This window comes from Zonotrichia leucophrys, chromosome 2 (assembly GCF_028769735.1).
Source record: "Zonotrichia leucophrys gambelii isolate GWCS_2022_RI chromosome 2, RI_Zleu_2.0, whole genome shotgun sequence".
NCBI classification, from domain to species: domain Eukaryota; kingdom Metazoa; phylum Chordata; class Aves; order Passeriformes; family Passerellidae; genus Zonotrichia; species Zonotrichia leucophrys.
The window spans coordinates 27,867,573-28,111,365 of NC_088171.1; the positions used below are offsets into that span (position 1 = coordinate 27,867,573).

General features: G+C 36.2%; 2 protein-coding genes across 7 annotated transcripts; one reads left to right on the forward strand and one right to left on the reverse strand.

Moving 5' to 3' along the window:
• Positions 1-56,867: 56,867 nt before the first annotated feature.
• On the reverse strand, positions 56,868-60,833 carry NDUFA4 (NDUFA4 mitochondrial complex associated). Its single transcript, XM_064704391.1, has 4 exons — positions 60,651-60,833; positions 59,946-60,034; positions 59,564-59,624; positions 56,868-57,086 (listed from the first exon to the last, which is right to left on the reverse strand). Exons 1-4 carry the CDS (start codon positions 60,693-60,695, stop codon positions 57,030-57,032), a joined length of 252 nt encoding a protein of 83 aa, XP_064560461.1. The 5' UTR covers positions 60,696-60,833; the 3' UTR covers positions 56,868-57,029.
• Positions 60,834-82,404: 21,571 nt separating this feature from the next.
• Positions 82,405-243,572, forward strand: PHF14 (PHD finger protein 14). Of its 6 annotated transcripts, none has more exons than XM_064704394.1 (19): positions 82,405-82,524; positions 83,014-83,124; positions 95,062-95,708; positions 99,890-100,034; positions 109,323-109,482; positions 114,938-115,049; positions 117,248-117,385; positions 119,224-119,370; positions 121,950-122,220; positions 122,791-122,897; positions 124,203-124,298; positions 125,827-125,930; positions 127,346-127,477; positions 135,309-135,477; positions 149,554-149,604; positions 149,762-149,883; positions 188,597-188,714; positions 209,823-209,936; positions 242,755-243,572. In XM_064704394.1, coding segments are annotated over exons 1-19 (2,820 nt in total). In that variant the 5' UTR covers positions 82,405-82,523; the 3' UTR covers positions 242,830-243,572. The 6 variants fall into 6 exon arrangements, with proteins under 6 accessions (XP_064560464.1, XP_064560466.1, XP_064560465.1 ...); XM_064704393.1 differs by lacking the exon at positions 82,405-82,524 and adding an exon at positions 211,565-211,647 and having other exon boundaries at positions 82,962-83,124; XM_064704396.1 differs by lacking the exon at positions 209,823-209,936.
• The last annotated feature ends 221 nt before the right edge of the window (positions 243,573-243,793 follow it).

Here is a 243,793-nt window from a genome sequence, read left to right on the forward strand (position 1 = left end):
AGTAAAAGCTTGAAAATGTGATTTAAAAGACAAGCAAATCAATAGCCAAAATAAGAGTTAAGTACAGATTATTTTCTCTGGAGCCTTTTGAAAACCCAGATTTGCAAATTTGCCATTTTAATGACCTTAAAATGTGTATACAGATATGCCTTCAGATTTATTTGCTTCCTCGCAGTTGCAATGGCAAAACAACAGAAAAATTAAAAAAAAAAAATTAAAGCCCAAACCTGCTACCCGCTGCAGTGGCTTTCTCTCATTTTCTGTGCAAAAAAAGGTGCTTACTGTGCTATTAATGATATTCCTTATTTTTTTTCTAAGTGTTTTGTTTACCTAGTAAAAGAACCAGTGGAACACCTCCCCTAAGGTTGTTTCTTCCATTCTCTTTACAAGATTCCAGCTGATTTAGGTTTCTTTTGCTTACATGAGTGTGTTTGCTTGGTGGAAAGACACTGACATTCGCTATTCCACATTGTGTCTGTTTTGTCATTTTCTGGTTCTGCTGATGCAGTAATATGTTTTCTGTCAAAAGCGTTTTATAGGCGCATTACCCTGCTTGACAGAAACAGCGAGCTACAAGGATTTCCTGAGGAGAAACTTCCAGATGCAGCATGTGAGATTTCTCATCTCCCAACTACATTAATTACATTATCACCCTGAAACAACATTCTAAATGAAATCATTCACTGAAAGTCTTACACACAGTCCAGCTGTCTGGACTTCTCTAATGTTTCTGTCATCTATAAATAATTCACAGAAAGCCAACTGGGAGGCTGCATACTCATTTTCTGCTCTCTCAGTATCTGCCAGTCATGGGTAAGGAAAGAATTTCAACCTGGCAGCTGTGGGGAGATAGAAGTCCACCAATTTCAAGTCTTCAAAAAATCTCAAGTGTGGTCTTAATAAGAAATGAAATTGGTTTTTAAAAATAAAAGTATTTTAAAATAGATTTTTTAAATATTTTATCTCTTCTTATATATTTTGAAGTTCACTGAGGTCCTATTTTTACACTCTTTATTATAACCCAGAGGGCAAGAATTTTAGTTTGAAAGGAAAAAAAAAAAAGTGATTTCTACATAGCATCTCATCCTTGGAAGCTGGAGCTTCTAAAAAAAAAAAGATAAGGAAAACCATGAGTCCTGGAATAAAATCATGAGTATTAACAACACTACTACAGAAAGGTTCTTAACTTGAAAAGATGGCGCAATCTATTAGACCAGAAGAATGCAACTGCTTCCATAGGCAAAAAGATCTTGTATATTGGTGCACTCAGGAGTTAAATAACCTGGATGAAGTGTGATATGTGCAAACCCTGAGACTGTAGCTAAGAGGACTGGTTATTTTGTTTTATTTGCTTTCTTTGCACATTAATGTTGGCTGGGGGAGATAATTAATTTTGTCATCACTAATAATTCCAGTCAAAAGATGAGGAGGCTAAACTCAGATATGGTGTAATTGAATTTGTACTTGCTTTCACCAGCTACAGATTTGGCTCATTATTTGTATTTTCATGTTGTGTCAAGTGGCAAAAATACTTTTTGACCTTGTGATCAAAGGGAAAAATGCTCACAATTTGCCTTTGAAAGACAAATGGGACATGCAGCTTTCTGAGTCATCTTTTTTTATAGCTACATCCTACAAACTTTGATTATAATAATGGGAATTTTGCTTGATGATTATAGTATTGGGCCAATCATAGGTTTCATTTAGCTCAAAATTCATACAGCTCCATTGAAAATAATTGGTTGAATCTGTTTACACCCGAACTGATTTTGCATCAGTTCCTTTGAGAGACTGTATTTCCCTTCAGCTATTAGAAGCTTGTATCCCTAAGGTAGAAACATTATCATATCATTTGCACAAAGGAACAACATCAAATGCTGCACACATAAGAAGAGAAAATTAAGTTTTAAAAGAGCTGTATGCTTCTTTCTTTAAGGACTTTGAGAAAGAAAGCATACAAGTGTGACCTTATACTCCAGTACCTATGGGATGCTCCATGGAAGGAGCAGATTCCAGTTTTTCACATTTTTGCTCTCCTTACTTTAGTGAGCTAACATCTCTCCACAAATCCTCACTTAAAACAGATCAAAAGTTGGTAGCACTCGCAACAATAGCAGTACTTCAACTTGTTCTTAAAATTGCTGCAGAAAAAGGATCTTAGTGCTCTTTAAAAAAAATGCAATATTTGCTCTGTTATGTCATGGTAGACATTTTTCTGCATCCTGAAATTAAGTGTTGGGATTTTTTTTCTCTCATCTTCATTGTCTTGTTGCAAGTATTGTTTTTCTGTTTCCTGTAGAGCTGAAATAGATAAATTGTACAAAAGAGATAGTGGATGAGAATGAGAGTGAGAATACAACAATAATAGGAATAATAAAAGTTGAATTTCAGTTCAGAGAAAATAGAAGTCTCTCTTTGTAGTATTCTTGAGAATAGAACTGAAGAAACAAGATTCATTTAGGGTCTTGAGAGGATTAACTTGCTAAAAAATATCATCTTTGAGCATCTCAGTGTTCTTATGGGATGGTCTGAGAAGTAGCAATTTGGTGCTTGAATCAGTGATCAGTTTCTGCATATACAGCATTATTATTATTTCTTTTTAGACTCACCTGGAAAAGTCTCACAATCCATTCAAAAATAAGATTTAAAATTTTTTAATTACCATTAGACTTTCACTTAGACACAACACGTTATGAATATGCCCCCAAATATGCCCTAATAGAACTTGACAATTTGTGGTGCACCCCTTTTAGACTATGAGGTCAGATTTGTATGCTTTATCTCTCCTGGAAGCAGGGTAAAATATGTGTACATCAGACCTTTGAAGAATGAAGGCCTGAGATTAATTGTCAATGGTTTTAAAGAGCATTTTCAAATGCTTTACTAAGGTTTACAAAGGTGAGTTTTTTGTCAAGGAAGAGGGGGAAAGTAGACTCTTAGTATACCTATCTATAGCTTTAATATATACTAGAGATATTATTGTATTTCATAGTTTGAAGAACATTTCAAATAGAGATTATTTATCTACTCTTCCAAACAATTCTTCCCTCTTCCATTCTAAAAGGTGACCATGGGGAAAAGCAAATTTTCCTAAGATACACATCTCAGGATTTGGATACTAGGCTGGTCATTCAACTAGAGAAAATTACATCTCTAGTTGAATGTCTTCATTTGGGGATGGCTTCAAACTAAGAGTATGCTTAGATTAAATATTAGGAAGAAATTATTTGCTGTGAGGATGGTGAGGCAACAAAACAGGTTGCCCAGAGAAGTAGTGGAGGTCCCACCCCTGGAAGTACTCAAGACTAGGCTGGATGGAGGTCTGAGCAACCTGGCTGAGTGGAAGGTTCCCTGCCTATGGCAAGGGGCTTGGAACTAGATGATCTTTAAGGCCCCTTCCAATTCAAACCCCTTATGATTCTTTAATTTTGACTGGAAAAAAAATTTCATTTCCTTCAATTACTCTCAATGGATAAACAAAATATGGTGTTAGTAAAAAAATTCCACAAAGTAATGCCAATTAAAAACCTCAAGATTATAAGCAGTATTATGACACTTGATTGACAGAATTGCTTTTAAATGTATAATTCTTATCATCAAATCTCTCAAAAAACAAGTTTTTAGAACAAGCTGTTGAGCACTTGTCAAAGTGTCATAGATCCTACATACAGTATTGTCTTTAAAGAATGCAAGAGTTGGGCTTCAGAAGGAAATAGAGATTTCTCTCCTGGTACTGGCAAAGTTAGCATTTATGTCATACAAGATGAATTGTGGCATTCTTCCTTTCTCTGTCAGCATTTATGGATCTCTTCTTTCTTCTTTTGTCTCTGTTGCAGTGAAAATTCTCCAGATATATAACCAGTTCCTGAGAGGAGCATTTTTCATTATTTTTTATATATGCTGCTAGTTAAGTATTTAGTTCGACTAGAACATGATGCACAGTGATCTCACATACAGAAAGAAGTAGCAATCTTAAAAATTTCCATAAAAATTATAACAAACAAGTCTAGTATAGCTGTCGAATATAAAATCTTTTTCCTTTTGCTGTCTCATTCTTCATTTCCTTATCATTAAGAAAAATTTCTTCAAAGAAAGGCTTGTTATGCATTGGAACTGGATGCCTGGGAAAAGGTTGAGCCACTGTCCCTCTAGGATTTTTTAAAAATGTAGTTGTAACACTTAGAGACATGATTTAGTCGTGGATATGCCAGTGCTCAGTAAATGATTAGAGATCTTTTCAAAACTAGATGTTCCTATGATTGTGTTCTATCATGCTTAAATATCTAAAGCTGGACAATCAAGTCTATCAGATGCAATGTAACAAGAGACACTGGATGAATTTGTTTATAATTACTGAAACAAGAGATCTAAAAAAAATCTTTGACACCAAAAATAGTCATAACATGCACTTCTTGCACCATGTGCCAAAGCCACGTCTCTAAAACCTTTGTTTAATACCTTTACATCTCACATCATCCCCAAATCTCAGTGAGCAACTGGTTAGATTAGAAAGTTCTCTGAGCCGTGGAATTCTGCTTTGGCACTTGCATTGAATTATTCTAGTGTGGGCATCTAGATCCTTTCTAAAAGCTAAAGCTGGAAGCTTCACAGAAGGGCGACAAAACACTTAGAACTTTCAAGCCCATGGAAATATTCAAGGGAAACACAGCACATGGCCCACCTGTGCTAACACCTATGCTAAAATATAATAGTAGTACTACTTTTGGTTAAAATTCTTCTTTTAAAAAGAGAGTAAAAAAAAAGCACAATTTTTTATTAACAGACAAGTTTATTTAAACTTAACCCTCATAAATTGCATCAGGCCCAAATTTTTCCATCAAGATTTTGAAGTCTCAATGAAGCTAAATACTACTGTCTCATCTATTGCAGTATTCAACACTTTAATTAATATTATTAAAAAATCAAACGTCAGACCAAGGGCTAATTCTAGGACAACAGATACTTACTCACTCATTTTGCTAAAAATGATCATTGAGCCTTACTCTTCTTTCTTGTCTGCCGAAAAAATCAGAATAATTTCTCCTTTTATCTCATATCATCAAACACAATGAATGTCTACATGTCTTCAGCTCTATTTTCTCTTTTCTCTCCAAATTGTAAATTAACCTGAATAATTTAATTTACTCCACTCACTAATTTCCATGTTTCATTTGCTACTGGTTTGTATATTTCCTCCTCTTTACAAGAGATTAATATTTCCCATTTTGAAAGCATCAGCCAAAGTCTCTATATCAGATTAGCAGCAACAGACTACATAGTTAACATGCAGGTAACATAACATGGTGCCCTAACTACATCCAAAAGTGAAAATTCATCTCTTCTGCATCAAATATATTCAATTCTGTTCATCCTTTGTGATGCATAATGTAAAGACAAATATGGCCCATGGATTACCTGGAAATTATCTAATGCTAAATTTTCTGTTGTCACAGTAATATTATTCCAACTTAAAATACCTGCTACATATATCAACATGTAGACATATTAATTTATGTTATGTGACATAAAAGCCTTACTATGCTGTATTTCTTTCTTTTGAAAGACAAAATTATTAAAATTGCCTTATATAAAGTCTTAACTAAATAGAGGTTAAATATATACATGTGCAATCCAGATTTTTCTCCTTTACTTCAGCATCACTGACCTATTATATAGATCCTTGCCTTTTCTTCCAGTGCCCTCTTTTCCTTTGTTTCTGGCTTTGGATTTTGTGAATGGCTATGTAATTTCCTTTGCTATATTAAAACTTGCCTCTTTTTACCCTCCTAGTGCAGAACAACCAAACAAAGGACAGTACAAGGACATAGAAACCATCACAAAATGCCTTTTATTTCGCAGCTCTTTTCATCTGCTTAACAAATAACAGAAACCACGGTTAATCATTGCATACTTCTGGTTCCCTGGGCACTCATGGAGCTCTCCATATGGTCTGTTCAAAATGGAGGCACTTGCATATATCAGATCTAAATTATGCAAAAAATGTGATCATAAAGTGGAACAGAGTAATAATAGAAAAGATACCTACTCAAGAAAAACAGAAATCTAGCTAATAATCACTCTACATTTCCAACTCCCAGGGTGGGAGAACATTGTAGATTTATGTATACATAAATCTATATTCTGACATTAATTTCATAATATTTAAAACATATTCACTCTTGAGATTTATATATTGTTCCTTCATGCAAGAAACCCAATAGTACAATGAAATGTTTTGTGTTTTCATTCCTCTCCTCTTTTTGCCCTTTTTTTCACCTTGCTCTTGATATGACCAAGCTCTTGTAGGTTCTCTTCTTTTTATTTACCTTTTCTTCTGCTTATCATTCTCATTATTCTTTTCTTTCTTTATTATTTTAACACCTTTTTTTTAATGATCATGGCCTAAGATAAGCAAGGAGTCTAAGCAAAGATAATATGTGATTATTGTCTAGAGAGAAATGTTGAAAAAATTTTGCCTCATGTGCTGTAGACCTTGCATTGAACAACCTGTGGAGAAGGCTACAGGTGCACATTTCTGGTGAGCCAAAGTGGTTGTGATTAAACTTTTTTGCTTCAGGTTTGCTTTCCTTCAGGTTTTGATACAGTACATTGGTATTTTGAACCTGGGATACTATTAACTAAAGAGGGCAGGCCAGGACAAATAGATGAGTCCGTTCCTGGTGGGCTGAAGGAGACCAGGCTCACAGCTGGTGTAAAGAATCCAGTCATTCCCAATGCAGCTGCACAATGGGATACCAGGCATCGTTATCAAGGGCAACTGACAGATGCAATCACTGCTAGACATTAAAAGGAAATTGCTATTAAAAAAGGAACATGGAAGAATAGTCTAACTGAAAATTCAGAAATCAAGAAATGGCAAAACTAAGTTTTCCTTAGTTTGGTTAATTCAGCCTGCATGTGCTACAGACTTGAGGCTTAGTAAGGTTAGTGTCAGCACTTAGCAGGATAACACTTTGTAGGCTGAAAAGGTGTGTAGAAATATTATGTGTACCTTAATTAGGAAAGTAGCAAAGACTGAATTTTCCTATAGAGATAACAAAGAACATGTGTTATTGCAGGGTTGCAAATGGGGTAACCACATACTATATCCCATGGAACCTAAGCCTTTTTAAAGACATGAGATGGACAATTGCCTGTACATGAACCAGAGCTGGGCAGTGGTAAGAAGAAAAAATAAGTGAATACAGCTAAACCTTGTGTCAAATCCAGCAGATAAGCTGGTGCTTTGAGATTTAAAGGTCTAGAAATAGCAAGGTAAAAACAGCAGTTCCTCAAATACCAACTTACTGTTGAATACCTACTCCACACTGACAAAGGGAATGCCAGATCTGTCTGCTGATAAGATTCATTCTGATACATTTTGAAGATGTTATATATGTGTTTTAATGGGGTAGAATCTCCTATTTTGTTAGAACCAACAAGGTTTGCTTGTCACTTTCGTCAGTGGGTTAGGCAACATTGTACTAAATGAGACTAGGCAAATTCCCTGCTTTTTATTCCCATGGCCTTGTAGGGAGATGCCATCACCCGATGAGTGAAATTGTTTATGCAGCCCAACCCACTTTCAAGAACCAGGAAGGAAGTTTCTGAAACACCTCTCAAATTGGTTTTGATATTGATTTATTAAAAAAGATATATTAAATTTTGTATACTTGTTTTGCAATATTCATACAGTTTCTTCTGTTTTAAAATTCCATGTTAGAAAAGTAGACTTTAGTTTAAATAAGTTTATATTGGACTTGAAGGTCTAAATCATAGTGTAATTGTTTTCCTAACCCAAGTTTCTTGATAATGGAAGACATGAACTTAGGGTTATGTACCATTAAATAGTAATTTATTAAATAGATTTACATTGTAAATCTGAGGCCTTATATAGTCTAGCACGTATATTCAGGAAATACCCAGATAATTTTCTTTCCCTTAACAGCTTTTAATATGAAACTTTTCTTGGTACTGCCTGATAAAAATTTACCTAATTGTATGCATGCGTGCATTGGTCTGTGTTTTGGTGGGAATGTATGATTTCAGGAAGCTAGAATCAGTTTTGAGACTTATCTCTCACAGTATCCCCTCATCCAGTAGAAAATGGAAGAAAGACTTCCTCCTTTTCCATTGGATGCATCCTGCAGTTCTTCCTTTCACATTGGATGCATCCTGCAGTTCAGCCTCTTAATGGATAACTCCATAGCCTTGAAATGCCGATTCACTGCACTGGAATGTACTTTCATTAGCTGTATCTGTTGTATCTGTTTAACATGTCCAAATAATTTTGTACATGTTTAATTTTGAGCTTAACTATCATTGGCACTAGACACAGATAAGACAATTCAGTTAAGACTTTAATAAAGTAGATCTAAACATTCAAGGGATTTAAATTGGGAGGTTTTTTATTTAGATTTGGTTCTTCAGCGTTGAAATGAAGGTTTGAATTTCTTATCCTCTGCTTGGTGCAATGCATCTTTCCGTCTCAGGGAAGTTTGGATCAACTTAATTAGACAAAAAAACCTGTATTCTCATGAACATCATAGTAATGTTGTCACATAGTTCCAGCCCAAGACTAACGTATAAAGAAAAAGTCTGCCTACTAATATTGAAAGTTTTACCAGGTATAGTATTAGTACAGTTTGCTAAATGCAGTTATGTCTCTAGAACAAGGTATTATCATATAGCTTAACCAGAAGCTAGCCCCTTTGCCTTAAAATATGACTAAAAGAATTGTATCCAGTCCTTTATGTGTTGCTTTCACTTCCATTTTCCCTATGCAGGCTTATCACCCTTTGTGTGTGAGCAGAAGAGCCATGTTCCATGAGTGTCTGTACCCACAGTCAAACAGACACACGGACACACAGACACACAGACAGGCACAAGCACGCACACATGCACACATCCCTCATATCAACAACAAGAATGTGGAAGCAGAGAGACACCATGGCACTCCTCAGTCATTCCCCAGCTCCTCTCCCTGGCTGGAGCTGAAGCCCCCTTGCAGCACTCTCTGTCCTCTCATCTTCCTTCTTTCTCACCCACTTACATCTATCTGTTTATCTGAGGTTGATTGCTTATAAGCCATTTTAGGAAATTAATTCTTTTTTCAAAAACTTCCTATGGGATATTCCTCTGCTCCAACATGGTAAAAAAAAGTGGATATTGTTTCCCACCTTGTTTTAACCCTGTGACTCTCTTTTAGGGGCCCAGATATTTCTCTGCATTAAAATAGTCTTGGAAAGACATTGATTTCCTAATTGCTCTATGCATTTTGTTTCAAATTTCTGAACTGGACATGGCAATACTAAAGAATGAGTATGGAGCTGAATTCATTAGAGATATGCAGATATGTACTGATTAGGACTGCAAATTGCTATATTAGAACTGAGCAGATATTTTAGCCAAAAATCTACTGAGAAGGTGTTTTAAAGACCCTTTTTAAAATATTTTCTTTATTAACAGAAGGAAATGTGCTTTATTAGCAAAAGGAAGATAAGCCTAAGGTTCTCAGATATGAGTTTTAAGAAAGGCTATGGTTTGGGAGGGGAGAAAACACAAAGAACTAATTCAAGGTGAAAAAACCCAGGCATATGGAGCCATATGGAGGATGGCCTAGATAAGAACAGAAGAAAAAATTCAAAGCAATTAGTTGTGAAGCTCTGGGAGAACAGCATGGATATGAATTTCTGAATGTTGCTTGTCTCAATCTCAATTTGAATTCAATTTATCCTTTATCCCCTTCTCTTCCTACTTGCTTCAGTAGTGCAGAATAATAAAAAGAAATAAATCTTCCCACTCTTTTTCTATTTTGAATAGGAATTAATCAAAACGACCGGTTGTTCTGCATAATACATTTTGTTGTGACTATTTTCGCCAACACATGCAGATTTGATGCATTGTGTGATTACTGTTTCTGCAAATCTCAGACACCTAATCATTTCTTTCCTTATATATAGTCAGAAGAGATAAGATTCAACTAGAGTCCTAAGAAAAGTATGTGAACTTGAGCATGTTTGGTTCAATGCTTCAATATTATCCATACACATTCTATACATATGTGACATGCTTCACTGGAAAAGGGGCCTGAATCTTCTTCTTCTACTGTTAAATTGATGTCAGGAAAAGCTTTTGTTGAGCTGAATTTGAAAGAAGTTCCAAAACTAGCCTATAGGTTATCAAAATATTGTTGTTAAATTATACTTATCCTAAGATTGAAATTTTCATATTGGCTTAACAAACTCAGTTTGATTGAAAAAAACCCAAAAAAGTCTGTACAGAATTGCATTAAAACAATCAAATCTGTTTAAATTAATGATCTTTGCAATTTCCATCATGAGTTTGACAGGCTCTAAATCTTAACACAACAAAAAACAGGATAGAGGAAATGGAATACTGCCAGGAAAGGTACAAGTTCAGTTTCTAGTTATCTTAGAAACTAACTCTGTGGTCTCAAAATATGCATAACTAAATGGTACTTTCTCAGTCAGTCCCCTGTTACCCCGGGCAATTGTGTCATTTGGTGCCTATGACAGACTAGGTGATCATCTTTACCTCTAATTTTATCTACATATAAACCTCAATAACTCTGTATACAAACATGTCAAAAGGTTTAAATAATATCTGAAAATGTTTTGAGCTCTAAGATTACGGGTACTAAGGAAGTCCAGAACATTTCAGAGTTGTAATGGTGTTGTATTTATCAGTGTTTTTCTCTTGTACTTTGATCTTCAGAGTCACTTTCCATTTCAAAGCAAAAAAAAAATATTGAACAATTCCCTCAGAGGAAGGTTTCTGCATAAGAATTCTCTGTGCTTTCTGAGACACTGACATGCCAGCCAGCACTGGGATAAAAATGGCAGATGGCTGAATTGTGAACAATCAGAATTGTATAAATGAAATTAAAAATATGACAACTGATTTCCATAGGTGTTCTGTATAAAGTCGCAGTTAAGAAAATAGCTTGCACTTCTCTTTACCCAAAATGGGATTTGACCAGGGGTATTAAGCTACAGAGCTGCCTAATTGCTTGGCTAAGCAAGACATTATGTATGCAGCACAATAAAATACAATAAAGCTGTACAACAACATGCCTACATTTCCCTTTGTATTTACCAGCCTCCATATAAACTTACAGCTTAGCAAAGACCTCTTGTTTTGGATTCCCAGACAATGCTTGTGAGGAATTCACTAAAAGAGCAAATGTCACTCATTGTTATTACCTGTGTGGCTCCATTATTTTAAACGGACGCACTTACATATGTAAGGTAAGAAGCATTTGGCCCATAAACTGCTTACATTCAGTGCAATAAATCTTTAATTTTTCAGGAGTGGCTCTACTAACACACAGAAAAAAGAGAGTTGTATTCAGATCTAATATTTGCATACTATGTAATATATTTGCGTGTGTTCATTTTTAGCTGCACAGATAGCAAAAATGAAGATGCATGTTGCCATAACAGTGGCAATATTGGAATATTTCTCCAGCTCACTCCAGTGTCTATATTAAAATGCAGAGGAGAAATATCATAAATACACTTCTTGAAATAGAATGGCACATCAGTAACAATGTTTAAAGAGCCTCTGTTGCAAAAATGAAATGTTCATTTCATTTACACTAAACCTGAGGTGGTTTTTTTGGTTTTGTTTTGTTAGGAGGGAGGGGGAGAGAAGAGGGAATGTTGCCAAGTGAGGGAAGATGGGGATGGCTGCAAAGAAACATTTAGTCAGTAAAACACCATGCTTTCTCATAATGTCATGCATCTCACTCACAATAATTCTTTCTTATTAACTGCTTGGGAACAATTTATTTTCCTCTCAGGCTATGAAGGCAAGTGCAAGTGTAGCAGACTCTGGTTGGAGCTGATAAGCCATCCTATAGAAGCAACACTGCTGGCATGATGAGATTTGTTAAGAGGACAATATCCCATTGGCTCAGACAAACCGTGCTGTATATCAAACCTATCAACAATAATATCTGCAGAATAATGCCTTTATGTATCTGCCAACTGCCACAGAAAGCTCTCCAGCATTCCTTTGGAAATGTGGTTTGATTTTTTAATTTTTGTTCTATTTCTGCTACTGACGTGTACAACAGCTGAAGGCTCACCTAGTCTAACTTAAATTTTACAGTACTTTAAATCCCATCCTCTAAAGACACTAAGCAGAAAACTGCACTAAAGAAACAAGCAAGTGATCAGTCATTGATGTCAAAAAATCAGTCTTTATTATAAAATCATAAAAAAACCCAACATATTTGCGTTGTTAAATTATTGCTATCTCAGTGTTTAGAATGTTTTAACTTTCTAAACACAGAGCATAAATAAAAAAAATAACTTTTAACCTTTTAATGATTAAAACTTTATCTCCTTTATCATCATCAGTGGTTTTGAAATTTTTTTTTTCTTTTGAAATAATTTTTTTTTCTTTTTGATTGATTCTGTTTGCTATTCATAAAACTGTTTCAGATGTCATATGTTCAAACACTGTCCTTCTTAGATTTTTTTTATATTAAAAGAACATCCTCAACTGTTTCTAATGAAAATTTGTGTTGGTCAAGGTCACTGGGGAAATACAGTTTTATTTTGGGAAAACTACTATCAAAGGCAGTAGAAGTTTGGTCATAGGAAGTAAATTTGCATCTCAAAGAGTTATAAAAGACAAAAAATAAAACTTAAAGTTATCTAAAACTACAGGCAGAAGATTACTTTTATGTACTCAATATTCACATTCTGGCAGGAAGAATAAAGATATCATAAAATTTCTGGGAGATTTTTTCCTGCTAAATCAGTTGGTAAGTCTCAAGCTGAACAGTTCAATAATTGTTTGAGTGGCAATGTCATGAACAATGCAGACAGAAATTCTATTTCTCTCTCTGCTCATTTCATTAGAAATATTTCTAGGAGATCAGTACTTAGCTGAGTGGACTGCTCAGCTTAGATCATGAATGCTGGACTCCCTGTAGAGATTAAATTGTGCAAAAATAAAATCCTTACTGCAAATTTTGCTTTCCAGTGTGAAGGGTGGCTTTCATATCTATAAAAGGGGAATAGGACTATTTTTGCACTGGAGAGTAGAGAGGGTGGATGTGAGAATTCAAGTATTGGATATACAAAGAATTTGTCTCACTGTTCACCAGGACAGTGGAAGAGCAACCTGCAGGTAGATGGACGAGCAGACATGTACATCCTCTTGCAATGAAAATTAAATAGTATTTTGTTCTTTGTCAGACACAGTTTTCCCAGGGTGGCCTGAAGGTGCCTCTCATGACAATACCTGAATTCTCATTACAGTATTGCAGCTTCTCTCCAATTCCCAGATGTCCCCTGACAAAACTCATCAATCAGAGTGAAGCTGCAACTACTTGGATCTGTGTAAACAGGAGATGAGGAGTCAGGGATTACTGAAGAATCAAGGACTAAACACACTCCTCAGCTGAAATCAAGGACTAAACACACTCCTCAGCTGAAATCCTATAACATGTCACCATTCACACACGGAAATATCTGCGCTCCTGTTTTTCAGTGATCACTGTGGAAGTCAGCCACACTGACAAGGGCCCAACTAAACAAGGTGTCAGGGGCTGTGTATGCAAGCTGCTCTTGCACCACGTATGGAGAACACAGGAATGCACACATTCACAGGAGAGGAAGATGGATTAGTTCCAATAATGTCACTGCAGCAATTTTCCTAAAAGAGAAATACTTTGTTTTCCTTTTTTTCTTTTTGTTTTAAATGTAAAAACTGGTAGGCATCTCCACGGTTACAGTTCACTGTCAGTCCTCTACATTAAACCTTTTTATAGAAATCCATTCAAACGCTGGAAGCACCTCTAGAGCTTTCTTATTGTTCCTCCAGTTCCAGCTCCTACAGTATGCAGGGCTGTTTTATGCAGGGAAGAGCATGCAAGCCATAGTCTCAGCCTTGCAGAGCATGCTGATAGTGGCTCCCATGGAGCTTGCATGCCCACAGACTAAAGCAAAATAAGGTCTGCTCTTTCCAGGGGTCCCAGACAACAGGTTTTGACCATCAGCTCAAATGGATATGGTCCATTTAATCATGATTCACAAGGACTGAGGCACTCAGCTCATAGTGTTTCACACAGCCCATAATGTGAAAAAGAAGAAAAAAAAGCAGAAACAGTGCTGCATAAAGTTCAACATTTATACTGCTGATTCAAAAGCTGTTTTGTCCTGCTTCTCCACAGATATCCAACACTCAACACATAACAGAGCATTAGGCAGCTCCACCTCCTCCTAGAGGGATCTACTTGTAGGAAACTGTTATTAAGAAGCTTTTAGCTCCTCTCAATATTTGGGCTGTGATCTTCATCCCTCTTTACATGGGCTACTCAGACGGAAGAGGTTTTTTATTTAACTTAATAAATAAACGCAGTCTTTTCCAAAAATGAAGCTTAGCTACTAATTAGCACTTTTTGATTAATGCAAGCAATTTATGAAGATTACACTCACAGCATTCAGTTCAACAAAACACTTAAACTCATGCCAAACTTCAAATTCATCTCTAGTAAAACATCTTAGGAACGTAATTTCCTTCCTGTAGCAGAGCTGATACCAAGAAGTAAAAGCATAACTCCCTCCTTTAAAGGACATCCACACTACAGGAATACTATTGACAGCAAGCATTTATGAGCAGATTGAAATGTATCTGTATAAAGAGATTAAAAAAGTTAACCAGCAAAATATTTTTTTAACAATCACAGCTTGATATGACTCAATGCACTGCAGCCAAATTCTCAGCACAAAATAGCATTGGGAGATGGTGTGGAATACGTGTAGCTGCAATCATGTATTGAATTTCTTTCATAAGAGTACAGCCTATGCATTAAGCTTCTGAAGAAAAATTATGAATATTCCTGGACCCCAAAGCTTGTGTTTTGCATTTCTTGTAAAATGTTTCACACTGTCCACAAAATACAAGCTATCCTTGCTACTGCTCCTAAAATCTTTTTTAGTTTTGACTACTTGTCTATAACATCTTTGGCATTTATGTCAGTAAGTAAAAATCCCAAGAGGCAGGCATTGACCTCTTCATGACATCATCCAAGCCATGACCCCTGCAGAAGAGACTGTATTTTAGTGCCATGCTCAAGCTGCCCACCCACATGTATCTCCAGTTTATCCCAAGACCCAAAGAATTGGCATACAGCGCTGCTAACAGGCATACTGCCACACTGACAGATGTGTATGAGCTTAAGCAGCCAAAAGATGGGGTATGATCTCTAATGTTCATTTCAATTGCTGCTTTCCCAGCCAGGAATATCATATCTGCAGCTTGTTCACAGGGTTTATGCCTATAGCTAAGGGCATAAACCAGCACTAGCTCAGCTCTGAGGTATATTCATTCAGAAAACTAATGTCTGCTGTCCCTGGCATGAGACATGGTTTCAGAGATCTAGTGTTGGCTTTGTCTTTGAGTCTCTATCAATGGGTTCCATTGAATTGTGTGGTAAAACCTATAGTATATCAACTGAGAATGTGAAGAAAGGTGTCCAGAAATATTAACATAAAATTGAGCTTTGAAGCAAATGTTGTTATTGATCCAAAGCTCTGAATGAATAGTGTGATGCAAAATCCTTAATATGCCATCAAATCACAAGGAATCACAGAGAGCCTGTTAGGACTGGATGGACCTCTGGAGATCATTCAGTTCAACCCCCCCCCCCCTGCTTAAGCAGAGTTAAGTAAAGAAGGTAGGCCAGAACCATGTCCAGTTTCTTACTGTCTTCACATCATGTCTGGGCAAACTGCTCCAGTGTTTGACCAGACTCACTCATTTCTTGTGTTCAGATGGAATTTCATATTTCTTCATTTTGTCCATTGTTCTTGTCCTGTTACTGAGAAGAGCCTGGCTTTCTCTTCTACATTGTCTTATATCAGTTATTTTGCACATGGATAATATCCTTGAGCCTTCCCTTCTCTAGGCTAAGCAGTTCCAGCTTCCTCAGCTTTTCCTGACAGTAGAGATGCTCCAATCCTGTCATCATCTCTGTGGCACTTTGCTGGATTCTCTCCATCATATCCATGTCTCTCTTGTACCAAGGAGATCAGAACAGGAACCAGAGCTTAGCATGCTTCCTCACCAGGGCTGAGTAGAAGGGAAGGATCACCTCCATTGACCAGCTGACAACATTCCTACTGATGCAGCCCAGGATGCTGCTTGTTTTCTTTGCCATGACTGTGGAGTGCTGGCTCACAGCCTGTTCATCCACCATGATCCCAAATTCCCTCTCTGCAGAGCTGCTCTCGAGCTGGTGGCCCCAGCACACAATGGCACACATTCTTCCACAGATGCAGAAGTTTGCAGTTCTTTCTGTTGAACTTCAAAAGGTTCTTGTCAGCCCCAATCTCCAACCTGTTGAGATTCCTCCAGATCACAGCACAACTCTCAGCTGCATCATCCACCTGCAGCAGCAGCTCTCTGGCCACAGAGAGCCATGCACAACTTCCCAGGCATTGTCCTGGGGAAGGCTGTGAGAAGATCAGAGAAAAGGATGGTAAACAATTCTTATCTTCACTTGCTGCACCTGTTGTTGTGAACACATGGAATGTGTTATAGATATTTGTTTACCAAAGGGTGATTTCTTGATTGGCCAATGGTGATGGTGTTTATATTGAAGGACTGATTGGGTCCACCCATGTCGTGACTGTCTGTAAGGGCAATGGGTTTCTTAATAAGTATAATGAGGGGATTGATCAGCCTTCTGAGAATCATGGAGTCAATGCTAATAAATACCAGGATGGAAACCTGAGGTGACATCCACCCATCCCAGATTTGTTTTCTGTACTAACTTGCTGAGGGCTCATGCTGTCCCATCCTCCACATCACTGATGAAGATGTCACACATCACTGGTCCCAGTCCCAACCCCTGTGGTACACCACTAGTGCCTGGCCTCCCTGGGCCTGACCTCGTTCAGCCAGGTTTCATATCTAACATCTGCATGTTTCAGTGAAGGTTTATAGAAGCGGGGTCCTACACTCTACATAGAAATTTGTATAGTCGGGGTTTTTTCTGGCTGCAGTATAAGCATCTTCAGAATTTAAGCCTTACTACTGAGTCCAAGCAATGCATAATAACATGATTGTGCCAAGATGTATCTTTATAGAAATAATTCATTTAATTCCTAGTTGGTAGTTATTCTAATTCTGTTTTCTTTCTTCATATACAATTGTGCCAAAGTAGGTGGTAACTGGGTGCAATTTAACTTTCCATCCATACATGAGAGTAAACTAGAGCAAACAGTTTCATCCCAGAGAATTTAGATTCAGCTGCCAAACACAAGTGGAAAATTGTGAAATGTGATTTGCTAAAACAATTTCAGTAGAAAAAGATTAATTATATGCAAAATGAAATTTCTGATGGCTCCTCCTAATTAAGTCTCAACCAAAGGGTTGTTGTAGCTCCAAAGAACTAATTTTTCTCTTTCAAATTTAAACTGATATAGATAATTTAGGTGAAATTTAAGAAAATAAGATTTTTTTTTCACCAGGTGAATAACAGTAGAATTATAAGGATACTATGTACTCAGTAATGCTGCCATACATATCACTAATTTTGAAGTTACCCATCAAAACGTTCAATTTAATACTGCTATTCTATGCTTTGGCCATGGGTTGGTTTTTGAATTTTTTTTCCTGAAGTTGAATTCATGAATGCTTTCTGAAACAGCACTGTTGTTTGTTTTCAACTCTCTGCAGCTCTGGATCACTAGTTTAATACTCTGCACTGCTTTAATAGGAATCCACATCAAAGTGGTAAGCTTCCTTCTGCTGCACCAGACAATGGAGTTGCTAAACATTAACAATGCCCCCTGGGAAGGAAGGGAAAACACATTCCTAAACTCTTGTAAGTCAGACCAAAATTGTAACATTCTCAGTATTTGAAGGCAGAATAACATCAAGAAAAACTGTTGGAAAGGGACTTGTCAGATACCAAACACAAAATTCAAGGTATCAGGATAAGAAAAAGTCTTATTTCTATTTGTTACAATTTCAAAGCAAATAGCTCCACAGGGTTAAGAAAAGCAGCAACTTTTAAATAGGAGAAGAAAACCCCGTATCTGGTGAGTGAGTGTATTTCTTTTTTACATTATACTTGGTAACCCATTTGAACACACAGTGTTATAAACGCATCGATTTGTCAAATTGTATATATCAAAGAAGCCAAAATAGTCCTCCACATAGGTCTTTAAAATGATAGCACATTGTATAGTATTTCTTAAATGTAGCAAAAGAGACTTTCCATTTTTTTTTCTGCTATACTGAATCAACAGCTCTTAATTCTTGAGGAAAACCTTACAAAAGACAAAGCTGCAAGAGAAGACATAGATTCCCATAACCCTTTGTCCATCTTTAAGCTTTCAACCTTCTACTTCTTTTTTTTCCCCCTCAGATGAAGTGAAATGTGTCAAATCCAGTTCAGTTTCTGCCTTTTGAAATACCAAAGGTGAAAAACAGGGAATCTGTGGTAAGCCAAAAAAAATCTCCCTGAGAAGGGAATCTTTGTTCTGCATCAGCCATTGCCAGAATAGAGAAGAAGATGTTCAAAATGAGAAATGAGGGGTTACTTTTTCCTTTTAAATATAAGGGATAATAAGGTCTACAAAGGTGTATGTGTGATATGTACATCTGCAGTGAAAAAGGTACTGTAACAGAGGCAGGGAACAGGGATGAGGATGGTTATGGTGATAGAACAAAGGCAGAATGTTGCTCATGGATACACACATCAGTGTCAGTTGATCAGACAGCACCAAAAAAATACTTAGAAATTATATCTGAGGATAAAACACCATGGGTATTTTGCTAAGCAGTTAGCAATAATTAAGGCACTTAGTGGATAAAGTTTTGCTAAAATCAACACTTCTGTGTTTGGCTGCTACACTCACATTCATTTCCAGTCTCAGGGAAGGTCCTTTACTAGAGAAGACTCCTCATAGAATCTGAGCATTTGCTGCAGCCCCCTCCCTCATCAGCCTGACCTTTCTTATTGTTAGTCACTCACATTTGCTGCTTTTAGATACTGTCCTGTTCTCCATCCTGCTCTTCAATGAACAATCAGTTCAATTATTTCAATTACCATCAGAAAACCCTATCTAATGGCATTTATCTAAACTCTCTTCAATATTCCAGCTAAGCTGGGTTCTGGTTTTTTTGCTATGTGTGGATTTGCACAGATTTCCTATCACTTCTTATAAGAACTGTGTCTTCCCATATTGACTAAGCAGACAAAAAAATCAAGTCCCTTTTATTTTCATGTACTTGCCTGTATTTCTTTTCCTTAGTAAAATGACTAAGTCCTGTTCTTAGGAAATACCTGGCCCAGTATAATTGAAATAGTGCCTTTTTTAGTATTTAAATAGAGCTATAATTCTCCACTAGCAGAGAATAAGAATTCTATGTCTTTATCCATGCTTAAACTTCCTTCCTCACCAATTTTTATAAGTAATTAATAGTAATTGATAGCAAACTATCTCAGTATTGAAAATGGGTGGTATGATCGCATATTAAGGCTTGTCCATGATTTGACAACCAGCCATCAAACAAAAGAGAAATGTTTTTCTTTGCTTTTGCAGCCTTTTTTTGAGCCAAGAATATACAACCCTGGAAAGTTAATCACTTTAATACGTGCTTCTAATTTTTTTTTTACATGTCACAAATTACTGCATGGAACCTTACTATCTGTTTTTGAAAATGATGTAATAATATGTACATTTTCTGGTTATACTTACTACTCTCAGGTAGCTACTGAATTTGAGCATCTTCTGCTGGAATTCAGGTTAATTTTACAGTGATATGACATATTGGCTTTCTAGGATGAACCACTCATTATAAAAGGACCTCAGAGAATGGCTACTATTGAGCATAAACAGGAATGGAATACCTTCCCACTTCTTCCCTTTTATCTTCCCTTTTTCAAAACTAAGTACATAGCCACTTCTTTTTGAAGGGTACTCATGTTTATTTTCAAACCTCCAAAAGGCATAAAATCAATGTGTAGAGATTTTGTTTGAATTCTCCCTTTGTGTGTTTAATAGTTTAGTGGAATTCAGTGGATTGATACCAGAAGCTTTTTGTTTGAACATTCCTGATGCCTTTTGGAATTTGTCAAAATTCGGTTCCTCAACACAGAGCTCACCCAATGGTTGTTCACCCTTACTGAGCTCTTCATTACAGCACTTGTCAAAATACCACACCACAGCATTTTGTGTAAACATGTATTCTATTCAAGTGATAATTATTTTTTTGTCCTTTATCAAGCTTTTTTTATTTTAGATTGTCTTGCCTCTATTCAGTGACTTCCCTGTAGAATGACCTTACATTATTGGGGTTCCTGCTCCACCTGCTTTACCGAGCTAGGCAAGTGCTGTCGTTTGCATTGTTCTATCAGTCTCCTGGCATTTGTTTTATCTTGATCATATTCCTCAGCAGGAGTCTGACTCCTGTCCTGAACACATGCTGTTCTTACACCCTTGGCAGACTGTGTACATAATTAACCTTTTGCCACTCAGTTTTGCCCACAAAAGCAGCTTCAGAACGCATTTACTCTCCTTCCTTTTGCACTTGCCCAGAGCACAGAAATCAGAGCCTGGATCTCTCTGCTAACCTTCTCACAACATAATACTAGTCACACTGGAATAAACCAAAGTTTCATCCATCAGCCTGATCACAGAGCAGAGGTTACATGGGCTTCATGAGGCACCCAGAATCCAGGCAATGCCGAGTGTGAGTTTTATCCTTCTTTCTATTTTCAAATTTTAAACAGAGAAACAGCTGAGTAATTTTTGGCCAACTGTACCTTCCACAGGCATCTTTCTGTTTAACTACAGTGCAGTTTAAAGCAGACAATAAACCCTTCATCTGCTCAGACACAAACCTATTAAGTAACATGCTTTTCTGCTCTTCCCCCATATTTCTACCTAAATAGATTCTGGAACTAAGGATGCAACATGGCTTTCCCTAAATAGAGTGTGATCTACACATGGGATATTAAAGCAACACAGTTCTGCTGATACCACTTATGTCAGATGAGAATATGGCCTTTGATTCTTTATTGAGACATGAGTGTAATCAGTGCCATTAATATCTTGCCAGAAGGCATTAAACCTTCTTTTACAGTTTATTGTTTTTGTAATTTTTTTCAATTGTCTTTGCTGCTGATTGGAAGAGGATGTTTGCATTAGTGATTTCAATAAGGCTTAAAGGAATAAGGATGCAACAAAAGAGGCTCACATGTGGACATGCTTCTGAATTTATAGTATATTTGTTGGTTCATCTCAACTACATTTGGGAGGGTGAATTTGTATGTAATTTGGGATAATTCTGTGAGCCATTTGTGCCATGCATAATTTTACTATCAGATAGAATTGTTCTTTACAAAGTTAGAAAGCTTCACACTCTTCTCCACTTATTTAACAGGCAACAGTAAGCAAATGGAGAAAAAAGCCAAGTGAAATATTAAAAAAAAAAAAGCCAAACAGGTTATTATTCAACAAACAAGTTAACAAATGAACATTATCTAAGCACAAGTATTGTAGAACAACAGAAAGATGCTGCTGGGTAAAAAATAGTTGGTTTATGGATAGAATTGCGCTCTGCATTGTTCTGCAGCACCCTGACCTTAATTCTGCCCTTTTTCCTTTCTGCCTCTAATCTGACGTTCCCTCTGTAAACGGTGGATAAATCCCATATTCCTTCTTTTGTTTTTTCCCTACTTTTCCTTTTCTTCCATCAAAACTGAGTAGATATCTTGATTTATCTTTATTACATGACCAGTTTTCAAGTGTAAGCACTTTTTTAATGCCTTCTTTGTATCTATATAGTGGCATTTTCACTCTCGAACAAATGAGGTTGCACTTGACTACCTGGTTATAGTCAGAAGTAGGAAACTGAAGATGACAAGTCCTAAGAGGAAGACAGGAAATCCTGCAGGCTTTCACAGGATCTGTTGCCCTCAGAAGAGGTGAAATAGTTGAATTTACTCAGTTGGTATGAAAACAAGGTCCTGAGCATGCATATTTCCCTCCCCACAACCTACAGTACCCATGCTTAGAAAATGTGGGACACATTTTTCATGGAGAAATGCATAATGTTCCTACTAAAAAGGTCACCAGTTTCAATCAGTTTGAGCTCTGGATCTCCCAAATTTCATCCATGACATGCAGACTGCTCACCAGAATCAGAAAACTTTTTTTTGCTACTGTGGACTTTACCCAGTAATTCCAGCACTAATATCCAGTACCTTGGTAAAGTACTAGCAAAAGCAACATGTTACCTGGTACACTTTCTTGAAGAATACTGTGAATTCCTCTGGAAGCCCATGAGGACTTTCACTGGTTTTAATTAATTTCTCAGTTTGGTGAAATGGGGCAAAAGTTCAACAACTCAGCTGTAATTCAGCTGTTTAAAATACAAAATTGTGAAGGATTTTTCTAAAAATCATATAAACAAATATATACAACACAGTAAATGACACCTGCCTAATTCATCTTTTATGTTCTCTGCTAGGAACACTGTGCCTTTCCACTTTGATTTAATGGAAATTAGTTTCAGTGACGTACAGTGAAGTGGAGACACCGGGTTCTTTCTTAAATTGGGGAAAATATGAGCCCTGTTACCTTTACATTTTATGAGCTGGTTGCTCTTTAGTGTTTGGCAAGACAAATAGAGTTACACACTGCGAGTGACTCGGAACAGAACTTCACTATCAATCACCTGCCTGACTCTGCGCAAATTCTGTAGGGCATTCAGGACATTTTGCTGCCTATGAATATTTCAGACAAGATGAATCCCTAACAGATTCCTGATGGATTAATACTGGAAAGCAAGACTTTTTCTTGTTTTATAGCAGTTTGTCAAAATACTATTGCCACTTAGGCTCTGCAGCAGCATGTCTCTTTAAAGAATAAACTAACCCAGAGGAGGGAGTGTCACTGACTGCCTTTATCACAAGTCATTTGAAGAAATTATATTTAATATATTAATGCTATATGAACTGCAACAGCATAAAATGAAGAGTTATGGAGTTTGTTTTAGCTTTTAAGTCTTTAATTCGGCAGTAATGAAAGTGAATTACAGTGGATGCTTTAATAAAGGCAGCTCCGAGGCAGAGTCATCCCAAGGTGCAGGCTATGGGCCTGGATCTCTGTTAAACCTCCAAAGGTTCCCCAGTGCTGTGGGAGAAGGGTGTCTAATACTGAGAAAACTGTGGTTCTCCACAGTCTTTTCATAATTACAAGCCATCTTTCACTGCTAGAAACTCTGGAAAGGGACTATTCTATACAGAGAGATGATTCTGATAACTCCTACTCACATGCTCATCATTCCAAATTGCATATTATGAAGAATTGTTCTGTGAACGCATTTACCTGCCCAAAGACCTCCAGCCACTACTGCAAACAAGACCTCCAAAATGTTTAAGATATCCCTACCAATAGTGAACTTATGATAGGAAATTACCTTATCTTCTCTATTGACATCTTATTACCAGAGCACTAAGATGACAGCTTTATTTTGTATATTTTGCTCCTCCTCGCATCCTTAAGAGACTTTTGCAATACTAGTGGTATAGATTTATTCTGATTTGTGATTCTTTTCTCACCTTAGGGAAATCAGAAGAATCTGTTAAGTACACATTTTTTATAAAAATAAAATTTTATTTGCATTTGATTAATTTAATTAATTATATGTCCATCTGAGTAGATTGAAGGCATCTATTAGTTGTCTGTTTTTCTAATCAATCTACAACAAAATACAGTTATCATAAGCCACACACATGAAATCATAACAGAGTCAACAGAGGATTCGACCTAATGCCCACCTTCAACTAACCTTCAATTCTATACTTTTACTACAGAAATTTCCTCTTGATTTTAGCTCATCTTCAGCCTTAATCTGTGCTTCCACCTCCTGTTAAACAGCTGCTACATGCCAGGCCAAGGACAGCTGCATTTCAATTCACGTGAAAAAATCCTTTTAGCTCCCATGACTACTTCTCCAGGTTGTTGTATTAATTAAATTTTGCAGAGGACTTCGAGGTATTTGGATGCCTGCAAAGTGTCATTAATTACAATCTCATGCTATAGGCAAGTATCTTCAGGCTTACACAAGTCCAGGTAAGGCCATATGTGCCTAGGTACTCTTGAACTTTGCAGTATTCACAAAAATATATAAATTTGGAGGTCAGGCTTACCTTCAGTCCGAACCTGAGCCTTTGCAGAAGAGAAAGAAAATACACCAACTTTTCTCATTTCAGACTTTGTCAAATGACAGAATATTTTTCTTTATTAGCACAAATATTAAACATGATCTGACTAATATCACTGCAGTACATCTGTTGTTGTAATGGATATGAGTTTGCCAAGCTCTTCTCTCATTTTGTTGTAGCAAGAATAAAAAGCCCAGCCCATTAACAAGAATGGGGTAAATGATCTCACTTCATCATTTTCAGAGGGACTGATGGAATATGAAATGAGCTTCATGGTAGTAAAGCATCACAGTATTACAGGATTGTTTGAAATTACACAGATAAATGGACAGATAGCTGCAAAGCAGTCTCTTGAATATTTGTGTGTCTACATATTTATATATGTCTGCATATCTATACAGATACACATTTATATTTACATTTAAATATAGAAATAAAAGAGTTTTGTTTAACTTTTATTATTTATGCTCATGACTCTGTGTATGTCCTTACCAGACACATACTCATCCTGTGACAAATCAGATTGGTGTAACTGTTGTTTTCATCTGCCAAGGATCTGGCACTGCATGTGGGCACATATGAATGTCTATATATAGATATAGATGATATAGGTGCATTTACAGCTACATGTACAGGAATATATAAGGAAACTTGGAACAAGAGCACCTCAGGTTATCTTTTTCCATTGTAAAATATTCTATGGCCTTTTTATATCTTCTACCTCCTTTGATGCAACATGAAAATACCAAGAAAGCAAAGAGAAAACCCTTAGGGGAAAAAGAAAAAAAAAAGGAGATTTCTTTGAAATAACAACCTTAGCTGGATTTATTTCTTTATTTATTGAACATGGGTAAAATCAGGGTTTGTCTTGCAATGGCTGGATTCTTCATAAAACTTTAGGCTATCTTCCCAACAAATGTTCCAGAACTGGTCCCCTCATGATATGCCATACCAGGGATGCCATGAAATGCTGGAAGTTCTACAGCATTTCTGGACACAAACCCAGGCTTGTTATCCCTTCAGAAAAAAACCCCACCTTTTTTAGATTTAAAGTGATAAAAGGTGCCAATTAAGGTTCTGGGCATCCTAACATATTTCCTGCAAAAATACAGTGAAATACTAGCTTTCCCTTGACACATGGTTGAAATACTGAAACTCAGCCCAAATGGGTCACAGCTTTCAAACTCACAGCCAAATGAGGAAAAATAGGATTGTGCAGTGGTTTGAAGTCTTTCTTTTTAAAGAAATTAAAAAAATAATGCTCTTAAGTTCTGCTGTAAACAATGGAGGGCTAGTTTTCAAAACCGCTGTTTCATGTTTTAAAATTGCTGAATGTGCATTTTCTGCTTCTTTATGTAAAAATCTAATGATGGCTTAATCAATTTTACATTCTTTTTACATAACACTTTGTCTTTCTTCCATGCCCAAGCTGTTCACACAGGGAAGGGGAATGAGGCTAACAGAAGCAGCTGAAGTATCTTAGTGCACCCCAATTTCCATAAATGTGATTTTGCAATCTAACTAATTTTAAATAGATTTCCCCACAGTCTTACATGTTGCGCAGCATAAATGCCTCTCACATCCTGCCTTGCTGCTGGCTCCCTGTAGCTCAGGGAGCAGCAGGCCCTCGCTGTGCCCTGGCAAAAGGGGATTGATAGCTGTGAAACTGGGATGGATGCCTCTGGCAAATACCATGTGGAGCTTTAAAGCTCACCAAAGAAGAATTACATTCAGATTCTCTCTTGATAATCTAGCAAAATTACTTGTATTTAAATAAGAAAAATATTTTTCTGTTAAATCTGTTACCTTTGTTCAATTCAGATTCCCATAGAACTCAATGAAAAATATGGAGACTTTCAGGAGATTTGGCCAAAGAAAGAAAAGGAAAAAAATTGTTATTAATAAAAAATTATAATCAACACTTTAATGCTAAGATAAGAAACTAAGTAAACACCTTCATGCTAATAGAAGATAATGTCAATATTTTAGACAGGTATGCATCAATTTTTAAGTTTCAGACTATAATCTACCAGGTGTAAATGTGAAATGATTGCCTATTTCCTAAAAATTATAGCTGTTCATTGCAGCATACTTCATGTCACATAATTTATTTTCTAATATTCTGCAAAGTAAATGTATGAATGCATATCCTTAGTTGTAGTGTTGAAGGTGTGAAATTATTCCTCTATTTGCACGTGGCTTTGATTGTTGGGGATTTAGAATATCCTGAAGCTTAGCTGGGAAAAAAATTTGCCACAGTTGAATATATTACTGTTGAAGTAATTATTCAACTGAAGTTGAAGTAATCCATACAAAACAAGAATAAAATTAAATAGGTTTTTTACAAAATTTACTATGCAAAAACAAACAGTGATTTTTTTAAAAATACTGTTTTGGGAATTCAATGGATTTTTAAGAAACCTTTGTTTCAGAGACTAAGCATGGTAGTATGTTTCAGTTCTCATAGCGTCTGAGCCTCCTTCACATTGCAAATTCTCCATAATAACAAGATTATTTTGTTTACAAAACCACAGTATTGCAAAACATTTGCATCACTAATGTAATTAAGTACTTGTGCACATGCTAATGTGTTCTACCTAATCTTAGGTTTGCAAATTTTCAATTCTGTGTAAGGGATAGAATTATAATTTTTTCCTTTCAGTAAAAGCTTTGGGGTTTAATGACAAAAATTAACCGGATAGCATTAGTATATTCCAAGAGACAAAGAAATCTATGCTGCAGGAAATTATCCTGCCACAAACAAACAAAAAATTTTCCCATGTAAATTTTGTGACTAATGTTAAGCATGCATTGAGCTTTTAAGCAATTAAAATGTTGTGCTATGTTCAACCATCATTTTATGCCCTGAACACAGATAAAGAGAATAGCTGCTGATCCAATAGTCCTAATCCAAAGCTGATTGATGTCACTGGAAACACTGTAGTTATCTGGCCTCCTAAGAAAGTGTAAGAAGCTCTTTAAATGCATAGGCTAAAATGTAATTCCATTTGAAATGTTTTTATTGAGTCTAGGTGCTGTCTGTTAAAACAAATTAATTTTAGTCATCTGTGCAACACCCTAAGGTGGAATACCTACTCATTGTTATATTAAAAGCTCATGAGTCCTAAATAGATCTTTCATTAATTACTGCCTAAGAAAACAATTGTCCTGAGCCAGAGAAAATGCAGATTAATTATCACTGCTCAGTCACTCGTAGGACTGGATCCTCAGTCTCAATGTGGCTATATAATACACTGCTAATGAGGTTTCATTAGAAAACACCCTGTCCCAGTCTAAATAATTTCTTTTATCACATTTATTATAAAATAAACCCTGTTTCTTTCGTTTTCAGACAAGTCCTTTCCATATTTTTACCTATGAAAATCCTAAGCGTTCCACTTATTTCTGCACATTTATTTACATGTAACACTTAAAATAGCTATCATTTACCACACAGGGTCATTAAGAAGAAATGGATTACTTGTCCATATCTTCTTTGTCTTATTCTTATAATAAAGAATTTCCAGAGTAGGGGTAGCAGTCATATAACTAAAACATGATAAACGTATTAGCAGAAAGTAGCAGAAAGGAGAAGTCTCAACTCTTCCATTATTGCCAAGCTCTAATCCATGCAAGGAGTGAAGGAACAGGATTTAAAGAACAATAAACACAACTACAGGCCACCTCTAGCATTTCTTGTTTAACAACCTAAAAACAAATATGTCCCATGTAGATTCCTTCCCCAGTGCTTAGCCTGCCTGGGCTGGAGACCAAATGACTGGATTTGCATCTCTTCAAGATGTCGCAGTATCTGAGTAGCCAGAAGACAACTTGGAAATCCTATTTTCTCATAGACTTACCGTCTTTTATTCATGAACTTACAGAGACAATTATTGCCACACTAACTGTTTCTGAAGAACTTTAGTGCCAGGTCCTGGCAAGGGAGCTTCTAATGATTTAATGCTTCTGAAGATGAAAAGGTTATCTAATGGTTAAATTCAGAGACTAAATATTAAAAATCCATATTCATAAGAATTTTTGAACACTCTCAATGTCCTGAACATAACATTGATGTTTCATTAGTTGCTAGAAGTGAACACTTTGTGAACTATTTTTTTCCTGGTGTGTTTGCTTGCTGTTGGTACAAAACCTCAAACCAACATTCAGATGTCATCCATGAATCAGGATAGACTCCTGATTACTGACTACTCCTTAATTCAATCTATTTTCTTTCATGTGGTTAAAATGGTACCTAATTCAGGTGCAAAACCGCTATCACTTTAATTGAACAATTGATTAAATTTCTAGAATTAATATTAGCAGTGTACATGACTGAATTGTGTTCCATTTATTACTAATTATTTTAATTTCCAGACGCTGCTAAAGCAATACACCATACCATCACTAATGACTGTTAGAAAGGTGACTACTCAATTGCTTAATAAGTGGCTAACAGCTGAAAGGGGGATAAATCCCACTGCACACTGGAGTGTCTTTACTTGCAAACACTTGGCTTTATAATCTTAGCATTGTTGTCTTAACATCTTATTTTTTTTCTGTAGAGTTTTATAATGAAGATTCTTATTGAATATTTAGAGCTTGTCATATCCACTTAGAGCATACTTAGGTATACTTCAGGCCACAGCTATATTCATCACACTCTAGAAGTGGAAGACAAGTACTTAAGGTTCAGTAAAGGCAAAGCATTATAAAATTGCCACTTTTAAGAAGCCCATATGAAAGGAAAAAAATTCAATATCATTCATATATTAGTAAAAGCTGCTCTCATAAAATATGTACCTCTGCTTATGAGCTTAATTTAAATAAAAAATAAATTTTATAACAAATTTATGTATTACTGAAGTAGAAAAACAAACCTCCAATAAGACACCAAAAATATACTACATCAACATCAGTATTTCACTGTTCTACTTCCCTATGCAGCGATGTTAATAAAGAGTAGATTTGTGTTCATAAAATGGATTTCAATATTTCTTTAGTTTCTCTGATGCATGCAGTTAACAATCAGTGCCAAATTAAGATAAGCTTCCAGCCTGTTTTTTTCCATTGATTCCTGGAAAAAAAGTCCCACTGTTATTTTTCACTTCTTCACACTATTCACCACAGCAGTAATTTTCCTATTTGTATCTTCACAAAAGCCATATAAAATAAAAGTCATGAAAATTTATGATGTTTCCAAAATGAAACTCCAGTTCCCAGTTCATATTTGCTGTCCTCCCTCCTGTTGTTCTTGCTCACACTCTTCTCCAACACCCATGACTTTGGCAACCTGGTGAAAGGGATCACCCTCTTCAGGTTTCTGCCACAGCCCTCGGAAAAGCTTTCATGCCCCTGCAGAAAGGGAAAGACCTGTATCTACAGCAGACTGAGAAAACCAGCAGGTTCAAACTGGATCTTGGGCAAGGAGAGAGGAAAACACAGAAAATTAAAGGCATTGTAGGGAGGCACTTGCACAGATCCAGAGCAGGAGATGTGTGCGTACACCGAGCCCGCAGCTGTGGGCTGACCCTACGCTGAGCTGGACATCTACATGAGCACCAACACCAACAACACGGTGTTAGAAAATCCCCCTAATTCATGTTGTTTGCTTTATATTTTTTGAGAACAGAAAAATCTTAAGGAAACTTAGAGCACTTGCTTTATGCCTCATCTGTTATATATGGTTTTCATTATTCACTGCAGCTTGAAATTCCTGTGTCAGACTCTTCAGGATTGTCTCTGCCTTTTAGAGCAAAGAAAAAGCAATGCTAATTGTAAAAAAAAAACTTTGGTTATTCAGACATCCATGCAGAAGTTGATTTATTTTTAATAGAACTGCTGTACTTCAGGTTTAAATCATATTAATGTAAAAGCATGTTTCCTAGCCCATTAAAGCTTAAATTGTGCAGATTAATATACTACATCTACTGCTGCTCTATTTTGGAAAGCAACTAAATTGAAAATGCAGCTCAGTCTGAAGCAAACATATTTTTATTATTATCTTTGATATAACTGGCCTTGCTACTAACAGTATATATTGCCAGTGCAATTTGAGGCAATTGAAACAAATGAGGGTATAGTTATGCCAGATAAAATACAAGACCATTTCATTTCCTCTGTGAAATGTCAAAGTTTATGATTCTGATGTCTAGAATAGAATAGAGTTGAGATAACCACAACCCACACACCAGTTTCATTTGTGGATTGCAGACACTTCTTGATCTGTGCCAATAGATTACAGTAGTATGTTTTTAAAGAGCTCATCATTTATATAAGAAGACAAGAGTTGAAATGAAAATGTGTAGATGAAAACAGCCTTCATAAAGTGAAAGAAGCCCAAGATAGCTGTGAGGTGACATAACATCTATCAGTGAAATGGAACAGCTGTCTCAGGCAAGACAGATAAAAGTAAATGACTTCAAAGCAGAGGAGGAAAGTCAGGACCAACCCTGGATTCCTCAGTCCAGAGAGATATCCATAATGGAGAAGAAGGTCTGAGTATTAAACGTAGGATTTTAAAACCACTCCATATCTGGAGCTGCAGGACAAGTACTGGAGTAGTTTGTGCATTACAGGGATTCAATATGGTAATTTTTGTCATTCTTTGTGGGTTTGGTATGTATATGACAAATCAGATTTATTAGAGAGAACTTGTACATTTTTTAAAATATCATACAATCACAACAAATGTTTCAAACATTTCAAGCACTTCTGAAAGTATGTTTTCACCTAAAAAACCTCTCTGTTAGTGACAGAACAATATGAAAAAATATTCAATATCTGTCTTAAACAACATAGATCATTATGAAAATTTGAAAATTACTGCTGAAATTTTAAATATTTAAATAGTACAAAGTTGTAAATATTGACATTCCAATTCAATGAAGAATTAGTGCCCATTTCCTTAGTTTCCCTTGAAATTAAGCAAGTGAACAAGAACTAATGCAGTCTATCCTAGCAGGAAATATAATTTTTAATACCCTGTAGCTGATCAACCAAATATTCCCATTTCAAACATAATGTCATTAGAGTTGAGTGGAATTATTATTCTTTATTGGGCAAAATATTGCCTAACACCAAAGTTAATTATCTGCTCAGAAGGAATAAAGGAATGAGGTTTACAATTGTTGTAGGGTGTTGGGTACCATTTTTTATGTAAAGTGAAAACTGTGCACTTACAACCATGCATTTCTCATACAACAACATATTTCTCAATGTGTGAAGTCCTCATTTCCTACATTTGCATGTGAGCTTAAATTTCTGACAAAGTTCTGAACACCCACTGATGAACAAGTTCACCATAGCTTGTATAAATAAAAATGAAGGTGCTTGAACTCTCCATAACAGTCAGAGAGATGCAATTAGACCTGCAGTGCAGGAGGGGTCTGATTGACTGTGAGTTATAACACAAGTATTTTTCTGTAGACAGGCCACCAGATCACTGGAAACAGTAGTTAAAGGTGAAAGACTTTGTTTGCTTTATTCTACTCTTGCATTTGTGCTGTAGGTGCATTTTGCCAATTAAATTTGCTCATCAGCTATTCTTCAATACAAACATAATTTGCAATGTTCATGCAGTGTCATATATTCATAAAAAGCAAATTTAATAAAATAATTCCAAGAAAAAAATACTTTAAAGGCAAGCTGCTGTAGTAGCATAGCCCATTTTTCTAAATACTGTCTTGCATATGAAGAAATTATTATTTAAGACAACTGACATAGCAGTGGAAAATTTTGTCTACAAACCAAAGGCCTGGTGCTTACGGACCAGCACATGCTAGTGCTGTGACATTGCCAGTGAGATTCAAGGGGCTTCATCTGTGAGACTGGCACATTACTGCTTTTTTTTTTTTTACAATCTCCACCCTTGACTGACTTGATTGGGCCTTCACTTGTCTGAGGAAGATAGTGATGATCATCATCATCATCATTAAAACACAACTGTTCAAAAAAAGGCAGCAAGAGAGCTCACTGTGAAAGCTTCACTTCAGGCAGTATGTTTCATAGACCAAGCAGCTGCTCTGCCTCCATGCAGCCAGATTCCAAAAATCCTGCTGATGCTCCTCCAGCCTCAGCATCTTCTGTGAGGAATACTGTCCCCATCAGATAAAAGACTGCATATTTGCCATCATGTTGTTTGCTAATGTCTTTGATATCCTGAAGGACAATTCATTGTTTTAATGCATGATGTAGTGCAATTCATCATGCAGCAAGAACAATGCTAATCCCATTTCCTGTTTGCATCAGCCATCACTCTCCAGCCCCTATTGTATCTGAATCAATCTGAGCTCATTTATATTAATCATGAGTTTTTTGTACAGAAAAAAGCCAGTTGCAAATTGTATGCATAGGTACCATACAGATGAGAAATAGAGAAAGAGTATTACAGAAGACAAAAAGAGGAAATGAAAAGTGTGTTTTATTTTTTTATGTTTATAAAGCAAATAAAAAGGTTAAACAGTATATAAACAGATATTACAGAAAAATAATATTCAGGAAATAGAATGTGAAAATGCAGATAAGCTTATTTAAAGGAAATTGAAGAAGAACTTTCAAACTGCCAGAACACTTAAAATTCCCTTACAATTTGCACTCTTGAGGAACAGCAACAGTAACACTGTGATGTTGCAGATACCTTCTCAAAGGTATAGTCTCTCTGGTACAGTACCAAGTTGAATGTTTTTGCACTGAAATTTACCAATCTTCCCTCCTAAGTATGCAAGCTGACATTTATTTTCATTTCCATTATTAAGGGTTTCTTACATTGTGCATCAGCTGCTAGATTGGCTTTGACGCTTCAGTTTAGAGTTAAGCCTAAATAGAAATGATTCTTACATCTATTTGTTACAAAATTGTGCCTTTTTAAAAATAATTTTTATAAAATAATTTTACATCCAAAATAGTAACATTCAAGCTAGGTGCACCATCAGAATCAAACTATATTCTGAAGTAGTTCTCTGATTCATAGCTATCATACTTTTCCATGGACATAATGTGCAACAAATCAGAATATTTTAAAAGTTGACAGTACAAAATAATCTACATAATATGCCATATTAATATTTCTCAAGGCACAGGAAAAAATCCAGGTGTAAAGATGCCATGCCATTTAGAATTTATAAAATCAGAATTATTTTTTTCTTTAGCTGTAATATTTATTAACCTGTCAAGTTGGAGGCAAGCCAAAGGTGGTTTGTGTATTACTACTAATGACTAAGGAATTTTCTTTTCTAGTCTTAAATCTTAGAATTGAATAGCTCATACACAGCAGTTTGAGACAAATATAGGAGTAAACCAAAAGTACAGTTAAGCTACAACCATATGTCGGATCTCAAAATCTCAGCCCTGAGATGCTGAGCCTCCGAGACCACCTTGGGGGGCTCGGGAGTCCTGGAATGTTGCCAGAAGTGTCTGGTAGCTGGACTTTAACCCTACACAGGAGACGACAAGGATGAGGGCTTCACAGGGTGAATGGTGAAGGGATTAGCTAATTAGAGAGTGAGACACAAGGTTTAGGATTTATGTACAGGGGGTTTAGAGGAGTAAGATGGAGGAATTGGGGTGTGTCCTGTCCTTCTTCTTCTTCCTCTTCTCCTCCATCTTCTTTGGCCACGGTGGCACCTTTGGATTGGTTATTACTAAGAGTACACCGAGTTATAATAATAGATGGTATTGGGGAAAAATGATAAATATTGTACACGTCACAATGGGTATAAAGATAGGTGCCTGCCCCGGAGGGCAGAGACAGTGTGCCCATGGCTGACTGCTGAGCAGATCTCTGCTGGCTGAAAGAACATCTTTTAGATAAACAATTAATAAACATAAAACCAGAAAGAAGAACTGAAGCCTCTTCTCGTCCTTCTATTCGCGGGCTGCCCCAAGGCCACCCCGGGCCTTTCCAGGCCCCCCAAACAGCCGAGATAAACCGGACAACCATACTTTTTACATCATCAGTCCTGCTCCAAAGGATCAGTTCCCCCAGAGTATTCATAAAATTCCATGCAAGGTTAATGTCTGTCGTAGTCTTGTTGTATTCATATTTCTGAAGTCCCATACTGTACCAAGCTGTTGTTCTCTGCAGCACAGTCCTTCATGCGTCTTCTCAGGGGCTCCTCCTGGGCTCTCAACCCACCCCTGTTTATTCCAGTTACCTACACGAGCTACAGCTGCTGCTCAACTAAGGACTTTGCAGCTGTAGCACATTTGGAGTAACTAGGACCCACACATAGATCTTACAGGGACTCTCTCCATAAGGACCCACTTATTTAATACATAGATCTTAACAGGGACTCTCTCCATAGCAATACATATATTCAGGCCCCCACATTTCCCCCCTTTTCTTTTAACAATTATACAATTACAATACACATAGAGTCCCAGCTCTCAGGCTGCCACAGCTCTTGGCTGTCTTTAAACACATACAAGTCCCTAGATGTTCCAAGGTTCTTTTCCTTAAAGGCCATATTCTTACAGCTCTCTGCTGTTACAGCTCCTTAATTCAAAGGCCACATGATATTCTAAAGGCACAGCTCTCTGGCTGCCACAGCTCTTGGCTGTCCTTTCTTCTATGATGTCAAGAGGTTCCATACCTTCTCTCAAATCACATTGGGGTCACCAGTTGTTGTATTCTTGTTGTACTCATATTTCTCAAGTCCCATACTGTACCAAGCTGTTCTTCTCTGCAGCACAGCTGTTCATGTATCCTCCCAGGGGCTCCCCACCCACCCCTATTTATTCCAGTTACCTTCACGAGCTACAGCTGCTGCCCAACTACGGACTTTGCAGCTGTAGCACATTTGGAGTAACTTGGACCCACACATAGATCTTACAGGGACTCTCTCCATAAGGACCCACTTATTTAATACATAGATCTTACAATACATAAATCTTAACAGGGACTCTCTCCATAACAATACATATATTCAGCCCCCCACAAATGTCCACTATCTAATAGGTAACTAAAGGGGGTATACAACCAGTCTTGATATCCAGGCAATATTTATCAGAAATCTAGTCTAATGTATAGCAGAATATTAGCGTTAAAATAATTTCAAGAAATGAAAGAAGGAAAATGCACTATTTAAGTACTGACATTTAGCTAACCAGATCTGGTCATGGTGTCACTTTGAGTGCTGTGAAGATACCTTGATTCTTTTGGGTAATTTCTCATTTACTAAATGGTCACAAGATACAGCTACTTCCAAGATATTCAAATCTTAAATTTTTACCTACGAGTTCTCAAATACGTGATGCACGTAAGAGAAGGACTCAGACTAGGTAAACTACCAGAACCCGTTCATACTGGAAAAAAACTGGTACTGCGAGGATTGTATTTTTGTGTAAACTACTTCATGAATTTTTCATTATTTGTTTGTTTGCTTTTGGTGGTTTTTAATGCAGAAAGAAAATAAGAGGTTGTTTCATTACTGTGGTATGTGTGAGGCTGAAGAAATAACATTGGCAACTGCCCTCAAACTGAGGTAAATAAGAGTGATATCTCCAACAGTGTGGTCACACTGGACTTCATCTTAGGCTGAAAATGTCAAGAAAACAGTAATAAAGGCATTTAAGATGCAGCTATAGTCTCATCTACAGGTTTCCTGGCATGACTTATGGTAGGTAGCAGACAGTTAAGTCATGCCCTGGACTTTTTCATAAAAACAAAATATCATAAAATGTTCAGGCAAAAAAGACCTGGTCTGAGAGGTATGAGTATTGATAGGAATTATTGAACACACAGGCAAACCATTAGATTATTACAAGATATAAGAAAGTCTTTAAAGGATTCATCCATCTGAAACAGGATCAGAAAAATATTGCTGAAGACACACTTTTTGAGCTGGATATATGTTCTGCAATATGATTTATGGAATAGGAATTCCATCATCCTCTTTATTGTTCTGCTAGCTAAAAAAAAATACTTTGAAATGGCAGTTTTCTTCTAAAATTAAGATTTATTGAAGAGATAATCAGAAAGATTAGACTTGTCAATGTCTGCTGGATATATGGTCTAAGCAACTCATTTTTCATTTTGCTAAACAATGCTTTAAGCTTATAACAAGTTTTCTAAAAAACATCCTTCTTAGTGTGAAGCCATATTTCAGTAACTTTTTCTTAAGAGAATAATGAGGCAACCACTGGGTTTCTAAGCCATCAGAAGCAATCCAAGACTCCTAAGCTTTCTTATGTTTCTTCCAGAATTATAACATGAAAACTTAGCCCTTATTCAGTATTACTCCTGGTAATTTCCATATTCAATAGCTTTATCTAAATATATCTATAAGAAGCCTTGATAAAATTACATATTGTATTTCTCAAGTAGGATGAAATTCTACTGGTATCCCCACTGTTTGATGCATTGTATTAATTAATAAGTCTTGTCACATAGTAGCAGCCCTGAAACATGACAGGAAAGAAAATTCCTCATTTTAATTAGTGGCAGGGTATTTACATATTTATCAAATTTTTTTTCCTCTCATCTATAAATATATTCCTGCTTTACATGAATTTTTTTTGTTTATTACTTGCACATAGTATTTCTGCCTGAATATCAGATAAAAGCTTAAAGGAAGGCTTGGTCTTTTAAAGAAAATCTCTTTTCTCACTTAGCAACCATTCATCATCTAAGCCTAGGGCCTCCTGAAAGCTGCTGCAAAGAAAAGGGTGGATGTTCTGTTTTTTCACTTGCTTTCTGGCTGTCATTTTTTTATTAGCAGCACTACAGGGGACCAATTATACCAAGAATAAACAAGATATCTACTTGGGTTTTTCATTATTTGACTGCTGAAGTTCCTTTTCCTCCATTAGAGATTTTCAGCAGAAAATACCCCATGGTTTTGTCTATAAACAGGATTTTGGGAGCATATTTAGAGTAATAGTATTCACTGGTGCAGAATAAACACAATCATAATGTTAGAATTATAGAAATTTCTCTGGGTTTGTGTCTGCACAACTCCAAGCTTCAGTGTGAATTTCGGTCTGGCTGCACCTTACACTACCCTTAAAAGAATAATAGCAATTCTGCCTTGTTTCAGAAACTTTGCCAGAAGAGAACAGCTTTAGCCAGTGCAGAGCATTCAGGAGATGTACTTGAGTTAAATAATAGCTGTGCCCATTTGTGTAGGTCAATGTTGTCAAATTTACAGCCTCTGACAAAGGCAAGGCCAATCTTGGCTTTGTTGGCCCATATGACTTATGACTTACCTTGGATATCCTTATGGCTTTACAGTATTTGTCCTACTATAACAACCTTGGCAAAGAGGGAAATCACACAATGCACTCAGACAAAGAAAGGAGTTTAAACCACATTAAGCCACAGGCTAGTGAGTGGACATGAGTATTTGGAGATGGACCACAAAAATGAATTAAGTTGTTTGTTGCTTTGACACTGAAAACACATGCTGGATGCTGCCCCAAGGTTTGCTCTTGCCAGATATCTTTTTGATGATTGTGATTTCAAACACAATTTTCTGTTAAAGCTCAAATATGTAATACCATATGGACAAGAACTGAAAATAAAGGCAACTACTCACACATCTATTCACACTAATTAACACTTAGAAGATATGTGGGAGCCTTTGAGTAGAACTCTTCATTTTTACTTTCATCTTTATTTTTCTTTTTCTATTAAGTTTTCTTTCTATTAAGTTTTCCTGCTTTTAATGCTTGTAGGCTTGCTGAGTTAGTTTGTCTCAGAGCTGCCTATGTTCCTCTATCTGTGAAATATCTTCCTTGCCTGTATATGTAGAATTGTTTCTTCTAGAAGACCAAAAAACGCCAGCCTACTTATCATCTGAGTATTAAAAAAACAATCACAACATTCATATTAAATGTCAATAATAATGTGAGCAGTAGGATAAATTACTGTCCTTGTTAAATGTAATTTCTTATCCCTCACATGTGTTTTCTATAGGTTATAAATCTTCTGGGCATGAACCCTTCCTCTGTCTGAAAAAGTGAAGAGTTGTAGCTGCATATTTGGATAAATGTAGGGCAAGGATAACAGTGAGAATGGTGCTGTGGGTGTGCTCTGCACATCACATTTTTTGAGTATAAATTGAGAGCTGATGGTTTTGTTATGGTGTGTATGTCAGACTGGACATGTACATACAGTGTAGGATGCCTGAATCTGAGCTAAAAATTGTGCAGATAATGATGATGACCTTGAGGAATTTCAGCATATTTAACTGCTATTGAGCTCTGCACTTGCTTGAAAATACTTGTTTCTTTCCAACTTATTATAGACTATTAAAATAATATTTTTTCATAGAAGCTTCAATACAAATAAGCATTTCTATATTATTTATTTTTTGTCAAGTAGACTTCACATTTATATTGCACAATCTCTACAACCTCTATACCTGATGAAAGGCATGAAGGAGTACAATGATTCTGTTTCAAATCCATTTGAAATTCAATCCAGCATTGAACTTCACCCAATAGCACTTACTAAGTTTATGAGTGGGCTTAGGGAGTTAGAAACTACCTGATCATGGTATTACCACATGTTTGTTAAGTCCTCTCTCTGACTACTCGAAAGGAGGTTGTACCAATGTGGGTGTCTAATTCCAGATCTGAATTGCACTTTCCCCTGATGTTTCTCACTATTTCTGTAAAGAAGAAGGAGTTTAGATGGATCAAAAGATCTGAGCTGCTTTGAGAATGACATTCTGGAGTCCTTCATCCTGAAAGATGGGTATTTTATATTGTACTTAGAGAGGAGACTTTTGTACAAAAAATTAATCAGTAAATTCCCTGAACAATGACCACAAAAAAATGTCTATTTGCAGTTTGGTCACAGACTAAACATTGATATTTTGATAAAGGAATCAAAATAATCAAAAGTTCAATTATTTCAGTACTATTTTGACATGAAATAGAACACTTGGTAGCAATGATACATCAGAATACAATAAAGAACATTTTGCTGATGTAGGAACTCTTTTTCTCTGACAAAACTCTCCAAAATATATTGATCTGATGCCTCATGGATGGCATCATTATTCAATTAGAACCAGGGGTCTCCAGGAAAACAGCTAATAGATTATGAGCAGTATAATGTTCCTGAAAGCTGAATGAATGACAAACAACTCCAGGTAAAGGTCCATTGGGACAGAAACCCTGTGAAGTATCCTCCAGTACAGCAAATTTCACAAAGCAGTATGTTCTTATTACTATTCCTGCTTTAAAATCCAAATCTATTAGACTCTCCCCACTGCTGAGAAGGACTTTCTTATTCTTACAGTGCTTAAGAAGTACTATCCTGCTTGATTCAGCTTGAACTGTGCCTAAATAAATAAAATCTGGCTGGTAATCAATTGTGCTTTTTTTTTCCTAATCAACTTCTGAAACAAAATTAAGTTTTCTCACACAATACAAATTAATGATTAGAATACTACAAACTTCATGAAACCTGTCTGCTGGAAAGAGGAGAGCCAACCAACATCTCTGAGGTTAGGGAGACAGGAATTCAGGCAGGAGGAGACAGTTATTGACTGTGGCTGGAATCTGACAGATGGCTGCACAAGTGCACATCTAGGGCCCTGGCTAGCCACAGCACATGCTCCTGGTGCATGTCATGAGATGATGGAAAACTTAGGTTCACTTTTCTTGGAAGAGCTAGGGGACAACATTAAAATCCATAGGAAATGAGTTATTAATAATTCTACAACCCATAAAATAACTTGCTTTTGTTGTGTTTATTCATGCACTTGAAAGTTCAAAAATGTTAAGGAGTTTTTTATTTCAATGTGAATATTTGTTACAAGTGCATAGCAAACAAATAAATTGTTCCTGGAATAAGTGGATTTCAATGGGGTACTTTCAGATTCACAGAAAAAGTAATTCCTAACAGTAAGTAGAGGACTGTATTAAAGAAAAGAAGATGTTATTTTCCCAAAAGAGAATTCTCCATCTCCTTTCCTCACTGCAGAGCTTCTGACTGTAACCTTTCCCACACCTCCTTCTCCCTAGTTCATTACAACAATCTTAACAGAGTCAGGCTGATCCCTTTGTTTGACATGAAAATCTTTTGAGATAAATACTGAATTAAAGAAAAAAAGGAGAAAAATTTGAGTGGCAAGTTTGCTTGACTATTACTAATATTATTTTTACTACTATACTACTCTTATAGCTGCTTCATGCTAAGAGCTAAATAGATAATAAAGCAATTTCTGGGAAGAAAGCCCTATTAAACAGGATTTTTTTTTCAAATAATTACGTCACTTTTTTATGTGTAATATAAGAAAAGCTTTAATATCATTATATATGGAACATCTATCTACTCATATAGGACTAGGAAATTAGACTATAGGCTGCAGCTCTGACTTATTTCCTTCCTTCCTTCCAAAATGCTGAGAGTGGTGATGAAGCTACCACTGTCTCCCTAATGTGTTCCAGTATGATCATTCTCATGATGAGACTATCTGACATAATTACTAAATTTCCAAGGAGTTGCTTTGGATTTAGAAACACTGCTCTCATTGCTTTTAACAAGATTACTGAGACTACCACATGCAAATCTTTGAAAATTTAATTAATGACTTTAATGACTACAATGGTTAGACTCAAATATATTGAAACAATTGAAATAATATTACCATAGTGTGTCACCAGAATTCTATGGCAGTTTTTTAAAAAATAAAGAGTAATTTCTCAAGGACTTTTATTTTGTCTTTCCTTCAAATATTATTTTTTGTTGTCACCTGTCAGTCATGACAAACATTTCCATTGTTCACTCCATTGGTGCTGTAGAAATGGGCGTTATTTTGTTTCATGCTCTTTATAGAGAATTGCAAGTATTTTAGAGCTCCTGTAAGCTATTACTTAAGTGTTTGTTACTGTGGTATTACAGTTAGTGGTCGGTTCTAAAAGATATACGCATATGTATGTGTATATATATATATATATATATATATATATACATATGTCTTGAACTTTGAGGAAATAGAAAAATAATGAAGAAAAATTAAAATTGGTGAATTAGTTCTAAGAATATTTGTCTTAATGTTACAATGGATTATAAGGACGGGATTGGGAAAATTTGTTGGGAAAGAGTACTGATTTTTTTGATGAAAGGAAATAATGAAAAAAAAACCAAACTGGGGCAACAAACCACAGTGTACAAATCTTGAAAAATAAATGCCAGCCTTTACTCTGATAACTGAGAGGAGACAGAACCATGGCCACCAGGAAGTCTGGAATCAGAGATCTTCTATGCAGGGCAATGGGGATTCCGCATCGAGATGCACACATCTGACTGGAACAGGGAATGAAGTATTGTTGATCCCAGTACGGAGCTAGCCAGGGAAGCATAAAAACAGCCTAAGTGTCCATCTTCTGTTCTGCTCATCTCTGCCTGCTCTTGTCCCTAACATCTCTCTCTAATAGCCCATCTGTGGTGCTTCCTGAGAAATCTGTAGCTATCAGCTGGAAGTCTTCAGAAGTAGAGAACATGAAACCTGTTGTGGTTCCTCAGTGGAAGAGGTGTATGGATGGCACTGAGGAAAATGCAAATACAGAAGAAGACCATGACTGCCATGCTGTTGTTTGCTCAGATGCTCTGCTCTCTGATGAAAGCATCATGAGCTCCAGTGCTCCTACAACAACTTGCACAGAAAAGGATTGACTTTTCTGGGATAACAAAGCAATCCAAGCCAGCAGAGTTTCTTGTGCCACTAAATAACTGCACTGCAAATTTCATATGTAAAATAGTTGGAAGAGATTGCAAACTAAGTTCTCTTGGTTGACTGCTCAGACATGGGGAAGCAGAAAAAACCCTGAACATTACATTATTACCCAAATATATCCTTCATCCTTCATTTTCTGAGCTTTCATAGGAAGACATCTTATTAACACCAATTTTTAAAATTGCTGTAGTGTGTGACACAGATAAAGTGCTGAAAGTCTCTTGTGGAGGGTGCAATGATAGGCAGTTAGAGAAGACAGTTTTGGGTGAACAGCACAAATGATTTTCAACCATTTCAATGTTTCCATACTCAACAACCCTGCTCCCTAACCTGTAATTCATCACAAACCTCTACAAATACTTGAGGCACTGCTGATTGATGCTGGGATTTATGCACTGAATAATGGGATGCACAAGCTACATTGTGCTTCATGGCAAAAGACATTCTTTGTCAAACAATTACATGAAATTTGTAGTTGGAACCAGCTGCACAGTAGCTACACTTCAAGGGTTTGATCCTGTGGAAACATACCCAAGCAAAGAACTTGCCTATTGATTTAAGGGTGCATGTGTTGGTTACAGAGAGGCTAGTCACATAAGCAAAGCTGTGCATGTTGCTTTGCATATATTAACTTGGATCTCATGTGTCAGTTATTTCTCTCTTCATGCAATATACTTAATATTCTTGAACAGTGTTACTGGTTATACAAACCAAAGAAAAAGACACTTTACAAAATAAAGTTCCCCACATATATTTCTATAACTCAGCTAAATTTCAAGTAGCCGGCTTCCCTTCCCTACTTCTATATTTGTCATTTAAATAAGTAAACTAACTAACAAACAGAAAGCATTGCTTCTGGACTTCATTTTTCTGCAATTTTTCATCTTCTAACAAGGATGCTTATGTAGTTTGGTAAAAGCTTTGGCAAAAAGATGCTCTAATTGGTGCAGATGTATAGCCACAAAACCATCAGTTTATCTCCACGGCCTCACTAAACAAAGGAGTTTATCTACAGACTGTAGTGTTTCCTCCAGAGTTAGTTTCATTCTGACATTTATTTCCATTTGTACTCTTTTTGCTTCTCACTGACTAAATTATTTCCCAAATCACCTTATTTTTTCCTCATCATTCCTTATAGTTAAGCACTACTAAAAAATTGGTTTGGTTCAATTTACATACTAAATGTAGTAAAATGCGTTACCCCAGAAGTACATGCCTCAGTATGTGACAACCTGAAAACATGTAATTTTCTATGTTAAAGTGGGTTCAAAAACTGTGAAGTGTTTGTTTTTATTCCTTTTTGCTAGGCAGATGAATTTGCTCTATTTCTAGTCCACCATAATAATTTCTTGAAGTAATTTTTAAGCATTTATCTCACAGCAAGAGAAATGTTTTATTTTAAATAAGTTAGGCTTTTAAGTTAAAAATTGTCCATCTTGGCCTAATTATGTGGTTATTCAAAACATTCTCAGAACAAGTCAAACTGGTGAAATTGCACTGAAAAAAAGCAACTATGCTTTAACTTGGTCAGAAAACTAAGTGAAAACTGTAACTTCACTGTTGAATTTAATACAAACTTCTAAGTAAAAATCCCAATGTTTCAGTGCAAGTCAGCTAACTTGAGTTAAGCAAATCCATTTAGAACTTATCATTATTAAATTTCTTTTGATAGTGTAAGTACATCTAAGAGGCTGGAGACCATTGGGCTCATCACCCTAGTTTTTGGCCACTCATTCTCAGTCTATTTCATGTCAGAAGGATGTGCCTGCTCCTATTTGGGTTTGAACTACGAGACAAGAGCCATTTAGGGCTTTAAAGTACCTCCAAACCTTTAATGCTGACCCGTCAGAGCACTCATATTTCTCTAGATCTGTGTTAGGCTTATCAAAAGAAAGGTCGGAGTGTATCTGGGCATTGTGGGCATTTGGTGTGGTTGGCAGGGAAAGGAAGTTGCACTGAGACAAAACCTAGGTACAGAAGAATGGAAAGTTGTGTTATCCCAAGTATGAAAGATAAAAAAGAAAAAAATGAGTTGACATTAAATAAGAAAAAAATAACTATTCTTATTTAATGTCAACCTATTCCTTCAGACAAAATTCTACTTGTTCTATCCATTTCTAGAAGCAAGGCTCACCTGAACCTCAGCTAACTGCACATATCCAGGGCCCCAAATGTTGTATACACAGTGTATTCACTGATGGCAATATATGTGTATATATTTTTACATATCATTCTAAAGAGAATTTTAACAGAATCTATTCACCATTTTCACAAATGCAATTCCTAATATCAGACATGAAATTAATAAAGTGAATTCCTTTCACTTGTAGGTATTGAGTAGATCCACAAGTTTCAGAATTTTAAGCTGTTTAATGTTTTATTAAGCCACACTAAACTGTGTAAACATATAGTGAACTCAGTGGTGCTAAGGCATACACACAAAAACTGACCCAGACAGATACAGTTCACAGGATACTCATATAGACAAGTAACAAATATCAATAAGTTCTGGAAACAAAAAAAAAAAAACCCAAATTATTGAGTTCCTTAATAAATTTACTTCCATTAATTGGTTACATTTTAGTGCAACTATTATTAAAAAAGAGCACAGTTATTTTTAGTATCTAAGTATTTTGGTTTGAATCACAGCTAAAGCAACACATTTCCACCAATTTTCTAAGTTTTTGTACTAATATTACCCTACTTCCTGTTTTGCCTTGTGCATGGTATAAAGTGGAATGCTTTAAAATACTTCATCAAATTATCAGAAGTTGAAGTTTTATATTGTCTTAAGTTTATCAGGAAGAAGTATACCTAAAATCACTGCTTAATTAGAATTCAATATACAATTCCTTGGGATTTCTCTTAAAGGAGTAAAAACTCACCATGAAGCTTTCAGATTTTCCATTTCTCTCACAAAGAGAAAGAGTCATTGAACAGAAATTTATTGCACTTTTTCCCACCTTGACAGCCGCTGGAGATGGAAAACAAGCCCTTGAGCCTGGCCAGGTATCCAACAGCTCTGCTTATCGTGCAGTTTTCTCCAGCTCCCTCTTCCAACAGTGGATAAGGGCAAAGACTATCTGCATGCAATTACAAATTTTGGGATGTCTTACAGTGACTTTGGTTTTTATGTGCCTTGTTTCAGGTGCATAAGGCTAGTGGAAAAATAGTCAACTTCCTATGTCTGTTGGACCCTTGACAAATAATTCTCAGCTTTACCCACAATTTATTAGGTACTCCAGTTTATACTTTGTAAATGGCGCAGACACTAGAAGAAATGTTCTGAACATTTTCTTAACCAGCAGACTTTTTTACAACTTCATATGCAAGGTCTGGGAGTTTTTTGTTTCTGCAATAGTAACTGGGTTTCTCTGTAGCATAACAATGCAGTTCTGGTTATTGCCTGAACATTTTGTACTTAATTAGATATAATACTTTAGTTTTTCCTCACAGAATGAGTTGCTTGAGATAAGAAATAATGCAGCACTAGAAAAGGAAATCTATATGAGCTTTGTAGAGGACTTAACGCTGTGTAGGGGTGGTGCTGAGCATAACCTTCATGCAAAAGGGCTCTTCGCAGTCCCTGTTTCTTAAATAGAACTTCATTTTATTCCTCTGCAGGTCTAGAAACCCTTTTCAACATCTACGCTATCAGCTGGATTTTTGCTGTCTGGTAATTAAGAAATTGCTTAAAATCAAGTACAAAATAATAAAATACTCATTTCTTCCTTTCCTCCCCTCCCTTCCACTCACTATACTTGCCTCTGTATATAATCTATTTAATTTACTTTTCCTATTCTTTTTATTCACACTATGTCCACAATGCTGAGTTTAGGGTTGAGGCAATTTTACAATGTTTATCAGTTCTGATGTTAAAATGAATTGGACCAACTTGGTGTTTTCAGCTGTCAGAGTTCAAAAGTGAGAATTATAACCATCCATGCTGGGAACCAGAGATTTGGTGAACTCTAAGCTTTTCTTCAGGCAGAGGAAGCTGCACTCATGCTTGTCAAGGAGATTAAGGAGAAATCTGATTGAGTCTGGAAGACTATTGCTGCAGTGGATTACAAGTTTGATCTTCTCTTTTTTCAGGGATAAACAACCTCAAGGGCTAGGACACTGGCACAGAAAAGCAGATTGTATCACTGACTGTGAAGAAAAAGTGTGGCCATATGGCAGGCCCAATAAATGAAAGCAAATGAAAGTGAAGCAATCAATTCAATAAAAGAATGGTTGTGTGCTGTTGTACAAAATTGACACTTTTATTTTTGTACTTGTAGATTAACGTGCACTCTTTCTCCAGCTCCTTTCTATCTTATTTATTCAGACTGTATACTCTTTTGGAAAGGTCAGTCTAGTATTAGGACTATGCATTGGATCCTGGAGCTGCCATAGTGCAAATGTTTAACATTGAGTCTTTGAATAATAGATTGAATAAACACAGGGATAAAGATTTATAGCTGCTGGTAGAATGTGGAATTTCTAAAACTGCATAGTACACTACACAAAAAGGAGGGAAATTAAGGAGAATTTAGCCACTGATAAAAATACATGCCCTCTAACTCTTTGATCTCAAGGACCATAAGTGTATTCAAAGAACAATTAACAACTTAAAAAATCATAGAAAAATTGAGATTGAGATTGTCAGAATTGGAAATTTCCCTCTATGTGTTACTTTTTCTTAAATAGGTCTTATTTGTGAATACAAAAACAAACAAACCCCCCAACCTAGCAACAACAACAAAAAATAATGACAAAAAAGCATGATTTCAAAGTTCTCCTTTGTAATATTTATTATATTCAAAACCTGTTGCAAGAAAAAAATATCACACATACATGTATGTATACTATATATATTATATAGATACTTATTTGCAAAAATAGGGCTATCCTAGAGCAACCAGTAAGTAAAGTAAATCACAGTAACATCCAACAGCATTAATTTCAGTGATAGCACATCTGCACTAAAAGCAGCTTTCTCCCTTCTCAGTGTATGCTTTCTGAGTAAGATCAAGAAAGGATTCTGATGGTTTTAACTCTATCCTAAAGCAAGATAATCACTAAATCAGATAAACTATTAATCTGTTTAAAGCTTGTTACTCCTGTTTTGCCAAGGCTGAGATGCTTTGCAGAAAAAAAAGCAGCCAGGTTTCTTCCTGCCAAGAATCAGACATCTCATGCATGTTTCATAAATGTTACTCCACTGAAAACTCAATGATTAAGCAAACACTAGTTCAGTTTGCAAAAGCTTCCACTAATGATTTTTAAATAACTCAGAAAGAAATCTTGGTCTCATTTAAAGCAACAGTAAATTTTACCTCTATCCTTTAGCTACAATACAAACCCTTTCAAATTTTTTTCATCTCAGTGCCCTGAATATGCCGATAACTATTTTTGCCACAACTGTTAAACTCCTAAATACCTAGATATATGGCTTTTTACTATGAAGTAAAATCTCCTTAAAATTTTTATAGATTAATCCATGCTTACGCCTACATTGACTGTTCATAGAAAATATTCACTTCAAGAAAATAACGTTTCATAATAAAGCTTTGCCATTTATAACATAACATCACCACACCCTAAAATTTTGTGTGAACTAGATCAGCTCTCAAGTATGCACCTTTTATAGCAAGATGAAAAACATTTCCACAGAATAGCAAAACTGTGTCTAAAAGAATGTTGATGAAGAGTCCTCTTTTACTTGGAAACTCATGAACTTCATGCAAGAATGGAGAAAGATTAATAAACACCATCAAGATTTACTTTTCAAGTATCCTGGAATACCAACATGGAATATTAAAACACTCATAGAAATAGGCTTATTGCCTGTAATGCATTATGAGCATAATCATTACACCTCACACACCTCACACAACTGGGAGCTCAGTGGAGAGGAGATAAAGAGAAATTTTCCTTTCCAGGCAATGAAATGGCAAGAGAGCTGCTCACAAACAGCCACTGGGTGAGTGCAGTAGCCTCTGCTGCAGTAATGATGCACAGATGTAGATGCAGCTGGAAGGGCTTGAAGGGCTGGCACAGCGCAGCGCTCGGTGGACCATTTCCAGCCCCAGCAACACAGAGCTCAGCTGAGAAATCCTGCCTTCTGCTTCCCCAACATGAGGGACTCTCCTTTAAGGACTGATGACCCTGTAGAGATTCAGCTGCAAAAGGACACACCATGCTTATGAAGTAGGGAAGACCATATGCCATTTAATTATCACAGGGTATGTAAGTTCTGTAGTGGCTGCGTTAATTAATTAATGTGGAACATATCACCTGAAGGGCAAATATTACAAAATACTTCATGTGTGTACTATATCTATATATAAAACATGCACTGTGTGCATATATGTGCACACTTTTGTAGAAAGTATTTATACTCAGAGCTGTACAAAAAAATCACTTATTTGTTATCAATGCTCCTTGTCCTGTTTGCATTTTGTAGTTTGCAAGCATAAAAACACAGAATTCCCATGGTTCTTTTTTCATGAATTGGTCTAAATCCCTCAGTCTTGCCCTTTAAAATCATAAAGTGTGTTCCAGACCACATAAATTCACAAGACAGAGGGCAGTGCTGCACTGCAGTAATTGAGATGGCTCTCAGAAAGCCTGGACCCAGCAGCCGTGGCCCTATGGCAGTGTAAGGTGCCTCTGCTGCCTTGAACAGATGCCACGTGCTGTGGTCATGGCTGGACTGCTACTAGTGTGAAAAACAGGCTTGTTTGCCCAAAGTCACACTGCTGAGGGGCACAGGACTTTGCTGAACAAGTTTCCTTAAGGCTTAGGGTGTACTTGAAAGCAAGCTGTGTGGTCTTTTAATTGACAGCATTAGCCGGAACATCCAAGTACACCTCTCACTAGAAATCCCAAGTTAATTTTTCTTCTCTGTTGGAAGTTGCATGCATTAATTAGTCCTAAGAAAATTAATATAGTCAGGATTGCTTAAAAAATGCAAGGTTTATTTGGCTTAGGAAACAGAGATAAAATGCAAAATAGTATGCATTCTACGGAATTAAAATCACTGAATCAAAAAATTGCGTGACAACTGAACTTGCTAACGTTAAATGTATTTGTGTGCACGCACAAAATAGTAAATACATGAAGTAGCTCTAAGAGTCTTCTCTGACACCTTGCATTTGGAAAGCAGCTTTTACAAACCATCTCTACCTTTCATGGGTTTAACCTCAGGTGGCAACCAAGTCCTACACATCTCCCTCATTTTCCCTTGGTGGGATGGGAGAGAGAATCAGAATATTTAAAACAAAAAAACTCAGGGGTTAAGATACAGACAGCTTAATAGGTAGAACAGAAGTCACAAAGAAGGAATTCATTCACTGCCTCCTTGGGCAGGTAGGTGTTCAACCATGCCACAAGAGCAGAGCTCCAGCCCACCTCACCTTCTCACTTGGGAAGATAAACACTAACTCTCCAAACATCCCACTCTTTCTGCTCCTTCCCAAGCTTTACATGCTGGATAGGATGCCATATGGTGTGGAATACCCCTTTGCTCAGGTCAGATCAGCTGTCCCAGCTCTGTCGCCTCCCAATTCCTTGTGCATCGCCAGCTCGCTGGTGGGATGAGGAGCAGGAAAGGCCTTGACTGAGCAAGCCCTGCCCAGCCACAGCTAAAACATCCTTCTCAACGTTGTTTCCAGCACAGATCCAACACACAGCTTCATACTAGATACTATGAAGAAAATTGACTGTATCACCACCAAATCCTACTGAAAATCCAGTCCTAAAGGGAAATGCTGATCTCATTGTACTACAGTGACATATGGAAATGTCATCATGGACATTCCTGCCTTCCTCACGGAACCTAAAATACTCAACAAGCTCTTAATACAAAACCTGCTGCAGCTGATGGGGAACTGTCTTTTAATTTCAACGGGTACCTCATACAATAATACAAAATCTGGTTTGAGACAAGAAGCATCGTATGTGTCCCTTCTGGATCTACAAAGATTTCTACTTGGTATTAACAGTCTTTCAGTAGAAAACAAAACAATACAGAATACACATATCTTTGTGTCTTTACTCTTGCATTTTTAAATAGAATATTTACTATATTCTTTCTGTATATGGCACTAAATTTATTTGGTTTTATGCTACCAAATAGCACACTCATACAATCTTGAAAGAGGTGACAATGTTTTATCTGTTTAATGTACAGTGATACTCTTCTTCCCAGGATATGAGATCTCATCTCTTTCAGAGAGATTAGGCTTCCATCAGATCATCCATTTGTTGGTAAATATTTTAGAGAGGTTTCTATTGCAAATTCTAAAAAGTTTTATTTGGATCACTTAACTTTTCTGCTTACTCAGAAATCCATGACACAGCTGTAATGAGATGTTGATGGGGAAAGGTGCTATTTCTTTTTAACACAAAAGTAGCCAGTGATTCCAGCATGTCAGGAAATAGCATAGCCTCACAGAAGGAAAGCTCCTGACAAGAGGAAGATATATGAGTGAAGTGGATTTCTCAGGGTAGTAAGCAGAAACCCTGGCTATCTAGCTGAGGAGAAGATGAGAGAATAAAGACTGAAGACAAGAAAAATTGAGACCTTAAGCAATATACCTATACACATTCATATACTGCTGCCACTGAGCTTTTCTCATTTTCAATAAATGCAACATACAAACAAAAAAATCCATCCAATTTTCTATGTCAGAATTCATGTACAAAAACATTTCCCTGTGACAATAATTTGTAATGGAGAAATTCATTATGCTTCCACTGCACATTTTACATCCTCCGCTTTCCTATGCCTGAGTGAGTAGGCTGCTTGTTTCTGTCTCTCCATTCTCCTTGCTTTGGATGTAACAAATCTCTCTTTCTAGGGCCTCCAAAAGCTCATTCTTCTTTCACATAAAAACTCTCTGTAATGACAGAGAAACAGTAAAACACATCCAAATAGAATTTCAGATACAATACCAGACTGTTTATTTTGCAGTTGATGTGCACACAGGTAGATAATGGAATATTAAGCTTCATTCAGAAGAGCTCCACTGTTCCTGAAGCAGACTGTTGAAACTCCATGAGGCAGTAAATGCAGCTAAGTGACTCATTTGACTGCTGGGGCAAGCATCTACACTTCAGGATTAGGAGGTCTACTGCTAGGTACAATATAAATCATGTCTGCTGCCTGACCACTGCATACTGTTTTCTGTGGTCAAAATAGTTATTTGGCAAAATGCTCTAAACTTGAGGATCTCATTTTAACTTTGCCCGTGGTTCTCTATGCATTATCAGCCCAACACAGGTTAATAAATTGTAGCATTTGTAAAAACTCAACTCTTTGCTCCTGCTACCAGGCCAGCTGTGAAAGATTTGCTTTGATATGGGAAGCAGGAAAGGTTTGAGTCACCTTTTTTATCCTCACTCTGTAAACACTGCTTGGCAGTCTAGATCACTTTTAAGTACCCAGCTGTTGTAGTCTGGGCCATTAGTCAACACCTGACCTTATTCCTCTCTGCCAGGGATTGACAAAAGCAAACAACTGCCAGGGACCTGGATAAAAAGGAGGTCAGGTAGTGGTTCTTCAGAATCCATCCATCCATCCATGAAAAAGAGTACTTTCATATTTAGGTGTTGTGTCACCAGCATGAAACAGCTCCGGGAAATTTTATCTCTCCTTATTTTGGGGAGAGTCATACTCAACTGCCTCCTTTGCTACACTTCATTACAGAAAAAGTGAGAGGGTACCTGCTCCAATGCTTTGAGTAACAATCTGCTGAAAAACTCTTTCTGGTGATGCAGGATTTAATTTTCATACATAAAAATAGAATTAGATTTAAGATGAAAGATCTTCTGAAATCCTTTTGTATTTGAAAGTGTAAGACAACTTTTGTCCAGAAACAATAACATAGGTTGAGACGTAAAATACTATGAGCTTAAACTAATATAAATGGTTACTGAGAATTAAGTCATTATGAGAAAGCATAAACTAAAATGCATACAGTTCAGACACAGTTCACGTGTTTATTTTACATTGTTGGAACATTTTAGAAACTGTGCTTCTATGAGGCAATGCAGAAAGAAAGAATGCTATTTTCAAAATGACCCATAAAATTGTTTTTTATTTTTATTTCACACTATGGCACTAATACAAACTTGCCATTAGTAATCTAAATTCAGAAGACAGTGCATTAGACCTTGTTCTGCAGTTATTCTGTTACTGCTTTATTATTTTGCACAGTAATTTAAACCCATTGGAATATCATGCTTTTGTCTTTACTCTCAGCCTAATTCTCACTGCATCCTAATAGGTCAAGCAGTCATGGCTGATGTAATAAACAACTTCTGCATTGACAAATGTATGCAGAAATTGAAGGACATAAACTAAGAAAGCTCCTGCACTAAATCCAAGAATTTACTGTAATTGATGTAAAACCTGATGCAGCTCCATCTGTCTATCCCATCACATGTCTGTTGCTCTTTTTTTTTCCTCCTGGAATACTTCCTGAACTTACCTAGCTTTCATAAAGGGGTAGGAGAGAGATGACTTTCACATGAAAATTTTAAAAAAAGGCTTCAATGATCCTTGGTCATTTTAAGCACATTATCTTTATTGCTGGGCTGAAATTTTCTCCCTTAATCTTCAAAAAAAGCTAGGAAGTTAAATTTTTTTGACCTAACATGAAGAACATCTGAAATAAATCATCATGGAACTAGACCAGCAAGTTTGAAACTGGGATGAAATTCCACTTTCTTCATGTTAATAACAAGTTCTATCTTCCTGCTCTCAGTGTAGGGAGAAAAAAAAAAAGCTATCAGTACTGAGGAAATCTTATTAGATTCAACCCTATTTTTAAACAGCTGGGATCAAAATCTTCATTCAGACACACTGGTGCCACTCCATTAAATTCCAGCAGTGGCACCACTGGTAGAAAAAGAATGGCACTCAAATTTTTCACCATTAAGTAATCTGTTTTCATTACCTTCTCAGCAGTTTGTTTCATTTGCCTGCAGTAGAGAAACTAAAATTAGAAAACATTTCATGTTCATAGTTAGTTTGTTTCCAATGTGAAAAAAACAAGTCTATAAATTTGTCTATTGGATTATGGCTTGTGCAGTTCTCTTGTAAAGTTGTCTTTACATTATAGTGATGAACTGTAAATGGTGTAGTGCATTATTTTGTCCAAAGTAATTCAAATTAATGACCCTAGAAATATTATTTTAGGTGACTGTTATAAAGCATTGACAATACCCATGAATATTACCAGCAGAATTTCTTTTCTTCTTTGCAATGTATGCACTGCCATGTGTTAATAAACTATTTTCTGATCATCTTCAGAACTTGCTGTCTCTTGTTCTCTCTTCCACTTGCTAGTCTTGTGTCAATTCTAGTAGGAAATGAATGTCAGGTAAATGCTGATAGTAAACCATCAAAAGTTTGAATATATTTTTCTTGCCTTTACTTGCATACTCATGTTCACATTACCTAAAGCACCACTGATTCTGACTAAAAATAGAAAATTGAAGTGTGGTGATCTCCTAGCCTCTTCACCTTGTTTCTGAGAGAATTATGTTAGCTTAGAAAGTCTAAACATTACTTTATATTTTCGATTAAATAAAACTTTCAAAAAGGAGAAAAACAAAAAAAAGGAAATTATTTTTCTGGTTCAGATAAACATTATTCTGGATGCTAAAAATGGATTTACTTCTCAAGAATGGAAGAGGTTTGTATCTCCTTGCTCTATACTGGTTCATGTCATCCTTAGAAAGTGTTAAGCCTTACCAATCACAGACAGCAGCACTTTGAAATTATTGGGAAAAAAAAAACCAAAACAAACCCAACAAATTTCTTCCAAACTGCACAGCACCAGAACCAGCACACATTTGGGAAATATGGCATCATAGCAGAGTCCAAAGACAGTCTTAAGAAGCCTAAAGATCAGAGGAGGATATGAAATTATTTGAGCTTCACAGAAACTTCTCATGGCTAAATACTGATTTCAAGACTACTTCTAAGGAAAAGTGAATCGAACACAAGAGCAACAAGTCAACCAACTTCTGGATTTCAAAAGAGAAGACTGAAGAGTAAGTTTTGTATTAAGTAATATTTTAAAACCCTACTGTGGCAACAATGTTAATAAACACCTCTTTTCTGTAGTGGTCACAGACTTGTTGGGCTTCACTTTGTACTGAAGAAATGGTTCTACAGCTCATGCAGCTGCATCCATAGTAAGGCTGGCCAGTCAGTAGAAACAATAACTTTGTCTGCACTTGCACATCTCTAAATTTTTTCAATTAGCTCACTCAAAATACATTTCTAAAATTCCTGTAATAACTTCTCAGTCTTTCTTCCTGACAAAGTTTTAAAAGCGAGTCAGCATTAAACATACATCTCCTTATTTTAAAGGTCATTCAATTGTCTCACTCCAAACTAACTTTAAAGGTAAAGCAGAGGTTGAAAACAGATCTGAAATGTATTCCTCAGATGACATTTGCCTATAAATCCCACAAAAAAATTAAATTTTTCTTTTAATATCAGGCACACCCTTCTAATTTCTTAGAGGCAGCTAGATATTTTATACTTTCCTTACTGCAGGCAAATAAATTTTTGAAGATGTTGTATTAAATATGTGTTCATGTGCCAGAACAACAGAACCCTGTAAATTTTTCTATCCTAGGTGGGCAGAATTAATTTCAGATTTAATCACCCTGCTGCATAATCATGATCACTGATAAGGAGGCACAGAATGACTCTGTTAACAGAAATCTGATACAAGCACAATGCTGTAGCATGCACAATGCTTTAATGCAAAAATAAGAGATGACTCTTCTGTATGTGACTCATGAAAAGGACATGAAGACCAAATCTACACTCACCATTCCAAAAAAAATGTGCCACAAATGAAATCAAGTGGCTGTATCCATCTCAGTTGAAATCTAAGACAGCAGAATATCAGCCTCTTTCAGATAACACAACATCTGCTCAACAAAATTACAAGCCATGACGTTAATGAAGGATTTCATTTTTCCTACTAATGATGGGATTTCATTGTTTCATAAAAGTTAATAGCCAAAGGTAAATGTAAGATGTAACCCTAAGATTCCAAACTGCAGTCACTTCTTCATGCTGTTTTCAGGGAATTCCATCTTTGGCTTCATGAAGAAAGAGGTAGGTGATGGTTTTAAAGAAGCAGTTCTAAAGATCCTTGAGTATTTTAATGCAGACAAAATATTGCCAAGCTGGCTCTCTTTCAACAGCACGCTACAAAAGAAAGGGAGGGGGGGAGAGAAGGAAGGAAAGGAAGGAAAGGTTATTATGATATTTATTACTTTTAAGTTTGGCAAATAATGGCAACTATTATCCACTATATTTAACATAGAACAGAAGTATATCCCTACAAGAAAAAGGAGAAAGTGTCCCCTCAGGATAATAACTTCTAGAATAATTAAACTTAGAAGACTTTAAGTTTTGTGTATTTTTAGGAGCAAGTATGCTGTAATAGGCAAAGACAAGTAACATTGAATTAATTGCTTTTTGTTTTTTAGTCTATCTGTATTTAAAGATTTAAATACCTTAAGCACTTGTTAAAATATATTTTAAATAAGCATTGAAGTGCCTTTATTAAGACATGAACCTCTGCTTTCATCAGCTGTGTACAAAAGGAATAACCTTGTCTCACCCAAGAATCAGATTTACTTCCTGAATATTGGTCTTTCTAAATGTTCAGAGAATCTGTATTTGAAGGGATAAAATTCAAATGAACTGCCAGCTATCAAGTTATAAAATACACTTTTTGTTTTTACAACATACTTTTAAAATTGAACAAGTGTTGCAACATTTCTGTTTGGATCCAGAGAGGAACCATTCCCCAATGACACCTACGGGCTTTGCCTACCACTGTAACCACACCTCATGTCTTAACACACATTTTCTTATTCAGACTTCATGAGAGCCTTTCAAGCAAATGAAAACTGGGAGTGAATCCAGTGGTTCAGTTCATAACAAAAGGATAATATGAACTGCTACCAAATAAACTACATCATTTTACCTACAAGGTTGTTCCATATAAAATATGAAGTCTTTGCAAATATCTGTTATTTTGCAATTACCACAGCATAATCTTGCTTCTTCAAGTTCTTGCTGCTTGACTTGACTTTATTACTTGCAATAGTTGCTATAGTTATCTATATTCTTGGAGTCAACTTTAAGCAGAGAGTATCAAGATAAGAACAGCTGTACTCTGTCAGATAGTCCAGAATTAATACCCCTTATCCAAGGAAGTGCCAGATGCTCACAGTAAAGCACAAAGAACCCCCCATAAGTTACAGACTTGCAAAGATTTTCTTTTAGTCTTCCCATAGCAAGTATAAGATTCTGCCCTTTCTAAAAGGTGTTTTTGTTCTTACATAGCTAATTATTTCCCAAAACCTGTACCCTCTTCTGCTATGTGCTTCCCTTCGTTAAATCTGTGATCCACAGGAAACCACGACAATGTTTGTAGAAATTTTTTTTTAAATATTGAAAGTTGTCTTTCTGTTTATTAAAAAACAACTTGAAAACAACTTGCTTAACTTGAAGAGAAAAAAGAAAGAAAAGAAACAAAACCTTTTGGAGAGTTCAGTGTGGTTTTTTTTTCTTCCCTCCAGCAACATATGGCAACATCTGTTCCCTCCCTGATGGATAATGACTTGTTGGCATTGACTTTTCTGCAATCAAAACTTCTTAAAGGGGCAAGTACATAAATTCAGGTATATTGAAAAAATATATATGCATACATATAAATACATGCTTTCAAGTTCTTGAATTTTGGTATAGCTGCATGAGCATGCAGTTATTTTTCTGAGATCAACACACTGAGCATAACTTCACACCAACTTTGATTTCTTGTAGAGGAAACATGAATTGGCTTTTGCTTATTGACAAACCATACAGCAGAACCTGTTAACAGGAGGATATAGTCATTTTGCAAAATGAATGAGCAGACACATCAAGTTTTAAACATTTATTAAGCCTCATCAAAACACTTTCAAACACATGACCTGGTGCTGTGTGAGGCAAATTTACTTATTTCCTGGATGATTAAACATGACACTTGTGCGAACAGCTTCCGGAAGACCTTTCTGTGCAGCTTATGGACATTGTTGTGTTTTTAGAAGTCAGGACGGTCCTTTTTGAGGCGACTGTAATCCATATTAACCGAGACAAACTAGGAAAGAGAAGGGAAGGAATATTAATTAAGAAGTTTGATTGCACATTTTCCCTGGTATTTACTAAAACTATACATCATTGAACTTACACCAGGAAACTGAAAACATTTTTTGAGTCTGTGAACCGGGAACTAATAAATAAACAAAAGCCTTTGATAAACAGTAAATTTTTAATACTTATTCTATATCCAGTATTAGAAGCTCTGCATTTAAAATGAGTGGTCATGTCTTCCACTAGAAAAAACCAACAGTGTCTCCTCTTAACCCCCAGAATTAGAAGCCCATTCAGAGGAACTTTTTACAGTACTGAGGAGTTTATTCATTTTGCTCAAAATCTATGGCTCCTGTATACTGAAGGCAAAAACCAGCTTGCCATGTGGTGCAAAGCACAGTGTCTGTGAACAGACAGAGGCACAAAGGAACATTTAGCACAGTGCTACAAAAGCCAAGTTTGGTTTAGGTAGCTGCATCTAGAACTGCAAACGACAAGGAGGAATTAAAGTCAGAATGGATCCTCTCACTATTGTAATTGGATCCTGTTACAAGCAATCCAGAACGACCCAAAAAGTGATGGAGGACAATGAGTTTATTAACTCATGTGCGTGAGAGACTAACTGCAAACAAACTGCATATTTTGGCATCCCAGCCTGACTTGACAGCAAGCATGTGATAGCACAGTTTTTCTTAAAAAAACAAAAAGATGAAAAGCACATAACTATCAGTTTGATTATTTTTAGTTACACCCAATTTTTAATTTTTTAAATTTGTTTTAAAGAAAACACAACAGCCTACAGCACATTCAAATTACAGCTTTGTCTGCAACTCCTACAGTAATCCTCAGGTCATCAACTCTTCTTTGGAAGAAGAGTGAGGAAGTTAATATGACAAAGAGAAGTTTACAATAGAAAAAAAGTCCCATCAAAAGCTAGACTTGTATAGCAAGAACTTTTTACTAAAGTCATCCTTAATTAGAATATATGTCCTTTTCATCTCCCACAAGGCAGATTTGGAAAAAATGTCCCCAATGATTCTCACACCCAAATATGGCAAACACTGAGGCTGTGTTTGTATGTTAAGGCAGAAGGGGAATGCCACACAAGTCATGCACTCTTTAAAAGAATTTGTGCTGTGCAATATGCAGGATTTGCCAAGTTTAGATATTTACAAACCAGCAACATTCCAGAACTGGCAATGAAAACAAAGAATGAAATTTTCTTTTCGGACTTTTAAGGGAACTGCAACCTGTCTTGTTTTGTAAGTGTGGGATTTTTCTACTTATTTCAATGATTGGCATAGTAGTATATGGTACCAAACAAGACACTAGCTTAGAAAACACAGTAGGTTTGCTTTTTTTGAAGCTTGAAAATAATCTTAAAATATTTTTAATAGCAATCAACTAACATAGCACTTCTGTAAAGCATGATTAAAACACGATTCATGTCCAGAGAAGGACAATAAAGCTGGTGAAAGGTACAGAGAGTAAGTCACATGAGGAGTATCTGAGAGAGCTGCTGTTGTTTAGCCTGGAGAACAGGAAGCTCAGGGGAGGCTGTCACTCTCTAGAGCTCCCTGAATAGAGGATGTAGCCAGGTAGGGGGTGGCCTCTTCTCCCAGGCAACCAGCAACAGGACAAGAGGACACAACCTCAAGCTGCATCAGAGGAGGTTCATGTTGGACCTCAGGAAGAATTTCTTCACTGGAAGGAAGGACTGTCATACATTGAAACAGATTGCCCTGGGTGGGGGTAGAGTAACCATCTCTGCAAGTGTGGAAGAAATTACTGGACATAGCACTTAGTGCTATGGTCTAATTGACAACATGGTGTTCAGTCAAAGGTTGAAATCGATAATCTTGAAGGTCTTTTCCAACATAAATGAGTCTACGATTTCAGAACACCCGTAAACTACCAAATGTTTCAGACAGCTTTGCATGCTTCCTCATTAGTTCAATGAAATTAGCTGAATATTAGCTAAAGAAAATTTCTATTGCATCCAGTTATTTACTGATATTATTTTGTTAACATTGTTTTGTTTTCAAAAAATCAAGACCTGCAGACCTGAATTCATGGTTACATTAAACACTGACATTTTCCTGCAGTGCTTCTCATTGAGTAAAGGCCAACAGCTTAGAGCTTAGAAAACTGATCTTCTGGGGTTTTGTCTTTCTCCCTGTAATTTATTTCTGAGTATTATGAGCCAGTAAATTCTTCCTCTCACTTACAGTTGCTCTTTTCCTTTCAGTGCAATAAATATGACTGCTTTCATACAGTCTCCTTTCACCCCATTATAAACCACCACCAGGAGAGTTTTAAACCTCAAACTCAGCCATCTCTGCTCAGAGTTCTAGAGACAAACAAACGGTGCACAAAAGGAATACATCACTCATCCAACTGCTTTCCCATATAATCAAACATCCTATAGCAGTAGGCTACACCTCTAATATGATGCTTCCTGCAAATCTGTATTTCTCATTTTACCTTGTACTGGTCATTGGGAGCCATTTTGTTCCAAGGTTCTGGGTTATTTTTCTTGTCCCAGCTATTGAGAGAAATGCAAGATGTGAGAGAATATTAACACTATCTTCCAAATTGAAAAAAAAAAAAGAATATGTACTGTGGTTATTAGGCAATTGAATCACCCATTCAAGCAAGTTTCCACAGAAAAAGGCACTGTCCTTTGTCATCAGTCTCTAGGTATCATGGTAAACAAAGAGATCTCCAAATCAAGGAAAGCTCCACACACCTAATGCCAGGTGACACTGGACCAAGCCATTAAGTTGTCCACAAACACAAAACCCAAGGCAGTGGAGCGTGACATATGCAGCAAGAGGACTGGCACTGGGAATTACTGAATACATACCTAACGTCAGGGTTGAACATTGCCAAACGCATCAGATACAGGCTTGCACCAACACCTCCAGATCCAATGATCACAAACAGAGGGATCAGCTGGAAAAACAACACAAAAAAATTAAGTATCATCCTGCAATATAGCAAAATAGTATTGATACACAGCACCCCTGGCATCAGCTATGGCAGGCCAAAGAACAATCTTACGGATTTTACAAACACGGTGGCCCTCTAAACCCCTGGGATAAGTTCCCTTTTCGCAAGGTATCCCTGGGGTCATTGAGGAACCAGCAGCTATGAAGAGGCAGGAATGATAAAAACAGTCCTACAACAGAGAGGCCAAAACCAAACCAAAAATTCCGTTACATCGCGTTTCTGCGACAGACAACCGTCCCTTACCGCCAAAATGGCCCCTACCGTCTGTACTCGGATAACAAAACCAAAAACACGAGAGGGCTAGACTGGGGGCAAATGGTGGGCAAGAAGATCGGAAAGGGCCACCTCGAGCCTTGCAGCACGAGCAAGGCCGCAGAAAGCGGTGATCAAAGGGACCTGGCCGTGTCTGCTCGGTCAGCTCCGGGCGGTCAGGGGTTCGGCACGCACAGGAATGCCAAGAGACGGATGGGCCAGGAGGAGGCGACCGGCGCGGCCGGGGACACCGAGCCACGGCAGGGAAGGGCGGATGCGGGGCCGGGTATCGGGCTCAGGTACTCACGGCCGGGTGCTTCTTCGCGTGGGTGATGATGGTGCCCAGCACCATGGCGATGGTGTCGGGGTGGTGGTGGTGTGGTGGATGGGGTGGAAAATCTCGCTCTCTGCGGGCTCCGCAGCGCTGCCTCCCCCTTCAGCCGCCGAGCCCCAATGTCACCGAGGCCCCCGCCGCGGCAGGTGCCGCCGCCGCAGCCCGGATGTAGCAGCTCTGGCGTTCGCCTGCGCGCCCTCCGCCGACTCGCACCGGCCGCCGCGCGTAGCGGCGCCCCGCGCCGGCCCCGGCACGCTCCCCGGCCCGTGTGACCCCCGCGTTAGCGCGGCCCCGTCTCGCCGGCAGCGCGGGCACCGCGGGCGGCGGCAGGCACCGACCCGGGCACCCCGGGGCAGCCGGGCAGCGCCGCCCCACGCCGGCCCCTGCCGCGCGGGCAGCGCCTGCGCCCGGGTAGCGCCTGCGCCCGGGATGCCCGCGGCAGGCCGGGCCCGGGAGCCGCGGCCGCCCGGCGTGGAGGGTCGCCCTCCTGCTGCCCCTGTTACGGAACGGGCCAGGTTGGAAGGGACCTCAGTGGGTCATCTGGTCCTCCCTGCCCGGACAGGGTCATCCTAGAGCACATGCACAAGATTGCATCTCGACGGGTCTGGAATATCTCTCGTGAAAGAGATTCCACAACTGCTCTGGACAGTCTGTTCCAGTGTGTGGTCAACTGCACAGTAAAGAAGTTTTTCCTCGTATTCAGGTGGAACTTCCTGTGCATCGGTTTCTTCCCGTTACTTTACATCCCATTGCTTGGCACTACCAAGGAGAGCCTGGCTCCATCCTCTTGATATCCCTTATAGACATAAATAAGGTTCCCTTTCAGTCTTTCTGTTTTGAGGCTGAACAGGCCCAGCTCTCCCAGCCTTTTCTCTTAAGAGACGTGCTCCCCTAATTGTCCTCAATAATCCTCCACAGGACTCGTTCCAGGAGCGACCTGTCTTCTACTGAGGAGCCCAGAACTGGACACAGCATTCCAGGTGCAGCCCTCGCCAGGGCTGAATAGAGGGGCGGGATCATCTCCCTCAGCCTGCTGGCAATGCTATTCCTAATGCACGCCGGGATACCGCTGGTCTCCTTGGCTGCACGGGCACGCTGCTGCCTCATGGACAGCTCGTTGTCCACCAGGACTTTCTTGGTGCTGCCCTCACACCGCCCAAGAGCTGCTGCCTCATGGGGCAGAGCCTGCCATGGCCTTGTGAGGCGCCTGCCTGCTCCCTTCTCTGCTGGGAAGGTGTGTAGCAGCCATGGGTACCTGCATGCCTGTGTCTGCCCTCAGCTGGGCTCCCTTCACAGGGCAGGCCTGAGCACTCACCAACCTGGGTTAAAACTCGAAGGGGTGGTTTAAAGGTGAGGCAAAACAGTTCGAGTTTCATTGTCCTGAAAAGGATACATGGAATGAAATTCATCACAGAACTGCCAACTTAATTATTTTGCTATGGTCAGGTTGGCAAAAGGTGGGGATGTACAGGGCATTGAGAAAGCCTTTTGATTTTCCAAAGCAGTTTATAATGATATATTACATGTAAATGATTCTCCCTGTCTGCTCCACCTGGAGTACTCCATTACAGGACAGACATAGACCTGCTGGAGCAAACCCAGAGGAGGCCACAAAGGTGATCAGAAGGATGGAGGAAAGGCTGAGAGTTGGGGTTGTTCAGCCTGGAAAAGTGAAGAGTTATGAGGTGACCCATTTGCAGCCTTCCAGTACATGAAGGGAACCTCCAAAAAAGTGGGAGAAGAACTTTTTACAAGGGCATGTAGGGATAGGACCTGGAGGAATTACTCTAAACTTACAGAGGGTAGGAAGAAATTCTTTACTTAGAGAGAAGTGAGGCACTGGAATAGGTTTTCCAGAGAACTTGTAGATGCCCCATCCCTGCAAGTGTTCAAGGCCAGATTGGATGGGGCTTTGAGCAACCTGGATCTAAATGACCTTTGAGGCCCCTTCCATCCTGATCCATTCTATGATTCCATTATATTTTGACTAAGGTTGCTTTAATTATTTAAATGTGGCTTGAATTTAATTATTTTTTCTTTCTGTGTAATTTTAAATGAGCAACATAGCTATTTATTGTATGGTACTGTGTCCAAGTGCTGTCCTATTTTTTTCTCCATTATTATGTATCTTATACAAAACTGGGAACCTAATGCCTATCTTTGGATAGAATCACCAGCCATTCTGATGTGTGATTTATTTCACAAAAGGTAGCCCAAAAGGTAAATTTGTGCCCAGGCATTAAAAAAGTCATTATTAGGTAAAGGGCATATCATCATTCTACTAACTTAAGACAGAAATAGTCCTTTTTGTAGGTTAGACGCAAAAGAACTTGGCAGGAATGCTCTTAGTTTCTGTGGCAGTATAACAAAGTAAAATTCTGAAGTAAAAGATAACAAAGTAGCAGAGAATAAATATGTTGAAGCAAGTGGATGTCTTCTATTTCACTCCCTAGTTCCACAGACTGGCTTCTGCTTATTTTCAGCCATTATCTCCAATTGTCTCCATTACGATAAATTCTACCAAAAAAATGTATTCCTTGCATATAATTCAATTTTTATTTTTTTTTTTCAGATTGCCAGAGCTAGTTTAACCTGGATAACAGCTAAGTTCAGGAACTTGTACAAATGGATTTGACAAGTCATTGTGTGTCACAAGAAAAAAATAGTTTTAACAATGTTATCTTTGGAGCCATGCAATTCTTTTGCTTGTCTCCTTCTTTTGTTTCAGAGTTCATAAACAGAAAAAATCTATCGTTGGTGTGCTCCAGGAGTCTGTTAACTGTTCCAGTATTCATTATGTCATGACAACAGTGCTTTTCCATTATTTTTAATGGAAAGAATATTTTGCCTATGTTAAAACTATGAAAATATTACTATTGCTATTCTTCTGTAAAAGCGAAATACATAAAAACTCTAAGAGTAACTTGGAAGGTTACAGTGCTCCCCTTCTAGCAGAGTGGTTGAACTTTTCATCATATACCTGGATTGCAGGAGATGCCAGTTGCTGCAGGAAAACCAGGGAGCAACCAAAGGGTAGATGGATAACCAGAAACTGTGGGGCTGCTCAGCAAAGCTCTGCTCAGACTGCAAGAGTCTGCTTCCTTATGCACAGCCAGCATATGGCTAAGTGAGAAAATTTGGGGACTACAAGTGTCCTGTTTCTACACTACTAAGGGAAGAGCATCAGAGGTACATTATTTCCACTAGATTATGTCTTGAGCACATATTTTTAGGAAAGACATTATGATTTTTATATGCTTTTCAGTATAATTTTTTTCACAGTGATTTATAGTTTTTGCTGTCTTATGCTTTTATGAATTTAAAGTGGTGTAGTACCTGATCAATTTGCAACATTTGTCATGCATTTCGTGGGCTTTCATAAATTTTTGTCATTTTGTATGTCAGCTTTTATTGCCTAGGCCTGTATGGCTCAGCTGTTTTGTTGTTCATATACATGCCTTATTATTTATAACACCTGGAATTTTGTGTATGGGAATGGATTTTGCAGACATAAAAAATTAAAGTTTGAAAACAATCAGAAATCAGATATTTTCATTCTAATCTTGAAAATTGCAAGTTAATATTTTTAAATTTCACACAATGCAGCATTGCTAAAAATGCAACCCCTCACTTGCATCACTTGGCAAAATACAGAGTATAAACTCAAAGTACCTCATGGCATCTTGATGATGGATCCATGGTTCTGAGAAATGCCTACTCAGCTGCCAAGTTTGAGTGCTTGTACTATGCTATAGTTATATAAATTGTATGGGTTAATTTATAGTAATGCTGTCAATAGATTAGCCATACTTGAAGACTAGCAATTTTCTGTAACTTATCAACCCTTTCCCAGAAAGACAGTGAACACTGGATAAAGGTAGATAATTTTGCCACTCTCTTATCTGTCACTTAGCTACACAAGCTGAAAATATACACATTTATTCCTTCTTAAGGTTTTGTACCTTTATGTTCACACCTGACAATTAAATTTATTATCCTTTAGTTAGACATGTTGCTTCCTTTAATCTAAGTAAAGTTATTTTTGTGTAGGTTTTTGCTTTTTAAATAAGTGGATGCATAAATGCTTCAGGTATTTTGGCGAGATTTTGTGATGAACCAGTCCATTAAAAACTTGGGGCCAAACGTGCAGTAGTGCTCAGCACTGCTGAAAAATCAAGTCCTCAGGTTATTCTGATGCTTTGAATTTATTTTTTCCTCTTGTCTATTGTTCTCCTGTACAGCCTCACATCATGGCTTCTGTCTCCCACTGTCCCTCCTTGATTGTCACTTGTTCCTGTGCTTAGGCTCATTTGAGCTTTTGACTTCAGAAACTTTTCTTCTATTCCAGATGCTTTGTTTTAGTTTTTGGTTCCCTTCCTGTTTCTAAAGTCTTAATTCCTCAAACCTTACCTGCCAATATGAATTGATTTATAGAAATCTGCAGATTTCTAATCTGTTCAACAACAAGTATGATATGTCTCATTTTTTTTTAATTTAAGGCAACTGATTTTAGCCACAAATATAATCAAGTTTGATCTCCCAAAGAACAAGAATCAGAAGTCATAATAAAATAAGGTTATTTGAAGAATTGCACTCTTAAGGTTTGACAAAGTCAGTTCATTAAAAGAAAAGACAAATTTATAGTCAATTTGAAGTTACTTATTTTACTTGGAGGAAAATAGGAAGGAAAGATTAGTAGATTTGGAGATGTTCCAACTGGTTAGTGCTCAAGAAATTAAATTAATTGTGAATTGTCCTATAGCATCAGGACATTTCTCTGTTAATCTGAACAATAAACTGAGGATTTCGTAGGCCTCACCAGATTTTTTAAAAAGGCAAGGACTTCTAATGTTCTTAGCAGAGAAAAGGAATTATAGGAGAACAAAATATATTAAAAAACCTCAAAAGTATGTTAAAATGTAAAGCATAGCTTACCTGTGACAAATACACAGGGATTTTTGTGATTTCATTTTTTTTACTGTTTTTATTTTATTTTTACTGTCTGTTCCCTCTGTTGTACATGCTTGTACTCCTTTCTCTGCACTTAGCAGGGGGCAACAGCAGAAGAGGATCTATGTGTGCAGACCTCTGCCAAGCCCATTGGGGTGACATCTTCCTTAACATCTGACTCATATTTGGGTTCTAACTCTGTGAAATGGAGTGGCTGCATATTCTGTTCTTGCATGCTTGGTCTAGTGGCCATAAGGAGACATGGGGGACATGGATGGATGGATAAAGGCACTAACATTTCAATATAGCAGCTTGTGATAAAATCTTCCATTAAGTGTAAACATTGCAATTGTTCTGTAAAAAAAAAAAAAAGCTTAAGAATTTCATAATGTTAGTTAAATGAAATGCTATGCTTATAGGAAAGAAAAAGTAGAAAGAAAGAAATTAAGATTAGAAACAAGATTTTTTTTTTAAACTGCAACAAAAAATATGTCTAGCACTTAAGAAACTATGGTGAAAGGAAGTAAACTACTGGAAATTTGAAAACTAACAGCACAAGGGATATAACAAAGAAGAAATTAAAAATTAATGGTACTGAGACATATATTATGGAAATATTCTACTTCTCTCATTTATGTCTGTCAAAAAAATGTGTTGATAAAGGTTCCTGTTTCCATATGTCCATTAAAAGTACACAAAAAAAGGACAGGGCAAAAACATAACAGCTGAGAATGAAGTACTTAAAATTAATTGTGGTCCCTGTTCCTGCTTACTTTCTAGGTTCAAAATAGCAAATGAAAACAACTGATGTTTATATTTAAAATATACTTTAAGTTATATAATCTGCCAGAACTAAGGATGCAGAAATACAGGCCTCACACAGCTTTCACCCAACTGGATGGCTTAAATGTGACCAGAAGACTGCAAAAAATTACTGGAATGGTCCTTCTAAAAACTACACTGATCCAGTGCCCTTTTACAGAGAATCTCTTTCATGGAATTGCATCCATAAATGGTATTTCCCTGTAAGCTGCTCTTGTGTTTGATTTAAAAAAACTATCTGGACTCTATAAATAAAAGATGAGTTTAATGGATCAATAGAAATTCCAAAAATTCACTAAAAATGTAAGCAGGACTGATATCTGAAACTCTTTTTAACTAGATGCTGCTTCAACTATTCAGCAACGGCTTACTGGAGATAAATTAAAGGTGCTTCTAGTTCCTGTCATTGTCTCAAGGCTTTTGATATTTCATCTTAATACAGAAGGTTTAAGTATGCTTTTTAGTTTCTGCTATGGAGTAAGGAGAAACATGATTGAATAATAGTTCAGGACCATTCTGGGTAATTTCTTTTATATATGCTGGAGAAGAAATAGATAGTTCTTATGAGTCCTCTGCTCTGATGTTCAAAACTTAAACTGGCCTTTGGTTCATCTTTTGTTTGCACATAGTTTTAGCAAAATGTACTCACATCTCAGCTGGTGGGGTTTTTTTGGTAGTTTTTTGTTTTGTTTTGTTAAATGCTGGGAATCTATCCAACTGAGACAAGTCATGGATTTCCAGGTCTGGCATGACAGTGTGAGTGACACTAATAAAAACTATCATATTTCATCACCTATTGGCTAATGATTTATAAAAATTTGATCAGGGTTAGCTCTTTGATTAAAGCTGTTGTCCTTTGCCAGAAAATAATAGTTTGGTCTTGACAGCCCTTTCCAGGACGTAGTGCTGCTTAGGAGAAACTGCTGCAGATGCCACAGGAGTGACTCAGACAATCTGGGAACAGAGCAAACTGCTTACAGGCAGCTTCTGAAATGTAGAAATACACACACACACACATACAGAAAGTATAATTGTGCAGCAGGAATGATACATGAGGTCACAAATTCACTATACATTCCAAATATTAAAGAGAACAATATAGTATTAACAAAGAAACATGAAAACTGTGCATGTTTATAAAGTATAGTCTTATTGCTGTGAGACTATCTGCAAAAGCTGTGCCAACAAAGGATTATGCAGTTAGAAAAGAATAAATAGATTTTGTATTCTAATTTATTTTCCTGTATTTTTTAATGCCATGGAGAAAGCCAGTACTTTTAATGGAACCACGATTTGTAGAAAGAATAAGGCTTCCAAATCTAACAGTTTCAATAAGCCAAAACTTGTTCTCATTTACGACAGTGATAGAGCCTTTAGAGGACAGGATGAGACATAATTCTGATCAAGCTATTTTCCACAAACCTAGGCTGGAGAAAAATCTCATCTGTCTTCCACTAACAAGAACTGCATGCTTTTGTTTTCTCTATGGACAGGGTAACAAGGGATTCTTGCAATTTATGAACAGGACAGATACTGCTGTTTTGGAAGTAAGGATGTTATTCATGTACATTATTTGCCACTCTTTTCTGCTGTAGTGTTTAGAAGAAGGTTAGTATTTGTGAAGTGGGAAGGATTACTGAATAGAAATTGCAAAAGAATATTTTTCAGGTAGTTGAAAAATCCAGTATGTTTTATACATTGCAGCAAGAAGAGATACATCATTCCAGCTGCTAATACCAGATGACAGAATTATTATTGATTACTTTAGGAGTCTCTGGATCATGTTGCGGATCCTGGCACTGTTGGGTAGCACTGACCTATCTGAAAAGGATGGGTGTGGAGTGTGTTTCAGTGAATGACAATGCACTGGGGGTAATGCATTCCATTAGAAATGCAAAAGTTAGGAGTTTAGTTTTAGCAAATCTTGCTTCTGAAATCAGTAGAAAGATATGGGTGGTTCCCAGAGGCACTCTAAGGTAGAATTAGGATAAATCACTCTTTCAGCAAGTCATATTTGGCCTTTGCCAAAATCACTGGAGATAAAAGCTGATGCACAGGGATAGACTTCAGTTGCATTTGAGAAAATGTTTCTGGGTGAATCTCATGCTTGCATTACCCTTCAGAGCAAACCCAAGATATCTGCAGTATCCTGATATGAACCTGGGGAGACTTGGAGTGCTTGTGCAGAACATCCAATAATATCTGTTTCTTGCTAATTTCACATGGTTTGTGCTGTGCAAAAACAGTGGTTTTGGGGTTCCTCCTGTGAGGGCTATGACATCAGACACTGCAATGGCTGATAAGTTTTGTAAGTGGCTTGATTTTACAGACATGGCATATAACTGGGGATAAGCAATTGGTTAGCAACGTTAGCAATGGTTTAAACCTTTCTGTGGCTTTGCCAGATGAAGTATAATTTGGACATAAACAAAATTGGCATGGGAGGGCAGTGACAAGTTCTTGTAAAGAAGCTCTAAGCCATTGTCCTTTTTCAATATCTCAAATTATTACATTTTTTTGAATGATTAGTACTTTATGCAGATAATTTCTAGCATAGTGGAACATGAAATCCAGCTTGTCTCCTTTCTGGGTAAATAATAAATAAATAAATAAATATGCTGTACTCTCTCTATTTGGGAGAAGGAAGACAGACCATGTTTCAGCCTGGATGCAAATTAAAGTGCTGCATCCACATATTTTGAAGAATGACATTTTTTGTCTATGCTTTTGTCTAGATTAGTATAAAACTTAATGTTCTAATCTTAAGAATACAAAGTATCCCAATATCTCTCCTTAATAAAAATATCAAAAAGTGCATGAAAGTAATTGTTCTGGTTATTCTTGAGTTTTACTTAGTCTTTTTTGAAACTCCTACTTGGTTAAAAATGTGTGATGTACCACTTATCGAGAAGTAGTATTTCCATACTATCCTTTCTTTAAATACAGCTTCATTTCAATGTAGGAAATTGTGTTATTATATTTATGGGAAAAGGAGAATAATGTGCTTTGATGTCGGACTGAGCTCATCCTTCTCCTTTGAATAATGTATACAGCATATCTGTAAGATTCACATTGTGTGATTGCATGAAATATATAACTGTAATCAGACTTCTGAGCAGGAATTTATTTTATTTGAACAGCAGACTGCTGACTGAAATGAAAATTATGTGAAGGGGAAAACTACAGCATGTCTTGATATTTCTTCTTGTGTGTACTAAGCCATCAAAATTTTTCTTTGGGAACGGGCAGAACATAAGAGTTAGCATATTTAACTACAAAGGAGTTTCATAGCATACTTTACTTTTTTTTTTCTGTAAAAAGCTGTTTTCTCCTTACATTACAGAAGAAGTCAGATTAAAGACAACAGAATATTTTGTTTGTTTACTTGCTGGTTTCAGAACATATGTGGTCCAAAACAGTTGACTCCTGTCTTTCACTAACCTATTTATTTGTAACCTGACAAACTTACAAGCTTGTATACTTTGAGATGTTACTCTATTGATGCCGTCTTTGCCCATCTGTTTTTCCACTTTGGGACTTGCCCTGAAGAAACACCTCTTTCAGGCTGCCATCCTACTTAAGGAGACATAAACAGAATAGTAACACTATGTGAAAGAACTGTCTTAACAAACACATGTAGTACCCCTGAAGTATCCAAGCACCCAATACTCTTGTCTTTTCTCTGTGGAATGTAGAACAGATGCAGATGAAATTAATAAATTTTAAAACCTGGTATCTTCTGCAAGCATAATTTAAAAATGCCGGAGCTCTAAAAAGTAATAAACTTGTCAAAAATATAGGGATATATTTACACAACCTCTTCTCAGCAGAATCATTAACTAATTAAAAAAAAATTCCTGCAAGAGGCCAGTCTGGAGATGAACTACTTTTTAAACTAAAATAAATAAGTCCTTACAAGAAGAACCTGTCTAATCAAACTTGAATTCAGTATATTTGTTTGTTGTGCAAAACAAGCTTTCATTAAAAGTTGGCCAAATTGAAATAACTTGTGATTTTCAAATCAGGACATTCCAGTGCAATGAGTCTTAAAAGGAGTAATCCACATTGCATTTTTAAATAAACAAATCAGTACAGTAGGAATTTTTTCTCCATGTCTCTATGTCTCTGCTCTCCTATTTGATTTGGAAGGGGAAGTAGAATGGTTTTCACAGTTGTATTTTTTTAGATTGATTTGCTGGTATACAGTTTCATGACTGCAGAATCTGGAAGAGAAAGAAGAATCATTTGAGGAGCAGCAGAAAAGACTGCATTGTGAGTTTCACAAATCATTTTTCTTTAGAGCCACCTTGAGTCACAGAACACAAATAAATAATAGTGAGAACACAGACAGGTATGCTTTTATTAAATTGAACAGTAAAAGATGCAATGAATTGCTTAGGCCAAAGTGACACAGTCATTTTAATTCACAGTAAGCTGAAAGTGCTACTTGGAGGTAGTTTTATCTATCCTTTGACCTTGGATGCTCATGTTTCAGCACCAGTTCACATAAGGCTGTGCAAAAGAGATGAACAAAAAGGTTTTATCTGGACCAGTTCCAGGTCAGTGCTAATTGCAAATGTAAAGGATATAATTGCAGGAAACATGCAGGAGAAGTGAATGGGAGGAGGTGATGGGGTTGTGTTGTCTCACTGCAGGCCTGACTGGTCTGTCCCTGGAGCTGCCACCAGATCTGTCACCTGATCTGACATGGGCTGCTCTCCAGCTGGGCACTCCTGGCTGCTTCCCTCTCATGTTCCTGACCCTGTGTTCCCTGCCCCTGGCTTGCACTGGATCACTTGGTCTTAGACACACCCCCAAGGGTTCCTTGGTAGGGTCAGATCTGAAACTGGCTCAGTGTATGGTTTGATAATTGCAAAATTTGGTATCAGTTAATGGGAGGGGGCCATGGGGTCACGTTGTGAGAATGGAAGATGCCAGACTTCATATGAAACTGCACCCTGTCATCATTGGGACTAAGAAGACATCTTTGTGGCTGGACATTCTCATTAAAAAAAACAAGTATTAATCATGCCACTGTAAGTGAAAAAAACCTTTCTATTTTAATTTTTACAGAATTTTTAAAGTCTGAAAAATAATTAAAGCAATCTGGAAATCAATTCCATTCCCTATAATTGTCATGGTTACTAAATCTGTAAAAGCATAAAAATTATCTTTGCTATAGGATGATATTTAGCATAAAAGTATCTTCATGGAAGAATGGAGTAGATTCTTATTGCTAGAAGTCTTGTCCAAGTTTGGGACTGGAGATGTTCATGTCTCTTCAGGATTTCTGCGTAGTAAACTGTCATCGACATCTTTTTGTGAAAATCCTTTCTTAGGATTTTTTTCCCTTCTGAGAAGCTGAGGCCTCAGAAACAAAATATAAACAATGGTTATCTGCTGCTGTGGAATGCAACAGATGGATTTTTGATTGGCCCATCTTGGATGTTTATATGGCCAATCAAGGCTGAGTTATCTCGGACAGAGTCCGAGAGAGCTGCCTTTTGTTATCATCCTTTTCTCTTCTATTCTTCGCTTAGCTAGCCTTCTGAGAGGGAACTCTTCTTTCTATTCTTTAGTATAGTTATAATATAATATATATATCATAAAATAATAAATCAAGCCTTCTGAAACATGGAGTCAACATTCTCATCTTTTCCCTCATCCAAGAACCCCTGTGACCACTGTCACAATAAACATCATAATTGCTGCAGATTCCCCATCCATTCAATACCACTAAACCCTTCAAAACAGCATACTGCCAAGCTAATTTCAAATAATAAAAAATAAGTATATTTTTTACATCAAATGGATCATCACTCTTAATGTCTGGTTTAAGCAATATGACAGTATGGGAGAAAATTAGGAGTTCTTTTCAGAAGTTCTGCAGCGGCAGGATTTCATCACAGTTCTCAATAAAAACTTGAGACCAACCTGTAAAAATATTATTATAATATTATTTATGATAAAATTGGTGTTATTATTAAAGTATTATTTCTCAAACACTTGTATGCATTTAAATGCTATTATTTCTTAAAGATTTACACCTTGAGAGTTTTATTTCACAGTAGCACATAAACCAGATTACATCAAGACCTCTGAAGGTCCTGCTCTAGCATGGACTCTTCTGGGGGCTATGCCGTCACTCAGGAGGGTAAAATCTCTTTCTCTTTCACCTTCCCAGATCTGTTTTCAGGAACTTGTGCTTCTTGCCAAGCCACGGATGGTCACAGGCTGTAAGAGTGGCCTTCATGGTAATCTGTTTTCTCCCCAGCCCCAGAATGAGCTCAGATCTATCAGTTCTTGCTGTGTTTTCCAGGCAAGGTGCCAGTAACTTGGCCATATGCTGCCAGCAGGGAACCTTAACAAAGACATGTCTTGGCGATTGCTTTTCCCTTTTAAAAGACAAAGGAAACTGTATATATGTCTAGATGAAGGGGAGCTCTAGCATAACTGATTGTCTTTTCTTCTGCAATAAATTGGATCTTAAATCAGCTCAAATTCTTAAAATACAAATTTCCAAGAAAAAAACCTGTGCAATTTGGCAAAACCAGATTAAAAAGAGATTAGATGCTATAAAATGTTATAGTAAAAGACATCTTCTGTGTTTGCTAAACATTGTGCTAATGAGTGATATAATGAATATTAGAAAAAGCAGCAAATTGATTCCTAAATGTCACAATTACATTTTAACAGAGGACATTAAAAGCAGTTATTTCCTTTCTTGATTGTTTAGAGGTTTTATTGTTTCATTATAATTTATCATACAAATCCAAGCCAATCAGCTTCTTTGTTTACAGATAATAAGTAAATAGAATTTAAAAGGAAGCTATAGAAACCCCTTCAGTAGAATTTATTTTACAGCTATTCACAAAGATTTTTGTCAGAACAAGTGAACCATTTTTTTGTCCTCAGCAAGACCAAAACAAGATTGTATTGGAAAAGCTTTATGTGAGAAGGGCCATTGGCACTCACATTCAAAGTAATTATTCTTGTAAAATTAATTAACTTTTTTTTTTAATCCAAGCCCTTAGAATACTTCCCATTAGTAACAGCAGGTCTGTGCTTTTTATGTTCATTGTGGCAGATGTTCTTTACATCCCAGATTTCCTCAGAACAACAGAATGGTTTGATGGATGAAAGACTACATCTGGAAAAAGTGTATCCGTCAGCGTCATTAAAAGCCTGAGCCAGAGCCCACTGAAATCAGTGGGAATCGCTGGCTTATGTTCACATTTTTCATATCTTGTTAAGAGCGAGTAAGTCTTGATTATTAAAAAATAATGGAATGACATTCTTTACTTGTATTGCACATAAGTTGTTTCTCCAGCAGTGAGGAAGAGAAAGGTTGCATTGGCAGAAGAATCTGTCATGGCACGTATGGACAGCTAGGCTTGGGATCCCATGAGACTTTCAGGTTTGCACAGTGACAAACCAGGTTTACCAGCTGGCAAACACCCTTGGGGAGTCTGCAAAGGCTCCTAAGTCCTGCTGGGAAGGTGTAACTGCCTGTGGTGTACCAGTACTACTGACAAAAGGGAAAAACATTTAAGCAAACAAGGAAGCTAAGGACTCAGGTTTCTATGACAGCATTTTGGCCAGGCCAGGGTTAGTTTTTGAAGTAGCCAGGAGGAGGGATGGCTAGCACCTGAAGGTTATTCCAGAACGCCTCACATAATTTTCTGGAGACTGAGGAAGGGTCTCACTCCCAGGTTGGAGGAGTATGATGTGGTTGGCTCGGGCCCCGTGGTGAATGTTTTGCACATGAATCACTCATCTCTCTCTTGTGCATTTTTTGATTAATATTGTTGCTGTTACTGTTCATTTTCATGTTTCACTGTTGTTTCCAGTAAATTGTTCTTATCTCAACCCATGATCTCTACTTCTTGTGCCTCCAATTCCCCTTTCCAAGGATAGTCCAAGGAATAAAATTCTGATGGGCACGTAAGCTACTGGATGACACTATACTGGAATCACAGCATTAGTGTTTACCACCTATGGAAATGAAAGAGGAAATATAAAAGGAAGCCGAAATCACTTTTCAGCAAAGTTAGGGAGACTACTGTGAGCAGGAAGGAATCTTTCAAACCATATTTAAAACAAGAAAATTAAAATAATATTAATTAATATTAATTCATGTTAATTACTATTATTTAATTATTTAATTAATTGATATTACTTTAAATTAATCATATTTAATCTGATATTTAATCAAATTAAATATGATTAATTTGTCAGAATGGAAAAACAATTTGAGAATCAACAAGATAAAAGCATCAGAATTAGTCATAAGATATATTTGAAACAGGAAAATAAAGCCAGCAGTCATTGCGCCAGCAGATAGTTCGTATGAAATGTACTCAGAGAGATGAATTTTCTCCATCAGTATTTTTTATGAAAAAGAAATGAAGATGTTCCCATGCTAAAGTGCAGTCCTCTGGGTAGAGAGGGCTCAGTGGACAATCTGTCTGAATTTGAAGTTATTGTGGAAGCAGCTACAGATAAAATAATAAAAAAAAAGATAAAATGATCTGATAAAATACATAGAAACCAGCACAACTACAAAAAACTCTAAAAGAGTTCAGGAATAAAGTGGTTCATCTACTAGTGGTGTAAATTCTTACTTGACTGGACAGTAAATAAAATAGAAGACAAAATTCAATAGAGAAAAAGGCAAAGGAAATAAAGTGCAGTATAGATAATGTGAAGAAACCTATGCTTCTGAAGACAAGAAATCCTAGCTTTGCACATAAAATGACGATCTCTGAATTGACTGCTTTGACTTAGAAACAAGACCTTGGGATCATTATAGTTTTATGGAAGTGTCATTTCCGTGCAGTTAATGTTCCCTAATGCCCCAAGAAAAAAGAATCTAAAAAATCACATGGAAGAAATAGAGAACAAAAACCAGAGAACAAAAGAGAAAACATTATTATTAAACTGAACAAATGCACTATTTACCTGCATTCCAGTGCTCTCCTCTCCCTACCAAAAGGCGGTCTACATAGATGGGAAGAGTTCATTGAAGGAACTTCAAGGCATTGGAGGAATTGAAGTTCATCTCAGACACAGAATTGACTGTGTTGGCTGGGATTCTTTAGCTTGGGAAAGAGATGACTTGAGAGGTATGGTAGAACATGAACCAGGTTCAAAGCAAACAAAACAATGTTTTCATACAGAAAGTAGTAGATTCTGTGTAATAATATTGAGGTATTAAAGAACTCTACATGGCTTACAAGGGAGAATGGAGAAGTTCTTAGAAGAAAGACCCATTACAGGCCACTAAATGGACAAACTACAAAAGAAACAAGACACAACATAGAAAATAACCAGAAGTTGAGAAATTACTGTATAATATCATATATACTTGCTCTGTTCCTACTTCCCTCTGGCTGTCCACTTAGGATAGATATACCTTATAAACTGAACAAGAAAAACACCTGTATAATTTAAAATTTTCATAATACTTTGTTTTGTTGTTGCTATTTAGTATTCTAGTCTCTTTATACAGTGTCCCAATATTTTGGGACATATTTATATTTTTAAAACAAGAAGAACATGGCTTATTGCATGAGCTCATTGTCTGAAAGTCACATGATAAAATTATTAATATTCCTCTTATAGCTTTTATGTCTGGGAACTTTAATCATGACTCAAAATTCTGCCACATCTGATATAAATCATAGACAGAAAAACTATACAATAATTGAAATACTAAGTCTGCCCCAAATTGTTTGGTAATACACACACAGAACAAGAATCAGAAACTGAGGCAGCTATTGCAGCGTATACTTGCTACACTGCTACATTTGTATAACAGCTCTACAAATAAACTATGGGACAACATGAGAGACAATATTCATTTAGTTGTACAAAATTGTTAGGGAGCATGGTGGTAGAAGGGGATTTGTGAGGAAAAATGAAGCCAGTTTGCAGGTATTTACACATTGAATACATTTTAAGTATGATGAATGATTAGAAAAGAGCCCAAAAATTTCAACAGCAAACTAGAGGCCAATATATTGTGTTAAACACATTTGTATGGCAAATTTCATCTGCTGTAAAGAAATGGCAGATGTAAGAAGGAGTAATCTGTGAAATGTAATGAAATCAAACTCAAGAAGTTTATCACTGATGTAGCAGAGGCAGATTCATCAGAAAGATAAAAATGGAAAAGGAACATGGTGGAAGCTGAGGAGAATCACTACAATAGATATGGCAAATATCAGAGCTGCATTTTTGAAAACCAGAGAAAGAGAAGATTGATGGAAACGAGAAGGGAGATGAGCCTAGACAAGAATTTTAGCTGAATGGGAGATAGGAAAGCTGCATGTGAGGTATGTTTTACATGGAATGTTTCAGGCATGACTTCAGTGGCAGAATCTGCAGTGAGGTTTGAGTTGAGGATGATGTCCTCTGATGGGTATGAGTGACAGTGACAGTTTCATAGTGGCTAAGTAGGAAGGCATACAGCCAGGGTCATGGTGGGAATATGTATGCAAATATATCTATATTGTTCAGAAAGCTTTTCTACTGAAGATGCATACTGTTGGGTTTTAGTGGTTTTTTTCACCTTTCCTGGACTCTTTTACATGTGTACCATGTAATTCAAACCCCCTCATGATTAATTGACTGAGGCTGAGCATTCCTTAGGAATGCAAGAAATCTCTCAATGTCTGATGGGAACTTTTCCTGGTAGTGTTTGACTGAAGTAGACCTTGTCTGCACTTTATTTCAAAGTCTTATTGTTCAGAGACTGTTCATACTGAATTTTTTCCCCTTTATAATTTAAAAAGCAAGAACATCTGATTCAGTCTTTTTATATTTTACCATATAATACTAGACAAAAGAGATCACTGAAAGAGTTTGCTGTAATGGCACAGTTAAAGTGTAAAAGCTGTAAGATTTCTCTTTGGAAAGATATTTGAAGAGGTCAGTCTCCATACTAAGCATGGTGATGTTTGGATAGACAAAAAAAAGTCTGCCATTTGGATTCAGACAGGTAGGTCATGGCTTTAACTGTCTGCTCACTGAAAGGAAAAAAAACAGATACAAGATTTCATACTATTATTCTCCATTTACAGTTGGCAGATAAGTTAAAAACACTCTTGAGTTTATCCCCTACTTGAGGAAATATTGCACTTTTTCCTTTGAAAACTCACCAATTTCATTAAACTAAGAATAATTTATTTGAGTGTGACTGTATTTTCTGCTGACTTGTTATTTTGTAAGTCCTTCTAAAATGGTCTTTATTGAGCCACAACAAAGATTCCTTTTTCCTTAAGGCAAAGGTACATGCAGAAGATACTGTTTTCTCTCCTTCTCCAGCAGTTGAACAGCAGCACTGAAATGAAGATTCAGATACCTACTCTTGCAACAGACTGCACACGGAAGGCTCAGCCTGAAGACAACCACTGGAATGCTGAGATAATTCAAAGACTTGATGTGTTTGACATGACCTGAAATACTGAAATATTCCAAGGCATTTTTTAGGTATTATGTTAGTGATGGAGCTCCCATGACATTTTCATACTACATATACTATTTCAGATCTTTACAATTTTCTGCTAAAAATTATCTTTTGAGATGAATTTTTGTATGTGCACAAGGGTAGTACTTGAAGGTGCTAAAGTGGCAACACTTAGAATCTATTTAATGGATATATATAGCAATGTCAGCTCCCAGCAGTTTGCCAGTAATACCACATTTCTTCTACCAAAAGGCAACTGAACATTTCAACATCCCAGGGTTTCTGCTGAGACTGGCAAAGGCCTTGCAGAAATAAGATCAGACATTCTGAATGTTTCTTTTATTTGGAGCATGAATTTTCCCTTCTTTTTCCCTTACTTGAAATAATCTGACTCTACTAGCATCTACAAAGGGGGAATTACCTTTTAATAGTTGTTTTAATAGCCAGAAACTTCCAAAGAATGATGAACAAAATACAAACTAGTAGTTCTACTTAATTTCTGTGCTGTATGTTTTATTTACTTCTAATTACTACATTTGGATGATTTGTTGGTAAGCCCTATCTTTGCAATGCCCAGAAGGTTAGAGAAACAGTGAATAAATTTTAGGCACTTCACAGTTCTTTTCATTTTATTGATGTGGGTTTTTTTCCTGTTGAGGAATGAGGGCAAGTATGCAAGCTGACTACAGAAGATAACAAAGAGTGTGTGCATGTTATTTTCAGAAATGAAAGTGTGAATATGCCTTTGGAGAGGGAAAAAAGGAGAGGGAAAAAATATTTGGGACAAGAAAAAGTAAGATGGGCTAAGAGGGCTTGAGTCATGGGACAGAGTGCAAAAGAGAAAAGGAGGAAGGAGCAGTTGAGGAATGTGAGGTGCTAATGAGGAGCAGAGGCAGGCAGCCATTAATTAACTTCTGTTTGATCACCTATTCCTGCCAGAACTATATCCTTAGAGACTGGAGTAATCCTAGCATTGCAGCCTGTCCCAGAGGGCTGAACTGAAAGTCCAAATATCTGCTTTGACATTCTTATTTAAAGGATTCATACATTCCTCCATTGTTCTACAGGGTGCTCCTCTCCCAGTGTCTGTGCTGAAAGCTCTCATTCTCATTGAAGCTGTCTGCACTGCTCAGCCTGAGCTTCTCTCTGGGCCAAATTTGGAGGCAGCTCTTTTTACTGTTCCTTGCTGTTATATGTGATTTGGGCTGTCGTGCCAATCTGCGTGCATGGGACAAAAGCAGAGACTTGTCCAGTGGCAGGGAGGAGATTCAGCAGAACGTGCTGGTGCACAGTACCTTCCATTATCATGGATCTGAAGAGTCTCAACAAAAGGATTGAGCCCTGCTACTTGTCTTTTAAGACTGAAATGGTGTGTGAAGGGAAATAGTTGGATAGGGGTTGCCAGTCAAAAGGGAAAAATAAAATACACAAGGAGTGAAAAGCTGACATACACAACTCCTCATTGAACAGGAAAGCTGGTCAGAGTTTGGAAGAAAGTACTAGAGTTCATGGGCCAATAGGATATTTGGGTAGGACTGGCAAAACCAGATTCAGGAAAAGAATTCACTTTGCAGCCACACCTCCTATGTAGCCAAAGAACTGATGGAGGGAGCAGGAGCAGTGTGAACACATCAGCTGTGGATGTTACAATGGATGCTACAAAAACCCCAAGAAACTCAAGCACAGAATTAAAACAGAATTCACACTTACCTTTGGAATTTTCTGTCCTTCCAAAATACTCAAAGTCAGAAACACAGAAAATTATTGTTGAAAGTATTTCAGCTGCATAATTATATCATATACTAACCAGCCATCTCTGTGCTATATTTAAAAACTTATACACCACCAACAAGCTTACTCATCTTTGCAATGCCAGGAGGAGTTTTGGCTCTGGTACATGCAGCACTATGCTAAATGTAGCCCAAACTCTGGCCACAGAACATATACTTGCCAAACTTTATGTCCCCTCCCCTCTTCACCATGATAGGGAAGATGTGTGCTAAGGTCTTTACAAACAATGCCATGGGTGAAGATATGGGTGTTAACATCTTTGAAATGGGTCTTAACGTCTCTACTAACTTCAAGCACAGTTTTGTTACAAAGCCCATCCAGCTTGGCTCCTTGAACAAGTGGGAGTTTCTGAATTTTGGGCAGCAGATTTGCTACAGAGCCCAGTTTGACTCCTGAAACAGAGAAGTGGGTCTGCATAAAACTGAACTTCTGAACTTTGGGGTAAAATGACAGGTTCAAGGGGGGAATGTGTGGTAGGCAGTTGTACCTCCCTAGTACCTCAGCCAATGGGGAAAGGAACACATGGCTGGAGTTAAGGATAAAAAGAGGCTGTGCCTTCTGAAGCCCCGAGGGAGAAAATCCTGTGTGCTTGTGTGCTCCAATGGACTGTCTCCCTTTATTTGAATAAAGTTACAGGATTCCCGTGTCTCCTTTATGGACACTGGCTTTTCATAGCGTCATTTTCCGTACAGCCACAGAACGAGTTTGGCCCTCCATTTATCCATCATTAAACATGTTATAGATGAGTAATGAGGCAGTTGGCTCTCACAATTAAGGGGTGAACATTATATGTACGTTAAGAGAAGTTTTGTAGATGAATAGTTATGTTAATGTAATATGTCCTTCCCCCTTGCATTGTTATCTTGGGATGGCTTTGGTGGTAGGGCATCTGGGGAGGGTTGGCTTGTTACTATAGCAATATCTGACCTCCAATCAAGATGTAAGAAAGTGATCTCCACCACTAGACAGCAAGGAAGGAGTCAATTGGCAAGACTTTAGGAGGGTTTAGAGGTATAAAAGGTGAAACATCCATTTTGAAGAGCATGTGGCTGAGAGTCAGAGGGGCTCCCCGCATTATAATTTTTCCTTATTTAGTATTTTTATTATATTTTTGTTAAGGTTTGAAAAAACCTTTAAAATTTTAAAAAGTGAGCAGTCGTTTCTCACAGACACACATTTTCCAATTTTAAAGCTATTACAATCCTATTGGAAGCTTTCCTGTTTAGTACTCTTCCCAATTCTTAACTGTTATGAACAAAAATTCAGTTAATGTTTTTTTTGGGAGGGAGTTGCAGGGACGCCGTAGGGTCGGTCTCTGCCAGGATACTTAGTGCTTTGTTATTGTAATACCGGGTCGTTAAGGCTTATCTCTTCTTTTGTATTAGTAAAAAGCCTGGCTGGGTGAGGTGGACCCTTCCCCCGAGGCTGTGCTCTCTTACAACATAGGGAAGACACCTGAGAGGGTGGGGGGGGGTTATGCAAAGTGACTCCAAAGTCCAGAATGCTTTGTGGGACCCCGACTCGAAATGCAACGAGAAAACCCCAAAAACAACGAGCCAAATAAGAATTGAGAGACTAAAATGATGTCTAGACATGAGGAGCCGATGGCTGAGCCTGCAGAGATGCGGAGCCCCTCTCGCCCTGAGCAGGGAGTGGTTCCAACGCCGGGACTAGCCACCTGGGAAGGTCACAGGATAAACATCTGACGGGGACCTCACGCCCTAAAGCCCCCATGAGGACCGGATCCCCGACTCTGCCCCTAGTGGACGGAGCTGCGCATATCCTCCTCCTCTGAGTCGCCCTGGGAGACGCGACGGGGACTGCAGCCCTGCCGAGTCGCCCAATCCTGAGCTGATCACTTTTAATAAAGGCATTATAAAGGAGAAGAAGTCTCCTGGCCCTGTTTATTTCATTAACCTCTTAAAAATACCTGTGAGCCAGAGCACCAGTTCCTTTAAAACTTTTGTGCAGGTGGCTCATTTTGGTGGTGTGCTGGGAGAGGCAAAGGGGATTCTGGAAAGTGTGCACGCAGGGGCCAGGGACAGCCCTGGCAACCGAGGCAAAGCTGGGACACTTGCAAAGGCAATGGCCCAGCATTGCTGGCTTTGCTGCCCACCTCTCACCGTTTTGTGCTTTTGAGCTCCCAGACTCATGTGATGTGGTCAAACAATTTGTATTGTCATAGAATCACAGAATGATTTGGAGTTGAAGGCACCTAGTGAAGGTCACCTAGTTCCAACCGCGGGCTAGGACACCTTCAAACAGACCAGGTTGCTCAGTGCCCCATCCAACCTGGCCTTGAACATCTCTTCCCAATTTTTTTTTCTCTTCCCAGCAATGCAAGGGATTGATGTTCTTCAAAAGTTCAGGAATGAGCTTGCCAATGCAACAGAGCCCACAACAAACTAAGTTCCTCGAGCAAGAGGATAAATGAGAACAGCTGTTGTAACGCTTTCTCGTTTCCACACGGGGAAATGGAGCAGTGCCGGGGTGGTTTTTAGAGCTGTTTTTTACAGGCAATACCCTGACAATGAGTGGTTCCGCGCTGAGCGTGTGCGATCAGCGCCGGTCCGGGCGGCCCCGCCGCCGCCTCCGCGCCAGGCCGGGCAGGCCCGCGGGCACCGCCGCTCCCTGGCTTCCCCTCGCCGTGCGCACGCGCCCGGGCGGCGCCTGCGCGGCGGGGCGGGCGGCGGGGCGGGCGCGGGTCTGCATCCGGGTCGCCGCCGTGCCCATTGTCTGGGGAAGGGGCCCGGGGTTCGGCGGCGCTGCACCCGAGGGCCCCTGCCCGCCCGCCGCCCACCCGCGCAGGCTTTAGTAAGTGATCCGCAGCGGTTCTGCCGGCCGCGCCCCGTGGGGGTGCCGCCGTGCCCGCGGAGCGCCCCCGCCTCCAGGGGAGCGGGCGCATCGCCGTCCCTTGGGCGTCCCACGGTCTCGGTGCGCGTCCCCCTGCGTCCGCTGCCCGGCGGATCCCGGCGCGGCTCGTTCCCGGGGGATGCTGGCTGCTCCGGGGGCGTGTGGCCGCACCAGCGCCCGCGCAGCGCTGGCGGGGCCGCGGCAGCCCGCGGTGCGCGGAGCCGGGCGGTGCGGGGCGCCTGCAGGGAGCAGCCGCGCTCCGCCGGCGGGGCCGACCCTGCCCGGCCTCACCTGTGGCGGCGGCTGTCCCCGGACCCTGCGGCTGCGTCTGCCGGCTGCCCTGGGACTGCCCCTGCCTGGCACGCCCGTGCTGCCTGCAATTTAAATGCCCTTAGCGGTGCTGAGCGCTCTCTATGCCAGCCAGTAACAACACTATTTTTTTTCCTGCAGTGGACCGCAGTTCGAAGAGGAGACAGGTGAAGCCTTTGGCAGCTTCGCTGCTGGAAGCTTTAGATTATGATAGCTCTGATGACAGTGATTTTAAAGTTGGAGATGCTTCAGGTAAATATGCTTTCTCATCTCCTCTCTTCAGAATTATCTCATTTTTGGTTTATGGTTGCTCATTTAATATCATTTAGGAGGCAGAATTGTAGTGAGTCTGCTGGGACTTGCAGCCCCTTGAAGGGAGTGACTTGGTAGGATAACTGGGAATCAATACTTCAGTCGTGATTATTTTTTTACAGCAGAAACCTCATGATTGTGAAGCAAGTTTTGGTAGAAACATTTGAGTAGCTTTTGTGCAGACTGCCTTAACTGTATTTGCTGCTTTTGGGTTCTTCAGTGTAGGGTTAGTTTTTGGAATAGTCTCTGTATTTAGTATTGAAATAAGAATCTAAAGCCATTTTGTTTTGAACAAGTCTGGATAATAGTTTGTTTTGGACTTACGAACTTGACTTTTTCTCAGGGTTAATTCTATTCGGTGAGTAAGAACCTAAAGCAAAAAAATAATCTGTTCTGGTTTTTATTGTTTTTTACAATAGACAAACTTAAAGTGTCCATTCAGATAGAAATATGCAGAAACGTGTGCACATTTCATACTAGAAGAAAGTCTTATCACAAAGAGTTGTTGCTTTGCAGTCTTTTCTGTATGTGCATATTCCTATATCTGCAGGGAACATTCACAAAAACTGAAAATAGACAAGATGGCCAAAATAAAATCAGTAAACTCAAGTATATTGAAGGAAAAGGGAAGAAGGGATAGGACCATGTTGGTCAATAAACTGCACATTAGATGTTCTGTGGTGTATGCTGAGGGAAATTAACAAGATGCAGGATATGTAAGATGTGAGGGAAGCGTTATGACAGCTTATCAAATAACTTGACTTTGTTATTTCTGCACTGGGGATGCTGGTGTATCTTTTGTGTGAATGTATAGTGCAAAAATATTCCCATTTAAAGGCTTGTTCTTTAGCATTTGGCAGGTTCCTCTGCATTCCTCTGATGAAGTTAAAAATTCTTCATAATAATTCACCCAATGTCAGGTTTAAAGTATGCCCTAGTGCTCCTTGTTTGTTTTGGTTTGGGTGGTTGGTTTTGTTCTTCTCAGCCCCTCTTCCCCTAGACTTAGACATATTTGCCTTGGTTGTTCTGGTAGAGCAGGCTGCAGTGGCTTAAGAGAGTAAAACTGATGTCATCTTAAAATTTCATTTTCAGACTTTTGGGGGCTTGTTTCATCTACTCTTTTAATTCTGTTCTGAGGCTTTTTGATCCTTTCTTTTGAATTAGGATATAACTTGCCATGAAAGAAAATTATTTTCAATTACTAAAGAAAATCTCTGTGTTTTGGAACAATAATGTAGGCAGGATTTAAGGGAAGATGAGGATTGGAAAGGGAGTATGGGTGATGAACACATGATTCAGAGCAGTATATTAGTTGGTCAAAGGACAGTAATTTATTAAAAGTAATGTGTATAGCTTTCTGAGTGCATTTTGTGAGTCCAGAAGATTCATTTGTAATTGATATCCTTTTTGACTTTTAGGACATTGTATATATACAGAGGGGGCTGGTCAGTATCTAGCCTTGAGTGTATTTCAAAATCAATTTCATTTTGAGGAAGTTGAATGGATTTTCCTTTAAATATGCAACACTGAGTTGAAATAAGCATATGAGGAAAAAAACAAGTTCTACTACAAACGTTTTTTTCTAATTGCTGTTTTGTGTTGCTATTTCTCATGAAGTGTTGTTTTAGCATTTCCAAACTTGTGTCTGTCATTTTTAGGAGAAATTTATGTTCTGTCTAATAACACTTTGAAACAGCAAGAGAATTTGACATCTTATACTTTATATGAAGATTATCAGTGTGGAAAAGGAAATTTGTGAGGGCTTGGAGAAGTTGGGGGATAGAAAGTTACTACAAATAAGAGTTTCTTACATGTAATACAAGTTTAAATGAATAGTTGCAGGAAATCTGAATCAGAACATCTGTACTGGTTTAAAATGAAGCTGGTATAGCATACTTTTAAATTTGTTTACACTTAGTCAATTTCAGTTTGGCTGAAGGAAGTGATTAAATAAAGGGATTTTCTTACACACACACGCATACAAATATAGGACTCTCCATGAGCAGTCTGTTGCAAATCAGTGTTTAGTATTTGTTTAAATTCAAAATGACATTGTATAGTTTGCTTACAAAAGGAAGTGTGTCAGAAGTAAGAACCAGTCTGCATTGAGTATGAGCATAAATTATACTCTGGTAATTCCACAGGTCCATGACATATGTTTATGTTTATTTCATTCACAAATGCACATATAGGTGTTTAAAATAACAAAAAAATATTGAAAATTAGGTTAAAGGATTATTTAAATATGGAGTTAAAAGAATGCTGAAGTTGTTTTCTCCCTGATGACTGTGTTGTGTCCATATGTGTGAGCTTTAGGATCTCCAGTGATACGTACTAGTAGATGATGCTATGCAAATATATGGGGACCAGACCCAGAACGCCTCAACTTTTACACACCTTCATTGTTCTGCCAGATTTGTGGCAATATGCAAGACAGTGAGGTTTGGAGAAGTTGCTATTAAGTACTTTTAGGAAGCAGCAGGCATTTCTGATTTTTTGTTTTCAGAGTCCTGTCACCTTGGTACATTTTTTCATTATAAAAAATATTTCAAATCACCTAACCTGTATTTCCACCAAAAATTCCAAAAGCAACATGGACTTTTAGTTTCAGTGTAATTAATTTCTTTTCTTTTGAATTTAGGTCGTACCAGCAATCAGTTGGCCTTTTCTGCTTAAAAGATCTCAACATTCTGACATCTCTTTAGAGAAATGGATTTTAGAACTGTACATTCTTGTAAATTTACTTAATGTAAATAGTTTTCAAGCCTCTGGGATTTTCATTATGTCTATACTGAACAAAGTAATTTTTAATGGCTTCTCTCTTTCCATTAGTGATGCCACATTCTGAAGTACTGTATTCTTCTGGTTTCTGTAAACATCTTGAAAAAATTGGTCCATTATAAAAACTGTCATATGTAATCTTAATGTGGGATCAATCAAAAGAACTGTCCCTTCGGAGTCAGAGTGTACAAATGTGACTTGAAATGGTTGTGCTGAAATATACTCAACCTAAAGCTTTTAATAGTATCTTTTACAATACATGTCAGTTATTTGAAGTTTTTCTTGTGAGTTAACTAAAGCATGCTTTGGGGAGTCCTTTTTTTTCTTTTTTTTTCCTGCATTGGGAACAGCTGGAGATACACTGATGTCAGAAATCAGAGTACTGGTTTAGAGTCATTCCCAGGAGGATTCCAAAGCAAGAATTTGCCACTTTTCTTCTCTCTCATCAGTAAATTCAGTCAGTTTTCTCAGTGGATTTACTGAAATCGAAATCATACAGAGGAATGTAGTGGTCCCTGAGCAACAATCACGTGTGAATTTAAGGACTGGTTCCTATTGCAGTGTAGCTGACAAAAAAATAACTGAATGTTGCCTGTGAAGAACTCAATCCTGTCACTACTTCTGCTACTACTCTTGTTGACTCAATTTTTTATTTTTTTGGTGTTGAGTGTGAAGCCTGATATGCATATATATTATGTACTTATGTACTTTTCTTGCAGTTGAAGTCAGTGGAAGATCTGTTTTTAAAACAAGAAATGATCTACATAAATGCATATATTATCTATTTAAAAAACCTGTGTCTTGATCTAGAAATAAAAAGTTGTAAATATCATTATCTTTATGTAACTTGTTTCCTTTTAGCACAGTGGAGATTACACTTTTCCTTTCCTATGCAGAATATTGTAATATAAAGAAATGATTGTGAATGATCAAAATACTGTAGTGTTTAACAGTACTGAAATCTTGATGAAGAAACAAATATATTTGTTTTTTTTTAGACTAAACTAAAATGTTAGGCAAGAGTAAAGTCGCAAAGTGTTTCAATAGACAGTGAAGGTAGAAGAAGATATTGGCTAGTTAATTGTTAGTAAATGATGACGTATTTCCATATTAATGTGTAGTTCCTGAGACTGAAATTCACAAGAGCTTTTTCTAATTGAGAAAATGGAAAATATCAGCATATATGTTCTTTTGGAGTATCTTCATTCCAGGTAAAACTTTTGTCTGTACCTATGTCTGCCCCTCTTAAGTAAAACTTTGGGGTCACTGACAAGATTTTCAGCCTCCATTTTCATTGTAAATACTGGGATTTCCGTTATTCCAGGTGCTTGCTGACAAGCAATTGATAGGGAACCCAATTTCATCAGTGTTCTAACCTTGTAAATGAGGCACTTCCTAATGACTTAAGTCAAAATTGGCAATCTTTAGTTTTGAGTGGTCTTCAGTACATCTACTGAAATGCCATGTGACATAATTATTGCTACTGTAAAAGTGAGGAAGCTGCTTACTAAATAACTTTCCTTTGTTCTCTTTCCATCATTTTTTCTATAAAACTAAATACTTGTTTTCTGGGATGTGTAATTGTGGATCGGTGGTCAGTTTCTTCTCCTGCTCTGCCCAGTCTCCATCTGCAGTTAATAAATATTAGATACTTCTTTTCGAAACATTTTTTGAGAAGAAAGTTTCTCTCTGTAGGGCTGTAGCATCTTAATCTGTAATGGTTTGGTTTTGTGTGTTTTTAATCATGTTATTTTGGACAGTTCAATTTTTTAACTGCCAGCACCACTGATGTTGAATTGCTGGTAGTCTGCCACTGTTTAAACATCATATGCAGCAAAATAGCATAGAAAGCCAGGGGCATGTATCTAACTGGTGTGTTAGATTTTCTTTCTTGGAATTATGTTGCAAGTGAGGTATTAAGCCTTTAGTTCTTGCTTATAGTTTTATTGATTGTAGCATAATGGACCTCTGTGTCTGATAGTCAGATGTAGTCACAATTTTACCAGTTACACAACTCTGCCTTTGGTAATTTAAAAATTCTTATTTTCCATACATGACCTAGGTTTTCCTGCCTCCTTTTTTCCCAGTTATTATATTGTAGCTTTCTAGTTAGTTTTAGCATTTCCTTAAGGTATTATGGAGTCTTTATTTGAGATATCTAGATCAGATGTGTAGGAGGTATAGCTGCTTTTGTATGTTTGATATGGCACCTATGCCAAAGATATTTGGTACTGGATCTGTTTTTCTGTAAGGAAATTTATGGCCAGAGGCTGTTCACAGCACTGTAGTGCTTTCCATATTTCCCATCCATCAGGATGCACCTGAGTGGGGGTTTGTACATGGTGCTTGACATGGTGTTTTAGCAGAGATCACTAGGTAATGTCACATATCTTGTCAAAGGCTAGTTGTTTGCCTTGTGGTGGGGGAAAAAAAGGGTGAAGGACCAATAGATAAGATGGTTGTGGTGGTGGTGTGACATTAACCTCACCTGCATCCTGGTTTTTGTCACTGCTCTCAAAAAGGGGGTGTAAGGCCACTGTAGGCTATTTGTCATGTGATACCTAGATTATTATTGAATAATATTATTTAGCAGCGATAACTTGGTAGTTGCTTTCTGTGTTGCATGATAAACTTTTCAATGTTCCAGGATCCTTGATTGTATTTGTTGTAGGTAGCTTTTTCGAAAAGACTCAACCACAATAGGATTTGGTGCGAATAAAGGAACTTTATAAAATGATTCCAAATGCTTCTTGTCTACTATTTGGAATTTGTTAAGCTTTGTTAGTGGAAGAGCCAAGTCCAAAATTGAGTCCATGATTGCCTTTAACCAGCTTATCCTTTAGAGTTCACTTAGAACAATCAATAAAGCTGTTTTTCAAAGAGCTGCTTATTAAGCTAAATACTGCATTGAAGAACCAGACTGTCTCCTGTGAGTGGTTGGCCAGGTACTTTTGGAGTGCAGCTCTTGCTTTCTGTATGCATTCATTTTCCTAGAATGTTGAAAAAATACCTGGAAATTGTGAGGTGTCATTTTTAAAATTGTAAAATGGTCCTGCAAAAAACCCTGGGAGGATTTTGTTTGTTGACTCATGTAATGATTTCAGTAGGTTTACCCTGAAGTCTTGTGCCTCATACATGTTATACACAAGACTCCACAGCTGAGCAGTGTGTTTCTTTATTACACTTCTTTTTTTGCATGTTAGTTCTGTAGCATAATGTTCTGTTCTTTTCAGGATTATCCTCTTTAGATTTGAGTGCCACCTGCTGTTGTGCTTAGTACAGCCAAAGATACAAGGTATAGAGGAATAAATGATGTCTTTCTCCCAAATGTTATCTCTCCTATTTGTCCTCAGTGGAACTCTGTATTCTTCACTATTTGATGGTGTATCTAGCCCCATCTTTCACTTAGAGTAGCTTTCCTTCTCTCCTATAGGGAATGACATGATATGGTTGCCAATTTGAAAGAGCCATTCTTTAAGCATTTCTTTCAAGGAGAAAATTGTATACTGCAGCCTCTTCCTCAGTAAAAGTGCAGCTGACAGGAGAAGACCTGCAAAAATTGCTGTTATCACAGAATAGCTCTTTCTAGAAAAGCACCTATCACAGTGGATGCATTCAGATCAAGGAGAGATATCTCTTACTATAGATATCTCTGGTGTGTCTATGAATGTATAAAGGAGAGTAGAAAGCAAAATGTGCAGGCAGAAGGCAAGAGAAATTGAAGGAGAGAAGTGAGTGAAATAGTGCTTATTTGCTCTCTGCTTTAAATTATTGCATTGTGTATTGTTGATGTACATGAATCAATGTTAGTAAATTAGAGGGCTGTTAGAGGTCAAACTCTACCAAGCTATTCCCTCCAAAACAAAATGAAAGCTTAAATTGGCAAGAAATTTAAGACTATTTAGAAACGCATCAGCACAGTTAAAGCATCAAAACAAATGTCTGTCATAGATTTACAGTGGGGAAATAATGAAAGCTAAGTTAAAAATTTCAGTTAATTTTAACGTGACAAAATTTTGTATTACCTTATTTACAGTAAGACAAATAGTGCACGTAGGCACTTGGCACCTGTGAAATGAGATACAAAATACACTGTGCTTTGGGCATGCAATCTGTGATATGTCTAGTATGAGAGTATAGCTTTAGGAGTTACTTGAAAAATGTTTATGGGAACTGACGAGTATCATAAAATTTTAGAATTGTGTACTCTGGAAAAGACTTTTTGAGGTAGAGTCGAACCATTACCCTAGCACTGCCAAGCCCACAACTAAATCATGTCCCTAAGTGCCACATCTACACATCTTTTAAACATTTCCAGGGTGGTGACTCAGCTATTTCCCTGAGGAGCAGCCTTTTCTGTGAAGTTTTTCCTAATAACCAACCTAATCCACCCCTGATGCAAGTCGAAGCTGTTTCATCTTGTTCCATCATTTGTTACATGGGAGGAGAGACTGACCCACCCCTTGCTATGCCTTCTGTTCAGGTGGTTGTAGAGAATGATAAGGTCTTTCTTGAGCCTCCTTTTTGCCAGACTTCTGCTCTAGACCTTTCACCAGCTCCAGTGTCCTGCTCTGGACACACTCCAGCATGTCAGTGTCTTTCTTGAATTGAGGAGCTCAGAACTGGACGCACAACTGGATTTGAGTGTGGCCCCACCAGTCGGAGTAAAGGGGACAGCAGCTGCCCTGGTCCAACTTGCTTCACTATTGCTGGTACAGACTAGGATGCCACTGACCTTCTTGGCCACTTGGGCACGTGCTGGGTCTTGTTTAGCCAAATGTCAACCAGCACCCACCATGCTTTTCCACTGAGCTGCTTTCCAGCCCCTCTGCCCCAGTCTGTTGTGCTCTGTCATCTTTATGGCATTCAATATGATGTGCTTCCATGACTTTCCAGGGTCAGGCTGGCAGGACTGACTGGAGTTCCCTGGATACTCCTTCTGACCCTCCTTGCAGATGGGTATCAGGTTTTTTTATTTTAAACTTCTAATCATGTGGAAGCTCCCTGGTTAGCCAGGATTGCTGGTAAATGATTGAATGTTGCTCATTTGGGCCCACGGATGTGTGTGCATCTGAGAGATGTAGCAGATCACTGACCATTTCCCCTTGGGTTGTGTGCTTCATTGTGCTCCCTGTGTCTGTCTTCTAGTTTAGGGGGATGCATATGCAGAGAACAATGGGTCTTGCTGTTAAAGACTGAGGCAAAGATGGCATTAAGTAGCTCAGCCTTTTCCTCATCCATTGATGCTGCCTTTTCCTCATTTAGTAAAAGGTGGAGATTGTCTTTAGTCTTTATTTTGTTGATTATGTATTTATTATCTTTTATAGCAGTAGTCAGATTAAGTTCTAATTGATCTTTGGCCCTTCTAATTTTTTCACTGAAAATAATATTTCTCTCTCACATCATTCCTGTAGTCCTCTTGTGTTGTCTGCCCCTTCTTCCAAAAGAACCAAATTCTCCTTGTTCTTCTGAGTTCCAGTCAAAGCTCTCAGCTCTCTGTTCAGGCACATCAGTCTTCCTCACTGCTGGCTTATATTTCAGTGCATAGGAATGGCTTGCTTCTGTGCTTTCAAGATTTCCTTGGAAGAATGTCCAGCCTTCCTGGACTGCCTCCCAAGAGACTATGCTGACCAAGCCTCTCAACAGGGTATCATCTCTGAAAGTTCAGGATAGAAGTTCTGCTGACCCCTTGCTTGCTTCTCTGAGAACTGAAAATTATCATTTCAAGTTCACTCTGCTCAGAACACCCTCCAGTCATCACATCACCCACAAGGCCTTCTCTGATCACACATAACAGGTCCTGTGGGCAGTCTTTGCTAGTAGGCTCCCTCATTGTCTGTGTCGGGCAGTTACCTTCCACACGCTCCAGGAATGTTCTGGACCAGTTCCTCTCTGCTGTATTGTGTTTTCAGCAGACATCTGCTAACTTTAAGTCCACTGTGAGAATGAGGGCTAGTGGTTGTGAGACTATGGACTGCTTATAGACTATTTTGCTTTCCTCTTCATCCTGGTTGGGGTGTATTTAACAGACTCCCATCAGTATTGCCTTGTTAGATTTTCCTGAGTCTTGCCCTTAAATAGCCATATTGTTCTTACACTCTAGACAATCAAAACACTCCCTAACATATGGGGCTACCCCCACCACATCTCCTTCCTTGCCTGTTCCTTCTGAAGGGTTTATAGCCATCCAGTGCAGCACTATGGCTGTCCATGTTATCTCATCTCTACTGCGTGGCAGCTATGTCATAGGTTTACTGGTGCTCAGTGGCTTTCTGCTCCTCCTGTTTGTTACCTATGCTGAGTATGTTGGTGTAGAGGCACTTCAGCTGGGCTATTGATCTCTCCAGCTTTTTGGGGGAACAAGCTCCAAGTCTTACCATGATCATTTTCAGTCATTTTCAATCTATGTTTTCTAACATGTAATAACCCTTGTGTCTTTACTGCTGGAGGGATCTCCATTCCCTACCTCCACTGAGGTGACAGACCATGCTAGACCTTTCTAGCATGTTGTTCCCCAAGCAGTGGTGTGCTGTCCCCTCTAGGGAACTTGGATTTATTCCTTTCCCCCTTCAAATCTAATGCAGCCTTTCAGTGAGCCCTACTAACTATGCAAGGATCCTTTTCCCCCTTTGTATCTGGTGTGCCCTGTGTGTTGCCAGCAAGCCTGGTATCCTATAAACTAACCCATGATCAAAAAGCCATTAAAGATGATCTGAGTCAACCCCCTGCCTTGGTCATAAACTTACTTCACTGACCAGATTGTTTAAAGCCCCATCCCATGTGGCCTTGAATATTTTCAATGATGGGACACCTACAACTTCCCTGGACAACCTGTTCCAGTGTGTCACCATGCACATTGAAAAGTTTCTTGTGTCCAGTCTAAACCCTATCCTCTTTCAGTTTGACACTGGTTCCCCTTTTACTGTCGCCACAGGCCTTAGTAAAAAATCTCTCTCATAACCTCTGTTTTCCCTGGAGACTTCTCTTCTCCATGCTGAGCCACCCCAATTCTTTGAGCCTGTCTTCATGGAGTGTTGTAGCCTTCTCACCATTTTTGTGGTGTTTCTGTGGAGGTACTCTCTCTTAATGAGGAAAGGCAGAGAGAACTAGGCCTGTTCATCCCTAAAAAGAGACAACTGAGGGAGGACATCATCCATGTGTTGTCAGTGTCTGAATGGAGGGGGTTGAGGATTTGCCAGGCTCTTTTGAGTGCCAAGCAATAGGACAAGAGGCAATGGGCAGAAACTGATCCATAGGAAGTTCCACTTGAATCTGAAGAAAAACTTCTTTAGTGTGCAGGTGACTGGGCACTGGGCAGATTGCCCAGGGATGTGCAGTTTTCCTCACTAGAGATACTCAAGAACTGTCTGCATGCCATTCTGGCCAATGTGCTCTGGGATGACCTACTGTGGTCCCTTCCAGCCTTATCCTCTGATTCTGTAGCCAAATAAATTATTGTAACTTGAAAACAGTTATTTTGGATTGCCTTTTAGTTAATACTGGTTTTATATCTTGTGTATGCCTGATTCGTGTTCTACTCTTTCAAAACTTCACTTAATTATCTTGTACTTTGATTACTGCAATTAAGGCTAATAGGTATGGAGAAATGACTGAGTTATGTTTTTCTCAAAGACTGTGGAAAAAATTTGTGTTTTTTCTGGATCTCTAAATGTTAGAACAAATGTTGGAAACTTCTAGTTTTTATTAGTTTGTAAGGGGATGGATAGTTTTGTTGTCCTGATCAGTAATAGTTGCACTTAGGGCTTTTTTTTTTTTTTTTTTTTTTTTTTTGTCAGTGGTTATATAATCTCCTCACTGAATACTTCCACATGCAGGTATATGCATAAGAAGGCAAAACTGACCATTATATTGAAGTAACAACTGGCTAATCATTAGCAATGTTCTTTGGGGTGGAAAAAAATGCCATAGGAAATGGCACACTGTGCACACCTACCTCAGTGTCTGTTTATTTGGATTTATACAGAGCTGAGTGTATAGAGAAATTATCTGTGTAAGGTGATCCTGAGTGGTGGAGATTTTTTGGGTTGCAACTAAAGAAATTAGGTTTGTTTGGTTTTGTTTAAATTTGTGAGTATCGACATGTTCCATCTTTGCGTCTGCATGACAGTGGATCAAGAACTCATTGCTGGCTTTGAGCAAACTGAAAACTGTAGCCACTGCCTAATTGATCTCTGCATTGGATCAAGAAACTATATTTTCTTTTTAAAATTTAAAAATAATATATTTTGAGTTTTCCTTCATTGAAACAATACTATGAATGAAAAACAGTAGATTCACATAAGATGAGAGATAGCAAGGTGGGTGCTGTTTATAACGTTTAACAAGTTCACATGTAATTTTTCAGTATTTTTTACATATGCTTTATAGTAAAAATGTCTCTTTTTTATAAAAATAATTTACTCTGTTCTTTTCTGTTGCTCATGTTGGCATGTGTGAATTAATGAAAGAGTGAGTACATGCAGAGTAGTAACGTATGGGTAGTGTAAGGTTAGTGCATTGTAGTGCAGCTGCAATGTTGAGCGAGGCATAGTTTATGTGGGATTAATAAGTGAACTAACCGTAAAAATTAAAAGAGCTCTCAAACCCAGAAAAACAAAGATGTATTAAAAATGAAGGTATGGGATTATCCATATTATTATTAGAAATAGCTGTGTAAACTCTTCATTTTGTAATTTCTCACCTCTTCTATTGGATAGCTGTTTTATTTTGAAGATGTAGAAAACACCTCCAGAAATTAAAACTGGAATGTTCTTTCTTTAAGATGTGACTTCACATGGAAATTACTGCTACTGCTTTTTGTTAATATGAGCTACAGTTCAAAGGAACATACAATGCTCATTTAATAAGTTCTACCATCTTTTTTTTTTTCGCATCTTAAAGTGCACACATGTTTAACAGATTCTCAACATAGCACTCAAAATAGCAATATTTGGACATCAGCTGAAAAAATAGGTGGAATACCTTATGAGGGAGGAACATGCATCATTCTTTTGTTTAACAACTTGCTTCAAGAGATTTTATTTTTGGGGGTTCATTTGTGTCGGAACTTTTTTTAAATTTTCATATGCTCAACAGATTCTGAAGGAAGTGGTCATGGGAGTGAAGATGCATCTAAGGACAGTGGTGAAGGTTCCTGTACTGAATCAGAAGAAAATATCTTGGAGGAGGAACCGGCAGAAGAGAAAGTAGAAGAGCAACAGCCGAAAGCCTCCACTGAAGAAGTGCCAACAACAGACAAAGAGGTAATTAAAACTGAAAAGAAAGAGCAGGAAGATGAAGAAGAAAAACCAAAAAAGAAGAAAGAGAAGGAGAAAGCAGCTGAACCTGATCCTGTGGCTGATGAGCAAACAAATGAACCAAAAAAATGGAATTTGCGCAGGAACCGACCGCTGCTGGATTTTGTATCGATGGAAGAGCTGAATGATATGGATGACTACGACAGCGAAGATGACAATGACTGGCGGCCTACTGCTGGGAAAAGAAAAGGAAAGAACGCTCTGAAAAAAGAGGGGAGTGATGGAGATAATGAAGATGATGAAGATGACGGGAGTGGAAGTGATGAGGATGACAATGATGAGGAAGCTAATGAGGAAGATAATAGCAGCACGGCTAGTGATGGAGGATCCAAGAAGAAGAAGAGTAAAGTTCTTAACAGGAATAATGCAGATGATGAGGAATTGACAAATGATAGCCTGGCTCTTTCACAAAGCAAGAGTAATGAGGTAGTGCAACCAACTTTCTATAATATATCTGTTGACAAATGGAAACTACTCCCCAGTAGCTATTCTGTTAATATTAAAAGTTAAACTGATTAGCTGGACTTGTGTTCACACAATAATAAGTGAATAATAAGTGAAGCAGGAAAGATTATGCTAAATAGGCACTGCATATTAAATAACCTTGCTTGGACCATTTGACCAATCTAATGCCACTAAAGTCAGTAGTGGGACTTCTCTTGGCTTTACAGAGATTGGATTAGTACTAAAACAAATAGGAGGTCCAGTATGCAAACCAACATATGTTAGCAAGTATTCTAGTTCTGTTTTTAGTATAAGTGTTGTATATGAAAGTTAACAGCATCTGTGACATAATCATAAAATAGATGAATGAGGCATTTTTCTTGGTGACAAACATCAAAGTCTGAACAAAGTTCACTTATGGAAGAATGCACACTAGGTTTAAAATCAAATAGAATAATTACAATAATTTATGTTAGATTTGCTCATAATAGTGACAAATGAACTAATTTCTTGCCATAATAAAGCATTTGGGTACTAGGATTATTATATTAAATATTTTCTGATTGCAGAATGTGAATATTATATATATGTTTAATAAAGTAACCTTTTTTTCCCTATGCACAATTACAGTTGCCCTGAAGATTGTGCCTGTGGAAAAATTAAGATACCAGGTTGTCACTGTGGCTGACTTCATGTTCTGCAATACCAAAATTCTGAACAAAATAAAAAGAATTGCTATAAAATCTGTAATCAGTTTTTGGGATATGATCACAATGTCAACATAACCTTTGAGAAATGATAGTGATATATTATTAAAAGTTCTGCTGTTCCCTTTAAACTTTATTTTAATGTGTAAAATGACAGGGAACTAAACAGTATTTGGATTTGGTCAATTTTAAATAATTTGATAGGTATTATATATATATATTTATATTTATATATTATTGCTAGTGAGCTGTGCTGTTTTAGCTATTAGTAGTAATTGGGATTGAAAAAAAGCATGATTTGTTTGATTTTTTTTTTTATTTTTTAAACTTTTTATATAGGCATCTTCTTTCCTTATCTTCTTATCTTCTTTCCTTCTTTCCTTAGGCTCTGTAATTCTCTCATTATTTCTTCTATTTTCTTGGCTCAGGAGCTGAAAGTACTCTACAATACTAATGATCAGAACTTGTAACAGAGAGAGGCAGTTTTCTTTTAGAGTTGCTTCCCATATCAAAATGGAGATGTGCAACTACATTTTTAGTGATATATTCTTCAGTTTAATTTCCATTGGCTTGGAAAAGCAGACCTGTTTCAGAAACCCAGAGTTGCCTCTGATGTATCTTCCTTGAAGCTTCTTAGTAGATGCATGGATATCATATTCTGTTCATGCTTTAGATTTAGAACAGTGTCAGAATATAAAATCAAAGTTGAAATTTTGAAGTTCAGATTATAGTTTTGTAACTGATAATTTATCTTTTTTGCATGTTAAGTGCTGTACTGTGTATGTCTAGGTCTTTATCAAGAAGTTTTGCAAAAGTATTTGAAGTCTGAATTATAGACTGGAAGGTTCAGATTTGTGATACTCAATATACTGTATTGTAACAGTATACTTTCCACTGCTACAATATTTCAAAGTAGTAAAAATGGAAGAGAGTAAAAAACATCTTGTCTAGCAGATATATCTATCAAAGTCTCATCACACTGCAGAAACTGAGTTCTTAGAAAACTGAGTTCTTAGATGGTCAAATCCGTAATAAATTTAGGAAAGAATGTCCAGGTAATTAGTTCTGAACATATTTTTGTGTCCTTTATATGCATTCTTCCTTTCTTTCCTTGGCTTATTTTTGGAGGATGGAAACTGGGGAGGGTGTTGGGGAGGGGTTGTTCTTGTTCTCCTGATATTTTGATTTGTTTACATATTACAAGAGTATTTTGATTTTAATGTGCCGTAATTAAATGCTACACACTTTTCTATTGTATTATGCACAGAATATGAACTTAGCTTTCTTTCCTGAGGTCAAGCATCATTAGGAGTTAAATGGTGCTTTTCTGTTTTTATAATTAGAACCTCTTCATAGGACTTTTCTATTCTCAGTGAGGTGGTGGTTGTATTTTTAATTTTTTTCCCTTTAAAGTTAAAAGTCTATGGGCATATAGCTTGAAATGCTCACTTCATTAATACCATAGAAATGGGAGTTACATAGTGATCCAGCTGAAATAATTTCTCCCACTTCAGTAGGGAACAAGACTTGCTCAGAAGTTGAAGCAGTCACTGTTATATGTAAAAGTTTCCATGTTTTGGATTAGTCTCAGGTGCTTGCATAGACTAAAAGCAGAGGAGAGCAGCACACTTTGCAGATCACTCCCTCTCCCTGCCTGCATGAAAAAATAATCTGCTCAGCTGGTTTCTTTGACCTGGTAGCTGTCTTCCCATGAGGTGAACCTAATGGCTGGGGATCCTAAGATTAGAACAAAAATTTGATGCCCTTTCATCATTGCTTTTTTGTTTAGGTTTTTTGGTCCATGTTTTTTGGCCCGTGTTCTCACTGCCAATACAGCTGGTGTTATTTCAGTGTTTTTACAATGCATTGCTGTTTCTTAATTTAAAGTAATACTTTGGTTTTCTTTTTTTTTTAATTACCAGACCTTGGGCTTCTATAACAGTAGAGATTACCAGTGTCTTTTAAACTTCTCTCAGTGAAGCCAAATAACAGTTTAAATCAAAGTTACTCTCAGAAAAAGGTGATCTGGGTTGTGACATGCGTCAGAGAAATCTGTGCCATGGCACAGTTAATCTGCAAAAGTTAGGGACATGCGCTGCCATTTTCCCATCTGTAATGTGAGTGGTAAGCTGAGCATGGGTATTTTGGGTACTGATGGGCTGCAGTAATGTCCAGGCTTATTTCTTTCCTCAAAATGCTTTGAGGAGGATGTTGGAAGAGATGCTCTTCCAACATTCTGGGCTCCATATCAGAGAATCTTCTGTTTTTCACAATTAGTTGCCTTCCTGTAAGCAATGTGACTCTGTGGATGTTCTTTTCTACTTATACATGAGCTCCTGTTCCCTTAGGCATAGTGTTGGTGCTGTATTTTGTAAATGGTGAGTTGGAAACAGAAAAAAATGTTTGAGAGGGCATCTTTCACCCTGATTTTTTTTTTTTTAGATGCCACAGCAGTTGTGGAATATTTTCACACATTTTGAATGTGTGAAAACTCATTCAAACTCTCAGCCTCTGCTTTGAAACAATTACTGTTTCTTTGTACCACAGTGGTTATTTTTCACTATTGTGCTTATTTTCATACTTCCTTATATGCCTTCATATTAACAGTAAAGGTAGTTCAAGCTCCAGTATAAAAATAAATGAATATGTATGGAGGCTATGAAACTGCAGTAGAGACAGTGGCCCTGTCTCAGTGGTAATAGTAAGAAGACAGTGTTTATTAAGAAAACTAATTTTACATAAAACTTTGGTTTATGAAGCACTTTTCCATGTTTTTTTAAAAAAATTCCCCATGAAAACCCACAATCTATTTAAGAGCTGTGGTTCATATTGTAGGTTGCCAGAACAGGGCAAATCCTTGCTCCTGTGTATGTAATCAGAAGAATGTATAGTTTTAACAAATTATTGTATGGTTTTGCACAGATATGCATAAATTTGCATTAGAACAAAACCATACAGAGTCAATAATTTGTTACATTTTGTAAATGAAAACTTGGTAGGCTTGTATGAGCTGTGTATTCTTGGATTTTTCAAAGCCATGTGATTTTTTAAATTTTAAGATGAAGCAACTTTTCTGAATGTTGGAACTTTGGCCTTTTTTTAAATTTTGATTTTAAATGGCTTCTTAGATATTCCATTTTGTAGACTATAAATGGTTCAAAGACACACATTTCTGTCTTGAGGATTCTGTATTGAGGTTTCTGTCTTGACTCTCCTCTGAGCTCTGGATCTTAACAGGTCTATAGGTTGCATTGACATCCATGCATCCCAGCTCTTGTATTCGTGGAGGAACTGTTTGAGCATTTTGACAGCAAAGAAGCTTCCAGCCTTTGAAAATGATGTTCCATGGTTTTTTGATTTTTGTTCAAAAATTGAGCAAATAACAGCTCTTCTGCTTGCTTTAAATAAAATTGAAATTCCTGACATAACCCATGTGTCTCCATTTTTCAATATCAGGACTCATTGATCCTTGAGAAGTCTCAAAATTGGAGTTCCCAGAAAATGGACCATATTTTGATTTGTTGCGTTTGTCTTGGAGATAACAGTGAAGATGCTGATGAAATAATCCAGTGTGACAACTGTGGAATAACAGTGCATGAAGGTAATACAACCCCTCATTCTTGTTGCAGAAGGAAAGCATTTGCTTTGCTTTTAATAAAATTTTGACTTACTTTCTTCAGACAACACCTTTCAATGCTGGGGGGTATTTTTTTGTAATACTGCATTGATTTTTTTTAGTGGTGTAACACCCATCTTCTACTTGGCAATGCAAATATAAGAACCTGTGGAATGGGACATAGTCTACAGATGCCGACACAGTGAATGACAGTGTGCAAATATTGGAGCTATATACACTGTTATTTTAGGATATTCTGTTAATGTGTTTTGTCTTACCTGTTTCAGTGTATTAATTTGACAGCATAATGATTACAAAAGGTAATGAGAATAGGAGGCCTCCTTAATGAAAAGGTTATTTCACCTATATTTTTGCTATACCAAAATGGCTGAGAGGAAGGGAGGAAGAGTATTCTCCATGGCATGCATTTGTAAGTCAAAACAGCTAGTCTTCAACTTCCTCATAATTTCCACTGACATTATAAAACAGGAGAATTTTGAAGTTAGAACATACTCAAAGTGTTGTTTTGCTAATTCCTTCAAAATCTGGACCATGTGTGTGTAATAAATGTAGGTGATCTGGTTTTACAGAAATGCTCTAGAATAATAATTTAGGTGAATGTATGGAATTTTAACAGTTTTATGTGTATTGTGTGCTGTTGCTCTTTCTCTTGAGGTTGGAAGGTAGGGGAGATACTAACACAGAGAGGCACACCTTTTTTGTTACAAAGCAAACCCTTTTTTCTCCATTAATCAAGTCGGGACTTTTTTCCTCATATCCTGTACATTTCAGGCCTTCACCCCTTTTTTTAAGTTTTCCTAGGAAAATGAGATTAAACGACTTCAATTCCTGAAATAAAAAGAAAATAGGCTTTTATTTTTCTGAAGCATACAAGGCATTTATTTAATCTGACTCCCTTAATTTAATTTTTTTTTATCCTTTTTAGAATGTCTTTCTAGGTAGGAAGTGGTTTTATAAATCCCATACTCACACTTCAGTTTTCTCATACAAGATAGAAAACTGTTTGAGAACAGTAGCTGGCATGCATTGAGATGTATTTCAGTTCTTTGGTTGACATCACTTAGGAAACGGAGGATGGAATTTCTGTCCTGTTGTTCACATGCCCTACATTGTGTGTCCGTGTGTGCTTCTAGCTCTGGAACCTGTTGTGGTCTTTTGAAGAGCTAATCCATACTGCCAGTGTTACTTAGAAAGCAGTTGACACCTAATTTATGATGAGCTAGATCACACTCCAAGTGCCTTTGAGGGCATTTATCAGGTCTTAGTGCCTTCTAGAAGTGTTAGGCTCTTAAATTTATGTGTCCTGCAGAATTCCTTCTTCTGTATCCATGAAGTTTTTTGAAAGTAATACATAGAATATATTTGATTTGAGATACAGTAACTATCTAAAAGTTAGTTTTGTAGAATCTTGATAGATCTTATTTTTCCCCTAGCACGGCCTAATATTAACTCACAAGGAACAAAAAGAGGATCTTTTGCTGATAGTTATAAATGCATCCTTGAGAGTTCCCCAAACATTACATCCAGTCTATACATTCAAACTCTAAATCTCTGGAGCTCCCTGAAAATTTTTCCATAAGATTTATTAGAAGATTGTAATAATTACTAAAGTAAATATTGTGATAGAAAAATGATCCTTTGCCACTTTAGAATGAAATGATGGCAATTTTTTGTTTTTATTCAAGAGGAGTACTTTAAAAATCTCCAAAAGATCACGTCCTCATTTTACTTAGTTTACTTAACTTCTGTCCCTACAAAAGTAAGATTATAGCTGGCTTTCTTCTAGAGGAAAGTAGCCCCATAGTTCAAAAGTCATTAGAATTTTAGTAGTTCAAAATCTGATTAAAAGTAATTGCTGCTATTCTTTTTCCAGTGTTCCAGGCAAAGATTCCCTGTAGTCCCACTGATATACAGAGAGTGCAGTGTGTGTGTTTCTTTGGTTGTCATTGCAACAAAGTAAAATCGATTAATTAAAAATATTTAATTTTAGTTTGTTCTGATAAGTTCTACAGTGTGTACCAGGTAATTGGCTATACATGTTGGTTAATTTTTCACATTTGTGGTCAAATGTTTAGTTAGCTCTTTGCAATTCATTTTAACAATGAATACTTGAAAGTGTATATGAAGCAGTTGTGAAGTTCTGTTTGAATAGGTGAAGTCTTAGAGAAAAATAAGCAAGCTGTATATGTGAAAGTAATTGATGACTATGATATAAATGTAAATTTCCACAGCAACAATTTGAAGCTGAGCAGTTTGGAGTTTTACTTGACACTTTATTTGCGTGTTTCATTGCTATATATCTATGAATATAGTTTCAATAGAAATGGACAGTTATTTTGCCGTGTTTTTCTGTATTTGAATATTTTTTAAAGATAAGTAAGGGCAAGTGCTATTTTAAATCTGAGCTTCTTTCAGTAATTTTTTAAATACTTGCTTGCAGCAAATAAGGATATTACTGTTGTGTTTAAACCCCTGCCAACCACCAAGCCCAATACGGCCACTTCCTCATTTCCCTGCTGGCAGGATCAGAAGATAATGTGAAGGGTAAAAGCTGGAAAATTTGTGAGTTGAGTTAAAGACAGTTTAATAGAGAAAGCAAAAACCATGCACACAAGCAAAGCAAAACAAGGAATTAATTCACTGCATCCCATGGGCAGGCAGGCGTTCAGCCATCTCCAAGAGAGCAGGGCTCCATCTCATGTAACGATTGCCTGGGAAGACGAACTCCATCACCCTAAACATCCTCCCTTTCCTCCCTTTTCCCCTCACTTTGTATATACTGAGCATGATGTCACATGGTCTGGAGTATCACTGTGGTCACTTGGGGTCACCTGTCCTGGCTGTGTTTCCTCCCATCCTGTCATGGACCCCCAACGTCTTTGCTGGTGTGGCAGTAGGGGAAATAGAAGAGGCTTTGGCTCTTGTGCACATCCTGCTCAGCAATAACAAAAGCATCTCTGCATTATCATCACTGTGTTCAGCACAAATCCAAAACATAACCACGTTTGCTGCTGTGAAGAAGATTAATTCCACTCCAGCCAAAAACAGAACAGTTATTAAAAAAAATGGAACCTTTGAAGCTTTAGTTTGATCCAGTGACCTTATATATACACATACATTCAATGACTTGGAGATTTCTGCACTCCTGCTCAGTGGTCACTGACTGGCTATTTTCTTCTGAATGCACGAGTAATACATGAAGACAGCCTGTCATTAAGAAGTTGGAGTCAAAACTAAAATGCAATGCAACAGTTACTTTTTGGTTCTATCTGCCTAATCATTCAATTTTGCTGATTTCCAAAATAAATTGAAAAGTAGTTGAAAAGGTAATTACTATCTGATAATATAAACATGGCTTGCAACTTTGAGAATTTTTTTTTATGTTAATAGAAGCAAGGTTTACTCTTAATAGCATTAGCTTTGATCTGTACTTTGGAAATATATACCCAGATCACAGACATAGACTGTACTTATAGTCCTTTGTATTCTTATATGCAGCTTCTTGGTAGTTTGAAAAATAAGTTCCAGAAATGAGCGAGTGTGTTTTGTAAACACATTGAAATCCAAGAATTTGGTTTTATTTTTTCCTTTAGTAGATATATTGCTGTGGCTGCAGGTATCATGCTGTGTCCAGAAATTTGTTAAAATATTTGAGCTTTTGAATTTTTCAGGGCACAGTATTGAAGGAAGAATCTCCTATTTATGAGTTGGATAGAAATCAATGTAGTGCTGTTTACCTGTACTTAGGAAGAGAAATATGCCAATTTCCTGCAATCTGATTTATTCCAAAATGCCCAAAGCAAGCTGGTGGAATACCACCGGGGTTTTCTTCATAGTTTTTATGTGCAATTTCAAGTTGTGTTATGAATGAGCCTGTTTTTTCTTCTTCTCTGTAGCATGGTAAATAATTATGTCCTTTCACACTCTACTGGTGTCCCACCCCATCCCATAATGATGGTGTTGACAATTTGTTGTTCTTCCCCTGAAAACCTTATTTTCTCCTTCTCCTTGTTGACTACTATTTTCTTCACTGGGAGGGGGTCCTACATGCTTGACTTACGCCTTGGTGCTCTGTTCAAGTGAAAATTTCTGTCCACAGAACCTTTCTGGTGACTGAGAGAGGTTTCTCTATGACAGCCACCTCAGTTTTAAAGTGAAGTTATTCATTAGCTGAGAAAATACTCCTCTGAGTCAAACCTACTTCTTCTGGACACCGGGGCTCCCTCCTGGGTATTTGATGCTACCACCTTTTCCTTTTGAGGGCCTGGTGCAGCAGCTGCCTGTTGAGTTGTGACTTGTATTCCTGTTGGATTGCTTGCTTGCATTAATGAGCTCTTACATAGGGTCTTCCATGGAAAAAGAGGGATGATAGCGCCTCTGGGAACATGTGTCAGAGCTCACATGGAGGAAGCAACGTGGCAGAGATAGAGGGGAGTTTTCATTCAGACCTGAAGTCATGGACCTTTAATAAACCTTGACTTGCTGACAAGTTCTGAGATTGTGAGAAATTCAGTTTACTTTCTAATACAGCTGTTTACTCTGTGAGGTTCGTATCACTTGCATGGCCTCCGTCACTTGTCCGGAAGCTGTCTTTGCTCTGCAGACATGTGTCCAAAAATCTGTGGTTAGTGGAGTAAATAACTGGTTTGAATTGTAACTGCCTTTAAAACTGCACAAGTAGCATATGTGTAATACTAATTTCATACCCACTCTTGCACAGTGCATTCATCTGTTAGTTTTAAAAGCCTGTAATTAATTAATAAGTCCATCAATTAAAACTGTGTTCTCATTTCACACATCAGCCTATCGCTGTCACATCTTCCCTCTCCCCCCACACAAAAACGAGAAAAAAAATGATTCGTACTGAATTTGTATAGTTGCTTTTCAGAATTTTTACTTCTGTATGAAGATAATTGTCATTTCTTTTTATAAAAGTCTTCTTTAGACACCAATCTGTCATTTTGGATAAACGCATTTGTGCTAAGATCTTGTAATAACAGGACACCTCCAACTGTGTTGTCAGTTTTTTTGACATCTTGATTGCAGTGTGTCTGAAGATGTCTGGCACACATCGTAGCATGTGCCACAAGTGTAGGTAGCATGCTTGCCAGTTGTTGTCCTTGGGTTAGTTGCTGTGAGTTAAATGAGAAAAGTTCTAAATTTTTTGAGCAGTTTCTTTTCCATCTCCTATTTTTGTTTCTTACTGTACTTTGATGTGTATGTCAGAAACTAAAAATTCTCTTGCTGAAAGCGAGTGTAGTTGCCATATGCTCTACAGTGTAGTAAAACATTTCTGCATTTTAATTTTGCCCCTTACTGTGGTCTGCTGCTGTCTGGTATAAAAATCCATTTTTCAAAATCACATACTTTAGTACTCTCCATTTACTAAATAAAAATATTGTTCTGAATTTATGATGCGTGAAATTATTAATGTATTTATTTTGTACTGTTGGTCCAATTAAAATTTGAATGAAACATATTTTGAATACTGTGATCTCACAACATTTAATTCTGCAAACGTAGGGTTTACCACAGAGTTTGTGTTTCAGAGTATATCTAGATGTAGTTGGTGCATATCCTCCTTGGCAAAAAAATTACCTTCCCAGAGAAACAGAGGACCAGCTGCAGCCACAAAAAGAACTAGGTCTCTATTTCTGTTTCTCTCAGTGGTATAAATTTCAGAACAATTGTTTTATTTAATGGTATTGTTTTGGAGTGTGTGCAATTTCTTTTTATTGACAATCACATGAAAATATAAGCTATTGGCAGAGTAAAATGACATCAAAATTAGGGAATAAAAAGGTCTGTTTTCTGTATCTAATGACATACATTCAACAGACAACTTGGCTGTAATTGTAATATATAGATGGCATTAATGGAACTGTAGTAAGTGGTGTGAAAATTTTACCTTCTTGAATTTCATGTGTTTGAATTCATAGGTTAGTATTACACTAAACTGGTTTTACTGTTTAGTGTTAATGGTGTTCAAAGAGGTGTCAGAAATGGATTTACGATACAGAAATCTAAGAGTATGCAGGCATGAGGATTTATTGAACTTAAGTTCAAAAGGAGCTTGTAGGGGTGTTCTGCAGATCCAGACTTCAGAATTTTTGTGAATGTTAAGGAAAGGCAGCATGCATTTTAAGCAAAGTTTTTAAAAGTTACTTCATTTTCTTCAGCATATTTTCCAGTCAAAGGGGCAGCTGGTTGACTTAATGCCACATAGGTCAGAGGTGCAGTGATAATACTCGGAACCAGAAATGTCCTTTACAGATTCTGTATCCTTCCCCCTGTTGTGCTTTCAGGCCTTAAGTAGTCACACTGTGTGTACAATTGGCTTACTTTTAGAGGGAGCCTAGAGATTGCCTCCTGATTATTTTACTAAGCAAGCTCTTGGGTTGCTTTCTGTTCCAACACCAGCAATTCCCAATAATTCATTCAGAATCATTGGATTGATCAATTTTAAATTGATCTTCAGTATAGGATGGAATGATTTACCAAGTAGCAGCTTTGTATTTGCATATCTATGCATTTTGAAGTCATGAAAATAATATTTTTTAAAATTTTTGTTAATAGGAACAAAATAATTTTTCCAGCATGGCAAAATAAGGCAGGTAGTAAGTTGAACCTTTGTTGTACTCAGCATTTTAAGGATTCTAAAATGATAAATTTAATTTATATTTATATTCATGATTTATTTAGACTTTAGAGTATACTGAAATTGGCTCTTATTAGAAGTCACTCAAAAACAATTTGTGAAACCTAGTTTCAGAGCCAACAAGGTTTTGTTTTGCAGGTTTTGTATTGTTTGATTCAGCAGCTTTATTTGGCAGCATGCACCAGGTCAGCAACAGTCTTACAGGCTAGATTTCCTTTCCTTCAGCTTTGTGGTGGACCAGATTGTTTTGATGTTTTTATCAGCAATGACTAATGGTAATCTAGTTTGTTTTCTCCAGCTAAAGAACACCCCTTTTAGTTGTAGCAATGCGGTGTTTAGCTTTTACTAAATGCCAGGTAGGTAAAAGAGTAAATGTCTCCTTATCTGTCAGAGATCTAAAACTCTTTAAAGCTGACACTAAGATTTATATACAAATTGGGGCAAAAAAATTTGGTTAAAAAGATGGACTTTTTTTTCCCCCCCACTTTAAAAAATGAAATATGTTTATATTGTTATAGAAATAATGTTTAATGCTAGCACATGTGATAAGGATCTAAATAATTGCAGCACATTTATGTCATTTTCTAGGAGGAAGGATAAAAACGATCAGGTATAAATGACTGATAAGTATTATAAAGCAACCATTTCAGAATGAAGGTAAGACAGTTTGGGGAGGTCATCATTCTAATTTTAGTAGACTGATGGCACTTAGGCTAGAAAAGCAAATCTAACTACTGTCAATTGGTGAAGAAGCATCAGCGTTTGAAAGAAACTGATTTTATTTTGCCATGTGGATTGAGGACAGAATTGCTTCATCTGTAATGTTAAGAAATTTTTAGTGAGTACTTTTAAGAAAATGTTAAAATGTTTTGAAGTCTAAAGGAATTACTAATAGGTTCATTAGCTCTATGATATCAATGGACCATGTGTTTGTACATTAGTGTTATTGCTGAAAAGGAGATTTGCTGGCATCTATTCCAAATTGTGTTATTAGAATTAAAAAAAATACTTGGTGAAATGTTGCTTTAAGCTGATACCACATTATAAGGAAGATGGAGTGACTCTATGCATGAGCTATATGATCTTGTATATCCCTAATGAAATTTGTCTGTGAATGCACTTCTGCGCATGACTTGGCCTTTCATTCTAGGACACTTTTTATTATGAAAAGAAACATTCTGTCATCTTATTTTAATTCTTATTGATGAGGCTCATCCTGTAATGGAAGACTATGTTTCTTAAGTGGTTCCTGCAGTGTTGCTTATTTCCTGAATGTGGTTGCAGTATATTATGCAGACCTCTGTTTCTGTTGCAAGGGGAGTTGGAACACTGTTGCTATTTTATTACAGCCAGTGGGTAATGAAACAAAGAAAAAATCATGTTGCTATTTAATTGCACAATTGAGTAATTTTTCTGCTTTGAAAGCACAAATTTTGACTTGATTGCTGCATTTGATAAATAGCTGAATGTAATTTTTTAGTAAAGTCTTCACTGTGTTTTAAGTGTTGACAATTAGGTATTTTTTCTCTTATTGAATAGCAGCTAAATGTTCAAAATGTGGGATATGAAAAAACAGTTTTGTGGTGATTAGCTTTAGTATCTTTTTGTCATTTGTAGTAGTACTAATGCAACTTTTGCACTTGTGCAAAATTTAAGTAACAAATCACTTTACAGAATCTGTTTTCCTAAATTTGTGGTAATTGAGCATGCAGAGGTGCCTAAGCAGTCATGAAGAATACCCTAGTTGTACTGAAGAGGAATGGAGAAAGTGAATGATTGAACATAGCTATAATTTAAAACCAGGTATAAATGAGAGTGCTTAAAAAAATATATATATTTCATCAATCACCATTGTGGTGTCTCAGAATTGCAAGTTTGTACTCCACAAACTATACTCTGGTTTTGAAGTTGCACAAGGGGTCTTAAGGTCAGTTCTACAATTCATAAAGTAGGTAAATAGTCTTTATTTCATGTGTATATTCTTTTGTAGTTGATTTACATGCTGAATGCAAAGTGGAAAAGTGGAATGTATATTTTTGACTGGATTCTACTGACATAATGAACCTCTAGAAGAAAATCCAAGCACTCTTCCTTCCCTCCAAAAAATGTTCATTTTCAGGGAGAAGAGCTTGTTGCTTTTTTATTGAAATATATTTCTTTACTCAAAAAATGCATTGAGTTTTTTAAAAATCTTTAGTTGCTTCAAGACTTGTTTTCTTACTTTTCTTCCTAATGGATATTCTGTAAGAACACAAAGTGTAGCTAGAAGAATAAAGTGAAACAATCTTCTTTCTTCTTGTTTTTTTAGTTGTAATCTAATACAGTCATATAAAGCAGGTGTCTTTTTAATGTAAAGGAAAATGTAAAATTTTTAATGTAAAGTAAAATGTAAAATCACTTTAAAATGTAAATTTTGCTCTAACCATAACAATTTCAAAAGCAATTGTAAACTTTCTTGAGTATCTCAGTATTTCTCTTGAATTGTTCCCCCGAATCTGTATATGTGTATGTTTCCCTCTGAAGTTATAAGTGGCAAGTGGCTGCTTCTGCAATTGTCTCTTCTTGTATTGATCTTCCATTTGTCCTGTGTGTAGGTTGCTATGGGGTTGATGGAGAGAGTGACTCTATCATGAGTTCAGCTTCAGAAAATTCCACAGAGCCTTGGTTTTGTGATGCGTGCAAATGTGGTGTCACACCTAGCTGTGAATTGTGTCCCAACCAGGATGGCATCTTCAAGGAGACTGATGCAGGCAGGTAAGACTGAATAAATGATGTTTTGAATTTGGTGTCATCTAACCCTTAAAAGATTGAGTTTTTTCCTATACCTTGTAGAGACTCTGCTCATCCTACTTTCAAGTAGGATGTAAATGGGAGAAAAACTGCATGTCTTTATTTTAGTAGAGCAAAGGACTGGATCACTAATGCCAGGCAATGAGAAAAAGTAGCATAGCAAAATTATATTGAGGATGTGCTAAAGGTATTCAGACAGATCTTGTATATTATGATTATTTAAAATTATAAAGATTTTATTCTTGATTTTCAAGAATATTCTTTACTTCTTTTTAGGATTGAATTCATGTCTAATTTGAGAATAAGCAGATTAATTCTCATGATATCTTCAGTTCCTGTCACATTTGAAAATAAGATATACATATTAATGATAACTAATTATCTGTACTAAAGGCAAAAGCTGCATTATCAGTGCTGGCTGATTTATGCTTAGTGTTGCTTGGTTTTGCTGCATGGTTTCATGGGTGTGGGTTTTTAGGTTTTTTTTTTTTTTTTTTTTTTTTGTTTTTTTGTTTTTGGTTTGCTTTGGTTGGTTTTTTTCAATAGACCATGAAAATTAAGATTTTTTTTTCCAAACACTTTATGGTTGTATAAATTGTGTGTGTGGGGTAAAAAGCAAGGTTTTCAGGTGCTGGGCTTTTCATAAGCTTATAAAAATAAAACGTTACACAAATGAGTCAAGGTTTGTAGTGAAAAATTTTGAACCTTGGAGGTATTAGTGCTTTTTTAATGCTTTTAAAAAAGCAATAAAAAAGGTTTTAGGGTTCAGATCCTTGTTTCTGGTCTGTAGTAGGTTCAAGAATGTATGTGCATCTTCCTTATAGAGCCTTTACACAACTAAGCAAATTGTGCTTTTCCAGTTGTTTTCTGTTTTGATAATAATGCTTCTGTAGGCAAGAAAATTACTCTTAAAGACTATAAGTCAATTGTGTAACAGGAAATGTGAGACTTGATATCACCTGGCAAATTTTATTTCAGCCTTTTTATTCCTGTATTCTACAAACAATTTAAGCCCTATAAATATAGCTTTCCATGCTATCCTAGTAAAAATTATAAGTCAGCATTTTAATAATTGCCTAATTTTTTTCTTGTGAAGGGGTGGTATGCTTTTAGTTAACCTGAAATATTTTCTTTGTTACATTGGTTGTCTGTGCAGAAGCACTTGCCTGCCTTGGTGACAGTGGGCGTTATCACAATATTTTATTATTGTTATTGTATCTTTATTTGTTAGATAATATGATATTGCTATCCTGGATAAGTTTATTCTCCCAGAGGAAAAGGTTATCTACTAGAAAAAAACAAATATAATTTGCTAATTACTAGTTGAAATGTGAAAATTCCTGTGCTCTCTTTTTATTATTTATTTATAAATTTGGATTCTCAAGGGTAGGGAGGCACTATAGACTAGGGGTAGGGTCTTGGGGCAGTGTCTATTATGCTTCCATTATACTCAGTTAACTGTAATCCAATTCAGTGCTATTCTTGATGTGTTAGCAGGAAGGCACTGCTGAGTATCAGATTCCTTTACCTCACCATTGCTCTTCATCCCCTTACCACCTTTTAAACATAAATTCTCCATAAGCATCAGTGCTCAAAATAACACAAACCAAACCTAGTCAGTTTCTCTTAATAATTGAATTGGAATAATTTCTGTCTTTTTACATGAAAGATGAAGAATTAGAATAATGAGGTGCTTAATTTCTCAGCAGAAGTCTTTTCACATTAATCTCTCAGTTTCACAAGTATAAATGTGAATGTATGAAATTTTACTTCTCAAAATGCTATTATCCAAAAATATAAATTCTGTCCTTGTTTCAGTGTGGAGTTTTTCTTCCTTCCTAATCAACATCTGTCATCATTGCTCCAAGCTAAATGGATGGTAAAGTAACAAGGAAGATTATTCTTCTTTGATTACCCAATTTGTCTTAATTACAAGCTTCTAAAACATGTGCAGCTAAATAAATGAGCAGGAAAATATTTAGAACTGGTATTAAAAGCAGCTGAAGCTGCTTCAGCTGTGAACTTGACTGACTTGTGTATGTTTTTTATTAAAGATTCAGGTCTGAGTTCACATATAGGTGGTTAAAGAAATGAGGCACTTGTGTGCCAATCACACAGAAATGGCAGTTTAAATCTGTAGTGCTGCAATACTTGGGTGACATGTACTAAAACATTTTGAGAAGGTCAGTATGAAGCAAGCAGCCAGCTGTTGGGTTTATCATAGATAAACTCCTACAGAGTGCAGCAGCATTAAATACACCAGTGGAGCATGAAAAAACTGTGCAAATTAAATTGAGAAAGCAGCTGCTTGTAGATGTGTATCTTTATATTGAACTTCAGAGAGTATGTTTAGTAGACTGTATTAAAACTTACTATCAAAAATCTCCAACCAGAACCTTGGATTTTTGTTAAGAATAATAATTGTGGGAGATATAGAACTTCTGTTTATAAAGATTTATTCTGTATTACACACCTTAATTTAAAGGAAGAGTATAGAAAAGAAGCTGTACAGAATTCAGATGTTCTTATTTACAAACAAGAAGTCTATTTATCTCAAGGTGCAGGTCTCATTCTGTGTGTTATATTTTGCTTTTTTTTAAAAATTTCCTTTTAAAAGCAAGTACAATATGCTCATGCCAATGAGGTATTTATTTTAGTAAATCATAATGTTTACCAAAATGTGCCTTTAAGCACATACATATGCATTTTTTAGTAGAGGAACATTTCATAAAAGTATGGTGGTGATTTAGGCCAAGCTGTTGCCCCTCCTGGATACAGCATGGAAGGGCAAAGGTGGTACCTGGTGCTCCATTGCTCCCCTGCAGGGATAGGTTGTGCCCCCACTGGTTTTCTGGGGAGTCAGACAGAAGATGTACTTTTTATCTACTAATGAGAAGAATCTGATATTTTACATGTAACATATTAAGTTAGAGGTTTGTGCTGGCATGCTGGAGTGTTTCTGCTGTAATAAAACCACTGATAAGGTTTTCTCCCTTTCTGAGCAGCAAGAAGTTTGGCAGAACACTTGAGTGTCTCAGCTTGTTCTCTGGCAGCTAGCAGGCTGCCATATTTGTACTAGATTGTTTAAACACAAGGTTGTAACTCATCTTTAAGTTTTTTTTGCTTCTTCCTATGGTAACAGTGCTGTGACCAAATAATTTTGTGGATGTGAAGAACAATAGTAAAATTTGTGGAGGCAAAACAATGCAGTTCTTGCATATAAATGTGTATTTGGGATATACAAATAATATATAATATTATATAATATAATTCTAATTGTTTTAAGTTTATATGTTTTAAGGCAGTTTACTACTTAGCATCCCAGATGTGAGTGATTTAACCACAGGATAAATACTTGTTTTTAAATACACAAGTAAAAAGAATCTTGTCAGATATGACACAGTGGATCAGTCAATGTTGAGGCTTGTTAGATTTCCTGGGAAATTTCTTACAGAGTGAAGCAATTTAATGGCTTTTAAATAGTTTCTTACTGTTACTGGGTTTTTCTGTTATCCAGTTAATATCTTGGACTGTTTTGGGGGAAAATGGTAAGTAAAGTCTATTCACCAGTTTTGTGCATTGAAAGATCATAGTTTTCTTTTGTAAAGACAGAAATATAAATGTATTTTTGAGCTTGCTACTGAACCTTTCACGTTTTGCTTTTTTTGGAATTTCTGATGGGATATGTGATTCATAAATAACATGAAAATTAATTAATCTGAGTGTGATAAAGTCCAGCATTGTAGGTCTAAGGGTCATTGATGAGAAGTGTGCTGCTTAGGGCTACATGGAGCTCCTGAATTGTATAACCGTAAACTTCAGTATTTCTCTCCTCTGTAAACAGCTAGTTAATAACAGTTGCTGTTTTACGTGCACTTGAACCCAGGATGTTATTGCTGAATAATTCAGTATAACTGAATTTTTTAAATTGACATACAAATGAAAGAGGAGGGAGAAGAGATAGGCTGAACAGTGGTAGAAGATTGGGAAAAAGAGCACAGCAGCATGGGTGCAGATTTTAGCAGGTGTTAACAGTTCTGTACTGAATCCCTGTAAGAGAGACAAGGGAAGAAGTGTTTCTCACATCATCATGAGTCTTCTTGAATACAGGGAGTAGATTCTATTATTTGATTAGAACAGAAGAGAGTTTTAGTCTTCACTAGTGTTACATTTACTGTTAAACAGTAATGACTGGGAAGATTGTAAAGTGCTGAATTAACACACTTGCTGAGGCTATTTCAGCTCAGTTATGTCTGAAGTCTCTAGTTGTATTATATATCATGTGGGACTTTATAGGTTCAGAGTGTTAGCTACAATGTCTACAATTGAAAGGCCATTTTCTTGCATATCTTAAAATAACAAAAAAATAGCAATCTTGACTGTCTATTACAGTTTTTTCCCACCTGATGCAATGAGTAGCAAATACTTCCTGAATTTTGATAAAACAGTAAGATTATTTGCAGTAGTTTGTCTCAGTTAATTTGAGTCACGCATGCTGTGCAGAACAGATTTTGAGTTTGTCGCTAACTGATGGTTTGTGACAGTAGGAGCTGCATCTTTCAGAAAGTGTTCATTACAAAAACAATGGAAGAAGAAGACTAAGAGGAAAATTTGTCTTCTGCTGCAAGGCTATTTTTGAGTAGCTGAGAGCTTCAGGAGGTAAAGAAGATGCCTGTCAAGAGCAGTCTTGAGGCTAAGTCTTTACCATTGTGTGGCATTTGATTACTATACTCTGAGGTCCAGATTCATTTTCTGCCACTCAGGGCTGAAGATTTAGACCTCCTACTCCCTAGTTTTTTATGGCCAGTGAAAAAGGGAACAACTAAGTCCGTTTATCTGAATTTCAGCTAGGCCTTTCTGTTATACTACTCAGATGTGTTTATTCCTGAATGCAAGTCTTCTCGATGTTGCTTAAAACTAGTTTGTTTTGGTGAAACTAACAAGTGCAACAAACAGTGAAAAGTGTATTCTAAGTGCTTTATGGCTATATGCTCAGAGCTTTGTGTTGCTGTGACTACCTGTATAATTTTCTTTGTTCCCTTCCTACCCCCTGCCACATTATGGAAATATCTGCCTTAGCTTTGTAAGTAATATCAAAATCTTAATACACCTTTCATGTTCCTTGAAAAGTTTGTGGAGCCTTGGGAGAGCCATCAGAATGTAAAGGTGGTGGTAGCCCAGCCCTTGATCGAGACAGGCAGAGCAATCCCAATGCCTTTGAGAGGCCTTACTCCATGGTTCATTGTCTGAGCTCCTGAATTCCAAATAGGCACTCCATCCCTGCTTTTAATCTACTTTCCTTCAAGTGTTTCAGCTAGCATCTGCAACATTTACAAAGCACTTTGAAATCTGAAAATGGTGAGTATAATATAGGATCAAAATGTTGGTAACAGTAACCTAATTTTGTCCGCTGTTTTAGGTGGGTCCACATTGTTTGTGCCCTCTATGTTCCAGGAGTGGCATTTGGAGATATTGACAAGCTGAGGCCAGTAACACTAACAGAAATGAATTATTCCAAGTATGGTGCAAAGGTAAGTTTAGAAGAGATGTAGTGGCAAAAGTAGCTATATTTTATGTTTTTGCATGTAATAGAATAAAATGCATCTTCCCAACTTTATTTTTCTTTTTTTGTAGCAATTTTGTAGTGTGGTTAAGGACTAAAAATGAGATAAAGTTTATTAAATGGTTGTTATACCTACAGCCTACCTGCTCTTCCCTCCATCTTTTTATCTGTTCCATTCTCCATAATTTCTGTCACTGTTTTTGCCCAGTTTCCCTGATTTTTTACAGAGGTGCTAATTTCTTTTAAAGTCAGTGGCAGATTGACAAAATGTGAATGGAAAGCGAGGAGGATTCGTAAGATGAGAAGTGGGAGGTTAAGTTGGTTAAGAAAGGGGCAGATGTACTTCAGTAAGAATGACTTTAGAGTTTATATGTAAGCCAGTATGCATACAACAGGCTATTCCAAAGCAGTGTTTACCAAAATCCACAGCAACACAGGACCCTCAACTTGAACTGATACATGGTTCTAAAGTTAAAATTGTTTTACATGTAAATGTTTTCAGTCCAGATCAAAAGAAGTAATGAGCAAGCCATACAGAAAATCATTGTGGTGGGCAGAGGACATCACTCCTTAGTTTGCTAAATACTGTTTGTCTGGCTAATGGAGACAGTGTGGAGACGCCATGTCTATCAGGCCAATGTGAGGAAATGTGGTTGGTTCTGAGTCTGCAGCTCTAAAGCTTCATTTCTGCCAAGTCACTTTTGTTTTCTTGATTTTTTTCTACTTGTTAAATAGAATACTAAATGAAAATATGTAGTGCAGCTTTAAAAATGGATACAATATATAAAATAGACTAAAACAGTTTGGATTGCCCGTGTACAATGCATCTGTATCAGGAGCCTGGGCCTGCTGAGGCATTTAGCTTTGTTTAGAAATGTTTGTAAAAGGTTGGGGCAAGCGTGCCAGACTCTGCAAATTGTTGTTGAAATGAATGATACTCTTTTTCTTTAATAAGTGATGTATAAGATCAGGGAAAAGAATTTGGGCATCATGTCTTGCTGTGAATAAGGTGAAAGTGACCTGTACAGGTGAAGAAGACTCATTACTGTTGGAAAGCTGTAAATCTTGTTTGCTATATTAAGTGTGGAAGTTACAGCTCATTTTGCTACATTCTTCCTTCAAAACCAGCATAATATAATAGGTTTTCTCATTTAATTTCTTATCTGTTAGATGTTGCAGCTGCACAGCTAAAGGGTGCCTTTCTGGTATAGCATATGTGATGTTTTGAGATTCTTCAGTCACTGAGTTTTCCTTACCATTCCATTCTGTTGTTTAACTTTCTGCATGGAGATATTTTCTCTAGGTTATAGACAGCTTTGCTCTCTATTCAGCAAGTAGAAGTCTAGGAAATGCATGCCTGTATAATTTTAGATCATCTTTATGGACCGGATAGCAGCACTGCTCAAGCAGGGCATGTTCCCATTTCCTGCTTATCTGCTCATTTCTCTAGATTGCTGGCACAGGGATTTGGTCAGAAATTGTGGAGAAAGACACCGAGGAATTGATCTGACTGAAAAACAAGTTAATTGTTTTTTTCCAGGTTGCATTTGGGGATGTCAGTTGGTTGTTTTTCAAGTGACTGTGCCTAGAATGCACATATCTGAAGCCACGCTTGCTTAATTAAGTGAATCACATCCATCCTTACTGATATTTATGATTTTTGAGTATTTTTTTCTGCACTGTCACTTGTTTACATCTCTGTCATTGCTTATCAAAGGACATGTACATAATTATCTATGGTTTCCAGTCATTCAGAGCCCTGCTCTTTTATTTTTGTTTGTCCTCAGAACTCATGGAACATTTGCTGAGGAGTGGTGGTTTTTCTATACCATGGTTATACAACTAATTGTGCTTGAATTGCTTTGATGGTATTTTGTTGTTTTGTTGAAGGGGCATGCAATACATGCAGGTTAATATAAAAATTCATCCAACATGCTGTTTAGATTATTTAAGCACTTTACCATTGTTGAGAATGAAATTAATAGTGGGAGTTGAGAAAGCAGAAAGCTTTAAGTAGTGTCAGCTGTTGGGAGCATACTTGGTTTCTGTACCACACAGGAGTCACCTACCAGTTTAGTTTTTTCTATATATGACGTAAATTATCAAATATTAGGCAAAGTGCACCTGAAAAATTTACTGTGGCCTTTTCCATTCTTCTTTATGAAGGAGTGCAGCTTTTGTGAAGATCCTCGTTTTGCCAGAACTGGTGTTTGCATTAGTTGTGATGCTGGGATGTGCAGAGCTTATTTCCATGTGACCTGTGCTCAGAAGGAAGGCCTCCTCTCAGAAGCAGCAGCAGAAGAGGTAGGTATGGAAAGGATAGAATAAAAGATCTCTATTTAAAGTTTATGGAGATGACCTGAAATGGTAACTGTTTTGTTCACAGATCCTGAACAAAGTTTTTAAGTAGGTAACAAGTGAGGGAGTAAGGGAACTGCACAGGGAGAGCCCTCCAACTTGTCCACTCTGAGCATTTTTTGAAACAGCCTGGAAAAAAAGGACAGAGAAGGTTAACACAGAGGTTGGCTTAACAGACTGTCAGTCAATACAGATAGGCATTCTATTTCCTGGACTTCACATCAGGTGACATACTTACCTAGCTGTTTGTGTCATGCAGTAATCTCTGTTTCATACCAAATAGGAAACTTGAGAAATTAAAAACATTTCTGATGCCACTTTTTCATGCATGTTTTTTAGTATTTACTTCAATTTTAGTACATAGATATGACTTTCCTTGTTGTAACATTAATCTTTGGAATCAGAATAAAAAGCAAGTATTTATAACCTCCTGATAACTTCTTAATGTCTTTTCTTAACGTTTTTTTCCCTGTAATATGATCTAAAGCAATTCAGATTAGAAGTTCCTGCTTCCTCCTGCATTTTTATGGTATAAGTACTTTTAGGTTGTCCAGTTGCATCCTGATATGTATCATTTGGATTAAGCCTGTCATGTTCATAGCATCACAATTTCCTTTTTTGCCTTAGGAAGTGGCACAGGTAACACAAAAACAAGCATTACTTTCACTGTTGATATTGACACTTCTGTTTCTGAAAACAGTGGACCACTAAGGAATTCATGAAGAAATCACAAAATACTTTATTCTGTTGGACTGCTAAATAGGAAGATAGCCTCATTGTTGTTGTCCTTAATAGATTATGTGTAAGGTTGAGTCTTTAAATTCCCTATGTGAATTCCTTCTGGATATATGTATCTGCTTGCCTTTCCACCATAAAATTTTGCTACGTGTTGTCTGCAGTCAAATTTTTAATCAAGGTCTCACACAATCTCATTTTAGGACGCAACTAATTTTTGAAGTAAGCTGTCTCATACTGTGAAAATCTTAAATTAAAATAAAATGTGCTTGTAAGGAAAGTCAGACTAAATTTTATTACTCTATGTTTTATAAGTGGAATAAAGGAAAATTTGATAGGCAGGTAATTTATGAATATTTGTATTACTTTATGAAGGAAAATTGCTTTAAGTTTTTGTTAGTCTGTAGATTTATGATGTTGTTTGTACACTTTTGAAATTACAAAGGCAATTAAATGTGTTTCTCAAACCATGTCTCTCGTGGCTCAGATATTTGTAGTCTGCTTGTAGGGTTTGCAGATCCTGAAGTTGCTATAAAACTAGCCATGACAGTGTGCAGATATGATGGAATGAAAAATGGGAGGGTATAGCCACCAAAATGGTTGGAAAAACATTAGAGAAACCAAATATATTGCCTTTGATCGTATTCAGAATTATTAAGCACTTGTAGGATTTCATTTAAAAGGCACAGTGAATCAACAGGAAATTAATACATGTTATATGTTAAAGGAATTTGTATTTAGGAATTTATTTTGCTGGGATTTTTTTCCTGGGAATGCAAATATAGTACAGAGATGGACTAGGAGAAAGTTAAATTGTTAATGCATTTAGAAATGTTTAAGATCATGCAGTGAAAACAATGGAAAAACACTTTATGTTGTACATCAACATGACAAAATTGATTTAGAAACATATTTTTTAGTAGTTTTTAAAAACATGCCCATTTGAACAAGTGAGCTGATTGCCAGAATGTTTTTGCTGTTCAGAGCCCTTTGGCCTCACTTTGTCTCACTCTATTTTCATTCCTTCCCCTTTGTTTTTTCTGAAACAGGATATAGCTGACCCTTTTTTTGCTTATTGTAAACAGCATGCGGACAGGTTAGACAGAAAATGGAAGCGGAAGAACTACTTGGCTTTACAATCTTACTGTAAAATGTCCTTGCAGGAAAGAGAAAAACAGCTTTCACCAGAAGCTCAGGTATTGTATTCGTGACACAAATGCCTCTGTATTAATCATCCATGTTAAACAAGACAGAAATTAAGAGAAGGTAAAAGTGGTATTATAGTAGAAAATTAGATGTGGAATATATTGATAGTGTATGGTCATTTAACAGCACACTGAACTGTTTCTAGGATTTGGTCTCTAAGAATAATTATCTCTACATTTGATACAATTATATATCATATATATTATATATCTGTTTCAAGAAATATCAAATATCTGTGCTTGTCTGAGTTGAAAAATATCACTTTGCTTTTGAGGTAAAAAGTTGGTAATTAATTTTTCATTTTAATTTATAGATTTTGTTTAAGATTTTCTTCAAGATTCTGAAGAAAAAAGGCCAGAAAAAATTAGGCATTTCTATTTCTATCTAAATTTCCAATTTTGTAGGTCTAAATGGAATTCTGTGTGCCAGGTGCTTTCATAGTAATGACTTCCTAGGAAAAGAAATAATGTATGCAAAGAAGTGAGTCTGTGCCACTGCGTGGGAGTTGTCTGAAAGCCTTAGGCAAGTCTATATCCTGTCTAGTGACAGATCCATTTAAAACTGTTTAGTTACTGCAGAAGCTCAACTGATAAAAGTCCTGTTGATACAAAGGTTTCAATTCCTCTGAGGGAATCTGCATACTTTCATGTTTCAATGTGTGTCTTTTATTTTTTTTTTTTGATTCTGAGGAATTTCTAGCATAGTTTGCTTCACTGCTTAGACTGAACTCCATTCCATGCAAAAATCACACCTGTGTAGGAAAGAAGCTTGTTACCTAAACAAAACCTGCCTGATTTATTTGTAGAAAGTAGCAGATGCTGTAAATAATGGAAATAATTTATGGGAGAGGACTGTCTGCTTTTTCTCTGAAGTGAGAATTATAGCGTAATGATAAGAAAATATTGTTTCATAGTATCAAACTTTTTATTTAAAAAAATCTTGCCTTTCCAGTTCTTCAGAGATCTTTGAATAGGAGAATATTAATTTAAAATTATCTGTGCTGTTGAAAATGAGCATGAGCAAATTCGTACTGTAGAAGAATTGTGAATAAAATGTTTTTTGGAAAATTGAACTTCATGTAGCTTGTTTTAAAACTGGTTTCATAATGCTTGCTGAATCTACTCGGCTCTCAGTTATGTGAAATGCACCCATGTAGTGGAGACATTACAATAATATGAACACTGCCCAATATAATGGTAAGTGCTGGTTGTGCAATATCAGTTTGGATCCAGCAGGGCATATTAGCTCTGTTTTCAGGCATGTATTAAGCAGTGCTGATAATGCTGATAAGTTCCCAGCATTTCACTTTCTCTTTCCTCTTTTCCCCAAACCAAAACTCTGCAATTTTTTAATATTAATTATTTAGATTAAATATTTTGAAGAATGCTGAAAACTGCAGGTGCAGTTACTTGACATGGTGTCATAGGCACCTTGATATGAGTATGATGACTTGCATATGTTTTGTACAACCACATGTTTTCACTCTTGGTGGCTTTGGTTTTGTACAGCAGTGGCTGTAGGTGGATCTGCACCTGTGGATCCAAGAAAAAAGCCACTGGGGTCAGAGCTGGCCTGTAAGCTGTATTTGGTTTGTTTCTTGGTCATTAATGTTCAAGACCTAGTTAAGGTAATATGTTCAGCTGTCTGCAGTACTACCTTCATTGGTTCTTTTTGAAATCAGAGATATTCCTTAACAATAGTGTGTATGTATATGCACACCTTTTGCTTTTGTCTCAGGAGTATCTTACACCATATGGTGGGGCAGTCACATTAGTTTAGATTCTTCTTTGTGCAGGAAAGTAAACAGCTTCTAACTGATAGTCAGCTGGAGTCTTGCCTCTGAAGGTTTGTATGTTGATGTCAGTTTCTGCCAGAATTGCCACTTCATAGAGTTCCCTCAAGACAGCATTTTCCAACTGTCAGTAACAGCTTGATCTTCTGGGGTAGATCTCCCAGATGGTCACAGATATACAGATGTCATTGACAATATACATTGTGAGCTTCTCTTGTCTGCTTCACTTCTGTTGGGTTGTGTTCATGACAAATTATAATCAGTACGTTTAACATTTATAAAGAGAAAGTGGCATTGAGAAAGGAATTCCTACAAAAGTATGTCAAATGTGGTACAAATGCTCTTCATCAACTTTTGTTGCTCACATAAACATCAATTTAATGTGTATCTATATGCATATGTGGTAGGTCAACCAAAGCTTCTACCAGTTGTGAGTTTTCACAGTCCTATCAAATTATCATTATTAGAAGGGGTTGTCTCAAAGCCAGCAGTCATCTGTTGCTTTCATCAGTGGGGAAATCTCATCAAGAAATGTGTACATCGCTCCAAAACTCTAGTGAAAGGAGAATGTTGTTTGTGTGTGCACATTGAAGTAAAATGGAATGTCTGTATCAACGTCTGTTTCTTGAGTTGTAGAGCTCCGGAGTGAAAATGGCATTGATTAGATTGCGCAACGCTTAAAATGAAAATAAAATGCAGATGTGTTCCAAATTATAGCTCAAAACTAATTTTGAATTGTTCGTTGATGTTTTTAATGGGTGGAATTCTTCCTTGCAGGCTCGAATCAATGCCAGGCTGCAGCAGTACCGTGCCAAGGCGGAGCTGGCGCGCACCACCCGGCCCCAGGCCTGGGTTCCCCGGGAGAAGCTGCCGCGGCCGCTGACTAGCAGCGCTTCGGCCATACGGAAACTCATGCGCAAGGCCGAGCTGATGGGAATCAGCACAGACATTTTCCCGGTGGACACTTCAGATACAAGTTCCAGTGTTGATGGAAGAAGAAAACATAAACAACCAGCTCTCACTGCTGACTTTGTGAATTATTACCTTGGTAAGGGTGAAAATAGCCTATTGTTCTCAATAAAAAGGTACCACTTTGCTGCATTGTGCTATGCTATTTCGTTGGCTTTTTTATTTTCCCTGTACTTAATTGTTTATAGCAGATAAATGTGAATTATGACTTCATTTTAGGTCAGGTATATTATTGCTTGGAGTCTCTGTTTACACAAAAAGCTTTTTTTTTTTAAAGACACTTTAGAAAAGAGTAAAATCTTTCAAATATTATCAGAAGACTAAACTGTCTTTAAGAAGGGAGTAAGTAACTTTTGGTATAATTTTTTTTCCTTAAATTCTTCTCCATTTTTATGTGGAATAGCATGACTTTTTGACTCTTTGCTAGATGCTGATCAAAGTTCATAATTTAAACAACTAAAGTATTTATGCAGCAAAATACAAATAGACTGTTCATTCTACTCAGTCTGTGTATTAAACCTCTAGGCCATAGCTTTGTGTCTTAGTATTGCTATAGTTTTTTACTTTAGATTGCATCACTTTTTTTAGTGCATAAAACTTGAAAATGTATATTCAAGAGTAGGAAATAATGCCGTTTTCTTTTAAATAGAGAGAAATATGCGCATGATTCAAATCCAGGAGAATATGGCTGAACAAAAGAACATCAAAGATAAGTTAGAAAATGAGCAAGAAAAGCTTCATGTGGAGTATAATAAGGTAAAGAAAAAGAGATGATAAACCCTTGTACCATTTTAGTATTGCTGCTATTAACTTAGATAGAATTTTTCTTTCCATGGAAAAAAATTCGGAGAAAAACATAAGATGCAAACTATTGATCTTTTAAAAGTAATATTTAAAAACTTATTTTTTCTTTTAAAAATATTCAGTAGTCTGTCTTTTCCCATACAAATAATACCAATTTCTGAAATGTGATATGTTGACTGGACCCAGGTTCTTTAAATGACCCTACTGAGAGCTCCACTAACAAATTTCACACAGACCTGTTTGAACCTGCATGATTCTCTGTTTGTAGCCCCACTTGATCACCGGTAATCTGTGATACTCAAAAGTGTTATTTATTTATTTATGTCAACTACAACTCCAGTTGGGCTTAGGTTTACTGACTTGTCTAATCTTTCAGACAGAAATAATCAGTATTCACACCTCCACAGTGTCCTCTGCATGCTTTTTAGGGTATAACAAATTTGAAGCCCATACATTACGGCTATGCTCTCCCATAGTGTTGCTAATGTAATTTTTTATCAACTCATCCTTATGATTAAAAAATAACTTTTTGCATTTTTACCAAATATTTTATTATAAAATTATTTTGAAACATAGATATACTATGCCTTTTGTGACAGATGACATGCTGCAGTTCTTGCTGAATTCAACAGCCTATTAAGTGATAGTTAATAATGTTACTGTGGTGTTCCTATTAATTTTTAAGCTGTTTGGTGTGTGTTGTAAGTGAGAACATATGAAAAATGTAGCAGGAGATCCTTGTGAACTGCCCAGGGATGATAAAGAGAAATGAAATTGTGTCTGGGGATTTTAAACAAATTAACAGTTACCTCCCAAAAGAGACAACCTAACAGTTACTTCAGGAAGAAAAAGAAACTTTTTTTTTTTTTTTGCTTACAGCCTTTACTTTTTAAGTTTTCTCTTTCTGTGAGTATGGCAAAAGAAAGTTTTGATTTGACATTTTTGTGTTCACTTGTTACAATCTTGCTGCCTAAGTAGTGTGGACATCACAGATAAGATGTTCCTGTGTTTTAGCTTTGCTTTCCATTTGACTTTATGAAATACTTCAGTACTTTACAAAGCAAGTTATTGCTCTTGGTTCTTGTTTTATTTCTGTTAAATTAATGAATGGTTCTACTAATCTCAGCTATATTGATGTGAGTTTCATTGTTTTTCTAATCCCACAATAAATTAATGCACCCTTGGTAAGTAAGTGGCTGAGAACTCTTAATGGATTTTCATTCCTGTTGCCTATTTTTTTTTCTTTTAATTTTTCAGCTATGTGAATCCTTGGAGGAGCTACAAAATATGAATGGAAAACTGCGAAATGAGGGGCAAGGAATTTGGGCTCTGCTGGGTAGAATCATTGGACAGGTTAGTTGGTTCTTTGCCTACCTTCACAGAAAAAAACAGCAGAACAGGTTTTCCAAGAATAGGCCTTTTAGTTTCTGCCACTTCTATGGCTGAATAAATTTATTTGATTTGATCAGACCCAGCCTTTACTCAGGGGATAATGCTTCCTGATTGAAGTACCTAGACTTCTGCAAACCACCTACTAGGAACATGTAGCCTAATTTTGTTGTTGTAATAGTGTGCTTGTTTGCAAAATTCTTTCATTTGGTGTAAGTGATTGACCTGTCATTTGTGATGAACCTTAGCATGAAGCATGAGTTAATCCTACTGGTTTTTATCTCCAGTTGTCTTTATTTACTGTAGGCTTCAAATGATAAGTTAACTTTTTATGGCTTTTATGAGATAAAAATCCTTTTAAGTGCAATATGTAATGATATGTAACTAGGCAGAGGAGAATGTTTTGATTAAATGAATATAAATATCTAGGACAACAGAAGATGTGGGTTACTTCCTTTTGACAGCAATTATCTTTGTTCCCATTGATACGGGAAAAAAGAGAAGTGAAGATTTTTGCAGTGTTTTCATACATGTTTGTGTCAGAGATATTAAATGTCAATGGACATTTTGGAGTTGAGAGGGAGATTGCAATGGTTTCCAGTTATGATTTAAGATTGAAGAAACTGTTCACTGTGGAAATGCAGACATAGAATTACTCACAATTTTGGTACACCCATTATTGCTGTTGATTTTGTGCTACTGTTCCAAAAACGAACCTTACACTTTCTTTATGCAGTAATAGTTCCTAAGATATGCAACCTTTTCCTAGTTCCATTTGTCTGCCTACCTCTCCTGCTTGCAAAGAAGAATTCTTGTATAACATATCTTTTAAACCAAGATTATTTTTCCTTCCTTTGAGTAAGTATTCGCAAATACAGTTCCTGATGCAAATGTTACTCAGTTTGAAAAAAAAGGAAAGAAAAGCTGAGCAGAATTCATTTACACAGCTTGCATGACATTTTTTTCCAGTTGGTTGAACAGATGCAGACCCATGGGGCTGCTGAGAAATGACTTTGATAGATGGTTGCTGTCTGAGAAGCCAGCACACTGCAGATAGTAGAAACCCAACGAGGGTCTCGTCTGCTTTGTGAAGAGCTTGGTCCAATAAGATAATTTTTCTAATTAACCTGTCGAGCACCAGTGTAGCTGCAATGCTGGGGAAAATAAACTGCCTCAGTATTCTGCCACTTTCATGAATCTGCCTTTGCTTGTTTCAGCTTCCTAAAGAAATGCATCCTTGTCCATTCCTATATTGAAAGCTCGAAGAAAAATTTTAAAAGCTAGTCTTCTTGTGTGTTTCTTACTGACTTGAAAAAATGACTGTAAGACTACTTTATTTTACAGAATCATAGTGGGATAAATGTGTAGCCTGTAAAATAGTTAGCTAAGCAGTCTCCCACTTATGTGTCTTGTTCTTCATGCATTGAGATGAGAAGAATATTCTTTTAAAGTATCACGAGTCATGCGTATTGCATTTCTTCAAATCCAATAGAAATTGAACATACCAGCAATTTTACGGGCTCCTAAGGAAAGGAAACCGAGTAAAAAGGAAGGAGGAGCACAAAAGGCATCTACACTTCCGGCAGTACTTTATAGGCAAGTAATTAAATTTTAATGGCATAGATACAGTATCTAGTAATTTATAGTTTCAGAAAAGTGTTCTGAGGAAATTGTTTATTTCAGGTTTTAATTAAAAAATGCTTTAAAGTTGTTGACACATTTTTACTTATTTTTGAAGGTTAAGTTGGATAGTAGTCAATTCTTCACCCTTTCACACATGAGTAAAGTTTGGATGTTTTTGCTAATTTGATAGCAGTGCTTTAAGGACAAAACTGTCTCGTTGCATCTGAAGTAGAAGAGTCCTTTGTTTTTTTTGATGTGAAAACTACCTGCACTTTGTTCTTTGAATGCTGTCATCTGAGTGGATGATTTTGAGAACAGGGATGATGCTGTTCAGTCACGATTCCTGGGTGCACAAAACACTTGTCCATATAAGAATTCTCACTTTTTGCTTGTGCTAAATTTCACTATTTCTATATTTTTATTAATTCCCAAAGTTATGAAATGTATTGACTTACTCTGCTGTAGTTTTTTTCCTCTTCCATAAGCGGTGAAGCTACTGACTGGGTTTTTATTAAATGTAATAGGATCCCAGACTGTGACTGTGCAAAATACACACATGTCATCTAGATTCTTCTTTTCTCACTGCAGCTGAGGAGTGACACAGCCTATTGCTTATCTAGAGAGCAGCAGCCAGACATCCAGCCACAGCAAGTAGTGTCTTGCCCAGCTAGAAGGCTAAGGGGAAGACGATGATTTTTGCAAAAGCAAAAGTTAGTTTTAGTGCTGCCAGAGGTAGAAATCTTGAAAATGTGGCAGTGGGCTGAGGATTTGGCAGTTTTGATGTACACAAATAATTGAAGTCATGCTTCACCAATTCTGTTTCATTTGAATGCACTCAGTTCCTCCCATGTTGTAGTGCAATCATTGAACACCTATCTTTTCAAAATAAGTAAAGTTTCAGTTACACTAAAATAATAACAAAAAGGAAGTGTAATTTCTAATGAGTAACATTGCCCAGCATACCAGCAGCACAGACTTGTTTCAAGGTGGTTACCTGAATAAGTAAGTGTGTGATTGATTATCAAGATTGGTACTAGCAGCATAATTTTCTGTTTAAGCATTTGTTGTATTTTTTTTTCACTTGCCACTGGTATATTTTGCTGAAGTATTGAGTGATTACTAACTTATTAGAAGTCCTCCAAAATTTAATTGAAAGCCATTTTTTGCTAACACTGACTAGTAGCCTTTTATGCTTTTACTGCACATAGGTAGAAGCTCCTTAAAAAAACTCCTCCAAAATTAATCCAGAACGTAATTATGCAATTAAATGATAAATTCAAATTGAAGTTGCCAAGTGTTTGTATTAAAACTGGGGAATGTGCTGGGGTGTATAGTTTGTTGTTTATGAGTATGTAATTATAATGTTTTTCTGCTGCGTGCATGAAAAGTTGTGGAATTTGCAAGAAGAACCATGATCAACACCTGCTGCTGCTGTGTGACACTTGCAAACTTCATTATCATCTTGGTTGCCTGGATCCACCTCTTACAAGGATGCCAAGGAAGACCAAGAACAGTTACTGGTAAGAACACAGTTAATGTGCTGTCCTGTGCTGTCTCTGTACTTAAAGTAGGATGTAAATGTGAACACACTTGCAAATTCTGAGTGGATTACACATTGTTTTAATGCAGTTTGAGGAGTTTTTTTATTTTCAGGTTATTAGCAGTGATGTTTCAAGGTTAAAAAAAAGAAGTTATAAAGATTTTCTCATTATTAGCCACTGTGTAAAAATAGGTTATAGCTGTAATTTTCTTGGGTTTTGAATTCATCTGTGATTGTTATTACTGCAGTATAATAGCAGTAGGAAATTATAGGCTAATACTTTTGGGAAATGAAAGACTTGGTTTTCTGTTTATGGTAGGACTGAGATAAGCAACTCTCTGTTGAGATCTTCAGGCAAATACTTGTAATATTTTTAAATAAACTTGTAAGTAGCTCTGTTTATTGCACTATGGGAAGTATTGGGTTTACTGCTGTCTTAGGACTCAAATGTACAATGACAGATGTTCATAACTGTACTTACTGCAGTTAGAGTTTCACGAATTAAAGTTCTTTCATGCTTGTGGAGCAGAACAAAAGCTAAGTTGTGCAGTGGAGAAATGATAAGGTGGCAGAGAATCTGATTTCCAAATGGTCATAAAATTAGCTTGCTCTGCTCTATAGTGTTAGCAGTCTGCATGTTTAAACTGCTCTGAAATGTGTTACAGCAAACTCAGAAACAGTTTGTACCTGGCAAGAAGTTAGAGTACGGCATCTCGAGGAGTCATTCACCACCTTGTCTGAATGCTAAGGTACAAAGTCAGAAAAGTATAAGAATTTCTTCTAAAACAGTAAAACCATTTTAACAGAAAAAGAGTAGTTTCTGTTTTTCTTCATGTGTCTCTAAATTTTCTGTTAAAGAACTTGCATAAAATATTTACTTCAGCCATCTTTTTGGCTAATTTTGAAGATTGTGTGCAGAACAAGATGGCCAGTACATGACATGGGAGGCCTCTCTTTTTTGTATCTTATTGTTACAAAACCTGGATTTACCTCAGTAAATTTGCCTCAGTAAATTTAAAAGATGAAAATCTCAAAAAGGTTTTCACCATCACCAATACTTTCCTGAACCTAATTTTCTTTTAATTATTTAATGTATTGTATTGTTAGACTTTTGATCTCTTTAGTCAAATTTGCCAAGTAGTTATTTTATGTGGAAGCTTTTTTTTATATTTTAAATTTTTAGATAGCTTCTTCATTTACACAGGAGATTTGATTTTTATTCTGCTTTTTAACAAAGTTGAAAAAGCTCACTAAAAGCTATCAGTCCAAAAGATATAAGACTAATTCTCAGTAGGTGTTAAAGGAAGGATAGGTCAGGTTAGGTAGTAAAGCTCTTTCATTTCAAAGCTATAACTTAGCTTTGTTGTAAATTTCATGCTTCGGTTATATCTCAGATCACAAACTTGGCTTTTACTTCTAATTAGCTCAGGCATATTCTGGAGTGTGAGATGATAGCAGACAAATTGAGCTGCATTGATTGCATTCTTTTCATCATTGAACATTCCTTTATTATTCTTTTCAGGATCAGTGGAGAGCACATAGAACAGACCCTTAATCCAAGTTTGAGTTCAGCAGGTTTTTCCTCCCCTGCTGTTTTAAATGCAATTTTTATCTTTTGATTAAGATATGAAGAAAAGGACATATATTTTTTAGATGAGGGCCATGTATTTTCAGATATTTGTATAGGATGTAATAGGAACATAGCAGAAAAATAAAATTGGTGTAGTGGGAAATTCCATGAAACATTAGGCAGGTTGAAAGACTTTAAGAGTGGTTAAAAAACATTGAGTTTAGTTCTTTTTTAAAATAGTAATCAAGAGTCAATTGTTTCTTTGTATTTTTCTTTCTGTTTCATTATCACTGCTAATAATTTACTCAGAATAACTAACTTCAGCCCTTGTAAAGGTTTTTATGATTACAGTTACGTACTTTACCAATTTATGTTTATTTAAACAATGAGTATTCCATCAGCTTCACCTTTTACGTTGTGTTTGAGGATGCCAGGCGATACAGGTTATGTGTGTGATGTTACATAGACTAATTTGTGGCTATAATTTTTATCCATTTCAGGCTCAGCATTTAATAGTTTAAATTACAGTTTACCAAAAAGGGTTTTGAAATTGTTAAATTAAACCCAATAGTATATAAGAGAAAAAACTTTGAGCATATTATGTATTTAAAAGCTAATTTGTTGAAGAAAGCACAAATTATATTTTGTTATCTCAGTGTTAAATTTAAAATGAGTTAACAGTTTTAGTCTTAGGGAAATCATAGTAAGAATTTAGACCTGGTGAGCACCAGTGTTTCATGGCTTACTGGTTTAACTGGTTTAAAGCACTTACCACTAAGAATTTTCCATGTTTGGAGTTTTATTCAAGGTAACAGAACACCCTGCACTAGTTTGTACCATAGTAAGTTCAAAGCCTGTCCTTATTTCAGATGGATTTGAGATGAGGAGCATAGAAACTATTTTATATAATAGTACATTAAAGCATTAATTTGTGCCTGTTTTGATGCTGTGCTTTTAAAGTAGAATCATAGAATATCCTGAGTTGGAAGGATTGAGTTCAATTCCTAGATCAGATTTTTTTAACCTGGTTTCCTTTCCTTTAAAAATTTGTGATTTTCAGTTTCTTAGAAATTCTATTCCTTAAACAATTAAATATTTTTTTGATTAACATGTTATCATAATGCTAAGTCTTATCATTCTTGCTGACAACTTGTGTGTTTTTATACTCCTGACCATTCTGGATGTATTTTCCTGGTAGAGAATGTTCTTAACTGGTACTAAAGCAATGCACAAGTGTTGGCAGACAATATAATGGATCAAAATCTAATTGTAAAATATTAGCATTTTCATTAAGAAAATACTTGGCAGCTACTAACAAGGATTAGCTTCTTCTGTTGGAATGAGATTGCTGAAAAAAGGTGATAACTTGTAGTAGCATATGAAATATTGGGGACTGAGATGGACAAAACAAGGACTAACGGTTGTATTAAGGTTGGTTGGTTTTATTTTTGCTCTAGAAGGCCAAGTTATTTTAGTGGTGACTGCTGTGGGGAATATTGGCCACAGGACAGAATGAGCTGTAGAGTTCCTGGCCAGTAGTTCCATGAACACTCAGGTGGTATCTGGACATTCATTCATATTCCTGACCTTGTTCATTCAGTACTGATCCAGCACCTCTTCATCCTGAGTCACTGGATAATGATATAAAATTATTAACTTGTATGAAGTTAATGATTTTATATCATATTTTTTTGCATTTTAACATACATTTAATATAATATACATTTTTACATGCATTTAATGTAATGTACATATTTATGTATTGTCACTAATTGAGGGATGTTTAGGTTGTTGCAAATGGCAAATTTTCTTTTTTTTTTTTTTAAACTCTGTAACTTTACACTCTGTAAGGTGCTCTTTAAAGCTTTTTGACGGCTGTATTAGGTTCATATAAACTGCTTTTATCTCCAGAATAAAAGCAGCCCTATCTTTTTTCCACCTCCACCACGTCATTTACATGTGCAATTTATAGAGTCTAGGTGTCATCTTGAAGCTGTGGTCCATGTTTCTTGTGTTCAAAGTGACTTAATTCTTTGTAAACATTGTGAGAAGTGATTTGCCAGAGGGTGTGTCTGGGAGACCTGTGTCTTCCTTTTGAAAACAAGCTCTGCTTATTTTCCTTTTTAAACACCAAACACCAGTTCCAGAACTGGTTTCTGGAAGCACTGTAGTGGTATTTGCTAAGCAATTTGAATATACTCTTTCCCAACTCACTGCTGCTGACTTAAGATATGTGTGAAGTGGGAAGTTATCTCTGATTCTTATACCAAGTTAGATTGAAGAAACAACAAAATCACCCAATTTCTTTTTTCTTCTGTAGGTTGTTAGTGCTTAATCAGACATTCTGTATGATTAAGAGATTTCAAATCAGTACTGAGAGTTCTTGATGGAACAAACTTCCAGAAATTTTAGCAGCGGGCACATTTTAGAAGTAGGCATATTATTGCCTGCTACTGATTTTCCCTGTGGGTCTAGATTAGGCAAGTCTAGACTAAAAGCAAAACAAAACCTGTGTACTGAAAGTTGAGTCTTTGGCACCATTTCTCCTGCTGTTTTGTTTATACTGCATAGCAATGCTTGCTAATTTGGAGGTAGTCAAAGATTGTTGCAGTAGTTCTAAAGTGACCTGCTGTGACAGGTTCTCTGTTCACTACTTGTCCTTGAAGAGCTGAAATTAAGTGAGCATGACTGTGGCACAGCCAAAAAGAAGTCATGTGGCTGTTTCCTATTACTATATTGGGATTAAACAGCAGAATGGGAAGAGTACTTCAAATTCAAGAACCGTGTTGGAATAAACTATAAGAAGAGCTGAAAAGAGATTGTTTCCAAGTCAGAGGGGTGTGTATCTGAAGTAGCATTTCTGTGGCTCTGTGGGAGCTAACAGACAAACTGCTATTTTGTAATAGGTACGGTGAGACATGGTTGACTATAACATTAGAGCCTATGCTGGTAAATCAAGAGGTTGCTTGTAAGTTGATGTTTATAACTCCTTTCCCCCTTTACCTTTGATATATTTGTTATATGAAGTTTTTTTATGTGATTCACACAGCACTCTCACTTCCATCATAGTATGATTTTGCTGCTCTTTTCTAGATCTAGGCTTTTTGTAATTTTGATTGCTTTCCATTTTTGACTGCTTTCACACTTGCACAACCTGTTTCAGAGCAAGCTTGTTCATAAGAACAGAATTTAAGTAACTTGAATGCAGTACCTCATCTTTTGGTCAAGATGTTTTATGTCTTCCTCAGTAACATAAAAATTACAATGCTTCACAAACATATTTAAATAGGATAATAGTGCAGCTTCAGGATTTTAGTGATCTGGATGGGTATTTTCTATAGAACTGTCTGAACCTAGGTAGCAGAAAAATGGTGTCTTTCCCTTGTAATAACAGAGATAAAGAAGAGGAGTTATTTAAATCATGCAGGCAGAGTGGTAGATCCAAGAAACTGGATTCTCCACTCCAAATACTGTTGTAAAACCCTATGACTATTTGTTTCTCTTTTAACGGTGTCATTTTTAGTGCAGCTCTTAAGTTATGGAGGCTTTTTCTTTAATTTATACATGGCACATATTTTTAACAAAATAAATGCTTTTTAAGAACAGCTCATAGAATTTTTGAGCATTTTCATAGAAATTGCTTACATCTGCATAAGCAGATCATAGTAATTACTTTCAGTTGTGCTTTCCAGTACATAAATTAATGACATGACTGATTCTGCAGTGTTATGGAGGGCCGTGCTCTCTGATGCTTGCTAAATAGAAATTCACCTTAAAGCTGTGGGTTGGACTGCTTTAAGAACAATGTGTCTTATGAAAATAAAGAAACTCAAAGTAATTCATAGCTAAGCAGACATGAAAGATTATTGGAGAGAATATTTTTACTTAAAGCTTCTCTCTTTATCATTGGAGTGCCTTTCTCCATAAAATCTTTTCACACAAAAGGGTATTCACCTCTGGGTGCAAACACAATGTTTCCCAAAACCAGCGCTGCTGGACAAAGGCTTTAAGCTGGACAAAGCCCTTGCAGCTTAGCCTTCCCCTGCCCCAGTGTGAAGAAAGTAGCAAAGAGCCTGGCTGAAACTCAGAAGCCAGATCCCAGGCATTGTGCTTCCCACTGGTTTTCCCAGAGTGCTGTGCTGGGCTGTGTTCAGCAGCGTTTGCCCAGCTTGACTCGGTGCCACGTGCCCGGCACTGGCACCACTGGCACTGCCAGCTCTGGCCGCGGTTTTGGGCTCTGTCCGGCTGTTTCTGCAGCATCAGCTCAGGGGGGGTTTGGGAAGCAAAAGGGGACCAGCAATGGTGGAGAGAGGGCTGGGGCCAACTCATGCCAGCACCTTCTCTCCAGAGAGATCCAAGCAAGATGGCAGATTTTCTCTTTTTGGTGCTCGGCTCTTGCTGCCGAACCCACGCCCCCAGTGATGGTGTGCATGGTGGTTAATTAAACAGTGCTGAAAGCTGCATCCCCCTTTGCTCTGTAACCAGAGTAAGGAGGAAGAATACAGGACTATATTCTCGTATGCTGGCCCCAGACTGTTTGAAAAGTATATAAACTGTCTTCCTTGTGCTTTGGCTTTTCATAAAGACTCCATACTTACATGAGAGAGGGGAGAAACAGTTATCTTTCCTGCAATCTACCCTGTTCTGCTTTTCTGGACCAGCAAATATTTCAAGTACTTTCATGGGTCTTATTCACCCTGTCTTAAGTTCTTTTGAGATAAGAGGTAATAAATGTTTTTAACATTGCAATGTAGCCACAATTATATAAAATTTACATATGGAAAAGTTCAAGGAGAGAGTTCTTGAGTTAGTAAGGGTTGCACTGATCTGTTACCCAGTCCATGACTAGATTCCCTCTATTCTGAGTTGGTAGCCACTGGTCTGTGTAGCAAACCATGATGACTCCTGGTGTCCTTTGGTATAGTTAGGAGAGATCTGAGACTGTACTGCTTGGATTACTTTGAAAGAACTAAAAAACATAGAAAGTTAATGGACGTGATATTGTGTTAGCCCTCACTTGAAGTTCACAGGAGAACTATTCCTGTTGAATGTGTAAATTGCAACAAAAAGACTCAAATACAACATGTATCTGACTTTGTGCTTTTGTTTATAGAGGATGGATATGCCTTCTTGTTGGAAATGTGTATTAAAATTTAACTTCAAATAATTAAATACATGGGGTTTTTGTTTTGTCTCCTTCCAAAGCAAATTTGCTCTATCATTTAGATAATTTTAATGTGCTAATCCCTGTTAATGCCAATTAATAGCACAAGATTATGTTGATTTTTTTTGGTTGGTATTATTAAAAAAAATGTTTAATAGAAGAACAGTGATGAATTGGACTTTATTTGAATGGACTTGTAATTTTTTGAATTGGAAGTGTAGTGTGAGAAGTAATTAAAACTGGCTCTTCCAGTGAGTATAATGCTTTTACTGAACATCCACTTTTATGACGTGTATAAAATGATTTTTTGCAAATAAAACCAAATCCTGATGAATTCCTCTCTTGTTAATAGAATTACTTTAGAATCCCTTAATTTTTGAAGTTCTGATGGTGATTTTGTATTTTTTTCAAAAATTCAGTAGGCTTTTTTTTTTTCAGTTTAGTGTTCCAAGTTTGTTAATATATGTGTTTAGCTTCTTTATTTGTAATTTTCTCCTAACTATTTTTTTCAGATTTAAAACCCACTCCCTTAGGGAATGCATATTAAAATTTATTTTTATAACTAACATGTTCTCCATATCCCTGCCACTAAAGCATACTCTCATTGGAAGGAATTGAGCAGCATGTCATTGTAAAGATTAACAACCTGGTCTCGTGGAGGGTGCCCCTGCCCATGGCAGGGGGGTGGGAGCTAGATGATCTTTAAGATCTCTTCCAATCCAAACCACTATATAATTCTATAATTAAACTGCAGCAGCAGCTACAGTAATTAATAGATTAGAGATCAGTGGGCAGCTTTAAAAATGAAGATGTGGTAGAATGAAAATAATGAAATAGGGAGCATTTTTCCTGAAGATTAATTCCTACTTTCAGAATCTTGGTTTTCAAAGTTAAGTACTGTCAGGAAAAAAAGAACATTTTACTTGTTTTTTGCTTGGTTGCTTAAAATGTATGTTTTAGATGTCCATTTGATTTCTTGACTTTGACTTTTGAATTTATCTTAAACACAAAACTTCAATATGTTTCTTTTTCTGCTCTTGTGACTGCAGTCTTAAAAGAAAATCTTCCGCTTTGCAGGCAATGCTCAGAGTGTGACCAGGCAGGTAGCAGCGATATGGAGGCTGATATTGCCATGGAAACCTTACCAGATGGGACCAAAAGATCAAGGAGGCAAATTAAGGAACCGGTGAAATTTGTTCCTCAGGATGTGCCAACAGAACCGAAGAAAATTCCAATCAGAAACACGGTAAATGATGGTGGAAGTGGTGTGTTGAGGCCCATATTCATAATAATATTGTTTCACATGACCTACATTGTGGACATTTTGAATTGAGGGATTTCAATTAGATTGATGATCTGTTTTTGTTATATATTCCATTTTCTCATTTTAGTGCTTTTTTAGTTGTGGTAAATACTGTTTTGCTAAAATACAAAGCTGAGAAACACAATACTTAAGCTTGTATAGCTCTTCAGTTGAGAAAAAATTCAGTTTGCGCTTAAACTTAGCTTTAATAGCTGTTCTTCACTGTAGTAGTAAGGACACTTGTTAGGGTAGATTTAAATATATTGAATTATAGCTGTAAAATAATTGGTAATTTCCTTATCTGCAGGCAGCCTGCTGATTGACTGCACATTTTATGACTGTCGCAAGACCCTGTTATTTCAGTTTGTTTGGCTTCCTAGTCTTACTAGTCACTGTATATTTTGTTAAAACTTTCATGGTGGATAGAGTTTTGAGAAGACAAGCAAAACCTCTTGCTTCCTGTACTGATGAAATATTTAGCATCTTTCCTTCCTTTGAAAACAGTGCTTTATTATTGATCACTGTACACTTTTCCTTAAGTTTTTCTCTCCTACTTGTTCAGAAAACAAGTCTTTTCATGTGTGATGTGTCATACCACCTATAAAAAGAACATAAAAATATCAAAGGGCATTTAGGTCCAGGTTATGGGATGAGTAGTGTTCCCATATCCCTTCAGACATAAGTGGTTCATCTTCCAGTATATTTCTTAATATCAGGAAATATTGCAGCCTCTCACATTAGAGTTAGATAAACTTCTTTTCTCATGCAGCACAACTTTATTTTCTTCATAAAGCTTTCTAGGCATTTTTTGATTATACTAGCAGATACCTTACCCAATGTACACTGATAGGATTAAGCAAGTATTTTCCTGACCCAATCTTAAATGTTTGTTTTAATTTTGGGCCACAGCTTTGATTTACCTAATGGCTTCTCTTTCCTTGTCTGTGACTCAGAACTTTAGGAATGACTCAAGCCAAGCTGATTAATTTAACTCAGACTGTTAGGAATGTGAGTAATCCGAAATTAAATTTTGAGAAACTTCTTCTTTATTTTCCTCACTGAGGGAAAGTACCCTTTCTCCTAAAGCATAAGATCTCATAGAATCTTACAGCTGCCTGGGTAGGTTGAACTTACTGTTGTTATGCTTATGTTCACACAGAAAGAAGACTTGCCTGCTGTTCTGCTTACTGAATCCTTTGTATCTCATATCCCATTTTTCTTCTTTCTCTTCTCTCTTTTTATACCTTATGTAGTGCTCTTAGGGTGTGGAGAATCATGATTCTGGGACTAAAGAGAACTAAAATTATTGCAGGAAAGACATTCATAGTTGTAATAAAAAAAGGAGTAATATAAGGCATTGTTCAGAAATCCTAGGAATACAGGATTGATTTGTTCTAAAGCCTATGTAATAACTGCCAAAGTTCTGTGCAAAATGGAAACAAGTCTGATTGCTCTGAAGTGTTTCCCTCATGCTGTGGTGTGTTACATAATATATCTACACACATTGTAGTATGTAATAAAGAGATTAATTGACTTTCAGTGGCATACTGTGTTGTCACTGTATGGTGTTGCACTGTGGAAAAAGACTGCTATCAGTCTAAGAAAGATTTTGTTCCTCTGCTTGAATGTTTGGTCTTTGTTTCAGTTCTCTCCAATTCTCTGCTTTTCTTCAACATACAGATTTTCAAGATAACATCTTTGCTGCCCTGTCAGCAGGGCTTCTCTGTAAAAGAGAAACATTGACCACTGACTGTTTCCCCCTCCAGTGATTGGCCCCCTTCTGGGTAACTCCCCCAGTTTATATACTGAGCATGATGTTCTGTGGTGTAGAATATCCCTTTGGTCAGTTCAGTCAGGCTGTCATGGCTGTGCTCCCTTCCAGCTCTTTGTGCAGCTCCTCCCTGGCAGAGCATGAAACACAGAAGAGTCCTTGATTTGAGCTATACATAACTTAGCAACAGCCAGAACATCCATGTGTTATCAGCATTATTTTGTCAGCATTGCTGATACCAGGTTAGCTCAGCTGGTCAGAGCATGGTGCTAATAATGCCAAAGTTGTGGGTTTGATCCCTGTATGGGCAATTCACTTAACAGCTGGGCTTTTATGATCCTCATGGATCCCTTCCAACATAGAATATTCTGGGATTCTCATGCTAAATCCAAACCCCAGAGCACTATACCAGCTACTCATAAGAAAATTAACTCTATCCCAGCCAAAACCAGACCATCTGGCCAGAGACCTGTGACAATTGGAGCACACTAGCGTTCACAGCTTCTGCATGACATTAGAGACTTAGTTTCCTTCTGTAATTTGGAAGTGTGAGAGGACTAATACTGAAGCAGAATTATTCAGAGTCAGGACAGTGCTTCTCCCTTGTACAGTTCTCTACATTAATTGTGTGCCAGAACAGTGTTTTGTATCCTAATGCTAGATAAGCTTTCTAAAGTGTGTGTGAGTGCTTTCTAAAGTAAAGCTGTGAGTGCTCTATGTATTTCTATCTCTTACCTTTCAAATATTTCACAGCATATTTATATAGACTCATAGATTCACAGAATGTTCTGAGTTGGAAGGGGCTCACAAGGATCACTGAAGTCCAGGCCCTGCATGGGTCACCTCCAAGAACCATACCGTGTGCCTGAGAGCATAGTCCAAACACTTCCTGAGCTCTGTCAGGCTTGGTGCTGTGACCACTTCCCTGAGGAGCTGTGCCAGAGCCCAGCCACCCTCTGGTGAAAAACCTTTTCCTAATATTCCAAACTAAACTTCCCCTGACCCAATTTTAGGCCATTCCCTTGAATCTTGTCGCTGGTCACCAGAGAAAAGAGATCACTGCCTGCCTCTTCTCTTCCCCATGTGACAAAGCTGGGGACTTCAATGAGGTCTCCCCCTCCCCAGGCTAAACATGCCACTTCTTTAATGTCTTCCCCTCTAGGCTTTTGCCATCTTTGTAGTCCTCCTTTGAACTTTTTCTGATAGCTGTAATAGCTTTATCTTTTTTATGTTATGGTGCCCAAAACTGCACACAGCACTTAAGGTGAGGCTGCCCCAGTGCTGACCAGGGTGGGACAATCCCCTCCATTGCCTGGCTGTCAATGCTGTGCCTGATGCCCCCCAGGACACGGGAGGCCCTCCTGGCTGCCAGGGCACTGCTGAATCATGTTCTGCTTGCCTGACCAGGACCCCCAGGTCCCTTTCTGTGGCACTTCTCTCCAGCCTCTCCTTCCCCAGTCTGTCCATGCATTGAGGGTTGCCTTGTCCCAGGTGCAGATTCTTGCCCTTGCCCTTGTTAAGCTTGATACAGTTGGCAATTGCCCAGATCTCTCATTTAGGACCCTCTGCAGGATCTCTCTTATTTTGAAGGAGTCAGCAGCTCCTCCCAATTTAGTATCATTGGCAAGCCTACTTAGTATATCTTCAAGTCTTGTGTCCAAGTGGTTTTTGAAGATGCAGAGAAGAATTGGGCCTAATATGAAGTGCTCTGGAGCCTCACTAGTGACAGGTCACCAGTCTGATGTCATCCCATTCACTATAACTTAAGGAAATCAAGTTGGACAAGATGAACTTTCCCCTCATTAAGCTACGATGGTTCTGACTGATGATTTTGTTGTCCTTCGAGGGTTTTTCAGTATCCCCCAGAAAAATCTCCATAATTTCACCAGTCACTGAAGTGAGACTGACAGGCCTGTAGTTTCCAGGGTTCTCCTTGCCCTTGAAGACTGGGATATTTGCCAGCTTCCAGTCAACTGGGGCCCCTTGGATTGATCAAAAATCATCAAAAGAAGTTTTATAATGACATCAGACAGTTCAGTATTCTCTAATAAGGCCCCATCAGGCCCCATAGACTTACAGGGATCCAGCTGGAGCAGTGAATCCCACACAAATTCTGGGCTGACTGGGAATTCAGCATTCTCACAACCATGGTCTTCAGCTGAGGGCACTGGGACCCCCTTAGCCTGTTGTTGCTGGTGAAAACAGAGGCAAAGAAAGCATTAAACATCTCTGCCTTGTCTGTGTTTCTCTTTGTGGGAAGACAGAGAGAAAGCCCAGCCATTTGCACTCCATTGTTTTGGAGACAGCAGCTATCATATTGTGCATTAAAATGTAACTTAAGTTTACAAGACCTCTCTGATTTTGAACTTCCCTTGACCATATAAGTGAATATACAAGGGTAAATTTAAACATACCATACTTTTACTCTGTACAAATGATAAATGAATGTAAATAAACAAGACATTAAGCTTTGTACTTAATTCTTTTGTATAATGGCTGCATTTGCAGACAGAATTTAATGAATTGTTTATGCTTTATACATTTCAAGCCATATGTAGAGACCTTTTAAAGAATTTTTGCATTTCAGTGCATAGCTTTTAAAGCCAGGTTTATTTAAAATCGTTATAATTTTATCTTTATCATTCCAATTTCACACTTTTATAAGCATCACAAATCATTATTTCTGCTGCTAAAAAATTTCACAGAAATTAATAGCTAATGATTAGCAAATAGCTAATAGAAATCAATAGCTAATTGCATAAACCAGATATCTATTAACACCTTCCTTATATTTCTATATTTCTTATAAATCTGAATGTTTTTTAACATTTGCTTTTCTAAGCTGTACCATTTCTTTCACTTTTTTTTTCTCATAAAGATTATAGAATAGATTGTTTCTTTGGAAAATACTCTAAAGAGATGCAAATAGCATTCTCAGGAGTAAATTGAGAGGTTAATGGTTTTACTCTACTCAGCTATGTATGTACAGATTTTCAGAGTCTATTTGAGGTGATCTATATTATAAAAACACAGCTTTTAAAAATCTCTTGACTTCATTTGCTGTCCTAGAATAAAAAAGAATACAGAGATTATTTTTTTATCAAACATGTCATTACTAAAATAGTTTTGTTAGTCTGAGGTCTTGCTTTTACAAAATAAGGGTTTTCCCTCTGTCCTTTTGAAAAAATGAACTTAAGTATATTTTTAAGGTTTCATCACCCATGCTTTCCCTACAATGTATGCTGTAGTCTGGAAGTATGATTCAGTTCCTGTATGTCATATACATACAACATCTTCTAAAGCAATTTTGTGCTGCTGGGGCTGGCTGTGTGCTCTAAGAGTGGAAGGGACACTTGGTGTGTCCTTGGAAGTAGTGTTTGTGTTGTTGAATATTCCATCTTCCAATAAATGCTGTCAGATCCTGGTACTCTTAATGAGGATATTAGAGGTTTTTTTTGTGTGGCTTGTTTTTGTGGAAATTCCATTTTGAATTCCTTTTTATTGAGAAGCATCTATCCACCTAGTTACGAAGGTGAAATAAAAGAATTTTGGGAACTTAATTGTTGAAGCCTGTAAGTGAAGTATTCTGATGCTCTGATACCAAACTTATTTTTGCTATTTGAAACCTGAAAATCTTTTTTCTGTAATTGCATTGTATATAATCCAGAGATACACACAGTAATGTTCCTGTTTTACAGTAAAAAGTCTGTGTTAGTTACGGTTTTGACATACAGAATTTAAAGATTAATTGCTGTCAGCTGAACATAAATGCTCTAGAAAAAAAAATTTGGTAGTCAGTCAACTTTCTGAAACTTAAAGTTTTAATTACAATGGACATTGTAAAATAACTTTATTTTCTTTATCAATTAACAGAAAAGCTCAACTGAGTCTGACACCATAACATCACAAACATCACAAATATATAAACTAATTATTTCAGCTTGCCAAATACATGGATACATGATAATATAGGACTCTCTTTTGGCTTCAGGTCAAATTCAGAATAGAGTGAAGTAAGATCTAGCTCTTCCACGATGCTTGAATCAAATGGAGTGTATCAGTTTTACGTTTTTCTTTCCCTTTGTTTTGTTTTGCTTTGTTTGGAGTTTGGAGATTGTTTTAGTTGGTTGGTTTGATTTTTAAGAAAGCAAGAAAGAGAAAAAAGACCTGCAGATTAAAGATCACCTGCTTTTCATTCAGCAAAGACATGGAGAAATGAATGTATTCCAAATGGTATTCCAATGGTGTCAATACTGGTATCTCTGTAAGTAAAGGTAACCAGTGTATCTGTCAATTCTGCAAATAAGTTCTCGTAAGTTGAGTTTTCCAGGAAAGAATCACTTGTTTTATCAACGCCTGAAAACTGAGCTTTTCTGGCCTCCTTGTCTTTCTGCTTCTGTTTCAGTTCTCTAAACATGTACTTTGGAGAAAATTAATGTTAAAAAGGATAGAAGTCAATCCTGCTCTTTCTCAAATTCTGTCACTTATTTCAGCCTGAGAAACAGTAGTTACAAATTATTTGATAGACTCAGTGATAGTTTTGCTTGACAGCAGGAATGTTGCAAAATTTTTGATTTTCTAGGAAAAAAAGTTCTCAAGACAATGGAAACTAAAAAAAAAATAGAGAAAAATTGTAATTCTATGTAATTAAGCTTCATGGATGACTTGTTTCTTTTTATAATCATATTTTGATTAACTGCTGTTTCTTTTCATCTGACAGTTCCTTTTTATTACTGTCATTTTCCTGGAAAATTTAATAATTATTTCAGAGATATTTTTTGAATAGTAGTGATATATACCATTTAAGATACTCACTTGGATCTGTACTGAACAAGGGTGCCATCTGGTGTCTATATGGCAGTCCTTACCTCTCTTTGAAATTGTTTTATGCCTATGGGCTGCCATCAGTTGAACATTTCTTCTGCCTTTTAACAAAGCAAAGGGAGTCAAAAGGATTTTTTCTGCAACTGGATTCGTCATAACCTTTTCATTGGCAAAGGAAATTTGCAATTTCTAATTTTTCATAAGTAATAGATGACATAATGAATTAATAATTGCTATCTTGGCAAAATGATCGTGGTCAATGTGTAACAGGATAGAGAACATATTATCTGTGCAGTTTCTACCTGTGTGGCTTTTTTCACAGACTTTTGTGATTTGTTTTATGCACGCTGTTGATAGTGCGTTGATTTCATTAAGTCACTTTTTTAGTAGAGTGAAAGTTTCCCCACTTCCATTTTCTGAGAGTGTTCTGTTTGGCTTGTGTTTCATATCAGAGTTATCTTCTGTTCTGTAGTGGTGTAATTCCCCTGCATTGACCTCTTTGTTTGGAATGATTATATAGCATTCTAATGTTTACTGATTTTTTTTTGTTTGTTTGTTTTTGGATTATCCATAGCAATATATGATAAAGGCTGCATAAGTGGGATAGTTGAGTTTTGGAGGTTTTTGATATGTGTGATATCTCTTAGCTATGAACCATAGTTTGATAAAAGGTAAAAAAACAAACTATGGAAGTATATCATTAATGTCAGTGTGTCAGCTACAACTTGACATAAGATAGAAATGCAAATGTCTGAAGAATTTAGATAGGATCCAGAATTAAACCATGGCTGTAATCTTGTACTGATCCTCTTTGCTGTGCTTGTCAGCATGTGTAAAAGACAGCTGTGTGTCTTTTTCAAGTAGTCACTGTAGCCACAGGTTTGGCAGGGAAATATAAGTCAATATGTGCTGTTGTTTCTGACAAGAAGTGTGATGTTTATAGATCTCCAAAAATCAAAGCACCTAAAGCTCTTCACATTTTGCCCTCTTAAAATTATAACACACACAAAACAACTCCTGCAGACTTTCTGCAGAATAAGGAAATTACTGTAGTATGAATAGTTTTGAAAGTCAGATGTATCTTAAATAGCATTGTAGTCCAATACCTGCTACATTTATATTTTCTTTCTCAAGGAATGTTTTGAAAAAACTCAGAAATCACCATTGATCTTCTGAAAAACTGTGACACATGAGATCAAATACAGAACCATACTAGTTCAATTTATGTGGACTTGAACCTTTGCCACTGACCACAGTTGTTTTCAGTATTTCATACTCTTTTCCATGTGTTGTTAACATTGTTAACTCCTCTGAATCTTCTTGTGAAAAACAAGAAATTAAATAGGTGACAGTATGCACTTTTATCCTCTAGGATCGCTTCAAAAAAAAGCTCATGAGGAGCAAATACTTCTGACTTTTGGGTGTCACCTCTCCAATTTTGGTTGGTTTACAAGTTTTGGATCAATCATGTTGGGCTTTTTCTTCCAAATGGCAAAGCAAAAGTGCTCCAAGGGAACATCCTGCCTTCTATTGCTGTCTTTGGATTAACTGGTTTAAGGCACAAACAGTGAAACATAACAATGAGGTTTGGTGACAGCCATAGTGGATTTGAGTCATGTGGGCACCCTTTCTGTCCTGTTCACCATTGTGCTTTCCCACCTGGAAGCTAACATGTCAGCTTGTGGCATCTCTTAGTGATGCCAAACAGACTGTTTCCTTTGCAGCTTTGCTTTGCTGCTTTGTTTCCCTTTGCAAACATTCTGTTTCCTTTCAACAACTATAGGGTTCATTCTAGGCTTTATTTGTTGTTTACAGATGTCTTTCATTTGTCTCATGTATAGAATTTATTTTTCTGAGAATATTAAAAATCTTTTAGTCAATGCATTATCTAATCTTCTTCATTTTATGTGTTTCATATTGTTGCTTATAAACAAAAATACAAAATGTAAGCATTCACTTCCATCTTTTCCAAGTTCAAAATGGAGACTGCCACTTCAGTCTTTCTACTTGTCCTACTTTTAGGATTGAACCCATTGTTTATCACATTTTCCCTCAGCATATTTTCATTCCATTTTGGACCATGTTCTTTAGTGTTGTTATTTTTGAAGTGTCTTGAGTTCACCATCTCCTCCCATGCATTACCCCGTGTCCATCATTCATTTGATCGATGTCACATTGAATCATTTATGACTTCATCATTCATCATTAATTGTGTTGGTATTCTGTTTTTTAGCCATTTAAGTCATGATTCTTTTAATTTCCTATGCCAACATGCAAATTTCCACTCTGTAACAGCAGAATGCTGCACAGCTTATATGGATACTTTTGTGATACAAAGCACAATGGCTGAAAGAAACCAATTTTTTTTTTGTCTTTCCCTTGGCTGTGGAAGTGTATGCTCTAATTCTCCTATGTTTTCTTTGTTTTTCCAAGGCTTTCTCTAACCTTCTTTCTTAATTGTGTTTTGTTTCTTGCATTCTGTATTGTAGAGAGATACATATTTGATGTGGTATTGTAGAAACTGTCAACTTAGATCATTACAAATTAGATTAGACAGAATGATCCAATGTTGGATCTTTTCCTACTGCTCTGTCTTTCCAGATTTGATAGCTGTTTGCATGTGATGCCCACCACTGCTTCTCTCTAGGGACTCTTGTAATGTTTTGTGTGAATTTTTAAGACAATAAGCAAGAGAGGTAGGATTTTATCTGCTCCAACTATTAAATGAAAAATCAGGAGTTAATGAAATAGCTGAAATAAGTGAAATGGGATATGCCTTAATACTGTGGGATTGTTCTCTAACTTCCACAGATGGTAAGCCTTGAACTAAAAGACAAAAAAGGACATTGCCAATTTTTAAGTTTCATTTATTCAGAACATTGCTCTTTTCAGAGGACAAGCATTAAAATTGCTATGAAGGGTAAACCTTTGGTAAGATAGTCTTGGAAAAGATGGCTTGCTTTCATCTTGATGATTTCATTGAATCAAACAGTTCAATTTCTTTACCCAAGGAAAATAATCTTACAGGATTTTAAAGAGATTAATTAGGAGTTTATTTGATCAGGTGTGTCTTTCCCCTAAAAATGTTATGCTAAAGAGACTAATAAGAAGAATTTAATCTATTTTATCTTTAGCAATTTTAAACTTTTTTATCAAAGTGTTTCTTTTGTTCTTGTTTAAAAATAATTCTGTTTTATACTGGCATCTTAATTTTAATTCCTTGACCTGTCTTGGTCTGCTCAGATTACTTTGGGTTGTATTGCTAATGAAATAAGGTACTATTTTTCCCTTTCAATTCACTGTAAGATATGTTCTTTGTGATGCAACAGCTGAATCTGTTTATTTAAAATAATTACAATTTTAACTTGATTTCCTAAGGAAAATAAGTTAGTCATTTGTCTACTACTATAGTAGCATTGCCTTTAGTAATTGATAGACCCATTATTGCAATATTTGATTGAGAGTTGTGTATGCCTAAGGTTATTAAGTGTTGGAGTGTTTTTTGGAGCAGCTGAATGGGAAGGATGAGGTCTGTATGGAAAAGGTTCTCACTTTAGTTGGGGAACACACGGAAAACTTTGGGATACATTGGGAGCTACGGTTTGGATACACTAGAGAAGAAGTTAAGCCACTAGAGAAGGGGAGGAATAGAAATATTGTTTCAGAAGGTCAAATTTTATTAATTCAACTGGTTTTAGTGTCATTTCATTCCTTTATTTGAATTATTTCACTACCATAATTGTGAAAGAAATGAAATGAAAAATATAGTCTGCCCTTGTTATGACTTTGGCATGTTTTTCTGAGTTTTTGGGGGGGTTAAGATTATATAGAATCAGCCCTTAGCTGTAGACATCTAATTTTAAATCCTCAGTTGCCTGTGTGGTAAGCAGAAGTGGATGGTGATTGCATTCTGATGCTGTGGGCTCCAGATCTCAGTGATGGAGTCTCAGTGTTACTGGTAAGGGAAGTGTCTGAGCACATCACACACTTTGCCCTTACTGGAGTGCCCACTGAATGAATTCCAAAGCTGTGTCAGTACAGAATTTTGGATGAGACACAACCGAAGACTTGCCAGTCAGCAGTCATTAAATGTCAACATTTGAAATAATTTTTCACATAAATATTTTATTTCTACATGAAGAAAATTTTATAGGTACATATTTTGAGCCACTTTACATTGTTTGGTATTTTTTTTGATATTAGTATTCTTGTTTTGAAGTGTCATCTTGTCACAGTTGCCTTGTGTGTTGTATCTCTCTAATCCACACCTTGCTCTGTTTTGATCTGGACTGAATTGTCTGTCTCAAATGGTGGAAGTTTTACAGCTTTTCTACCTTCTACAGTAAAATAAAAAAGCTGCTGGGATAGCACTGGCATTAATTGAGATTTTGCTTGAGTGCTGATAACATGACTTTGCTTTCCCAACTTACTGTTTGAACACTTTGGAAATGCCAGGACAAATTTCACAAAACTGTCTTGCTCCATTTTATGGTATAGGGAAATCCTCAATTGAAGGTATCTCTGTAGTATTGAATTGCCAGGTATTGTGATTTTAAAAAAATCACTGTCTTTATGGGCATCTTTTTCTGGATTAACATCACAAGTTTTGAATATGAACAAGTTTATCTCAGTTGTAATATATGCCATTTAATAGCAAAGTTCCCTTAGCTGCTTTTAAATAACAAAACTTAAATTGTTTTTGGTAAGTACATGCAGCACTCATATTTTATATTTATAATCTCTGATGTTTTTGTTCTGAGTCTGCTAATGACAGAAATTATTAAGAGCAATTTAAAACACAGTACTTTGAGGCAAACAGCAATGAATAATTCTGAATAAAGTAATCCAGATTTAAATGATTCTTTCCTGCTGACCTGTAAGTTAACTTTAGTGACAACATATTTAAAATTACAAATGTCAGGTTACTGGTGGGCTGTTGCTGAAAATCAAAGAATATTCAATTTTCAGTTGTTAATTTGATCTTATTTTTCATGTTGAATGCTGGCAATAGTAAAATTATCTGAGCAGAAGCATTGAAAATAAGTTTAACTATGGAGGTCCATTTGGAAAAAAAAGTATAAAATTGCTATTTTAAAAACATATAAAATATCCTACAAATTTGTGTACTAAGATGTTGATTTTAATGTTTGTTTCCTAGTGATTATTGAACAAACTCAAGTATGTTTGAAGGTTTAGAAAGCTGATGAAAGCACAATGAAAATATAATTTAATGTGACATTCCTTGTCATATGCATCATGCATTATAGAGCAAGCAGGTGAAAATCAACATTGTCTTGGCAAAAGTGCCTAAATTGATTATAAACCTTATGTCTCCATTTTGCTGAAGTTTAAATATGTTTAATTATTCCTTAAAATTGAGTTATTAACTTGTAATACTTTCTGTGTAGAGTCAAAAGTAATGTGACTATTACCTAGATTTCCAAATTATGTATAAGTTTTCAAGATAGCATTACTCTGATGGTGCAAGGCATGCACTCCTTGTCTCTTGCTGCTTAAACATGAAGAGTGAGGACCTTAATACTGCTTCCATTGGCATGCACCATTATACCTACTTCTTTATAATCTTTACACAGCTGCATTCAGGAGTGCCTCCATAGCTTAAAATTGTCCAAGTTTGTAAATGTTCTTAGGACTAATTCCAGAGGCTGAAAGGAGTAAAATTGGCAGTTAGTGTGCTGCTGTCTGATCAAACTCCTTTTTTGGCTAGTTTTAACTTGCAGTGACCTTGAATTGTGTAACATGTAGCTGACACATAGCCCATGTTACATTAATACCTCTACTATTACATTGATAAATTCAGTTTTCAGTAGCAAATATTTTTTTCCAGATTTTGGCACTGCTTATGGCTTGCAGAATGTAGAACACCTCAATTACTAGATGCATAGTTAGTATATGTATTAAATAGATAAGGTTTTACATTTTTTTATAAATCACCCTTAGGGAAATGTGAAAGAGAATCCTAATGGCAATTAAAGTATTCTAAAGAGCCATGAAATAGACTAGGATTTTCCATTGCACTATGTTCATTACTACTACAGTGTTAAATCTTGTCTAAAAATCTTCCCAAATAGAATGTTACTAACATACACAGATCAAAATCTGCAGAAGTATAAAGGTATAGATGTGTTGAAGTGGCAGGTTTATTTGCAGTGTAGCAGTATTTAAATCTGTAAAACAGTTTAAAATAGAGAACTGTCTTCAATTTGAAGCTAGTACAAATCACCTTCAAGGAGGACCCAAACAGGAGAAGCATTATACTGTTAGCTTCTTTGGAATTGAATTTATGATTGCTTGTGCTTCTAAACTGGTCTAAGATTTTTTTGATGAGTTGTTTTTTAGTTCTGCTGAAGTGAACACCAGCTGCTTCAGAAAAAGTTTTAAGAAACCATAAAGTAGGCAGTGCTTTTCTTTATCATATGATAAATCACTTCCTAATGTGGTGATTTTTTCACATAAAACCAAGAATTTTCATGGTTTTTTTAATGTATTTATGTTATTTGCGTCTGTGTGTCAGACACAAATTTTGGGTTACTGGAATAGTCTCTGATTTACTTCCACATTCCTTCTAATTTAGTTCCCTTTTTGTACAAGAAGGAAAGAGTGATATTGTCAGCTTGTGGCAGTTATATAACACTGGCAGGTTAGTAATGCTGCTGCTTCAAAAATGTAGTGACTGAACCTGAACTCAGGCACGTTGTATGTAGTAACTTTAAAGGTGCTTGTAAACCTTTGGTGCTTACTGGTGCAGTCCATGGATACCCCTTGTCCTCCACATTGGTGGTATTAATACTTTTTTTGCCAACTGAAATACTGAAAAAATTTCTAATTCCTGTGTAGAATCATAGAGAGATCTGTTGTGTACCAGTCATATGTTGGTATATGCTACAGCTTTATGAGTGTTTGCCATATACCCATTATACTAAGCTTGAAATTTTAATTCTTGTTGCTCCTCAGAATCTGTAAGGTATTTTGCCTTCCTGTTTTGGTAAAGTTCTTTTTTCCTTTTTTTTTTTTTTTTAATTTTATCACTTGGCTTCTAAATAGAGCACATTTTAGTGCTCAGTGAGTGATTTTAATACACTGTTCATATCAATATTCAAATTACTAGTTTTGGGAAGTTTGTGCAAAGTTTGTAAGAGATTTGTAATTCTAGTGACAGTGTTTTTAAAAATAAGACTTACCATACTCAAGTGTATATATTTAATTTTTGGCTCATTGTATAGATTTATATTCAAAATGTGAAACTATTGTCCTAAAACTGATTAGTGTAGTTGTCTGGCAGTGGTTCTGTAGCTAGTGCTTTAAATTATTTCCTGTGATACGTTTTTGTTGTTAGGAATAATAGATAAATAACAAAAACATTCTGTTATCTAACATTGCATTTTAAATATATTCTCTTCTAGAGAACTAGAGGACGAAAACGGAGCTTTGTGCCTGAAGAAGAAAAAGCTGAGGTTGGAATATAGTGCTTTGTTTCTTTGTTTTTTTAACAATTTCACAAAAAATTAAACTTGGGGCTGAAGTGTTACTTTCCATGCCATAATTGAAAATATTTGCTTTCCTTCCCTCCTTTCCCCTCTGTTCCTTTCTTTTTGCCTTCTGCTGTGATAGGAACGTATTCCCAGAGAAAGAAGGCAACGACAGTCTGTGATGCAAAAGAAGCCCAAGTCAGAGGATTTAAGGACTGAGTGTGCTACCTGCAAAGGCACTGGAGACAATGAAAATCTAGTCAGGTAGGTTTGATACTCTGACCTTATGAGGAGTTCAAGTCCCATCTTTAACACTTAGTCATGATTAAAATGAAGAAAATGTACTTTTTGAAAACACGATACATTTCCTCCCCTTATTTAGGAGTAACATTACATTAGAAATACTGACTTGATTCGCTTATTGATCTGCCAAAAACATTTATATTTTAAATAACTAAGATAATCTGGTTTTCTAACACAGGAGAATTAATTTGCTCTCATCAGGGTGAATTGTCAATGTTTTAGAGCAGGTCAGAAAGATAAACCAACATTTTAATGATATTAAAGCTACATGAGCATCCTAAAAGTAATTAAATTAAAATAATCAACAATTTTATGAGCTGAAATGTGGATTGTGAAGAATTTATATTTTTAAAAAGGTATTAATGCTACCTCCATTAATGCATATCATGAAAGGGTTTGATAATCATGTTTCTTATCTGAAAAAGAAATGAAAAAAGTCCATTGAATGATGTTTTAGTAGGTGCAGAAATCTAATTAAAGTATAGAATAGCTGCTGTTAAATAGCTACCATTGACCACAACTTCTGCAGATTTTTTATAGCTCACATTGTAGTATCTTTGCAAAGCTATAAAAACTGTTCACAATTCTTGAAAGAAGAATCATGGACCTTATCAATGAGAAAGTGGGTTTAAAATGCATCTACAGAGATTTCATTAGGATGATCTTATAAGTTCAAATTTAAAGAAGTGTATTGTACTTAGGTACTGTATGCTTCAATGAGATGTTTCTGGACAAGTTCTTATCTTTAGGTCAGATATAATTGTTGCTTTTAACTGGAAGAAGTACTCCAAAATAAGCACTTTAGTTTATTTCTGGGAGTCACAGTTATGAGAAAGGTCAGAGTCACTAATGACATAAGCAAGCAAGACACAGCTTTATAATCAGGATGTGTCACAGGTACAGATGCCTTGTACATACTCAGAATAGCTGGTTTTAGTATCAACCACAACATATGATTTACCATAGCAGTTGATAAAATTCCAAGGCTGTGTGCCAGAGTGTATTTGTATTTCCAAACTGGAGGCAAAGTGCCTGTGTACAAGCTCATCAGTAACTGTGACTCTCATATACAGACAAGCCACTGCTGCTGGGTAATCTTAGATCCTGCTCAGAACCAGGCTGTGAAACAGAGGGGGGTGTTACAGGGATTGCTCATGCAGTTCCACTGATGAGGACTGGTGGCAGCAGGTTTTTGTCTGCCCATGACAAGATAAAGGGCTTTCTTAAGCCCTATGGTTTACAAGAAATAAAAGAGACAGGAAGACTGCTTTGTTGTGGGAACGAATCTTGGTAAAACATGTGCTGTGTTTTACTGTGAAAAAGGCAGTAAATTAGTTTTTTTCTTCAGGGTTTCTTAAGAAATGTTAAAAATACCACACTGGAGGACATAAATGATAAGATTACAAAATGGCATGAGGAGCTGTATGTTTAAGTTATGATTAAAAATAATGGTAGAAAGAACTGCTATGTTTTGCTTCCTACAGGAAAAGATTTTAGGAGTAATTTAGATGGGCCAGAAATAAACATATTACATACCAAAACCCAACAGGTTCTCTTAAAAATCACCCTCATAGTTAGGCCAAGTAATTACTAAGTACTGAACAGTACTCCTGCATAGGAGAAGGAGTTTATGTTCTAATCCTTTGTTTATAATTCTCTGAAAAATATTTCCTTAAATTTTACTATTTTCTCTATTAATTTTTAAAAAATATTTACATTAAAACTTCCTTTTCTTCAGATAATATCTATAAATAGCTTGAACTTTGTCCAGTTTAGGTTACCACTGCTTCTAAAGAGCTGTGGAGGCTTACTTTTGATAATATCTAAATTATGTTAACTCTGCAGTCTAAGATGTAGGGGAGTGACCCACAGTGTTCCTATGTCAGAGAAAGTTTTCAGAAGCTTCTTTTCTATTCCATCATCACAAAGTGGTCTGAGTGATGCTGTTCCTGCACTGGTGCTTTTTCCTCCCTGTTCCATCACACAGGACTCCTTTATGGTGGTAGAAATAGTGTTTTCAATGCAAGGTTTTAGGACTCCTTGCAAGCAAGTTAAGGAGGGAAAACAAAGTATTTTTTCAATAGCTGTTTGTTTGGCACTATCTGTTAGCAAAGCCCAAAATTTCTCAGATCTTTATTATTATCTTTGGTCTTCACTAAAATTACTGGATTTAATTTTCCCTCTTTCTAACCCATTTATAACTAAGAAAAGGGGGGTTGTGGTTATATTTAACAAGAGATTTTTCTGAATATAAAAGTTCCTCACTAAGTTAAGCGCAAGTATGCAGCTGGTGAAACTGCACATTTAGGGAATAGTCTTGAAGAGCCTCCTGTCTTTTTCTGCTGTCTGTTACCACAAACAGGGCTGGTTACTTGACACTTGGGCAATCTGCTTTCAAAAATTGTAGATTCTTCTAAAGTTTATTTGGCCCTCACTCCAGAGTTGCTATCTGAGTAATGATTAGAGGAAGAGAAGGGATTTTTTCATATTTCAAATAATGCAGCAGAAATTTATAATTTATAATAATAATTTATTTACCAATAATTTGGGGCAAAAAATATAATCTAACTAGTTCTTACTGTATGACTATTGGAATTGTTTTTTAGTCACAATTTCAGGTGCTTCTGAGTAGCTTTGGGTGGGTAAGGGATTATTTGCTATATGCTCAGTGACTTTATTTAACCTGTTATTCATATGGTTTAAAACCAATAAATATGAAAGGATTTATCCTTTAAAAGTGCATTTCATTCTGATGAATCATGCTTTATTAACTGACTGAATTATGCCTTAGTGACTATAGTGATAAGAATTAGAATATTTTTAATGATAAGCTTTTGTCTAAAACTTATTGATTGACATATTGCATTTATTTATGCTAATAGTTTAGCATATATATGTATTATAGACATGTCAAGATAGTGCCTATTTAATCAAGGATGTCAGATAATATAGATAGGCTCTTTCAGTATAGTAGCATGCACTAGAACTGAAAGATTAGATTTTATGGTTTTGTCCACTAGAAAGGATCAGTCTTGTGATACTTATGTGATGGCTTTTTTTTAAAGAAATTACAGTGAATTTATTTGATAAATTCTTCTATACATGTCTGTGTAAATTCCATTGAACTAAGTAAACCTGCAATTTTTATCTTTTACAAGAATAATTAATGTCAAGGTTTACAGATCTAACAGTGAAAAGTTAATTGAAACCACATACTTAAATGAGGCAAAGTTGAATCTGTAACTGTCATTAGAAATAAGTGAGAAAGCTATAGCTGTAATTAGAGGAAAGCGTGGATTTTGACTTATCTTTTTACTCAAATGACCTGTCACTGAGTTTTGAGAGAAAGAGTAGTAAAAGATGAAGGTTTTAAAATACTTTATATTGGACACAGATAGGTTTCATATGGGGTAGGCATGAAGATGCAGCACTTTATAAAAAGAGAAAAGAAGTAAATTTTCTGAGAAACTCAGAAAATAATTTTAAAGATTGTTTGTTTTTAGAGCTGACCTTTGCTGTTTGTTTCAGAAGGCATTTAGATATGATGCTTCTATTTCCATTTTGTGACTATTTGAAGTCATATATATGATTTAGACATTTAAAAGGTTTCCTGAGTGCTTAATTACAGTCTTGCTTGAATTGCTTAGAATGATAGATCTTGCAGAGGAGTTGCTTTATTTGTAAGTACCTCCTGTTTAGTTTTTTTTGTTGCTTTTTTTTTTAATGAGTCTGTAATTCACTGATGCAAATCTTTAAAAATAGCTCTCCAATAGTTCTCTTTAGAATGTCACCATATTTAGTAGCAGCATGGATAAGGAAGTGTCTTAGAGGTGGCTCAATATGTGATAGGGAAAACCTGCCCTCCATGTGGTAGCATTGTACAGACAAAGTGCTTCTAGCACAGTATTACTGTGTAATCTGCTTTGGTAAAATGAAAAATTAAGATGAACTTCTGTAATTTTAATGTGTAAAATAGTTTTGTAAAGAAGAATTCACAAGCTAATGCAGTTAAAAAATTTTCAAGGGAGGAGTTCTAAATTATTTCACTTCTAAAGAAGTGGCCTCTTCTCAAAAAATAATCCAGTTTTCAACTGCTCCTATTGAAAAAAAGTTAAATACAGTATCTGTTGTTTGCTTTAAGATATGCTTGAGTGATATTTTGGAATGTAGTGCATTAGATAAAATTGACATCTCAATAGTAGATTTGAGAGAAGCAGAATCATTCTTGTATGGGCCAAAATCAGGTTAAGGAAATCTCTGAGAAATATTCAATTTCTTCATCCAAAAATTTAGAGCAAGCATATTGTAGTGCATTCTTTTGTGGTTTTGTGTATTGAGTTTTTCTGCTGTATTGTCAATTAAGTTAGAATTTTCTATTTCATTTGATTTGCAGTAACTGAGGCAGAATTATGACTTCAGCATTACAGAGAGAGTACAAAAGATGAAGGTCATGTATTTGAAAGAATAGAAAATAGAATTTGTTGAAAACATAGATTTGAATGCTTGTTATAAAGTATTCAAAAAACATAGATCTGCAAAGTAAATTATCAAGAATGCATGTAGTACTTATTTTTAATGCATATATTTACTAGGAAATAAGCTAAATGTAAAAGTACTTAGTTTTTGCAATATACTCTTACTTTTCAAGCAGTCTAATGTGCTGCACATATAGTCACTGTATCAAGGCAGACAGAGAAGGTGAGAAGAAGGAAAGGAAAAAAGAAAATATATGCAGTTTCATATTTACTAAATAAAAAAATTATGGAGGAAAATTAACTCCAAGGTTGACTACAGTATGAGTTATCCAATCATACTATAACTGAAAAATCTTTTAAAGGTGTGTGACCTCTGTAATTCTGGTGCTACAAATGTATGTATCACAAGTTTAGGATGATAATTTATACTGTGCAAAGGATTGCATGCTTAGCTGCACACAGTGGTCAGCTTTAATTCTGCTTTTGACAGAAAGTCTGTTCTAGACAGTCTGTTTTGAATCCTCTGGAGGTGTTCTGTCCAAAAATGTGTCTCACCAGATTTCCTTAATTGTATTTGTCTTGTATAGGTTTATCTTCACATTTTTATTTCTTACATTTCCATGCAAAGGAGCATGCCAAACTTCAAGTTAGGGATTTCTTCCTTATTTGTTCAGCTGTTAGTTTTGAATCTCTTCATGAGCCAAAGTTTATTCCAGAACAAGTACATTAATTATTCATGACTTTAAATGCAGTGCAATGCAATTTGCAGTCCATCATAGTGATTGAAAGCCTATTATTTACAGCAGAAGTTCAGGACCACTAATGTAGGGATTAATCACAAGGAAAAGGTTAGTTAAGGCACAGTTTGCAGCAATCTTATGTGTTACAGAGGATTTCAAATGCATTATTTTATTGGCATAAACTAAGGGAATGAAAGAAAATGTAACATTCAGTTGTATAGTTTATTTCTGCTATATCATTTACTGGGATTAATTCTGTGAGTTAACTTTTCTAATTGCTTGACTTACCTGTTAGATCATTTTTTGCGTAATTTGTCATTGTATTGCCTTCTGAGAAGTGTTTCTTTTTTATTCTAGATAGCAGGATAGTACATACAATGACAAATGTGCATTTTCTTCACAGAGGACTTTATTCAAACCAAATTTGCATTGCATTGCACTTTCCATAAATTGAAATGCTAGGGCAGACATTAAAAAAAAACCTGTAGGCATTCTGAAGCTCTCTTGCCCAGTGCCTGCAAGTCAGTCATAGGTCTGGTAATAAAACTTGTACTGCTGTCATTCAGGGCCTCTCTAGAAGCAGACTGCTGGGTGCAGCTGGATTTGGGCTGTGCAGCTGCCTGAAGCTGCTCATGCCTGGAACATTTGCAAAAAGTGCATGGCAGACCCTTAGGTTTTCTGTTGATTAGACATCAGTCCATTTACCTGGTACCTGCTGGATTTCTTTAGCATGCTTGTATGTTGTTTTCCTGAAATGAGATAGCAAAATCTGAATTGAAGCCCAGGTTACTATTTTCCCTTGATTGTTTTGCTGCTTAACTCTTAGGGAAATTTAAACAATATAAAGAACAGAAGTTCAGGTCTTTGGTTATTGATTATCTTTTGGTTTTTGATATATATTCCATCTCTGGTTTGTTTCTTAATACTGGCCTGCCATGCTTTCTGATCAAATGCAGGTACAGCAAAGGCTGCTGTAAAATTAGAAAGTGATTTGCCCTGCACACTCCACAAAAGGGGTTTTTAAATTTATTTTTGGGTGGGTTATTTAGTGACATTTCCTATTAATACGCTGGGAAGAACAGAGGAAAAATAAATATTTGTCTCTCTTCAGTGTTAGGAAAGTTCTAAAACCCTGTTGGGGCATTATTGTGATATTTGATGAGGTTTGTTGGTGTTCCTCTTAGAAGTGAGTAGGAGAGAGCAATGTGAGCATTCCCCAATGGTTTTTCTTCCCATTTTTTTCTGGGCTGTTTACTGCTCTGTCAGTCAGACCTTCTTGCAGTTAATACTGGGCTTTAATCAGTTGAAACTTAGTGACCAGTAGAGGTTTATTCTTCTCAGGTATTAGTGTAATTGTAATTGTAGTTCTTAGTATTGATATTGGAAGTATGTTGATACAGAAAGCTTCTGTACCAGTGTCATGAGCTTCAGAAATATGCAACAAGATAACCACTTGTAAATAAGAGAATCTTTCTACAGGTTTACTTTGTTTTCCATTAACAAATAGTATTTTTCCATTTTTTCATTATTGAACTTTTAATATATGATTATCCTTTTTTTCCCTTCAGTTACCGCTGCTTGACCAAGTCTTTACTGCAATCATGGGTTTGTAAATTACAGCTGGAAACTGTATTTCGCAGTTGTAATATGTTCCCCAGACAGCTATATATCTCAAGATTACATTTATTATTTTTCTGCTTGCCCTAGGAAATACATTTATCAGAGACCTTTGCTCCTTTTCTTTTATTCTATAACTACTAGGATTTATAATAATTTATAAAATTTAAAAAATACAATATAGAAGTTCCTGGCTATAAGTAATGAGTGAATGCTTTAGATGAAGCAGTCACTGAATGAGCTGTTTTTTCAGAAGATTAAAATTATTTCATGAAAAAAGATGCAGATTTTGAAATTGCAGTTTGTGATGGAAGAGGAGAGACTGATGACTTATCAATTATTTCCCAGTCTGGTTACCAGTGGTAGGTTATGACTGCGCAAATACCTACCTGGATGGGGTCAGCAGCTTCTTATTTTTGTGGGTATTCTTATGATTTTTTTGTTACATCAGATTGCATCAAATAATTCAGTTCTGTTGGGATTTGAATGTGTCACTTACTTTTTCGTTCTGGCCAACCTGTTTAAGTCACTTTCAGTGCAGAGAGCTTATCCACATCAGAATATTTCATAGTACAGCATGCTCAGAAAGCAAATGTCAAATTCATTACCAATTCAGTTTTGCATTGTTAAACTGAGCCATTGCTTCATAAGCCACAAGACTGAAATTTATAGTTAGGAAATTTATGACATGAGAGTTTTCATGTCCAGGTAATAAAATGATGTGGTAGAAGACTGTGGCAGGAGACAATAACCATTTAAATGCTGTGTTGCAGCATCAGTTTTGACTTGTCACAATTAGTGTCAAGTGAGCATCTGTGCAGTCAGTTTTCTGAATTAAATATCTCTTCACAGAACTGTAGTGTAAATTATGGGCTATTTGAGAAGGAAATCTTAATATGCAAAAGAATAATGTTTACTGTTCCACTTGTGTTTTTTACCATTTTTGTTACTGCTGCCCAGTACTTGTCCAAGTCTTTGATCTGTAGTTAGTTACTCTGTGTGGGATTTTGATAGTAGGTGACCTGCAGTTTGGGTGCAAAACTTCATCTACAGTATTCAAAATTAATTTTGTCTTGGTGTGAGAGTGGGGGTTTGTGTGTTTTGGGGTTTTTTGCTCTACCCAAGAAGCCCGTATGTGAAAAGCAGCTAGAGTACAGTGAGCTTAAGGATATTGAGTCACTTTTCTCAGCATTGACCAGAGCTATTCTTCACATTATTAATATGGCATATAATGCCATTATATGGTTTTAATTGCATTAGTGGCAATAATTTCATTAATAAATCAATGCAGCACAGTTGCATGCAATTTTTTGCTAATTTGGGTGTAAATTAAGAATCTTACATATAGTAGTATTCCCTGAGAGGCTGTAGATAATCTACATGTATTTGGGATATTATTGTTGTTTTTCACTTAAGTGTGCTATAGGCTGAGGTATTGCAAAGCTTCTTACTGGAGAAAATACTTTTGAACAGTTAAAAAAACTAAAAAGAACAATAAAAACCCCATTTAGCCGTAAAGCTTCTTCAGTGTTAGAATATATTTGGTAAACATTGTTTTTTTGGCAGTGTAAATATTGAACAGTTTTAATATTGAACTTTATTTTGAAATAGCTGAAATAATATACATATAAAAGCATCTAAATAGATAATTTGAGAAATGTGACATTAATATCAATGTTCTTATAAAATGTCTAGGTTTTGGGAAAAGGAATAGAATTGTAGGGTTTATTTCCTGTACTTCAGCATGAATTTGATGTCCACTAGATTTGGTCTACTTGTCTTACCATAGTTCCCTGCTAGTGTAGTCATTGAAGTTACAGATGGAATAATCTAGACTAATGGCTATTACTAAAGTAATACTTTTTCTGTACGCAAAATATAGGATTTGGTAAAATAGAGTTATATATTTTTCATTTCTTTTTCTGCTTCGTTATTAGTTTTGTTCCTTTCTTTTGCATAATTTTTAAATTTTTATGGATTTTTTAAAATTGATTTTCATTTCTTTCATCTGTGCCATATACAAGGTTGGATTCAGATTTTGCTTTGCTTTCAATTAGTAAAACTGAATCTTGTTTACAACAGCTGAGACTATTACTATTACTTACACTGTGTCATTCCTTAACATTCTTGTCTCAATGAAATTAAATTTTTGCATCTGATTTGCTTCAAGCCATTTGAAATGCCAAAGACAAGATTCTGTATTAAGATAAGAATTCAGTATCACTGAATATTCCAAGTAGTACTTCATTACCTCATAACAATCTCAGTCTTCTTGAGATTTTTTTTTTCCTAAACATCTACCCTTGAATAGATTTTTTTGTATCTTGTCATTTGAATAAGTGTTTTTTGAATATTGTTTTGTGGAAATGAGAAACATGCAGTTTAAGAATTTTGCCATGCTGTCTTGAGTAAAGTCATAAAGTCACAGATAAATATTTAAGCCTATCACAGATTTCATCTTGAAAAAAGCCTAAAAATTCATTTAATTCTGAGAAGAAAGGATATGGAAAGGACATGCAAGAAAAAAGAAGTAAAGCTCACATTTTCTTCAAGAATATGAAAAAGCTCTTAGCGAAGACGAATATGTTTCTGTTTTTCATATCAGTGGTTGTAACAATGCTAAGGTCAAGCGTAAATTAATGTGCAGTGCTTTGATTAACTAGCTGAGTTCGTCCCATTCCCTCCTGCTCCTTTCCTTACCCAATTGTCAGTTAAAGTACATCATTGTTACCGCACTGCACGTGCACTTACTGCTGAGGAACAGGAGCACTGAATCCCTCTAATTCTGACTTGGACAGATCCCTTGGACATAGGATGTGATGTTGTATTAAGGAAATAGTCAGTAAAGTGTAAGCTGACATTGGAATATGGTGTAGTAACTGACTTTTACCATTGCACATAAACAGAGTAATTATTCTAAATCATAACATCACTTTCAGATGGATAACCACTAAAATCACTGCACTGTGGTTTCCTGAAAATGCCACAATCCTTCAACTGCCAAATTAAGCCCAGGGAGAACAACCATCGGTAGTGCCTGCACAGTTATGTAGAAGGATGAGCCCTGAACCAAATGAAAAGATGTTCTGGAAGAACAGTAACCTTTCCCATGATGTGCACATTTTCCATTACATTTCTGACACAAAATGCTGTGAAATGATTTAATGTTGACATTTTGTTTTGCTGACTTTTTCCTTTCTTATTAAAAAGAAACAAAAGTTGGGTTAGGAAAGTAGTGGGAGGGTGGCCAAGCATTTGAATTCTAATACAGAAATCTCTGCTTTAAAGTCAAAACCAAAATCTCTCTAAATATTCATTGTTTGTGACGTTGGATTGTACAGATTTTGGGGGGAAAAGAAATACACTTATCTCTTGCATCAATATTGAACACCTTGATCTGTAAGATTAAACTATGTTGCTGCTTTGCAGTAATTACACACCAAGTATGCTAATTCAGTAAAGTATCCTTTCTAATTAACAGTCACAGAAATCTTACACATCAGCTATATAACACAGCACATGCAGCACAGTTATTTCTGCCTGTCATTTTTGATGTATATTGCTAGAAGTGATTGTAGAAGGGAGCAAACCATGGGCAGACATGATACAATGAAGGGTCAACACTTGTCACTTGGAAAAGGATAAAATTTTATTGACTGAGGAAGCAGAGAACTGCTCTCCATTCATGCTGTACAAGAGCTTGTCTGCATCTAAAGTAATACATGTAAGAATACTCGGACAAAAGAATTACTTGTCTAAAGTGTGGTTCATGCATCCTTTGGCAGCTTTCTATTTCATGTTTCAGAGCTGATGAAAAGCCTTGCTTGTTTCTAGCACAGTATACAATTTTATCTTTGAAAAACACAGCTTTTGCTTTTGTTTTCTTAAGGATGTGTGAAGTTTTCTTGGCACCTCATTTGTTTTATCCTTCTCCCATCCAATTTCAATGTGTTGGATGATGGTTCTTGTCATTGAAAGTTAATCGGTTTCCATGAGGGGGCATCTGTGTTTATTTTCAGTGACTGCAAAGTCACTGAAAATAAACAGAATTCTGTATATACAGTTAACTTACTTGAAAGAAAATGTGTATGTTGGAATACATTTGTCACATTATTTAATCGTTGACCAAAAAAGCATACTGACTTTGACAAATTCAAAATAGTCTTAACTTCTGGGAAGAGAACCTCAGTTCATTGTAATTTAAATATTTGTAACTAGAAGTGAAACACTAGCAACTAGCTCTCTCCTTTTCCTGAAAATTAATGTATACATTTGGATTTTAAAAGTAGAATGTGTCTTGGAAAAACTGCATGGCATCTGGTAGCACTTCAGGACTTTCTAAAAGCTTCAGCATCCTACATATGCTAAACCAGTTTTGAGGAGTTTGTTTTTGTTTTTGAGAGGAAGCTGAAATGGTATTGATAGCCAAAGGTGAAAGTGGTACCAATACTTAAAAGTTGAAGAATCACTCAGTTTTAGCATGAGAAGTAAAAACAAATATAATTCAGTGATATTAGTGGACTGATAGTTAAATTATTAAATTCTAAAAAATATTGTTGTAATAAAGACTAAAATAATTGCAAAAATCCTAATGGCAGTAAGCTAAACAATAGAATTTGTTGGCATTTATTTGACCATAATATGTAAACAATAATTTCAGAGCTGTTTCGTGCAAAGGACTATTAAAAATGAAATAGATGTTATGAAATTGTTCTGGCAGCCTCTAGCTGTTTGCTAACAATTTAGTACAGCAATAAAAGCTAGCATAGCAGCACCAAAATTGCATAGCAGAAACTTGATTATAATTTGGTAAGAAAATATTGTATGGATTAAAATGCTCACTTCAGTGTAAACTGTGGCCAGGGTTTATCTTTGGGTTTAAAAATCTCATAAATTTGAATAGCTTTTTAAAGTGTTCTTGTTAGTAAAAGTCAGAGACAAATTATGCCTTGTGCTGATGTTGCTGCCTAGGGAAATAGAGGAGAGGAGTTAAATCTTTTATTCTATAAGTATGCCTGTATTAAGCCTTCCCAGGACTCAAAATGGAAGTCTCTTTGGACCTTTTGATATGGACTTCTTAGTTAGGCATTCCCATCTCTGTTCAGTGTTCCAGGTGAATAAAACATAACAGCTAATGGATGGGACGCATGCCTGCATTTTTGCATCTCACTGAAAACATGCTCATTAGCACAACCAAGTCTGAGACTTGTCTCAGACTTGACCCAGACTTGTGGTTTGTGCCTGGAGAAAGGCAAATTAAAGAAACAAAAAAATTCATCTCTAAACTCGGTCTTTATGAAATTGTGAGGTCCATTGTAATTGTGAATTTGATTCTCATTTCCTTTTTAGGGCTATTTCTGAGGGAACAGAATCTATATGCATTTCTGAATTGTCTGTCCTCTAACTTGTATAGAAACTCTGACTACATGAGGAGATTTGTGGAAGGATTTTCTGGAAGTAAAATGTGCTTTATAAGTGCTTATTGAACTTTGCACTAAGTTGATGGAATAGAATATTCCATCTGCTGACTTAATTGGCAGGAGTCTGTGCAAGTCCATGGAAATTTTTACTTGGAACCTCAACTGGTTTTGAGACATTTAGGATATTTAAATTATATTTCTATTTAAATTATTTGTATTTCTTGAAGTATTTTTAGAAAAATGGGAAAATATAGAAATGCTGCCCAAGACAGAGCTTCTGAGAAACTGAGAAAAGGAAATGAGACAAAAGAAGGGCAGAGAGTAAATGATTATTGAATGGAGGAGAAACGAGTTTTCAAATCCTGTAAACCTTGAAGTCGTGAACAAAGATCTGAAAATGCAAAAATTTCACATGAAAGCTAGAAGAGATCCAGTCTAGACCCTGCTGAGGGCAGCTTCCTGGCAGTGCATATTCTGTGTTAACATTTCACAATGCTGGAATTGAGAAAAGGAAAAGTTATTTGAGAATGGTACAAAATGGGACAAAAAAGATCAGCCTTGAAAAAGAACAGTTGATTTTTGTACATGTTCAGAAAGAGTAACAAACAGGATTCAGTAACAGCATAAGAAATAGTGGCAAGGATAACCTTATTTGTTGAGCTGTTTACTTCAGGATTGAGGACCGTTTCTTAATAAATGACAGGAGGAGAAAGGAAGTTGTAGATTTTTTTCCCTTGATGAAGCTTGTAACTGCCATAGTGTATGTGAGTTTGTAGAGGGATGTTTAAAAAAATCACTTGAGGAAAAAGTACTTAAATGACCTCTTTTGAAAGAAAAATGTAATATCTGTTAAGAAATTAAGGTTACTTGAGTAAAATCAGTAGTGCTAGCTTTAGTAGTTTTATTGAGTGATGGAGAACAGTAATATTTATTTGAAGTGTCTCTGCATTTTGGAAAGAATGTGCAACTATGGGTATGTAAAAACTGCAAAAGCAGCAGTTTAATGTCTGAAAATGCAGAGCAGATGAAAAGAGGAAAAATAAAAGTGCTACTTTGTCATAGTAAAAATTGTTTAAATTTACATAAAAACAGCCTGTCTGCTAGTATCTACTGACAGTTATTTTAATAACACTTGCTGTGAAAAAGAGATAAGAAAACCAGTGGGCTTTTAAAACTCTAGTGGTAATCTTAGTTTTTCACATTAAAGAACAATAAGTAAACTGCACGACTTCAATTTCTTTAAATTTGAAAGGTTTTCTAAATAATTTCTCCTTTTATTAAGAACAGAGTCACAGAATGCTTGAGATTGGGAAAGACCTCTGAAGCTGGTCTTGTCTGAGCCCCCCAAATCAAAACAAGATGGCAGGTTACTCAGGGCACTATCTAGTGGAGTTTTGAATATCTCCAAGGATGGAGTCTCTGCAACCTCTCTGGACAACTTGTTCTGTTGCTTGTTCCTCCTCAGAGTGGAAAAAACCCCCAAAGCATTCTTATATTTAATAATCTCCTTTATTTCAGTTTTTTTGCCTGTTGCCTCTTGTCCTTTCACTGGGCACCCCTAAGAAGTGTGACTGTCTTTCCTTCCCCTAACAGGTATTTTGCACACTGAGAAGATTCTTGCTGAGCCTTCTCTTCTCCAGACTAAATAATGTCCAGTCTTAGCCTATTCTTGTATGACATTTACTCCAGCCAGTCACCTTCATAGTCCCTTTGTTGGACTTACCCCAGTAACTCCATTATGTTTTTGTACTGGGGACCCCAAAATTGGATGCAGTATTTGTTCTTGGTGTGATTCCACCAGTGCTAAGTCAAAAGAAAAGGTATATTTATAGTTCTTAAAAGTAAACCATTAAAAAAAAATCTGTTATATTTAACAGGTGAAATTTAGTTTGTTATGAAGGAAACATCTTCCTCTAGTCAATATAGCAACCATTCAGAATACTACTGAAGAATGGGAAAGTAATTTGCTTATTAAATGCATGTCTTGGGAAAGTCATGTCACAGCTGTAGTTTGTAGTTGTACTTTAAAAACTGAATTCATTGAGCAATATTCTGGAGAATTATCAATGCTAATGTTTACAGTTTTCCACTGGAAGTTGCATCTTATTGTGAGGTTCCACTATGTAGGTTCAGGTAAGACATCCACAGTCCCACTCCCTTCCTCTGCTCTCTTTGAAAAGTCCACTTTTTAAATGCACTTCTAAATTCACTATATTAGAATATCACCCTAGCAATAGCTTTGAGGGGTCACCTGTCAAATTGTATTAAAAAAAGCTGTATCACCTAACCTGGCAGCAGACTGAGATGCCAAACTCAAAAAACTCAACAGGCTCTTTGCTAATTCTGCCAACACCAGAAAATCATAAATAATGTCACAGCTAAAATTCCACACTTAGCTAAAAAAGAAGTGCGAAGTACGGGGAGGGAAAATCTGGTGGTGGTGCACTAGAAGGATAAGGTCCCTCATGGGGCATGGAGGATTGTCAGCCTTTAATATCCTTTGCATCCCTTGTTGTGGGTTCTGGAGTAGCCCACAAAGTAGGGTAGTGGGTGCAGTTTTTACACACGCTAAGCATTAAACTTTCTACTCTCTTAATTCCAAGCAGAGCTGGGAATACAGCAGCTGTATTCCATCTGTGGAGTGATGGAAGAGTACTAACAGCAAGGTTTTTTCTTCTAGTTCCTTGGAGACCTGATCTGAACAGTTTGTGCCATGAATTCCTAAACTACACCAAAACTATTGTGGCCTCTTTTTCACATTGTAGGTAGAAGCTTATATCTCTGTATAAGCTTTTTTATGTAGTATATAATAATTATTAGTTAAGCTGTTGGTCTGCTTACTATAGAAAACTCAGAAAGTTTTAGCTTGAAATACTTTTATGTTGAAAACTTTAAAAAGCTTTTATTTTGAAACTTCATGTAATATTATATGTACTTAATTCTATTTAAATTGAATAAGAACTATTAAGTTCTTATTGTCTCATCCCCATTTCAAAAATACTTTAATATTTCATTCAAATCTAGTTTCACTGTTTGACAAGATGCCTCAAAAAATTGCCATGCTTCCTCCATTTTTGTATTTAAATTTGTATAAAGTGTATCTATGGGTGGTTAATTTTTTCGTTGTGAAGATTGATACAACTCTGAAATCAAGCAGCACAGTATTTTCATTGTAGATTAATCCATGTTATAGTTTTTGAAGTAGGTTTCCTTCGACAGTTACATGTAGAAAAGTTCATGTGAAGCCTGGTAGGTTTTATAAGTTAAATTGCTAAGGTTCAAAACATAATTTTAGTCACCATAAACAAAATTTATGAGTTGACAATGAGCTTAATACATACTGTTAATGAGTAAGTTGAAGAAAATGAAAAATATTTAATATTGCTGTAGTTGTCTTTTTCAGTAGCTTGAATGTGTTTATGTTTTCTGCCAGCCCCAGAATTGTAAATGTTAATAGACTCTTATGTGTTATTTTTAATTTTGCTGTTTTGTGAGACATATGCACCATTGTCATTGTTTATACAAATGGCAAAACAGACAAAAGAATTCCTTCAGTCTTGGCCACCAGACCTTTGGGAAAGGCAGTGCTTCAGCTTCTGTTGGTCTTTGTATTTGAGACTTTCTGTGTCTTTGTCAACAGGGGAAAAAATCTGGAATTAATTAGAGAAGTCATTGTTGAATGAGCTAAAAAATATTTGGGTTTTTTTCAGGAGGAAATTTTAATGAAAGTTTGGTTCTTCTTTTAGAATGTTAGCTTCAATTCATTTGTTTCAAATTCATGCTTTGATTTCTGTTTCTGGATTAGGGAAATCTAACCACTCAGTTCCATCAAGAATGATGGATTATGTGTATTCTAGACAGTATTCTATACAATGACTATGTTAGGAAATACTGACTCACAGCCAGCAAAAGTAGAAATGAGGAAATGATCAAGCAAAATGTCCATGACTGGAACTTAGCAAAGTTCCACTCTCTGGAATTTTTTAACTAGTCTTGATACAGGTGAAAGTTGGCTACACTGGGCAGTGGTAATAATTGTGGTACCAGACCCCATTTTCAGTTTCTTATTTTAAAACTTGGAAAAACTTGTAAAACTTAAATCACTTGGACTCAGAATTCTTCATGTCTCTTATGTATCTTTTAGGCTGGATGTTTTCAGGCAAAATTTTTAAGGTGAGATTTGAGTAAATGTCTTTTCTGCCCAGGTGTCCCTCTCCCCATACCTTTAAGAAGAAAAGTGAATTGAAGTCTTTGATCAGTAAATTGAATTTTGGCAAAGACCTCCCTTTCTTTCCCGAGGACAGAGGAGAAATTTATTCATGAAATCTGAGAAAAAGAAAGCTTTGAAGGATGTTGTGATAGAAATAGTTTCAGAGTCCTGGTATGGCAGGTTTTAGATCATTTGTCATTGTGCTTGGTGTGCTGTGGGATATTTGAGTTGCACTTATCCCTACAGTTGGAGTTGCTACAAGACTTGCAGGGAACAGAAATGCAGATTGAGAAGAAAGATGTTAAGGACAGTATCAACGACTGGTAACGCTGCACTAGGTGATAAGAATAAAATGGGGCAGTGAGTGTTGAGACATGTGTTACTCCCCTTCTTTTGGTCATCTTGTGTCATTGATGAGAGATGTGAGCAGGATGTGCAGAACTCAAGAATCCACAGCAGTCGTTTGTGGTGAGGAGTAGCATTTTGCTAGGCTAAGCTTCAGAATGAATATCTCACCCAGTGCTGATGTTTGATGTAGCTTTGCTGGTCAGGCAGTGTTTGGTAAGGTGGAGATATTTCAGCCCCTGCTGCTCCTTGGACCAGGCTGGTCCTTATCTAGCTGAATTGCCATCCTCAGATTCTCCACTGTATTCTCACAGGTTTTAATGTTCATGGGGTTTTTTTTGTTTTGTTTATTTTTCCTCTTGAGTCACTGCTCTGTATCATTTCATATCAACAGCCATGGTGAAATTTTTTACTCACCTACTAGAGTTTAGCATTTGCACTATACACTTGTTTCTTCAGTAAAGCTAAGCCAGAGTCTTGCAGATGTGCTGCATGAAACAGGGCCTTGGGTTACAGACAGACAAAGCTTAGAGCTGTCTGTAGAGATCTTGGTGGGACGACGACTAGAGAAGGACCTGAATGTGGATGGTAAATGTAAAAAAATGGAATTTAAATAGTGTGCAGAGGCAGCAAAATCCAGGCTATTCAAGCTTCAGGACTTGTGCAAAGTTGGACTGATTAGAGAAAGACACTGAAACAAGAAAACCACATAGTCAAAGGAGGGAGGATACTGAAACTGTTTAAAGAACCAGTGAGGGATAGTTGTGGATAGGCATCCTGTGTGAAAATGAGAAGTTTGCTATGGTCAGTAACAGTCAGTGACACTGAAATGGGGAGTGGGTGACTGGAAAATGATATCTTAGTAAATATTTTTTTCACTACTTCACTGTTACAGGTAGCAGAAGATATTTATTGTGATTGCAAAATTATAATAAAACATTTACAAAAGTAGCAAAGAAATATGTATTAAAAAGAAAAAAGTATGAATAGCAAGTCTTAATGAAAAAAACTGTGCTAAAGCATAATTAACATGACTTATATAGTTACAGTTCCAATGTATTTATTTTGTATACTTTTAAACTCTTTATTCTAAATGCAGACCAATGTTGATATACAACTTCATTAATTAATTATTAATCCCCACCCCTCATTAAAAAGGGGTTTTTTTCTGAAGTTCCATGTTTTGTTAGACATTTTCCTTGATGCTACATGCTGTTGTTCATCTGTCTTGACCTATAAATTAAAAAATAAAATAGCTGAGTAGTTTGAAATATTTTCATTTTTTCTGTTTTCCTCTGTTCTCCAAAAATGAGTACAAAAGGAGATATTTCAGAAATTAATAAAGTGTAGTCACAGATTCAAGCACTTTGTAGTTTTCTGAAATTGAGTTCTTCAACTTCTTTGTTTCCATCATTTTAACCTTTTGTCTGCCTGTCATTCTAATGGGTTGATAGAGTCACATTCGTGTTATTTTCTTCTAGAGAGGAAAGAATACTGAAAAGGAATATGGAGGAGCAAGGGCATTTCACAATGATTATGACCACTAATAAGACAAAATGCTAAATCTACCCTGTAGTTCCAAAGTCATGCAGGATGATAGATAATATTATTTTTATTTCATATTTTTCTCACAAATTAAAGTTTTAAAGATAAAAATTTTTATAGATGCATTGTTTGAAATGCATTTAAGCCTAAGCTTCCTTTTGATTACTTTTAAAAGTTGTTTAAGTTCTGCCTGGACTAAAGATCTGACATTTTTTAGAGGGAACCAGTGTTACTGATCTGACTGAAAGTGCCCTACAACAGCACTAACAAAAGTTTAGGAAACTGGTGAAATTAAATATCAAATGGAATAATTTGATTCACCTTATGCCCAGCATGTTACAAGGTAGAGACATTCCTTCTTCCTACTGGTTTCATTTGGTTTAGGTTTGTTACATACAGATTTTACTGCCAAGACAGAATATAATAAGAATATGTGTATCCAAACAAATTATTATTTTCCTATCTACAAAGGTAGTTTTCTCTTTTGATTCAGTTGAAACAAACTTCATGCTTTATCTAGACTAGGTTATTGGTGGCCGTGCTGAAAGTAATATTCACGAATACAGTTGTGTATGTGATAATGACATTGCAAAAAATCTGCATAATGTTTTACTTGACTTTCATTTTTTGTCATGATGAAATAATTTTCTTAAGGGTCCTTTATGGTATTATTTGAGAAAAATTTTAAGTAAGCTTGTTACTAGGGACATTGTGGTATTTGATTTCACTGAAGTTTTTTAGTTCTTTTGAAAGTGATTTCTTTAATACTTAGCACTGAGTTTCACAAACAGAACATCTTATTGGTACACTGTTCCCAAACTTCTGGCATGGTGTTAAATGCTATTAATTAATAGATTTTTGTATATAATACAATTTATCTTTGTCATTGTTTTTAATATGTATGTATTATGTCTGAAATTTATTTGCATGCGTTCAGCCACAGTATAGACAAACTGTGTTAAAACAAATGTTGTTCTAAGTATATTGTTGAAATAGTCCTTTTCAGGAATGCTTTTAGGGATTTTTAATCAAGCTTTTAGCTTGATTATAACACAAATGCATCCATTCTTTATACCTATTGGTTAACTTCTGGCTTCTTTTGGAAAAAAACCTATTACTAAATTTTGCATGCTTAAGGACTAGTGTGAAAGAAAATCATAATTCATTTTTTGTGCATTTTCAGAAATAGTTCATTTCCACTTAGAGACTGTTATCTTTATAGAAAGTTTTAATACTGAAGACTGAAAATTAACTATGAAATTATGATGGAATATATGAAATGTTTGCTTTGTAAGTTAAGCTTTTCTACATCTGTCAATCAACTTGAGAAATTTTATGGCCATTAAAAAAAGGTTCAGTGTTAAGGTGCTTATTTTAAAATACAGGTATTTGTATGAACTTTTCTAGTGAATGCACTAAATTTCCCCTGCTTTTGTTTTCTTACTCTTTATTTTGTTTGTAAACACATCTGTGAAATTATTCCTTAGGCCACTTTATGTGTAAAGGTTTTATTGTGGACTTGTAAATATAAATGAATAATAATAGTTTTCTGTGGGGTTTTTGGCTTTTTGCTTGATTGGGTTTTTTTGCTTTTTTTTGTTTTGCTTGTTTGGTTGGTTTTTTTTGGATGCCTATCAAAATGCTTTAGATATGCTTCTAGTTAAAAAACTTATGTGTATAACCTCTTCTGGCTTTTATTTGGTGAAATGTTTATAGTGTCTATGTTTCAGTAGAATATGAAATCATCTGTCAGTCTTAAGAAAAGGGCCTTTAATATGACTAGTGCCATTGAATTTTAAGATGGCATCAAGGACACAATATTTTAATATTTGTGCATAACAAGACTGATTATAAATCAGTTTCCAGTGCCTCTTATAGTGCACTATTGTCTTACATAGAGCCAGATACTATCTGTAAGAGGGTTGGAAAGGAAATTTCTTATCCCTTATAACTGACAGAAATCCACTACTTACCCATGCACTGGGCATCACAGGATTTTATTCAGCATCGTGGCTTCCCACCCTCACCACAGGAACTGGCAATGCTTTCTAGTACTGGAAATGAAGGCTTTTAGAATATCAAGGACAAACTATCATAGCTTCTTATTTGTTTGTTCCCACAGAGCTGAGACATAAGTACCCCTGAGCTCACTGCACAATTCTTTGTACTGAAAAGGCATCTGCTAATGTCCCCTCTAAACTTCTAAGCTGCAGGTTGTGGCTGTGAGCCCTTGTGGTGAGAGCCCTCCCTCTCTCAACTAATGAGAGTTTGGTAGCACTGTGAGCCACAAAATCACAGAATCACAGAATATGCTGAGTTGGAAGGGACTCTTAAGGATCATCAGGTCCAATCCCAGCCCTGCACAGGACCATCCCCAAGAATCACACCAGGGGCCTGATCATATTGTCCACACTTCTTGAACTCTGCAAGGTTTGGTGCTGTGACCACTTCCCTGGGGAGCCTGTCTCTGTGCCCAACCACCCTTTGGGTGAAGAATGTTTTTCTAATACGTAACTTAAACCTCCCCTGACAGAACTCCAGGCCATTCCCTTGGTTCTGTTACTGGTCACCAGGGGGGAGATCAGTGCCTGCCCCTCGTCTTCTCCTGACAAGGAAGTAGTAGCTGCAGTGAGGTCTCACTTCAGTCTCCTCTTCTCCAGGCTGAACAGACCAAGTGACCTCAGCCCCTCCTCATACAGCTTCCCCTGAGGACTCTCCACCATCTTCATTGACTTCCTTTGGGCACTGTCTAATAACTTAATGTCTTTCTTATGAATTGCGGTACCCAAAGCTGCCCCCAGCACACAAGGTGAGTGCAGTGCAGAGCAGGACAATTCCCGCCTTGCCTGGCTGGCAATTCTGTGTCTGATGCACCAGTTCTCTCCCCTTGGCTCCCTGGGGTACTTTGTTACTGGACAGCATCTACAGCTCAAGCTATTGCCTTCTGTTGACTCCAGCTGGCTTTCAACATATTCAGCCTGCCTTGTTTTCTGGTACAGGAAAGTGCTGTACCAGACTGATAGAAAAGCCTTATACTGGACACCTTTGGGTGTGTTGCTCTGCCCTCTTTCACAGAGCATGTCATTCGTCATTTCAAATATGAGCAACCCCTCTGCCCTTCTTAAATTTTTGCTGAGTGCTCTCAGTTACTTTCATGTATTTGACAATGGATCCCTTGATCTTTCCCAGTACAGGGACAGGGCTGACCAACCCATGATTTCCTAGGTACTGCTTACTATAATTTTTTATTGTGCATATCTCACCTCTTTAAGATGGGCTCATCTTAGGGTTTTTCAGTTTTCAGAGTACTGCCTTGGATGTAATGGTGTTTCTTAGATCTTACACTGGAGTCTGACAGACATAGCAAACATCCATTTCAGAAACACTGAATAATTCCTGTGGACTGGAATATATCCAAATGATCTAGACCCTTGCTTTCCTGCTGTGGTCTGTCCTTCTCTGTCCCATGTCACACTGGTAGGCATGGAGGTCTCAAGGCAAATTTTCACTGTGCTTGTTGATGGATTGAGCTCAAAGGCATCACATACATATAGCCCCTTCTGCTTTATTTCTCTGAGCTCTGAGTAAATTTTCTTCTAAAAATGCCCCTTTCACTGGGCAGCCTTCCCTTTCATGACAACTTCCTGCAAGATTCAGCCTAGCAGTGCCTTTGACAAGCCAGTACTTCCTCTTCCAAAACCATGATACAGCTTTCTGTGGTCTTCCTTATGCAGAAGTGGTGAATTCTTCTGTAATTTTAACCCATAGCAGTGGTAAGAGATTGTACTTACACCTCATTTCGTTTCTAGACTCAATGTTCCAATAAGCCATAAAGTATCATTAGTGTCATTAATATTTTCAATCTAATTTATAAATAAAAGTGGATCATAACTGATTTCTTAAGCATAGGAGCACAGGTTTTGACCTGGACTGTGATATACAGAACTTGATGAAGAGGTTCCCTGTGATCCTGTAGAGACTTTTGAATGTCTCACAGTAGAACTGTTACAGTTCTAAGGCTTCTGGGAGTGGGAGTTTTGAGAGGAAAAAACCTTTATAAATATCTTGAAGAATGATTTACTTTGAAATGAGGAAAAAAATGCCCATCTCCTAGCTCTGAATCTGTGTTTTATCTTTGTGCTTGGTAGAGGAGCAGAGCAAGAAATCAGAACTCCTACCTTGGCTTGTTTTGTAGCATTTGTGATAGTCATGCTTAGATTTTAAGATATTGAAGTCATACAGAAGTTTCTAAATGCTTCACAGATATCAATAAATTATTGATAACCGATGGCTAACTTAAAGGCATAGGCCTGTATTTTCACTGAAAACAGTATGAAAACAGTACAGTCCAGTGACTTTGCTGTCCATTGTTGAAATTGAAACAGTGAAGTGAAATTTAGATTTTTCTGACAGAATTCATCCATATTCACTGATAAAGAGACAGCCCAATAAATTACTTAATCTAATTTTCTGTAAAAATAAACAGAACAATTCTAAGAGTATTATATAATAATAACAACTTAAGACTTTCATTGATATACTGAAATGGGAAAAATATCCTTTAAACCATTTCTTTTATTTTAAAAGACTATTGAGTTTTTTTAATTGCAAATTAATATTATAATCTAATTTCTTTATACAGCTCTGCTAGTTAAAATGTTTCTCAAAGTATGGTCTATAAATAATAAGCAAGTTCTGCATTTGAAGGAAGTTTAGATTTTTATTTCCAATAAAATATTTTATCTGTAAGATTAATGGTATGCTAGTATATTTATGCAGTACTTAAGAAGGGGTACAGGGTCCTCATATTAACAGAAACAGTTACACTGAGTGACAGTACTCATAATACAAAACTGTGTAATATATAAAATGTACATATCTTTATTGAGCTTATGCTTTTGAGTTTGCTGATAGATGAAGTCATAATTACTTACCATTTTTGGGACAGGTAATTTTACAGAGCAGATGCTCTGTTTCAATTACTGTCAACAGAACTGAAAGTGACTGGTACTGAGGATCAGTCATGTTTTCTCTGAAAATGTTTCTGCAGGCATGTCTGGTGTGCATTCAGGGTGGCCTGAATGTTGCTGCTGCTATAGACACCCGAAAGCTCTTAAACTCTGGAATTATATAGACTAGACATAAAAAGTGAAACTGAGCAGAGCTATCATCTTCTGTGATACAAGAAGTTGGGAAGGCAGTGAAGGACTGGCAGCTGATCTTGAACTCCATTTTCGTTGCTCATTAAATTATCAGAGGAAAGCTCACATTTATGTCTAATCCAGCAAATCATGTTTTGTTAGCCAAGCATGTTTTGTGTGCGCAGACAGCATAAAACTAAAGCTGGGTGAATAAAGGGCAGCTTAGCTCACCTGTCAGCTACATATTGCTGGCAACATCTAGGGCCACATCCTGATTCAGTTTCATTAGCATATAATGATGATTACATTATTTATCAATACTCCTCTCAAAGCTTTGTAGCTCCCTATATATGGCTTCCCCCCCCTAGGTTTTATGCAGTTTAAAATGAACTTAAATTGTGAGGTTCCTAATGGTACACTTATTTTCTGTTACAACTGTGGAAAAGTGTTGATTTCATATATAACGTAACCAGTTATTAATTATTATACTTAGTACATACCAAGCAGGTGTTTTTTCTTTTGAATGTAAGTACTCAGCTGAAATTAAGTACAGTCTAATACAGTGTAGATTACATGATAGTGTGCAGTTGGGATTGTGTTATACAAAACCTAACTCAATATTTTCAGTTCATAATAATAATGATGATAAACATAATGCTCTATGATCTGTTTTTCTATTTACATAACACATATGCTGGCAATCACAAGACTCAGTTGAATTCATGGGTTGGCATTCAGTTGAATGTATTTTTTTTTTTTTGCAGTGAGTACAGAGATTAAACTCGAAATTGGCTCCTCATGCTCATTCAAAATAATAGCAGGAGGAAGGAAGGGTTTTGCTTTAAGTGGAAAGGGATAGTCACTCCTTGCAGTTTAAGCACTGAATCAGATAGAGACAGCTGCAGAGGCAAGATATGCATTGCAAAAACAGATCAATTGGAATCAGTCCCATCCAAACGAAATTACATCACTCAATAACCTTCCTTTCAAGCCATTGAAGTCTTCTGGCCCACATTTCTCTTGTCAAGTCACTGAGTTTTGCCAGTGATTAAAGTATCTTGAAATTGCTTCGATAACATCAGGGACCTTGTTGTGACAAGGTCTGTAAATGCAGTCATTTAAAAGAGAAAGCTGGGTTTCATGTAGGGTATTGAGTGTATTGACTGTGTATTTTTCATGGGTTCTCAGAAGCTTGTATTCACAAAGACAGTACAGAATGAAGGAAAATGACATATCCTATACAAAAGATTAAATAAAATATTGGTATCATATATGTGAAATGGTTTCAGTTTTCCTCTGAAGTAGTTTGAAAATCTGCTCTTGTTTTGAAGTGGGCACAGAAGTACTTGGAGAACAGAATTCTGTCAATCATGACAGTCAACACGTATATACAGTGACCAGCACTAAATGTTGTTATTTATGTTACCATAAATACTATATTACTAAGACAAAGCAGGGCTCTTCTGTTCCATTGGTACCTCAGATACTGTGGTCTTTTGCCCTGCAGATAACTTTTTTACAAGCTAATCAGTGTGTATATTAGCAGATATAAATCTGTAACTGTTCAGGAAGCATTTATTAATATTTATAACATGATCAATACTGAGAAAATGGAAGTAATTAGCAATGTCTAGAATCATTGCTCATCATTGTTTTCGGAGTCTGATTTGGGTTTTTTTTCCCCTCTAAAGAGCTCAGTCATTCGCTTAATAGAGCTGCTGGGTACAGATTAATTTCTGAGATGAACTAGCCTGAATTTTAAAAATGCATATTACTTAGCATCTTTACCTTGTGAAAGCCATTTGCAAATAACCCAAATTCCTCTTTAGTCTTAGCAGACTTAACCTGGTGGGAGAGGCCTAATTTTTCGGAGTTGCTATGGTACACTAATGCAGCTTCTTGCCTTCAGACCCTTGAAGATATAAACTGATTTTACATTGTAGTTGAGAATGTAGTTTTACTTGTGCCCAGTTAGCAGCCAGAAACATTGCCCTTGCCAACAGCCATTTAACCTGATGAAGGCAAATACTAAAATGGCTAAAAAAGAACCAGGATCAAAACTGCTGACATAAATATTATGTTTGTCTGTGATTTGCAATTTTCTGTGTCTGTTACATAAATAAAGACTACAAAGTATTGAAATAACTTGTGGGGTTTCTTGTCCTATAGTCTTATGAAAAGGAAATCTGCATATAGATCTTAGATACCTTCCCTTTACATAATATTTACTTAAGCAAGGAAACAGATGATATGTGTGGTTAGGGAGGAGAGAGGTTGATGTGTTTCTTCCTCTTTGTACCGATATTTGAAAGAAAGTGCTTTTATAATTACTTTTTGTCCTGGATTGAAGGAGAGCTGGGAGAGAACAACTCTTGTAAAGGACCAAATATGCAATTGAGAACCTTCCTGTTCAAAGCACCTATTATGGCATTATCTGTGATGCTTTTTTCTTTCTTAATACTTGTTGCTTCTACTGGTAAGAGAAGAAGGCTGTTCAGTTTTGCTCACCATCCTTATTTCAGATTTTTGTGCCCACTAAATCCTTTTCCTAAGTGAGGCTGTAAATACAAGTTCAACTATTGCAGACAATTCTGGTTACTTCAATCAGTAGAAATTTGAATGGATGTACAGGAATGGGAGCAGTTCTTTGTTGAGGAAGGGCTGGCAGATGGTGTGTAGGGATGGGAGAAGAGCAGAAGGAGAGACTAGAGCAGGAGAAATGTCATCAATGTGAGTGGTCTCAGGGCAGTAGTCAGTTATCAGATGAATTTGCTGTTTTATTACAATAATACAATTAACTGCAATAATTACAAGCTGTTGTATTTATGCATTCATATTCCTTTGTCTTTTACCAATATTTCACTTGCTAGAACAAAACAAAAAAAATCTTTAAATAAAGCCAATAGTGATTTCTTAATTAATAATGTTTCAAACATGAGAGGGGTGAAGATAACCCTAGAATGTGTAAAATAAATGATGTCAAGTTAAATTTTCAATAGAGTAGAAATGGAAAAATTGTCCAACTATTAAAAAAATAATTTTCCTATAATATATGAGTAAATATTCTAATATCCTTTTAAATTTCTTGATATGTTGTTACCAATAAAAATGTAATAGGAATAACTAGTGCAGGTGTAGGTTACTTACACTTCCTACTTATGTCTGTGTTCTTACAGCCTTATCTGAAGTGCTACAAAATATTAGGATCTTTTCTCAGTAGTTACAGGTTTCCTCTGAGATCCTTGTTTGTACTTAATTACTTTTATTTGTGAGCTTATTAAAATGTAACTGATTATTTTATTGGTTCAGCTGTGAAGCTGGTTTTTTATATCAAAACATGTTTACATGGATAAAATTTTTATATAAAATAATTTATAAATATAAATTTATATGTCAGTACAGTTATATGTGGTCATACATACATATATATGTGTGTGTATACACATATTCACATACTCACTGACTCATTTTGAGAAACCAAAATAAAACCCCTCGTATTTGAAGTATGGGTTGCTGTATTCCTGCCCAAACCCTACTAGCCCAGATGGGGCAGCCTGTCACAGTCTGATGACCTGACTGAAATGATGCAGTTGTCGCTACTGACATTGCTGTGAGGGGGTAGAGGTGGCACAGAGACCTTCAGTTTATCTTGATTTTTTCTGCTGCCCTTTAAGCTTCTGCATTTCAGTGTGCACCCATGTCAGCCTCACCCACTGAGTCTGTCAGAACAAAACTAGTTGCACTCAGTAAGGGAAGGAGATTGTAATGAGACGAGTATGAAGAGTATTTCTGTCTTGCAGCTAAGCTTTTCTTCAGTTTTCTTAAAAAGTTTAAAATTGTACTGTAGATTGCAGTTCAAGACACCCAATTTAAAATTTCAATCATGTCTCAAATAAGAAATGAAGTGAGAATCGGGAGTGGATTTTCATATGGTACTTCTTAGAAGAAGTACTCTCTAATTCTTAGATCAAAATGCTTATACTCAAAACTAAAATACAGTTGCAAAAGATTTTTTGTTTGAACATGTGGCAACAAGATGGCTCCTGTTTATCAGACATTTTATCAAAGTATGAAAGCGGTTTCTTTTTTATTTACAATTATAATTAAATACATTTCAAATTAAAAAAAACCAACCAAACAATAAACCACCAAATATAGTGATGGAGACTTTTTATTGGTCTTTCGTTCAAAATGTATTTGCTCAGCTTAAAGACAACATAGATGTCTTCCTAATTAAAATCTCACAATGCTCTAAGATACATTCATTTGCTGTATGGCAAGTACTTTAAAGAGTTTAAATTTATAGAATCAGCACTTTAAATTGTCTTGATTTTTTAAAAAGTGTTCTTGACAAGTACGTATGTCATGAGTGTCAAAAGACAGGAAGTACGAGTAGGAAAAGAAAAAGTTTTGAAGGCTTTGGAATTATTGGCTCAAAGACCTTTTTTCAGAAGTGACTAAAGCCTTTTATGTGCTGAATTATTACAAAGCATTTTGAAAGAAACCGTCCCTTACTTAGTCCTTCCTAAATCCTAAGACTTGTTTTCTTTCAAATGCTATTCTGTAAAACAAGCATTTTTTAAGATTGTAACATAGTACCCATGTTTGTGCTTATAGTCATTCTCATAGCTGCATTTCTGTGGGTTGCAAATCTGAGTAAAATGCTAGCTTCACAGTCAAGCCTACTTCTATTAAATTGTTGCTTTCATGATAAAAAAAAGGAAAATTCTCTGTCTTGTGGTGGACTGCCTTTGTTCTTTTAGCTGTATTGAGAAAAAGTTATAAGAGTTATAAGGATGCTATACTAAACTCAGTTTAATGTTTTGACACTCGGAGACTTGAAAATTTGGTGTGGGTGTCTAAGTATTTGAGCATAAACATTGCTTAAATTTAGTGTGATGTTAAAATGTTTCATAAGACAGAGGAGAGCTGCTATGATCTTTCAATGTTAATATTTTTTTCTTATCACTTTACTGTGTAGATACCCTTCATGAGACACAACTCTGCCACAACTCATCCTCGGAGGCAATCGTGGAAACCTTTTATAATAGGATTTTTAAATGTGGATAAAGCTTTCAATAGAATACCTAAAGTAAAGGAGAACAGCTACCTTGTCTCAACTATAAGCTTATTATGACAAAACATTGAGTTTGCTTGTCAGGCTTGGATAGAATGTAATTGATTGGTTTGTTATTTGGACTGACAAGGTAGTTAATTTGCCTGCATTTTTTTGCACTATTCAGGAACATTTTGTATGTGCATCGTTGAAAAATCCCGGATAAATGTCTTGTCAGGATTGTCCTATTAAGTAATGTCTCTTTCCCCTGTGCTTCGTTGGCAAATGATGTTATACAATGCTTGGATTCATTGAAGAGTGACAGAAGCCTGTGGGACTTAAATATTGTGTGTTCCTCTATGGTGATACTGAAAGAAATAAGCAATGGTTTGCCATCTGCCTGCCACTCTACTTATTTACAGTTTAATAAGAACGTTTCTATATAGAACACTGTGTTGTACATAGACCTTACTGTAAAAAGGATTGTTTCCTAAAAAAAAAAATAAATGTTCAGTGATAATGAGACCTGTAAAACACTTGAGACTTACTATTCTGAAGAATAGATTTGCCATGGAAAAATTGATTTTATGCTTATTAGTATGAACTAATTGTTTCTGACTCCAGACACTTGAGTGAAGAGAACTATACCTATACTTCCTGCTGAAAAATTTTTTAAAAATAAGGAAAAATTGAGTATGTGCAGGCATTTGTTTCATTTGGCTTACTTCTCTGGCAGTGTTCAGTACAAGCTTATGTCCTCCCAATACAAACATGAAATTGTTTTGTAAGTTGGGGAAGGAATGAAGAATTGATCACACAGCGTGACAGCTGAGATCTTCGTCTCCGTCCGTATATATCCTGGTAGATGCACACATAGTATTTTGATCTTCAAGTGGTACAGATCCAGTTCTTAAATCTGCAGTATCAGAGTGTTGACATCTTCATCGTTTTCATCTTGAACTTGCTCGGAAAAGCTCTGCTCAAATGCAATCACACTTGTAACTTTATGACCTATAATCTTTGAATTTCTTGAGATATGGTGGGATTTGTCATCTATCGAGGCACGTTTCCATTTGAAAGTATTTTTCAAAAATTAAAAATTAAATGCTGTAATAAGTAATAGGAAAATATCCAAATTTCTGTGTACTTATCTACGAGTCTTATCTTACCAGGGCATTTCATGTTTGAATATTATATTAAATAAAAGTACCCTGATGTCTAACACGTCGTTTCATTTTAAAAAGGGGATGGGAGAATCTCAGAGTTAAGATTTTTGTTGGAACTATCAGAAATGCTTATCATTCTGTTTTGGCAAAAAATACAAAGACACCTTAAAATAAAGAGATTTGCACTAGGCTTAAAAATAAAGAAATTTGCACTAGGAAGTAGATGCTAATGCAGGAATTTGACCTTTGAGGATTTGTGAATCCTTTCTAGGAAGAAAAGACCCAGGTTTATTGACCATTTGTGCCATATTCTGAAAGTAAAAGGTTGTGTCCAAATGCTGTGTAAGCAAAGGGGGAAAAAATGTTTGCCCATACATCGTGCTAGTTTATAGAACAAAAAAAGAAAAAGTAATGTTTACTTGGATTAATGATTATTTATTAAACAAAAACAGTCTAGGTATTGTGGATAGGAGGGAATGATAAATGTGGCTTATCTTGGCATTAGTAGGACTTTCAAAATGATTCTGTGTGTGACAGTCCTTTAAATAAGTTAGAGACTCTGTTAATTAAGCTGCAGTAAAATATGTAGCTGATTAGGAAAGTAAACCAGCTACCATGGACTCACTGTCAGATGATACTCAGCTCTCTAGGTTCCAGTCAAGCTCTCCTGGATTCAGTATTACAATATTTTTGTTAATTTTTACTTCAGCATATTAGGTATGAAATAAAGTGGTTGGTTACATTTGCAGGTGATGACAGTAAGATGTGAGGAAGTACAGTGTTAGAATTTAAAAGAAAATTTTAAGAAAGTATTCAGAAAAGCATGCAGTACAGAAAGGAAGAGGCAGATCACTGTGATATTGGTATCAGGAGTGACTTAAAAAAAAAAAATCATGGGGGATTCTGGATCACAGAACATTGATCAAACTGATCAAACCTGATACATACAGAGAGGGGTGTTGCATTTAACACATTGAGGTACTCCTGAATATTCAGAAGACCAGTATCTCACCCTTTGAAAAGTCTCAACTAGCATCCTTTCCACTTTGGTAAAAAACAGGGAAGGTCCAAAGCAAACTGAACTGGATGATAAGAAGACCACAGGAGACAAGAACAAAAATAGCTTAAAATAGTAATATTTCTTTAATTTAGTGAAGGTAGGAAATCTGTTAAAAAAGCCTAAATTAATATAAAAATTTTTAAAAAGGAAGTTGGTACAAAGAAGGAAAAAAAATATTCTTCAGAGTTGATCAGACCAAAAATAAACTACATTGTATCAAGATGATTTAACCAATAGAAAGGTTTTTTTCTAATAATAAGAATACTTGTACTAGAGATTCTTGTTAGGGAACTTCTGTAATCTCTGCTATTGGAGGATTTTAAGGACAGATTAATGCATGTTAAATACTATTTCAGGTATTGTTGATATTTTCCTGGGCACGTGCTTGAAAACCGTAGTTGAATTCCTGCTGTATTTTTTATGTTTTTCCCCAGTACAGATTCCTTGTAGAGTTTTGTTCTGTCTCTCCCTTTCTCTCTCTCTCTCCTCCATATCATTAGGTTGAAAGCCAGGTGCTAACACTTGATGTTTCACCTTTTGAAAGATGTTTGATGGGAATATTCAAAACTATAATGGACTTTCCTAGAAGTTCATAAACAGTACACATTCAGTAAATAGTCTGAACACCTGAGAGTGGCACTATAGATGCAATCATGTATTACTAGAATATAACAAATGCAGCATTTGGTAATAGCTCCTTAAATTTTACACTTTTCAGTTTGTCAGAGGACTGTTTCAGTGTCTGTAATTGGTGTTGCATTCCTTTAATGTTATCTTCGAGTCATTGTCTTCACAGCAATTTTTAATTTAAACATTAAAATTCTGTAAATAGAAGTTCTGTACTGTAGCTGTATATTAACAAAAGCAAACACATCTGAAGAAGTGTTCATAGCATTCTATTCCACTTGTGTATGTGGGCCATTATTGAATTTTGCAAACTAATTTCACAAAGCCATGTGTTGTGTGGTTTTGCAGTACTGAGAGAGAGAAAAATTAATTTCTTGCTGAAAGAAAGCTGTTCACATACAGGTATAGTAAATAAAGTTTCGTTCCAGCATTCTTAGAATTCATTTTGTACATGGAAACTTAAGTTTCATAAACCAAATTATTTGTAGACAGTTCAGAAAAAAATCTTGGTTACATAAGAATGACATACAATGATAGCCCTTTCAGATTCTTCCTCACCCATGAATAATCAGTGTTAGGTTTTTGGATATAAGGGGAGGGTTTGGTTTAGTATTAAAATAACAATTTTAATCAGTTAAATTAGTTAGGTGGCAATTTTGGGTTTAGCATAATAAATTAAGCTACACATATGTCTGCCCAGATTAATGCTTGCTTTCTTTTGCTGTTTTGTGGCATAATTGACTTTTATTTTTTTTTATTATTTGTTTTTATTAATGCCCTTGAGATTGGACAGAAATTTAAGTAAACAGGAGATCAGACAATTTCCTATGTCCAAAAGCACTTAGATACCTTATCATGAAACTACTCCTCGTTGAAGATCAGTAAGCTCATCATGCTTTGACAGGCTTTGTGTGCATCTTGCCGTACATGGCTTTCATCAGCAGTAGGTAGATATAAAAACCAAAATGCAATAGTCACCCCTCATCTGGTGTAATCTCTCACCTTTCAGCAATAGCCATGGCCTCTCTCTTCCAGGTATAACAGAAGAGAGTGATAGTCTACTCTGTCATCTCCCATTATAAACTATGTAAATAAGAGATCTCCTTTTGTATACTTGCATTGTACCTGGCATAATAAAAATTAGAAAGTGACTCGATTACTTAGTGTAAAACCATAGCATTATCCTTCCCAGAAAAGAGTATTTCATTTACCCGAATCAAAATTATGAAAATTGTGAAAATATTAGAATCCAGAAGTCTCTGTTACAGCCACTCAGTGCATGCCTGACTGCAAAGTTAGATCTAACTTTGAAATTGGGTGAGGTTCCTTACAGTTTAATGTGGGTGAACTTTTAGCATCCATGAGGATAGAGAGCCTTTCAGGATAACAAGTACCTGTGTACCTGGATGAAGTGACATACTTGGGCTATATCCTGGTCTGCTAATCAACCATTTATGCATATACAGTCACATAAGAATTTTAGTGCAGAAATGTGTCACACTCCTGGTGGTAAAGTTACCTAAAGCTTGACTGGCCTATGTGAGAAGACTTCTTAAAACTGTTCTGTAGAACAGAACCTGCAAGATGACCACTGATTTTTAGTTGTTAGGCCATTTATAGGCAAGGGGAAAAGTGTAGCAATCAGGAAAAGGAGAATCAACTTTTTCTGTTTTATACCTAATAGAGTATTATTATTTTGTCTTTTTTTTTTTGTCTAAAAACAAAGGAGTAGATAAGAATCTAGGTCTTATAATCCAGAGTCTAAATATAAAACTGTATCACTTCTGGTTTGTGTTTGACTGTGACATATCACAGCAAAATGAAAGTAATTTGTTTTGGAATTAATTGGGCAGAATTGAAGAGTTTTGGTGTAGAATGGTAGAGTGGGACACAAAGTCTTACCTTTGCTTATTTTCACTTTGTTTAAAGAAATGCCAGGTAAAAGATGAGTGTTATCCTTATATTCTATAATGAAAACATGCTATATTTTTGGGCTCCTCCCTCAGTAACTAGAATAAATGTACTTTTTGGACAGCATTAATAACAGTGCACTAAATAGAGGACTATACATTTATTTCACTATTAGATCTTGAATTTTACTGTTTAAATAAGGGCACAGGAAAGTGACTTCATTGATGTGACATGTAAGAGTTGCTGCTGCAACCCACCACACAGTGTTCATTCCTGCCATCCAGAATTTATCACTCCTGTGGTCTGGTTGCAGTGAGGTGTCACTCCTCAGCTGCTCCAGGCTGAAGTAATTAATTTTGTTTCTAGAGTTTGAATTCACTTGAGCTACGTTGATTTACTCTGGGTTTTTGGGAATGCTTATGTGCTCCTTTCTATTGTATATTGTACAGCTGCTAATATGAAACCAAGTGTTGACAGTGACTTACACGGTCATGGCTGGTCTTAAGTTGCTCGTCTGAAATCAAGAATGTCCTGCAATTTAAAATGAACCCCAAATCATGTCTATGTCTGTTTGCAGTTCCAGAGTGACTCAGCACTTGGACATTGAGGGATTAAAGGAGAGAGAGATCAGTGTTTGAGAAGAAACCTCTGTTCCTCAGATGTCTCTTCCTAAGGTGCTAAGAGCCTTTAGTCAGAAATGGGGTCCAAAACAATCCAGCAAAGGATGATGCTTATCAGTAGTTAAATCTACGCAGGTGCTGGAGTAGCCGTTATGTGATATGCCTTCAGCAAGTGGGTATATGTACATGCATCCCACTGCACTTCCCTTGGAGTTTAAAATTCTGGATTAGCTTCCTTCTAATTTTTTTCTGACTAATTCTGAGTTTGTCAAGTAAGGCTTATATGACAAATACTCTACTTCTAATGGTGAGATATGTATCAATGTTTTCTATCGTTTTTTTCCATTAAAGGAAATCTTTCCAAGCTGTTGTGACAAATGGGGAACAGTATATATATATATCTTGCAATTTTGTATTTTGTTCACCACGGTACCTCTTGGCACGACACTGCAGGCGGTGTGCAATGATGCGTACATAAGTGAGATTTTTCTGTAGTCTCTGAAGCATATTTGGAAAGTTGTATTTAAAGATTAGCTTATTAATGTTGTGTTTCAGGGACATGTAGGTAATTACTTTTACAGCTATAGATGGGTGATGCTGTCTCGTGAATGCAAAATAGGTTTCCTCGCTCTGGCTGAATCAGCTCTTTGTGGTTTTGGATGCTATTAACCAGTGACTTACAAATGTGCCAGTGACGGGCGGGTTTTGCATTCGCTGCTCCTCTGTAAAAGCACAGGTCTTTTTCCCCAGTGCTTGCAGGAAGACTTCTGCAGGCCAACTGATAAGACTCCCTCCTGTGCAGGTAGATGCAATGTAATGAAATTGGATGTGTGTGCTGAGCTTTGTAAATAAAATGAGATTGACCCCAGCCATTATCTCATTTATCTCATTTACATTGTAAAATCAGTATCTGCACTATTGATTAGAGCATAATTACTTAATTATGAACACGATAGGGCTTGAGCACAGCCAGCTGTACTGCTAAAAAACTAATAAAAACAATCCAAGGGCAAGAGCAGATGGAGATCACTCTATTAAAGAACAAAGCAAAAGTATTTCAGGTATGGAAATCCCTAATCAAGCTTTCTTGCTGTGAAGATGCAGCTGACCATTCCATACTTCTTTAAATAAAACATGTTTGTTTGTGTTTTTTTAAACTTTTTTCTTATCATAACTACTTCAGAATTCACCTTTCTTCTTCACACTCCATTTTCTCCTTATTTAGTGGGCATGTATCTATCCTCATTAATTGCTGGAATGAGGAACACAGTGATTTTTAATTTTGATGCATAAAGTAATTTCAGGCTTGTTATAACAGTGATAGTAAGCAATTACCTGTCAGCTAGAGGTAATTTAGGAGGTTAGGTTAGGTTGTCTTTGTGTGGAGCTCCGCTTTTATTTCCACAAAATTTTCAGTACAGCAGCTTACCAGGCTGCTGAAGATGGTTCACCACTTAATGGCTTTTGTAAATCATGTGCTTCACCACAAAAATAGTTATCCACAAATAGCAACAAGATAAAATATTTGCTAGTTTAAATTTGAATGTGTGACCTTGAATGCACAAGGATAAAAATTTCAACAGTCTGTAATATGGAGGAATTGGGGAATTGGCTTCTTTCCCTTTCCCCCCTGTCCATCCCAACAGTTTTGTTTGTCCTATTAAGCCAAGTTCAGGATGGGAGGATGATTCCTGTAAATGATGGTGTCACATGACTCCTTTGGTCTGTAGGAGCTTGGAATGTGATGGGTCTGTGAGTGCATTTACTGACAGGCTGTGAGACTGGCAGCATGACATTTTTTGTGACCCAGCAATTTCATTCTCTATAACTAAGTCAAAAATACACTGTATTTTGTGTCACTTTCTCATTTTCTGAATGTGACAGTGGCATTTCTATCATTTTGATGTTGCTAGACAAAAGAACACAGCTAATAGTATACACTTGAGGGATTAATCTTGTTTTATTAGGTGCAATGTTTGCTTTTGGATTAGGAATTTAGAATTTTTTTTTTCTTTTTTTTTACTGTGATGTGTGTAAGCTTCACACTTTGTCCCCAGTCAGTCTCAGCAGACAGTGATTGCCAGACAGCTAGATCATCATCTTTAACCAAGGTACAGTGGTATTCATCCATTTTCCCAGCATCATGCTCTGGGAAATTCAGAATCAGTGCATTTCTGTTTTCCAGTACAGAATTCATATTCCACTAAAAAGCAGTAGGAAGCAAGCATTTAAAAATATTTGGTACACTTAGTCTTTTATCACCATGCAGCTTTTTATGTTTTGATATCTGAAAATACTCATTTGCATTTCCTCAGCTGTGCAGATGAGGATAGAAGTTATTAGTATCTGAAAACCTTCATATGGATATTTTTAACTCATTCTAGGAAAATGCAAATTTTCTTCTACCAAACTAAACACTCTGAAGTGATAAAAATTGATGACAATAAATATTAAAAACATTGAATTTTAGAATGATGTTTAATTTCACAATGCCATGGTTATTTCAACCCCGCTTTGCAAACTCCCTCAGCAAACTGAGGAAACGTGTCTGAAAGTGCAGTCAGGAAGTACGACATTCTAGATAAAAAATGGTAAAAATGTAAGAGATGCCAAAGTGTAATTTTAAAGAGGAAACATTTTATTTTGAACATAGAAACATATTAAGCAATTACTGCATTAAAAAAAAAAAAAGAAAATCTAAATTGACACTGTTTCAATCATATGTAGATTTGAGGATTAAACTCTGAAAATACCCTAAGTCAGTTAGAAATAGTATGTTTCTTTATTTTCAGTTATTTAAGAGGATCCTTAAGTTTACGTGAAGGGAGTTCTGATAAGCACTGCTCAAGTGCAAGCCCTTACATGCATAAGATTCCAGATATAGAAATAGGTTAGTAAAAATATACTCCTTTACAGATGAGAACATTGAGGCCCAGAGGAGGCTTAATCTTTTGCTGAAGGTCACATACACTGTTGGGATTTAGGAGTGTGACCTATCTCATCTCCCATTCTCAACCTTTTTATTATTTTAATAGACCTTTCACAGGAAATAAAGCTACACATATTCCTGATTTTGAGTAATATATTTCAACATTAAAACTCCTCTGTCTTTAAAAACTGAGGGTGGTTTTCTATTTTAAGTGTTTGCTTTGTGCTGGAGTTAGATTGAGTCACTGCTAAGCAATCCTAAGGATATATATTGCAATATGGTATATCTCCTTTTCAAAAAATTATCAAAACCTTGTCAGTCCAGTGTTGAATCCTGTGGATAGTCAGATTATTGCTTTTAATTTCTGTCACATGCCATACCCTCACCAGTGCTTGTGTGTTACCTGTGACTGCTAGCAAGCCCAGCCTTGGCAGCAAGGACAAAGTATTCCCTGAAGTTAAGCACTCATCATTGAAAACAATTACTTGTTTTTATTGAAAACAGTTATTTGTTTTCATTGGGAGACTAATCCTTGGAGCAGCCACATGAACATTTTGTTCTATTAATGCAGCAGTATGTGCTGTTAGTTGAATCCTCTTTCTGTGATGCACTGTCTGTTGTGTTGATAAACAGAATGTTATGTCCCTCTGTCTTTGATCTCATGATGCCTGTGCCATGCTATTACTGCAATTTTTGGACATTTTTGTGTTTGCACATAGGGTAGAGAAAAAATTGAATGGCCAGGAAAGCAGAGAAAGAGAGTGGGGGGAGGGGGATTTATTTTAAAATTTTTATTTTTAAACATATACTCTTTCCTATTTTTCAATCATTTATATTGGCTTTAATTCAGAGTTTAAGACTGTATAATGAAGAGACTGTTTCAAAGTAAATTTGAAAAAAGCTTTCCTTTTCATACAAAGGAATACAGGGGGATATGCAAATAAAGAGAAATTCAGTAGGGTATATGAAAAACTCTATAATTTGCTTTAAAAAAAATCTCTTTCTCATTTTGAGGCTATTATTATTCTGATTTAAAAGTCCCTTCATGAAACACTTGTTCTACTGTAGTATTTTTTCTATTTGTGGTACATTAAAAGTAGGTTAACAATAGCTATGCTGTATGTTTTGAGCTTTTTGTGTGGACTACGCATAGTGCAAAACACTAAGGAAGGGTTTATTAAAAAAGAATATAAATTTGTTGTGTGTACACAAAGCACTTTTATTCATAAGTGAGAGATTACAGTGAAATCCATTTAAGTTAATGCCCTTCCCAGAAAATTCAGTGTGAATGAGAAAATATTTTGTACATTTGTTTATCAACCACATAATCCTGGTGTAAAAAAATGTAATTCATCACTGTAAATTATACTTGAGTTAGTTAATATGTTGGTGAATTTTTCCCAAAGCTTTTCTTGAAAAACAACATGTGCAAAACAGTGTCTTAAAACTATGAAAAATAAATATTGTCACTGTCTAAAAAAAGTTAAAATCTCTGGGGAAAAAAGGCAGTGAATGACACTGAATTATCTAAAAATGTAAGCAATTTTTTTCATTAATTTGCAAGTCTTTGAAATGTTGTCATTTATATAAGATGATGACAAAGGTGATATGTGAGTGTCTGCGTCAGGATATTCCAGATTAAGCAGAACCTACTTGAAGTGGCTGTTTAAAATTGCCCCTGATAGAAAAGAGATTTTCTTTATTATGATAATGGATCAGGAAATCTTTTGCTGAGGATTGCAGGGAAGCTCAATCTAAAATAGTACAGAAGTACCATTTAATATAAATATGTATTTTGTTTTTCTCTTGCAGGTGTGATGAATGCAGGCTTTGCTACCATTTTGGCTGTCTCGACCCTCCCTTGAAAAAGTCTCCTAAACAGACTGGCTATGGATGGATTTGTCAGGAGTGTGACTCTACGTCCTCCAAAGTAAGTTAATGCACCCTGAAAATAGTTGAAGTATCCTGGTTTTCAGAGTTTTACTTAGTGTATGGGGTTTTTTATGAAATGATGTGCATAGGTTTGTTTTGGTAGAAGGTCATAAAACAAAGATTTCTGATTGTCTTCAAAATCAGTATTAAAAAACCCAGATCATATGCAAAATGGAAATCTTCTTAATCAGTAAAGACAATTTTACTATGCTAGTTAAATGCTTGTTTTTGATGTGCTCTCTGTGAGAAAGGTGTGAGTACAGATACTGTATCAGCATTGATAATATTGACAAGAAAAAGTATTTCAGGAGTATTGCAGAATACAAACCTCTAGGGACAGAGAAAATGCATGTGTTCTCTAAACAAAGGAAGGTGATTTGAATTACTAAATCTTTTTCTTTCACTGAAAATTCATATGAAAGTTATCAATATCTTATATTGATTGGCATGCCTTGTTCAAATATAACATTGTCAAACTAGATTTTTAACATGGATTAGCTCTTTAATAATACTGAAAGTAATAGTATTCTTTTATGGTACTGACTTTTCAAAAAATGAAGATTTTGATTCTTTGCTTGTCTGCACAGAAGCTTCTTTAGCACTGGCATTCTTTTCTGTCATCACCATAATCTCTGAAGAGACACTTTCCAATTTATTTCATAAATGTATTTATGCATCTCATAAGCGTATAAATGCATCTGATCCCTCAGTGTAAAAACAAGAGTATTCTAAATGTCTTCAAGATTTTTTATGTTGCTGCCACTTTGTTTGTATTTCAGAGAATCTTTTACCTAGTAAGTGCCTCAGTATTTGGATACGCAGGGACACAGCTGTGATGAGATGTTCTCATATGTTCCTTGCCGGCATTCTTGGATACCTAAACTGTCATGCATTTACTTTTAAGATTGGCACATGTAGAATGTTCAGGGAGTGGTATCATTTTTTGGCTTGCTAGTGTCCCTTTCCAATTGCAAAAATATGTTATTCAGTTTCCCCCTGGGGGATTAATCAAATTGTTCTTTTGTAAGGAGGTAGGGAGACAGACACAGGAAATTAGCTGTCCACCACAGTTTGGACATCAAGCAATCTTTCTTGAGTACCACTTACATGCAAGAGACATCCCAAGAGTGAATTAAAACTGTTATTGAATTTCTGTCACCTGCTTTAAGTAAAATGGGGTCCTGATAACATGAGTTAAAATCTTGTGTCTCTTGTGTTCTTGACTTACAAGTAAACAGAAAAATCCAAAGGTTTGCAGTTTTTAGTTGTGTTTTTCTGGAGATTAGTACATTGTGTATCAGGTACGATTTTTTAGCTACTTTATGAGTTAAATTAATTATGATGGACTTCACTTCCTGCAGGATGTGTGTTAATTCTAAGGTGTGTTGAAAAATAGAATGTTTTAAAGAGTAAACTAATTTTTTCAGTAGAATGGTTATACATTTTGTGTTAATCAGTGATTATTACAAATTTTAAAAATGTTCTTGTGTCTGATTTTCATTCATAAAGATTTTTAATGAGTAAATCTAAATAAAGTCTCTTGCACTTTCAAGTACAGGCAAATGGAATTGCATTTGAGGGAATATGTGATGAATATGAAAGATACTGAAAAAATTGTCTTATGGGGACTCCTTGTGGTTTTGTTTAGTCACTTTCATGTAGCTTTTCTAGAAAGCTGTGCAGGGAAATTACTCTGATAAAGTTGTATTGCCCTATATGTTCCCCAAAGCCTTTTTTGCTAGCTTTTTTCTGTTTTATACTATGCAGTGTAATAAATTCAAAAAATATGATAGCAAATTAAACTCCTTTCAGCCATAATGTGAGCCTATTTTTAAAGAATTAGGGCTTTTTCTTGTCAGCACTTCATAATTTTCAAATTCTTTGTTCTGCATGGCTTTAGGATTGTGTTTTGTATATCTGTGATTTTTCACAGACAGGAGGAGCTGATATGATAAGGCTTTTTCTATCCCTCCTCAGAGGGAGTATTCCCTCAAATGTGTGCTTGGAGCTCAGAAGTGAAGAAGTGTAGAGAAAGTTGGGTCATTTCCTGCACTCTGCCTGACCTATGGATGAATTGCAAGCCTGAGCTACTGATGATTTCAGTCTCAGTCACTCACTGCATCCAATTTTTGATGTGTCACAGGGAAGTTACTAGTATAGATTATAGCAGCAAAATGGGATTGAATTTTCTGCTTTGGCCAAGGAGACTATTGTTTAGTTTTCATTCTTTTGACTTTGTTCATCTGTTTTGGTTCAGTTTAAATCCCTTATAATACATGTTTTAAAATTCCCCAACAACATATCTTCATTAGCACTATAGAGCCTTGAAAAGAATTGGTAGGTAAATGACACTGTTTCAATGACAAGAGAGGTCACAGTGCTGAGCTTATAATGGCTGTTAGTTCTTACTTCTAATTATGAAATTCAATTTGAGATGTTTAGGAAAAGTTGTATTCTGCTGACAGCAAATAATGCTATTTTATTTTCAGATTTTGCCAAGCACTTGCAAGTGTCAGCAGTACAAGGCATGTAATTTAGCAGTAATAAACATGTGATTTAAATTGTTATCTGGCACAGACATTGGACACGCTACTTCCATTTTGCTCATCCTAGTTGCAGAACTCTCCAGCAATTGTGTCAGTTTTTCCACCAGCATAGCATATTCCCATATTACCCTGCCTGTCAAATAATAGACAGACAGTGACTTTGCTGTAGGGCACGAGGGCAGCAGCTTCTCTGCTGGTAATACTTGCTGTCACTTCTTTGGAATGGGTGATGCTCACTACTAAGGTCTGACAAGCTCTCTCATCTCAAAAACATTGTAGATTTTGTTATACCACATGAAAGCTGAAATAAACTTATAGGGTCTCCATTTCTGTAACACTGTCCATTCACCCTGTGAAGGGATTACAGTGCACTTTCAGGACTGCCAAACAGCACTGTAAATCATTATTTTCCTGGTAGTTTTTATTGTGGTATTCAGGCTTAATATAGACACTTGTTTCAACTTGTTTTAGTTGAATTTAAGATAAATAGAATGTAAACCAAATAATCCAATATCATGCCATGGTAATATTTGGTAAGAATAAATGTGGTGTGACCGTTTTTTCAATTATGTACAATAAGATCTTACTATGAGGTCTCATTATTATTAGATGTGCACCTCTTTCTATTGCCTTGTAGTGAAGAAAACCTGTTTGAAATATATCCTCAAATTTTAAACTTCAGCAAGGACCAAGACAGTAAGGAGTTTAAACATGTTATCATGGTGGTTACACTGACCATGCTAGCTAAGTTTCTATCTGCTCACCTTTGCATGTAATCTATTTTGCAAAACACTGCAGAGTGTATGTGTCAGGTCATTATTTGAGTGCTGCAGGATCAGCTGCCTCATCTCTAGACTTCTGTTTAGTTTCCTTTTATTTAATTTCTTTACTGTACTGCATTTTTTCAGTGGAAATAAATTGTCAGTATACATGTCAGCACGGAATTCTCATCTAAACCCCTCAGGAGATATTTTCTGGAACTGCAAATACACAACACACCAGCCCTGGCAAGTACTATATTTTTGTACACATTTTGTGTTCAAAAAAAAATCTTGGATGATTTTGCTTATTAGCCAGGTAGAAGTATTTCTTTGGGTATATTTTGCTTTCACACAGTGAATATGCAAATGTATTTGGACACTGTAATATTACATTATTAAATGTTTGAAATAATATTCTAAGCTTAAAGGAATTTTTAATATGTAAAATGTATTTCAAACCTTTAAATTTGCTCAAATGAAAATAAAAAGTGCACAATTCAATTCTTGTAGTCCATGGAATTTTATTCTGATCAGAAACAAGGTTGGTGATTAAGAAAGTCTGTGAGGAGTGCAAAAGTGTCTGATCTACTCCTGCATTGTGCAGGTGACAATGTCATTATAGTTTATGGAATTTTATCTTTTTCACTATGACTTTTCTCCAGACGTGGGAAGCATTTCTTCACACATGTAGTTTCACACAAGTGTGTTGAAAATTAAACAATGAACCCAAAGATGTAATGTTAACCTCCCAAAATGTAGGAAATACTGAAGTTGAGGTGGCGTGCAGTGCTTTAAGTGCTTTTTTGGCTATGTGTGACTTTGCAGCCTTTAATCACTTCATGCTATGATTTTTTAATTTTCTTTCATAAGACCCCTGCCTTTTCTGATTTAGCTGTTGGGGGTCACTAAAAGGGATTAATTTGGGTTGAGAATTAGGAGAAATTCTGTCTTTAAGGTTTTCAAGGCATGAGAACTAAAGCAGTCATTTCAGAACTGGGGAAAAGAAGGAGTTTGACCTTATGTTTGAAGTAGTTGAGTTGTTACAAACAAATTGAATTTTATCTTCATCTCACTTTAGAGCTGCATGAGTGCTAGGCAAAATTAACATTTTCAAATGTTTGGTAATTTCTTCTCCTTGTTTACTCTTGCCCAACTTGGATCCCTTAGCCGAATGTGTAAAAATGCTGAATTTTCTGAGCTGAAGTGGGAGACAGTGTGTGTGTATACACAAGAAAGCCCTATTTGAATGTAACAGATGAGGTTGGCATGCAGTAGTAATATAGTGCTTAATCTTGCCCTAAATATGTTTTACATGTGCTTATTTTATCATTCAATACAATGCAATTTTACGTAGTTATATCTAAAATACATTTTAAAACTATGAAAAAAAAATCTTTACAGGTCTTCTGAATTAATTCAGACTTGCTTCAGTTACATATTGTGACAAAGGATGGCCCTCCTTTTGTCACCTTAAATCACAGAGATTGTTTCACCTTCTTTTGAGGACAGAGCATAGAAGCAAATGTACTGCCATCATGGAACCCAGCATTGCAGCTGAGAAATGATAAAAGAATACTCCTAATAAATCTGCTTGCTGCTTCAAGCAGAACATAATTTAATGGGAAAAAATGTTCAGTTTTTATGCAACATTTTTCAGCCAGAACTTAGGAGTATTTTAAGGTAGTTTACAGAAAAATTACATAGTGGAATTCACTAACTGTATATATTCACTAACTGTCTTCTACAGATGTGAATATTATGATCTATGTTATGATATGGGCATAAAGAATGATAGAGTTAGACATTTTTGTGTTTATTTATGTATTTTAAAGTTTCTTGACGAGAGTTTAATTAGCACTTTGGTTTCCTGTGTGGCGTAGAAAGAAAGATGTTTTTTAATATAGCAACTGGATAATATTTGATTATTTTGAAGTCATTGTTGTCTTCCTAGGTTTGTGAGGAGCAGTAAAACATTGTCACTGGAGTGATTTCCTTAAAATTGAGCAAGAGAAAATAAACCAAATCTGTAAGGCCATATGAAAATTTTACAAGTCCTTACACCACTTATGCCCTGTTTTAAGAACAGCACAGAAAGGGGTTTCACTACCAAGATGGTAAAAACAAAAGGGTGAACTTTTAGTGTATTGCAATATCACCTGGCTGAAGTATTGCCAAATGTGTTTTAATATTTGCTTCCCAGGTATCATATTTTAAAAAAATGAGTTGGCACAGCCTCTGTTATTTTCTGGCACACAGGTACAATGCATCTATGTAATGAATAATTTATACCATAAAATGTTCCAAAAATAATCACCCTTGAAATTAACTTAAGTTGGAACTTGATTTATGAATAGTGAATAAGTTCGTTGGTAGTAAATCCCCAAATTAATCCAAAAACTCAGATGCACTTAGTTGGCAGAAGATTCCCATAGTCTAGGTGGGAGGCTTAGGTTTTAATAAAAAAAAAAAAAAAGAAAAAAAAAAAAGGTTAAGCACTGGAAAGAATTTGTGGAACAGATGGTTACCTTTAGTATTTTAATTCTTCTCTGCATCAAAATCAATTTTACCAGTTCAAATATTTCCTGGTGCTGACTGCCAGGTCCTCATCATGGGCTTCTAGTGCTTGTACTTTTTGGGTGCAGATTATCTGTATTAAAAAGATGGCCAGAAAATGAAAAACACAATATAGCATTGTCTTTCACATGAAAAAGCATTGTCTGAAAAAGTCTATCTTTGAAAGATGATAGTGCAGCTAATACCAGCCAGATGTTTAAAGAATGAAGAAATTGGAATATTGGGCTATTTTTTAAAATGTATTATTGTTGTTTCAAAAGCAACACCAAATTTCTGATTCTGAAAGATAACACTGGGATAGATCAAAAAAGTAATCTAAAAATAAATTGCCAATTAGGAGTGCAAAGTAAAATACTTTTTTTTTTTTTTTTGCATTAAACTTTGACAAAAAACCAGCAGTTAAAATAAACCTCCTAAGAGTCTCTTTTCCCTGTGGTATGTTTGTAGAAAATTGAGATTTAAATATGCACTGCAGTTTTAAATTACACTTTTTTGTAAAAACAAGAACAAAAAAAAAAAAAAAAGAAAAAGAAAAGAGCCATTTTAATGGGACTTGGTCCAAAATTTTTTTTCGTTTACAAGTTTGTTTTCTTCCCTCTATTTTTTGTTATGCAGAAGAAGGAACAAATCCCTTGCTGCTTACCTTTATTTGCTCTTTTTCATAAACAACCCAGCAATACAGAGTTTTCTCCAAAGCTGAACATTTGCACAGTGTTCTTCGTCTTAGTGTGAGAGCAGTAGTTCTTCACAAGCTGCTCCATCCAGCTTGTGTCCCTCTCCACAAGGGTGCAGTCCTTCAGGATCTGACTGTTCCAGTGGGTTCCTAAGTCCTGCCAGCACACCTACTCCAGAGTGGGCTCCTCTCTCCTTGGGGACACAGCTCCTGCCAGGAGCCTGATCCAGCACAAGCTTCCCACAGGATCACAGCCTTCCTTGGGCACCCACCTGCTCTGGTGTGGGGCTCCTCCATGGGCTGTGGGTGGATCTCTGCATCCCCGTGACCCTCCATGGGCTGTGGGTGGATCTCTGCATCCCTGTGATCCTCCATGAGCTGTGGGTGGATCTCTGCATCCCCGTGACCCTCCATGGGCTGCGGGTGGATCTCTGCATCCCCATGATCCTCCGTGGGCTGTGGGTGGATCTCATTATCCCCGTGACCCTCCATGAGCTGCGGGTGGATCTCTGCATCCCTGTGACCCTCCATGGGCTGTGGGTGGATCTCTGCATCCCCATGACCCTCCCTTGGCTGCAGGGGCACAGCTGCCTCACCATGGGCTGCACCATGGGCTGCAGGGGAATCCCAGCTCTGGCACCTGGAGCGCGTCCTGCCCCTCGTTCTACTCTGACTTTGGTGTCTGCAGAGCTTTCTTCTCACTCCTTTCTCCAGGTGCTGTTGTGCAGGTTTTTCCTGCTTCTGAAGTACATTATCCTTGAGTACATTATCCATGTTGCTGATGGGCCCAGCCTTGCCCAGCAGTGGGTCCCTCTTGGAGCCAGGTGGCGTTGGCTCCATCAGATGGAGGAGAAGCTTCTGGCAGCTTCTCACAGAAGCCACTCCTGCAGCCCCCTGCCCTGCTGCCAAAACCTTGCCACACAAACACAATACAAAAATGAAGCAGATTTATGTTTATGAGGCTTTGTATTACGTAAATCAAATTATGACTGAAGTAGTCCTACTTTTCAAAAGTTGTCTTGATCATTTTGCTTTGTTGTGATGAAAAATACGTTACTGAAGTAAAAAGCTGGATGGCTGAAATTAGAAACAAACTCATTCATTAGCTATTGCTTTGGTTAAATACACACCCAAGTCCAATTGCCAGTGAAACATTTAAGAGGTATCTGATTAACATAATACTGGAAACAAATCATAAACAGTATAGAGGTTGTACATTTTTAATGCATGTAATCTAAACATACACAATCTAATATTTAATTTACTAAAGCTCTAGTTTATGTATAATAAATATTACTTACTGTAAGGCAGTGAATAAGGAAGCAAAATCTCTTCATGGGCAGCTGTTCAAAATGCTGCTGCTACTCTGTACCTTCTTCAGGTTATGCCTCTAAGAAAATCTGCTTACAGTTATGGTTTATCTGGGTAATAGCTCTGCTGCTGAATCGTGACTTACTCTTCCTAAGCCATGACAAAATGAAATTACAGCCTACGTGGCCTGTTGCTGTAGTACTGAGTGGCAAGAAATCTCTGCTGGGAGCTAGCTGCAGTTGAGAAAAATCCAGAAATCACCTAGTGTCATGATTGAAATAAAGCCACCAAATGTGGTTTTATGCTAACACAGCGTGAGAGAATAAAAAACAAAAGCAGTTTTTGAGCTCTGAGCAGCACAGCACAACAGGAAGATTTTATACATCCTCTTTGGTGTGCACCTATGCATATTCTCAAAGAATGTGAGAAGGCTGAAAGAGGAGTAGTGTGTGGGAAGGGCAAAATAAACAAGGTTACTTGCACCTTACAGAACTGTAGGCTTTCTCTTTCTTGCTTTTGAAATTTGATTTCTAGATATGTGCAATATTGGGAAGCATTGTGACAGTGAATTTTGCATATTGAAGATGCTATATTGAAATGTAAAAGACGGGAAATATGGTTTTATTGCAAATTTTCTCCATTTTACATTCCTTTTCAAGCGAAGTCACAAAAGGAAGATACATATGTGTCACAGTTGCTTCATGGTAGCTTCCCAAGAATCATAGCTTGCAGCACTGATGTACATTCAGATTTACTTTGTCAATCCAGTTCTCTTTCTACTTCTAGAGTTCCTAAAATAAGGAGCTCTTTGGGTATTGATCATTAGGGACTTCATGCTGACAGTGGAGCCATAAACAAATTTAGCAATAAATTGTAATTGATCATCACTACTTCCAGTTAATACTCAATTTGGAAATTTAATTGTTATACTTAGTTAGTAGAATGTGTTGAATTTGGTAATGTCTGGAAAAAAAAGTATGAATAAAAAGCCTGTAACTGACTTGAATTTTTAAACCTTTTGGATCCTGATTAAATTCTTGAGTTAGATGAGATAGGCTTCCAGGACAGCAGCATTAAAAAACCCTACATTTCCATTGTGAGTAATTCTTGAATATTCATCAAGAATCAAGCAGTCAGCGGGAGATTGCAAGGTGTGTGCTTTGCAATGACATAAACAGGGACTCCTGATGTGCTAAGGTATGTCTGGAGGCTGGTGGCATCCTGTTGCACCCTAATGTTGCAAAGTACTGCAAAATCTGTTTCTTACAGATTTCTGAGATAAATTTCTTAACCTAGGAATATATTTCTTGTCTTATGTTTTACATAGAACAAGAAGGTATGTAATTAAAGAAGAATTATGTATTGTAATTCCTCATTAGTCCAGCTTTATTACCTTGCAAATTATTTTAGCACATCACCTGTAATCATATTCTGTATGACAGAAGAAGAATTAGATCTTTAATTGTTGGTCTATGTATAAGATTTGAACACATTATCATAGTTACCCAATCAAGTGCTCATGTTTACTCTCAAGGTTGATTTTATTTTCAAGTCTTTCAAAGAAATGTAGCCATATATGTCACTTTAAGTAATGTGTCACTCATCAGTATAAATTGCTAATGCTGCCTGGGCCAAATCTAATCATATTGAACAAGGAAAGAGAAAAGTGAGAGGGAAAAACCAAAAAAAGTGCCATTTTATTAAGTGCTAGGTAAGTAATGGCTTTTAGTACAGCCAAGATTTGCTTTTTGTCATTGTGTTAGATAGTGGAAGTGAGGTTCAGTTGCCATTCTCAAACAGAAATTCTCTTAGTAGTAGCCACATTTAATCACATTTCCCAGAAGACAGCTGGATATTGCCAATTCGTGCTGTGTCAGCCACTTTCTCTGCAAAGGAGTGTCTCATCACTTGGATTTTAGCATTCTGTAGCAGAAAAGTTCCATCCTCTTAAAATTGGCTCAGCAGATAGCTTGTGTGGGAATATAACTGCAAGAGCATTACAATCAGTTCTACCAAGAAAATGCACAATAATTATATGGAATTTTAAGATGGCTTTTGAAAAGATTTTCACAAAACATTTAAAATGTATAGAGCATTGTTAAATTCTAGTAGCAATTAAGTTTATCTTAGATGTTTTAGTAAATGTGGCTTTGGTAACCGTTGAAAATTATTATCTGGTTCAGTGGTTTGAAACATCTTTGTGCATGTTTGAAAAGTCTTAAGTATATTTCAGCTGTGACAAACATTACCAAAAGATTTTATATGTGGAAAACCTTGGAATCTGTAGATATCAAAATTTTTTCTAGCTACTGATCTCATGAAGACGGAAGGGCAGATGGTATCCTTTCAGATGTGATATAAATAGCCAAAGAAAAGTGTCAAAAAGAAGATAAAATAGCAAGATAACTCCTTGTCTATGGAAGGTACCCACAAGTGTACTTCGAGTGAGTTAATCACATCACATACCTATTTTTGGAAATAGAAGGGTATCAGCAGAGTGATACAGTCATTGACACAATGAATATTAAATCTGTAACCAGTCCAATGCAATAAATAAGGATACATATGAGGTACTAATATTTACAAGCACATTTTGTATCACATGAATATGCATTTGCCCTACCACATTCTCCTACTGCATGATATTTCCAATTCTTGTTTAGTTAAATGTATTGCACAAGACAGGAATTGCAGAACACAGTGATGTTCTAAATACTTTTGTAACTTGCTGGTGGTAAGAAACTTCTTGAAGGTCTTTAAAATCTTTGTTTTCATGTAATGATAACTTCAAGAATCTTAACATTTAAAGGTAATTATGAGAAAATACAAAAAGATTGAGATTTGGGAGCTGTAGTCTATTTATCTGTTAATAGTTCTCTCACTGAATGAGCTATTGACCTGTGATTGTTCCTGTGCTTTCTGGATATAGCATAGACAGAGACTGAAAAGCTCCTGTAAATAAAAATAGTAAAATTGTCAGAAGACAATAGATATGCTGGCTAATAGACAATGAATCATTTTACCCACTGACTCATCCCTCCCTGCAAAACAACCTGCTTCAGCTAAAGAACAGTAAAATGGTTTAGGCACTCCCTTGGGGATATTATTTTGAACCCTCATAAGAAGAGGAGGAGGGAAGTGAGCTGAGATATTCCCTATGATATGGGATGTGTTCACCAGTTAATTCACGGCAGCAGTCAAACCATTGTCTGAAAATAAGGCATAAAATATGTCTGTCTCTCTTATATTTTCTCTTTTAATTTGGGAAAAATTAAAATGGACAAAAGTGGGGACAGAGAGTTTCTAGTGAATCTGAGGAGGAGGAAGAGGGCCTGTTGATGATCCAGGGTTACACTGCTGTACTCTGAATGAAGCTAGTATTTAAAATACCCTGTTATTTTGGAAAATCCTATTACTAGCTTAAATGATCCTACATTATGGTATGCTGATTTTGATGGATTTTATTTTGGTTAAGGTCAGAAATGCATTTTTGAAAAGAATTACCAAGTTGCCACCAGTGATTCTGCTTTGTTTCGTATTATGGAGTGGTTTTAGAAGTGTGCAAAGTGAGTTTCTGTCAAGGGGCACTAAAGCCTAGGATCTCTTCTGACTGCTAATGGGCATGCTGTCTTCATGACCAAACCAGCTGTATCTTTGAAATATGTGTTCTGCATCTGGCTGGTCCTCAACACCAACTGCTTTGCTCTAAAGAGCTGTTCCTGTCACACCACAGTTTCCTGGTATTAAAGGTATATTTGTGTTTCAGTTTCATCTATTAAAATTGTGGGTTTTTTCCTATTTTGATAAGATAATTTTGTGGAAATCTGTATTAGTAGTCTCAAGATCAAAAGCCTAAAAATTAACGCACAGATCTGTATTGCTAGGGTACCAAATTTCATCATTTGTCCATTTGTATAAGCACTGTGTGCTTTTAACTGAAAGCATCTGATCTACAGTGATAAGGAACCAGATTTAAGAGTAAGGGACTTGCTGTATGTTTTCTAGTACAGATGAGAAAAAAAAAGGATTTTTGTCTGGTAGGAGTAATCTCTAGGAAAAAAACACCACTGGGAAAATATAAATGTGCTTCTAGGAATGAGGCAGTAAAGTTGACATTTTGTGTGAATTTAGCCTCATCATTCCATGTATCATTTGCAGTGTTCTTAATTAGGGAGGAATGAGGAATTTCCAGGCCTTTATGAGGGTACTTTAAAGCTGCAGCAATAGTTGTAACCTTTCAATTCCTATGAGCTCAGCAAAAGATGCCTGATTAATGTCACATCTTAAACTGTGTCAACTGGGCTGTTCATTCCCTTTTTTAGTAAACATCCTGTTGTCAGGGCAGCTCAGTGTGCCAGCATAAAATATCCTCATGTTTTAGCTGGCTACTTTAATTAATAAGTGTATGTATCTCTGTTTACTAGTATAAAGTTAAATGGAAATTTTCTTTCATTATTCTAGTGACTAGCATGAATGAAAAAATCAAGGGCGCCCACAAAATGGTGTTGCTGACATTTGTTTGAAGTTTCTCAAAGGATGTAAAGGATATTATATTATTATATTATATATATAATATATTTTCAGTATCATATATATTATATATGATATATATATGATATAACATTCAGATATTAAAGAGATCTCTAATGTTGTGTAGGAAATATTTTTATAGAAAGCTTTTTATAGTAAATTCATTCTTTTAAAGATGTTAATATAGCTTTGAATTAATGTTTTGCTTTTCTGCTTTATCAGTTGAAAATAAATGATGGTAGTTTTTAAGAGAGAGGGACAGAAAGAGCAGGAGTGAGAAAAGCATGAAGGCAAAAACAATGGGACTACAAGAAGTGCCCTTGGCATAAAAGGAGAGCTGTAAGCACACACACATTCATAAAAAGGAGAAAATTCCACTTGGAAAATGCACAGAAACCCTTACAGGGGAGAATGGGGTGAATTAAGAAATAGGATTGCAGCAAAGTGGAAAGGAGGATTTGGAGGACACACTGAGAACTTTCCCCTGGAGAAGTGTAGAGTGCTTATAGAAAACCTCTGAAAAAGCAGGTGGGTCCCATGTAGAGTTAATTTAGAGAGCTATAAAACTCATGTAATAAACTTAAACTGCAAAAAAGGATGTACTGAGCAATCCCTTTCTTTTCTATTCATTTTTATTCTGTTCCCTTTATTTTTCTATTTCATCTTGCTACGGGAAGAAAGTTCTGGAAGTGGGGAGAGATGAAAACAAGTCTTGATTTAAAAAGTAGCCTTTGACAATTTTGTGATTCTTTTGGTGATCACACATTTAATATAACCCTGTTTTGCATTATGTTGGGAAAATCTGGACTTCAAGGAGTCGAAAAGCAAGAATCAGTGCTGATGAAGATGTAAGGAGCTAAATAAATATTACTTAAAGGACTTCTCAAAGATGAAAAAAACCCCCACAACCCCATGAATGTGCTGACCCTGTCTTGAGAATTAAGTTAGATGGTACAATTTAAAGCTTTGTTCCAACATCTGACAGACACACTCTGCATGCTGATGCATAATATCTGAAGATTGTGTGCTTGAAAGAAAGGCTTTTTTGAGCTACATTCTATTTTTGTTAGAATAAAGCAGCTGCTTTTTGGAGCAGAGATCTTCTCAAGTGTTCAATCTTCTCATTCAAGTTAAGAATTAGCCAAATATTGTGAGCAAATTTTGTGTATGCTTTCTTCCAAGCTGCTGAAGTAGACTAAAGCAAACTATTTTGACCATAAATAGTGCAAATGTGCAGCTTGACCCAAAGAGATGAAAGTAAGTTTTCTTCTGTACCTTACTCCCAAGTTGTCACTGTCTCAGTAATCCAAAAGCACAGAAAGTTTGGAGCATTTTAAAAATGGCTTGAAAAGAAATACAGCTGGGTAAAACTTTCTTCTAGAGAGACTATATGAATGGATGGTATGATCTGCCCCTAATCATTTCTGCAGGAATAAAATTAAATAAATAAAGAAATAAATAAAATAAAATTCCTTTGGTTAAGGAAGGAGACAATTGCAACCCCAAATGTAGCCTTACTAATGGAGTTATTGTAGCTGCAGCACTGCTCACCAGGAGTGATACCAGATGATCTTGTACATCTGCTGTTTAGAAAGTCTTGGTTTAAATGTTGGGCGTAAAATGCCCATGTAATTTTGTAAATATGTCCAAGTCAGTAATTGCAATGCTATCTAACATACATACAACCACACAGGAAACATGTACCCAGAGTTATACCCCAGTAAACATGTACCAGATGAATATTACATACACTTCTAGTGTGTGAACTGCACATCACCTGTGTGAGAGACAGCAGCAGCAAAATCAGAGTCCACATTTACTGTGGCTCTAGATGCTTGGGCTGTGCTTGAGAATTTATTTTGCAACTCCTGAGGTTTGGGTTTGGGAGGTTTTTTTTTTGGATGGTGGAAAAAAAGATTGCAGAGGTCAGAGCTGTACCAAACAGGCACAGGGAAAATGAAATATCCTGATCCAGCTGTAATAAATTATGTGTGCACTGTCATTAAAAGCTTTTTGAACTAAATAAAATAATATCTATAAACTCCGTCAAGTATAAAATGAGGACAAAAATAACTTTTTAGGCTATAGCATCTGCCTGTAACCTAATTTACAATACAAATAATATAGCAGAACAATGCATAGGAAGGAAGAGGTGTGGACAAAGAAAGGGAGAAAGTACTGAATTACTCTAACATGCACTGATAATAGCATAGTACAGCAGTCTTGCCATATATTAATATCCTGCAAAAGGATATTAGTATAAAATCTGTTGCTCTGGTGCACCAAACAATTACTAAAGTGTGCAGGATATAGGGCATTTAACACACATAAACACAAAAAGATAGATATTGGGTTTTTCCCCTTAGTGAAGAAATTCTAAAAATTCCTGGTGGTGACATACATGTTCATACAGAATTTTCTGGCAATAGTTTAAGCTGTACTATATCTGTGGTCAGTAGTTTTAATCCATGGCAATAACAGAGAAGTTATATTCCTTATTTTATACACACAGTATGAGTTTGGTGTTTAGAGTGGCTATAATTAGAAGTTTGATTCCCTTTTTTGTATTCTAATGTGGTTTTATTAATTACAGCATTTTAAGAGATAATTTTTAATACAGTTCAAAGACTTCTGGGATCAGAAAAGGCAGCTATTGAAAGGGCAGCTAAAAGAATAACTTTTGAATGTTGGGAAATAGTGAATGGTGAGAAAGTGAAAAGGAAATACAATAATCCAGGAGACGTTGATTGAGAAGGTGGAGAATTCAGTCCCATGAGATGTAGGATTAGAACACTGAGTAATGGAAATGTAGAAAATATGTGAGCTAGAAAGGGGAAACTAATTCAGGTTCCAGAGGTCAGTGAATGATAATACCTTCAAACAGTAAAATGTTCTTCTGTTTTCTGTTTCTATTTGCATGTGATAAAGTTAGAATAATAGATTAAAAAAAACTTTTTGAAAGTGCTCTTTCTAGCTTTAAATGTATGTATTTTTTTTTCTATTTGAAGAAGGCATCCAGAGAAAACAGAAGACCCTGTTCCTTTGATAGTTTAATCAAACACTTCTAGTAAATTACTAACAGTAGTAGCATGCTTATTTTAAAACAAAAGTTAAAGTGGGAATTCACCTTTTGCACTTGGAAAGTTGAGTAGATTTCAAAGATGTAAGTATACTTTGTCAGTGCTCTAGTTTATTGGAAGATAAAGGGATAATAAATTGGAACAGGTGGGTATTTAATGGAAACCTTTACCTTTATTAAGTCCTTCATATTGCAAAAGGAGTTTGAAAAAAAAAGCAAAACTAGTGTGAGGCTAAAGAATGTAATTTAATTTCTATATTTGGAAAACAGATAATTATAAAAGGTTTTTCTTTTGTTTCTGTTTCTAAAAGAAGGCAGAGGTTTTAGAGACAGCTTAAGGTTTTTTGCTTGAACTGAGGTGGTTTCACAGTGAGCTGAGAAGGAGACCTTGTTGTGTTAACAGTGTATAAACATAGAAGTCATCATCCCCTTCTCCAGAGAGAGAAAATAGCCAAGGACATAACAACAGTGTTGGCTCTGTGACTGGCAGCATAGGAGGTTAGCACACGAATGTTAGAGGTTGCATTTGTAATTTCCTATCTTTGGAGAGGGCAGAAGAAGAGAGGATATTGTCAGATGTTGAATAAAAGCAGCATGAAGAGAATGACAAAGGCATAATAAAAGACAAAGGGAAATTTTACAACTGTGGAGCATGACTTAAAAGTTTAAAGCCCATATTCTTGCTTCATTAACTAACACAGGGTAAAATCTGAGGAACAGCAAAGTGATTGATCTTGCATGTGAGGAGATTGAATAAACTCTGTGTTTCTCCCTGGGGATTTGCTTTGGCCACCTGTGAACTCTGGAGCAGATATCTTGTCTGCAGCAGATCTTCTGAAATTCTGGCTAAGATGTTGCAAATACTTTCAAAGTATGCCCCTGGGATGTGAGAATAAGAACAGGAGGAGTGGTTGTTCTGCTGCTGGAATGATGTTCCATGGTCTGGGCTGGAGAGACGCTGTGAGTCTGACCCAGGAAGGATTTTTCTGTGCAGTGCTGGAAATGACACTCTGTGAGCACTTTAGCACTTCAATAAAAATGTGCTAATTTCATCCCATAGTGCTTCAACTGTAAGAAGCTGTCTTCATGTTTCAGAAAGGCCTTTTTTTCCCCTCACTTCTGTAAGTCTAAAGGGGGACAAGTATTTCTGCTTTGTTGCTGTTGGAAGTCTTTGTTAGTAACTTTGGTGTCCAATTCATTACTGCAGTCATGTTTTCACAGCCTGGTGTGAGAGATAAACCCTCTGCAAATGAAGACAGCATCCATTTTCTTTCTACCTCAGGCCACACAGAATTGATTGGGGTAATAAAATGACAGTACGATATAATATACTGACGGCTCTTTAATTTGAAAACTAGTTCCAGGCTGATTCAAAACTTGTTTAAAGCTAATTTATGACTTGTGTAATTCTCAACTGGACCAAGGTAAAGGATGATAGATGAAAAACGATGCAGAGTTAACATAATATATTCAAACCTGTCAGCTTGAAATCATCTATAAAGGATTTGTTTCAATCCTATTTTAGTTTTGTTCTAAAGAAGCATTAGCAGAAAAGGTAGTGGCTGTTAGGCTGGTGTGATCACTGTTTAAGACACTATTTTTCCATCATCATATTTCAAATGGAAATTCTTGAGCTTTTTAGGAAAGTATTTTATGCATAGTTTAAAAATATAAAAACATACACTGGCTTTTCATTTTCTTTACAATAAGAAGCAATGTCGGTTTCTATTTTGTTAAGTCAGTATCTGTGCTGACAGTAACTTGGATTGGTAAATACAGCATTTTGCTGCCATGATGTTTACTGTGTGTTTTGACTGTGTATGTATATACAGACTACACATGTTTGTATATACATATCTGTATCCTATTTTCATATACCATGCATACCTGTGTATGTGTCTCAATCTGGAATTAAAGGTCTGGTTTTTGAGAAGCAAAATGTGAGAATAGTGAAATTGTTAAATTAAGCCACAACATCAGCATAGCTTAAAACATAAACATCTCCCTTTGAAATCTATCACTTTCATGTGGCTTGCAGATGAAATCCACATCTGTTCTGTATGCATTATTGATTTTTCAGCATGCTGTGTCAGTGTTCCTTCTGCACAGAGAAGCACAAAACTGAAGGCACAATGTGTGCTCCTGTATGGTAGAGGCAAAGGGTAAATACACCAATTGGAGTGAAGGGAAGAAGAGAACTGAATACTGAAAAAACTAGTAAGCAGATTCCATCCCAGGACTAGACTATCTGATTTGTTATGTATTTCTGTCAACATGTAATTAAAATATTATTTTTTGCAGAAAAGAGATTGATCAAGCCTATGCAGTTGTGTTATCAGACTGCATGAGCATTTAGGTCACAGGAAAAGAGTCATTGTTAAAAGCAGGGATATCTTTCTTGCATAAACATAGCAAAATGTCTACACATTTCATTTCCTCTTCAAGGTTTTGTAAGTCCAAGAAGGTTCTTATTCTGAGAAGCTTTGATCAAAATCTGCATTTTTCAGGAAAAAAATTATTACTGAGAATTTGGAATTTATTTTTTTTATAATGCACTTGTATTTTCACAAAGTATTTCTACATTTTAAGGAAGCTGAAAGTACCATTTAATGGCTTTCCCCCATAGTTTATTAATTAATATAACTAAATACTGTGATCCATTATGAAGCTATGTATTGATCTGTCTGACGTGAAAATACAGATCTGTGATTTTCCCTGTGTAGTTTAGAACATGTAATAATGAGTTAATGAAGTGGGAAGAGCTTAAGCACCAGAAAAGACATGTACCAAAATAGTTACTGTGATTAAATATCCATAAACCACCACGTCCATCACTTCTACAGCTGAGGCTGACAGATCAATGATAGTGTCGTTGTCATTGTTTTCATCATGCAGGACCTTGAAAAAATAATAAAGTGATTTTAGGATAGTAAATTTTATTTATTTTGAAGTATATTTTTCCTTTTAACACTTCCTTGGTAAAAATATTGATTCAGGTCAGTGGTAGTGGTTTTTCACTTTTCCAAGTGTAAATGATGCTAATACTCTTTCAGAGCAGTATTCTTGCCAGAATACAAGTACCAGGATTTCTAACCAAAACTGTTGCTCACTTGGCCACATATTCATAACACACCTGGGAGCAGCTCTGTAAAAGTTTTCATTTGCACCTTGCAGCATTTTTATTGGTACCATTGGTATCATGGATCTGTGAAAGGATCTCATTCCACTTACTGAATATGTCTCTTTCTGAAAGCTGTATTTCACATGTTGTCACACTAGTTCACAGCAACACAGATTGCCTGTGTTGCATATTTAGATTGCAGAATAGTCTGGATTGGAAGGGACCCACAAGGACCATCAAGTTCAGCTCTTTAAGTGGATGGCCCATACTGGGATCAAGCCCGGGACCTTGGCATCATTAGCACCATGCTCTGACCAACAAACAATGTGAAAAGAGAGAATAAAACCAGAGCAATTGGGAAGGGAGGCATATTTGCTTGGAATGGTTTCTGAATAATAAAGCAAATTAGGTTTCCATCCATCTTTCTAAAAATAGAAGTATTAAATTAGCCAGCTGGTTCTTAGGAGAAGGATGGCCAAGCTGCTGGAGAGGAAGATGCTCAAGATTCGATGTAAAAAAGAATCCATGGACTTCTTGAGACAAAGAAATGTAACAGGAATGTAAGCTTACCAAATTGCAGTTGCTCAGATAATTTATGAAAGCATTGTTTATTACTTTAAAAAAGCAAGTAACTGAAAATGGTTACCACCATTATCTGGCCACAGGTAATAGCAGCATAACAAAAGCTTGTTCAGGTACAAAATACAAGCAGAATTCTAGGAGAAAAATCACTGAACCAACGGATTCAGACAAGTGTATAATTTTCTTCCTGCAGATGTGTTTGTTACTTTTGTTTTTGTAAGAAGCACAGAAGAGCTTCTGGAAACATATTGAGCTGATAAGTGGCATTGATTTAACTTTCTCAAGGAGAAAACAGTACTGTTCTGTACTCAGAGTGAGCTCATGGCTAATTGAGTAAACAAAAAAAAAATATCCTCAACATCATAGTTCACTGGGACCAAACTGAGGTGGCCTTTGAGAGAGAAGATGTTTGCCTGTACAAGTCCAGGGAAACCAGTGAGCTGTCAAGATAAACATGCTGTAAATTTCCTTTTGATTGCATATATAGCATGGGGAAAATCAGACTTTTATTATCTGAATGCTAGAGATATTTCTTCTTGCAGCTCACTCTGTTTGGCAGATATTCTTCCAAGATACCTCATTTTTTCTTTTGTTCCACAGATCCAGCATTATGCCCATAAAACAGTTCAGTGCAATGGTAGTTGGACTTCACTGTTAACATTTAAATTGATGGCATTCTTTAGTCTTCACTAAAAGCTATTTTTTTTCTAAAATATCTTCCTCATACCAAACCTGAATTTTAAAGTGTCATGGCACAAAATGGTCCAGAGCATCCTTTTTCTAAGTCTCAGTGAGGTGATACAATGAAAAAGGTGTAAAAAAATCTTTATTGGAAATATTTAAGCACAGAAGTAGTTTTTCCACTTTATAGTCTTTGGAAACTCCCTCCATGTGTTAATTCTTTTACTGTGTCTGGTCTCACCAGATGTGATTCTCTGTGTGATTCAGTAATGGTTGTTGGACCAGTGCTCACTTTTTCCCTTTCTATGCAATGGGCTAAACTGCAATTGCTGAATATTATCATTATGAAATTTTAATTTACTTCTTACAGGTTGTTATGTTTGAAAACTTAATAATGAGCTCTGCAGCTTGCAGTTTCCAAAAGTATAATCTTGATTTCCTTGCAATTAGTGAATGTAGAAAGAAAGTGATATATCAAAAGCAGATACTCCGCTTGCTAAGCGATGACATCTAAAATACTTTCTGTAATGAGCATTACAAACACAGTAGAGATTGTACTGACTAATGGATTTTTTCTCTGCATTAAAATATCTCAAACTATGCTGTTATCAAAACCTCTGTGTGAAGCAGTGCAGGTATTAAAGTGTTTTTTATTTTGAATGATTCAGTCATGTTGTGTGGCAAAATCAAGTCAATTTGGAAAATAGAATGTAAATTACTTAAGAATTTTTATTTATTTTACTGTAATGTTTAATTTACTAAAAGATAGCAAACTCTACTAAGTTTTTCAACTTTACCAGGTTGTGTGCTATATTGGTTTGCAGTGATTGGTAAAATACATTTGTTGGGGGCATTTCTAGCATGGCTCCAGCTGTTTTGCAGAAGCATCCATCTGCCATAAGTGGACAAAATGTAATATTCCCTTCCTTGCGGTTCAGGAGCAGGGGTAGGTATGGGTAAAAAACCATGTTTATTCAGAACTTTGCAATGCTGAAATGCTGTAACTAATTAATAGTCTTAAAATGCTCTAATGAAGAAAATATTATTATTTCAAAAGAAATTATATGTCAGGTGCTTTTGATTCGGGCATAAGAAGTTGCCCAGAATAAAAAGAATAGAATTTCAGACCTCAAGTATTTTTTATTTCTCTCGCTGTGCTTAAAGCACAGTTCCTCTGGGAAGTCTCATTTTTTTGGCGTGCCACATCAACACGCTGCTGAGGGGTCTGTTTGTGTCTGTTGCCCTCAGGACTCCGAGCCGTCAAATGAGGTGGTCTCAGAGGCCCCAGGTAACGTGGTACCCTCTACCTCAAGAAGTAGCTCTGAAGAGCTGATATCGGTGGCACAGAAACGTCCAGAAGAGGTAGGACATTCTGTGTCTGTTTTTTTTCCAAGATTAACTGGTGGGGAATACACATTTGCCTCTGTTTTTCATGCCTAGTGTTATACTACTAATAACAGAGACTTTTTAAAGCTACAGCTCTGTCTTATACTCCCATATAAACAGCATGCAAGACCAAGGTAAAACTCAGAACTATTATTAATGGTACCTACAAGTATATTCCATAATATGTGCTACTTTTTAAATACTGCCTCTTACTGTCAGTAATTAGGATTTTTTAAAATCCTTCCTATCTGTCACACCATGACAATAACAGGAGCCCTGTTAGATTCTGGCAAAATGAACTTCATTACATTGGAGAGTCAGAAATAGAATCTGTGCATTGGTATATAGGTAGATATAAACTTTTATCATCCTCCACAAAATTTCAGTATGTCTTACTTCTGGTTTGTGCAAAGGACAGACTCTTCCTGAGATTGGGCCTTTCTTTGTTCTCTTGGTTTCAAAAAGTGATGTCACAGTAGTAGTAGTGATGTAGTCATAAGTTCATAGTTCCTATTGTTGTAAGAAAAGGTGCATGTAAGGTAGGGCAGTGAGTTAGGGTCATTGTGCATCCCTGTCGTAGTACACTATAGCTGGAGGAGATGTTGTCTGTGGAATTCACACTCATAACTTCATTTCATGGTGGCAATCATCTTTCCAGAGAACCATTATTATCCCTAAATTAACCTTTCCTGTGAGATGTAAGTCCTTCCTTTGTAGTAGCCTTAACACTTAATCTTGGCTTATTCACACAGTTTAGTTGGTATTATAACTCTTCAAAATACATCAAGTACCAGGTATATAAGGACTAGTTTTTGCTGGGTTTTTTTCTGAGATTTCTTTTGACTCTAATTTTTGCAGGAAAGGAGAGTATGAAGTGCTAGTCATAGGAAATACAATGCTATTAATTTAGTGCAACGTTTAGGTAAATATCTTCATTTCTCTGATAGTCTTGTCACTTTGTCTGAAGAAGAGGGAAGGTCCAGAGTGTGACGCCAGGAGAATTCTTAAGAGCGTCTCCTGGAATAAGACAAAGTAGATTCACTTATTTTGGGATATTGCTGCATATTCCCAGATAGAAAGTCAGGTCGTCACATATAAGCAGTCCTGAGGACAGAGTAGTACAAGCTTTTAGTAATACTTTTTTGTGTATTCCTCAGTAGCAAAGGGACCTCTCTCTGTGGAGAGATGTGGGATCTACCTCTCAATTCTCAGCTCCGTCAATTTACCTTACTCCACTGGAGAAATTAAAATTCAGAGCACAGATGGTGATTCAAAATAAAAAGAGAGGAAAAGTCCTGCAGAAAGAGGAATGAAATATGGTTAGTTGTTAAGGTGACTAAGAGGAAGATGGGTGTACAGTTTTTGCTTTTGTGGAATAAAAGCAGCTCAGCTGTGGGGGAGAGGAAGCTTCAGGGAATCAAAAGATGGAAATACACCTTTCAAATTTTACAAACAGTTCAGTAATGGTTCCTGTTGAAGCTGTTTTACTGAATGTGGGGTCATGTGGTTTATAAGGGAATGAGACTTTCTTCAATCATGTTTACTGCAATTTGTACAAAAGACAGAGAGGTGAGTCAGAAAGAGTTTTGTGGTTGGATTTGCAGGGAACCTTGAGAGGGGAGCAGCAGTATGCTGAATTTCCAAATTCAGAACCCACCATGAAACAAACCATCTAAGTTACTGATGGGTAAGTCAGCATGATAAACAAACATTTGTGAATTACACCCTAAAAAAGAGGTCCAAAAAGTGTTTGCAGAGCTTAAATTAAGCTAATGGCTTTTTATTATAAATTTTGTTGAAGTCTTCTGGTACATCTTTCAATATCTGCTTAATGAGTTAATATGTGGTATTGACTACTGACTGGTGTATTATTTGTGTAATTTATGACTCATCTGAATTCAAACCATCAGCATTGGTGAGAGTTGTTAAAGAAAAGCTCAAATGCAGCTGTGGAATAGAGAAATATGAGAAAAGAGTAAAGAAGGCAGGGTGGCTAGCACCAAAGGGTTTCAGGAAGATGGAGAAAATTTGAAAAGGTTGTGGAGAGTGGTGTTCAGAAAGAGTCTTGGGCTTGCAAATGTGAGGACACACAACTTCTAGTAGGAGAAAGTATGGAAAATCCCATGAGCTGCCACATTAATTTGGATAAAGCACTTTTATTTCCTGCTTACAATTTGATTTCCTCTTAGATATGACAGTCTGAATCTTACCCTCAGTTACTTGTGTCATCAGTAGGATATTATTTGTGGGATGCAATTTAATCACTCAAATGAGGTCTTGTTTTGTTGTCTAGTCATTCCTGCTATTAGAAATGATGGTCAAATATTGAGTTCTCCTCAACAGGAAGGCAGAATGGCATCCACTCCTCTTACTGCTGCCCTTCTTCCCAGCCACTTTTGATGCTCCAAAGTTAGATTTAATTCTATGTTGGATCAGTTGTGAATTTTCTGTGAATTCCATTGGTGTCCTGAATCATCTGTTAGCAATTCAGGAAAGTGTGTGTATTCATCAGTGTATTTCACATGCAGAAACCTTTTGTGTTATAAAGTAACTCAGCTGACTTTAAAGTTAGAAAGATAGTTTATTGTCTCTTTCCAAAAGCTGTGCAAGCTTCTGTAAAATTTAAGTTGTATATATTTGAATGCTTGAATAATTTTAATTAGTGTCCATCCTTAAATAAGGATGTGATTGATATTTAATATTGTATATATTTCCAGGGGGATTTTAAGCACTGGATTTGAAAAGTATCATTGAAAGAAAAATTCCGTGCATTTGGAAGGGGAGAGACGTGCCTCATTCTAATTTCAGTGTAATTTTGTTAAATTTCCAAGCAGTTTGTATAGTTTCAGCAGTTTTCCTCCAGTAATAATACTTAGGATAGAATTTTTGTTCCCACAAGACTTTCAAAATTCAAACTACATCACTGTTACATTAGTATGCCCTTTTTTTCTCTGTTACTACACATTCTTTACCATGAATGGATGAAAGGAAATTCTCTGGATGTTGTGATTATTTAAGATGCAAGCTTTTAAAATATTTTAAATGCACAAATGCACTTCCTTGAATAACACTGCAATTGTTCAATAAATTTGAAAGGTTGGTGTATCAGCTTTCATGACCCTTATTCTGTGTTCTGTGGTCAGCATCACTTTGCATCTGGCAGTTGCATTGGTACATATATTTACATTGGTTTCTGATGGATATACAGAGATGCTGAAGAAAGTGGAGATTTGTTGCCTTTTTCCTGTGTCTAAAGAGCAAGATGGGTGGGCTTTGTCTTCTTGATACCATTTCTCATAAGCAGCCCTTTAGTCCATGGGGGATGATGGTGTCAGTGGTTTGTTATCTAAGTAAGAAAATACTGATTTTGACAGTTCCCTTAAATGTGAGTCTCATAAGAGGCATATTCTCTTGTTTAATTAGAAGTAAAATAGAAGTACATGAGTTATGTGTGTTAATTTCCTTTGCCAATCCTGTGGCAAATTAATTAATCATGTTTTAATAGTGTAAGCCTAGAGGCTAACAGCTGATCTTTCTGAATCTGAATGTCTGCAATGCAGAACAGTGCAGATACAGAGGAAAAGCTGTCCTATCCTTTCTCTTGGATAGAAAAGTGAATTCAACAACCAACAAACCCCTACCAAAAAAAAAAAAAATTAAAAGGCACGTATAAAGCATGGAGCACTTTAGGGTAAAGTATAAATGATATGTTCATAGCATATGAACTTGAATAGCTTATGTGTCTGTGGTGGTTTTTGAGTACTGGATTCAAACTATAAAAGCTGTGCAAGTTGTTGTGATTCTTAGCTAAGGAAGGATTAAGATAGGTACCCTCTAACCTGGTTCTGAACTATTAGATATTCAGTGCTTCCAGTTTATCTGGATAGAGCAAAGACATTTTTCCATAAGTAATGTACAGCTAAGGTATAGTGGTTTGTTTGATAGAAAAAGTGTGTGACACACTTAAGTCATCTGCCATTAGTTGTAAGTATGGTACAATCATCCTAAAAGGATTGTATAATTCAGTTTTAACTGCATTATTTCCTATACGAGGGAAGGAAATGTTGTGTGATTTCTGTTAATACAATTGGCCGCTGATATTGTCTTTTGTTTCCTGATTTATCCTCCTTCCTTGATCTTGGGCTGAAACCTTTCCGAAACAGTCCCTTTTGCATTTCAAGTTAGTACAAAAAGAATTTTTTTTTAACTCAAAGCTATGAATTTCATCAGCAGTGTGTCCAGTCCATCCTTACAGTATTTTATTACACTGAGATTTTTACTTTTTAAACAAAGTATGATCTAACATGTTCTGAAATGACTGAATTGAAAGTAATTCCATGGGAAAGTTTGTAATAATCATCATGTGATAATTTTTTCCATCTGCTATTATTAGACTATTGAATAACTGAATTTCCATCACTGGCATAATTCATTTCAGAAAATGATCATCATGAAGAGTAAGCACCATCAAGAAGTAGAGAGATTATTTGCACTATTAAAGAACACAAGAATGTATTAGATAAAATATATTTGTGTTTCTATCTGTATGTATAAATGCACAGCTGTTATGCTTGCACTTGTGAAAAACCTGTGCATTCTTTTCTAAATTTCATTGGCCTAACCATATATTCCCTCTATTCTGTGTAGCTGCTGGCTTGAATGCATTTAATACAAAATTTGTGTCAGACAGTTGTTGCTATAAATGCATTCTTTCTGACCCATTGCTCATTAAAAAAAAAACTAGTGACAGACATAGGGTGAGTTGGACTCATATTTAATCTTGACCACTATTTCTTTTTTGTTTAACTTCTGAGGAACTTCCCCACTAAGAAAAATAATTGTAAATGTCCATGCTGTATGCACCTAACAGTCTGTTTCCTCATGGAAAATCATAAGTGATAACTTACTCCTTATTTTGTATCGTAAGTAAATAATTCCCATTTATATCAGTAGTGATACTGGAATGTGATTTTGTACTCTGACCCTGCTGCTATACTGAGATCTGCAAACAGACAAAACACCACAAAGAAAAATCCAAAAAAATACATGGCATATTTTAACAAAGAGAAGGAAACATATTGGATCATCTGCACCATCCATATCCTGGTAGTCACAGGATGGATCCTTCCAGTGCATTTCTTAGTACTTCTTTCTGGTTTTAAAGCTTCTGAGCAGTGGTGGTTTTCATACTTCTGGGGTCTTTCTCTTTATGCTCCTTCACAGTAAACATTCTGAAGGTGTTTATTGCATAATGTTTATTGCACTCCTCCTCTTTGTTTTCTCTGAGTGACAGCAGAAGAGTTGCAGCAGATTACAGACCTGGGATTGGAATGCATTTTGAATATTTTTTGGATCTAAGATTCATTGTAGAAAAGGCTGATATTTGGTTCCTTGTAGAATTACTTATGGGTGATTTGGCCCATAATCCAACTCTTCTTGTCATAGTGTCTTCCAGTCATCAGACTCATTTATCAAAACAAGGGAGTTGAGTCACATTTTCAGATCATTTGGCACTCAAGAGATTTGTTTGATTTTACTTTTCATGCTTCTACAAGTAATTATTATTGTTACTCTAGTTCCCATTAATATTTCAGAACAAAAGTTGTAAGCCACTTGCTTAAAGAGCCTTAGAGTCTAACTGTATTAAAAGTGAATTAATAATGAACTGAGAAAAGGAACATAATACCTTTGACTACTGAAGTGGTTCTTCCATAAAATAAACTGGGAAATACAGTTAAGCATGTAAATGCTCTGGAGTTAGGAATTCATATTTTCCTGCTAATCTCTTCACATGACTGTTTTATGTAATCTTCTTAATAACTAAATATAAAGGTCGCAAGATGGCTGGAAAATGCTGTCATGCAGTTCTGCTTTTGAAGTCAAAATTTATTTATGTATATTTAAGTGTTAAATGGCCTTATGAAATGAGGGTTCTTCTTAGAAGAACATTATTAATTTAAAAAATGAATTAGATCTGTTCAAAATTTCCACAAATCCAAGACATTTTTTTATTTAACCTTTTCACAGTCTCTGCCCTTCTTTAAAGTACATTCAGTCCTATATCATCTGTTACTCAGGAAGGTATTTAATACATGAGTGGGCATCATTTGCATTATACAAGAAGATTAACTTTACAAGCTCTGCTATTAATCTGAGTAGCTCTACATATTGACCTATGAAAGAACATAATTAAGTTAGCTTAATTAAGTTAGTTAATTGTTACACTCTGATGAACTTACTATTGAGAGGAAATTAAAGGCAAATAGAAAATGGCATTCATTGGTTTGAAATCATGTTTTAAAGGGTTTCACAAAGATACTTTATATATAGATGACTAAAATATCTATTGTGTAATAAGCAAAGCAGATGCCATTAAAATCCCTGCAGTTTTCTCCTTTATTGCCTGACATACATCCATATTTCTAAAAGAGATTTTAAAAGCGTGCTAAAAATTTAGAAAATAACTGTTGTGAGGTTTTTCCCCAATACCCAAAAAATTGAATTCAGAAATCCTGTCTACACATGGGCCCCAGAGAAAAGCACAACATCAAAGTTCATTAAGTGTTATAATCTGATACTGAAGCCTCCTTTGGGGTAGAGAAAAGAATTTAAAGACCCCTAGAGCAGCAAGCAATACCCCATCATCTGTACATTCTCACACATCAGCATAAGAATGTCTTTCTCACGCAGTGATAGAGGGGAAAGGAGAGACACTCCTGGAATTTACTCTGTCAGCTGCATTTCTGTTGTCAGGAGTTGTTGCCTGCAAGTTCACTGCAGGAAAACATTCAGGGTTTCAGCACAGATCTGTGCATGGATAGACCCTCCACATGACTCCAACATCTGGGATGCATTCATCAGTCTTGATAAGCACTGATAAGTACCCTGGAGATCATCAATTCCAAGTAGATGCAATTAATAAACAGTAAGAAAAAATGGCCAAACATGCAAAAATGTGCTGCAGTGATTGCTGCCAAATGAGCAGTTTATTAATCTGTGAGATTCATTAATATTACAGTGGCTTTATTTTGAAATTATTTTCTGTGAACAATTACTCTATTCCTTCTTTTTTTTTAATTTGCCAGGTCTATACATTTTCTAGATGGCATTCTCAAAGATTTTAGGATTTCTGCTTTCTTTCTGTTGTAAAAATTAATATTTTAACTCAAGTGAAAACAGTATTTTCCCTGAGGTATTATTCTTTGGCATTTCCAGATCATATGAAAGGGTCATTGATCTGTGGATATATTCTCTGGAAAAATAGCAGCATTGAAAGCAGGAAGGCAGTGGCATTTAAAATCACTTGTGTACAAATTTTTATTCATATTCTGAAGACAGATAAGTTTGATATGCATTCTTACAAAGAGAAAAAAGTCTTTCCTTAAATAATGCGAAGAAGCAATTAAATTATAGCTACTGTATATTTTATGAGACATTGTTTTTCTTTAATTGCTTCTACAATAAAATATTTAATTTTTGTAAATTCAATTTGATATTAGCATGTTGTTACATTTGCCCCCTTTAAAATGTTATTGGAGTTTTAAACAACTTGTTATATTCTAAGGGTAAAGAAAGCTTTGTTTTCAGCTTCAAGACATGCTTTAAATCATAATTTATTTTTTTATAGAAGAAGAGAGTGGAAAATTGATTGTAAAATGAGAATTAAGTGAGCTTTACTTGGGAAAATAGGAAGAAGTTCAAGTTTAGGGCTGTTTCCCACCTGCTGAGGATTTTGATGGTTGTACTGATGTTAGTGAGCTTCAGTTGACCTGTGTGCTCTGTCTGGCTTTGACTGTGTTGCTTTGAGATATCCATGATGTGGCATGGTGCAATGTCTTGTAAGCCACTGTTGTCATTTCCTCTGTGGCCCGTGTGATGCACAATGGAAGTTCTTTCCTGGAGGAAAGTAAGTGTAGCTTCTCTCTTCAATATGTTATGGGCACATTCTTAATGTTCTATTTTTTTTGTTTCTTTCCTGAGGGATTTGTTGTGTTCTCTCTTACGTGTAATATTTAAATATAATATTTAAATTAGGCTAATATATTCTTTGGTCATTGCATGCAGTGTAAATATTAGGGCTCACACTGCACTACATGAACAAAACAGTAATCCTTTTTGTAGATGATAAATAATATCAGAAATTTCCTAATTTAATGTGATAGGTTGAAAATATCATCAGAACCCTTTTAAGTTATTACAGGCTAGATTTGAGATAATGAAGCTTGAACAGAGTCAAAGATTCCAATGTCCTTAAGGTAGTGAAGATAAGCAGAGGTCAGTCAGTAGTCATTAATAACGTAGCTTATATAGATTTTCTCTATCCAGTTGCTTTGGGGTTATCTCTAAACTGCAGCGCAATCCCAATAGTGTCCCAATGCTGCTTTGCCAAACTATTGTTACTTTACATCCCTCTCACTGTTAAACAGAATATTTACACACTGAAGAGTTCATATTGCCTAAATATTTCAGCACAGTAGGATCAGTGATTCATTATTTGTTAGAGTACATCTTTTTGCTGTTAGTGTGTATTTTTGTGATAGACATATATACATTAATCTACCTGAATATAAAATCTTTTAAAACTAAGTTTATATTATTTTCTAAAGACTATCAAGTAGGTTAACTTAATAGCTTTCATTGACCTGCTAAATCCTTTTTAAGTGAACAGTTTCCTATATTTAATTTTTAAGTATGGCTGCATAGCTATCATAGTCTCCCAAAATCTCTAGATGATCTGGAATATTCAGAACTACATATTCTATATTCTATGCTGTAGCTATGGTCTTTGTTTTACTTAGAAACTGAAGGTGTTCCTGAAAATACAGTTAAATTCACAGAGACTTAGACTGTGATGAGGAGTAGTGTGTTTGGAAAGCTGGTTTCCCATTAGTGTGTTTTACTCTGATGAGATTCTTGTTTAAGTGATTGGAATCATCACAGGAAAATAGCACACACCTCCTGTCAATTAAGACACTTCAGTGTCCTCTCATAATGACTGCTTTGTATTATTCTGTAGTTCTGCATATGCACACTAAAGATGGATGCCTACTGCATGACTTAGCTGGCTAAAGCTGTTTGCCTAAAACTCCATAGATTCTGCCAGTGCTTCCAAGGCAGATACTTGCAGAGGAATTCCCAGGGTACCTGGAAGAGGCTTTAACCTAGAGGTATGGCTGAGATGGTTTCTGCAATTCAGTGGCCACCAGACTGAGCCCACGGTGCTGCTGAAAGGGCAGGGTGTGTTCACAGACTGCCTGCCCTGCTGCTCTTGTTGGAGCAGCAGATGGGTGAGCTGGGTCAGTGGGCTGCTCTGGCAGACCTTGGAGGAATATCCATGGAGGTGAAGGACATGCATAGCTGTGGACCATGAGCTCCCTCTTCAGTGTCAGCACCTGCAGTTCATGGTCCAGGGCTGACACTGAGATTTTGTTGTCATTTGGGTGCTCTGGAAAAAAATAAATTAGAATAATCTTCAAAATACTCACTAGTGTTTCTAGATTTACTGTATTAGCCAGTTCTCCTGTACTTATCCCTTCAGAAGGAACACGTTTTTTCCCATTTAACAGCCGTATTCCAGATTACCCCTCAAGAGTAGGTTTGTCATATTTGGGTTTCTCAGGAGATTGACGGAAATTAAGAGCTAATGTTGTAACTAATGAAAATCCTGATTTTTTTCTGCAAATTAGGATCAATTTTTGCCAAAGGTGATTAGTTACACAAAATTTAGACTCCTATTTGGTATCAAGAACGACAAGGACTGGAGTTCACGCTTGCATCCTTGTGAAGTTTTTTGTGATAGTTATCAGGAGAAATCTTGTCAGACTGTTAGTGGGCAGAGGCATATCCGCACTTTGCTTGTTGAAAAACTACCAGTGTTGATCTGGATTTATCAAGGTACAGGGAACCATGTGTGTCCTGCTCTTGGTCACAACAACCCAATGCAATGGTACGGGCCGGGTGCAGAGAGGCTGGAAAACTGCCCAGCAAAAAAGAGTCTCAGGGTGCTGAGTATGAGCCAACAGAATGTCCAGGTGGCCAAGAAGGCCAGTGACATCCTGGCCAGTGACAGGGTTACTGTGGTCAGCAGGACCAGGAGAGTGACTGTCCCCCTGTATTTGACACTGCTGAGGCTACACCTCGGGTCCTGTGTCCAGTTTTGGGCCTTTCACTGCAAGAAAGACACTGAGGTGCTGGAGGATGTCCAGAGAAGGCAATGGATTAGGAAGGGTCTGGAGCCCAAGTCTTGGGAGGAGCAGCAAAGGAGTTGGGGGTGTTTAGACTGGAGAAAAGGAACCTTGAGGGGACCTGAATACTCTCTACAACCACCTGAAAGGAGACTGCCCTGACGTGGAGTTGGTCTCTTCTCCCAGGTAACAAGGGACACGACCAGAAGTGGCCTCAAGTTGTGCCAGAGGGGGTTTAGATAACATGTTAGGAAAAAAGATCCTGAAAGAAAGGTTCCTCAGGGAAATAACTGAGCCACCATCCCTGGAGATATTTAAAAGACTTGTTGTTCTTGAATTGAGGGACATGGTTTACTGGTGAACTTGGCATTGGCAGGGCAATGGTTGGGCTTAGGCATCTTAAGGGATTTTTTCCACTTAAATGATTCCATAATTCCATGAGTTCAGAGTTCAAATCTAGGATTATGACCTGAGAATTCTATCTGAAAGCAGAAAAAAAAATCAAGTACTAGCTTCTAATCTTTGGGAGAATTATAATCAAAATTCCAAAATGAGCTGCCAGTGGAGGAAGTTGCCTTAAATCTGTACAGCTGACAATAGAACCATTCCCTGTATATTTTCCAATCCTTTGATTGTACTTGCCTACAGTTGCCTCCAAATTTTCAGTAGACGTTTTGTCCACTGATGAAGAAAAACAGCATAAGGGAAGGAGAAGAGACTTTGAAGGCATTTTAGATGCTTGTTTTTATTCTCATTTTCTAACAGTCTTTATTTATATATTTAGCTCTGGGAAAAAAATCTCAGTCAGCATTTAAAAACAGACTCACCCACAGACTATAATTTGTGTGCATGCTGTGCAAACTTTTAGATATTTTTTCTGCAAAATGTTGCCTGTTTAACAGTCTCTTTGTGGTTTCAAGGGTGATATTTGAATTGGGAATTGAGGCAAAGATGATAGTTTTGTTCAGTGTGTAGATAATCCTAAAGTCACCATTTTTCATATTGTAGCCTGATAAGCAGCAGAGTAAAAGTAACCCAATTTTGAAGTCATGGTATTACTTGAGAAAGCTTTTAGTGTCTGCAGAGGCATCAAGATATTCAAAAAGGGGAAGCACATTAAAACCTTACCAAAAATAAATCCAATTACCCTGTTACTGTAGGAAAGATGAAGCAGAGGAAACTTCCTTCTCCACAACATGCATGACTGCAAGATCTCTCTTATGCCATGGAGTGAAATACATTTGATCCTCCCATCCCTGCCTTAAGATCTCATGCAAAAGCATTAAGAACTCAGAGAAAATCTGAAATTGACATTTATTTCAATTATTTTATCTCAAATCAAAAGGTGGAAGAGCTTGGTGTGTTCTTTAAAATACTATTCCTAAAGCCCATGTTTTCTGAATTCTTCATAAGCTACTAAGTGTTTAAGGTGGAATTTCTTTATCTCTGAAGTACTTGTATATGTTAATATTTAATATGGGAAATGAATATGGGTAAATTTGATTTATTCATCCTTTCATTATGCAGTCTTCTGTGGGGCCATTGTATGTGGCAAGAAACTGGAGTAGAGAAATATTTGCTGCTATCCATTGTAGCTCCTTATTTCTTCATGTCATAAGGTAACCTGCCAATGCTCATGTGAAGTGATGAAGCCAAGAAATTGTGCCAAAAATTAAAACTTTTCAGATGCAGTATTGCAGATGGGTTGTGCTGATTCCAGGCTGGATTTTTTTCAGCTTAGTTAGCATCTATGAATTGTGATTTCTTGTTTAATACAAGCGTAGCACTTCGAGAAGATGTCTTAGCCAATTCTCCAGAGTATTACAACTTTACAGCTTCCTTATTTTTTATTTACTGAATTAATGTTACTTTCTTTTCATTTAGATCAATATGTATTGAATTTAATAAGCACAGGGTTTCAGAGTTATGGTCTGTGAAGCTCCCATAACACAGATTAGCAAATAATTCTGTGCAATTAAATATTATACTTTCCTTGTGGCAATCTTACCCCAATAACTTGTAATTTTGGGTATTTGTTTTTAGCTCCATAATTTGTGTCATGAATGCATTTCAGTGTTGCAGTCAGGGCTATATGGTTAAAATCACTGAATCAAAAAGAAGAAAAAAAAAAAAGAAAATAATTACCTCAAGGAGCTTTCATTTCTAGTGTGAAACCTGACATTATGGATCCAAAAAATAAAATTTGTTTAGTTATTTTTACTCCATTTTGGCTAGAGTTTGGACTTAATAGGAGAAATCTCATTTTTTTTTTAATGAAAGACTGATCATAAAATTGATAATATTTTTTTAAACATTTGGAAATTTCACATGGAATTCTTTTCCTACAGTGTTTATTATTGAGCAGGTTGTAATAGCCTCTACTTCTCCACATAATGTAGAAACTTAAGTTAGTAATAGAATCAAGATTAAAGGCGGTGATCACAGAATGGAACAAATTAATTCCTAGTCTTATTAATTGGTAAACTTAAGCTTAAACTAGAGAGATATTGCACATATCAACCAGGAAAATGGAAGGTTGTTTGTATAAATATTTTTCCACTGTTAAAGCACGTCATTAATAGGCTTTATCAAATCAGACCAAGGATCTGTATCAAGGAGGTTCATCATCTATAGAGTCATGAAGTGAATGTCATCAAAAATCACTGGGCCTAAACACTTATCAGTTCACTATGATGAAATGACTGCATTTTTATTTGCACAATAACCTCAAATCCTCATATTAAAAAGTGGCAAATTTTTTTGCCCTTTACTGTTCTAAGTGTGACACATGTAACAATTATTCATCACTCCATAATGGATCATTTTTATCAGAGTCTTGTGTCTTTTCTGTATACATAGAATAAATATTTATGTTTTCTCATTTTTCTGAACTAGAAGATACTGATAGAATAGGTTTGAAGTGTCAACTATAATTCATTGCATGCAAAGAAAAGCTTTATACTGATACTGTGCAAAAGGAAAAGAATATCTAAATCATTTCAGCAGCAAGCTTATAACCAAGATAATATCAGCATTTTCCTTCTTGAAAATATATATGCCATAAATTAAAGAAGGTTTTCAGTATTTTATTAAAATACTTCAGACAAGTTTAACCCTGTCTTCAATGGGCATGTATGTATGAATATGAAAACCTTTTTAAAAAGAAAATGAAGGTCAAGTCAAAGTTAAACCAAGCTTGCAGTAAACTTCCTACTAATCCTGCAAATATTTTGTTTAGAAGACATTAGAAAAATATGATACACATTTAGTGTAATTTAAAGGTGCTCATATTATTCTTACAGAAAACTAAAGATATATCTAGCACTTTACTGTTTTGTACAATAGTAATACAGTCTGGGGAAAAAATACTAAATATGTGTATACTGAGTGCATTTGAATGAACTCTTAATTTAGTTGAAATTAGCCTTAGCAGTAAATGTAGTGGTGGAGAAGAACGTATCACAGTATATAATTATGTTTAAATAAATACATGGAAAAGTAATTGGGTTAATAAGAATATAATATAATAATTAGAATCCAAAATACACTTGTAATGAAGCATTTTAAATACAAATCCTACAGTTCTTTTAAGTACTATGGTATCTCACCACATTTTCAGCTCTGCTTCCAGCTTCTTTAGCAAGAAAATGCAGGGAAGTGTTGGTACTATTTGTAAGGAAGTAACAACAGAAAAGTTGTATGTGATGAAACCCTGCATCTGTTTTGTGGAATTTGCAGTTGTCCCTTTGTTATTGTTTTAAACCCATTTGATTTGTAATACTTTAAAATATCATATCCCATGTTTCTCTAGTCTTTTGAAGGGTGAGTGGTTAAGTTTTGTGCTTTTGGCTACTATCTCCCTAATTCCAGCTGTGGCTTTGCAGTCTTCTGAGAGAGGTACTCTCCAAGGTACCTGGTCAGAAGTGACATTGCTTTTTTTAGAGCCAGTCCCATCACAAAAGACCCAAGGCATCTATCACATCTTTTTTGCAAACAAGCAGAAAGCGGAAATGAAGTCGTATTGTTTCTGATGTATGTGAGAATTTTACTTTGAACTCCAAGTGTTGTCTTCCAGCAATAAATTTAATCACTAATTAGTATCAGATCACGTTGATGATGAAATAAGCTGGGAGATTTAGTAAGGTCATTTATTTAATAAGAAACATCAAAATATAATTTTGTAGGGTATGCCCAGTGTTTTGGTTTAGAACTGCTGCCTAGAAATGTGATAATTGTTTTCTTCAGAAATCAGATATTAAAGGACAATGTGAGAATGAATCTTTCTATGACAAGATCACAGAAGCAGTCCATTTTAGAAGCAAGTTAGTACGTTTGAAAGGTCATTAATGTAAAGCTGTGAATTTGTCCCCACATGTGACATGGATAAGTGATCTTACGGTATTTGCTGTTGTCAATTTGCATTAATATCTAAGGCATGATAAGAATGTCATTAATGCTATGATAAGGCAGTAGCTTGTTTAATACTTCATGATCAGTAGCTTGAAAGCAACTTGCAATTTCAATTTTAATTCTTTCAGTAAACATTTCCAGTTCCTACAGACTCTGAATCTTTACCTTTTGTGATTATTTGCAGACAGAGTGCAATTTACTCTTGGATGGGTACTCTGTAGAACAGCTTGCCAACTGTTCTTGCCAGAATGTTTGTAGCATATGTATTAGGGGATTTTTGCATCCTAAAATCAATGTGGAACATAAGGATGATGAGTTATGTTCTAGGCATTCCTTCTATTGTCCATCAAATGCATCTTGTGAAAGCAAATTTCCAAATTTTCAGAGCTCAAAGCAAAGAAGAATATGATTCACAATAATTGAAATTAACAGTGGTTCTATATCTGAGTATATTGAAATTAATTGATTACCTTTGGTTATGCTTTGTCTTAGGAAGCTTTTTTAACATTATATTTTTTATGTACACTGTTCAGCCATGTCAAAGGGCTCAAAATAACCAGTACTTCAATCCAAAGAGCTGCCTACATACAGGATAAGAACTTGCTTTAACTGGTAGGTTCCACTGCTTTCTGGTTCAGAATAAAGGAGGTGCTGTATGAGGATATCAAAGTGTTAGATCCTATCCTTGGAAATCAGGCACTTATTTAGGCCAGCACATCCATTTGGCTTTTGGCTTTGAAGAACCATGCTGACAAATTTACATTCACAGTGCGTCTTTCAAAATAGTGCCTTCTAGATAGTGTAGGAAGAGTTCATCAGACAAAAACTGAATTAGGCTATTAATATGTATAGCTGCGCATATCAGAGGCTTTTCTTGTTGTAGTAAACTCAGTATCTTCAGACATCAGATGCATTTATTTCATTACTTATCAGCTTTTTGTGCTTTGAAATGAAAGTCCTGAAAGACCTTAGTTGTCTTCATCCCTTGCAGAGCCATGAGATCCTGTCTACTTTGCAGAACAAATGTGATGTCTTCATGACAGATGGAGCAGGCATGCTGACTCCTGGTACCTCACTCTTTTCAAACATACATCAATCCTTCTGAGGCAAACAAACTCCAGAATCATAAAATCTGTTAAACTTTGATTTGATGGTGGCTTCTGTTTTACAGCATCTTCAGAATGTTTTCAGAGGAGCTCACTTCACATCTTCTGGTACAAATAACTTCATTAAGGAAGGCTGTCACGTTTCAGAAGTGAGGTCATATTGGTCTTCTCATGACCAGCATTCCAGTTAGCTGCAAGTGCGTGGCTTAGAAATTTCAGCGAGTCAGCCCGCCTTGCATTTGAAAATGGTATTTCAGTGACACTTTCAGGAGAGATACACCTACAGCTTTCTGAAGTGAAGGTTTCTTAAGCAACATATCCTTGACAGTGCCTCTCAGAGAGTATGAAAAAAATTGTTAACTGCAGAGTATCTACTGCTTGATTTTGAAGGGCTTGATAGATCACTGCTTCATAAACATTCATGTAGAAGGCACAAGGCAAGCTTTTGAGGAGGTCTGGCCTTTCATTTGTTTGGACAGGCATTTTGTTGTTAATTGACTCTTCTCATCCTTTCCTGCCATGGGTTATGAAATCATATGCCCTAAGGAAATGAAATTCAATTATGCATTTAATATATTTTGGATTAGCGGGGCGCATGCATCTGGCATGGTAAAAGCAAGATGTATTTTATGTATAGAAGTTAGTTAGAAAAATTATCTCCGTTGATATAAATATGATCACAACCTGCTGCACTCCTGAGAAAATGTGTACCACTTGAGACAAAAGCTGCTGTTATTACTGTTAGAATCTGTTGCATTAAGAGTATAGAAATTTGGCAGCAAATAAACACCCTTGCTTTCCAGCTCGTCCTCAGCGATCAGAGGGGCTGGGTGTGGCACATCTCATGACATGTGTCATGGCTTAGGCCTCATTCCTGTGGAATCTAAGAAAATTTTCTGAGTGATGAAACATTAATATGATGAGAATTCTAAAATATTTTAATATCTGGCCTCTGAAAGTGCTAACAAAAATGTGTCACTGTGTTCACATGGGTGGTGGTTGTCTGGTCGGAACACAGTCCCAGAATACATTTTAGTCGTTTAGAGAGAGAGAGGGAAACTGGTGCCTGTTTCAGTTTCTTTACTTTAATACTCTTAAATGTAAGATTAGAGGAAACATTATGACTCTGAATCTTAAAAAAGCAACTGCCAGAAATCTCCTTTCTAGGGAAATCTACTCAGTCCTCTACCTTGAACATACCTATAAGTGGAAAGCTGTTATGTCTACCTTGTTCTTGCACCCAGAGATGAAGTTCTTTCAAGGAAGTAGATGAAGAACAGAGAAAGAAAGATAAAGAAAGAAAGAAAGAAAGAGAGAGAGAGAGAGAGAGAGAGAGAGAAGAAAGAGAGAGAGAAAGAGAAAGAAAGAGAAAGGAAGAGAGAGAGAAAGAAAGAGAGAAAGAGAGGAAGAAAGAGAGAAAGAGAGAAAAGAGAGAAAGAGGAAAGAGAGAAGAAAGAGGAAAGAGAGAGAAAGAGAAAGAGAAAAAAGAGAGAGAGAGAAGAGAAGAAGAGAAGAGAAAGAGAGAAAAAGAAAGAAAGAAAAGAAAGAAGAAAGAAAGAAAAGAGAAAGAGAAAGAAAGAAAGAAGAAAGAAGAAGAAAGAAAAGAAAAGAAAGAAAGAAAGAAAGAAGAAGAAGAAAAGAAAGAAAGAAAGAAAGAAAGAAAGAAAGAAAGAAAAGAAAGAAGAAAGAAAGAAAGAAAAAAGAAAGAAAGAAAGTGAGATAAAAAAGTAAAACAAGTTTAAGTTCTTATACAAGTGATCATCCCAGGAACTTTCCTGGTTAAAAGATGAAAATTCTCTGAAGTAGGCTATAAAGACTAGAAGGAAACAAGCCTGAAGGGGGTGAAAGTAGCCTAAGTATGAAGTTCTACATGTATTAAGAAAGCAGTTTGTGGGTGGAAAATGGAGCAACACTGAGACATTATTTTCATCAGCTTTTGTCTAGTTGTCCGCTCAAAGCAACCAATTGAGCATGGAGAAAATTCCCTTTTATTCTCTGTATCAGTGGATAAGACCTTGGAAATGAAAAAATATGTTTGGGACTCGACTCAAGGAGTAGAGAAGGACTGTGTTGCATTTAATGAACTATTCAGACAAAATAAAAATCTTAGCTGTCACCACAGTTACTCAGAGAAACAACAGGAAAAAGAGAATCACAGACACAGCCTGTATTTTACATAGGCCAGGGATGCAAATCCTTTTCATTAAGCAGTAAGGCTGGCTTATTACTGAGACACAGTGCAGGACAAATGCAGTTCAAATCATGTTGGAAAGAATATTACCAGGGAATGTGGTTTTTGGGTATTCTTCCTCCTTCTTGCACATTTTTTTCCTTCTACCAGCATAACTTTGAAATGTCCTTCATAGACAAAACCTTATACTTTGTGAAAAATTACAGAAATTATTAAGGAACAAATTTACCTTTCTGTGAAGAGTGTAACACTGGCAAATTTGAAAGAAACTACATTAAGAAAATGTTTGCTTCACAAATGATAGAAATTTTTAATATGGGTATACACCATTTTCTTTTTACTTTTTTTGCCCAAGACATGTTAAAGACAAACACTTCTATGAACAGACCCTTGCTTGGCTATGATAAAAAGGTATGTGGCACTGTTGTGATAGGAATATCTTAGTGGCATGCTTCCATCATGTTCAAGTTTCTTAAAGACTGTTGGGTTTCTATTTTTTTATTTAAATCCCTGGTTAATCAAAGTCTGTCATCATATTCAGAAGCAATGAGCAGCAGCCTTGTGCTGCCTTTGAGACATGAATGGACCCAGACTTTCTACAAGGAGAACATGGGAATGCTGTTTTTCTGGCCAGGACCCATACATGGCAAGCTGCTGGCATCTGCAAGCATCTGTCATTTTCAGGAAAGAATCAGTTCAAGAAATAAAAGAAAAAAAATAGCAATGTTCATATTCTAGGAAATTACTATTTTCTGTGATGGTAAACTATTAGTAAGGTTTTTCTGAGTGGTCTCCTGCCAGCTGTGAGGTGGCTGTTTAAGGTACATGTGGTGCTTTTACCTGAGAGGTGACAGTACCTAATGACAAAGCTCTTGCTGAATAGGAGAGCTTATACTCTCATGGACTGCACTAGCAAAGTACCTAACGCTGTAATAACCTGCAAATCTGAGCTATTCAACTTGGGATGAGTGTTACAATCAATTATTGTAGCTTTCAGTAGAGTCACTGTTCCTTTTCTTGTCAGACTTAGCCTCTTACCTGCCTTGTTGAGTCATGTCTTGATGTGTGAGAATTATTTCCAGTCACAGCTAGTGCAGAATGCTGGTTTGTATAAAGCCATCTGTGGGTCAAACATCTCAGTTAATGAGAAATGTGCTCTGTGGGATTGGATTACCACCTGGATTAGATTTCTAATGCAATAAATTTCCAGGCATCCTCTTCTAGTATTTTAACAACACTTCAGTCTATATTATGGTGGAAATTGGATTAAAAGGACAAAGCATGAAGTCATTTGCTGAAGCAAACAGGGTGTTAGTGCCAAATTTTGTATAAAAGGATGCTGCTGAAAGGACTGCGTGTCTCTCTTCTAATCCACAGAGAATCCTCTGCCTGAGTTTAAGGACTTCATTTCCAAATACAATGCACAAGGGGGTACATAAACCTCTGTTAAACAGTTCATTTTGTGCATTCATCTCTTGTTTGCTTATGGTATTAAAAATGTTTTCAGCCTGGAACAATCCCATTCATGTGGAAATCACTTTGTAAATTTAAATACTGTAGTAGTGACAGTTCTGTTCAGTGAAAATTCTTTAATATGTTGGGCAGTATCAGTAGTGATCCTTCTGTAATTAAAGTTTTAAATATATGAAAGAAAATTCTGCCTTTTATCTCTCTCAGTGAAATAAAGATTTTCAAGAGAAAATATGGGTTATATATAGAGATAATGCTGACCATGTCTGAAAATGTGATGTTGTTAGGTCAAATGAATGATTGCTGTTCTTGGATGAAAGGAATATTGTGTGTGAAATGTCCCCTGTCCATTGGGTAAAGTTTGACTTCTAGGTGCAAGACAGGACATAAATGATACCTTTTAAAAATCAAAAATCAGAAGGTGCATATCCAAAAGTTTCTATTCCCAAGGATGTAATTCTTGATCAGTCTTAACAATTTTTAGGCCATCTTGCCTAAATGATGCAAGATGGCCTTAAAGTGAAAGCATATTCCTGTAAAAAGACTTACCCAACTTCAGATGGCCAGTTATCACAGAGAGATGACAGACCACAAGTTAAATTCCATTAGAATGTGGTCTTCCTTGGAGAGCAGGTGGTTCTCCTTCTGGGAAGGAAAATCAGACACATCTATTTCATTTGATCCTACTGGCTGATGTACTAGCACAGACTTGATAGTTACTTTCTTATTACATTATATTTTAAAAATTGACTCCATTCTCTATTCATTGTTCCAAACCAGACACCTCTTTTATGTATTGCTTTCTGATTGCTCTCAAAGCCTCTTTCCAATTAAATAATTTCCTGGCAAAAAACAAGTTTCTATGAAGTAAAACTGTTTTTCATATACTTTATAGGTTGCTGCATATTATAAAATGGCATGTATCATAAAATTCCTGCTGTTGATGGTTGTTTACTTTTTCTAGACACAAAAAATAAGCATCAGAACTTAAAACCAGACAATTTCTTGCAATAACTACACATTTTATGTCTTCTTTTCTGGCTTCAGAAAGAATGGGTGATGTTCTGTGCTAGAAAAGTTAATGCTTTTAAAGTCTTCTGTACTCGCTGAATGTAATAACAATGACAGCACTTAGCACTTATATAAATCTTTTCATGCATAGAGCTCCATCCTGACATTGAAAGTATTATTATTCACATTTTACGGATAAGTTCTTTAACATTCTAGTAGTGAGTTCAATTTCCACACCCTCCAGGCCAAGCAAGTATTATAGTAGGGGTTCAAATGTCAGAGATATCAGCTGAGAAATTCCTCATCTGAGTCTCAGACCTTGCTTTAGTTTTATGCTGGTTTCTGTAAGTGACTCTCCTTTAGATTAGAAGACCTGTTAAGTACCACTTCTCCATTTCTACTTCTTCTTCACTGACATTTTCCAGAAATCCAGGAGTTTCCTCAGCTTTTCCTACACAGGGTTTTCCCCATGACCTCAACTCACAAGGACACCTCAGAGTCTACAGACTGACTCAAGCCTCAGTATTGTTTTGATAAAATAGCTACAATAACTGTTTGGGGTTTTTTTGTCTGTCCTGTACAATCAATTTGTTTTATAAAAAAATATAAAATATTTCTATTTGAAATAGTTCTATATACATTTTGATGCTAGGGCCACTTTTTAATCATTCTTCATTTATTAGCCATACTGGGAAGCAAAATGGGATTAATGTACATGGCCATTACCCTGACCTACTTAGCTTCCCTGATATTTTACTTCTTGTTTTTCTTTCATTTTGTTTTCATAACTGATTTTAGACTCTACATGGTCAAACTCCCCAGATATGTTAATATAGCATGTGGTATGATATGGCATATGTCTTGGCCAGATTTTGACTATTTATTAATATTATAGCTAAATAAATATTGTATCTATGTATTATCATTATGTATTATCATTTTGAACAGCAAAACCTTCGAAGGAGACCTAGAGACCTTTCTATATCTAGGTCTTAAAAAACATCAATTGGTGCAATTTTCAGTGGACAGGGGAAGCAACAGCTAACAAAATTTTTAATTATTTGGTCTTTTGAGAACTTAAATCCTGAAAGGTTTGCTTGAGTGCAGATGAATTGAAAATACCTAAGTCCAATTCAAGTAACAAGTAATTAATGCTACTTTCACGGACATTAAGGAGAATACTAACAAAGAGAAACCTCAGTTAATGTAAGAAAAATAAGATCCTTGATTTGTTGTCTGCCAAAACAGATGATATTTGCTGTATTTTCTTCACAGTCTTATATATAGTTAATAATCATATTTAAAAGTTACATTGTCAGAATAAGTAGTAAAGTTATCTTTTTTTCTAAATTTAAATGCTGATTTAAATGGCAGTGCTACAGGCTTCTGTGGTTCTTGATTTGTTGGTCATCTAAGTTACATGTAGAGGAGAGGAAGCAGCAGAATGGGCTGTCTTGAATAGTAAGTGGTATTTGCCAAAGAAGAACATGAGCCTGTTTTTCTACATAACCTTTTTTTAATATACTACCTGTTAAGTTTTGTGAGTAAAGGAGACATAGCAAGTTTATCTTAAATCATCAGTAAACCGAAAATAGGGAAATAGCTACTGATATAATGATATCCAATTCCTGGAGCTGTATATGCAGAAAGAGAAAAACCAGTGAAGGAAACCAAATAGATTGCCACTAAGTAAAATGAATGCAGATGGAAGCTTTTGCTTGGTGTTGTGAGGTAACACTTACAGGTACAGGAGCAGGTGTTGAGCAAGAGGAGAGGAGCAAGTACCAAACATCACCATGGGGCCGTAGCTGACCCTCTGCAAGGTGACAGACAGAAACTCTGTAGAGACAGTTGAGTGGCAGCACTAGGAAATCAGGAAAACATAAGACGTCTGAAAATAGCTCAACTTCCTCTTAAATGCCCATAATTAAACTGCTCTGCTTAATTCAGGGGCTGTTTAAACTTGGTATCCACTCCAGAGAAGCATTTTTCTGCAGTGTAGCTCATACGTAGCCCCAGTCAATGGTAGCGTTCAGCTCAGTAATCAGATGGGTTAAATGTAACAATGAATGTATGATTGCAAGTTGTGCCCCTTAATAGTTAAGAATATATGGTGAAGAATATTATGTCTTGGAAACACTGTGGTATCATGTAATGGGAGACAAAAAACCTTCTGAGGCATAGAGTTTAGTGAGCTTCAAAAGGAGTTTCAGTGAATGATATTAAGTGACTTCAGACTGTCAAGAAAAAAGTACATAAACAACAATTTATAATGTAAGCTCTGTAATGAGCTCTTCTCTCATAAATATGCAAAACACTAATTAGTTATAGCCAAATTTCCCTAGCTTTGGGAATCTTTTGGAATATAGCTTTTCAGTAATTGAATCACATCAAAGTATTTTTTCTCCCCCTCTTCTAAGAGTGTTATGTGTGATTTGTTGGAGGGTAGGCAGAGATGGGAAGCAAGCTGTTGACAAACCAAAAGATGACTTTGATGTGGTTTAGTGAAACAGTGACTTACAAATTTATCAGAAAGCAATGCACAATGAACATGTAAGAAGCCCTGTTTGCACTGACTACCAGCACCACAATGAGGTCTGTCAATTTGATTCTAATTTTCTGAAAGGCAGCTATGTTTTTTTCCATGAAGTGTATATATATTGTTAGATATTAAGTTATAACCTTATGTTGTAAGGTTTTGGAAGGATTTCAGAGTGTATTTGAAGGCAGATGCTGCTTTTACAGGGCATTTTTTTGTAAAGTTCCTTTTGATGATGTTTGAAACCTTAAATGGTTGGACATCACATTATTTGTAGTTGAAAGAATTTCATTTCATTCTGACTTCAAAAAATTACAGTGAAGCAACATCACTATCATGACAAATTACCAAAACATTCCTCAGTATACCCACTGAATTAAATAACATTTGGCTTCCAGTCCTCACTTGGAAATGCAAAGAGGAAAGGAGTTTGAGGAGATCTGCTGTTAAATCTGATAATTTTTTTTCTTTCTTTTCTTTTTTTTATTATTTATTATTTATATTCTATATATAAATAATATAATTAAATATTATATTATTATTTATTATAATATTTATATATAATATTTATAATTTATTATTTTATCTTATTAAATTATATATAAATTATATAATTTTATAATAAAATTATGTTCATATTATATTTTATTTTTTATAATTTATTTATTTATATTCATCAGTCTCAAACTGTTAAAACCTTGGTATATGAAATGTTACAACTTTGTTTCCAAATTGACTATGTGTTTTTTACCAATATACTCTTGATGCTTCTGAGGCAACTGATCTGAACTATTGTGTGAAACAGGACTGTTTAGGCATGATTACAGGCTCTGAACAGGATCCTTCAAATAGAGCAATAAAGTCGAAATATAAAAACAAACCTACAACACTTCCTTTGTCATCAAACCACCTGAAGTCCAACCTTTAAAACCATAGATTTATTGTCTTGTTAGGTTTCAAGTCTGTGGCCAAATGGATGAAGGGAATCATTCTATGATTCTATATAGTCAAATTAAACTGCGTTTGTACATCTTGAAAAGTAATGATTTTGCCTTCTGGGTAGGTCTGTAATGCTTGTGTTAATTCAGATTAAATGAATGAGGACAGTAGGAAAAGAGTAGATCTTCCATGAGAGATGGGAGGAGCTGCTAATACGATGCTACAGATCTGGTCCTGAAATGCTATTTTGGGGATTTTAATTAATTGAAGTTGTTGAAATAAATGAAACATTTGTTTGATTATAGTTGTTGAATTCCAAATTTAAATAGCAGTATGTGTTTGGGGGACCCGCTGAAAGAAATTTTGAGAGTTTTGTTGCTTGGTTTTTTTTAAGCAAAAGTCTTTTTAAATGCTTCAGCAGTAGCACAGATTCTATGTGCTCTCACAGTCTAGCCTTCATCTACTTCTACAGCTGTATTCATTTCTATCTGTCTTGTTGACAACTTCATGAATTGTGACTAAATATAGGAGTTAAGTATTACAGCAAATATAAAGTCATTTCTACAACATTTACTTATATCACATTTTGCAAAATAAATGACAAAGTGAAGGCAATGTCATCATATTAACTCCATTGAAAGTTCCAGCTTTTATGCCTTGAACCTGAACAGAATTTCATGGCTGTATTCAGGTGAAATGTTCCGATGAAATAAGTAGAAAAAAGCTTTCTGAATTCTGATCTGCCACATTATAGCAATATTTTCATGAATTCCCAAGTTATTAAATTTATAATACTGAAGTATGTTTTTCCAATTAAATGTGCATTTTCTTTTGTCATAAAGAAGGAAAAAACTTAGTTATGCTTTTTACAGTAATTTAATTAAGCATTTCCTGTAAGTTCATTTCAATATCTATCATGGCTCACTAAAGTTGAAATTCAGTACAGAATGGTAGATTAATTGCCCTTTGTCTTCGATGAAATAAGAATCCTAAATATGCAGAGTCATGAAATTTAATTGTGTTCCTCAATTGCTTATTCAATGCTTTGGAAACCTGAATCAAGAAATACAGAAGAAGAGGGCCAAAGGTTGTTAAATGTAGCGAGTAACACAGATTTTGAACTTTACTTAATGAACCGAATGTTTATTACTATGAAATAAATGCACCATTTAAAGAATTATGGAGGCAATGTAAAACATTAAAACTCTAATTAATTTTGGTCAGAAGCATGCAATGCACTCATTTTTCCTAAAACATTTTCATTAGGGTCTGTATTTTCTCTGTTACTGAGATAAATTTATTTCTTTCATATGGTAGTGCTGTCTTTTTCTGTTATAAATGTGTCCTTCAGTGATGTTTACAGTGATCTTTCAGCTGCCTTCAACTTTGGGCAGCCTGGCTTGACAGTAGCTTCCAGAAGCATTTTTGTATAACTTAGTTTTTATATTAAAGTATGTTAATTCTTTTCCATTTAATGTTGTTAATCATTTTTGAAACAAAGAACATTCAGACCTTCTGATAAAGGGCTATATTTTTATATATATATATATATATATATATATATATATATAATATGCAGATTATATTTCACAAACTTATTTGAGCAAACAGTTAAAGCATGAAAAAATCTTCAGCTGCCATTTAGTACCTACCAAGATACATATATAGCCTAACAATTGAGCTCTTAAAAATTAAACTTATGCTTCTTAGTTGTTTTTTTTTTCCCATTAAATTGTACTGAGAAATAGAGCTATTAATTCCTTATTGTTGGCTAGGGCACCTTTTGTTCTCATGTAGCTATTGTAAGAGGAAGCCATTTTATTTCTTAGTATAAAGAATACAAACATGAATAAGATTTTTTCTTATAATTTAGTAAATATATAATGTAAATATGGTGAGAGTATAACCATAAATATTTAAAATTATCTTCATTATAATATGCATTTCTAGGCTATGAAATAATATTCTGTGGTAGTATTGCAGAATATAGTATATATAGTATCTATATTATATGCACTATATATATAGTATATATAATTATATATACTATATAAATTATATAATATATATTATACTACTATGCATACATATATATATATATATAAAGTAAAACTTTCTCTTTTAAATTTACAATTCATAAAAATAATTATTATGTTGCTACATAAGTAGTGCTATTTTGCTGTCTGTGTATGTGTTTATATATGCATAGATGCCATTATTATAATTGAAGGACAAATTTTCCTCAGAAATTACCTTACTCATGACAGTGTCAGATTTTAAAACTAGAGTGCCCTCTCACTCTGGAGTGGAAATTCACACTGGTCCCACAAGGGCATGGTACAATCCTGTTAAAGCTGCTTTTCATCTCTTTCTTAGTTGATGTTGCAGGTTTGTGATATCTAAGCATTTATATGTTCAGTCGAATGTTCATAAACCTGAACCTTCAGAGACTCAAATTGTTAAAGAGGAAACATTTTCCTGTACTTCCTTCAAGGAGAACCAGCTGAACTTGTAAAACAATGGTTGGGTTTCAAGCACCACCTGCCCTGAAGAGGATCCCAACTGTAGTGGCAGTCAGCCAAAGGGACCACTCAGTGGAATGGTTGCCTCCTAAAAGGGAGAGAAACAGATGGAAGATTTGAAATCTGGCATGAAATTCCACTTCTGTACTAAGCGTTAAATGAAATTTGACTGTAAGGGCTCTTGCGATGGTACATTTATCTGTATAATCAGAATTAGCAACAAGGAAGTAGAAAATACAGAACACTGACAAACATTTCCAAAAGACTTTAAAAGTTCTTCTAGCAGTGTGAGTTAAAGGAAAGAGTTTGTGATAAACATGCAGCTGCTTGTAGCTTCTTAAAGAGGAGCTTTAGTGTAAAAGTAGTTCTGCTGGTCTTGCATTGCCACCTAGAGCTCAGCAGTTGGTACTGCTTGGTAAGGAAACTGCAGCATTGCTCTTTCCTCTGAGCAAAGTGGGGTGGAGAGCTGCTTCCAGTTAATTGATGTCATGTTTGCTTACATTGTAATGGCTAGTCCCTTCATAGCCTCTGTTTTATAGTGTACAGATCAGCAGAGATTGTGCTGTAGGACTTTGGTGGGCTCTGACAGTAAGAATTAATGGCAATGCGCATTAAAAGGTACAACTGTCAGATATCCAGTGGTCCCAAAGGGGGCATTTTCTTGATGGCTGCTTTAGAATTCTTCATGAAGCAAATGTCAAACTTGTCAAGGCTGTCACTATGAAAATGATCCATGTAGCAAGGGTCTCCTTTTCTTGGGAAGCAAACAGCTGTCTTATCACTGCAGAGCTGTGCTTACAGAAAACTGTCATCTATCACAAGAAATTTATATTTGCTACTAATATCCATTAGTAAAGGACTGTTCCATTTGTACTCTTTTTTTGCACCATTGTTCATTACAAGGGTTGTCAGTAATACTATTGAAGAAGATAACATAGGCTTTAGAATTAAAATAACTTTTGAATTTTACTGCTGGATACTTTCCTTTTGGTGATTTAACAGAGACACTATCTTAGCTCCCAGTTTTTTCCGGATTTTTCCTGATTTTCCCAGTTTTTTCGTTTTCTTCCAAATTTGGCCTGTGACTTTGGAAGCTAGACTTTCAAAGCACAACACAAACAAAAGCTCTAGTATTTAATAAATTTCTTTCTGTCCTGATCTATTTTTAAGAGTATTAAAGTATTTTTACCTACTTCCAAGTGGTTTTTTCCCAGCTAGATTCTGTGAGGCAGGAGATGAATTGCCAGCTGGGGATCCTTAATAATTTAGTCTGTTAGTTATATTACAGTCTTTTGGGTTAAGATATTTTAGAAAATACTGGTATCAGAATTTGGCCCTGAGTGCTTTTGAGATGCTATTTCTAGATTATGTACTAGCAGAGACAACTCTTTAGTCATTCCTCCTTATAGCAAGGCATTTTTGTGTTTTGCATACTTTCTTATTATTCAGATGATTCTTTGCATAATCCTTAATGTATAGGTGTTTATTAAGTTTAGAATATCAATTACAGTTGGCAAAATAGTCAGCATTGTAATGCAATCCAGATATTATAGGTGTGGTACAATGAACAGAACTGGGAATTGATGCATGCCTTAGCACACTTAATTAAGGTGTGATCTGTTCTATTTGCAGAAGAGTGTCAGATTTCCTGTAGAGTTAAGAATTGTCTAATTCACTGTCATTTTCCAGATTTCATTTTGTTAACTAATGGAAAAATAAATTCTCAGACATTTTGAAGGAAATTGGTTGGAGGGGGTAAAAAGCAAAAGGGATACTCAAACCCCTATTTGTAGGCTTCTTTTCTTTCTTTTCTTTTTTCATTCCAGAATTTGTCTACAGGGGAATATTCTGGAATAATTACTACAAAATTAACTTTCTATGTCAGATCCACTATTCTTTGGTCTGAGAATAATGTGGTTGACCTTAAAAATGCTTTCAAAGGAGATGAAATTGTATCACAGTCTTTCTCAACTGTCAGCTCAAAACTTTAGAAATAGAATTTAAAAGTCAGACTCTTACCTTTGGTTTTTGTCACCTAAAGATAACTAAATATCGAAGTGCTCTCATTAACTTCCGCAAAGCTATTGAGTGATTAATACTTCAATAGATCAAACTTTTAATTATGAGGCAGATTTTAGGGTCTCGTTTCTAAATTCCTGCTCCCATTCTGTTCCTGTGACTCTTAAATGCTCAGCTACCAAGTATAGACTAAAAAAGAAGAGATGTTCATAGGACTTTTGAGAACACCTACAGAGCACCCAAAGGACTCTTTAATCCTGTACCTTGTTTCCATCAGAGAAAACAAGGATCGGATTCCAGGGCAAAGGATGTAAGAAAACTAATGTGGAAGGTCCCTCTCTCCACCAATGTCATCAGGATGCAGATGAGGTGTCCAGTGGCTTGAGGAGCTCCTGAGCTGGCATTTCAGTGCAAAGTGTTGGATTTAGCAGCACTTTGTACTTTTCCTTATCCCTGTTGGTTTTATAAGTCTGTAATAACATCAATTCCAGACTAGTAAACTTCATTCATTTCAATATTAAAATAATCTTTGGGCTTTTTCATTAGGAGTAGTAGTACAGTCTTGAGGGATTCACATCCCTTGGCTATTCCAGTCATCAGATCTGTGCGGAGGCATCTTTTTGGTGAGTGTATTCACTATATAATATTTGAGTCTATGGTTTTCTGTAGTCACAAGATACTGAGATAAGTTTGATTTTTGGCATCCGGTGGTGAGAACTACTTTAAAAGTTTGACTTGTGACATCTGCAGGAAAAGCTGCTTTGATTTTAGGATTTTTAGAGCAGAAAGCACTAGCTGTAAGAGTCATAGGTGGCTGGAAGAAAAATAAATAATAATATAAAAAGAGATGTTAGGTATTAATAAAAATAATGTGAACTGAATTTCTGTGGGCAGAAACCAGAATTCAGTATTTTGTCTGCTGTATAGCTGCTAGTAATAGAAACTTTGCACACTGCCATCATGGACTGGTTTTTAACAGATAACATAAAAATAAAAGGTTTTCCTTTGCTATTCATCAGAATTAAAAGCATTATAATGATAACGATAGGTGGTAATTGCTAAAACAAATATATTAAATATATTTAATCTGCAGTCTGTTTTGCATAATTTCTTGATAATTAGGCTATATAGGCTATGTGGATGAAAATTCAAACATTATTAATGACATTGGAAACTCCAACCATTTCATTATTCTTTGTGCAATCATCGGGCTGCCTCTTGGGCTACTATAAAATAGATAAAGCATTTCATAGAAATCTTGCATTGTCAGCAAACTCAAATAATAGTGGGTTTTCACATCTTGTGGTATGGTTAATATGTGCTCTAAATTGTCAGTTCAGATCTTCCCCAAGCATACTGGCAGTAATAGAACACTTCTTATAATTTGTAGACGTTCATGTCCCAAATTATTCTGACATTGCCATTCTGAGGCCTCTGCTGTCACTTCTTTTCTGCCAGAAAGCTGCATGAATGCCAAAGCTGGTGGTTCATACTTTCCAGTGTTCCCCAAAAGTCCTTTCTGCCATCTTGTTCGTGCTGGCACTGTTGTTCATGTGCCAGTGCACAGCCTGGGAACTGATCTGGCTCAGGGCATGTCTAACAAAGAAAATGTTTTCTCCCCTTACTAGGTCATGTTATGAGAAAGATCAAACATCACTACTATGAGCTTTGCACAGCAATCACCTGTGTTCAGAGATACCAAACTTTTGTCTCCAAATGAGGTGTGTTTCTGTTCTTGGAAAACAAGATGGAGTGAAAACCCTTGTACAAAATTATGATGTTTTATGTGGAGCCTGGTTCAGTGCAATGCTAGTCAGACAGTTTTCAGGCATAAAAATGCAAAAAAAACCCCAATAAATTAAAAAAATCAGCCAGGCATCTGGATGACTTGTGCATTGGAATCTGCCCACATAAGTCAAATTTAAGTTTTGCTGGTAGATTCTACCTGTTTGAATATGTTTTGCTTGTTTGAAGCAACAGGAAATCAACAAAGGAAAAGTATTAGTTCTGCAAAGAAGTAATAAAAACCAAAATTGATGCTTCCATCTGGAGTATTCAGCCTAAGCAAATCCTGAAGCTGCCATCACCCAGAGCCATCATTTCTGCATCTCAGAATACGCTGATCACTGCAGCTGCTCTGTAACCTGGGAATTCTGCCAGAGTCCAAGCATGACCTTTTGAGCACAGAATTAAACATTTCAAATTTACACAGAGGCAAAAGATTCTCTAAAAAAAGCCTCATTCATTGGATAAAACTTTTTTGCCATTGATAAAGTCAGGAAGCCAATATTCAGTATTGAGCCTAATGTGCCTTAACCCTCTTGCAGTCCTCAGTGAAGGTATGGCCCTGTTGTCTCTGAAATTGCTACATGCTCCATCCATGAGGAGGGGAAGCCTTAAGCAATATGTGGAGAGTTCTGGGAAAGAATGATGGTGTGGGGTTTATATTCCTGTATGAGGGAGCACAAGTCAGGGCATCAGAATAATGTCAAGTTGAGTGCTAGGAAGGTGGATTAATTGGCTCTGAGGTCACCTGGAATACAACTGGTGTAGGTGGGGACCTTCAGAAACATGCAGATTTGCTGTTCTTTTAGTGACATGTTCTTCATTAAATAACCTGGCTGGTTTTCCATAGCCGGCAAAAGTTTCTGTGAGTGTTTTTTTCATTCCACAGTACTCCTTTGAAACCTGTAAGCAGCAAACTTGGTAACACTCTATTCCTTTGCTGTTTCTGATTCTGCCCTGTGTGTTTTCATTTGAAGTTTGACCTCTGTATGGATACTATACATTGCACTCTCTTTAATATATTCTACACTTCTAATTTAAACAAATCTTCAGTGTTTGGTTTCACACACATGCACAGACTTGTTTTCTCAGCTAAGTGAGAGGAGCCACAGGGAGCACTACTTGTTTTAAAGGTAACTGAAGAGATGACAGTCCAGAAAGAGAAGAAAAAAAGCTTTTAGTGGTCAGTTATGTAAAGATTTCTCAGTGCCTGGGAGACTCCTAAAGGGGGAGAATCCAGAAGTGGGATGGCTTGGAGTATCTGCTACTTGAACAGAACAACTAGCTTTCCCATTTTATTACATAACAGATCACATTTTTAAATGAGATTTTCTACTGCCGTTCTATTTTGTGCTTCCCATGTAGTCTTCCTATATATTTTCTACCTCTAAATATTATACTTATTGTTACAAAGCATGCTTTGATGGTGAAAGAAGGGTTAGGATGCAAAAGGATAAACTTATTTTCCTACAAGAATGAAAATGTTCTTTTAAATCAGGAAAATACACCTCAGGTTACGGGGTCCCACCTAAATATCCCTGGTGTTTCCTTTTTGTCAGCTGTTAGTGATGAGTATTGTTACAGCAGCCAGGATGCTTCTTCATTCCAAAATGTCTGTTCATTTCTTTTTGGTGTTTTTGGAATGTGGAAGATTCTCTGTAAGTGGAATTAAAATGCAGACTAGAAAATTGGTCATACTCTGAAATTGTGATAAGGACTGTTCATGATGTGATGAGTTGCAAGTTGTCTTACAAAAAAGTTTTCTCACTCTTCCATAATTTATACTTTGGAGGTCATGATTTTGTACTGGACACAAAATAGGATCCATTCCTATGGAAACAGGCATTATGATGTCACTTCATTTTTTCAGTGAGATCCAGAGGAACCCATAGTGAATTATGAGCCTTACTCTTGGGGCTGAAGCTGTAGAATATTGTAAGCATGCTGCTGCCTGACATGCTCATGTTTCCTATTTTAGACCTGACTGATCTTCAGATAACATATGGTGGTACAAGTAATTGGAAAATTGGCAGACCTGTCAAGAAAATATGCTAGATGGGACAAAAATACGATGCTGCAGAACATAAAGTGTCTCTGAAGTTAAATTTATTGTCTTTTATCAAATGGTGAAGTAAACATATCTGGTCGCAAAAAAATGAAACATTTTTCAATGGCAGATGCTTTTCAAAAGTAATTTTTAGTACAGTGATGAAAGTTCTTGCATTCAAAACTTATTTAGTGGGAACCTCTGGTCAAGAACAAAGGAAAGGTGTGTAATACTTTCTGCTGTAGGTATTTGAATATATTGTTATCCGTGTGTGATTTAATATTTCTTTATGTAACTGTCCAGTAAAATGGTCAGCAGAATATTTACTCATTAAATTTTTTTTCTGCTATAAATGTAGGCAATTAGGTTTGTTTAAATTTTGTATCACTTTTATTTCAACACTTGAGCTAAATCAATCACTTGAATAAAGGACTTTCTGCTTATTTTTATGCTCATTAGTCAGGCAAAAGAAAGCAAAAGACTGTACTGAATTCCATACGTCTGCATAAGCAAAAAAAGTATACTTTTTCAATAAATTGATTAATGTTCAGGTTTTCATTTTCTTTTACAGGAAGAAGAAAATGAAGCTGAAGCAGAAAATCCATCTCAGGAGCTGAATTTGGAACAGAAAAAATCAAAAAAATAGGAGATTGCTGTCTTGTTTGAAATATTTGCAAGTTGTGTAACAGTGGTTATAATTTCTCATTGTAAAATTAAGAAAAAAAGTTCTCAATAAAGTCATTGAAAATTAAATTCATGGTGCACTGGGGAATTAATTAAGTAGCTCCTGGTGATATTCTTGATTACATTAAAAGCTGTATTATCAGAACTGAGTACTTTACCAATAAAATTCTGAAAGCTTTTTGAACACGTTAGAGAAAGCTGATGGGTTATTCATCACATGTAGCATTTACTAAGCAAATAGGGCAATTTTATGTTTTACTCTGCAAAACAGTGTTATCCTTAAAGGATAGTTATAACTCAGACATATTTTGGTATTTCTGAGCAAGAGCTTTGATTCTTAAAAGTTAGATAAATATGTTCTACTAAAGGAGTTCTGAAATTTCTCCTGATCAGTGATTAAATGTTTCTGAGGAGTAGGTAGAGGCAAGAATTTTTTGATATGTATGGTGCATTTTCAGAAGTAATTACTTTTGCATTTGTATTGTGATTTTTAATCGGTTTCTTGCTGCATTATACTTTTCCTTATGTAAACCTTTTCCATCTTCATGTGATCATTGTCTTTTAATGAATGTCAAGTTTTTGTCTTGATTAGGCCATCTTACCCAGGTCTAATTCCCTCATGCCATTCTTTTCATTCTAACAAAATAAAATGACTTCTTTCTGTGTCATTAGACCTTTAAGTGAGTAATAAACATGTAAAATAACTTTTCTTCCTATAGTCCTAATTTTGTTTTCCAATTTACCTTTGCTTTTCAGCCTGTGCAGGTCACTGAATAGGAATGTACAAGAAACTTAGAGGTATATTTATAGCCTGATAGCTTCACAGATTGCAATGAAAAAAAATCTCACTTTTGGGTTTAAAACAACACTGACTGAAGTCCCTTCAGTGAAGTTTATCCTATTTGGGAGAAATAAATTATCTTCAG

Bases quoted from the DNA above. Each gene is read 5' to 3' on its own strand.
- NDUFA4 (XM_064704391.1), bottom strand. From the start codon at position 60,695: ATGGTGCTGGGCACCATCATCACCCACGCGAAGAAGCACCCGGCC. The intron at 60,035-60,650 runs GTGAGTACCTGA...TTGTTTTTCCAG, and splicing joins ACGCGAAGAAGCACCCGGCC to CTGATCCCTCTGTTTGTGAT. The intron at 57,087-59,563 runs GTAAAATGAGAA...TCTCTTTCCTAG, and splicing joins CTCCCAATGACCAGTACAAG to TTTGTCTCGGTTAATATGGA.
- PHF14 (XM_064704392.1), top strand. From the start codon at position 82,977: ATGCCAGCCAGTAACAACACTATTTTTTTTCCTGCAGTGGACCGCAGT. The intron at 95,709-99,889 runs GTAGTGCAACCA...TTTCAATATCAG, and splicing joins CACAAAGCAAGAGTAATGAG to GACTCATTGATCCTTGAGAA. The intron at 127,478-135,308 runs GTAAGAACACAG...TCCGCTTTGCAG, and splicing joins AAGACCAAGAACAGTTACTG to GCAATGCTCAGAGTGTGACC.